The sequence below is a fragment of the Helicoverpa armigera genome, chromosome 1 (assembly GCF_030705265.1).
Source record: "Helicoverpa armigera isolate CAAS_96S chromosome 1, ASM3070526v1, whole genome shotgun sequence".
NCBI classification, from domain to species: Eukaryota; Metazoa; Arthropoda; class Insecta; order Lepidoptera; family Noctuidae; genus Helicoverpa; species Helicoverpa armigera.
This window is the reverse complement of record NC_087120.1, coordinates 13946273-14152143: the sequence shown is the minus strand read 5'-3', so window position 1 is coordinate 14152143 and position 205871 is coordinate 13946273. Positions and strand designations below refer to the sequence as shown.

General features: G+C 37.2%; 10 protein-coding genes across 23 annotated transcripts; 6 read left to right on the top strand and 4 right to left on the bottom strand.

Moving 5' to 3' along the window:
* Positions 1 to 1829: 1829 nt before the first annotated feature.
* LOC110379391 (pyruvate dehydrogenase [acetyl-transferring]-phosphatase 1, mitochondrial) lies at positions 1830 to 8335 on the bottom strand. 2 transcript variants are annotated; one of them, XM_049836361.2, is made up of 5 exons: positions 8105 to 8334; positions 7813 to 7895; positions 7049 to 7187; positions 6296 to 6465; positions 1830 to 5419 (listed from the first exon to the last, which is right to left on the bottom strand). In XM_049836361.2, the coding sequence occupies exons 3-5, from the start codon at positions 7056 to 7058 to the stop codon at positions 4436 to 4438; spliced, it is 1164 nt and encodes a 387-aa protein (XP_049692318.2). In that variant the 5' UTR covers positions 7059 to 7187; positions 7813 to 7895; positions 8105 to 8334; the 3' UTR covers positions 1830 to 4435. The 2 variants fall into 2 exon arrangements, with proteins under 2 accessions (XP_049692318.2, XP_021194731.3); XM_021339056.3 differs by having other exon boundaries at positions 7813 to 8335.
* A 1326-nt stretch (positions 8336 to 9661) lies between these two features.
* Positions 9662 to 22936, top strand: LOC110379393 (vesicle-associated membrane protein-associated protein B). 3 transcript variants are annotated; one of them, XM_021339060.3, is made up of 8 exons: positions 9662 to 9846; positions 13263 to 13415; positions 13560 to 13663; positions 13893 to 13967; positions 14057 to 14137; positions 14471 to 14542; positions 15007 to 15123; positions 17257 to 22936. In XM_021339060.3, the coding sequence occupies exons 1-8, from the start codon at positions 9795 to 9797 to the stop codon at positions 17419 to 17421; spliced, it is 819 nt and encodes a 272-aa protein (XP_021194735.1). In that variant the 5' UTR covers positions 9662 to 9794; the 3' UTR covers positions 17422 to 22936. The 3 variants fall into 3 exon arrangements, with proteins under 3 accessions (XP_021194735.1, XP_021194733.1, XP_021194736.1); XM_021339058.3 differs by having other exon boundaries at positions 13251 to 13415; XM_021339061.3 differs by lacking the exon at positions 14471 to 14542 and having other exon boundaries at positions 13251 to 13415.
* Positions 22937 to 24638: 1702 nt separating this feature from the next.
* LOC110379386 (uncharacterized) lies at positions 24639 to 42598 on the bottom strand. 3 transcript variants are annotated; one of them, XM_064035928.1, is made up of 13 exons: positions 42439 to 42598; positions 39747 to 39878; positions 38457 to 38630; positions 34777 to 37493; positions 34407 to 34569; positions 32918 to 32989; positions 32636 to 32813; positions 32316 to 32553; positions 31126 to 32238; positions 30799 to 31049; positions 30228 to 30698; positions 29974 to 30078; positions 24639 to 29309 (listed from the first exon to the last, which is right to left on the bottom strand). In XM_064035928.1, the coding sequence occupies exons 2-11, from the start codon at positions 39860 to 39862 to the stop codon at positions 30501 to 30503; spliced, it is 5220 nt and encodes a 1739-aa protein (XP_063891998.1). In that variant the 5' UTR covers positions 39863 to 39878; positions 42439 to 42598; the 3' UTR covers positions 24639 to 29309; positions 29974 to 30078; positions 30228 to 30500. The 3 variants fall into 3 exon arrangements, with proteins under 3 accessions (XP_063891998.1, XP_021194723.3, XP_063892003.1); XM_021339048.3 differs by lacking the exon at positions 42439 to 42598 and adding an exon at positions 42160 to 42424; XM_064035933.1 differs by lacking the exon at positions 38457 to 38630.
* A 555-nt stretch (positions 42599 to 43153) lies between these two features.
* On the top strand, positions 43154 to 55640 carry LOC110379397 (MAGUK p55 subfamily member 7). Of its 3 annotated transcripts, none has more exons than XM_021339066.3 (11): positions 43154 to 43694; positions 45962 to 46233; positions 46407 to 46538; positions 46992 to 47021; positions 47900 to 48067; positions 48138 to 48334; positions 48407 to 48522; positions 48882 to 49058; positions 49145 to 49315; positions 49785 to 49957; positions 50129 to 55640. In XM_021339066.3, exons 1-11 carry the CDS (start codon positions 43664 to 43666, stop codon positions 50303 to 50305), a joined length of 1644 nt encoding a protein of 547 aa, XP_021194741.1. In that variant the 5' UTR covers positions 43154 to 43663; the 3' UTR covers positions 50306 to 55640. The 3 variants fall into 3 exon arrangements, with proteins under 3 accessions (XP_021194741.1, XP_021194739.1, XP_021194740.1); XM_021339064.3 differs by having other exon boundaries at positions 48741 to 49058; XM_021339065.3 differs by lacking the exon at positions 46992 to 47021 and having other exon boundaries at positions 48741 to 49058.
* Positions 55641 to 63331: 7691 nt separating this feature from the next.
* Positions 63332 to 65553, top strand: LOC110379396 (zinc metalloproteinase nas-37). The gene is made up of 2 exons (XM_021339063.3): positions 63332 to 63603; positions 65209 to 65553. Exons 1-2 carry the CDS (start codon positions 63372 to 63374, stop codon positions 65436 to 65438), a joined length of 462 nt encoding a protein of 153 aa, XP_021194738.2. The 5' UTR covers positions 63332 to 63371; the 3' UTR covers positions 65439 to 65553.
* Positions 65554 to 65711: 158 nt separating this feature from the next.
* On the top strand, positions 65712 to 69011 carry LOC110379398 (uncharacterized). Its single transcript, XM_021339067.3, has 5 exons — positions 65712 to 65866; positions 67450 to 67589; positions 67699 to 67818; positions 68011 to 68100; positions 68529 to 69011. The coding sequence occupies exons 1-5, from the start codon at positions 65806 to 65808 to the stop codon at positions 68619 to 68621; spliced, it is 504 nt and encodes a 167-aa protein (XP_021194742.3). The 5' UTR covers positions 65712 to 65805; the 3' UTR covers positions 68622 to 69011.
* Positions 69012 to 69895: 884 nt separating this feature from the next.
* Positions 69896 to 72069, top strand: LOC110379395 (uncharacterized). The gene is made up of 7 exons (XM_064036936.1): positions 69896 to 70165; positions 70392 to 70523; positions 70761 to 70943; positions 71058 to 71096; positions 71607 to 71627; positions 71732 to 71788; positions 72062 to 72069. The coding sequence occupies exons 1-7, from the start codon at positions 70024 to 70026 to the stop codon at positions 72067 to 72069; spliced, it is 582 nt and encodes a 193-aa protein (XP_063893006.1). The 5' UTR covers positions 69896 to 70023.
* A 5791-nt stretch (positions 72070 to 77860) lies between these two features.
* On the bottom strand, positions 77861 to 147618 carry Imp (IGF-II mRNA-binding protein). 6 transcript variants are annotated; one of them, XR_002429732.3, is made up of 10 exons: positions 147326 to 147618; positions 146802 to 146859; positions 146323 to 146403; positions 87718 to 88104; positions 87395 to 87638; positions 87015 to 87173; positions 86562 to 86765; positions 86212 to 86475; positions 83629 to 83762; positions 77861 to 83076 (listed from the first exon to the last, which is right to left on the bottom strand). XR_002429732.3 is itself a non-coding variant. In XM_021339039.3 (9 exons), exons 1-9 carry the CDS (start codon positions 147528 to 147530, stop codon positions 82984 to 82986), a joined length of 1695 nt encoding a protein of 564 aa, XP_021194714.1. In that variant the 5' UTR covers positions 147531 to 147616; the 3' UTR covers positions 77861 to 82983. The 6 variants fall into 6 exon arrangements, 5 of the variants coding, with proteins under 5 accessions (XP_021194714.1, XP_021194716.1, XP_021194715.1 ...); XM_021339039.3 differs by lacking the exon at positions 83629 to 83762 and having other exon boundaries at positions 147326 to 147616; XM_021339041.3 differs by lacking the exons at positions 83629 to 83762; positions 146323 to 146403; positions 146802 to 146859; positions 147326 to 147618 and adding exons at positions 89163 to 89333; positions 124603 to 124806.
* Positions 147619 to 150880: 3262 nt separating this feature from the next.
* LOC110379383 (tetratricopeptide repeat protein 39B) lies at positions 150881 to 174169 on the bottom strand. Of its 2 annotated transcripts, XM_021339035.3 has the most exons (14): positions 173952 to 174169; positions 167155 to 167262; positions 166922 to 166959; positions 166461 to 166562; positions 165521 to 165704; positions 164061 to 164218; positions 163530 to 163695; positions 160630 to 160791; positions 160197 to 160360; positions 158061 to 158219; positions 156764 to 156953; positions 156060 to 156220; positions 155163 to 155282; positions 150881 to 154323 (listed from the first exon to the last, which is right to left on the bottom strand). In XM_021339035.3, the coding sequence occupies exons 2-14, from the start codon at positions 167251 to 167253 to the stop codon at positions 154212 to 154214; spliced, it is 1815 nt and encodes a 604-aa protein (XP_021194710.3). In that variant the 5' UTR covers positions 167254 to 167262; positions 173952 to 174169; the 3' UTR covers positions 150881 to 154211. The 2 variants fall into 2 exon arrangements, with proteins under 2 accessions (XP_021194710.3, XP_049692186.2); XM_049836229.2 differs by lacking the exon at positions 158061 to 158219.
* A 3074-nt stretch (positions 174170 to 177243) lies between these two features.
* Positions 177244 to 199824, top strand: LOC110379392 (zinc finger protein 568). The gene is made up of 15 exons (XM_021339057.3): positions 177244 to 177457; positions 179020 to 179178; positions 179825 to 179936; positions 180042 to 180161; positions 180349 to 180497; positions 192736 to 192868; positions 193176 to 193285; positions 193369 to 193461; positions 194187 to 194312; positions 194384 to 194613; positions 195393 to 195494; positions 196054 to 196214; positions 197645 to 197728; positions 197993 to 198171; positions 198774 to 199824. The coding sequence occupies exons 1-15, from the start codon at positions 177311 to 177313 to the stop codon at positions 198891 to 198893; spliced, it is 2025 nt and encodes a 674-aa protein (XP_021194732.3). The 5' UTR covers positions 177244 to 177310; the 3' UTR covers positions 198894 to 199824.
* The last annotated feature ends 6047 nt before the right edge of the window (positions 199825 to 205871 follow it).

Below are 205871 nucleotides of genomic sequence, written 5' to 3'. Positions count from 1 at the left end.
ACGCTTTCACAATGTTAGAGGCTCAGATAGTAGGCTGTTATTACCACTGGCACCGGTGTCTTTGGCGAAAAGCGAAACAAATGGGTAACGACAAATGTAAGGCTGAAAGGCGAATTGTTTCATTGTGTACAGCGTTACCACTCCTGTCAAAAGAATATATTTTAGATGGTTGAACCTTCTGAGCGTTTTTGGCATGCGACATCGCACTAATAATGCATTAGAAGGATATCAGTCAGCGTGGGTCAGCGCTGAAAACCAGCGCTGTTGTCTCGTGCCTGCGTGTGCGAGACACAGCATTTATGTTGAGCGCTGCCCCTTTTCATGCATAAGTGACGCAGCTGCAGCGCTTTTCTTTTTTGTTTTGTCCCTAGATTTATTTGTTTGTATTTGTGTGTGTTTGTTTTCTGCGTCATTTGTGTGTAAAATAAATGGTTTTTCTTTCTTTCTTTCTATCATTCAAAATTAAATAAGTTGGTGAACAAAAATACAATAATAGAAATGAGGTAATACGTCAGAGAACCAAGGTCATCGACATAGCCCACCGAATCAGCAAGCTGAAGTGGCAGTGGGCTCGCCATATTAGCCGAAGAACCGATAACCGTTGGGGTAAACGAGTTCTAGAGTGGAGACCACGCCTCGGCAAACGTAGTGTCCTCAGGCACGGTGGAGTGATGACTTGCGCAAGACGGCTGGCAGGAGCTGGATGCGAGCAGCCGAAAATCGATCTCAGTGGCGTGCACTTGGCGAGGCCTATGTCCAGCAGTGGACTGCGATAGGCTGATGATGATGATGACTACGAAGGACTAAATTTCTTTAAAATGAATACTCTCCATAATCGTCGCAAAATTCATGATTTCTATTTACAGATTGCAACGAATTAGTTAATCACATTAAACCTGCTGTTTCCACCACGATACCGCGATACCCTGTCACCAAACCATTACACATGCCATTTTGCAGAACCAATGTAGGTAAACGCTCACCTGTGGCACGAATTTGCTGTGAATATAACTCTTTGTGCGGGAGCTCGGACAATTTTGTAATTTTTCATGATCCCTATAATAGATATCATTGACATTCCAAAATACGACTACTCATTGTTTATTGTTATTTTGTTTGCCTCTATCGATTCTTTTTTTTTATATTATTTATGTTATGTTGTTTATTCTCTAATGTAATTCAATTCTCTTTTAATGAGATATTCTATAATCAATAATTACAGTAATTGTATAGTTTGGTTTCAGTTATTTTTATTTTATTGACTTCAATAAGTATTTAAGTTTTTTACAGACGACCACGCTATTCTCTGTATATACAGCAATTACTACTAAATCATACAAAATTTTCAAGAATGTAGGTACAGTCAACTTCAGGTCAGTGGTAACAGTTTTATAGGAAAATCGTACTTATTACTATTGAGTTAAGGTGCATGACATTTACCACTGATGTGCGGTCTACCGTACATCGTATACTTTGTGTTCCAACGTGGCTCCTCAGTCCAAATATTTAGATTGAGGAGCTACCTTTTAGGTCATATAACTTTTGAACTATTATACTACAAATTCGGAGATTGATCCTACAATACTTTTTAACTTACTACTAAATAAGTACAAAACATTAAGATACAAAAAGTGGCTCCTCAATCCATACGGACATGAATTTATGGATGCATGTTTCCTTTTTGTTTCACGCAAAAACGGTTGAACCGATTTGGTTGAAATTTGGTATGTAGATAGGTGGAACCCTGGAACACACAGGGTGCTTTTTATCAAAACACCACGCGGGCGAATCCGCGGGCGGAAGCTAGTAGGAAATAAAACTCACAAAAATAAAGTCATTCAATCAAGATATTTTTTTATTTCCAAATGAATCATCATGTCAATAAATATAACAGCCTACACTAATACAATTTTACTTTTTGTTACTTACAACTTACAGGCGCCAACTAGCAGCTACGTGCGAGCTTTGTCTGATTAATATAAAAGGTTTTTTAAATATCCATAACCATGAGCGTACTCAGGGGAGGACAAAGGGCCCCCACCCCTTTTTAGGCATGAGACATCCTAAGATTACCCCTCACTGTCCCATTATTCTCCTTCCCGTTGTGCCTATTGCGAGAGGGACCCGCAGAAACAACGGGAAGGAGAATGTCAGATGTTTGCTGCTAAAACCCACCAGTTCTTTCTGGACCCCTTTGCTTACCAGGACCAAGGTAACAGTTTCGAAAAAGTTTCTTGCAGGCTCCCACACTATATTTATAGCAATTCGCGCTTTTAACAAAACAACAACACTAGCATTAAAACATTATATTAACATAAAAAATATGATTTGCCCCCTCCAAAACCTGGTACGCTCATGCCAATGATTTAAAATAAAGAGTATGCATAATATTAACATAACAGGATACAATTACAAATTAAAATAAATAGCCCATAATAGTTACAATTAATATGTCATTGAAAGTAACATCATTCATATATTTTTTTTAATAATAATCATTTAAAATACAATCATACAATTAAAAATTAGAACACATATTATTAAATTATAAATATCATATTTTATTACATTTTTTAAAACGAGGCCAAGAAAGTATTATGGCACTTGTTTGCAGTCATTGGATATTCGGCTGCATGCCAGTTACAGCTTACAATTGAGCGACAGCATGTGTGAAACAGCTTATTTTTATCTGGCCTTCATTTTTGAGTTTCATCATTCTCGCCATACTTTTTAACCATAAAAGCTTTTTGTTATTATTTTAGGGATAAATCATACAATTTCCATCTACAGCCTTCAATCTTTGATCGCATGGAGGGCCTCGAAGGTAGTTTTATGCAATACCAAATATTTCGTGAACCAACTTTAATATCTACTAAAATATAGCTTACATAGCATTTACAAATGTAGCAATAATAAGGCTCATTAGCTCCAATTTAAATATATCTGGTCTGATGCTAGGTACACTGCTTTGAATATTGGTTTTGCATGTAAATATACTATATAGTAACATCATTTAATTAGAATCTGTTAATTGGTGATCACATTGTGAGTATTACAAATATTGAACATTTTGGGATGTATGAATGTTTTGATATAAATATAAGTGGAATCATATTTAAAATCTACTAATAATTATTTTTGTTTGTTAAATAGATTGCTTTTTATTTTATTGCTTTCTTTATAATAAACAATGCACTTGTGACTGCCTCAAATTCTATAAAAATATAGATTACTATTCTTAATGTCAGATTTTAAAAGGCGCAAAATCCCTAAGATACAATTACTGAATATTTGTGCTAATTCTGTATAAAATTACCATAGTCATAAATAGGTATATACGCAGTACAGGTCTATACTTTACAATTTCGATAACATTGTAATGTATTTTCTAAAAATTTACATATTACACTACGTGACCGATCTGACCAAGGTCATCAATTGCTCAAGACCGAGCAAAGTGAAAAGACGACCAGTGGGCGCGGGTCACATTTTACGTACAGGATGTTCCAATCACTTTTAAATACGTTTCTTGAAAAAAAAACATTGGAGTTAAATCCTAAACGATCGACCACATACGGCTGACTGGCGTCCCTGACTCGTCAATAGTCAACAGTACGGGAAAGTATGGTATTATAGAAATTCTAACTCAATTCTTTAAGAAAATGCTGGTGATAAGCCGAAGAGATAGTGATGGCTTTACGGCCGTTAGGCGGAGCAGTAAAGTGGTACACGACATACAGGCCGTCTCGCCAGTACTCCTGGACCGTACGTATGACTTTTGACGCATCAGCACCGCGAGTCTATGCAGCATACATGGCAACAAATAATTTATCGTTCCAATTTGAAAAAATCTAATTATTCTGCGATCTTACAAATATGAAATCCTAATGAATAAGAGATAATATTTCGTTGTTAAAATGATTAATATATTCACAAATAGTAACCTTAAGAAACCTACAAGTTTCTTAATAGATTCTCATTTTCAAAATCCACTTTTAGAATGATACAATTCTAATTATTAATTGAGGTATAAATGCACCAATAATTTTTCTAATTTCATTACAATAGTCATTATTACTTACAAATTTTATAAATTACCTACTTAAATAATAATGGGCGCCAGCAATAATAAAAACAATAATATTCTTAACACACACAAAAATATGTTTAAACACAAAATTGACGTCAGTTTTAATGTAAATAGGCAAACACATTTGATTACGGTAAACGCGTCACCGAGAGGCCACGATAGCGCGTCACAAAGGCACTCAATGCAATGCTGATATATCACAGGCAATGTTTGATTGCTACCGCCATAGCTCTATATTCTAATGTTACTTAACCTACAGATGTGATTGTCCAGCGGCGCAATCAGGCGCGCTAGTGAGGCTTCTCGATAAAATAACTGAAAGGCACAGGATATCGTTTAAAATGTTTATGAAGGACACTGCCTAAGGTACTCGGGATCGAAGTAGGCGATGGTGACCGTCATGTCGTCCCTGAAGGTGCGGCTCACGTCGGCAGGCAGGCTGAGCAGGTGCGCCAGTCTCGAGTGATCCACGCCGTACTCCGTGCCTCCAATAGCATGCCTGATAAGATGAGTCGCAGCATTCTTATCTTTAGGCTTACTCTTCAAACTTTCTTTCCTATGCGACAAAAGTTCATCAATGGCACCAAGTTGGATATTTTTTTTCGGCAAATTTAGTGGATTAAAAAAAACTTTTCCTTTCATATGCTCACCAACTAATTTGACAGCTTGCAATGGTGACATCATGTCCCAGAGGCCATCTGAAGCGATTATTAGAAACTGGTCTCTTGGTGTAAGACGATGGTAATAGACATCCGGCATCGCTGTCAGATAAGGGGGAGTGAAATAATTTGCAGGTACTGCTTTAGGCCCTATAAATGGTGCGGCTAGTTTATTTAAAAGTTCTGCAGGCCATTTATATCTGTAATCTCCTATGCTGCGTAGTGGTGCCAGCTCGCCCAGAAGCCTGTCTCTTCTTATTACGGTTTTCCTTTCACTATCGGGATGCTCATTCCATATTCTTTTAAGTTCATCGAAGTTTTCGGCGTTGTGCTCTTTGGTAATCTTTTTGGCTATCCATTCGTTTTCGTCTGTCATAGTGCCCAGCACCGCATTACAATCGCCCACGTTAGCAACGTGCAGATTCGGGCCGTCGATGTGCGCGACGCACGCTACCGCCCCTGAGAGGGCCACGTACAGGCTCCTCGGATTGACAACGCCGTTTGCTTCGTAAGAATCAAGAACCTCTTTAGATAAATCACTATCTAATCTCATTATAGCTCTCTGTAACGACGCCTCAACATCTACTTCTCTAGGTACTTTGGTCAGCTCTGCTAAATATTGCTTGAAACTATTACTGTATTTATCTCGTAAATCTTCTTTCATTTCCATCTGAAATCCATATAATTTTTATAATTTATTTACCAAAACATATGACTATTATAAAGAAAAAGTAATGAGCACTACACATAACGAGTCCTGTGGCTTTAATACCTGTTATAATGCCAAAAGATAAGAAAGATCAATAGGAAATCGCTGCCTGGGAAATATCTTATTGAGAAACAATCATAATTCTATTGCTAGTTCAACTGTTTATCACGAAACGCAAACGATTTCACATGGATTAATAATAGGTTAAATAATGAAAAAATGTGTTACTACCTATATTTACCAAAGGAGCTAAGGTTTTGGTGGTTAGAGCACCGAATAACAAATACCTCCTTGCAAAACACAAATACACACTGCATAATGGCTTTCGGCTTCTCAATGTGTCCCTGACCTCACCTCATCATGAAGAGAGCCTCATTACTGTAAGAATTGGCTGGATGCTCTTGGCCACTAGACCATTAGCTGTCCCGACAATCCCCACAAAATCTAAGTGTATAAAATGAACAGTCTACGGGTCGAACTGTTGAACAACTAATTAATAGTAGTACTAGTAATGACACTGCCATAAGTGCAAAAAACTTTCTCTTTAAAAATCGCTGAACTGCATGTGCACTTAACTCACGCTACCTCTATGCATGCATTCAACAATTACACTAAATTATATATATATTTTTTAAACTTTAAGAGCAATATTGTATGAGTCAATGTTTCAATTTTTCAGCTGTCCTCCGTACTTTGTCAGAAAATGAAAGAAAAAATAAAAAGACATGTATGAGCGTGTTATTCTCAATCGCTGTGGCTCAATCGCTTTATGTCAAAACAAAATTGCAAATAATAGGAAATCTGACTAAGGTGTTTGTTAGCATTAGCATATCTTACCTTATCATTAAATGTTGTCACTAATTTATCTACTGGTAAGCCACTTTGTTGAAACGATTTGAGGACATCCGTTGGAAGAAGCGAAGCTGCTATGTAGTTGAACAGTCGCTTCGACACCACCTGGGCGCATTGCGGCCCTCCATGCCCATCAAATACACCCATCAGAATTCCTGAAAATGCAATCATATTATATAAATAACTACATCCTAAAACCATAATTTTAACTAAGAGTTTCAAAACTTTAAGAAATGCATTTTGTAATTTTTAGTTCCGTGATAAGGAGTATAGAATGATTGTGAGAACAATTGCTTCATAAAACAAACTAATTAAGAAGCGAATTTGTGAAAGAAACATCAGATGCCATAAAAAGTTATGTATTTCTTTCTTCAGTTTCATTAAGTTATAACTAGCTTTCGCCCATGGTTTCACCATCTCTCGAGGTACATGGATGAGGGTTATCAATAAAATCAAATTGGATGAGGTATATTCAAGTTTCATGGGTGCAATATATTTCATTTCAGATATGAATCTGAAACTCACAAAATAAATCTCTTTATTTTATGGTAAATCACCGAATGACCCCTCCTGCTGTGGGTGCAGGGTGAGGGAGTGGCAAACTCTTACTGGCTAAAACCCAATGTTCCCATTTATATACTCTGGCATTGGTGACTCTTTAGAACAATCGTGCAGCTCCAAGAAAAATAAGCCCCTGTTGCATAAGTTGTATAAGATAATGCAATAATGTTTTAATACCTGAAGACATAGTGCACGTTGCTTCACATCTTGTATCTTCAATAGGATGATTGGAAGCGAGCTGGTTGGAGTCGTAAGCCTTAACAGACCCTTCAGTGAATTCTTTGTTAAATTCATTTTTCCGCAGTATGACAGTGACCTGGCAAATCAATGAATTGAAAATTTAACATTAAAAAATTGCAGGCTGGGCTACACTACGATGAGTTGATTAAGGCTGACAATGAAGTCTGATCACTGAAGTCTGTAAATCGGGACATAAATAAGACTTCTCTTGAACTTTCACAGATGACGCATAACTAATATTAACACCTACTACTAGTGAAATGGGTATTTAATGGTGCTCCCATATGGTTATTATGAATCTGAAGCATTTTTTTTATTCAATGTATGAAACCCAAGGTCTTTGGCAGTCATTACGGCCAGTCAGGAAATCTGACAAGCAGTCTTATTAAGGGGTATTGGGTTGCCCAAGTAACTGGGTTGAAGAAGTCAGATACGCATTTGCTTCTTGTAAAAACTAACTGGTAACAAACATAGTTGGGAAAAAGGCTAGGCAGATGAAATGAAACTGACCATACAATATGTACCGATCTCAAGATAAATGAACATTTAACTTCCTGGCTTAGCTTAGCTTCTTTTTCAGGCAATCATACTTAGTGAAATTATAATACTAAATTGACACCAGAAGTATTTAGTGATCAGAATCGTAAAGATTCATGATTTCAGGAACATTTAGTAATAAGTACTTTTATGAATCAACTTACTTCTTGTGGAGAAGGGAGAATCGTAAGACCATCCTTGAAAGCTTGAACAACATCTGTTTGGCGTAACGAACTACAGGCACTAGCTTTAAATAAACATTTCTGGTTGACAAAATTGTGATTTTTATGAACGTTATTCAATAATAATTTACGTTTCGCGTTCAGATCTAACTTTAAACACGAATTCACTAAATAATTTATATATAAACTATTCATATTTATGCGAGCGGCTAACTACAATAGCCGGGAGTCAGGGGCATGTTATGCAAGCATTACGAATGTATCAAAATAATACCTAATAATTTCAATAAATTCTAGAATAATTTTAATTCAGATCACTGGCCCATTATATGCATATAATCTTTAGCTTATTGAAGTAAGTTTTTGAAGGTTTCCAATATACATTTTCAATGGAAAGAACTAGGAATGGCAAAAAAATTTAAATAAATAAAACCTATTGACATTTAATTTTCAATCAACCTCAAAAACTGAAAACCAAAGATACTCGCTCATGCTCGCTCACTATGGTAATGACTGTGTGCTCAAAAACCAATATAGAGGTCAGTGTCAAAAACTTACTAAAATTAAATTGTTACGAATGACGAGCGAATGACCTTTACCATGGTCTGTTAAACTAATTGAATTATTAGAAAGTTATTTCGTTTGTTATATCACATCAGTTTATACCTCAATCCAACCATGCCAGAACATTTTATTCCGCGAAGTCTACACGTGATCAAAGGGGCGGACCCACAGTTTTATTTTCATTATTTTACTCTTTGCTTTTTGGCCTTTTGGCCTGACCCATACTTTGGCCAAAGATGAGCAAAAGAATTTGCTTTGCAATGCGTGGCAATGCATATTGTCGTCTAGGGAAAGCCTTATATATTTTTCATAAAAGGAAAAAGGGATGCGTCCCTTAGGCGCTTCCTAGACGATCAATTGAATTGCACAGAACTTAATACAAATCGTGCAAAATGGCCCATGTAGGGTGAATGTTGAAGATAATGCATTAATTAAATAATAAAAAAGAGAAATTCAATTTTGATAGAATTTTTTATTTAATTTATTTATTTTATTTAGTTAGTTAAGTTCATATACACTCAGTCTCTGTATTGGCACAAAATATTTTTTGTGTGGTCTTGGGAATGAAACTAGAGTAATACAGCAGATTTAATTACTAAAATTTTGACTATTTCATAAGTATACAAATTTATTTAAACAATTAAAATGAATCTTGTACATACGATGTAGCAAATAAAATATTTATCTCCTTAAAATATGAGCTGTAATGAAAGTGATAAGAATAGGTTCACCTCAGATGAGAAAATGAACCAAAAACGTTAGCACACAATATAACGCGTAGGTATATATGTAATCTAAAAAGGGAATGTAGCACGTCATATTAAAATGTTATCATTCTTTGGTTCGTTCCTTTCTAATTAATCATAATAGTTCTATGTCCCCTTCTTATACATACTATTCTAAATACTGTACGATTTACGGTACGATTTTTTAAAGACGTTTGCCTTATTTATGTAGAATTTATCAAAAATGAATAGAATAATGCGCGCGCAGCACTAAGTACCAAAATACCAAATACCTAGCCATACAAGTGAGTATGGGGGGTAGGTGCTATCCTATAAATCCATAACGGAGGCTATTCTACAGATCTTCCAGCAAAAAAAAATGTCCTTAAATTAGGTATATGAAAAGTTAGAATAAATTTTATAAATATATTTTTTATTTTATTAAGGTTTCTGAAATCAGTAAATGACAAGAATAATATTTATCAATATTATGCATACTTGAGAGAGGATTTAAGAATAGACGCCATGAAAAAAGAAAGAGAACGCATGCGCAATGCGCATGTCGAATTCGTCATTCATCGTTCGTTCGCTTTGGCCGACATCGCGGAGCCTGCGGTCATTTTTTCGTGATCTGCAATTTTTGCCAACGAGATACTAAGCTTATAATAATACAAAATGCCTAACCAGGTGTTAACTATAGAGCCCCAAAATGAACTTAAATTTAAAGGTGAGTACCCTATCTCTTTATTTCGGTTAAGCTATAAACCGCCGCATTGAAACTTGGTCGCATACATAGGTCGCGAGCTAGCTGCTGACAAATGGAGTTTCTATTTCCAGATATCGGCGTTTTGTCAGGGTGCGGTTTTTTACGTTTTCCTCATAATTTGCTATTAATCGCTTATATTACTATTTGTAAAAGATGCTGAGTTATATTTTACAAGTGTCTATTCTATAAAACCGACATTCACGAAATATTATACATGGATTACTTTGGGTCTCACAAGTATAAGTGTACCTAGCAGCTGTAAGGTTCCGTTCAGTAATGGTTTCAGAATTATATTACCTGGGTGCTTTAGATATATCGCATAGATTGATTAAAAATACATATTCACACTGTTAGCAATGGTGATTAAAAATATCATAATTACATTTTAATTTATATTTTTGTTAGTCTACTTATTTTTCTACAAATACCCTACTTAGATATTTGTATTTTGAAATCAAAAAGGTTTTCCAATAATGAATATGTTCCTGAGAATAACTTTTTTGATAAAACAGTCCAACAATTGTTTGCTTCTAGTAGCAAACATGAATCATTACAATACTAGTTAACCAGTAAAGCAATATGTATAAATTTAGGAAACAAATTAACCTTTTTCTCCTTTTTCATCAAATGAATTAAGCTAGCTTGCTTGTTATGCTTGTTGAAGTTTAATTTTGCTTGTGACATATTATATAGTTGAACTATTGCAACAAGCAATATTATAGATCTAAACATTTGTTAAGACTGTTAGGTTACTCATGAATTTATTAATATTACAGTTAGACATCAATATCAGCATGGTGATTTATGAAATATTAAAACTATTTCTTTCAAATTTGCAACTTTTTCACAATCATTTGATCTAAGTTTATCAGTCCTGCATTTAAATCAACGCTCAAATTTCATGATTTTGTGTTCAGAATTAACAATTTAAATGATAATATACTGTGCAATCAAAGATAATTTGAATATTCTTGTTATTGGATAATATTAAGGTTGGGTTTAAAGAATTTTTATTGTTTCAAAAAAGTAATCTTACAATTTCACTTACATCTGAAATTTTTTGAAGTGTTTAACAATTTTGGGTTTAAAATAATTATGCTTACGCCATGTTGACTATGAAACATATTTATCTTATGTTTATTTATTTATTTAGTACACTATGGAGAACTTACAACTAAACAAAAACAAAATAAAAAAGGAAGTCATAGTCGATACAGAGCCAATTAGAAGTCCTCGCTTATAATAGATGTTGTAGGATTTAAAGCAAAAATAACATTTCAATCTCACATACGTTGACCAAAGTTAGCTGCCATTTTGTTGGTTGTCGACTACATATTAGTACCCACATTGCAGATTATAGAGAAGTAATTTCTTTGGCAGTACCCATTGTTTATGAAAAAAACTCATGTTTTAATGTTATGTTTATAGAAATTCTTAGAAGTTTTTAAAAAATCTGTTTGTATTGTTGATTCTGATCAAGAATCAGTATTGTGTGCAGTAAAGACATGACGTATATGAATCATTCATGTAAACATGGAATATCTGAATAAGTTTTTGGTGCATGTTTTCATAGACATTCAACATTGCCAACTATACAATGCCATTTAAGTACTTTAAATATTGAACAATTGTTGGATGCTGGTGGAATGTTTTTTTTATGTAGATGCAGGAAATACATACAAGTATTCAGATAGTCTAGTATAGAGAATAGTCTTTCTGGAACAAATATTTTACATAATTTCATGCATCATAAAGAGACATCGGCACAAAGGTTAATAATTGAAATGGACTAAGAAGAGTATTTTTTGTCGACAACTACCAGTGACAACATCCTACTTCCAATACTGTTTCTAAATACAAATGTGTGTAATTTTTTATGAACATACCTACTATTTTACACTAATGATAAAAATATGTAATCTGCACCACCTGCACCTTTAAAAAGTTATAAAAGAAGGCTACTGCTACATATATAATCTCAAAAGAAATGAATTACAGTTCAAAATGTATGCACATTTGTAAACAAATTTCATATACCTATTACATTAATGTAATACATGTTTTATTAAATGACCATATTTCTCAATATTGAACATTTGGAAATTAATGTTGTTGGCAATCTGATTGTTACTTAATAATTATGATTTACATTGTGCTAACTGCATAAATTATCATGATAGATTGATTTCACCGGTTTTCAATTCAATTGTAAGTTTTAACACAAGTGGTATAGTCTATATTTATACTACACATATTTAAATAGGTACGTTCTTACGTCACTTATTGTTCTTTTTTCATCAGTGAATCATTAAATTGGAGGATTAACAGAAGGCATGTATTTAAGCGGTCTTTATAGTAAGGGCATAGTCTATGTAATCTTGTTAGCAGCATAAATGATTGCAGTAATTTTTCTTACCACTTTGATTAGCTGGCTTTTGTGCCCACTATTATTTTTAAAATTTTCACTATACACATATTATATTTATACCTTTTGTATTAAAATTAAAGATACATTATGCAAATGGATATACTTAATTTAGTCTTTATTTATCAAAAAGAAAGTAGTAAGATATTTCACTATAGATTTTGATGACCTTCAATTAAAGTTGATTAGTACACAAATTATTAATTGAGAGTATATTATTCAGCTTTTACTGTTCTCAAGTTTTCAGATGTGATAATGAGACAATAGAAAGTATAATAATTATGTTCATTTGTTGATTAAAATGTAAAATAATGAATGCCATGTTCAAATGCTTATCCAAATGTTGTGGGTGCATTCAAACATGACTGAATAAATGCTGAATACAAGCATTAGTTCAGATTTATACCTGACCTTGTTCAAGAGGTACTATCAATGAGATCAGTGATTGTACTTGTAAGGCATCTCAACCAATGATACTACCATACCTCAGTGAATTTGTTAATTGCCTTTGACTATTTCATGGTTTTGAGTATTTGACAGCTGATGTTTTAAAATACACGTCATTTTTAGTTCTGTAATATTGAATTCTTCTATTCTCAGTATCAACCTTACTACTTATGTGTTAAAAACAGTATAATATTAATTCATATCTATCCATACCACCATTACAATTTTGTTAATTTCTGTTTTTAAAAATGTCATGAATAATGACTTGATAATGAAATGAGTTATTTTATTATTGTCGTCTATCAAAATCGACTACAATTTACTATATCTTTTACTGTGAATGACTATGTAATGCTTTATAACTTTCTTAATGTTTTCAGATATTTATGATTTGAGCACAGGGTGTAACATTATGCTGCTGGATACCAGCGGCATAATTGTTGCCATTTGTGCTTGCCCTCAAGGATATAGTCATTATTATTGATTATTTTAGTTGATTATTCAGGACTGTTCGAGCAAGGGTGCACTACTTACATGCGATTGACTAACCCTTCAAATGATACAGTACTATTCAAGATAAAAACTACCGCCCCAAAGAAGTATTGTGTACGCCCTAATTCTGGAGTGCTTGAGCCAAACTCTAAAGTGGAAATAGCTAGTAAGTTCTTTAAATTTACTTTACAAAAACTCTGAATTGCTTGCAAAAAAATATACAAAAAATGCATTCAAGAATTTTTTTAAAGGACAAGAATACATACTCAGGTTTAACAAAGGATTTAAATGTTGCATAAACTATTTTCAGTTACTCCACAGCCTGTGTATGTCGATGCTAATGAGAAACATAAACATAAGTTCATGGTGCAGAGCGTGGTTGCTCCAGAGGGAAAGACCAACATTGATCAAGTGGTATGTTTACTTGTTTCCAACAACTTATTAATTCATCATTTTAGTAATGTAGGAGATTATTTACAGAACTTACATAGCATCTCAGGTATACAGCTTAATCAAAGCATGTGCTACATTTACGAATTTGTACTAAAGCTACCAAGTTATGTAAGGAATACCTGAAGGAAGCATAAATTATAACAAACTTACAATAATTCTGAAATAAATAATTTTGTATTCATTATTTCAGTGGAAGGAGATCAGTCCAGAACAACTTATGGATTACAAGTTGAAGTGCGTGTTTGAATCTCCACGCGGCCTTAATGTAAGTCTGCAAATCGTTTAACGTTTCCATGTCTTCATGGTAAATATGTGTATATTTTCGTTTGAACTAATTTTTGCACTGTTTTGTAGGACGCCGGTGACAACGTCGCCCAAAACGAAGTGACCAAGAAACGCGTCGCAGTTGCTGACGAAGCGAAATCTTCAACAAAGGTAATGATCTAACATGTTCTTAAGACTTTGGGTGTGATGTTCAGTAGAGTTCCCTTTCTACATACATCTGTAGAAAGTGTCCCTACGGACTAGTTGAGTGTATGTTTTCTTTTATGTTTTCGTTGTATTTGTGAGCTTCATCCATTTTTATTTGCCCTTTCGCCAATCAGCCACGTAGATTCGCGACTAACGCTCAGCATAGTTTCCGTATCCATCAGTAGTCATGAGACAGTCACGTCGTTGTACCGTTAGTGATATATGAATATCTATGTATCATATCCATACTGGATAATATTAGTCCGAGCTTGGCATGTTATTTAAATTGTCTTACAGGATGCCGTAGAAGGTCTAATCCAGAACGAAGCAAAGCGGAGGGATGATGATCACACTACAGGCGTGAAAACGGTACCTGATAATTACATTTTTATTCAAAATTATTTCGATCTACAGACACTGTTATTTTTAAACTCTAAAGTCATTTCGTCTTGTGTGCGCTGATGATTTAGTATGCGTCGCATTGATAAAAAAATTGTACAAGGCGAAGTCTAAATTTTCACGTTTTTTTTTTTGTAAAATGACACTAAGTTTGAAGGAAAAGTATAGTAAGCATTTGCACTGCAACCATCTATTGCTAACATAAATATAGATTAGCTGAGTCGTTAGCTTACCGTATTTTGTGTGTACACATACGTCAGACATCCTCGACATCCCATTACCCACAACACACTGTATATTCACTATTATTGCCCTCAACTGCATGTTTATCATTGATTTGCAATAGTTTATTCATTTATTTTATGTTATCATATACGTAAGTTTATCACTTGACTAGCCTTATTTATATATTTTTTTTATTATCGTTATTTCAGACTTTGGCTTTCCCTAAGTCTGAGAATGCGGAAACTGACTTGCAAAAGGCGACTTTAGAAGTTATTGTTTTGAGGGAGGAAGAAAGCAAATTAAGACATGAAAATCTGCAATTAAAAGTGAGTTGTTATTTTATGTTATTTTTTGTTTTATTATGACTTTTCTATCTTATTACTAAGTAAAATATATTCTTTTGTTTATATTAAGTATCTGTTAAGAATGTCCTTATATTTCCTGTAGTTGGTGTATTAAGAGCGTATAGTTTTCCTTTAAATTTGACACAATTGGCAAAAATCGGTATCTACTGAAATGTGCCACATGCACACAAAGCGAATCTGACGAGTTGTACAAGTCCACTGTGCTGAGCGTAATCACAACAGTCCCTCGGACACGGCACACCATTATTTGTTGTTATGTCTTGTTGAATTTTTTGTGAACATGTCTTCATGAGGTCGTCTGCTACAGCCACCTTTTTGAGTGTAGAACATTCAACTTCCCTCTAGTTTGTGATGCTGGAGATGTCGAGAAAATAATGGTTTATGCCTGAGTTTTTATTGTTTTATTTGTTGGAGATATAGGATTTAATGATAACACTGAGAATATTAATAATTTTGGAAATATAATTCTAGCAGAAAATAGTAATGGGACTTTATGAAAGTATAACAGGCTATCTAAGTTAAAGTTTTGCGTCTTGCGATTGGTTCTCTGTGCCTTATGTTCTAAGCGAATTGCAATTCAGCGATGTTTTATTGACTACGTATTGTGATATCTATGTTGATGCAAAAAAGGCGACATTTCTAAGAATCAGCCTCCATTTAGATTAAAAAAAAAAACGGAATAGGGTTAGGTTAGTATTTTGAGCTATGTTTTTGATTACCAAAATAGCTGTTTGCTGTTAAAACACCTGACCATTAAAGGATAAAACGAGCTAATAAGAAAATGAAACGTGCCAAAAGTTAAATATGAAATAGTAGAATCGCTTCACACAGAATCTTACTCTGCATCATAATATTATAAATCGATGAGTACAACTCGGGAAACGGTATCTAGAAAAATTGCATTTTTTTTTCTGGGATGAATTATTGCCTGGGACCGATTGTTGCACTAAGTCATCTCCCGAACCTTTTCCCAACTATGTTTGGGGTCGGCTTCCAGTCTAACCGGATGCAGCTAAGTACCAATGTTTTACAAGGAGTGGCCACCTATCTGACCTCCTCAACCCAGTTACCCGGCCAAACCGAAACCAATACCCCTTGGTAAGACTAGATGTCGGACTACCCTTAAGGACTGCCAAATACGTTCAGTGACAGCCGGGACCAAAACAGTCATTGGTGTCCAAGATATACTTAGATTGTACTTATAAACTTAGAAAAGATGCATTGGGTGCCTGAAGTAGAATCAAACCCACTCATTTAGACTTGAGTGGCTGGTTCTTTACCCACTAGGCCACCATGCCAGATTTTTCAAAATCTGATAGTACTGACCTATATAACTGTTAAGCTTTAGTTCCTTTGCCAAACGCACTGCTGGCTCGGTGGGTCTATAATCATCATCTGATCAGCTCAAGTGTCAGAGTTCTCTCTAATCCGTCCGATGTTTTATTAATAAGTCGGCGATCGGTATTTTTTTTCAATTTCATGTTTCAATGATATTATTTATTTTCAAACAATAAAATGGATTGTTCTGTGAAGTCCATTACAATTCACCTTAGGCCATGCAATGTATTAAATTCAATTTAATTACTAGACGTGTGTTTGTTGAGCCAAAAGGCTAGTTTGTTGTTTGACGGAACGGCTGTTTCAACCACTACTGACTGCGTCATATGAATAGTTGGCATGCATTACCATAATAGGGGAAAAAATATGATGGTTTGATAAAACGACAAAAAATTTGCAAAACTGAAGATTACTGAGATGCATAATAGCTGTGCGATTACGTAAAGTCAGGTGACAATAGCCATCTTTCGTCTTTCGGTTGTTTTGATTGTTTTAATGCGAGAGAAATTTATTTAGAAAGGAGGGTTATTTCTATTTAAATAATTGAATGTGAGACGATCAAAGCAGGCAGATAATAAAAACAAAAATATGACAAATGCAACTGCAATGCGAATGTTGGCTTATGCAAGCCTTAACGCGTTGCAAGCTACGTGTCTGTAATAACGTGGTACACATTCCGTTAGCATAATAAATGTTTCTAACTTTATTTGTGTACAATATAAGTGTAGATGGCATATATGTGATGTGGTATTCCAGGAAGAGCTGATGCGCCTGCGCCAGTCGGCGGGCGGCGAGGGACGCGTGGCGCGCGCGCACTCGTACGGGCCGGAGAAGAGCGCGCAGGTGGCGCTCATGCCCTGGGTGCTGACCGCCGTGGGCATGGCGCTGCTCGGCATCATCATCGGCAAGTTCCTCATGTGAATGGCCAACTAAGCCCCGCGGTCACCTTGACATCGCCTCACAGATACCGCTGTTACACCGCTCCCGATGCATCCCTCTCGCACAAGGCAGCTTACATTTCTTTATAGCGAACCTCCAAAGCTTCCGTCACTTGTGTTCCTTGAAGAATTTAATGTTTAACTTGATCAGTCATCCTCTCATGTTACTAATAATGATTTAACTTAGATTTTTTATAAACAGGAATTTCATTAAAATCCTCTGAATTTAACAAAGGCTATTTGATTATACTTGATATTGATATGACGTTAAAGAAATTCCTATTTCCATTTTAAATAGTTGACATGTTTGTTAAACTGTTATTACTTATTAAATTGCTTTACCTTATTCCAAGGCAACCAATGTTTTCCTGTTAGTTTTTCTATTATTTGATAAATATCCAGTAATTTTAAAGCCAACCCGTTTTTTGACGAAAACAAGAACATCACAACAACTTTGTATATATTCACTGTTAAAATTATATAAGGATTTTCTTAACATTACCTCTTTGAAATACTCTCTAGTATTTATGCCAAGCCATTCTTCCGAAGCTAATCATACCGGCTCTTAAGATTTATTTACATTTATCCAAAGCCAATCATTGCCCTGTCTTTCAATAGTAATTTGAGTGTGAGATAGATGCCTCAGGTGGCTTGTAGAACGACTCACTGAGCGGAGTTGCTCGACACGACATCGTGTCGGCACCCGTCGCTCGTATTTACTTGCAGTTGTACAATCCACCCCTAGAATTGTCCATTGACCAAACGTCTGATTGTTCATTTATGACAAATTCTCTAACCGTTTAACTATTGTCCGCGACAGGTTGACATGGCAAGTTTCTAGTGATGTGCCATCATATATTAAAGCGTATTAATAAACGTTTATTAAAGTCAGCTGTAAAGGCCTCATCCTGCTTATAAAAAACGTGAGGTGTGAAATTTCTCTAAATAGCAAAGAACCTATCACAATCAATATTAAACTAACTCATACTATTGCTTCCACGAGGTCAACGCGAACTCGTCAAGCCCTAAGATTTGGGAGTCGCGCATCTGTCATATACAAGTATGCACATTAACCTGACGCGGACCACACGAAGTTTTCGATTGTTATTAACTCGCATACTAATATTAAAGAAACTTACAATAGAACTTAGCAATTTACATGTTATTTCATTATAAGCAGCACTACTTATATGCGTTTCTGTTTAACTTAACGCTGGGACTGTTTTATCTTGTCTTTGTCGCTTGACTGCAGCATAAGTATACCTGACTTGTATCTGTCCGGATCGACTCGTTCACGCGTCTGTTCGCCCCGATATACAACGTGTTACAAAAATATTAAAAAAAAATATAAATAGTAAATTATCATAGCCAAAAACATCGCACATTTATCTCATTTTTGTAATACATACAATTCTAAACATATTAAACTATTTCTGTAAAGTTGCCTTTTTAACATAAATTTGTTTGATTTGATTCAATGAAAAATTTAATCTTTTTTTATTACGTGGGAAATCAAAATCGATATCACGATTTAAAACTAATGTTAATTGACTCTTTATAAGGGGGGCATTTGACCGCCTTTCGGTTTTACGGGCACTTTTGTAACACCTTGTATATACAGTCAGATATATAAACATATATATAGGCATATCTACCTTGTATTAGATATTGATATTAGATATATGACTATATATAATCGTGAACTACAGCACGGTGCTGTCAGTTTGTACATTATAGTTACGCATTTTTATTAACAGTGGTATGATGTCAGGGCAGTAGATTGGTCAATAGAATTATTATAATATATATATATATTATAGATATTTTATTTTGCGTAGTTTATTTACTTATAATAAAGTTGTAGCTATTTTTCTTGATAAAGCTGGAAAGATCTTATGCATATTAAACGTGATGTAAATGTAGTATAGCATGCGATCTTTTACATTACAATGTCGACATAATTAATTTTTGCCATTAAGAAATGAGAGTAATTACTTTGGCAAGGTACCAATAATTTATCAAGAAAACTGAGTTACTTTATGCGGCTTGCCAAATGTGCTTGTCGGCATTTATACTAAATTGATTATAAAATTAGAGTAATCTTGTACACGTTCTGTGACAAAGCAACAATTTACAGCTTTTGAATAAAATACAAGGTAATGATGGATACAGTTGACGAAGTTGTATTCAATGTCAGGCACCAGTCCCGAAGAAGCAGTGTGCTTTGTGTCATCACTACACTCATAATATTGTGTGATCAGAGAAACTTGATTGGCACTGCTTTGTGAAGCCGTAGAGTGGGCACGTGTGTTATGTGAGGTGCGGGAAGTGCCATCAGTCGTCCCCAGTGGGCCGGTGTCAGCTACACCCTTCATTGCCTTAAGTACATAGATTTATAATGTAGTCAAGGTTTTTACAGTATTCAGAAATGTTTTAAGAGTTTTGGAACTGTAGTTTGGTGCCTCAAAACATGGCGTATTAGACTAAATTGGAGAGATTGTTAAGCCACCATTGTTACACATAATGTATTTGTAAAATTATGTACCATTATAACTTTATTAAAAGACCTTGAGGTACAAACTACATAGATAACGAGTAATTTTGGAAAAGGTTTTAAATATTTCTTTGATTTAGTGAAATACTCATGCATTATTGTCGAAAATTAAATTACTATGAAAATAGTTGAGGTTAGGTATAGCCTCAAAAATAAAAAATGTAACTACGGTATTTTATTTTATAGTCAGCCGTAAATGTGCAGGCAATAACTTAATACAACAAAAAACATTGTTATCAGTTACTACGTTTTAGGATAATCCTTAATTTCTGTTTTTCTATGTATGTTTCATCGTGAATAAATAAATATCATTTAAAACTAAACAGATTTATCGTTAATATAATTATTGGCTTATAGCAAAACAATCTGTGTGTGAATAAACTTACGTCAAATATACATTACGTTGTGCAAAATATAAATGTTAGTACTACGTATTGTTAATATTATTTATAAATAATGAATGTAAGCATATGTGACTATTCGTGAGGACACACTAAACGTTATCTTCTTATTCCGGAGCCCTGAGCTTAAACATACGGCCATTTACTTGAAGTAGCGCAAATTACGGCACTGTACACACTGAAATCACACTGTATAGCGCAGCACGCTCGTCACCTGTAATCTGCGCTGCACGCATTCGACGACTAGTGCATGAGTGCTAGACGCATGCTCGAATTTACAGCTGCAGCGGCAGCTTTCATCACCAAAGCGTAGCGTTATGGTTTCAGTGTGCTATTCGCCTCAAATACATTATAGATACCGTACCTACATCACAATATTAAGTCATTATGTTTGGTACGTAGTTGTTGTCAGACATACAATATCCAGCATTGAATACTTAGGAATTAATGTTATATATGACGTGTTAAGTGGAAAACATAGCGTAATAAATCATACTTAACTTGTATTTTGGTGTAAATGTGGATGAAATTGTCTTGTCATTATTTTCAACTTTCTACTGTGGCTTTTGAAATGATCATATTATGAGCCCGTAGTCTCTATGAATTCATTTGTACAAATTCTTAAAAATAGATATTTATATACTTCCATCATTGAACCTTGGTAAACATGTGAGAAGTAACAGTGTCAAGCATCCCCGCGAAAGTTGCCATTTTGGTTTTATTTGTGACTTACAAGAGCATATTGGCTGGTTCCGATCTGTAAGCAATATTCACATGACGATGTTATTTTATAAATACGTTCTGGTTAAACTTTGACATCAAAAATTTGTTAACAACGAATTTTAAGTTTATTTATTTTAAGTGCACAGCGGGAGTGACAAACAGTGAGGATACTCGCTTTTATCAAACGATTTGTTAAAAATACGGCCTGGTCTGGCCTTAGCTGAGCTTTACACTATTTATCGTAGTTATAATATGCGACAATCTTTTAGAAATGGACTAGGTATGCAACTCCTTTATTTATGACGAATATGAACGGTATTGAAATAACTTGTTTTGTTATATATTGCGATTGATGTAGTATTCATATTAAAGCTCAGCTAGTGTCGAACTGAGATACGAGGTGCGAAGTGAGGATTGTATGAGTGAAAAAATTGGTAGTACAACCGTGGCTCAGTTTGAACCTCACGGCTACTATTCCATAATAAAATAGGCGTCATCATGTCATGTTTCATAGCACATTTAATCGTAGTTTTGTGTCAATATATTTAGAAGAATTTCACTCTTGTTTATGGCATTTTTACTTTTCATTTGTGGTGGTTTTTTTAAATAATTAATGCCTATAAACAGAATGTTCCAGTGTATTTTGTGTATCTCTACATCATCTAGGTAAGATCGGACTTAACATGTACTGTACAGACAAATAAGAACTTGACCATTATTATGTATTGCATGTAATTGCCTAAAACTTTATACTGCATGTGTTACCAAAGACAGCCCTCAGTCAAGGGCTGTCCAAACCACTGGCCTCGGACCGCGTTCGGTCACCTCTGTGCGGTCCGCTGAGTATTTTGAAGTAACGAGCATAAAATTAATGTGCCCAAATCTTTTGGGGCGAATGAATTTAATTCAGAGTCTTAGTTTCCTTAGTTTCTAAGCCAACAGAAGATATATGTAATCTCAACAACATCGTACATATTGAGATAAAATAACTTGTATTTATTTCTTTATAAAGCTGTAAAATATATTAGAAGCAAAATTGCTGACAAAAATAATCGTTTTTTCTGTATTTTGACTGTTTTTTTACGGCGGTAGGCTGTAGTCCTCAAACTAACAAAAAAAATCTCATTGTTTTAAGTAATTAAACCTTATTTTAAACTGGGTATCTTGAATTTTTTAAGGGTTCATCATCTGAGCCGTAGGCATAGAACGTCCAATGCTTATGATAGGCTTCCCTCAGGAATGAAGAAATAAGATTATTTATTTGCGTAAAGGATGAAAGTAAGTTTATAAAGCACAAATAAAACATATTGTAACTAATTTGTGCGGCCCTCTATTTAGCGACTTGTATTTTCCCGCGATCACAGTTGTTTGGACAGCCCTGACTTAACAGACTCGCATTATGTAAATGCTAGACCTACTTATAACAAGAAACACAGTACCTACCTACTTGGGCGCATTTAATTTCGTTAGGCATTTTTTCAACTCAAAATGTGTTATATTTTGTAACATAGAAACATGTTAACATGCATTTTTTGGTATTGACGATAGATAGACTATGCAACATAGCGGTAGTGTGTTCTGTGAAATAGCCTATTGAAATTTTTGCATCCATGTGTCATAAACCTGCAGATCTTCATGTTATTTTTAGGAGATGATGTATTGGTATAAGGACATTTAATTATCAATGCGTAGGGTTATTTTTAAATTAACAATAGAAAACTTTGAATTAATTAAAATTTCCGTATGGTATTGTTGTTATATTGTACTATTATGCTATATTGTATCGTTTTATCTGAAATAAAAGACTTAATTTATGACTACCATGTGTTTTTCTGTCAGTCCAAGTAAGTACAGGCCCCAAATAACGCACAAAATTATAGTAATTTCCTCACGGAGAATATGTTTTAATGTGACCGATTCTGCCAGCAATTTTTTATATTTCAGACCTCGGCACTGAAAAAGTTCCCATTCCCAATACGCTCTAGAAGTCGTGGTCTAGAGATTGCTGTTAACTCCCAGAGCCTAGAGCAGTTTCAATTGATATATCCACAAAAAAATACCTGATTGGCGATATATCATCTGTTCTATATAGAGGTATCTATCTGTCTAACCGGTATTCCCAATACGCTCTAAAAGTCGTGGTCTAGAGATTGCTGTTAACTAACTCCCAGAGCCTAGAGCAGTTTCAATTGATATATCCACAGAAAATACCTGATTGGCGATATATCATCTGTTCTATATAGAGGTATCTATCTGTCTAACCGGTAGCTGCTATCGCTAACAGTTGAGTTCCCTACCCTGCACTTTGCTCCATTGTCGGTTCTGATATGGTAATATAATACATACCTAATTGGTAGTCTTAACGCATTTAGGTGTAAAGATTTCGTCAATACGAGTGAAATAAGAACTAACCAGTGGTGATCGCTATATAATGGGGTTTTTCCTCGGTCATATAGACACCCAACATCATCCTCCGAGCCTTTTCCCAAACTATGTTGGGGTCGGCTTCCAGTCTAACCAGCTGAGTACCAGTGCTTTACAAGAAGCGACTGCCTATCTGACCTCCTCAACCCAGTTACCCGGGCAACCCGATACCCTTTGGTTAGACTGGTGTCAGACTTACTGGCTTCTGACTACCCGTAACGACTGCCAAGGATGTTCAATGACAGCCGGGACCTACAGTTTAACGTGCCATCCGAAACACAGTCATTGGTGTCTAAGATATACTTAGAAAGTACATACAAACTTGGAAAAGTTGCATTGGTACTTGCCTGACCTGGAATCGAACCCGCGCCCTCATACTCGAGAGGTTGGTTCTTTGCCCACTAGGCCACCACGACCCCAATATACGTACGTTATACGAAGTTTTCATCCGATCCATGGTTATAATTTTTAGAATGACCTGCGATTTCTCACGGTTTCCATGATCAGATCGTGAACTAATGACTATGGAGTCAAATTGTAAGCATCGTCATCACCATCTCAGGTATAGGACGTCCACTGCTGAACATAGGCCTCCCCCTTAAATCTCCACAGATACCTGTTGGAGGCGACCTGCATCCAGCGTCTTCCGGTGACCTTTATAAGGTCGTCTGTCCACCTTGTTGGTGGCGTGTAAGCATACTCAACATATAAACACTTTTCCAAATAAGTCGAGGGGCCTTCGTGAAATCGAGTAACAAAGACAAAAAAAACAGCCAAGTGCGAATCAGACTCGCGCACGTAGGGTTCCGTACCATCCAAACTAATATTCTATATATATTTATGGATTTCGAGCAACAGAAATACATCTGTGAAAATTTCGACTCTCTATCACGGTTCATGAGATACAACCTGGTGACAGACGGACGGACAAAGGAGCGAAAACAATAGGGTGCCTTTTTACCCTTTGGGTACGGAACCCTAAAAAGAACGAATAGAGAAACTCCTCCTTTTGAAGAAGTCTGTTGAAAATCGAAACAAAACTCGTCCGATACTCTAATAACGCAGTAATCTGGGATCATCATAAATAAAAGGACAAAATGGCATTTGCGCAAGATGTTTATTAACATAGAATTACCTTTATTTCTCTAAAATGTCCTTTTTGTTAACAAGTATTACATTACAATAATAAATATAATCATGATTACAATCTAGAAGTTTACAGAATTAAAATTTATAAATAAAACGGTGCTCTTTGTTGTAAAACTATAGCTTAATTGAAACAATAAAATTCACAGACATCGGCACAGAATTTGGGGATGTACTCTCGAAAATCAATTTCAGTAGGTGGCCTTTTGATAGCCACCCTTTTTATTAAGTTTGTTGTGTGCGTAGTGCGTGTAGTTTCTATGACCTAATTATCGAAGCCGGGCGTAATTGGGGTAGAAAATAATCCAAGTAACTTCAAAGCTAGAATAAACCTCCTGGCTATCACTAATTATTTTGAAAACAATTTTTAACAAACATTACATAACAATAAAAAATTCGTGCCGCTGTTTCAATTTACAATAAATCATAACATTCACATCTATATAGTAAGTTCAACTCAGTTGTGCGCGCGGCCTTATGTGTGGGTAACCCTTGTACATATACAGTAACTTTGTGTGCGTGACAAGAGGTACAGTCGGGTACAATACAGTTATTTAGGGGTTGTATACGGGGGTTTAAAGAAAAACAGTTATTACGTAATTTAATGTTTATTTATTTATAATGATTATGAATCGCTATTTGAAAAATCAAATGATGAATTTTCGGATTCGCTACTCTCCAAGGAGAATTATAAATTCTGACTCCAATGTCAAAATGTCTATAGTATTCTTCTTTTTTCTTTTCTACATGTCGACAAGTATTACGCCACATCCCTTCATCAATTTGACTTAAAGGTTCATTTATCAGTTTCATTATTTTGTTATTTTGGTCGACATTATGCGAAGCAATATAACTTTTTAAAATTCCCCACACATTTTATTTACATTATTATACTAGATTATACCTCTTTTTACATTCTTAGTCCACACTTTTATTTATTGTCCACGTACCCCGAGCTAGAAAATATGTACTTAAGGAGTATTCAATTCTTAGATACTGTCAATGTCAATTTGAAAAGACGTATGAAAAAATAATGAAAAACTGTATTTAATAATAAAAAGCTTTGAATGTCGTTTTATTTTTTGAAACGCTTTATCTGACTCCTTAATAATTTCTCCGCGAATAACTAGTATTTTCGTAAACGACTGTACCCATAAGAAAAAGTGATAAGAACACGTCATGCTCGGACGACGTCACTGTCACACGAATGAAAGTTGTATATTTACAAGCCGACGCACACATAGGGCCGCGCGCAAATCTGAGTTGAACTATCTATAATAACTTCTCTAAAAGTGAATAAAAATAATATTTTTCTAATTAATATGTTGTAAAATCATTAAATGGAATAATAATATTACTGTAGTATTTTTTTTAAACAAACGAGTCCTGGGTATATTTTTCACACATTTGCGGTACTGACAGAGTGAGAGTCATTGGTAGGGATTGAGCCAACGCCTGGTCTTAATTTGAAATTGACCATTAAATGCGTTACCATGTGACTGCAGCGTTTGTGTGGAACGTACTCGTTTGTTAAAAAAAATGGGGTATAGCTACACCTATTAGCAATACCTATTACTTGGCTGATAGTCAGCCTAATGCTCCTGAAGACCAACAAATTAATGAATACTGTGCATTACTGAGATCATTTTTAAATTAAATCCATATATAACATAATGTATTACAATTAATAAATAACACATTAATTAGCTAGCATAAATTGAAATAATAATTTAATTCATTCCATATAAGAATTGTGCAGTAAACTAATCAGGATTTACTGACAATTGCCTATGAATACCATATCACCTGACTAAAAGCCGTACCTTAATCCGTGGTCCCATCATCTAAAATTCTATATAAATAAAAGTAATGAAAGCATCTTATTCTGTCCTTTGAATGGTTCCTGCTGACGGACGTCAAGTAACTGCGGATTTCAATAATCCATCCGCTGTTTTACGATTGGAGATTAAATTTTAGCTTCATACGAATTATGATGACTAATTTTGAACTGCTCTTTCAAAAAGATTATGTTACAATATTAAAAACTATCTATTAGATACCCTTACTATGTATTACATCTGGCGTTCTTATGTCAAAAGCTTTATTAAAATCGTGATACTCAAACTTATTCAGAGCTAGAAATACATATATTTACTCAACTGACATGGATTTTTTGTGGGACCACCGTGCATACTTTTCATATACCGATTTTGAAAACAACATAACCTACAAATTGAAAATGGTTCTACTCTATGTGTGGAATCAGGTCAAAATAAATTTAAATTAGGGTTGTCTGTGAAAATAGTAGCGCAAGCAACTATCCAATGTATTATTCCTACATCCATTACAATATTAGATAAACTATCCGATAAATCGACACGCACCTGAATCTATAATATAATTTTGTTTAATGTTCTAGTGACGTAAGTATACCCTAGGGTGGTTTGTTTTTAAATTTCTTAAGATGCAAGTGAAACTGAGGAAAATATCTCGTAAAAACTAGTTCATAGAAGGCCTAGCTTTCGAGAATTCATGAAGAAGTGAATTCGTATTCGTATATATTTGAGAACATGAGTGATCCTTCAGTTGTCTTAATCTCTCGTTAAATATCTGTAGAGATTAACACACTAAAGAAAATTTAGGCCGAATTCATGGGTCCAGCCGACAGACTAATAAGTTAAGCGTTGATTTGAATGGGACGTAATATTAGTCATTCTATATCTAAGAATATAAAAATATCCTGAAATGAGACCACAGAAATAGAGCTTTTTAGAAGAACCTCGAAATATGCTTAAATAATACTTATTCACAAGTAAATAGCATTTTTAAAATAATTATTCACAAAATACAACAAACAATTGGATAGTTTCACATATATTAACCTATTTATGAGTAATTTCACTAACACGAGTTAAAAAAATCTAACACCACAGAAAGTACCATAAGTAAGGCGATAAAAGGTTTTACTCTAAGGAGAACTAAAATGTTTTATGAATAGATTTCTTTTAGAAACTATACAGGCACCCACTAAAATTTGTTTTTCATTATGGCACTTGCAGATAGATTTGATCATAAGGATTAAATCTTTCTGTAATTCATTGTACTAAAATAAAAGTTATTAAGATAAACAACAAAACACTTATATTTTCAAGAGAAGTAAAACAAGTAAAAGAAGTAAAAAGTTTATAAGGACATAAAATAATGTTTTTTTTTTATAAAAAGTTAGCAAGCGAAATGAAGTAATTCTCCCTTGAGTAAATTCTTATTTTACTTCGTTTAGTTAACGCCTAGGTAGAATTAATATAATTTTGTTAAATCTTTACAATGAGGAAATTACATAACTTTTTTCACATAAATATTTATAAATTAAAACATTTTACTTATAGTTTTCGGAGGGTATTCTTAATAATATTTATACATAATACTGAGCTGGGACGTGCTACAGAAAATAATTCCATTACGGATACATATCCGTAATATAATAAATGGTAAATGGTCAATGGTATACTCAATATTGAATAAATTACAAATGTTAAGTACACATTTAGAAACGTGACAATAAAATAGTAGACACACTACATTACAGCATTTACAGTCAATAATTAAAAAATATATTTATCTTTCTCTATTCTTCTATAATTCAAGAGAAAATATTACGTTATATTTGTATAAGCATTCCGGCGATTTGCGATTAGAAATCGATAAAGTTTCAATCCCTGATCGCAAAACAACGGATAGGTACATTATAGAAATCGGCCAGTAATTAAATATGACTTCACTAGAGTACGTAGATTTAGTGTATATTATTTTGAATGGCCACGAAAATACGATCTTAATAATCGCTACTGCCTACAAACACCAGCAAAACTTTACATTACAAATATACAGGCGATTATTAAGTACTTTATCTGAATATGATTGTATTTATTACGATTTTCCAAACACATCATTTCATACCAATAAATAAATAGGAAATATTTGTTTGTTTGCATCGAATAGGCTAGTATCATACAAATCTACTTGTTTTTATCTTTAAAGTTTTCATATTTTTTTAAGGTGGTATTAAAAGTATTTTTTGTGCTGCTTTAGCCGAAAATCGATCTCAGTGGCGTGCACTTGGAGAGGCCTATGTCCAGCAGTGGACTGCGATAGGCTGATGATGATTAAAAGTATTCTAATCTTAATTGCCGGTGATATTATTGCACGATTCATATAAGAGAAAAACATTTAGCGTCGTCTAGAAAAATTCAGTTGTAAAGTTGTAGAATTTACTAAATAGGTTCAGGAGTTTCGGAGCATATTCAATGCAAACAGACAAGTCATTCCTGTCTAGTGTTACATATTTATATTATATTTCGCCTCACTATAAATGCCATGCAAAATAAAAAAGTGGTCGATTCGTTTCAAAATATATACATATATGTCAATAACATTCCTTAATAATTAAAATAAATTATGAGAATAAATTAAACTAAATATATTCCTTATTTTCAATAGAAGTATTATTATTGTAGTATGAAGACTAGTTTACTTGTGAAGGGCCGTAGCTTTGATTTACTGACTTCGGGGTGAAGGAGCTGATGATTTGTGCCATAACTCAATACATCGAACACGGATAAGTACCTGAAGAAAAAACAAATATTAATAAAATGGAAGACGCTGGATGCAGGTCGCCTCCAACAGGTATCTGTGGAGGTCTAAGGGGGAGGCCTATGTTCAGCAGTGGGCGTCCTATGGCTGAGATGATGATGATGAATAAAATGGAACCATTAAATAAGCTTACAGATTTACATCTACTTGTAGAACATCTAATATAAAACTATTTACATAATATCAGTTGTGGCACCCGCGTCTGAGAGAATTACTTCACGTGATGATGATGACTACCTGTCTTTGTTCATCAAGGGCACAAGATTTCGTAGCAAGTTCGATGATAAAAATTGTCGTGTATATATGACAAAAAATCCATTACATCGCTTAATCACAGTTATTTTTAAAGATAGATACTCTATCCTTAATAAAACCTGTATAAAAGGTAATTCAATTAACTTATGTAGCCACATTAATCAATCTGCGTGAGATAATAACTAGTTTGTGTATAAAAAACTTTTAATATTAATGACGTGATTTAACATAATAGATAGCAGGTACAATTGTGTGGTTACGTATCAGCTAACAGTCAGCCTTCGAGTTAGTCATTACGTCATCGGAACGGAAATAGCTGCGTCTGCGCTCAATGAAGGACATACTTCTTAGAAATAACGATTATATTTTTATAGCTTATTACCTCTTTTTTATTTTATTAATCTTTCTCCCCAAAAATAATCTCACTTTAAATCAAAATTTTGCGAATCGGTTATTGCAGCATTACTTCTATCCAGTGATAAGTTATCTGAAATATTAGAACAACACATTAGAAATTCGACCTGGTAATAGTTATCATTTATTTAAAATTAGAGATTGTTAGAAGAGAACTCCTTAGAAAGTAAAAAAATAATAGATTACATAACATAATATTAAAACATTATTTAAAATACTTACCGAGTATTAAGAGCTCCCCCGTCACAGTTTCAGCTCAAACTTCAATCGTAAATACTCCCCAGAGTCATATAAATCTATGATAAATAAAACTTCAGTTAGTTGTGACATTGCCATTGCGCATAACTGATCTATCAATAAGCAGGACACAATGTAAAGTTCGGTTATAACCAAGCCAAAATAGTAATATATTATGCATATTGCTTAGATTATAGAGTTCTACTACTCAGTTATATGATAGAATTTGCTAAATTTGTGTAATTTTAGTGAAGGTTTTCATTGTGAGATGTCTAAGTTGGTTATTTTGTCGCCGAAGGTGGGTTCGTCCTTGAGGAACGTTCCAGATCGTTCCATGGCGGGAATGGCGGCGAGCTCCCGAGGCGCCGGGCCTGCCTTCTCCTCGTGCTGCTTGCTCGCCTGCCCACTCCTCGCGCTCTTCGACATGTTACTAGTTTTTACTGCCTCTTTCACTACCTGCCACACACATAAATAATGACAATTTATGATGAATTCGCTATACGCTATATCAGAGATGTTCTGTGTAACAACAAAGACAAATGGGTTCAGTAGGTACCTTGGGAACCATCTTCGCAGAGCTGGACTTGGTAGCGTTCATCAGAGAGCCCGGGACTTTGCGGTCGCTAGATCTGCTGTTCGGCAAGTTATTTGCGGCGCCTGGTACCAGCCTGCCCCGTTTCTGTTGGTCTCTAGAGTTACGATTTTCCATCCCCTTTTTTGGTACTTGGTTTAAATACACCGGTATCTTGGTTTTCATTTTACTAGCTGCAGGGGCCGCACCATTATTTTCATTTTTTTGTTTGATTGCTGTAAGTGAAGGATTAATTGAATAGAAATCGTGGATGGGTTGGCTAAGAAGCATAGTGAGTGAGCTAAGACTTACATTCGGAAGAGCCCTTGCAGTGCCTGGTCTTGGTGTAGGTGGCGTACTTGTTGGAGGCGACGTGCTTGTTGGAGGTGAGCGACTCCGTCAGCGAGTCGGTGGAGGGCTCGGCGGTGCGCGGCCGCGACGCCAGGCTGTCGTGCGACATGGCGGCCAGGCGCCGGGCCTGCACCGGGCTCGAGTTCCGAGACGACTCACTCGACGAATCGATCTTCGGCAAGTGCTTATTAACAACCTTCCTTTCCTTATTTTTAGTCTCTAAATACCGAGCCTTCGTTTTATCAAAGGATGGTGGTCGCACTCCACTCGGCTTAGTATTTAAACGGTCCTGGGAGGTCGTGGAGGAGGTTTTAGTTTTATTAAACTTTGCCCGTTCTTCTTGAGCTTTAGTAGTCCTCACTTTTGGTGGGTGAGTTGGTTTCTTGATATCTCGTAGATCGTTGTTGCTCTTGAGCGTGTCGACGGATCCGCCTGGGATTACCGGTTTGGGTGAGTACGGCACGAACAATGCGCGCACGTGTGCAATGTCGATAATGCGAGCCTTGGGCGTCATAGGTTTTTTTGTTTTGGACGCACTAATTGATTTAATATTTTTCTCCTGGTGGTGAGTAGGAGAAGCTAGAGGCAATGCATGCGCGCCATACTTGATACAACCAAGTTCCCGCAATCTTTTACGTAAATCAGATGGTAAGTTCTTAAAAGCTTGTGTTGTAACGACGCGCGGGGACGCCCTCACCAGCGCACCCTCGCATTGCATACGCCAGCTGCCTGCGTACATGTACAGCGGGTTATTTGCGCCGAAATTTTTACGACTTTCAGTGCCGTTGCTGATTAAATCGGGTTTAGAATAGTGGCTGTTGCGAATTTCCTTCACCACTGTATTGAGAAAACCATATGCTCGACAGAGTTCTTCAGCACCCGCCCACTCTATGGCAGATGCAAGAAAATCTTCTAACGCTTGCTTAGCGGCATGAGGAGATTCAGCAGGCAAGGGCGGGATAGCCTGGAAGACGGCGGTGAGCTTGTTGCTAGCGAAGTGCGCGGCCGAGCTGATGAGCCGGCGACACAGGCGCGCAACACTCTCTGCCCAGCGGCTGTTCTGTAACGAGGCCGCTGAAAACGAACATCATTTACACAAAATAACTCTTGACAAGTTTACACGACTACCAAACATCAAACAAGTAAGTTACCTGTAATACCACACCCGTACACGGTTTCCACAACATTATCTACAGTCAAATTAACCGTGTGATGTTGGAGGCACTTGTCCAGCAGATCCGTGGGTAAGGTCGCGAATGCCTTCGTGGGCCACACTTTAGTGAAGTGCTTCGTGATCCACTTTATGCATTTGTGGTACAAATCGTCCAAGCCATACACGGCACACAAGGGGAAACATTCCAGTACACCCACAATGCAGACAACGCAAGGCTGAAATATACCAACAAAAAAGACAAATATGTACAATTCAACAACTAACAACAAAAGCGTATTACAAAACTGTAAAATATACCTTATGAAAGTGGTGGCAATATTTGGCTTTGAGCGTAAACATGATCGCTTCCTTTAAACCTTCCAAACTTAACATATCGGCGATCGTTGCCAGCTCTAAGATGCTCAAGGAGTCAGGGATTGTGGCAAGACCGGAGTATATGTGACACAGAGCGAAATACACTACGTTGTACGAAAACCTAAAAAAACATTAATACAATTTTATACAAAAAATACTCAAAAAATACTAAAGCTTCTTATTTACATTTAAAGTTCAATTTTGGAAACGGTAACGGAAACTTACGGTGGAAGCACTATGACGTTGCCTAGGCTCTCAACCCACCCACCGCCTAAAATCCCCGCGAAGTACTGACATCTGCAATGAAAGACGCAACTTAGAAAAAATCTACTAAAATCAGTTTTTTCAATTTTCAGGATATACCTGCGTGTTATGGACAATCTTAAATATACTCGTAGTAATAAAATATGGGTGCTAATTAAACAGGCTTCAAAAATGTATGTTGCCTTCTAAATTACTAACAGCCAGTTTCTTCATCAAAAGTAAAAGCCAAAGTAAAAGTCAAAGTAATGGCTTGTGTTTAAACACCACCCAAAAAAGTACCGATTTTGCTACCAAAAAAATTCTATACAGTTACCAAAATGGATAAATGGTCACCAAATAACGTTTCCAAAAATATTATTAAATAAAACCATTTTATCGTATTACTGACTACTAAAAAAATATATGGACGCCTTTAAAATACACTTTAGACCAAATATTATATATTGTCACTACTTAGATGTTACCAATTATGTAATACCATGACTCCTAATTTGGTCATTTTTGTTAGACTAAAAAAGCTAACGATCGCTAGAATATTTCCCACATACCAATTAATATACTGGGGTTCCCAAACGTACGTCGCTTATTTATTGTTATATGAATTTGTGTGTAACTCAGTACGTTTAAAATGTAAGCACGCAACATGCAGCAAGCATAGCTTCTGTCACGGCTCCGGCGCTGCGGGGCTCCGGCGGTCCCATGCGAGCTTATCGTCGCAGATGGTTTTCACGCTCACCACCGCAACTTCGGCTTGCTGGCCGGCGGAGTAGGCCAGCCTCAGCCGCGGCGGCGAGCGCTGAAACTACCTGCGCCTCAGCTCGCAGGCCGCCTCGCCCCTCCGCGCCTACGCGGTTTTGAATTGCACTCTAGGGGTAGGGCAGACAAGAAAGTCGTTCTACGTGAAGTCGGTTTTGCAGCGATTCGTTTTCGTCACTAACTTCAATTTTTAATACAATGTTTTTTAATTGAAGGTTATAAATGGCAATATGCTAAATAAAATGAATCCAAATTAAATTCTACCATCAAGAAAAACGTTGATCTCGTTTTTCTTGGCTCGTTTTTGGAAAAATGAGGCCGAGTTAGTAAATTAGATGACAATGTATGTACAAGTTACAATAATTGATGATCTTTTATTGAAACTTTCTAGTAGTTGGCGTTGTAAAAAAGACGAATTAGTTTATTAGAGGCTATGTCATTTCCCCGTTGCTTAGTTATAAAATTAGAAGTTTAATCATGTGTCCAATAAATAATTTTGTGGCTACACTTATAATTTCCCATAAAATATTTAAGAATAATCATTATCTACAACTGTATGTATATGTGTAAGACATATATAAGTACAGGTAGGTGCAGATAATTTAGATGAAGTCGATCGATATATCCGCATACTCATGGAGGTAAATAAAAATTCACTTTTGTGCTAGAAAAATAATAATACAAAATACGATACCTGGATGACAAAATACACTTGTGTGCTTTAAACCGTTTCCCCGATACTTCAACAATAACATCAGGAGCTATTTCATCCAAAAACATCCTTAGCAAATCTTGGCCGAGCCGTGATGTACAATTTTCAATTAAACTTGATGTTTGACTATCCGTAGTACTGTTCCCTAAAAAGAGGTGTATCCATAAGCCTTTAATTGCCAATTCAACATAAAGAATATTAATTAATTTTTGACTTGACTACTTCTAGATCTGCCCGAAGAGTCGAGCCCAAATAATTATATTATCAGAAATGGATGAGTTGAGTCAATTATTGAGAGTTTCCTCAATCGCACAAGTACATACACTAAAACAAATGTATTTTGTAAACATACCGAATCCGGATCGACAGTTGCTGCTCTGCATACTACTCAATTCCGACATATCCGAGCCTTGCTCGTCGCCATCGCCGAGGGTGCTGGATGTACCCAACCTTAACGGTGATCGAGTTCTGCTAGACAGAGACCCTGGCATGCTTCTACTGAATTCATTTTTTAAATGGGGAAACAACCTGTTCAAGCTTAACGCATTTTCCGAATGAAAGGAAGTTATAACCTCTATTGATCTCGAGTTTGTTAAAAATGCTTGTTCACCCCAATCCGGTATAGATCTTGTCATGCGCACATCTACACTTTTTTTCTCTACTGATAGCAATACATCCGATTTTTGCACTGGCTTATCTAAGTCTGACAGTTTCACAAACAAATCTTTAGACTGAACTTCGGTTGAAGGTTCGGGTAGTTCATTGTTTATAGTCATTTTATCACTTGTTTTATTCAGACGTGATTGGTGGACTTTGGGAGTAACTTCTGCATGACTATCTTCTAAGATCTCTGGAACAGGCTCATTTTTTTCAGGAATGGAAATAATTTCTGAAATACTGATGTTAGGGTCGTTGCATAAAGATTCATATTTCTCAAAAATAGACACACTCGCATCAGCTGCTGCTGCTGCAGTTTTAAAATTCCGAGCAGTTGACTTATTGTCAACCCCGACGGAATTCTTCTTCGTATGCTTTGACGAAGCTAATCGAGTCGGCATATCTTTTAAAGTCGATCTATCACCGAGATCTATATACATAGAAAACATATTCTTCTTTTCGCTTGAATCATCGGACGATTTACAATTTGCATTTGAATGTTGTTGTTTCGAATGGTTGGCGGAATTCTCGTCTGTTTTCGATGAATTTGACATGTCAACAACCCATGCCGACGCTGAACTTGTTCTCGGCTTTGCTTGAACATTTTCCGATAGGGGTAAGCTTGCGCCTACTTGAGGTAAATGATCTTCTACAGACACTCCTCCCGATAGGATGGGTGGCGAATGACTGCCTTTTGTTTGTTTCATTGTAAAGCTGTCGGAATCAACAATAGTAACGGTGCTTTCGCTATCTTCAGACTCGTACTGCTTAAAGATTTGATTTGTGAATGACAACATTGAGTTATTTGGTGTACTGGACATGAAAACAGCGCTAACTTTAAGCGATCTTTCTTTTTCTGATATGAAGCTTGAAGTCTCTTCTGCAGCTTCTGCCGCTGCCACCTGTGCAGCAGATTCAAACTGATTTGTACTCAAAGAATCTTCTGTAATTGGTGTCATTTCAAAAATGGTCGGAGATAAATCTTTTTGTATCGAATCTGGATCTTTTTTTTCCAAGGAATCTTCATTGTCGTTACTTTCTGACCAATCAACTGGACTGATGTCTTGTTTAACTGTGGAGCACGGCACTGGTTGGCTGGGGGTAGGTAAAATATCTAGTTTGACGTTATCCTGTTTAATTAATTCAATCGATTCATCTTCATCAACTAAGCTAGAAGCATCAATAAAACAGGCGGTTGATTTCAAAGGTGATTTGTGGACCATATTAGGGGAATCAAAACATTGCTGGCGCTCATTGTTCAGAAATTTTTCACAGATCTCTTTTTCAACCAATTTTGGAGGATACACAGACTCCCAAGAGCCCGTTTCTGAAGAAAGCGACGACGACTCTAGTATCACAATCTCTTCGTTTTGTCTCTGTTTTTCTTCCTTTATTGATTTACCACACATATCGGTATGGGTACTCTGACCATTACAATCTCTCTCAAAAGATGTGCCACTCTGTTTCGAACGCTGTAAGTTGTTTACCCCGGTTAAAGAACTGGGAATGGATATTGTAGAGATACTTGCATCGTCGGTAATTAAATCTTGAAGAGTATTTTCAGATAAAGATATATTTGTTACAGTAACGTCCTTGTGACTACTTGTGACGCTACCCAACATTGCTGTATCTTCCAAGCCCGAATCGGACAACGTGTAAATATTTTCCATCTTGGATGCGGTACTTTCAACATTTACTTGATGCTGGAAACCAGACGAACTAGCGCCTGGAGAAAATGTGTATGCGGCAGACAAATAATCTGAAGAAGAACTAGGTTCATCCGTTATTAAGCTATCTGGCGAATAAGGAGGATCTACCGGCTTATCTGTGCCCAGATTAGGATTATTTAAATTCTTAGTAGTAACGAGTTCAGTAATATCACTTGACGGTAAGGTCCGATTAGTTTTAAAGTCTTTATCAGCGACTGTGTGCAGATTGTTTTCTTGTTTTGGATCTTTTAAAGAAATATTATTCAAAATATCACAACTACTGGAATGTTTGACTGTTTTGGAAGTATGACTAGAATTAAGGTACAGCGAAGTTGGCTTGTTGAGTAGAAAAATTTTTACTTGACTTGTATCGTCCGATTGACCTTTTTTTATAGATTGAAATGCATTAGAGAGTTCATCCTGTTCGGTAAGTTCCTTTTCAAGTAAATTCCCTTCAATCGGGACTAACGCATAATATTCTTTTGTTAACTCAGTACTTGGACTAGAATGTATTACTTTCTGGACGTCATTATCTACATATGGGGTAATGCACTTTGGCGTGGAGTAAACCTCAGATTCTTCACCTTCCTCCTTGGTCGGGTTAGCCTTATCAGGGACAGGTTCTACGACATTTAAATTGCGTTTCAGGTAAGTAATTATTTCTTTTTCTTCATGTTGAATGTTGCATTCAGTATACACATCACTGCAATAGAACATAGGCATCATGAAGTGAAATTTCATCAACAGTGAGGAAGAAGCTTTTCTAACAATATGAATTAGTATATCTGGTAATAACTGGCTGTCTAGAACATATAAATAAAAAGAAATCTTCTAAATATTTTATATCGAAAGTAATATAATGTACTTGTATCTGGAGTGGGTTCGCGACAATAGTACAATGTGTGAGAATCAATCTCTCGCCCTTAGGCCTCCAACCAGGCCGATGCCAACATCGACCATTAATTTAAGAATTTATGGATAAATATAAAGAGCCCAACCCACTGACATTTTATTCAACCATGGAAGTACACGATCGATTATATTAAAAAGACCTTAAAACATATTTATCTAATACGGTAAATTACGGTAGTAATATTATTATACGGTACGTATTACGGTATTTACGGTAATAATGTAAAGTTATACATATTCATATATTCTAGCCAGCAACAGGAAATGTCACCGCAAGAAGCACCCGTTCACAAGCATAACGTCAGGTTTATTCGTACCTACCCTGGCATATGTTCGAAAGAGAGACACAACCTGACCAATGAGTAATTGAACATGTTTATTGCCTGTTATTACCATGATATTGTATCTAGAAGTGTAAGCATATTAGAGACATACAGTAAGCGCATTGTTGATAAAATATAAGCGGAATAAGTAGCAGAAAAGCACATTGGCACAGCCGGAAACGTAATAACCCTAGGCATCTAAGCTGGAAAGATTTCAGAAAGCACAGTACAGACAATAGACTTGCAGCACGCATATCACTTCGTAGCATAAGATGTCATAATTGCTGATTAGATCAACTTTGGTTTATTGTGATCATTCATCATATAAAAACAGCAATGCTACAAAAATACTTATAGTTTTCGTTCCATTCTACATAAGAGTCAGCTGTCATGTTACAAAAGAAATCTACTAAATATGTAATCTAGCGTACCTTATGAAAGAATATATCTCATCGAACGTATTGCGCTCAATGTTCACATGCAAAATTGTATGTAATTGGTGATAAAACTTATCAGTGCGTGCTTTTAAAATGCAAGAATGAGTTAGTATCTTTAGTTTGCCACACACCACTTCAAGATCAGAGTATATAGATTCGTCAAAAATTCTGTAACAAGTAAATGTAAAGAAACTTGGTTAATATGAAGCCCCGCAAAAAGCACAGCGTAGTCCCATCATACCGTTGTTAAGACATGACACAAAAATGTTTTGTGGTGTTGACTGACATTAACCAACTTACTGCAGCTCGCGACTCGAGACAAGAGCTGCAGGTATTAAACGGACACAAAACGTATAGCAGGTGTTAGTGTGTTACTTATGGATCCTCCCCATTTTTGTTATAGAACGGCTCCTGATTTAGTATACCATCCATAGCATGGCAGTCGATAATGAAATAAATTCAAACAACCGACAGTATCAATTTATAATTAATAAACACAAATTGGTAAACAGTAATTGTTAGAAAAAATCTGCATGGTTTGTGATTCAATTTACTCCATTTTGTAACGTACACAAACGTAAAGTCAACGTATGTTGATTTTATTGTTGTTGACTTTATAAAAAATCGTTAAAAAAACTGGGATTGGTTACTAAGACAGGGGCAATCGTGAGTATCTCCGAGATGTTGCATTCCAGGACCAGGCAGGCGATTATATGCCATGACATAAATTAAAACATACAAAATAAAATAAAGAAAATACCAAGTAAAAGTTCTCTATCGACGTGCCTGGGCAATGGCTACCACCTTATGTTTTTCCGTCTTCGTCCGTATTCTGTGAGATATAAATAATAATAAAATGTTTCTATCTCATCTGGTATGGTACGTGAAGGTCTGCTCTCCACTGAATAAGTCAATGTCCTTTTATTTGTGGTCATAAGCCTACAGAGAACGACTTCTTATGGGGCAATTAATACTTTCCTACTAGCAATCAATTATTAATTATTTAAAAAAAGCTCTAAAAAGATTTCACCTGCACATTTTGCGTACCTAGGTAGGTTAGGAAAATATGTTACTTATTTTTGTTCCCAATATCAGCGGTAAAAAAATCGCCGGAGTCAGCTAGTATCTTTCCTTCCTGCGTGCAGCTTGTCAAATTTATAATTTATAGGTACGTAACACTTCGTCCGCATACAATCAAGCACAACGTCAAAAACGATGTTATCTAGCTCGTCTTGATAGGTATGTGTTATTTTCAATCATTTTGTAAGTTTAAAAAATCCTTACCTCGCGATATCGTCCTCCAATTGCCTTTGGAGGTGTAGCTCTAGTTGAGACTCCTCGTTGCAGGCCGAAAATTGATCTGCCGGCACCGGCCTATTGTTGAGTTCAGTGCCCGGCATCAAGCATCTCTTAGGACTGCAACAAAATGCATTTTATCAATGCAATAACAATAAAAGTTAAGTAAAGATAATATGGCCCACCTAAACCCTTTCTTTGTGTCTCAGCTTATACAGTCACATAATTTAGTAGGTACTAGAGGTTCCTAGCAATTGACCAGTGTCTGAAGCCAACAAGAACTGAACTAAAACAAGAAGATATTTAAATCCGCAACATAATTTTACAAAAGCCATATCTGTTGCAGATAGATCAAGACAGTAGCAACTTAATAAAAACATCACATTCGCAAAGCAAGAAATCGCTTCATAGTCATTTATTTGCACACAGTACTCATATAGCATTCAAATGCTCTTCATGCATACCTACACTGTGTTTAGTATTTACGTATATTTAGCAAAGCATATTCATCAGTGAACAAGTATTTTGCGATGAAGTTGATCTTCCTTGATCTCTAGACAGAACGCGCGTAAGTGTTGATTTTCTTATTATTAAGGTTTAGTATTCAATTCACAGGCGGTACACAAGTCACGTTTTTTAATGAATGCGGCTATCAATAGTTAGTCGCGACCATAGAAGGAACGGTAGGTGAGTAGGTCAAACAACATTTTACATACATACGCAGGACCCAGATTATTTTTCGTGCTCACCTTACAGTGAGTGTTATGAGCTACGTTATCACTGACCTAGGCTACAAATTTTAAAACACACGTGTGCACTTAGAGCTCTAATAGGATAATTGAAAACTAGCCTCCGCCAGCGGTTTCACCCGCTTCCATAGGAAACTACTTCACGCTCCAGGACAAAAGTCCAAGTCGAATCATTTATTTCATTTAGGCCTTTACAAGCACTTAGGTTTGATTCTAGTTGCTCATTCCAAAAGTAGCTTCTTATGGAGAAGAATGGGCAAGCAAATTTCATGGTTACTCTATTTAAAAATAACAGGTACCTATTACAGTTTGTATGTAGGTATTGATACATCTATACTAGTATTATAAAGCTGAAGAGTTTGTTTGTTTGTTTCTTTATTTGTTTGAACGCGCTAATCTCAGGAACTACTGCTCCGATTTGAACAATTGTTTCGGTGTTAGATAGCCCATTTATTGAGGAAGGCTATAGGCTTTTTATCCAGGTTCGTGCAGAGGTTCCCACAGGATGCGGGTGAAACCGCTGGCAGAAGCTAGTACGATAATAACATGCGAAGATCATGTAGAATTACAGACAAATAAATTTGAGAATAAAATGACAAAATTAAATTGCTACATGGTGTTTACATTTACAAATAGGTTTATATTTGGTACAAAGTAACAAACAAACATTTAAAAGAAGAACACAATTTTACAAAGAAGAAAAGGTAGAATTTTTTTATATCGTATGTATACTGCAATTTGTAACTAAACCATTAGATCACCCAAAAGAGTTTATTATCAACAGATTTTAAAAACAATGGTTAAACAATGACTATCTATAACCATAATAATAACTGCCTCGTTGGTCTAGTAGTTGCATAGCGCAACTGCTGGGCACAAAGTTTCGGATTCTTGAGCAGAATCTATGGGTTTTAGAAACTTCCCAAAGCAGCCTGAAAGTTGGCATTGTCATGCCCCTGTGTCTGGGTGGGTATGTAAATTGGGCACTTCTGTAATGCTAAATAGTAATAGTTGTTGTTACAATTTCATCCCCGAAACGGTCAGACGGTAGTATGCAAACTCTGTGCTCAATGCTTATCAGGCGATTAAACTCTCAGGTTACTTGATAGGTAGAAAAAGAAAATAATAAGATAATCCTTAGCTGTTTCGTAGTATAAGATAAAAATAAAAGCACACAATTTTTCATTAAACGTGTATGCCTTTGCTTTGATGAAATAGATACTTACCTTATATGAAATGACCACAAGGCAGTGAAGTAACCAAATGTAAAGAATTTGCCCAGTTATTACAAATTCTAATAAGGAAGCAGAATTGTATTGTAATTTAGTAGCCCAAAATAATTTACTTTTCAAATAGACCATACAATATAAAAAAAATACAATAATATTTTATATTTTAATATTCAGACTTAAAAAATATGTGGCTTGCATGTACAAATTCTCATTTGTATTTCCCACATATGTCCAAAAAAAATCCACTATATAATATCTAACACATCAATGTTCTAGTGTAGAATTACAAATTAATTTTTGTTAAGACTAATTTTAGTGATGACGCTGTTATCGCTTGCAATTTCCAATGTTGTAAACCCGTTCATACAACGTACATTTTCATTATCATAGTAAATGTAGTCAGTAAAATCACATACTCACAATCTTTATTTCTCGAAACACATACTATAAAGACACGTATACAAGTTTTTCTCTAATACCACATAATAACAATAGAAAAACGGTGTTTTAAGTAAACAATCGGCGTTTCACTAAAGGTCAATCGATTTCTTTACATTACACAGTACGGCACAGTCGGCTTGCAAACATATTACATCAATCTGTACATAGATTGAAACTTCATGGAGAAGACCTCACACTAGCGCCATTATCTCCGACGACAAAAATGTACGCAATGAAACAAAGAATTGATAAACCCACCTTTTACTAGTATCCAACTTTACCAATTCTAATTGGAACTTGGCGGATTTGAATTAGATTAGTCCGAATTACAGACTTCTTGACTTACGACAAACACCCAACTGGAATAAAATTGATTGAAAACAATCTATAAACTTTTTTAAGTTGCCATCTTTGAAAAACCGGGGCCAAGATAAGTATTATTCAGCCAACCAAACACAGTAATTCAAGCAATTTTGTATTATTTTATACAGAAATATATCATTTTTTGGGATCTCTCAACGCATGTATGTATAACATTTGACGATCAACCTCAGCGGGGCGGGAAGTCTATAATATTATCATATGGAAACCTCAGCTGTGTAGGTGTCTCGTCGGTATCAATATTGTTAATGGATGACAATTAATTAATTTAGGATAAACACTGATACACTGTAAAAGTTTCAAAAAATATAAAGAAAAAAGAGAATAAAACTTTTTTAGTCATCGACAGCCTGTGATGACGGCCAGCCAGTTTCGGATAGCAGACGGTCTCTGATCGAGAAATAATATTTAAAATCCTCATCTTACACTACTTAATAATTGTATATAAAAGACCTAAATATTATTGAAAATTAAAATATGAAAGTCATTTTTAATAAACAATATTTCAATCATCCGATGCGATTTCATCAAATTATGAACGCATGTTTTGGTTGATGTATTGATTTTCCTTCGTTTGACGTTTCTCATTCGCAGAAAAACTTAGGCGCCAGCCGATGTGTGTAGGCTATGTAGCATAGTTATATCTTTTTGAGTTAAACTGGCCTGCAACTGCTCTATATAATGAATAATTCTTAATTTTTCTGTTATAAGTAATGTTATAATGAGTTTTCAATGTGTTCACTGAATAAAGAAATACTGTGATAAAATAATACAAATAGATACCGTAGTATTCACAGCATCACAAAAAAAAAATACGATTATAAATCCCTTTGATAAACATACCTTTAGCAAAAGTGATTTTATCAGTGTGTAAATTAAAATTGACATGTACCTAGATACACAAGAAACCATTTCCTAGTGTTTAAAAAAGTGAATGCCCATAGAGTTTGAAATCCATAGGGCGCGGTTATGTCCTTATTAGATATAATTTAGCCTGCAGATAGAATAGTTTTATGATATAGAATACCTAGAGTGTAAATCAGTAGTTGAATGTCTGTATTTTCCAAGGTCCACCTTCTTCTAATAGTGGCACTTTGTGATTATGGACTCTTCAGCTGAACATTGGGACCCAGGTAAGTAGCATGCCCTGTTTAAGTTATGAATGACACTGACCGACTTTTTGATGCAATTTCCAATCTCCTGATTTATAAAAAAGGCTAATGTATAAATACTACTTATGATCTATACAGTGTTGCTCTGCTTTATACTGTTGTTTCTTCACACCATCTAGCTGTGGTCAGTCAGGTCTAGAAGATACAAAACACTTTGATCATTCTCTCTTTGTAAAAAATCTTCCCTACAAGTTCCTTGAATTTCCCTTCAAATTGATTATTATGGATTCCTATCTTAGAAATACTACTGAGATCTGGAAGAACTCTTATACAACATGTTATAAAAGCAGAGTGTGGCAAAGGCTGTGCAAAGACAGATTCTCAGTTCAACAGAAATAAGAATTCTTGCAAATGGCCAGTTTTTGAAATGACCAAAAATAAGATTAAAATCATCAGGACATTTTCTGCCCACAATCAATGGTTTATCTAAAAATCAGCATTGAAAGTCAGCCTCCAACATTCCTGGTGACTCCAAAGTAAGTAGACAGAGCCCTGCTCGGGGGTGCTCCTATATCTGGGTGGTTTATTAAGAAAAATGTAATAACCTACCACATTGAAGTCGGGATGCCCTGAAAACTGAACCTTCAATACTCATTTACAGATAAACCGTTGATTCTAGGTAAAAAAAGTCCCCTGAACCTAACCCTTTATGAGAATTTTAATTTTTGGTGAAATTCCTTTGCACACTCTACTTTGCTCTGATCAACAGAGCCAGAATAGAATGATGTTCGAGTTGTTGTTAAAATTGGGTGATTATTATTATTTGTATATCTCAACCACACCATGGGACTATAAAGTTCCAGATTTTTGGGAGGCGAACGTGGGGCCAAAGCCAACATGCTGAAGCCCTTTTGAGACAACTTTAATTCAGTGGTGACACAAAACCAATGATTATCCTTGTTTACACTATGGAAATATACCCAAGGACAATCCCTGGTTCTGTGCTAAACTATTGCCAACTATGGTATAAAATATGAACGGCTGAAAGTTGAGGTTGTCTGCGGACTTTAAACTCAGTTCACGCGCTCTCTGTGGGTCCAGCATCACTGGTCCACTCAACACTTGTCACGAGGCACCCACCGTCCAAGCAGGGCAATAAAGGCTTCAATATTCTGATGCCAGAGACATTTGCCATCGCTTCTACCAATTAATGAAAAACTAGATATTTGTACCACTAATGTAAAGTAATTTCAACTCCTTGAAAGAAGTTCACTTGTTCACTCGTGTTTCACCATGGTTCAGATAGAAAGAAGGTATTTCACAAAATCTAAAAATATAGACCAAAACGGTGCACATTCTATATTCAGTGCATATTTATTCGGTTTAACCTTATCGACTGCCTCTATTTTTAATCAAACTATTCTTACACAGACATGTCTGTATTCTTAGATTTAGGGATTGTTCACACCAAACGTATTGTCCGCCGCTGACTGTGAGTATACTCACAGTCGGCCTCAGTGTGAACGTCGACTCAATCTGCAGTACGCGTACTCACCAAGCCGACAATAGGCTATAGCGTACGATGCGCTACATGTGTGAACAAAAGAATACGCTCGTGTAGGTTCACACTAGATGCGTACGCTGAGCGGCCGACTATTCTACACATAAAAGAGCTCTGGCATCACTGCGCGGCGGTGCGGACGCGGCGGAGCGGCGGTGCGTACGCGACGGAGCGGCGCTATTCGGCAACTGCGTCCGCGTAGCCAATCCGCGTCCGCCGTGCATAGTCGCGTAGTAAAATAATCGGCTACTGAGAGTCAGCTACAACAGACGACGTAACAGCGTATAGTCGGTTCGGTGTGAACGACAATTTCAATATATATGGAAAAGCAATAAACTGCGTAACGCGCGCTCACAGTCAGCGGCGGACAATACGTTTGGTGTGAACGATGCCTTAGGCTATCTCAGAGTAGATTGCGTTCATAAACATGTAACAATTCTTAAAATTATAGCATTCTCTCTAGTTATTCTTCAAAGTTGAGGTATGAAATGGATGATTTACAGTCTATAATAAATATTTTCTACTTTTTGCTAATTGCAGAATAGTATCATAATTATGTTAATATTAATATTTTTTGTCTGCTGAGGAAAGTTCTTCAGCAATGGCTTACTGCTATTTAATCACAGTTCAATGCACCATTTACTACTGATCTTTGCGTTAACTATAGTGAACCCTAAGTGAGACATACACACATTTTAATTCAATTGAGGTTGTATTTGTTTCGTAGCACTCACTCGCCTGCTCGCATCATTGAAAGAAGTACAGTCTGGTGGAGAAGATGTGGCATTTCTCAGTGAACTGCTGCAGTCTAAACAGCTCCATGCTCTAGTCCAAGTACATAACAAAATAGTAGCTAAAGGCAAAGATGATAAATTCTATCCTATTCTCTCCAATGCCATGCAAGTTACTCTAGAAGTTTTTGAGCTACTCCATGAAGTTGTAACAGTGTCAAAAGAATACGGAGAACTTCTTAGCTTATTGCAGAAACCACATTTTCAAGTAAGTAGTGTTTTACTAACTTAAATATTAGCACTCATTGCAGAAGTACAATCTTTTAGATGGAGAATTGAGTGATCAATAATTAATGATCGGTCAGTTACATTAGAAAATGAATGTTCTTTATTTTGTTTTACATTGATTTGTTCAGCTACATAAAATTGTCTGTTCCTCAGGCAATATTGTGCACACATGACGCGGTCGCGCAAAAAGACTATTATCCGCATTTACCAGATATCCCACCTGAACTTGATGATGAAGAGGAAACAGTGAAAATCGTTCAATTAGTTAAAAGTGACGAACCTTTGGTAAGATTCTGCATCGAATATTACATAACTTAAATAAATAAAATAACGCGTAATATGATAACTTCATTTAGAAATAGCAGCTAAATATGATTATGAACATGATATATTTTAAACTAGTTTTTACACAAATCATAGGTGAAAGTGTTTGCTAATTTCATAAGTAGGTAAATGATTTATTTTAACGTGTAGACAGGGTAAGTCAATGCATGTATCATTCCATGCGAAGTAGGTACAATGTGTTATAAATTATTATGTTTATTTCATCTAAATACCACATAATTTAGGTAATGCTCTGAAATCCATTTTTTCTTGACAATTCCCATCTTGGAAATTTTTATGTAAAGACAAAAAATATGAGGCACAGGCAAACAATAAAATAAAAAAAATATAATTTAAGACAGGCTCTTCAATTTTATTTATTCGTATAGATTGAAATTATTTTTCTATTAAAAGGGTGGAGCACAGAGTGCAGAGCCAATAGTGGTAAGTATTGCAATATGTTAAGTACTTATGCTACTCATTTGAATGCTTCCAATATTATTTTGAATCCTTTCCACATAGTGTACGTATACGCGTTCACCTATTTTTTAATTTGTCTTGATGTTCTTCTGTATTGGTTACTTTTCATCGCTACGTCTTCAAGTTCAACAATGATTAGCTGCTATCTCTAGATGCCGATGCAATTTGTATTGTGTTCTCCAGTACCAATCCATTTTCAAATGTTTTGTTTGTTACACTACCCCACACAATACATCTTGCTTATTCTTTTGATTGTCAACCTAACCAATAGCATATACTTATCTAATTGTTTGCATACATAGTGTCTTGTTATTGTTCTTTGTTTCTTTACTAGTTATTACGTTATAATATTCGTTCAATATTAATCAAAGCTATATTTTCGTTAGGGTCTTAAGCGAGAAACTGAACTGCCACAATGTAATTAAGGATATTAACGGTGTTTAATTAATTCTGTCATTTAAGTGAAATAATATAATATGCCACTAAAGTATCTATTAAATACCGAGCTTGCTGTAGCAACTTCAGTGCAAAAAATGTCCTGTTGAAGTATTAATTTCATTTTGTCTCTTATTGACTGGAACTGCGTAAGAATGGCCAGTGTCGTGGTTAAGAGGTTGCCAGTCAGCAAGGCAGTAGCCAATCTCACTCGCAAGGGCGCGATGGACATCGTGAAGGCTATAATTCATAACATATACTCGTATATGCACTTTTATAACCATACATGTACTCTACTGTTCGTGTATAGGAAATCTAAGTCGTAGAAAAACCTACATAAAATACTCTTCAAATAAAGTACCTCAGTACATTGAATCATTCATATTTAGACACATTCTGTACAATAGGGCGCAACGATAAAAACTGATGAAGAGACCGGCAAAATAGTGATAGCTCGTGTAATGCATGGCGGTGCCGCAGACAGATCTGGGTTGATCCACGCCGGCGACGAAGTAATCGAGGTCAACGGTATCAGCGTAGAAAACAAGACGCCTGCCGACGTCTTGTCCATACTGGTATGTTACTTGACAACCGGAGCGATTGACAACCGAAGTGCTTCTAAAATACTTGCTATTTATTTCACAGCAAAGCTCTGAAGGTACTATTACCTTCAAATTAGTGCCCTCTTTCGGTAAAGGAGGTTCGCGAGAGAGTAAAGTGAGAGTACGGGCACTCTTCAATTACAATTCATCAGAAGACCCGTACATACCCTGTAAGGAGGCGGGGCTCGACTTCAAGAAAGGCGACGTTCTGCACATCGTGTCCCAAGATGACGCATACTGGCAAGTACTTATCCTCTGACCATTGACCAGCTTTCGAAAGCTATAGTATTCATGTTTTCTTTGCGTATTTAGGTGGCAAGCGCGAAGAGAAGGCGACAGGGTGATGAGAGCAGGTTTGATACCTTCGAGAGCACTTCAGGAAGGTCGTATCATACACGAAAGGCAAACGGATCCACAAACTTTAGAAGGTGCGTGCTTCAAAATTGAAGAGCTCTACAGTGTTTATGTGTTTTAGCAGTTATGTAGCTAGCCAATGCGAATGGTATACCAATCAAGCGATTCCAAGAATGAATGCGTTAAATTACCGTTACTTCCATATCGTTTCATTATGCATTTGTACATGTTATGTCGCTTCACAGTCACTTCACGATCATTATCATTTACCCATTTTGCATGGTCGGCACAGGCAAGCCGGCTCTTTGCAGCTCCTCCAATTCGAACTCGGACTGTGGTCCGAAGACCCCCTGCTCGCCCACACCGACGGCCACCGCACTCCTACCTTGCAAGTCTACACCTAAAGTGAAAAAGGTTATATATGACATTACAGAGAATGATGATTTTGACCGCGAAATAATTCCCACGTACGAAGAGGTAGCGCGGTTATACCCGCGTCCTGGGATGGTCAGGCCGATTGTGTTGGTAGGGGCACCCGGAGTGGGCAGGAATGAGTTGCGCAGGAGGCTCATAGCCACCGATCCTGAAAAATATGTCACGCCTATACCATGTAAGTTCCAATATATGATAATATTGTACTAAATCATAACCCACGTATCCTTATTTGCGATTCAATGGTACTGTGATTGCTTTCAGTTACGTCTCGACCTCCAAAAGCTAGCGAACAAAACGGCAAAGATTACATGTTTGTTAGTCGTGAAAAAATGGAACAGGATATAGGTTATGGAAAATTTATTGAGCATGGCGAATATAAGGGAAACTTATATGGAACGTCGGAAGAGAGCGTCGAGTCTATCATAAATTCTGGTAAGTGGTTATTGATCGCGAGTTCATGAATGAAATATAACGATTGAATTACGTGCGTACCTGGCACGCAATCTAATGATGGTTTTTCGTTCGAAGCTCTAGAGAGTAGAGGTGCTCTCTCATCGGGAGTATTCGCCTCTAATTGATCGTTATTTATATGAGGGAGGAGAGCTGAGTATTAAATCGATTTTATAAGGCTCATCTTACCCAGCGATATTGAGTACTTAGCACAACGCTTCGTGTGCGGACTCATCTGAGTATGTGTTCTGTTGTCTCCCGCGCTTATCACGAGACGTTTACGATACGATGTCAGTGGGACGTTACGTTATGTTACAGCTCAGGCGATTGTTATTCCCGATGAGTGAGCATGTACTGAAAGGGTTATGCTTTTGAAGGTACTATACGCTGTGTCTAATTTTTAAGGTAGCCTAGTGAAGGGAAATTCAGAGTTATTGTTATGCTTGTAAAGGTCGCGTATGCGTGCTCAGTCCGCACTGGCAGGCGTTGAAGATGCTCCGCACGCCGCGGCTCCGGCCGTACATTGTGTTCATCAGACCGCCCCCGCTCGAGCGCCTCGTCGAAACCAGGACCGCAGCCAACGCACGCTCTTCCTTCGACAAAGAATCTTCCAGGGCTTTTACGGTGAGTATTCTTGACATTTTTGTCCCGGTTCGAATCAATAAACAAAATAAACTATGAATTCTAAAGGTATTGAACGGTATGAATTTAATTTTTCTAGACATTTGGTGCTACATACAATTTTTCACACGCAATTTCTATTTTTTGTGGCATAATTTAAGATGTTGTGTTCAGGAGAACGAGTTCTCGGAGATGGTGCGGTCGTCGAATCGCATCAACTTCTTGTACGGCTACATGTTCGACGACGAGATCGTCAACGAAGACCTGGCGGGGGCTCTGTCGCAGCTGCTCAAGGTCGTGTGGCGAGTACAGTCTGAGCCGCTGTGGGTGCCCGCCTCTTGGGTACAGTAAGCGTCTTCACACCTGTATCTTTCACACGCTCCTTTCATCGATTAATGATCTTTTGTGCGAAAAACTTCACATACATAACCGTTTTCGAGATCTAGTAAAACTACCAACAAAACAACGGTGGAGATATAACATTTTTTTGGTGTAGATTCCTGTAAATAACTGCTTTCTGCGTAAACGCGCCTTATCCTTGTCGTTAAGCCCGTTTGAACTAGTCAGGGATGCCAAACTATACGCATTCCATTTGTGACCCGCGGAAAATTATTCCCATATGCATGTAATTATACTTAATCATTTTAATCAATGTTTTTAGTTCTTATATGTGAGTACGTGCAAATCTGTATCTACCAAAGTCTAGTCAAAGTAGACCTCAAGTGTTTACTATCATTTATTAGAATAACCTTATTGGCAATGTACAAGTGGACAAACTTATGGAGTGTATATACAATAATATGTAGGATAATAGCATAATTTAGCTCATTCGTGTACATGTTGTGTATACCTATTTTGTTGTTGAAAATATGAGTACAATATTTAGTTCAATTTCTTTAGAAGTGGTTCCTTATTAAAGATGAAAAGCCTTAAATATATTTTTGCTTATTAGATTTTTATATATCATATATATATAACGAAGAGGCTTCGCAAAAGAGTTATGGTATTTTATTAACGTGAATTTATTAGATGGAAATGTTAAACGCATATCGTAGGGTTGTTTTGAGCAGCAATAAGTTTTACTCAAGCAACTTTGGTTTTGCAAATAAATGTGTCGCATAAGAAACACTTGTTAACGATTCTAAAGTTTCTTAGTCGAATTAAAGTAATTGTACCTACTACTGCCTAAACGTATTTCAGTTGTTTAGGAATTGCATCTATAGTCATGTAAATACGAATTTAATCTATTCAAATACTACTTTTCCACATAAATAAGAACTTATCTATTGAATTCATAAGAAACAATTCCCAAAAAAATTTAGATAATTGCAACTTTTGAAATTCCCTATCACTAACTAAACTTTTTCATTAATTACAAAATTATTTCAAACCATATAAAGCTACGAAAAAAAAACTATCGTGTAAGTCCAGGAAATACCCGCTCCAGTATACCATAAACGACCATGCTTCCAGTAAAATAGTAGCTTATAAATACATTAACTTAAAAATAATATGACATAATTATATATTTTAAACATTGCAAATTGTATGCCTACTACAGATCCCGTTTTGCAGACAAGTTGGAATTTATGATTTTGAGTCTAGAGATGCGAGATCACATCCATACAGCTTACTTCAGACTATTCGTCAAATTTGATGGCGGTTCGCAATTATTTTCTGAGGGTTTCGTAAAGGAACTTGGTTGAAATTAAAGATGATCTTGCTCGTATGGGTTTATTGATGAGACTGACTTTTTACATTTTTATTTCTTTTCCTAAGTGACAAAATTACATTAAATCTCAATACCTAAAATACAAACTTATTTGATAATTGGATTCTACTACTTCCCTAACACTACAGAAACGAAACCTACTTATAAAACTCTACACACTAATTTAAAATGTATAAATTACATTATTAAAAAAAAACAATAACGAGTTGTTAACTATTCTTTGTAGGTACCTAATTTTAGCTCTTGACAAATTATTTAAGCCCACCAAGCCTAAAGGGCTTAATAAAATTATACATAACACATTAAAATGATAATCTAATCCCTAACATCTAATCCTTATCTATTGGCATTTATTAAAACTACGCTTCGTTTCACACTTGTTACTTCTAGCAACATAAACACGTGTGACCCCATCTTCGCCGGGGTACTTGGCGACAATCCGACCCAAAGCCCATTTTCCTGGAGGTTAGATATAATCCATCCTAGGCTCGTATTTTGTGCACATGGTGTTCCTGGAGGACCTTTGATTACTTCTCCTTTCATTATTTGGGCGCATACGTCAACACCTAGTAACAAATCCACTCGTTCTGATTTATTAAAGCTTGGATCGGCTAAAGCAAGTCCTTGCAGATGCAGCTAGGTACTGGTGGAGATGGTTCGTGACGGTACGTTGGCGGTGAGTCTCGTAGACATGATATATGTTTTGATTTTCAGATTGAAACTAGCGTCGTGTCTTGATAATATTTCGATTTCTGCAGAATGTTTAACGTTCGTTTTGGTTGAGCCAAGTCCAGTGATGGTGCCAATGATAGGCGTTCCCTTTACTCGTAGCATCTGGGCTGCTCTTTCACTCATAAATGTAGCTTGTGAGCCGTGGTCGATCAAAGCACGAAACACTAACACTTGTCCTGTTTCGTTTTTTCTTACTGGCACAAGTGCTGTGGCCAGTAATGCAGTGGACGCGTTGGCAGCGATGTGCGATTAAATGGTAACTCCGGTCTCTGCTGATTCTACAGAATCCTTTGATGTTTCAATCTCCTTATTCATGTCTCTTGTTGTTGTTTGGCTGCTTGTCTGACTTGGTGACTGATGCGTAAGAGTATGATGTCGCTTGTGATATATACGACAGGATATCTTCAGACGACATCTATATGCGGAGTGTCCAGGAGCCAGACAGAAATTCTAAACACTAATTTAAAATGTATAAATTACATTATTAAAAAAAAATCAATAACGAGTTGTTAACTATTCTTTGTAGGTACCTAATTTTAGCTCTTGACAAATTATTTAATCTACTGAGGAGTTCCTACTTTGCCGGAGCCGTGTCCCAAATTGGCTACTAACGCTGATTTTGAAAATAAAAGCGATATACTGATTATCACTACATAGTGTTATGTATTTGCGCGGGAAACGGGGAACAACGCAGTACGTCAATTATATCGCCTGTTGTCGCCTTTCCTTCCCTCTCTGGGTTGTGAGGTAGGCTCGGGGTGGTCGGTAGCAGGCGACATCACATCTGGAATCACGTCGGAGTCCCAGTCTTGGTCTTCACCGGTTGGCTTTGGTACTGATGTAGACAGTCTTTTTCTTATTTGGTCCATATGTCTGGTGACCTCACCGTTCAACTGCGGCACGTACACAGCGTACATAATATTGCCGATTTCTTTCTTAATTATACCCTCGAGCCAACAGACTTTGTTGTTGTTAATATTCTTGGTTATCTAGACAATGTCGTTCTCTATGAAGTCTGGTCTTTGTACACCTCGGTAGTTACAATCAACAAATTTTATTCGTAAAAAGGCGGAAACGCGCGGGACGCAGCCCGCGCACGACGTACCAACGTCACGGCGCGCATTCGGCGCCAGGTTTACCAACCTAACACATAGTAAAAAACAAAGTCGCTAAAAAATCTTCAAAACTACTCAACCGATTTTCAAGCGGTTTTTTAATAGATAGGGTGATCAAAGAAAAAGTTTTATATGTATAATGTTATCCCGTGCGAAACCGGAGCGGGACGCTGGTATCTTATACAGTGCCCTTTAAGCCCTTTGCCTTTTCCTCAAAAGCTTTGCCTCAAAAGCTACATGCTCAGTCACGATAGATAAGGACTACTACAATTGATAAAGATAGCGTGCTGTGGGCGGTGTGGGGGTCTAAACTTGTCCCGATCCCGTTGCTTCTGCCACAAAGTCCTCGCAGAAAGACAGCGTCTCAGGCGTCGGCCTAATTGACAGCGATCGTACGATGACACGATGCGTTCTCGTCGTGCGATGAGTTCAAACGTACAGATTTCATCAGAGTGTCCTATTTGAACCTCGCAAGTAATCGTGCGAGCACACGAAATGCTTAATAACGATCGTACGATACATTTGACCGTGCGACCATAGTCAAATCAAAGTGACAACAGTCATTTTGGGTCCAGCTAACCACTTTAGATGATGGTAGAACTGCGATGGTGTCCTGTCCTTTATCTTTTCATCAAACAATTGCCTTATTCTTTTGTGTTCAGGTACCTCTAAGCGTTTTGTTAATTCTTCCTTTAGCTTAAGATATTTTCCTTCCATAGGTGGGTTACTATAATATCTTTCACCTTCTCAATACTTAGTTTCTTTATCCAGTTGGTTGACAAGATAGCTGTATTTTGTTTGATCGTCTGTGATTCCAGCTGTCTGGAACTGGGTCTCTGCTATGGAGAACCAAATCCTGGTTGTTGAATACAAAAGGGGCGGGGCATAAGATCCTGCCAGTTTTCATTTTCTTCTATTTCTCTCTTGGAGAAAGAAATAGCTATCTCTATAATCCATTCCTCTAGTTCATTTTTTTTTCGGCCAGAACTATTTGTATTTGGATTTCAAGTGACGACATGGTTGGTTAGTATTTTTATAGCGGAGATACTATTAATTCCTATGTTATTATTCCTTTCAGTACAAGTAGATTATTCACTGGCTGCACAACTTATTAGACAGTTAATTGACTAGGATAGGTAATCCGTACTTTTAATCTAAGTAGAAACGGTTAAAATTAAAATGTATGTTTTGAATTGCTGAGAACGCCTCCATCACTATCTTTCCCGTATGCACCTACGTCAATGATGCGAAATGTGTTGTCTGAATCGGAGACCGCTAATTAAACAATTGAGTAATTATTTTTGTAGTTGTATTTGAGTAGTTGCCTTATTCTTTTGTGTTCAGGTTTTACTTTTTACATTTTTATTTCTTTTCCTAAGTGACAAAATGACATTACATCTTGAAGGTTCAATACCAACACAAAATTATTTGATAATTGGATTCTACTACTTCCCTAACACTGAGCAATAAGAAAAAAAAATCGGCAGAAACGACTACTTATATAACTCTAAACACAATTTAAAATGTGTAAATTACATTATAAAAAAAATCAATAACGAGTTGTTAACTATTCTTTGTAGGAACCTAATTTTAGCTCTTGACAAATTATTTAATCTACTAAGGAGTTCCTACTTTGCCGGAGCCGTGTCCCAAATTGGCTACTAACGCTGATTTTGAATATAAAAGCGATATACTGATTATCACTACATAGTGTTATGTATTAGCGCGGGAAACGGGGAACAACGCAGTACGTCAATTATATCGCCTATTGTCGCCTCTCCTACCCTCTGTGGTTGTGAGGTAGGCTCGGGGTGGTCGGTAGCAGGCGACGCCACGTCTGGAATCACGTCGGAGTCCCAGTCTTGGTCTTCACCGGTTGGCTTTGGTACTGATGTAGACAGTCTTTTTCTTATTTGGTCCATATGTCTGGTGACCTCACCATTCAACTGCGGCACGTACACAGCGTACATAATATTGCCGATTTTTTTCTTAATTATACCCTCGAGCCAACAGACTTTGTTGTTGTTAATATTCTTGGTTATCCAGACAATGTCGTTCTCTCTGAAGTCTGGTCTTTGTACACCTCGGTAGTTACAATCAACAAATTTTATTCGTAAAAAGGCGGGACCGCGCACGACGTACCAACATCACGGCAAGCATTCGGCGCCAGGTTTACCAACCTAACACATAGTAGAAAACAAAGTCGCTAAAAAAACTTCAAAACTACTCAACCGATTTTCATGCGGTTTTTGAATAGATAGGGAATTTAAAGAGGAAGGTTTATATGTATAATGTTATCCCGTGCGAAACCGGAGCGAGACGCTGGTATCTTATAAAGTGGCCTTTAAGCCCTTTAGGTGCATATGCCTCAAAAGCTACATGCTCAGTCACGATAGATAAGGACTACTACAATTGATAAAGATAGCGTGCTGTGGGCGGTGTGGGGGTCTAAACTTGTCTCGATCCTGTTGCTTCTGCCACAAAGTCCTCGCAAAAAAACAGCGTCTCAGGCGTCGGCCTAATTGACAGCGATCGTACGATGACACGATGCGTTCTCGTTGTGTGATGAGTTCAAACGTACAGATTTCATAACGATCGTACGATACGTTTGATCGTGCGACCATAGTCAAATCAAAGTGACAACAGTCATGTTGGGTCCAGCTAACCACTTTAGATGATGGTAGAACTGCGATGGTGTCCTATCATTTATCTTTTCACCAAACAGTTGCCTTATTTTTTTTGTGTTCAGGTACCTCTAAGCGTTTTGTTAATTCTTCCTTTAGTTTAAAACATTTTCCTTCGATAGGTGGGTTACTAATAATATCTTTCACCTTCTCAATACTTAGTTTCTTTGTCCAGTTGGCTGACAAGATAGCTGTATTTTGTTTGATCGTCTGTGATTCCAGCTGTCTGGAACTGGGTCTCTGCTATGGAGAACCAAAAGCCTGGTTGTAGAATACAGAAGGAGCGGGGCATAAGATCCTGCCGGTTTTCATTTTCTTCTATTTATTTCTTGGAGAAAGAAATAGACATCTCTATAATCCATTCCTCTAGTTCTTTTTTTTTCGGCCAGAACTATTTGTATTTGGATTTCAAGTGACGACATGGTTGGTTAGTATTTTTATAGCGGAGATAGCATTAATTCCTATGTTATTATTCCTTTCAGTACAAGTAGATTGTTCACTGGCTGCACAACTTATTAGACAGTTAATTGACTAGGATGGGTAATCCGTACTTTTAATCTAAGTAGAAACGGTTAAAATTAAAATGTATGTTTTGAATTGCTGAGAACGCCTCCATCACTATCTTTCCCGTATGCACCTACGTCAATGATGCGATATGTGTTGTCTGAATCGGAGACCGCTAATTAAACAATTGAGTAATTATTTTTGTAGTTGAAATACATGCTTCCAGAGAGTTGTGGCTTCACGACGCTAATGTGTTTTCCGTCCAGATTCTCACAGCAATGTGGAAATTTATTTTTATTTGAAAATGAATTTGCTATTTCCTTAAAATCTTCGATACTTGGAAACTTCATATGTATTTCGTTAAAATTATTCCAAATTGCACTGCAAACCTCCATCACGATACTTGCTATTGGGTTTTTGAAATGCGAAATGGCACTCCTAATTTCCGAAAAGGGGTTCCTGTTGTTCAGCACCTGTAAATAATAACACGTTGAATTCAAATTTATTGTTATTTATTACAGAAAAGGACGTTAAAACTAGGTGGCGACACTTATGGGAAGTATTTTATGTTGTCTACGTTTCCTTTTTTTCAATGTCATTTGCAATTTTTAAAGCAGTATTGCACGACAGCAAAAACTGTGCATCTCTATATAGAGCCATCGTTAAAGTGGCGTAAGCGCGACGCCAGCCATCGAGCGACGGCATCGCACGATAGACACCTGTTAGGTCATCGTACGACCACTTTGATCGTGAGATGAAAAACGCATCGCGCCATCGTACGATCGCTCTCAATTAGGATGACGCCTCACGATCTAGACCAAATTAATAGACCATTATTTGAAGCTAAAAACTTTTTGTACTCCTTATAATATTATTAAGTAATCAACTTTACACCCCTTCGAACATAGAGATAATACTTTTTATTTCTTATGATATATTATAAAAACTTCTATCAATTAAAAAAATGAATGGACAAAATATACTCGGCTCAAAGTGTTTATGTTTTCACTTATTGAACGCACTTTATAATCCAACTTGTCAATTCTTAAAAAAACCTTATAATTTTATAATGAAACTATAAGCTTATTTTGCCTTCCATAATACCTAGCTGTTTGTAATTTACTTACACAAAGCCAATAGTTTATGCTCATGTTTTGGCTTCAAAAACATTTAAGTGTCAATGCAAAATAATGATGTCATAAATCTAAACGATAAAGTTAATACCTTTCAAATTACTGTTGATTTAAATTTAAACAATAATATGGTAAGATACTTCAAGGTCAGTCAGCCATAAACAACCCTAAGCTTCTTACTTTTTTTACCACTTTAGTTGATTTTGGAACTTTAGTTGGTTTGAACTTGGAACTCTTTTCACACAATTAATTAGACGTACATTTTGCCTCGCCATACATGCCATAAAATTCGTGACTGATCTTGAATTTATTATCCATTAGGAGGCCTTAACAAACTACATAATATATTTAAAAAACACTATCTCATTTGTTGTAGCAGTAAGATGCACTTTTTAGGGTTTTCATAAATATTGTAATTACTAAGTATGTTTGCTGTACAAGGCGTTATATCGTTATAAATATCGCTTGAATCGTAAGCGTACTTTGTAATGTCTTAAGTATCTCACATTAAAAAAAAACTATCGTGTATCCTAACCCAATGTTATGAATGCGAAGGTCAGTTTGCTTGTTTGTAACGCTTTCATAGCCTCTAATTGAAATCCTATGGTAGCAATGACGCCTTGGAGACTCCTTTACCGGGTCCAGTTATTTTGTGACGCGTATTAATCCGCGAGAAATAGCTAGTAAGAATATAATTAAGTATACAGTAGTAAGAATAAGAAAATGCATGACATATAAATGTACTGGAGTAAATAAATCAATGCTTGTGACCTTCTTTATATGAAATTAAAAAAGGATGTATTATAGTAAATTTATAAATATATTAAGCCAACTTCTACCTTTTTAGTAACCATTGTGACCTGATAGCATATTTGTTTGTAATTAATTAGTTACTGTAGGCACGATTACCGTAAACTTTCTATTTAAGAATTATTTTAGATGTTCTAGTCAGACCTAGTCTCAATGATCCATATGGTGTATATCTCATTAGTTTTCATAGAATATAGACTGACATAATGTTTGTATAGGTGCATGTGCACACACCAATAGCGGGGCCGCGGGCATTGCGTGATATTAAGGGTTCATCTGTACACGATGCAAGTAGCTTGCGCATGTTGAGGCACATGCGCAGGTTACGTACATTTTAAAAACGTGCGCGTCTAGCGACTCGCGCATGTACCAAAGCAAAATACCCACCCGCGTGCTCTTGTCACTTATCACTTGCTCCAGCCACATGCACCGTGTAGACGCACCTTGAATGTACGGAGGTCAAAAGCTACCGAAATTAGAATTAATTTTCAAAGCATCTCTTTTCAGTAATATGCACCACATTTATCACAATCACTACAATGGAACTAGTCAAATCAATCTTTAGCCACTTTTTTATGGATTTAGATAATATTCATATAAATAAAATTGTTAATTATTGTAAATGTCGTATTTATGCTTACTAACACCTTTCTCGATTTTTAAAGAATATATCAAACCAAATCTGGGATTAGACTATAATTATCCCTAGATGCAAGACGTTACTCAAAAGTCTGAATATACAAAATGGGAACAGGCCCAATGTAAATAATTAAGTATATTACGGTTAAATGGTAGTTCATAATTCAAAATATTATGTATATAAGTACGATGATAGTAAAGTTTATCCTTTGTGCTTTCAAAGCATATAAATAAATGTAATAAAATATAACATTGCCAGTGAAATCGCGCATTTGCTATGAATATTGTATGTTTGGCTCTAGTACCTACTCTTGGCGTTTGATAGCAATTACGCTCATTTTAATTTAACAAAACTAAAATCTGGGCCTAATGCGTATTTAAGTTCAAAACATAAATTATGGGAAATGCAAATAAATAAATTAAAAGATACCTACAATTTTGATTGTTAGTGTTCTGTTCGTTTAAGCCAAACTGTCTGGTATTCAGTGTTGGGCAATTATTTACATATTTTTCGTATCGTCAGCTGTGTGTTAGCACTCACTCAGATCACACGATATTCTTGGAACACGTTACAATTAGTCGTTAAGCAAAATGTTGGTAGAATGGCAATGCTTACTCCGTTGATATGTTGACGCCTAGACAATAATATAACAATATCAAGAGGCCCTGTGCCGCATGGTTTACAAATAAGTGATATTCGTCAGACACATAACCGATTGTGATAAGATTTATGAAGAATATATAACTTTATATTTTAAATTCGTTACGATATGACACCAGCAAATACTTAGGCGAAATAATGCTTAAATACTATGAGATCAATAGTTAGCAATAGTTCTAGACGTTTGTGGCGCGTTCTTTGTGAGTCTTAGAGATTAGTAAGAAATATTGAAATGGAAATTAGTCGCGTGGAGTAACGTTGTGTTGTATTGTCCATGTATAGTTGTAATTATACAATTTATTGCTGATATTAGGTACAGGTAGAAGGCAAGTCTACATATTACGTTTGAGGGTAGAGCACGCCCTTTTATAAATTATGTATCCACGCAACCTGATGGCTAGGTAAGCCGTCTCCTGAATTTGATACGCCTGCTATACCTTGCGTGCAGTTTAGAAGTAAATTATAAATGAATGTGCCCTTTGATTACCAAGAAATGTCTAGTTGTATTGTAACAAACCCTAGTTTTTTACTTTTTGTATTCCTATCTAATGTCACCAATTAGTTTAGAGTAGGTAGTTTACCTACATCTGCTTGAGTTACTTAAAGAGAGGTTTAAGTTCCAAAGTTTGAAATGTTCAATAGTTATTCAGTAAATGTAATTATAAGGTGTAACCAAAGAAATATCTTAAATAAATAATATTAAAAATAAAATAGTTGTTATTATTTATACTAACTTTTCAAGTGATTCAGTTGTCCACTTACATGGAATTTTAGTGTGTCATGAAGATACTAATCAAGGGTGGGTATTAACTCGTTAATCGTTAATTAACGAAATCAAAAAATCGCTTGGTCTACACTCAGGTGGAAGCTAATATGTACAAATTTTCATCCACTTCCTGATAGAACTTCTTCCCGCAGCCGAATAAAAAGCCTAATGTTATTCTGATTATAGGATTTTATGATAATGGCATTCAAGGCCGATTTCGGCCACGGCGACTGTTCTCATTTAAGGAGATCAGCCAGCTGCTCAGGACATTATAGTAGACGAGCATTTGCGCAGATACAGGTGCACTCTCTACCTATTCCGTCACTCTCATAACCCGATGGGACGGCAATCGACGCCCGCGACCGGAAAGAGATCAGGCGCAGGACTGACATTTACGAGCTCTCCAATACACGGGTGAATCAATCACCAACTTCCAGACTACGGGCTGCTTTGTGAAAGTTTAAGAAAACCCACAAAGCGATTTCGGCCACGGCCGAACCCGAAACCTCGAGCACAGCAGCCGCGCATGCGACCACTAGACCAACGAGGCAGATTATAGGATTAATATGTACGTTAATGTCAAGTTTCATCAAAATCTGATCAGCCTACACTTACTCTATCTAGGCACTTGCGCTCGCACTTTACGTAGGTACCTACATACATCGACTACAGAGTGATAAGATACCTACGACAAATTTTGTCGCAGAGGCTAACGGTGCTGTACCTACTGTCACCAACAATGCTGTACATCACCATGATGATGATGATGTTCAGTTATACTTGTCTTTTGAACCAGATGACTATAAAACATCCATAACTGACCTTAATGAAAACCTTCACAGAATAGCCGTCTGGTCAAAAAAAAATTGTTTGGCTCTTAATCCTGCCAAAACAAAATATATGGTGTTTGGCACAAAGCAGCAATTGAAAAGACAGCTATATGCGTATAGCAGCGATACGTCCCTTGTGGGTATGGCCTGCTGGCAATAGGAGCACCCTACGGCGTGTACGTGGTGCGCGGTGATCGTTTTTGTACAGGGAAGTGGACTTTGCACTTGCAAACGTCTTATGTACCTTCGCCTGAATGATATTATTTTTTTTTCTCAAGAACGTAGGGTAGGTACCTAAAATGTAAAATTAATATTAAATAAAACATATTGTATGCATGTATACGAAGGAAAATATAACTGTAAATATACTCACCCAATGTGGACTGCTGGCAACTAACAGCTATGTAAAAATTTTATTTGACGAGTTTGCACAAGTCACAATTTATAATTGCTTATTTGTGTTTCACTAATATATGTCGGCAATGATCGGTGGTACGCTGAGAAACGAAAACAGATGTTGCAACTAGTTACGGGCTCTTTGAATGTGTTTAACACCATAACATTAAAATTTCATCTGTGTGAAAACAGTCGTCGTTGAGCGATGCTTCCTCGGGATTGCGATTAGTCACGGTATAATTTATTTATGTCTACCTCCACTTTTTATTTTTATTTTCTTTTTGTGACTAATCCTTCTGATTATGATTTAGGTTTCTTTTTTTTCTTTTTATTTAGTAGTTTAGTAGTTTTATTATTTATTTTCTCTAGAGCATAAATTATTTCATACCGTTCGACACCCGCAACTCCTCATAGGTCCAGTTGAAAACCAGCGTCAGACACTAGTGGCCTTACTACAAAAACTTTAAACACTGTTTTACACTTGTCTAAAAAAAATGTGGCTCCAAAATGAACCATATGTCAACGTCATAATTTGTCATTTTTTTAGACAAGTCTTAAACTGACGTTAAAAAACTTTTGTGGTAAGACGGTAGCTGTCTGGCATAATGCTGAACTGGATCAACCATATTTGGCGCAACCATTTGTTACTTTTTTGTAAATTTTTATTTTATTTTATTTTTATGTGTTGTATGGTTTGTGTCAATAAATAATTTTTCTTTTTTTTTTTCTTTTCTCTTTTATCACGTTTCGAGCTTTTTCCCAACTATGTTGGGGTCGGCTTCACAGTCTAACCCGATGTAGCTTACAATGTCGATTTTTTTCTAACGCAACTGTTATTGTACTTTGAATTTCCGTAGAGCACAGTTGTTTTAAGATAAACGGACGTTGAAAACGTCGGTGAACTCGACCCTAAATACATAAGTTTAAGAGGAGTAAGGGATACCTTACATAAGTATAATATATTTAAAAATAGAGTCTTACTATAATAGCCAAAGCTAGCGGCCGCAGATGCACCACTGGTTTGTATGTGATATATGTAGCTGCAGCCGACTTCCGCGGCATGTGCGATCGGCAGCTAGCTTTCAAAAAGTACCTTTACGAAGAATGTGCGAGCGATGGTTTGTGGTTCCTATCACGTACCTATAGATATGTCTTCCATCATCACATCATTAGCCTATCGCAGTCCACTGCTGGACATAGGCCTCTCCAAGTGCACGCCACTGAGATCAATTTTCGGCTTCTCGCATCCAGCTCCTGCCAGCCGTCTTGCGCAAGTCATCACTCCACCGTGCCTGAAGACGTCCTACACTACGTATCATATCCTCTTTGTTTACAACTCTAAGATGATTTTCTATAATCTATGGGCTTTCGGCTACGTCGTAGAATAACATTGACATGTTGAAAGGTAAATAAAGATGATTAAAATCGCAGCAATTCTTATTATCCTCGCGTATCTTGCACAAGCTGTTCATAGAAATCGAAAAGAAGACAAACTTCTGTTGAGTCCTATTGAATTGATAGATCTTGTGAGAGAAGAGCAGCTTAAAAGTAAGGGGTCTCATGAAATCAAACAAACTTCAGCGAATATGATACCATCTGTGAAGGATAATAAGCATTTGGATCCAGATGATTCGGAATATGAACCAGGTAATTATGTCTGTTTGTTTGTGCACATATCCCGTAGGTACCTACAATCTACGAAATCAATGGAAACAACGGGTCAGTGTACGCTTTCACGTCTAAACCACAGAACTGATTTTTATAAAATTTGGGGGCGAAGCCGCGGGCGCAATCTAGTAATATTATTAACTAGCTTCCGCACGCTGCCTCGCCCGCGTAGAGTTCGGTTATATCGCGTTTCCAAGAGAATTCTTAAAAGGCCGGGATTGCCCGGGATAAAACTATGCTCTATTCTTTCACAAGGTCAACTCTATCTCTGTTCCATTAAAATCAGTTCAGTGGTTTAGACGTGAAAGCGTAAGACACTTAGATCAGTAGCCGACGAAACACAGACCAGTGGATTTTATGTGACCTAAGCTATCAGACAAAGAATCTGAAACTTAGTCAGAAAGTCCTAGAAGAAATTGGTCCAACTATATGTCCTACTAAAAGCCTGACTGACGTGGACGTTTAACCTTAATATTGATATCTTTGGATTGATTTTAGATTGATTGATGAACTATTATAATCATCGGCAGGGTTTTTGAGCCCTGACTTTCACCTGGGCAGAAGCGATTTATTGGTTTATTGCCTTACGTGTACAGTGCGCAAAGCGATCCCCACTCTTCCGCCGAGAGCTCAATATCCGTGCCGATAACTACCTATACACATACCTACCATAATAGACTGCCAGCACAGATTATACCTCTATAATAGCTGTCAGTGAAAAATATTCTGTGTTGTACTTCGATTGTAATTAAAACTAAATTAAAAATGACACAAAAACCGAAGTTCCTTTGCCCCAACGCGACGAATTTTCTTTTATTACTAACTAGCTTCCGCCCGCGGTTTCACCCGCGTCCGATATGACTGTTTCCCGTAGTCAGAGATGGTGACAAAAACTATCCTATGTCCTTTTCCCGGAACTAAGCTATGTAAAAATTAAAATTTTCAGCTTAAACGGTTCAGCCGTTCTTCAGTTAGGTATAAAATGTGTAATTAACACGACTTTCTTTAATATAGGTATACAAAAAAACACTAAAAAACGACGTTTAATGAAAGATCATTTCATCACGTTACCATAAAAAACTATTTTCTTCCCGTCTTTTTAGTTCATATTAATGCTACAGTGCAGCAGGCTAACTCCCATTTACCTATAGGCAGCACATATTTTGAACCTTGTCAATGTATTAGACAGCTATGAAAGTTCTCATTCAGAAAATAACACAGAAAAATAGAAATTACTTATACCTACCTACTTATTAGATAGAAGCTTTTGGAATATCTGTGAGATAGAAACCCATCGTCATCATTGACTGAGCTGAAACAAGCGCAATGATTCGATGATTCAGGTCAACCAATCACGGACTCTACGTTGCAAATGGAGGATTTGTGTAGGTACTGACAGTTTCGGGACGAGAGGGGAAGGCAGGACTGACCCACCCCCCTACAGAATAGTATCGAAATCGAACCCCAGTGCAGCCCTATTGTTACGCCCATTCATGAATTTACATACGCTGTGTATTCGAACGGCTTTATTCTCCCCTTTGCAATGCTTGACCTATTTATCCAAGTTGAGTGCGTCTTTTTTAGCGTCCTGCGAAGATGATCAATCGTTGAAGAATCGAAAAATCTGGAGTCGCTGGAGTAAGTGGGGTGATTGTTCGGTGACTTGCGGCGGCGGCACGATCACGCGGTATCGAGTCTGTGTTGCGGGCCGCTGCGCTCCGGGCGAGCGCGAGGAGCAGCGGCGTCCTTGCGCGCGCGCACCCTGTCACACCCCCTTCTACAACATGACAGATGACCTGCGGGAAGTCGAATAAGACATTCTACATGAGCTACGCTTGAATAAATAAACACTATATTAAATTGATTGTTTTAGTTTTCCCATTATCAATAATCACTTTATGCATTACGCTATGATTAACCTACTACGTGTATGGTATCAGTTTAGGTTATGATCCAAAGGTTTGTATGTTTCTTTGACACGACCTTCTGTGAAGTTCGCAGAATTTGGTCGATTGGCAGCATTACCGCGTAAGACTAATGTTTACATGAAGATGTAAACACATTTTCACACGGAATTTCAGCCAGTTATGGGAGAACGCTAGTGAAACTGACAGTTCCATCAATAACTCAACGCGGTTTAGACGGTTGTAATTAATTATTTTTTTGTATTTTCATATCAGAATGTATATTTTTATTTCGATGGCTGTTCTTCCTCTAGTTGCTCGGTTTATAACATGTGAATGTAAGTTTTGTTTTTTATTTTTTTTTTATTTTGATGATTATTTAAGTCCTATTTATCAAATTATAAAAACAATCAAGTTTCAGTAGATCATTGTTTTTCTGAATAGTCAGTCATTTATGCCTAAAGCGCCGGCCACACCGCCAGCTAGCGGGCGGGCGGGCTAGGCGGGCGAACATCGTTTCTTCTCTTTACATACTTCGGTTCACACCGCGAGCTATCGACTAACCTAACGAGCTAAGCGAAGCTAATTCCAGCGAAGCTACGCGTTCACCTTGTTGGCGCGCCCGGTTCGTTCGCCCGTCCTCCCCGTTTCGAGTAGACTAGTTGACGCAGCAGTGTAGTGTTCGTCTGTTCGTAGTTTTCGGTGTGAACCCCATAGTTTAGCTCACTAATATTTCGCGTAGTTTCTATAGTTTCCTTTGTTCGCTTCGCCCAGCCCGCCCGCTAGCTGGCTGTGTGGCCTGCGCTTTAGGGTGTGTTCAAATCAAACTGACTATCTGCCGCCGAATGTGAGTGAACTTTACGCAGTACATTGTACCTATTTCCAAACATACCTACTCACTTTTCGTTCGCATTTAACCGACGATACGTTATACCTACGTAATATGCACAGAATGCTGACATTCGGCGGCTGACAGTCATTTTGGTTTCTCAGCCTTATCCCAATTATTTCGCGGGGTTGGCGTGAAAGTTTATTTTTTCTTCCTTAAACTGCTGTGTGATATCACCTCGCTTGTAATATTCTTTATAACTGTAATAGATTTCACACGATCCATCGCATCTTAACCTACAGTTATCCAAATTTTCAAAACAAACATCACCGTAAAACAAATCATCTCTTATAAATACCAAAACAATCACGTTTTATTGAAATACGACCTTTCTCGCAAATAAAATTCGCACGCAAGTATCAGCATCCGGCGAGATTTAGTTTTTCTTTTCATATTAGGTTTGAGATGTAAATATTTTTGAATGGTGGGAATTTCTCTGTGCTTCGGATAATTAGGTTGGGCTTTGACAGGGTTTCTGAAACAAAGTAACAGAAAGCTGGTGCATATTTAAATAACTACCCAGTATTTAAATAATTGCAACTATTGCAATATACACAATAAAAAGATAGAGAGGTTTTATATTGGAAAACCTCTGATAAAGTCTTGGCTTAAGCTTATCAGAAACTTTTCTGACAGAAAAACTAACTTTTGATTTAAATATCTGGAACCTTATATCTGACAATCAGATAACCAAAAGAACCATCAGAATAATCATCAGATAAGTACCTATTGATACTTTATTGTTATCCAGTGAAAGCGGGACATAAAGTTATCGTTGAACACATAGGTAGGCCGTAAGAAAAACCACGGTTGAAGTTGGAAAGAGCATCAATAGGCAAAGCTATAGTTTTTAAACAAATAGTTTTTCTGCAAGTCTCCCTGAGCCTCATAGTAAAACTTTGTAGTATCCAGCCATCTTACGCTCTGAGGGATGCATGCAAGATAGAAAATCGTCAGTTATATATATTATGTATTATAGTCCCGTATGTATGTTATTAATATCGTCTTCCATTGTGGATTTTTTTTCTTTAGCCACGAAAGAACCACTAAACGATGTTCAATCAAAAACCACGTTCAGAATCCCGATAAACGAAGCTTCCACATCCCCAGATCCGTCGAATACATTGAACGAACCATCTCTTTGGGATAATCGGCCAACGCATATCAATAAGGTAAGTTATTTTAATCTAGTTAAAACACACTACACTATAAATAATTTTACACACAAAAGAACTTGTGAAATTGGATCAAATGTATAGTGTATATTATACTTTTTCGCAGCCACCACAAGACTGGGTAGATAATAGTAATACGAGATATAAAATTCTACTAAGAGCTCCGCATTCTTTAACGAAGCTTGCCAAAACGCTGTCATTAGGATTTGATCCTTCGTTTAGTAAGGTAAGTTATTTCAAATAAACTTTGCTCGACCCGCATACTTACCTATACAAATGCATTAGAAGAAAGTGCGTGTACATAACTGTTGGCACTAAACTGATTAGATATTGCACCTATGTACAATTACCTATAAATATCTTTTATATAACAAACGAGTTACTTCAATCTCATGAAAGTTGTATTTTCATTTATCAGGATTACTTTGAGCCCTTCGAAAGACGACCGAGGCCGGTCACTCTAGTATCTTTTCGTAAGAATGGACTCGCATCGCGACATATGATCAAAGTAAGTGTTACTTCTTACGAAGTAGGTAACTATTAAGTTGTCTGTGGTGATACACTTATTCTTAAAAGGAAATGTGGACTTCTTTTTACAAGAAAAGAAGTGGTCAATTTAAAATAGCTTTCCTCGACGGCTGTTACAGAAACCCTTTTAATCTAACAACTGTGTGTTAAAAAAAGATTCAGACTTCCATTCACCTATTAAAACGAGCAATAAACAATAATAACACTGATCCTTCTTGGTCTATTCCTATACCCGCAGAATCTTTAAGGAACTATATCCATATGAAAATACCTGTCGTTAAATTGCCTTCTATTTATTTAGTCATCAATACACATTCACATTTGTGTCTAACATTTGTGTCGGTTTTAAGGCTTTAATATTCAGATGCCTGCCTGTTTGAAATAAGAACTTTTTGTCTTTCTCTACAGTACGCAGACGACGAAAACGCATCAGAGGTAGCAGAGCTTCAGTCACCATTTAACGAAGTCAGTAATTTTTGGCAAAATGAACAATTTTATTAGTAGTAGGTCTATAGGAAGTTGACCCTATGTATAAGCAGTTCATCCATTCAAGATCGCCTTTCAACTTTGCATGCATTTTTGTAATACCCTTGCAGTACAAACTTAATCGTGTATTGTAGTTTCGCCATATCTGTGTGTCCGTCCGTCCGTCCGAGGAAAATCTCGATGACCATTAGCACCAGAGAGCTGTTTGGTAACAATATGTATGTACATACATCAATCAACCCAACAAAGCGGTAAAAAATGTTCTTTTCATTAAAAAGAAAAAAAGATATTCTTCCTCTAGGGCCCGATTCTTCTAAGTTAATAATGTCAAAATTGAATCGCAATAGCAGTCTTTGCCTCATTTTCATTCAGCCCTTATCGCTGCTCCTCGCGCTGCGGGCAATAATTCCCTAAATACCTACTGCTGTGGCAGAATCGAGGGATATGTGTGTTTACATATTGCCCTTCTTCTCACTTCGCTTTTAAGTTCCGGCAATGGCAGACGTTGAAATTTTTCCGCTCTGTGTCTTTTAGCGATACGTAATTATGTGCGTCAGTTAAAAATAAATCAAATGAAAAAAAAGAAAAGACAGAAGATGGTGGATGATATCTATTCATCGTGATTGAACTTTTTAATTAATTGTTTTGTCTTTTTGATTGTGTTTGTCTTTCTTTGCTTAAAATAATATTTTATTGAGCTTGAGCAGAATGTAAACACGCCCTACCGCTCGCGCTGCCGGTCTTTTGAAGTCCGCACTAAAATCCGCTCTTTTGGGAGCGCTGGGCAGCGCGAGTGGCATTAAGCAGTGGCATGAGAAGTATACGTTTACATACTCGTCCTGCCCACTTCCCTGCTCACTACAGCTGAATGTAAATGAGGCATTTTAGACTTAGCGGACATTCTGGGGCCCGATTCAGGCCTGCTTACACGATAACGTACTACTTATTTCATTCAAGTCGGTTAAGCGGTTTTCGCATGAAAGTCTGGCAGACAGGTAGTCAGAATTACTATTATACATTTAGGTCTAATATTAGTTAGGATTAAGTTAAATTTATTTTTTTAAATTCGTTTAAGTGTGTATATATTTTTTTATTTAATTTGATTAATTCTGTATTTTACAAATAAGTCAGCCTCTATTTTTATGTAAATATTAAAAACTGAGTATTAGCAAATAATAAATAAGTATAGGTAAACAACGTTTGCAAAATAAAAAAGAAAATAAAATGTTTTTATGTACTGTGTGATAATTTATTTTTAAACGAATTTTATGTTGGTAAGTACTTACGTTCACTTGTAATATTGAAATGTACTAACTTGGTACATAACGCAATATTTTATTGCATACATTTTGCATATAATGTTGAAATAGATTTACAAGATTTATTTCGAGGCAAGTTAGATATGAACGCATAAGTAATGTTTTTGATTACGAAGCTACTTTTCGTAGCGATTGTAGCGATTGCAAGTTCGAGGTTTGAAGTGGCCGCAGACAATGATGACTTGGAAGATGAAGTTATCCTGAAACAGGCCTTGTTTTTGGTGGAGTTACTTAAGTCAGGTAGCTAATTTACTATCATATCGAGAAGTTGCGCATACCTACGTACCTACGCGGCGACAACCCGGCGTGCTCCAAGACTAAATACCTAAATCTTACAAAAATCTATCCCTAGCCGCGGATTTTTGTGTCATCTCCAAAATATCAGGCTGCGTCTACATACTTAAATGAGCCATTCTTCACCTATTTTTACTTCTTAATTTTCAACTTTAATATTTTTTTGTACAAGACTTCGTACACGTTTTGCGGACAAACTCTATGAACGATCTTCTTAATGGGACTTCCACTGAAGAGGTGAATAGTACTTGTGCCGTGGACGAGACAAATTCAACTGTGCCAACAAATGACACTAACGTTACCGGTAAGTGCCTATCTACTATCATACTCATTTGCGATTTCAGATATCTTCCAGTTTTAGAGATTAGGATTGAATTTGAACCACAATGTAAAACTGAGTTTTCCTAATAGTATTATAACCATTACAACAGACTTTGTCCGACCGTACCACTAAATGCCTGTATCAATTAAGAAAGGTAGCAATAATTAGGCAAGGTAACAAAGGAAAGTAAAGCAGTTTGGGTATATTTTGATCTCACAGAGAGTGTAATTCCACCAACGACGACGGCTGCAAATTCAACGCCCCCCAGCAGCGTGACTCCGCCGGGGGCGCCGATGATGATGTTCTCGAGTTGGCCACCCCTGCAGATGCCTCGCTTCCCTATGGCTCCGGCACTCGCTCGCCAAGGCAATTTTCCCGATGAAAACTATAGATTCCCATACAGTAAGCTTAGTTTGTCTAATTCATATCTATATTAAACAATTTAAATACCCAATATAATGTTTAGATATCTTTGATTAAAATCTATGTATGCTAAGCTATTCAAAAATGTTCTAGAATTCCGTCGACGCATGATGCCGGATTATTATTATTTTGGTAAGTTGGCACACTTTTGTTTCGAACCATGGAAAGGTACCCGGTAGGTATATACTCTGTATACTCATATAGGTATATACTTACCTAATTGGTTAATTGGCCAATGGATAGACGGCTTCGTACACTTTCTAGTAACAAAGTTAATTACCATAATCAAACGATTATGGTATGGAATCTATTTTATCTTTCGCTAACACATATTTTCCCAGTTTATTATAAAAACAAGTCCTAAGTCATGTTAGCGCACTGAACTTTCAGTAGGAACTGCAATCTCTGATTATTTTCTCCTAACTATGTTGGGGTCGGCTTTCAGTCTAATCGGATTCAGCTGAGTATCAGTGCTTTACAAGAAGCGACTGCCCTATCTGACCTCCTCAACCCAGTTACCCGGGCAACCCAATACCCCCTGGTTAGACTGGTATCAGACATACTGGCTTCTGACTACCCGTAACGACTATGTAATAGATACTTACAGATTTCATTAAATTGCTTCTGAACTGCTATTTCCAGATTCTCCTCAACAAAGACCTGGTAAGTCTATCACAATGTTCGGGTTCCCTGACGGGGACCGATGAACTGAGTACCTAAAGTTTTCCAAAATAGTCCCTACGAATTATTGTGATATCTATTTTTAGGAAATTTTCGAAGAGTGGCAAATATTGACTCAACTGGTGATCCTGGCAATGCAACAGGTAAGCAGCGACCGAAGGCAATAATCGATTCCAGATAAATCAATTATACTCTGTTTATTACATCATTACCTCTAGATATAAGAGGCTCGCAGAAGCAGGGGTGCTATTAGTGGAATGCTATTAGTAAATGGAGTCTAAGAACTATGAAAGGTCAAAGCATCCATGACATATTGTCACAACATTTTGATAAATAGTACAAAATTATAATTTGAGATATTATCATGTTCTGGTATTCAATTTTATAATTCCTAAGGCACTATTCCGCCCACACAGGGCTGTAAAACGATTCATATTGCTATGGGCGAAACAAGTGACACAGGTGCAGAATACCTACGCGAAAGTGCCGCATTTTCTTTACCTATACAATTCCACAAAGCCCAACATTAAAACCAAATGATACATACATTCTAGTTACCTGTAGTAGTTAAAAGACCAATGAAAAAAACAAAAGAAAAGCAGTAGTGTTTTATTTAAAAGTGTAGGTAGTCTTTACGTCATTCCAGCAACTAGCAAACCATAAACTAAATAAAAGATTATGATGGGTTGCGACAAAATATGGTTTCGGCTAATTTAGAAGTGGAAACTACTTGCTAGAAGTATGTTCTACCATATCATCAAGACGCTTCCTTTGACAGCAACGGCACCGATCGCTTCCGTCACGGGGCTTCAGGTAAACCTGTCGCACACCGCTCAGGCTAACGCACCGGCTGCCAAAGAATCGCTCCTAAGGACAGATAATAATACTAGCTCATCAATAACAGAGGCTGATAAGTCTGTCCAGAGCACGAGTCCATTGACAGTTTCTACAGGTATTTCATATTTTTTTTATCACCTATAAATGTAATAAATTCGCTTTCCCACTACACTTATACATAGTGTGTCGTATATTTTAATATGTATAATGTCGATTAGCACAAAGAAAAAAATAAAATACGTCAAAATAAATAAATAATATTTTTTCAAACTAAGTAAATAGAAAAACCGGCTAATTGCGAGTCGGGCTCGCGCACGAAGGGTTCCGTACCATTTTATAAAACCGCATCTACCTGTTGCCGTTATCGATATCGAGCCAAAAAAATCGTGTTTTGTTGTATGGGAGCCCCACGAAATATGTATTTTATTGTATTTATTGTTGTAGCGGCAACAGAAATACATCATCTGTGAAAATTTCAACTCTCTAACTACCACGGTTCATAAGATACAGCCTGGTGAAAGACGGACGGACGGACAGACAGATGAGCGAAAACAATAGGGTCCCGTTTTACCCTTTGGGTACGGATCCCTAATAAAAATGAGCTAGAATTAGAATTCACAGTCAGTCATTACAAACAACGGAAATTCTCCCTTGAAAACTGATAGCTGTCAACTGGTCAAAACATTCGATATTTCTAACTTTATCTTTGCATTACACATGATGTTGTTGTAAATTATAAAAACAAAAAATTACTCCTGTGGCTTAACCACTGAATAGATTAGGTTATTTTTTTACAATTAGCTATTGGATATGATTTAATGTGATTAGGTACGACACACCCGATATACTTCTCTCAACCCTGAAATAATTGGATAGGTACAGATACAAAAATCGTGACCAAATTATTGTTGACTTTGTATATTCAGACTACTAATTTTTTTCGCTAGCCAAGACAGTGTCGACTGTCGACACGGAGCCAAACGAAGAAAAAAACGAAATAGAATTGGAAGTGAAGAATACGTCTCAAGTGACTACCGAAAACATAAGGAGATATAATACTACAAAAATACCTAAAAGCGGTACCTTGAAAATATTTTTAGGCAAAAGTTCCAAGCTTCCTGTGCCTCTTCCAGAAAACAACGCATTTTGTTATTTCCATCCAAATAATCCGCTGTGTGGTAACGCATAGCTTGATTGATTTGCATACCTACCTGAGTTGTTTGAAATGGAACGAATTGTGATCATATATTTTTTAAAGTTACCTTATTCGACGGGGTTTTAACGTCAAGAATTAAAGAGGATTTGTATAATGTGTATATTTACTACCTAACGTTTATTAAGAAGTCGAAGTCGTCACTGCAATGAGTTCCCATAGCATACATTTACGACCCTCTCCGAGCTTTGTGCCGGGGGCATTCTGTTACTAATGTCCAGTGACATATCATTGGACCCTGGACAGCCAATGGTCTATCTATTAGACTTGAGCGGTATTCCAGTCTTATTTGACGTTTGTCTATAGGTATTTATATTATTAAGAGGAAAACTTTGTTTGTTTCTTTGTAATGCATTAACTCCAAAACGACTGGACCGATATTCAAAATTCTTTCACCATTAGAAAGCTATTATCTGCGACATACGCTGTAACATACGCTATATTTTTCCCGGTACGAGCAGAATTTCCCACGGGACGCGGTTGCAACCGCGGCTAGAGGCAAATAAAATAATAGTATATTCACTACATTAAAACTCTTGGTAAATTTGATTGGACAAAAACACCTACAAAGATTAAAATGAGAGCCCATTGCAATCACTATTCAACTTAAATATTTGCGGTAGGTATGCCCCATATGAAATATCAGTTGTATTTCAATCATATGTCGCTTAAGTAGGTATAATTTGCAGAATTGAGCCCCGGCTGTTCACAGATTGAGAAACTACTGCAGAAAACTAAGATGCTTCTATTAGTGGTCCACTACTGCTAGTGAAACATTGTGGATTTGATTTAGTTTTGCCTATTTTATTTGATGGAACTTAAACGACTGTATAATTACTTTTATTAAGTAAAAAACAGAAATTGTCCAGCCGCCTGAAATGTTTTTCCTTCAATCCCGGTAGGAACCTCATTCATGGAACGTCCGCGAATGGAGGGTTCCGCGGAACCCTGAGGTATACCCTGAGATATGGGAACCGCTGTGGTGGGTACCACTCGGGAGAGTAAGGACGAGAACTCGACAAGCGGCGGGGGAAGTCCACGGCAGCAGATAATTTCAGTTTTTTATGCAGATGCTAAATTAACTCAATACCTCTACCGCTCTTCGGCAATCGTCAAAACAAGGTAGCAAGTCGACCAAAACCACCGCATTTTTTTTGGGACTTTTTCCTCGCCAGGATCATACTTTTTCATAAATTTGACAGGGCGTGACACTTCACGGCTTACGAGTATGTCCTGTGGCTATTTTACAAGCTAGGTACAAGCTTTTATTTGCAACTTGCAATGTATGTTCGTGTGTTCGGGTTACAACTCATTTTAAGGCACTTGCCCTCAACCGATTGAGCATACATGTTTAGATTCTCCTAATTTTACTTAAGTGACATACGATTGTGTCCGTTACCCTGGCTAGATGTTGTCGACAATGGTCATTTGAATCTTATATAGATAATTAGTTTTGCGGCTTCTGTAATTGTTGCGCACATTTATAAATTTGTTGCGCTTATAGTTTTGTAATTATTTCACAAAAACATTTCCTGCTGGCGTGACGTTACGCCAGCCAGACCTTTTTCTTTCTAATGGGAATATTTATATAAATATTACTACTATAAAATTAGATGTCTAGATAAAGTAAATTTTGTGCCATATTTTTAACCGATTTCCCAAGCAGCAGGTTCTCAATTCGGCCGGTGTTTTTTTTTTTCTATGTGTGTACATCGATTACTCCGAGGTTTATAGACCGATTTACGTGATTGGTTTTGTTCATCGCGGAATAGCTGCCAGTTGGTCCCATAGTCATGAGGTCACGGATCTGACGATGGAAACCCTGAGAAATCGAGGGCAAACTTCGAAAGTTGTATGCATACATAGGGTAAAAACTTGACACTCAGGTGTATGCCTGAAAGCACTATTCAACAGTGAAGGTTTGGAGCTGACCTGATGATGGAGACCAGAGAGGGTCGAGGGAACTCGACAACTGAATATGTAAACTACCTCGTGTTTGGGCTTATATTATTTGTATTGACGAGACCTTTGCAACAGTGAAGGTTTGGAGCTGATGATGGAGTCCAGAGAAGGTCGAGGGAACTTGACAACTGAATATGTAAGCTACCTCGTGTTTAGGCTTATATTATTTGTATTGACGAGACCTTTGCAACAGTGAAGGTTTGGAGCTGATGATGGAGTCCAGAGAAGGTCGAGGGAACTCGACAACTGAATATGTAAAATACCTCGTATTTGGGCTTATATTCTTTGTATTGATGAGAACTTTCGACTTATATGGATAGTGACAACTATTCGTATCAATGAAAAGCTTTAAAAAAAAAACTTCTTTTCAAAAAAATTAAACAGACTTCCAAAAACACTAAAAAGCAAAAAAAAACGAATTTTAGGTTCATTGGCCTAGAAGTCGGTGGCAAAATTAACTTAGTAACATCCATTAGATACAGACTTCTAGGCCGATGCACCTAATTCGCTTTTTTGCTTTTTAGTGTTTTTGGAAGTCGGTTTAATTTTTTTGAAAATAAGTTTTGTAGGTATGTTCTTTCTTCGGTTGCGAAGTTATTCGAGATTTTGCTGGGGTAACGTTTTTGGTTTCTAGATCTTTGAAATGGTTAAGCGGATTCTTATCATATTTTGTACATGACTTCCTAGGACTTAGTTTCAATTTGTTCTGCAATAATAAAACCAAAATAATGCATATCTTAATGGTTATTTCATTAAATGAAAAAACATTTCAATTGGTCCCAGCTCTCTCAATAAGAACTCTAAAGACTTACAGCCTTATTTATAAAATAATAAGTTATACTTAAGAGATGTTTAAGAAAAAATCTTACTTATAAACGTGGCTGAAATAAATCAGTTTCTTAGCAATGTCTTAAATGAGCTGTCAAATTAAGTAGCCTCACACCCTTGTTTAACCCGCTAATTATCAAAATGGCTGGATTCTTACCAGCTGATTTTTCATTTCCGGTTTATTGACAGCTCAACTTTTTAATTTTATATTTTACGGATGCCATTGTTGCCATTACACAACGTTTTGATGACAAATATTTTTTTAAGCTACCAACATTCCGGTAGTGTTGAGAAATTAGTATGTTTTTATGTCATTATCTGTTCATTACTTAAGACATGCTTAAGCAACGTTTATAGGTCAAAATAATTTAATCACTACTTAAGGCTTTAAGTAGTAATTACTTAAAACAATGCTTAGAAGATGATTTGTTGATTTTTATAAGTAAGGCTGTTACTTTACTTGTTATCTTAAATGTATGTGAAGTTTCATTAGTATCCTTTAAGTATTTAACAAGTTATGATGATATTCAGTTCTTCACGAGCACGGTCTTGATGCGCGCGGCCTTGATGTTATTTGGCCACTGGATTGGATATATGAACTGAATGTTATGTCAATATTAGTTTTTTAGATCAGTTGTATATCAGTAAAATTTCAGCTCAGTACATTGGATAATTATTGAGATAATACGATTAAGGCGAGGAATTGGTCAACAATAATTCCATAACCGGCACGCGCATCTAAGGCGCCAAAAGGGGTCGGAGCGTCTGAGCGGGGCGAGGATAACAATACGCGCGCTAGCTTATAACTAAAAGTCGTAAGCGACAAAATGGTTTTGTAATTTTAATATTTAGAAATGATAATTTAATAAAAATTCCTACTACAATTTTAAAGAGTATGTATATACTCAACTACTAAAAAAGTTAAGAGGCTTAAATCGGTCCCGTTTGCCCATAATATGTGAATCTCTTTTTAAAAAGAGGTATGTTTGATATATTTTTCTCTGTTATAAAAGTTACCTAATCATGTTTCTACAACTAACAAAATAAGGCTTATATCATGAACTTTCAGGTAACCAAGTTGTATTTTGATCCGTTTTGTATTTACTGAGAAAAATTGACATCCTTGGCGCCAAAAATTCCAATTCGTCCTCTTAAAGTCATTAGGAAGTGAATGACCGTGGTAACCCGACCAAGTTTAGGTGGTTACGAAAAAGCGAAAACGCAGAACATTGTGGTGTACCTTCTAAAATATGTAGGATAGTGTTACAAATTTTGTACAGACATGTACAAAAGTAAAAAAAACTAGTGGTTAATGTGGAGGTTATATTTTGAAATAGGGGTGGGGTTTAGTTTGCTTTAGAAATAAAAAACTTGCTCAAATTTCACCAGTTTTATTACGTTAAGAAACCTAATTTTGACAACTTTCTGTTACTATGTTTAAAATAGCAATCTTATACTATATTGAATTTTCGTATTCTTTTAAATTCAGTTCCCAAAAAACATGCACAAAGATAATTATCATATTCATTTAGTAATATTGAGGTAGTTATTAGTTTCAGAACTTATACCAATTATAAAATGGTTCTAAAAATAACAGTAAAATTTAAAGAAAATGTGGCGAACTATGTATGTCTATTTGTCCTGCAAGAATAGTGAAAAAAAAACAATATATCAATGAATATTGGACCTTGATACATTCACTTGAGAAGCAACAACAACAGCTCCTCTATATCTAAACAAAAATAACGCATACTGTGGGTCCCGCCTCATGAGATCGCGAATGTACGGCCGTTACTTAATTACAGTAGAATGCCGATTATCCGAATGCCGATTAACCGCATCGCCAAGTATCCGAAAAATAAAAATAATTTCCACATTTTATGGTAGAATTCTGCTTGGTAACCCTTCCGTGCGTTTCTCCGTGGCCATGAGGTATTCGGTGAGGAAGGTCATGTAGTACCTAGGTAGAATTTCTAGGTATGTCTGATTATATCGGAGCTCTGGGGAGCCAATTAATTCGGATATTCGGCGTTCTGCTGTATACTTATCACATGGCGGGCGGGACGAGACGAGACGCGACGACACGCTCGCGTCTGGCCGAGCGGTGCGTCGCGCGTGCGCCCGGCCGCCACGCGACCACGCTACACACTGATATACATGCTCCAGCAAGGTACATAAATACATACGACATACATAAACACTATTACTATAGACTCGGTAAACTTCTTTAGCATACATTGCTTGGGGATGTAACATACGAACAACAGAATCATGAGTGCTCAATTTCCCCCACTAAATAAAATTAACAAGTTATTGAAATAAAATAATAAAATGCGATGTGCGCTCAAGGATTTGATTAAAAATAATAATTATTTGAATCAACCGTAATAATCTGACAATATTCATACATTTCATACATATTAGATAATATCCAAAATTACAATCATGCACATTAAAATGAAATCGATCCTTTCACACGTAAATACACAAAATAGTGGTTACACACACGAGAAAGAATTATAATGTAATGTAAATAACAGTAGAACCATCAAACAAGAATGATAATAGCGACAATGACAATATGTAAGTAATGGGCGCGAGGGCGCGGCGGCAGGGGTGTAGTTCAGTCTCGTGGCCGCGCGCCGCCCGCGCCTTCATCAACTTAAACTACTTCGCAACGATACAATAAGAATCAACTAAAACTATTTCTGCATCCTAACATTGCAAATCATAATGTACCCTCTCTTGCTTACATTTGGAAGGAATAAACAACATGCCTAATATGTACACTCTTCCTGTCGCAGTGAAAGTAACCGTATATTTTATTCCATTCTGATAGCCGATGCAAGCGGAATCTGGCTGGTGTCGAACAATACTCGGTCAAGCAACTTCTGCTGTAGTGGACCGATATTGAACACAAATACAAGCCAATTTCTCTTGTCCAGAAAATATTGTTTATACTACTAACGAGTGGAAATATTACACCAATATGAATTCTAAACATTAATCCAAGACATTCAAATATCGTTAATGCATACAATTTTCTTTTAGCGAAACAATAATTAGCTTGCATACATCTACACATTTATTTTTCACTCGTACCGTATATAAGTAATAACACTGAATGCGCAAAAAATATCATAATTTAGTAAATTTTCTAAAATACTCATTTGCAGATGGTCGGTTTTCAGCAATAGGTGTTATTTTGTGAAGTATGGAATGTAAAGTTTTTGCCGATATAATAGGACTTATACCTCAGTATTCTGTTAATATAATACGCTAATAAGCGCACAAACAATTACACTTCTCCGTGCACTCGTTTTCAGATTAATAAATTCTGAGCCCCTCTTAACTCAATAAGTAAACATAGGTAATAGTTATTGGTACTTAACTACTTTCTGGCATATCAGTTTCAAGTGATACAGCTATTGTGGAGAGTAACAAAGTTAGCGACGATTGCTGTCAATCGCACGATATTTTTATCACTAAACACTCATTTTATAACTTTTAGATTGTGGCCCATATATAAGGTATAGGGTCTGTACAATAGCACGCCAACGTCGTGGCGTGTACTCAGTAAGTGGACTCTCACTGCTCTCTGATCATAGGCAGTTTAAACGTTTATTCTTCCTGATATGTTTGTAAAAATGAAGTCCGTTTTCTAAAATGTCTCAATTTCCTTATCAAAGGTTTAATGTGTGTTCTTTATAGCATAGCACACATTACAGACTATCCGTAGCGTGTAAAGGAACTTACGTACATAAAATCTTGTGAAATCTATTCTCGTACTACATAAATGTACCGTTAATTATAATAGACGGATTTGTCACATTAAAATTAAGCCGTTATAAGTTTACGATTAGTTTATAGTGTAAATATATATAATAATAATAATTATGTATACATGAAATATAACAACGATATCTCTGTTTCAATAATAACAGTAACTTATTTAAGGGGGACTTATTTAATATTATTTAACGTGGCAGTATATATTTTCATAGTATAAACCTGTATACTCATGAGACTATGGGGTCGTAAATTAAAATCATAAAATTATAACGGCGACATAATTGTATTCATTCACGGTTCGTTCTCTAATATTGGTATCTTAGTTTATCGATGAATATAAAGCACCTGCACCTATAGCACGTTTTCTCGACCGACTGTGAGGAGTTATTTGCCATATGTGAGATTATTACCAATAATATGTGGAAGCAATACAAAATTGCGAGAAATATACTATCACTAAAGTATAGTATACTCGTAGAATTTTTCAGATAATTTGATTACATCACAATGATTTATTCACTTCGAAAAGCAATAAACAAAATAAATTACAAATAAATTATTAAAATAAAGCAAGATCGCACCAATTTGCAAAAATGCCCTAGTAAAACTATGTATGACCTATCATCGGCATAATAATATTGGTTTGAAAATATAATGTCTGGGGAGAGTTATCTTCCGATAGTTGATCTAGAACAAGAATCTTACATTCACGAGATTCACTTGATAGTTACCATTGACAAGATAAAATTCTGTAACTATAAATATCACAACCCAATAATGGATTGAATAAAGTGAATCCAAATTAAACGAGATTACCATCTTGAGATGTCAGACTGACGATAGCAATCTATCGGAAGATCCAGTAACTGAGATGTTATTTCTGAATAATTAAATTTATGTAAAACGTTATCAGTTTGTATTACCTAATAACGGTATAACAAAGCAAAGCCTAAGGTGGTAGAATCAACAAAAATAATTCTGCCTGGTCCGTTAGGTAGCTTTGACTTTGTTGTAGAGTTATTAGATAACCTCTCATTTTTATGTAACATTAGTAAGCATGCACGTTGTACCCTTTACATTCAGCACTATAGCACGGTGTGTAACTGACAATATTACGCCATTTGACTGTAATGAATTGAAAATTATTTTGATGCATTTGGGAGACGGAGTAGACGTAACCAGATGTTAAGAGACAAGTGTTGAAGTATCGGGACATCAGCGGGTGAGGAGCGGGCGCAGGCGCGCGACACACGCGACTATCGTGGCCGTCACGCCGACGCCGCCGCCTCACCACTTACAATTCATATTTTTATTTTTAATCTAACCTAAAATGAGAAAATCGGAATAAGAATGTAAAACATTCTTAATAACGTTTTTGCCAAAACTTCCATATATTATCACATTATACATATAAATATCTAAGCTTTTCATTAATTTTGATATTATTCACTTAATCTTAATCTCTCATAGTTTAAATTATCTCACTTGGCACAATGATAACGCAAATCGTACAATTGAATAATAAAACATATCACGATAGAACCGAACAATACAACCGACGCGACATTTACACTCGCACCATTAAACGCTACGGTATCGTTCGACGAAACTTTGAATTACATTTTCAATACAAGAAAACATTATAAAGCTAACAAAGACAAAATTACAAAGAAAACGATCAACAAATGTTACTTACAAATTAAAACTCATAAGTTTACTCCTTACTCTCCAACAATTACTATTATATCAAAAATATTTGTCCATCATAATTAGGTAGATGTTATCGTCTCCATATCGTTGATAGGAGCGCTAGCGGGCACTAGCGCGAGCGCGGGCGGCCGGGGGCCGGCGCTCTGTCAAGTCAAGGCTCGTCACTGTCAGGCCGATTCGACACGATCGGCGTTCACTCTTTGGATTAGTTACTTCACCCAACACACACATCAGTTCAATAGAAACCATTATACGAACATTCTCTGCAGCATGCATGCAGAAACTCCGTATCTTTTAAAGAAATATTCTTACAATATACTTTGCAAAGCCGTTTGTCCAATGAGCCTCCTCGTTAAAGCAACGTCGTAATTTCCGTTCCTAGTTAGTTGTATCCCACACACCCTTCAAATAATTACTTTTAACAGTATTATAGTGCAGTGATTTTAACAGATTAAACTATTACTTTATAACAAAAACATAATTCATAATTTGAACTTCTTGTTGTATATAGAACGGCGTGATACTATAGAAACTGCTATTAACATTTGTAAACAGTGTACAGAACTTAACTATTGCAATCTTATGACAACTCTTTACATTGTAGCAGATACTAACATGGTATGAAAACAATATAACAAACACGTTCATTATTTAAAAAAATAGTGTATATGAATAATATCATATATATATATATATGCATAATATATATTCAAATATTAATCATCAACATACATAACTCCCGGGATAAAATATGGATTTATCAATAGATTTAATTACACTACAATAATAGAATTATGTCAACAACAACATTTGGACACATGATGTCAACTCGACAACCTACCAGCGTTCGGTCGAAGCAAAACGACACGGAATACCTTGAGTGCAGCGTAAGTGTGCGTAAGCTAGTGTGGTGGGAGCCGGTGTGAGCTGACGGTGTTGCGAGGGCTCGAGGGTGGAGGTGGTGGAGGGCGCGGGGCTCGGAGGTGCGGACGCAGCTTACTGCTGCACGGGCGGCGGCGGCTGCGCGGCGCGGCGGCGGCCCGGCGCGCTCGCCTGCGCTACCATTGCACGAATGCGTCGCTGCGCCGACTGATAACATACACAATCAAACGTTAAACGGACAATACTAAGGCCTTCTTTCACATTCGCACTATACAAGTATACACATACAATATAGTATCAAGGAAAATTATACACAACAAGGACATAACGAAATATATCACAATATATTTTGCAATGGCTTAAAATTAATTATTCAACGTCTTCGCTAAGCCTGCCACAAGTGAAGGCAATTAATTTGTAATATAAAGTACCTATGTATTAAGTTACTCTTTAATAACGTATGGCACGCCCATCGGAAACGATAACGGTCAACGAATTGTATGTATAAAAACTGTGTGGTATTTTCGTACCTTTCATAATCATAATAGAAATAGGATATCATCTGGATCGTCACCTTCAGTGATGGCGAATAATTCGAGAAATAACTGCATAAAACACGTACATGTAGTTACATAGTCCAATAACAATTAGGCGTAGCAAGTAAATTAAAGAAGTTTCAGGGTGAATACATTTTATTGTCATTCGTTAAAAATTCGCTGTATAATAAATATTGTTTACGTTAATACTGAATTAACTCACCTATATTTTTGCATCAATTGCAATAAACAACTTGGCATGGCCATGGTGCTGTGCTATTTCATTGGCTCACACTGAGGATTCTATCCTTACACAGGCAGTGTCTCGATTATGTTTCATCCCGCTTCAGGTGATCGCTACAAAACGTAAATATCTTATTATGCCACAGTGAGTCGAGAAATCAAATTAAAATGTATTCGAACTACTTCGCATGGCGCCAGCAATTAGTTAAATTATATACTTATCTTATTCACAATTTTGACCGTAAATCGCGTCACCACCTTCATGTATAAAAATACAGGTACGATTTTAAATAAATTCAATTTGGACTTGTAACTACATGATATCTTACACAGTTTTGGCATCCCGGTAGCATCAAAAACCCTATATTAAAATTTCGCACTGGCAAAAACATATACACGATACACTATGAAATAGGCATAGCAGCTGCAGAGGCAAGCGCAAGTATAAATCGATTAAAATATAAATTCTTATCCTTTCGACGAGACATGTCGTCATTACAAATAACCATACACAGAATTAGATCGTACACAGAAAGTAAGCTGATATTCGGCGCCAATATGTACCTCTACCATGAGTTTGCAAGCAATATTATTTGCCGATACTCCGATACACCAACAACTACATAATTTTTTTTTAATGGCAAATTTTTGTTTCGCAAGTCAAAATTTGCATCGTCGATATCGAGTCGACAAATACTTTTGCCTTTAACTCATGGCAGAGGTGGTACTAGTAACCCGTAGTATCTACCAGCGCTTAGATACCACCTTGCCTCAATCTGCTTGCTTTATATGACTGGTACCAGAAACGACCAAAGCCATTAGGCGCTGGCAGACTGGCGCCTGATGGCTTGCTTTTTGCATACATATGGCTTTACAGTATGGGTACAGTTCTTGGCAAACAAATTTTGCCCTTTTTGGAGACGAAAGTTGGATCTTGTGAAACGCTATAAGTTTATTCCTATAACAGAGAAACCCTACCAACTACGTAAACGTCCCTAGAAAATTTCTAAGTCACTTCCATTCTGTAAAAATCTAAAATGCGCGTCAAATTGGTGTACACGTGAAATAAAACCCATTCGATTAATTCTATCTAATACAATTACAATTCAGTAACTTACCTAAGAAAGGATTGTCAGAAAATAAGTTAAGAACTATATTATACAAGCTAAAATGAATCGATACAACATGAACATTGAAAGCTTTGCATAAAATAAAGATATTTTCTTTTATTTGCCTTTATATCATATACAAGCCCAATGAAATATGCAGGACAGGAATATTGACAACTCGTATCTGTTGTACTTGATGATCGTACATATAAATATATAATTGGAAGCGATATTATCGCTGCAATTACCTATTCATACGCCTTCGCGTTATGACTTCCCTGACAGTTCATAACTGATAGCTAAAATGATGTGCACTAGTTTTAGTTTGTTATTCTGCATGTATTTATAATATTTTTGTAATTATAGTATTACAGCTATTTTGATATGTTTATGTATATCCATTATTTTTTTCATGGAATAAGGGCTGTGTTCAAACCAAACTGACGGTCAGCCGCCGAATTTGAGCACGCTCACCGTGAGCCCCAGTGTAAACGTGAAAATAAACGGTATTTTGTTGTTAAAACGAGCTCACAATACGCCAGTAGTAACAAAACTGTCGGCTGTATTCGTTTAAGCTAGTATGGATAAACGCTGAGAGGTCACCTATTTTTCACATACTGTATAGGGTTCGCTGGCGGAGCTGGAACCAACACGCTGACGTATAGCTTCGTAGCCAATTCGCGTACTGGCCACACTATATTAATCGACCCTATGACAACGTCTACACATAACGTTATAATGTATCGTCGTTTAGATGTGAACGAAAAATTGAATATGGATGGCAGTACAGATGGAATAATTTAAATAAACTTCATAACGTTCGCTTACTTTCGGCGGCTAACAGTCAGTTTGGTTTGAACACAGCCTTAAGTTGTCTGAAATAAAGGAATAATTAAAAGGACCTAACGTAATTTAATTGATTCTTTTATAATAACGACTGGGTTGGCAAAGAAAACAAAATCGGAATTGCCGTTTTAGTAACTTGTTGTCGGAACCCATAACAAGGTCACGGAACTCATAACGCGAAAGCAGTATACCAGCAATACTTGGCAGTAGCCAACGAATACCACAGACGTCAAACGAAGTGGGAATGTGTGCGCAATTTGTGGGTGTATTAGTAAAGCAGACAAAGGTACACCATATATGTACACCTTTTATCTCTTACTTTTGGCAACTACTTTGTTGCTTTAACAAACAAAGTGAGGATATTCCCTACGTTTTATATTATTCATTCTTTTCAATATTCATTATGCTATTCTAATCACAAAACCGGATCAAGGATTTCACTACAAGTTTTTAGACCAGTCCCGATATTTAACACCAAGCAGTAATATCTTTGAGCTACGTTATAGGAATACTCTTATAGGTTCACCAATACAACAACGGACCTATTAAAAATAGCATAAATTCATAATCGACATACGTACAGACGAGAGATTAAAAACATGACATACCTGTACGCTATAGAAGGGGCCGACGATATGCACTGTTGTGTCGTGATCTTGCTGCTGACCGCCGCCTTGCGCCTGCTGCGGTTGTTCAGGAAGCTTAATAAGAGACCCAGTGACGCGCTGCAACTCTCGCACGTTCTGACCGCCCTTGCCGATGATGCGGCCAACTTGGGAAGATGCAACTACTATCTCAACTGTCAGCCGCACGTCATCGGAGCCTGACATAAAGCCTTCTTCTCTCATCTTCTCAAAGATAAGATATTGAGCCTGGAAAGCAATGAAAGGAGCGTTCATAATAATGTCCAAGACTTATGAAACTGTTATGATATTCCGAATATATAATGCATGCACACCTTCCACTGAGCCTCGGGGCTTCCGACTATGGTGACCTTACGCTCCTGCTGAGGATTGCTTTGGTTCTCGCCCTGCTTGTCTTGTTCCAACGGAGCGATCTTCACAGACGCGTTGCTGAATCTTATGATGTTGCGAATGTGTAAGCCCTTGGTGCCAATAATTGCACCCACAGCATTATTTGGGATGTACAAGTACGTAGTTTCCTATTGCAACAAAAGACAGTATTAGTAATTTTTTTTTAGATAAATCTATAGCAGAACGTTCAAATGCAGATGCTGGAACCACCACGCTTTCTGCTTTAGACGATGCTCAAAAAATTTATGAACTTTTTGCTTTGTAGTCGACTTATAATTTCAATACTCGCGAGGCAAATGGTTTTCTCGGGACGATTATGTGACTTCGATAAGGTCAGTCCAATCAGTTCAATAGATACGAGACTGTTTATTTATTACCTGTGAGTCACCGGCTCCTTGCTGCGCGCCTCCCTGGCCCGGCAGGGGAGCGTATATAGGCGGCGGGAATGGTGGAGGGGCGCCGCAGAATCCACGCCCAGTGGACATCATGGCCATCGGATGCAATCCGGGGAACATGATGCTTTGCGGTGCCAGCATCTTAAACATAGACGACGAATATTTTTTAATATAGATAACATAGCCAGACTGATTAGTGACAGTTAGTAGGCATACTGGTTTTGGAAGGGGCAGTCTTGACATACATTTTTACCCAGTTTCGTACCAGTTGTCAAATAATCACAATTGATTTATTTTAAGGGTCTTAAAATATAAAGCATACCTTTAGTTAAATGTCTAATCAAATGGAGTATAATTATTACCTGTAAATCACTTTCATAGCTCTGGCGTAATTTAGCTGAAATTTGTGACTCTGCTTTAGCCATATTCTCAATGGTGCCTTTGACAGTGATGATCCGCTCCAAATTGAAGCTGTTTATATCATTGATAGAGGAAACAGTGATCTTGGTATCGGTTTCTTGCATGATTCTCTTGATGGTGTTACCTCCTTTACCAATTATACGGCCAATTAAATTGTTGTGAGCCAAAATTTTCAGGCAGATCTCACTGAAACAGGAAACAATTGGTTAAATCATTGGTACAAAAATTGTATACAGCACATAATATTAATCACATAAGCGCTTACCCCTTGTTAGTATTGTTGGCCTCCTGTTGCATGACCTCCAATATTCTTTTGCATGCATTTGTACAATTCTCAGGATTGCCATATATGGTAATGGCCTTCTCGAGAGAGCCAACATTGTCCTTGCGGTGGACATCGACGCGAGCTCGACTCTGCTGTGTGATGAGGCGGATGGTGCTGCCCTGACGGCCGATGATGGCGCCGACCATATCGCTCTGCACGAGCAGACGCAGCGGGAAGTCGGTGGGGCGCGAGCCGCCGCCGGTGGCGCCGCCGCCGCCGCGGCCGCCGCCGGGACGTCCGCGCCTGCCGCCACGGGTATTCTGCTCAGCTGCCTCAACCTTCATCCGACTTCCTTCCAGTTCGCACCCGTTTAGCCCATTGATAGCCCTGTAACAAGTCGTATAGCTCATGTAAATACAGTTATTACCAAACCTCAAGCAAAACATTCAACAGAAAACCATGCGTCTTCTAGTCTAAATTTAAGCGTTATAAAAAATGGAAATTCTTTTACTTTTTATTCATTCCATATTAAGTAACTACCTTTCATGTCATTATAAACACTGGTCTGATAAAACTATTTCCATCTTTTGCGGGATAAAAATAAAAAGGCACTTAAGGTGGGTTTCTATAACCCATCTATCTAGAGATTGAAATTCGATATTTTTTATGACAAATTTCAATCACTAATAGAAATGAATTAGAAATCCGCAGTAAATGGACAGACACATTTCGTTCGGATAGCATTATTGCTTCAGTGCTGTCGTAATAAAAACTCGAATCGCACTAGAAACAAGTTATTAGAAGTTTTTAGTTAAATAAGAATTTTTGTTTAATATCGAAAAGTTGCTAACTTTCGAAAGATAATAAAAACCAATGTGATTATTTCATGTAATATAACCCTACATAATGTATCTGTGCAACCTGAAAAAAGCATTCAAGCAAACAGGGGGTGATTCTGCTAATTTTACTTAAGCGACATACGATTCACATCAGACTGAGATCCAATCACGACTCAATTACGATTGAAGCATATGTGGCATCCAGCTATTTTTTTCTTTTAAATAAACGTTTTTATAATTTTCTGTTATTCAATTATTAATCATATTGTCTGCAAATTATTTACGAATGCAATATGATTGTAGAGCAAACTACCGTATAAACTAATCGCAAACCAATCAAATGTCATTGGAATACGATTGGTATTATAGTAGTAGCCAGAATGCCCGCCAAGGTTATTGCTATTGCGATTAAATTTTTATGCGGTTTTGACATTATTAACTTAGCAGAATCGGGCCCCAGTAGTAAAGCCAATAGTTAGATATCAGAAAGTCATCATGCGAATAAAGAACAGAAAAGAGAACGAAGAAGGAAGCTTGAACCGAAGCAGAAAAGGCGAACAACGTAGCAGCACAACCCAGAGACACCGTCAAACAGACAATACTCACTGCTGCGCCTGGTCCGGAGTCTCGAACGTGATGAAAACCGCCTGGGTGTTAGCGTCACGAGAGTTCGCTTTGTCGCAATGTTGTACGTTGCCATACTGTGAGAGCAGGGGCTCGATGTTGTCGAAGCGAACATGCAGAGGTAGCCCACTGATGAGTACTTTTGATGACCGGCTGCGAGAAGCGACATAACCAATTGTATACAACTTATGCTTATGAACTCCTCCGTATTGATTACTTATAATATTAGCTATCTTTATAACAATACCTAACCTTATAACCTACTATGTTGCGTAAGTTCTTATAGACCACGAACAAGATGAAATATAAATTAAGACAACTACTTGCTCGATTGTATCTTTACTGGTTTCCTGACTTTACTTTTATCCAGCTACTGATACTGTATACATATATTATCATTGGCTACAAAATGGCGGAGCTCCGGAGATGACATCATCCGTGCTTCGTCAGTACGCCCGCGTCGTCGCGAGGCGCAGGCGCACCGGCCCAACGGGGCCGACACGATACCGACAAACGCTCCGCGCGACCTCTCCGCCCGCCTCACCCCACTTCCCACCCGCTCGCCATTCACAACTTCGTTCCATTGCACTCGCTCGATGCATGACCCCTCGTAGTGAATGTACCTACCTACCTACCATACTACAACACTGCACATATACCTAGACATACACAAAGCGACCGCAGGATACAACTAACATTCGATTCGTACGTTACATCTTCGTTCAGTGATGTGCAGTTGTGCATATTCACGATATTTTAAGGTGCGCTTTACGTTATGAAATAACGAGGTATTTGATGAATTTATGAGCCATAGGCAAAAACACCTTATGATTAAATTATCTAGTCTGTAAGTTCTTTGATATCAATTTTAAGTATTGGAGGATTAATTTTTTATTTAGCAATATACAATTGACTAACAACCTGGTTTTTCACACTCAAATGAATCTATGCGTAATCATTAGAGCAACAAAACTAAGATACCTAATAACTGAGGATGAATAAATAATTTTGTGGTCTTTCTCACTGGTTCAGTATGTAGGATATTTTAGGTACCATTTAGTGAATATGAAGCTGTTTTTTTTAGATCTTCCCCTTCTGTCTGTTGAAACTTCGGTGAAAATCCAAGGTAGTCCGTAAGGTGACAGAAAAATTACGTAGGAATGCGAATCATCCACACTATTGGGCGATTTACAGTAATATATAACATAGCTTATCAATATATTATCATAACTTGCCTAGCCTTTACGGTAGTGCTACCACGATATATGGGTTAATCGACGCTATAATTTACGCATTTATTACGTTACGATGTTTTAGGACTAAAATATGTAAGTAGTCCATTGGTTTTATATGTTTTATACACTAAGTTATAATTTCCTAGTACTTGTAGAAATGTTACAAACAGATAAATCTATCCCAAACCACGTGACATTTTGCGAAGGCTGGCAATGTTGACGGCTATATTCGTATATTTTATATGTTAATAATAAAAAGTAGCGTTGGCTCAAGATTGGCAGAGAGGTAGCTTAGAATTAAGAGAATCTTCACTATACCCGAGTAACATTGGCTAGGTACCTATATTTTATCGGGGTACAGGCCAGAAGCTAGCCGGGAGGCGGGTGACTACGCGGGAAAACAAATAATATAATGGTTGGTTATCAATATAATGGTGTTCACCACAACTAAAATTATGCCTGATATAATGACATTGGCACCCAGTCCGCGGCCACCAAGACTCCGGCTAGTCTTAAAAAACGCAATCATAACAGGCTCAACAAGAAAAGTATTAAGAATTTCAGAGTAGCAAAACTAGTTTTTAGTTCGCAAGTTGTTCTCCCAAAAAGGCGGCGGCATATTCTGGATGTTCTTTAAACCTGTTTGGAACCACGTACAAACTAAATATATTAAGTTTCAATTAATTTGACAATCGCTCCTATATCAATATCAATATTAATAAATATAATGGTCTACACTACACAAACTGCACCGTTTACTTCTTGAATAAAATAGAAATTACGTTTTGCACCAGTTTATGACATTATGCATTCTATTGTTATGGAATCTGCACTAGGTGTATTGACATCAATAAGTAAATAAATTATTATCATTCGACTCCTTGAACTCTGTTACGTCATGCTGTACGACAATGTTTACAGTTATTTCCAGTGTCTATGTACGTTAATATTGTGCTATTTATGTAGTTTATTTTCTATAACCAGAATTTGGGCCTATAAATCGTGTGTGCAGTTTATCACATGAGTACCTATATCATACGATACCTGATTATGTTGCAACTAGTTGGGTACCTACCTAGTTACTTATAAATAAAAAATTACAAATCTTTTTTAAAATGCTGTTATCAATTGATCGATAGCACAGGAAAGTCTAGCAATAATGCCGGAGCATTCAGTATCAGTGATTCATGAACGCGTCGTCGCGACGAGCCGCAATACCATACCGGCGGCAGCAGCGCGCCGCCATTTTCTTTACGCACCACGTGTTCATGTGCATTGAATTTGTTGAATGCACATGTGTGTATAATTAGAATAATTTAGAAAATTCATGTCATCTGATAGAGGCATTCATACCCTAGCATACTGTTTAATAATAGTCACGTCAACAGCTCAACAAAGCCAAGTTGTAAAGAGTGTATTAAGAATGTGGGCGTGTTCGCGTCAATAGAAAAGCAAACTAACTTGTCATACCTGCGGTATTTCGCCATTCTGTATGCCATAGGCAAGTTAGGAAACTTAACACAGCAAGCACCTGATGTGGAAGCCAACCGACGCTATAAATTTCACAAGTTCAACAGAAATGTCCACCACAACTCTCGATTTTAATTTAAGATACATCAAGCGTATTACGATCTTTACTACATGCAATAGTTTATTAAAATGAATAAAACGACCGGAAAGAGTGATGAACTTAGCCCATTCGTTCCGAGCTGTGGCGCAACTGCGAGTGTTGCCGAGTGACTGAAGAATGAGTGAACCGCCTCGAACCGAGCTGAGTAGCGGCCGTGTAGCGGACGCGACACGGGTTCAGAACGAACTTGCAATGCAAAACGACCGAATGCCGCTTCGCCCTCCACCTACCAACCCGGCGCATACTGATAAAAACAATCTATACCATTCACTAATCCGCCATTATTATACATCTGCTTTAATCGAAAAACAGAGTAATGAATATCTATTGAATAATCAATAAATTTGTTGAGAGCCTAAACTTGTACCTACTTACGTACAACAAATGACCGATTTTAAGGGTACATCCTAATAAATACGAAAAAAGATTTATGTGGAATCCACATTGTGGACAAGTAACCGACTATTCTTTCGAATTTCAATACTCAATATTACGCATTCAATAAAAAAAAATTGAGCATACTGTGAACGAATAACACTAAATTAATAAATTCCTGTTACCAGGTATAGGTACGAGCTTAGGTAAACTAGAAGTATTAAACTCGGTTACCCAAACTTGTGTTTATGTTTTTACCCTTATAATGTAAAGGGTTTGACGCATTTGCGCTTCTCATCTTGTAAACCATGCTGAAATGGTGCACTTCGCAACTGGTACACTTCTCAAATGGCCCACTTCGCAATTGGTGCTTTCTCAAATTGTGCTAAACTTCGCAAAAGGGTTGGTGGTTTGGATTTTTTTTCTAAAATTGATAAACTTTTTGTTTTTGCTTAAGTAATTTTCTTAAAAATACAACCAACATAATAATTTGCGTTAACATTATTTTTAGTTAATATTATACTTTTTTATATTATTTTTGAAAATTGTTTAAGTGTGTACCTACTTGTAAGGTATTTGTTGATTGTCTTCTTCTTCCTCCTGCCCTATTCCCAATTTTATTTGGGGTCGGCGCAATATGACATCCTCTCCCATTTTCCCCTGTCACTCGTCATACTGACACTCACTCCCTTCTCATTCATGTCATCTTTCAGGCAATCCATCCATCTTTTCTTAGGTCTTCCTCTTCATCCATCTACATTCATACTTAGCACAAGACACGCTTGCTTACATGCGTATCATCCCTCCTCATTATTACATGCCCATACCATGACAATCTTGATTGTATTTTTAAGAAAATTACTTACGCACATAAAAATCTCATTTTTAGAAAAAAATCCAAACCTCCACTCAACCTAAAAAGTGCCCCTTTTGCGAAGAACCCCAGTTGCGAAGTGTGCCAATGGAGAAGTGCACCATTTGCGAAGTGCACTATTTGAACATGGTGTACATACAAGTTGAGAAGAGCACCAAATGCGTCAAACCCTATATAAAGTTCGTTGACCTCCATAAATATTTTTGGCAAAGTCATGTGGCAGTTTGATTTTTCGGCTATAACTCTGAATACTAGGTAAGTTACACGCATTTTAGAATTTTACTATGTTATAGTAGCACGTACCTAAACACTTTTTTTCGTTACAAGATTGTCCATTATGCAAGTTGCACTTTAAAAAAGTGCGACCGGTCGGTAATGGGATGTTTATTATTTAAAAAATACAATAATGTTATCCTATCAACCTTCTAAAGTAATATGTACTCAGGCTTTTCTGATGCTCAAGCGACTCGTAGGCAGTAAAAACAGAAATGGAATAACTGTCGTAAATAATCCTCAGTAGGTAACCAGAGCAGGAACACTATGGATGGACTCTCGTATAACTTTAGAACAAATTGTACTCAACATTGCAGCATTCAATACTAGGACAAAACTCCCTAACTCCTATACTTTACCTCCCGCACCCAACAGACAGGACAAACAAATTTAGGAATTTCATACGGATGGGGGGAAGAAACTAATCCAAGCCAAAAAATTATAATTCGTGGTTTGGTTCTCGTGCATTTCACCTTCTCCCTACTTTTAAAATAATAGACCAATTAAAAGATGGTTCGTCGCAATATTATCAGAAATAAATGGAATGTGGATCCTCACTACACCCATAATAAAAATTTTCTATTCATACGCCCAGTAGTCACAGGGGTTATCAAAAAAATATGTAAGAGAATTGGTTGGCTGTGTTGTTCTGAGTTTAGACGCTAACGAGTTTCGTTCTCTCAGTATACGGCTCTGCCCTCCGGTCTAACGCCGACCTGGACGGCCAATCAAACGAGGTTCCTCGCTCTCCATTGATCACAAAGTAAATCGGAGATGAGTAACGGTGGCTCACCCCCGGAGCACTCTGTTACATCAGCAGAACCACGAGGTCGCTACTCTGTCATCCCGCCCTGATGCCTATTTATTATTAGAACGGTCGGTACCCACGGTTTTACGCTTTTCACAATCCAGTGCACCTTAGCGTCCCGAAATAAATTCAGGTCATCACTGGAACTACGTAAGCCGCCAGTAAAAACGCCTTTGTTGCGGTGGAAGCTACCATATGCTCTCTTGGGACTTATGCCAGTGTATTTGAATATAAGAAGTTCCTTCTCGTGCAACTCATTTGGTTTTAGTGGTTAATTTGAATAACAATTTTAAATTGTGCAATAAAAACAACAGTTGCTAAGTAATCTGAACAGCGCAGCAACGGCACGTGCGCTGGAAAGGGCAGAACCACCTGCCGGCAGGTGCAAAGTCCGCCCGTAACAACTGCGCCGTGATGTACATTATATATATGCACCATGCATTATTATTAAGTTTTAGCCAGGAGACTATCATATAAGGCGATCACTAAACTGAGGAACGAAATATACGTATCTTCCTCGTATGTTGTCAAAAATGTTTGCCGCTTTGTTGCAGCTAGCATTTTAGTCTTTTTTTTTTTGCGCATTTGCGTCAAGTACTAATTAAGCATGTAAAATATATGCACAGCCAAAATCGGATCCACTACTACGATTTCTGTTTGCAATACACATTTAATTTTATTCAAATCTAGCGGTCGCCCGAGGCTCCGCCCAAGTGATGTCGGTTACCGCTGTGAAAAGCCTACCCAGGAAAGACACGGTCAGCAAAATGATTCCAGGTCAATTCGCAGACACCGCACTCAACCGCATCAGATCTTTAAATTTTAGAACTCAACTCCCAACCATCATTATCCTTACTCTACTCTTAACACAATTTATCATAATATGACAAATCATTTTCTGCAGCCATGAACATAACATACATACGTAGGTATATCATACATACGTAATCGAAGTCTTTCAAACATGTATTAAACCAGGTCTTTTAATGACTAAATGTAGCCAATATATATTTTTAAGGAAAAATCTGTTAGTTGATTCAGAATATGTGTTCGTGAACGATATCCCACACTGCCTCAGATATTCAAAATGTTTTATGTACGCGGACGATCTTAAATTTTCAAGAGTGATTGAGTCTAGTGACGATACTGAACTTCTTCAGAGCGATGTCAACTCGCTACATCAATGGTGTAATGATAATGAAATGGTTCTAAATATTGACAAATGTTGCCACGTGAAGTACACCCGAAAGAAGAACCTAATAAATAGTGTTTACCGCGTAGGCTATAACGTTATTCAAGAGGTTAATCAAGTAAAGGACTTGGGTGTTATTTTTGATAATGCACTGACATTTGTACCTCATGTAGAGAGTGTCATCAAGAAGTCCTCTAGAATGCTAGGATTCGTTGTTAGGAACGTTGCCGGTTTCAAGCGCAGTTGTACCAAGATTCTGCTGTATAACAGTGTTGTACGAAGTATCTTGGAGTACTGCAGCACCATTTAGAGACCTCATTACGCAACGCACAACCTGAGATTAGAGCGGATACAGAAAAGGTTTTTGTGGCATCTAGCCTATGCTAGCGGCATCGCCAAAATAAAACGCTCGTACGAAGCCAGACTCAGACATTTTAAGATGGTGTCACTGGAGAAGCGCAGGAGTGTTGCGGATTCCATTTTTCTTTATAAAATTCTTCGGAATAAAATTGACTGTCCCCAATTATTAAGTAAGTTCCGATTTCGTGCTCCTGCTAGACTCCCTCGTACTCCCATTACTCCTTTGTACCCTCCTTCGCGTAGAACAGTTCTTGGCACGAGCTCTGTTGTTCCACGACTCTGTAAGCTGCTAAATGGTTACAGCGATCTCATAGATGTGCATTTTGACTCGTTTGGCAAGTTCCGCAGAATAACACTTGATAATGTGTAATTTATTGCTATTTCCTTTGTTTATTGGTTTAATTTTGTTTTTGTGTAAGTTTTCTTGATGTAACTTAATCTCCAATGTTTTGACTTTTATTTATTTTTTTTTTTTTGTTTTGTTTTTATGTATTTACCTAATTTCGGTTGTAATTGTGTTCATTGTTCCTTGGTTTTTAATTATTTTAATCCTGTTTTTTAAATTCAATGTTTATGTAACGCGTATTATTGTCATTGGGGCATGAGGTGCTAACCTATAAGTAATTGTAATACTAACCATAGCTATAAGAATTCTTGTTATGTATAATGTATCAGTATATACAATTGTTGGTTGGCCAGAAATAAATAAATAGAATGTCCCGCCCCTGTATTATCCCAAAAATATAGGAAGTTATCAAAATTCTTTATTTAATTATTTTTTCCAAAAAATATCTCGACGAATCCTTAGTTTCACGTCTTACAAGTCGGCCGACAGGATGGCGTTAGATGTGCGTGTATTGACCTTTTAGCCTTACAATAAACTAGGTAATATAATTCGATACTTGACAACAAACTCTGATTTATACTAGCTAGCCATAATGAATCAATGAAAACCTTTGGACAGACTTCAAAACACAGTTTTAACATTGGATCGTTGACAAATCTTTATAGGCCACAGGGATTTCCTGCATCTGCAAATTGAACAATTTAGTTTCATAAGAACAGCGGCTATAGGTACCTATATGCAAGTTATGCACACTTCACATACCGTAATATCTGTCCTGCTTTCTCAAAAGGCAATAGAGCAAGACAACAATGCGAGCAGGCACAAAGGCCCGCGATTGAGCGCGCGGAACGTGGTGTCCTTACTGGTGAATCTACTCCGTGCCCAGACTTACTTTCTGTAAAATCAATGCCGAAACCTAGACTATTAGGTGACCTTGAAAGCATCTGGTGGCAGTTCTGTTTCCTTTATCAGAATTTGTTTATTATTACATAGTTTACAAGATTGTTTATCTAAATTTAGGCACCCACACTCTATGGAGTATTATAGGTTACGTAATAATAATCTGCCATACCCTAAATACATGAATATTATGTATAAGTAATATGATGAATAAGTTAATACAGTTTTTGTATACTATTAACAAAGCATAGCTGAAAAACCCGTAAGGAGAAAATCCGTATTGTGCATATACCTACCTAGTTGTTAACAACAACTGATGCTAGGTAACAAAATCTTAGGAAAATTTGTTGCTCCTACAGGTGTAGTGTTTATTTATATGCATTGTAAAATCAAATTACTGTAGGTGTGAGGTGCGAGTTAACTGCCAACTTATTAAGAGTGTAGAAATATGGTAGGTACCTACCTCGTATACACAGGTGATACGCATAAAATGATAAAGAAAATTAGTAGCTACAGCCACAAAATACAACAGAAGTCAATCTCATGTATGTACTTCACTTTTCATGCCTAAACTCGGCGGTCGCGCTAGGGTTGTCAACTTTCTTATGCGCATAAAACTAACGTGGTAGTGGTACTCGTATCTAATTATTTGATTTATTGTTGAGAGTAAAACAGGAAAGATGAAATATAAACCAATAATAATAAAATATTTAATGTGGCATACAAGAGGTTAATAAACACTTTCAACGGAAATTCGTTTGAACGAGATACCGAACTTTTTCAGAAACCGCAATTTATAATTTTGTTATTCATACATATATACCATAAAACACAATGAAAAACAAAATACCTCTTTAGTTGCGAAAAAAAAAATTGTATGTAATGGGTTGGTACAGTCCCTGATCTAAGCTTGCTTCTACCTACAGAAACCTTGATGTGCGAGTTTTATTTCGTCTACCTTACAACATACTCTCGCCATGATCACAAAAATTATCAACTCCTACTAGTAATAATCTTTGAGGGTAGGTTGGGAGGTTGGGCCAGAGGCCGCCGGGGCGCTTACCTACCCACCTAACTGTACCTACCTACTGCGTTTATTAAACGAACCATCGAAATATGAGAAAATAAGTAGGTACATACTTGAGGTAATATACGGCAGGCTAAAAAATGTTTATTGTTGTATTAAAACAACCGTCCACTGAACAATTATAATACGACTTTTTTTGTTGCTAAATTATTAGTACTTTTTCTTTTGTTATTAAAATTAAAAATATTACAGTCAAATTACAGTTAGGTAGGTATCATAACGCGTGCACATTTATCTACCTTGTGAGTGACGCGCGTATCTCAAGAAAGCGGCAGCCGCGCTCGCACTGTTTTGAGTTGTTTTGAGACAGGGCGTCTGTGAACACGCACACATAGACACCTATGTCTGCGTGACTCTTACGCGCTTTATATGTAGATTGACTTCTGTTGTATTTTGTGCTACAGCTGACTTTACATTTATGATTAGGTATTTACCAACAATAAAATGAATAGAACTTGTTGTAAAAAAATAATTTTGCTTAAGTGAATGCTTCAAGTGGCAGCGGGAAGTTTTTACATGCTTTTTTTTAACGGTAACTAATATGCCTCAAAATAAGTTTAGATGACTTTGTCAAACACCGCAAGTTCTTTCGCAGATAAACAAAGACATAAAAAACAGCGATCTCTTGAGGTCTATTAATAAAGCGATAAACAACCTGAGGTATAACATTAAAACCTGCTAGGTCTTTTAGATTTAATATCATCATCTCCCGAGCCTGTTCCCAACTATGTTGAATTCTGCTTCCAATCCACAACCGGATGTTGTGGATTGGAAGCTGAGTACAAGTGTTTTAAAAGGGGCGACTGCCTATCTGACCTCCTTTTTTTAACTCCTCCCGCTGTGGGTTAACAGCGGTGAGGGAGTGTCAGACTTTTACGGACTAAAAATCCTGTTGCTGACATCTCTTTGAGGACCCGTGGAACAACGCGCGCCGCCGACACGGGTCTGTTGTCTATGCAGACAGAGGAACGGTGAGCCACCCGAACTCACCACCCACAGACCCACACCTACGGTGGCCAGGAGTCATCTCGCGACACCCGGCGCCCGTGGTGTCTTCCTGGTCCAGTGCAGAGGGATGAGAGGTGCCAACTCTCAGTCGCTCCACTGTCGTTCTCGAGCATGACTGCTTCGAAGGAGGCATCCCATTCCCTCTCGCCCCGGACCATGGCTTGACCTAGGGCCGGGAGCGAGAGGTCACCGCTACCTATTGCCTCGACGAGGACACGGCAGTGCCTTTCCTAGGCAGTGCACACCTGGACTGTGTGCTCACCGTGTCCTCAGGGCTGTCCGCATAATGGTGAAGAGAAAGCCCTTGCTCAGTAAGATCATAAAGAAAAAAAAGCTATGAGGAAAATCAAAATAGCCGAATGAATAAAATTTGCTTACATAATATTATCAATTAAGAAGATTTGTATCTAACCTAGAGATAAATATTTAAGAAGCCACATAAGGTTAAATTCCTTAAACAGCAACTTCACAGAAATGGTCTAAAATGATTGTAAAATTTTGTGAATGGAAGCAAAAATTTTGAATGAACAAAACTAGTACCGTGTTACCCCGCTTTCAACTTAATCAACTTGCATTCTCGATAATATTTTAAACAAATCGTATAAAATCAAAATGAACTTAAAATTCAAAGAACAATTAGAAACTATGTACAATACAATTATGTATAAATTACTGCAATAGGCTACGTAATGAAGTTTTGACGTTAAATAAGCGATATTGCTATATTTTATCAGAAAAACATAAAAACAGATAAACTAACCGGTTATATAAAAATTATTTTTACCGGTAATTTGATAATCCCGAAAATGGGCGGTTTACCGGTCAAAATGAAAAACCGGGAAACTGGTACCTATTCCATGCCCTACCTTTTACGTAGAACAAATAGTAAGATATTTAATGTAACAGATGATAAAATTGGATGGATAGCTGCTCTTTTATGTGACATAATCGTCGTAGTAATAAATAATGTTGATTTGTGCCTAAATATTGTAATTTATTTGATACCTACCTAAATGAATTAACTCATTCATCAGGGTTTAAAGATACAATCGATACAGCGTTGCGCGAGATGGGGAATTATATAAAACAAATGAACATATATAGCGCAACTAATGCGATTACATAGAAGTAAAGCAAGCACTGTAAAGTAGTTGAATTAACACTTTCCAAGGAAATCTAATTTTATCTTATGGCACTTTCATACAACGTTTCTAGATATACTTCTGGATATAAGAAAAAAATAAATCGATAGACACAAGTACACAACTAACCTTTGGTCCTGATGATCTTCTGGCTCATATTGATCATGGTCCTCCTGTGACAAACTAAGCTCGCTAAACTGTTGTTCAACAGAATTAGACATTTCACTTGTTTATGTTTGAACGGCCACTTTAATTAAACTTTTAAGGATTTTTAAATACTGATAATATGATTGGAATGTTTTTTGTTTCGTAGTTTCACCTAACACTATGTAGTTATGTGATGTTGTGGAGCGTGACTTTGATGATCAAAATGATTCGAATTTGTATGTATAAGCCGGCCGGCGCGCACACGTGGTTTGCTTTGAGCTGTTTATTTTTGTATTACATAATATGGTATGATATGATGTAGCAAAGCTCCGTACGGAACGACACCGAGCACAAAGCGGTGTCGGCGGAGTAGCGACGGACGGTGGCGTCACCGAGCGAGCGGCGAAATCGCTCGGGAGTGCGATGCGGAGAAGGGATGGGCGCGAGTGGCACGTGTGCGCCGTGCGTACGGTTCGTCGGCTATCGAGATCACTACTCAACTGAGCTGCCTAACTGATGTGACGTGCGTGACTGAACGAAACGAACGACGCAGACTCTACTCGATTCTTCGCACAATATTTTCTGCGGATTTTGTTTGAGAATGCGCGCGCTGGGCGTGGCTGAGCCGGGGCCCGCGGGGAGAACACGCCACACCTTAGTGAAGCGCAAGTATCGATCTTAAAGTTATATCGAGTGTAGCAACGGTCAGTGTTGCTAAGGATTTTTATTTCACTGTTGCTCTACGAACCATATCTACCCATTATAAATAATAATTTTCATTTGTGTTTAGATATTTAAATATCAATATTGTTATGGAAATATAAATTATATGTATTAGAAGTACACAACTGTCAAAATTCTCGATTTAATTACAGAAAGAAGTAGTTCTTTTGATAAAAAAAGAAATTTAAAGATATATTTTTTACAATTATATAGTACCTATAAAGATTATGAACGAGTGGGAACAAAAGTTATTGTGAAATGGTTGGCAGATCGATATTATATAAAGTGTTTCCAAAGCTGGTGTAATGAACTACGTGTTGCACCAATACCATTTAGGTACCTAGTCTACTTAAAAGGGTAGCAGTATAGTAAGACATAAGCTGCATCCCTGCACCCAGAGCCAATTTCAAGTCAAGTGTCAGCAGAAACCTGTTTTTCTTTGTTTGGTGTCCCTCAAACCATGACGGTGTTTGGCCATCGTTGTTCCAGTGTGAAAATAATATGAAACAGCCCCTTTTCTCATCGGAACTACCTAAAAATTTCTAATATTATTCCTCTTTAAAAGTTATCGAAATCGTAGGTAATATTGTACATGAGAATATGATATAAGTTTATATTTTTTAGTTTCAGATAAAATTTGGTGACTAATCGATGTAAAATGTTTTTTTTTTTATTGTTCGAGTTATTTTCTGTATACGAGTGCCATTGTACAAGACGGCACGAAATTTTAATGTAGCCCCCAAAGTTACAGCGGAATAAGCGAAAGCATTTTCCACTACAAGTTAAGCATAGTATCCAGCTTTGGAATTATTTTAGTGTACAGTGACGGAACTATCTGACTTTATATGAGTGTTCACAGAAGTTTGTAGGTGGGTTAAATTGTTCAGTCATAAAAGACAACGGAAAGAGGATAGTTCACAATTGTTAACATTATTTCTAATTAATTTGATTATAAGTAGTATCGACAAAATGGAACTGATGGTCAATCACTAAGAGCGATAACAGGTTCGTGAAGTATATTTGTTACTGGGTCCGTGTGACGGCGCCCCGCGCCCATGCGTTTTCCACAGCGCTCGGCCGGGGCCCGCGGAGGGCGGTCGCCCGACACCGCCTACTTCGTCTGGTACAGGCGTCGCCCGCCTCGTGTCCCGCTTCACCTTAAAATTACAAGTAGACGAGACGTAGCTCCAAGGAGAAAACGCCCTTCAAATAGCTTATCCTGCCCTTAGAAGAGGGTTAGGCATAAAGTAACATGGCCCGGGCCCCAACTGATAGCTACTGATAATGTTCCACTACGCGATTCAAATCTAACGACCGGATCAAAAACGTTCCATAATATTAATTAGTACGATTCAGTACCAGTAGTCACTAAAGCCGGAAGTTACAACGTGACCAGTGAAAATCAAAATTCTTTAGTAAACTTACAAAAAGTTTGAAATTTAATATTTACAACGTATCGACCGATTTTTTTAGGAGGAACGTCGCATACTCGATGCGTGCGTACGAGCGACGAGAACGAGCCCACTAAACACAACACAACGAGCTCAATCCAGAACGCTTGCACTAAACCGACGCTATACCTACGTATACCTACGTACATACGTCACTGTATGAATCATTATTTTTACTTACACGACGTAGGTATACCTACCTACGTATATGCTGGTACGCACAGCTATATTGTACTAGGTATATAGGTACTTAATAATTACAATATTCAGAGAATTACGAAGAACAGTTCAAATAAGATGGAATGGACCAAGAAATCCTATTTTATTCGATAATATAGGTACCTAGGTAGGTCAATTGATAGGTGATTGTTAGGTACTTATACATTAGTACCTACAAAGGTCAGGCATATTTAAATATTTTTAATACCTACCTAGGCACTTGACCCGAAAAAGCTAGCAGATTTTTTGGAGTACCTACGTAGTTACGTAAACTTAAAACACTACCTAAGGCTTTAAATCCCAACCCCAACAAGAATGTAATGACCCGGCTGGCGAGCACCTAGTAGACACCTACCTAGTACCTACCTTGGGCGTGGGCGTAAGTACCAATTTATCTTATCAAAGAATCATCATCAAAATTATAAAGAAGTAGGAACTCCCTACTACTAGGAGCTTTAGGTAAACAAGGTCTTCAAGTTCCCATAAAACAGAAAGGGGTAGGTAACTCTACAGGTAGGTAACTCTACCAAAATAAAATTTTGCCTAATATGAACAGCCCAAATGAATAGAACTTGCTTATATCACAAATTATTAATTAATATGAGGAAGAATTTGTATCTAATATAAATAAGGAGAAACCAAATAAGGTTCCTTTTAAAAAACTCTTTAAACCTCGTCTTAAAGTGGATTTACAGGAAACGAGCATAGAGCTAGAGCAAGAGCATTATTTCGTAATCTTTTAGTGTAAATGAAAGCTGGACTTATCCATTTACAGCAAACGAGCATAGAGCTAGAGCAAGAGCATTATTTCGTAATCTTTTAGTGTAAATGAAAGCTGGACTTATCCATTTACAGCAAACGAGCATAGAGCTAGAGCAAGAGCATTATTTCGTAATCTTTTAGTGTAAATGAAAGCTGGACTTATCCATTTACAGCAAACGAGCATAGAGCTAGAGCAAGAGCATTCTTTCGTAATCTTTTAGTGTAAACGAAAGCTGGACTTATCCATTTACAGCAAACGAAAATAGAGCTAGAGCAAGAGCATTCTTTCGTAATCAGTGTACGAAAGCCTTTCTAATGTTCTTTGCTCACTTGAGTCAATTCTGTGGTTGGTATTGGTAGTGATTCGATATGTCCGAGTCTGACAGCGATGCATGTCATTATTGCAAGTGCTGCATTTATTATATTTCAGAAAAAACTCTCAATACGTTAATTCTCGCGTTAAACTCTTTCATGTACCGCCACTTGAGTTATCGCCAAAAGGAGATACCGCGCCATTTAAGTATTCCGCCGAATACCGTACGCGTACAAATGACAACATACACAGTGCCAGTTACCAATCTAGCACGATGTGTAACGTTGAATATATTGAGCAGGTCAGAATCAATGCTTTCACATTCACGGAACCGCTAGCACGAGTCAGAATTATCAACAATCTTAAACAAGAGGTTTTGGACCAGATGATAATACCCCAGAAGGGGATAACAGTGGAATATCTGAATAAGCTTTAAACTTATAAATATGGAAGACGAATAAATCACTTATTTTGTTCGAGTGAGTGCGGGCTTTTCAAATGCAGAAAACACTAAGTACGGGGCAGAATGCTATAAATACCGAAAACAGAGCAGATATTTTTTTTTTCATCAATAAATTTAAAAAAACCCTACATACTACCCAAGTAGCAAAATGTAGCCCTGTAATTATCCTAGGAGCACGTATTTTTTAATCCTATAGAAATCCTGTAAACGATAATATAGCCGCATTTGGGCGCAGTTTATTGGACTATTTCGCCCTATAGTCGCTTTGTTATAATCCGGTAAAGTGCTATTTGATTTTATAATTACCTTATCAAGTGCTTTAACAAAACATATTTGACCTATAAAAATCCGGTAAATGCATCCAAAAAGAGCGATTGGTCCTTTTATGATCTGGCGCGTGCCGCTACTAGAGTAATTGGTCCTACAGTGATCAGCGTAATATCATTAGTAGATTCATTCAGTCGATCATTCGTTCTTTTTTCGTTAATTCATTGTACTGTGCTTGTGCATGACATTGAATCCTCTTTTATTTTCAAAATATAAGTAAAGTCACATTTTAATAAGGTTTGTCATTATGTAACATTTGTCGTGTGCCTGTTTCGTAAAGAGTGCCTACACAACTTGCGAAAATAATTTTATTGATTAAATGTTAGACGATAATAAACATATCTTCATACGCCTTCAAAATTTAACATTTTCATTATTTGTTAATTCAGTAATAAATTAATAAATACCTGTCCTACATAGGGCGCCATTACATTGCATTTATCAGAACCTTTATATGACTTTTTAATCTAAGTTAAGACGCTTACATGACATACCTACGCCACCATATTTAAGTTTCAAGGTTCCTTACTTATAAAAATCAGAGGCTATGCTAGCTTGCTGCTAAGAATCCGTCAAGGGTCACGACTAAGATAAAATTGTTCTATAATATCTTTACCTCTAGCAGCTTTATCTGTGGCATTTATAGGAAGTGCATGTCTTATAGAAGAATGAAACAAGGCGTTAACAAGATAAAACAATCTTACTAAATGCGATTATCGGATCAAAAGTCACACTTTGCTAATAACTTTTATAACTTGCATTTATAAGACTGATCCTGACTGACTGCTCTAGTAAGAGTCGTGTAAAATAATCCTATTGACATTTATAAAACTAAACTATACGGTCGAAAGTACTTGTAGTGCAAATCATCTTAAAAGATGCTTTAGCAGGATCAGTGGCCTAAGTTAATGCGTCTACTAGATTTCTATAAGGCGTGTAATCTTATTAGTCAATTGCTATAGGAGAATTTTGCTAGTTGGGTACTGAGTGCGCCCGCCTGCTGGCTGTGAGGGAGTGAGACTCAGGCCTTATTCTTCACGTTACTGCGTTTACCAAGCAGCTTGGTGAAATTCCGGCTCGCTACATAGAATTCCTTCACCTAGATACTCCCATTGAAACTTCGCTTCGCTATTAATGCGGCGAATCTGTGGATTGCCTTGGACACCATGGTCTTTTCTGCCATAACATCACATGTTACATGGCACAGCATGCCAGAACGTTATCAGCCTTGCTCTTTTCGCAGCTCAGCGCCGTGGTGCCCAGCCATTTTAGAACCCAAAGACATGGCAAGTGATGATGGAAGAGATCAGACGGGATATCCATAATATCTTCAGTGCGGGACTCAATATGCGTCGACACACCCTTGCACCTTGGTAGATTCGGTGAGCTGTGTCAATACGCTCCGCGCAAATATGTACCTAACATTGAAGGAGCTACCATTAAATCAGAATAACCTCCTTTATTGGCTTAATTGAACCCTCAGCTTCAGATACCCTTTAGCTTCAAAGCAAACATGTCAGAAAACATGTAGATAAAGTAGAAGAGAAATATGGAAATATGGTCGAATGAAGTTAAAAAGATTGACAGAATTCGGTGACGCGATCATCAATGAGGAAACGAAAAACATAAAAAAAATGCTTTTTATATTGCTTATCTTCTTTATACGGAGCACTCTTAATTTTTTTTATTCGAAATTCTACTATTTCCAAATTCTTAATGACAATGGATAATATAATTGGCAAAAATCAACTTGCAATTTTTAGAATCGACCATACTGCGCCTATCAACATTGGCAGCGATATTTTATTTTTATTTGAACTTCATTCAACGGATTTGGCAATGGGGATCTAACGCTCTTCTAACGTCAACGGCAGCTGTGCACCGGTCGGTCTGGGGAGACAACCCCTCATGTCCAAAATACACATTACAACATACTCTCGGCGGTCCCATTGTGTAGGGCTCGGAACTGCACCAGCTGCTTAGCCCGCAAGCTCTAATTTGACCTCTAACTAACGTTGCCACAAATAATTTAATTTATCATAACAATTAATTTTACTGGTCGATTTCAGCCACGTAGGTACAAAATATAAAAACAACTGTGAAAATAAAATTTAGATAAATAATTACGTAGGTACAGGTTTACGTTGGACTCGATCACTAAATTAGATACCCTTACTTGGATAATTTAACTGATATCCTGACAGGATCACCTACCTATTAGTAAATTAAAGTAAAATTTATTGAAAGCGATCATCACGCCGCCCAATTCCCCCAAAATCTTAAAAAAGGGCCGATTTTCCTTGGTAGTGGGTTTTTTTTAAATGGTATTTCACAGTTCAGCCTAGTAGGCTGTTGACTGCTCAAACGGACAATTCCCTGTAGTAGCCTAGAATTTAAGGCCTCCAGCCAGGGGGCAAAAAGGGAAAAGTAATAATTTTATAGGGAGTGCATGAAATGTTTGATGCAATTTGCTAATTAATATACCTATCGAATGAAGATGATGATGATATGAAATGAAACTATGTTTAGCAAAATCAATACCAATATTTGTGTTGCAATATCAATGGTCGTGCAGAAAATAGCAACATTCTATAAGCTGTTTGCCATCGATCACATTGCATTTGAAGTAATTTCTGGAGGCACCGGCACCGGCGCAGCCCTCAGTAACGTCGTCATCGACAGTTAGGTCGACACATCCCCGCGGACCTTGAAATTCCGACGAATTGAGACTCCGCAAAAAAGGAGTCCTTTGTGGGAATAGGAAATATTTGTTGATTTTTTGTAAGTAAAGGCTCCAAAACTGATCTGCTGGATAAAAAAAAAAACACTTATTCACTCTTAGACATCTCCGAACAACACGGGCTATATTTTATCCAGGTGCAGGAAGTTGTTACAGCGGGACTAAAGAGAAACCGCCAACTGCTAGTAAGTTTAATCATATGCAATTTGAGAGAAATAACAATAATGTTTAACTAAATAATTAAGGGTTCCAATGTTGCCAAATGATCGATTCAGTGGATGGGTATTGTCGAAATTGTTTCTAGAAAACGGTACAAAGGTATCTAATTACATACAACATATAATGAAATATTACTTTTACGGTTGCACAAGGATCCATTAAAATTAAAGGTCCTTTAGATCTATTGCTAACACTTTTTATCTTGTTGACAATGAAAGAGTCAGCAATAGATTTAAAGGAGTTTTACTTGCAAGTGTTAATCCTATAATGATTAAGCAAAAAATTATATGTTTTTATGCAATTAGTAGTTTTTATCAGTGTTCTTTGAGACCAGAAAAGCTAGTGTCAAGAAGAGCTACTGTTTTAATAATAACAGAAACGCGAATATTGGCATCAACGAGCTCAATGATCGCTATGTTATGTTATCTATAGCGGTAACAACCCTTGCAACGTTATGCAAGAATCAGCAGCCCGGACCAATGGCACGCCGGCCACACCCCTCGCCCCTACGATGATATGCACCCACCCCGCCTCTTTGCGCTTTACAACTAAAACGCACTACTATCATTAACAAATCATAGGCATCAATAGTAGAAAAACGATAAATAATTATATAAAAAAAACTTTCAAAATTTTTCGCGGGTTAAATAATTTTTCATCATAATAAAGAAGCTAAGTACTTACCTATTTATGTTATATGGAGCAATAAAAAATCTGCTCTCTTATATTGTTATCATGACACAACGAAACGCAACGAAGAACGCAACGGATTTATGTGCATGATAAAACACTCAGGACAATAAACCATATCTTGTTGACTGCGTAGTGCAGAATAAACAACACGTGTCAAAGAGTCAAAGCGCACAGACTCGGGGGAGAGCACGCCAGCATAGCTCGGCCGACTCAACACATCATTTAAAGATTTTCGCTCTCTGTTATAAAAACTAATGTCACGCGATCTTAGTTTAGGTCCACGTCTTAGATCTTCCCCCGAAAAAAATAGCAATTTTGCTAAACATTCCAAAACAGTTTTTTTTCCAAAACGATAGCTGGGATTGTCTCTTAATGAAATCCAACAAACAATTTAATTTTCGCGAAAATGTAGGTATTCGATAAATGATGTTGCCAATAATAATAATACGCTGCCAGGTTGTCAACGAATAATAATTCCGTTTTTAACGTAATACAAATAATACAATGCACGTGGGCTTTTTTGAGACCAAGACCTCGTAGCTAAGTCAAAGTTGCGCGTATCGATTGATCAGGTTAACTCTTCGATCTGGGGCCAGATTCTGCTAATGTCAAAAATGTCAAAATTTATTAAATTTGAATCGCAATAGCGGACATTCTGCTACTAATATAAGACCAATCGTATTCGATTGATATATGTGATTCATTAATTATTAACTCACAGAAAAGGATAAAAACATACGCTTCAATCGTTATTGAATCGTGATTGGATCTCGGTCGTATGTCGCTTAAGTAAAATTAGCAGAATCGCGCCCCTGCACCGTTATTTGGTGGGTCTGAGATGTCATTTGATTGTCATGTTGTCTAGGCAGATGAAGACATGCACATTGCACGTGGGATTTTTCCTTAGAAGATAATGACCCTTTATTCCATTTATTTATTAGTACGTCATTATGTGGTCATGTTATCGAGAATTGATGGTCATGTTGTGAGGAAGCTGGCTTTTGAGTATGAATGTGATGGCTGGATATGAAGAGGACTACCCAAGAAGATGTCCAGGGTCTATAGAAACTTGCCCATTCTCTTTTGGCTAAGTTAAAGATACTTAGGGAAGGAATAACAATGATGTATCCACAAAATACTAGGTTGTTTGTTTACGTTTTTTACTTGCCTGTATACATAAGAGTCATAATTAATTAAAGACGAGAGTCCATTTTCCTTCCACATAGATTTGGTGCAGGCAGACACGGCTATGTTGAAACGAAATAAAAAAAATAATGTAATGAGAACTTTCACCAGACGTGGACTCTAATCTAAATAGAGGCCCCACTTCTTGCAAAAGTGTGGGATCAGTTACCGCGAGTTCCTTCCTCAACGCGTCTAGTGGTGCTATGGCTGACCGTTAGCGCGAAGGTCAGGGACTTTGTATTGTACTACAAGTGTAATTTGGCATGGGTTATCCGTAGATGTTACCGCATTGTTGATTGTAAGACAAACCGGACAAAATGCGAGTCGGACTGAAACGCAAGATGGTTTTGTACGTAGATTCATTTTAATTAGGTTATCCTGTTATTGAATGGGGAAAAGAAATAATATGTATTTTATTTCTTATTTTGCACTGGCTCGTAAAATATTTCTTAGAAATCTGTAATTTTTATGGCAACCAAGGCTTGTTAAAAGAGTACCATATATAGCACAATAAACCTGCTGCTATTAGAAATCAGAAAATAAAACGTTAATTTTCGAAGCCAGTTTAGAGCTTACAAAACCAAGAACAGCTTCTCGTAATGTAACTATGTAAGTATGAGAAAGAACTCTCACTATGTAAACGACTTTGTTCCTGTGTATTGAACTTTTTGATAGTAAATAAATAACTAATAACTTACAAATCAAAGGCAAACAGATGTATCAAGGCGAAACCTAATTTACAGACAAAAGTAGCTATTTAATGATATGTGTACCAACATACTTCTAGCAAGGAGTCAACGAACGCGAGAAGGAAATGAACGTCTAGACTACGTACTTCAATTAATTTAAAGATCAGTCATATCGTTAGTAACGACGCGCACAACGCTATTTATGCAAGCTCTGTTTTTAGTATTACCTATCTTATTAAAAAGTGAAATAGTAAGTATTTAACAGTTTCAGCCACGGCACGATCAAGACTAGATCTACATAGGTATAAGCACCAATCCCACTAATAAAGGCGAAATTTGTGTCAGTGTGTATCTGTTTGTCTTTGTGTATGTTTGTTGTTTGGTCACGCGCAAACGCCCGAACGGTCGCATCAAAATACAGATACAACAAAATAACATAGATATACGCCGGGGAGCAGAGGGGGAGGGGAGTAGTTCCCTGAGGAAGAAAGATGGTGAAACAACACATACGTAGTAGTATATTGGTACTGGTATGCATCGGCAGAACTCGATACCCCTCAAAAGATAGTCATGTATCCATCACAGAGAGTTGTACAAAAAACGCAACATATTATGTATTTGCTCATGTTAACGTCTATGCACGCAATAAGGTCAAACGCCTTATCAGGCTACCTACCCAAGACTGAAGGTATAGTTATAGCCATTTTCGATTACAATTAATATTGTAGTAATTTTACTGACAGACTGACAGTGTGTTGCTGAAAACCATGTTGTTATTATCATGAATACATTTTCACAATAAACAAGTATGTCTATGTTATGGACCAAGTGATAAATTGGGCAGTATACATAATGCCCGATCATTATGAATAATGCCCAATATGAGAGTGCAATTTGATAATAATTATTCAAATAATCAAATTGACCGGGCACTATACATATTGCCCGTGACCTTTTGGGCAAAGTAATTAATACAAACATATTTAATTTCATTTTTTTTATTGTTATTGACATTTAACTTAAAATAAACTAAATATTAAACCACTTAAATAATCAGCCTTAAAAATCCACTAGTTTTTGCATTTAAAAGTTAAGGAAAGTCATATTAAAAATATAACATAAAATATAATTAAATTTAAAACAAAAAATTTACAACATAATATCTTTGTTTTATACAAATGACTTATTATTATAAAACAAAATAAACTAAAGTTTAAGCGATCGGACCCATTATTTGGCATAATTAACATTTAAAAATTATTTTCTGTCAATATATATTTTCTGTTAATAAATATAATTAAAATAGGGTGCTATTTAAACAGGCTTCTTTTTAATATCATTACTCGCCCCCAAAAATGTATGTTGCCTTCTAAATTACTAAGTCAGCCACAATTAAAGGACAATGCCGGATTTTGTATGGACCCTGTCCCCACCCACCAACAGACTTGAAACTAGTGTCATCGGAAGCGCATCCTTCGATAGATCATGATTATCAAAACGATTTACTCCAAATGTATGGGGTTTTGGAAATACACGACATTTTAATATCCTTAATAATCAATAAACGTCAAGTTTGTTAAACAATTACTCGGAGTTGCGTGGACCGATTTTGATTATTTTCGTTTTAATGCAAAGAAGGTGTCCCAACGTTAGTCCGATATAATTATATCGGACTAACCACCGACACCCAACTAACAAAGAAGGCGCTTCCGATGACACTAGTTTTAAGTCTGTTGGTGGTGGTGGTGTCCTCACGACATCCTACATTGCCTCTTCATACCGATTATTTTAACCGATGATAACTAAAAAACTGCTTAAAAGATCTTGATGAAAATTTCATTAGACTAACTTTGAGATAGATTCTTTGCATTAAAACAAAAATAATCAAAATCGGTCCACCCAACTCTGAGTAATTGGTTAACAAACTTGAAGTTAATTGATTATTAAGGATACTAAATTGTCTTATAGTTCCTAAACCCCATACTTTTGGAATGTGTCACCAGAATAAGAAATGATCTATTAAATGAGGCGCATCCAATGACACTACTTTCAAGTCTGTTGGTGGGTGGGGACGTTTTTAGGCATTGTCCTTTGTAGCATGCTAAACTAAAGTAAACTTCTGAAATACTATTAAATGACATCATAAAATATATTAATTTAGCTTCTAATTTTTTTACTCAGTACGTTTAAAATATAACACATCCCATATCAATTGACAGAGCATGGAAGTAAGCATGCAACATGCAGCAAGCATGGCTTCTGTCACGGCTCCGGCGCTGCGGGGCTCCGGCGGTCCCATGCGAGCTTATCGTCGCTTCGGCTTGCTGGCTGGCTCAGCCGGCCAGCCTCAGCCGCGGCGGCGAGCATTAAAACTACCTGCGCCTCAGCTCGCAGGCCGCCTCGCCCCTCCGCGCCTACGCGGTTTTGAATTGCACTCTAGGGGTAGGGCAGACAAGACTACGTGGAGTCGGTTTTGCAGCGATTCGTTTTCGTCACTAAGTTCAGATTTTAATACAATGTTTTGAATCCAAATTAAATTCTACCATAAAAAAAAACGATCCAAGAAAAATGAGATCAAGAAAAACGAGACCGAGTTAGTAAATTAGATGACAATTGTCCAATTAATAATTTTATGGCTAGACTTATAATTTCCCATTAAAATAGAACATATAATTTAAAACAATAATCATAAAATATGTAGCAAGTTACAGGATTTATTTATTAGAACAACTGCCACCCTCGCACCGCATAAAATATAGCTTTATTATCAAATTGCCCAACTATCATGTAGCAATATAATAATGCCCGTGCAATGTGATAAATAATGAAGTTAAGATAGTTATTTATCACTTGGCCCGATAAAGCTAGACATTATTCATAATGCTCGGGGCATTATAAATAATGCCCGAATTAATCACATGGTCCATAACATAAATATATCTAAATATATAAAACTCAAAGGTGACTGACTGACTGACTGACATAGTGATCTATCAACGCACAGCTGAAACCACTGGACGGATCGGGCTGAAATTTGGCATGCAGGTAGATGTTATGACGTAGGCATCCGCTAAGAAAGGATTTTGATCAATTCTACCCCCAAGGGGATAAAATAGGGGATGAAAGTTTGTATGAAACTTGCCCACGCAGACGAAGTTGCGGGCAACAGCTAGTATATAATAAATGGGGCATTATCAGTCTCCATTCGTCCACTGCGCCGATTTGGCTTTCTTTTGTGGGTGTTGTTTGATGTTCGTAGAGGTCCAAGGAAGGTTTGAAGTTCGGTGGATCAGGCAGTAGCAAGGCAAGTATAAATTATAACCACAGGCCAGAGGGACTGAAGGAAGTATTTTTGAGATAGTGATATCAACGACGAGCCGCCAAAACTAACCAGCTTTTTTCGCTAACCGTACCACTTAAGTTAACCTTCCTCTAAGTGCAGAAGTTTCCTAGCTACAATTTGTACTCCAATAAGTGTTTGTAGACGAACCAAAGATCCTATAAAGAATTTCGTTTGAAGAGCATTCGGTTGAATATTTTGCCGCTAAGTAAAAATATTTCTTTTCAAGAGCATTCAGTTGATGTTTTTGCTACTAAGTAAGAGTGGCAGTCTCTCTCATTGAGGGCTCAATTAGTGAAGAAAGCTACACTGCCGAAGGAAGACGGTGCCACTGAATGCATAGACTGAAAGATCGGATTTATTAGGTAGTGTCGCAAATTCTATCAAGTTACTTATGTTAAAAAAAATCGGAAAACTTGATATGTATAAGCGCACCCATAGATAATTTAACTGGTAACACAAGCACAACAGAGTTGTGCCGCCGAGGCGATGACAACGTATGCGGATACCTGACACGGCGCGCCCGCACACGATCAGACAGAGTTATGACTACAGCGCCTTGCGTCAATTGCCTCATTTTTGAACCATTACAACATGCACTTCATGATCATTAAGTATATTAGATTCTTATGAATTGTGCACAACATATGAATACAGCCAGCGACATTCAGAGATTGCGCAGCGTTAAGTAAAACCCAAAACAAAACTTTTAACCAGGCTTCTAAAAAACTTTGCCACAGTAATTGAGGCACTTGACGCTGTTGATTGTCAGGCGGTCATCACCACAGCCCGATTTTTGTTGGCCAGATTCCTCGGCATCATCATCATCTCAGCCATAGGACGTCCACTGCTGAACATAGGCCTCCCCCTTAGATCTCCACAGATACCTGTTGGAGGCGACCTGCATCCAGCGTCTTCCGGCGACCTTTATAAGGTCGTCTGTCCACCTTGTTGGTGGACGTACTACGCGTCCACGCTGGAGTGCGACCACGGACTAGCAAGCTACGCTGCGCTTGCTAGTCCGTGGTCGCACTCCAGCACTTTTCGGCCCCATCGGCCATATAGAAACCCATGAATAAATGGCATAGGAAAGGAAAGGAAAAAAAAAATATATATATATATATATATATCTCTGTCGCCGGCCAAGACATACCCTGACCCTTTCTGACGACCCCATCACAGTGCTCCAAGAGAGCCGTAGGGAAACAAGCACGATTAGGAAACACATACACAAGCGGAAATATCCGAAACCTCGCCGCCGAGGTACGCGTACGCGTAGAAATTCAAACTCCCCGACCCTTGCTTAGCCAGCCTGCGTAGCTGAGCGTTAAAGTTAAAACGCCCCTTAAATCATGATCCAGTCTGTCCCTTGCTGTAAGTCAGCGACGCCCTAAGCCGAGGCTCGTACCCCACAGGGGGTGCCCTTAGCGCAGTCGCTTAGTTTGTAAGCTTTTTTGCCCCTGGCATCATGATCCAGCCTGTCCCTTGCTGTTAGTCAGCGACGCCCTAAGCCGAGGCTCGTACCCCACAAGGGGTGCCCTTAGCGCAGTCGCTTAGTTTGTAAGCTTTTTTGCTCCTGGCTGGAGGCCTTAAACTCTAGGCATCCATCCACAGGGATTTGACCGGTTAAGTAGTCAACAGCCTCCTAGGCTGAACTGCGAGATGCCATTCAAAAAAAAAAAAAAACCGGGGGGTACCACCACCACCATTCTCCGGGATATGACAATAATTTTGTTCATCATTCAGTTTGGCATCCGTTGCCAGGATATTGTTCTTACATTCAGTTGAATCGGTTTGAACACAATAACAACTCTGGAAAAACACGAGAAACTGCATTATGTTTAAGGCGCCACATAGGCGCGAAATACTGACCGTAATTATCGCAAAGAGTACCTATGCGATATCGTGTTCTTATTGAGCGCTTATTGTTTGAAACCAGTCTGAATTTATTGCACAGCGGCGACAAAAGAACACATTCCGAAACGAAACTGATACGTTATGCACCTGATGAGATGAACGTTTCAAATAGATTAAAGAATGTGCCGATTCATTTCTTGGAACTTCAACTTTAGCCATAAAAGTTCGGATCCGACAGATACAGTACAGAGCAACGAGTACGTTTTGGTGCATAAGTAACATTAAAATGGTACTTATGCACCAAAACGTGGATATAAGGGTTGATTAAATATTGTGCTTAATGCATTAAAATTATGAGTAATAGACGAATTCGTAAGGATGCGTAGCAGGTGCTCTGATTGGATACTTGTGTCAGGCCAGTCCACGCGCCAAACACGTGCCGTTCGCCGCCTCTCGCCCCCTTGCCTTACAACAACAGACTTTCTGAAAGCAAACTCAGACTTTCTCTGCAATGCATTTCGTAAACTCGTTGAACCCTTTATTTGTGAGTGAATTATGAGTACGAAAAAAGTTACTTGCAACGGTTAGTTGTTTAATACACGCGTCATACACGAGCCCCCACTAAATCACACGGATATCGAAAATAGCATGGCAAGTTATAATAACAGTAAAAAGATGGTGCAGATTTTTTTACGGTATATAGGTAAAATTAATTTCTTTAGTATCAGATCGTTATACATCTCATAGAAACAGCACGTATCCATAGCACGCTTTCATAACACATAAATCCTTCCATAATGAAAATATATCTTAGTAGAATCCGTTGTATGTGTTGATATCTAAAGCATCCATACCAACGTAGCACAGTATATGTCTGGTGGTATAGTGCCCTGAAAAGCCTGTGAAAGGGCATAGGGCATTGCATAGTTCCGGCATGAAGTCGCGACATAGAGGTTAATGAGTAAGAATGAATACCACGCCGCAGCCAACCGCAGTTGCTATAGAGGGTCACGATTGAGATTTTTGCATCAACCCTTTTAGCATCGGTATGCTTATATTATTATTATTATAAATAAATGTACTGGTTATAAATGTGTAACGCAAAGCTTTCGCTCAAAACCCGAATAGACAAACAAGATGAAACCGCACCATAGGTTTTGATTCCGTATTTGGGACCCAGAGACAAAGCAACTCGAGGTTTGATTACGACTCAAAAAAAAACGTGATGCCTCATTTCATTTAGTTTTTATCATAAAACATACAAAACTGACCACCGTCCCTACGTACGGTGGATTTGCTTTAGATTTTTACGGCAGAAAAACATCCGTGATCTTTCTGCCCTGCTCCCATATTCTTTGGAGTCGGAACAATATATTATTTGCTTCTATTTTCTTCTGTCATGCCCTCTTTCATATAGTTAATCCATATTTTTCTCAATCTACCTCTGCCTCTCCATACTTTCATATTTTGAGGGGCATGCGTGAGTAACAAGTATTGCTACATAGTTACCTATCGCCACTTCATCCAGCATTGACCCGATGCGTTACGTCCCTATCCTCACCGCCACTTTGACTTAACCAAGGTACAGGAAATCGGAGCAGCCTGGTAGAGGCATGCCGGCTAGTCATTTTTGGTTTTGCTGTTGTTCACCTTTAAGCTTTAAATCTTAGTCGCAATGCCCGCAACTTCACTCTGGAACTTTGGTCTGTGATCATAAGACTTCAAATATTGTATACTCGCTACCATTAATTTAGGGTAGGTCTGGGAGAGTATTTGTGTAGGAGTAGCAGTAATTAGTGGAACTTTAATTTCTAGGGACATTTAAATAAAGAAACATTCAGTATTGCAGGTATATATTGTAATAAAATGTCAAAAAGGAATGATTTGCAAAGGCATGGACTATAGTAATTTGTATTGGAGCTACTTGAATCATCTCATTTCGGATTCACCTTTCATATGTTTATGAATTTCTTACCTATCTAGCTAGCGGTGTATAAATCATCAAATTTAGACCGGGAGCAACAGTTGCCAAACATCAGGGGTGTCACCCCTAACCTAACAAACGTAGCTTTCGCCCCTCTCAATACCCATTAACGTCCAATGAGCATTAAGACATTGCTAAAATTTAATGTTATGCTGCTACCTATTTATTGAGCTTGATTGTATTACCCGTATTGAGCTTAAAAACTCTTATAAATATATTTCGAATAATGACTTTCATAATTATAACTGAATACAAAACTTTTTTAAATAGGTTTTTAAAAGATGGCGAATGGCTTTTAGAGCCCTACAGTAGAATACGTCTTCTACAAATCATATATCTTCGCGCCTAATGTTACATCCCTCCCACGCTGTCAGGATTTTTGTGTCTTTTAGTTTTAGTGAAAATGATCTTGACGAATCCATTTCTACCATATTGGGTCTCGAAACCCTACTAAAACTCCTCTTAGTCTAAATTTATTTGGGATCAGCGTGCAGAATATTATTTCTGTCTATCATTTCTCCATCTATCAGTATCTCACCAGTAAAGTTATATCTAGACCTTTCGCACTATAGATACAGATCCCCATTCCTAAGCATAATATATGCGGGTACATCATGCAGGGTCGCAAACAAAAGTCAGCTTTTTATTATCACGATGTTATGTCGTCTAACACAAACTCATGACAAGTTTGGTTTTATTCTGTACATAAATTGAAATTTAATACTATGAAGGTATGGGAGATGATGACAGAGAAAAGACTGCGAAAAGAGAGTGAATTACCCAAAATCATTTTAGACAGACAGAAGAATATGGAAGGAGAAAATATGCTCCGCTGATCCAAATAAAATTGGGATAAGGAGGAGGAAAATTGTTTTGGAAGATGATGATTGGGAAACGGGATTCAGTTCGCACTTGATCGGTTTTGACTGTCTGAGGAAGCTCAAGCTAATTCGTGGGGCAAGAGAACCGCTTGTGTAACGTGAATTATTGTGAGTCAGTTCATAAAGAGGCGCGGGACGTTGTGCTGCGTTGAAAACAGGGCGCGTCGCCCTAAGATTAAAGAGGGGTTATTTAGTCGTTATGTTAAAATTCCTTTTCCTTCCTATAATTCTTATACTTCTTATAATTTATTTAACAATATCTAACTCGCATCCAGTTCAGCCCTGTGACCTATTCGAGGAGCAATCAAACAATATTTTTGATTCGCCGACCCTACGCAGCTCGTTAACGGAGCCCCTCTCCCCGAGGATATGCATGTGTACAGTCAGTTAGTGTAAGTAATCGAGCAGAGTCCTGTTAGCTCTTGTTATCTCAGATTATGTAGCGTAAAACTAACACTGCAGCGATGGCATAAATATATCTGCATATTTTAGTGCAGGTGTCAAAGGGCCTAAATTTGTACATATGTTATATGAATACTGTAGCTTCTTCCCGCGGTATTACCCCTCCCTGAGGGAACTACTTACTCCGGCCGGTATTATTCTAATAAATAACATGACTACCATATATTACTGTTATTCCAATAACATATTTACTTTAGCTTATTAGAATTTGCTGCCAACATCAAAATCCTTGCTGCCCACAATCTTGTCAAAGGACGTCAAAAAACATTTTACATATTCCAAAATCCTAAAACATTTTTGCATTTAAAAATATTGAAGCTGCTCCTTACATTTTGCATTATTAAGGCGTATGCACTATTAAATCCTTATCACGGTAAACACGGGCTAGAAAATCACAATAAATACCTACAAGTACATAACTTCATTCGAAATGCTGAATTACAAGTGTACCTTCGCGAAGTAGGTCAACAAACAACAGTTTCTGTGCCTGCAAACGATACTGTTCAATTACTATGTACACCCATTTACAATCTTTCGCCGAACCCTGTTTTTGTAGGATTAGCATCAAGTCATGCAAAATGGACAGCTACATGACAAACATGTTTTATTCACAGATGAATCAAAAACTTGTCGAGAGTTCCGTTATTCGTTTGCAATCCTAACTAATATTATAAATGTGAAAGTAACTCTGTCTGTCTGTCTGTCTTTTCTTCACGCCTAAACTACTGAACCGATTTGTGTGAAATTTGGTACAGACATAGTTTGGAACTTGAGAAAGGACATAGGATAGATTTTATTAAAAAAATATATATAAAAATAAAAAATAAAATTTATTCCGGACATATAGCGCCATCTATTGGTCAAACCAAAAATATGCCGGAAGTCACTATTCCATGCGAACGAAGTCGCGGGCAAAAGCTAGTTTTGCTATAATGCTTGCTTTTGCAATGAGTCGTACTGAAAAACTAAACAAGTAAGTTTAAAAAGTCAATGTCACGTGTGTAGTGTTGTGGATATTATCTTTGAGTAAACAATCACTTAGGCTATAGATTAAAGAATGAGATCTTGCCACATAACATCTCCCAAAGTATCTATGCATGTATCAAATACGGCAAAATATCGATTTGTAGCCCCTTTACTAGGTCACCATCGGGTATCATCATCATGAATTATTAAGTACGGTTCGCGACTGCCTACAGAATCGGGCATATTTGTTTGCATAATGACTCCAATAATAAAAACCATTCTTACTTAGCTAGGTACGAGTCCTTACTAAAAAACCGGCCAAGTGCGAGTCGGACTCGCACACCAAGGGATAAAACGTTTCATAATTATAATACACGAGCCGTTTTCCCGCGGTTTCACCCGCGTCCCGTGGGAGCTACTGCCCCCGCACCGGGATAAAATATAGCCTATGTTACTCGCAGATAATATAGCTTTCTAATGGCGAAAGAATATTTAAAATCGGTCCAGAAGTTTTTGATTTTATCCATTACAACCAAACAAACAAAGCTTTCCTCTTTATAATATTAGTATAGATTTATAGTACATTCCATATTCTGTGAATATTTCAAGCATCTACCTGTTGTCGTTATCGATATCGAGCAAAAAATTGCAAAAAAATCACGTTTGTTGTATGGGGGCTAATGGGAGCCCCCAAAATATTTATTTTATTTTAGTTTTCAGTATTTGTTGTTATAGCGGCAACAGAAATACATCATATGTGAAAATTTCAACTCTCTAAAGGTAGAATTCCGAGGATAGCGGCTACGATAGCCGCTATCCTCGGAAGTGACAAACTTAATTCAGGGTTCAATCTATGAGAATCACCGTAACTAATACTACCACGAAAGTGTGCAGTCTTCGAGATAGAAGTAATCAAAGTATATTTGCGTGACCATACATAAAATACAAATATGATTGGTTATCATTGGTTCAATGTAAAATACAAGCAATTGGCGACAGGCAGCGTGCTCATTAGGTACGTAGACCGTGAGCTTTTCTTAAGAGAACGTACGTGCCAGTAATTGTATGTCTTTAGGGTGAAGCGCGTCCGCGCACCCGCTTAAAGGCTTGCCCAATTTGAAAAATAACTTAAGCGGTCTTTTATTAAAAAAAAAATGCTGATCAACGTTATATTTAAAAGTAGCATAGTTCTCCCAAACTTTTTGTCGTCACTGCATGTAACGTTCAGCTACTTCGAATGTAACGTTGTTCAGCTACTGTGAATGTTACGTTGTTCAGCTACTGTGAATGTAACGTTGTTCAGCTACTGTGAATGTAACGTTGTTCAGCTACTTCGAATGTAACGTTGTTCAGCTACTGTGAATGTAACGTTGTTCAGCTACTTCGAATGTAACGTTGTTCAGCTACTTTGAATGTTACGTTGTTCAGATACTGTGAATGTTACGTTGTTCAGCTACTGTGAATGTAACGTTATTCAGCAGCTACTTCGAATGTAACGTTGTTCAGCTACTTTGAATGTAACGTTATTCAGCCACTCCGAATGTAACGTTGTTCAGCTACTTTCGGATTACATGTTAGCTGATAGGATCATTTGGACAAATCAATGGTAGGCAATTTCACGGCGAGTTAAATAATAATGCAACCTACCCTAAGGGTGATTTGCACCATTTAATATAACACTAGATACCTAAACCATAAACAGTCGTGTATAATCATCGGGCAGGGATATTGAGCCCTGACCTTCACCTTCGCAGAAGCGATTTATTGGTTTATTGCCTTATATGTGTACAGTGCGCAAAGCGATCCCCACTCTTTCGCCAAGGGAGAACAATACTATACATACAGCCCATTGGTCAAATCCGCGATTTGATAACTGAAAATGGTTGAATGGTGAAGGTAATATTGATAATACTTTTGCTAGTTGAGTGTTCAGTTTTCGAACAGGCACTGCAGTTTTAAAAAATGCTTCGTTGTTCATAAATATATCGAATCGATACTTTTGTTGGTCAAGAATTGCTAAAGATAAGTACAACACGATTGGACATCAGCAGCACCTATGTAATGCAAGTAAAGAAGTTCCTATTGGAAGAGGTAACACGAAATATGCTACCAAATGGATCCACACAATGTTGCTATTAGAATTTTTTCATTAAATATCCAACAACAAATAAATGAAAAAGATAAGTTATCAATTGGGACGGCTTCTTGTGTACATTTGCCCAAGAAAGCAAGTCCAACATTCGTTGATTGATAGTGAGTCGTAGCTTGAACCTACCGACATAAAATAATTGAGATAATAGTGCAGTCATTGAAGCGAAAAATACGGTCCAACCTCCGAATTTTTTTACTGTGAACCGATTTGCATGAAATTTTGGAATTAGGTTCATCTTACCCTTAACTTCAAAAGTGAATATGATTTGAACTCCGCCACCCCCCCTGGGGGTGGTTGACACCCCTTCTTTGGGGTGAATATTTTTTTTGCAAAATAACCTCGGATATCGATAGAAGACCTAATTTTAAGCAAAAGTTGTCTTTAAAGTTTAAAAAAAAATCCAATACTTTTCAAGTTATTGGCAATTGAAAATTCGCAATTTTTTCACGTTTTTCATCGGTTTTTTGCAAATATCTCCAAAAATATAGATTTTATCGGAAATTTATAAAGAACAAAATTGTAACAGGTAAAACAACGAACAATTTGTTTTTTTTATAAAAGGTCCTAAGTGCAATATTAAGCTAGATATTAAAGATCAAAGCCGTTTTTTATTTTGTCTGAAATTTAATCGACGTAGTTTATGCCATTTATTATGTTAGAAAGTTGATCAATTTACGAGTTTTATTATTTTCCGGTGACATATATACACATTACAATAGTTGTGACTCTTTATTATATTGCCTACTTTCACATTGCTCCAAATATTGACACTCCGAAGTTTTCAGTTACTAAGTAGAAAAAAATATGACAAGTTTTTGGACCGTAACTCCTTGAATTTTCATGCTATCACAATTTATAAAAAAACCACTGTAAAAGTAATTAAGAGAGCTACAACATCCATCACTGCAATATATAGTAAAGAACTTTTTTCTAAAACGGTGAAGGGTTAAAGGGCTTAAGAGAGGCTGTGATTGCGCTGCCAAGCGCTCTTTAAACAATCATATCTCCGTCAATTTTTGTTCGACAGAAAAAACAAATAAACCAAATTGTTTGTCAGAAAAATACCTAATTTTTTTATCAGTACACTTTTATACGTATCTGTCGTAATTTTTGAGATATTATGAAAAACAAGTGGGTTTTTCTTTAATTTGAAATTTTGTTCTTTTCGTTAATCGTGACTTTTTTGAAAAATATCTGTCCTGAAGCAGCCAAACTGATACTATCTATCAAACTCTTCATAATAAAGTTAATCCTAGGCGGAATACGATTAATTTTAATTTTGGTGGAAATGGCACTTATGTAACCCATTGATTTAAAGGAAAAAATATAAGATGCTCCCCTTATTTGCAATACAGGTCACTTATTTTACGTGCAAAAGACTTTTAATAGTGCTCATCTTAAAGCTTATTTCAAGCACTACAAAACCCATTTGTATTAGAATGTATAAAATGCATCTACTTGCCGCTACATGGCATTGACCACAACGATTAAATTTCAGACAAAATAAAAAACGGCTTTGATCTTTAATATCTAGCTTAATATTGCACTTAGGACCTTTTTTAAAAAAACAAATTGTTCGTTGTTTTACCTGCTACAATTTTGTTCTTTATAAATTTTCGATAAAACCTATATTTTTGGAGATATTTGCAAAAAACCGATGAAAAACGTGAAAAAATTGCGAATTTTCAATTGCCAATAACTTGAAAAGTATTGGATTTTTTTTTAAACTTTAAAGACAACTTTTGCTTAAAATTAGGTCTTCTATCGATATCCGAGCTTATTTTGCAAAAAAAATATTCACCCCAAAGAAGGGGTGGCAACCACCCCCAGGGGGGGTGGCGGAGTTCAAATCATATTCACTTTTGAAGTTAAGGGTAAGATGAACCTAATTCCAAAATTTCATGCAAATCGGTTCACAGTAAAAAAAATCGTAACAATAATGCTTCAATGACTGCACTATAAGTTAGAACATTGAAGTCACAGATTCGGTTATAAAATTATATCAACAAGTTTTCCTTGTTTGGACCAGCGTTGGCAGAGTGGAATGACAAGCGGCTTTTACTCACTCATTGGAAATAATAGAACTGGATCTTATCTAAAGGTAAATAGGTGGCCCTTTAGGTAACCCCAGCGTACATACCACCAATAATAGATATCTAGGTGTACCGCAGTTCATTGTGTTGAGTTATTTAAAGAAATTCTTCGAGTAAGTAGGTACTTACCTATCTACCGAATTGAATCGAGCAAGTTAGTGTCATTAACTTCACATGTAATTATTACAACATCTACCTATCAGGTAGAGTAAAAGTAAAACTTACACTACCTTCCTACCTGTTTGATATAAAGAGAGGTAGGCGGCACTTACCTACCAATTTAATTTCCCATGGGATATATAGGTAAGTATATGAATCTTCTTAAGAAAAACCCTAATGTTGTGACAGCAGTACTTACCTGCAGCAGTGATTTCTAATAACGATATTTAGTAACAAAATAATCAAAACTACCTGTTGATTACATAGTTAAAGTTCCTCGTTGTAAAGTTTTAGACCTAAAGCATTCTCCGAGCTACCTACATAATAACTCGCCAATAAGATTCGCATTTTAAAAATAAACTCTTACCTATCTTCGTAAATGGGGGAGACGTCGCCGGAAGCACCCTGGGACATGTCACCGTCCATGTTGAGATGTTAAATAGTTCGGTATCAGCTACGGAAACTCGGTCCTCAACCGGCGTTTATAGTACGATGAAAAATGGGCACACGGAATAAACCGGTGCGCGCGTGTAACGATAGCGAGCGAGAACTGAGCAGAGTTCCGTTCGTTCTTCGGTCGGTCGCCGGTCGGTGGTCGGCGGGCGGTGAGGCGCGGGGACTCTGTGAGCGGGCGGAGCAAGAGGGGCTCCGACGCCCGCGACCCGCCCGCGCGTCTCCACGGCAACGCGGTTGCCGCCAAGGCGCACGTGGTGTACTTAGGGCTGCCATCTCGAATTTCGCCAAACCCGGACAAACATTAAAGAAACCCGGACATTTGGCGTAAATCGCATTTTTTCCCCGAACGAGTACGATTTTTTTTAACAAAATAATACCTAATTTGTAATCCATTTACTATTAACATATACCTACTTAAATTCAATGAGGTGCTTCCTTACATGAAAAGTGTCCGAGTTTTCCCCGGACACTTCTTGAAACCCCGCCCGGACGGCCCCTGGACGGCCTCGAAACCCGGACGGATGGCAGCCCTAGGTGTACTGTTTGGAGTTTAGAGAGACCGCCATCATACCGACTTCTGCTTTATTACTACAATAAGATCTTGTTTTGCCGAACTAGGTACACATACATCCATATCCAAAAAAATCCATCTCCACCCTTTGAAAACCGACGAGGGTGTATGATGGTCATTGCCTTTCTATTTCCTTTCCAGAACGGATGCAGCCGAGCACCAGTGTTTTACATAGACCGACTGCCATCTGACCTCCACAACTCGGTCACCCGGGCAAGCCCCATGGCAAAGCTAGTAGACTTTCTGGCTTCTGATTACCCGTAACGACGACGATGTTCCAATATAGAGCCGCGTCTCTATCGTGCCCTCCGAAACACAAACACGGAGAAACTCGTCATCACAAGATGGCCACCCATCCACTGAGCAACCCAAGCATGTGTGTTTGCCATGATATTATGATCGATCCCCGTGCGGTTGTTAAGTACCTATTTAGCCACGAACAAGCTCCTCATATTAATGTACTATGTACCTTAGTACCTACCTCTATGTGTATATTTTTAATAATAGGTATCGCGTAATTTTATCAAGTTTTTTTTATTGATCTCATTGGTTTGTAACTTTTGTAAGCTTAGGATGCCCACATGAATGAAAACCATTTCAAACCCTGGCCATGTAGGTTATTTAGCCGGTGCACTTGAAAAGTTAAGTTATGAATTTTTACAATTAGGTACTTACATAAAGATGTACGTAGGTTTTTGGTTGCTTAGACAAATTATTACCTATTAGCTCAGATCAAATTAGTTTTAACACTCCACTTCCTGCTATTTACATAAGATGAGCGATTTGGCGCCCTTCAGCGTTCTGCCCCTCAATTTAGAACCGACCTCGAATCTCGAAATTCCAGCACCCTATTCGAGCACCCTCCGTGGTGGTACCTATACCTTCTGGTTGACATTATAGACCTAGAATTTTAATGCAGGTAAAGCTTTCATTAGGTAATTCAAGTAGGTAAGTGAGAAAACGTGGGCGAGTGGCCCAGATAAGCAAGAAGTGTTAGATAAGTTGTCAATTGCTGTTTATTGTGAAACATTTAGAAAAAAATACTTTTTTATATAGGCCGTCCTTTCTTTGTATGCCTCCTTAACTAACTACCTACCTAACCTTCTTTTTAAGTCCTCAAACTAAAAAAGAGTTCACTGCGCGTGCTAAGAAAAAAATAATATAGGTACCTTTTAGAACTTCTGTACCTAGGTACTTACCTATTTTTTTACTATGTCCCATTTGCGAAAAAAATAATCCGATTTCTAATTCAAAGACATTAAAAACACGACCTGGCAGAAAAAAAATTGTCAACACTGGAACACTGAACCTATACTACGGTAGGTACCTCTACCTATACGGTAAACGGTACCTACTTATATTTTGCTGATCATTTAAATAGGTAAGTAGGTAAGTAATCAATCACAAATCAGTGTATTTTCGGTTGTTGCTGAATGAATAGTACCATGCTTGCATGACGTGTATGAGAAATCAATAAGGTATCTTGACTTGGTGGTAGTACTTGCATGAGGTTATCGACACACGGGATTGTAGGACCGTGGCTGACGTAGAGTCGTAAATGTGCCGATACGTAATTGGCCGGTTTCACAGCGAACAACCATCTACATAGATAGGCATACCGTATACCTAACACAATCACCTAATAAGAGACATTCATTTGGCAGCTGAATAGCCGGCGTACAAGAAGTGGTTGTCCTTGACACAGACACATCTCATATTTTAGACTTAGGGTTAATTCACGTGCTCTGCGAGCTGCGGATATCTCTTTTGACGCTAATGTTGCCTGAATTTGAATGACAAGCGGTTTTTTTTTTACTGCAGCGGTTTTTTTATTTATTTTCTCCTTTCAGGTGGGTACAATACACGGTAATTACCTCTATCTACCTAACGTCTGAGACTGCACCTTTTTGTATTTATGATTTTGTAGGTACTGTAGTGTAGTTAGAAACTTTTTCATTTGTAAGGTTTTATTCATTATTTTGATACTGTCCGGACTACTTACTTACATACTTAAAAAAAATTAAATCATGTTTAAAATACTTACAAGTTGCTTTCTGAAGTCGGAAAAATTTAGAGTGAGTTAGATTAGGTCACCCATCCAAGGAACACTACCTATAACACTACCGAACGCTCTCTAACGGCCAGTTTCTTCATCAAAAGTAAGAGTTAAAGTTATAGCTAAAGTAATGTCTAAAGTAAAAGTAACGGTCAAATTCAATTTTTCTATTAGTTTTTCTGTCACTTTAGCCTTGAAAAAACGAATTTGACCGTTACTTTTACTTTAGACATTACTTTAACTTTTGATGAAGAAACTGGCCGTAAATCTTCTTGTTTTGTCGATCGATTTGTGCCGTTGATATTGACACCGCTGCCTGTGCCTGCTGCTGTTTTATTACTACACTATGCCACCACGACTTCTTATATTTTACTCAACATGAAAGAAAAAAAATTAAAGCCTCTTTCGTAGCAGTGAGGGCGCGAGCGTAAATTTTTTTGTAAGTTTGTTGTAAAAATACAACATGAAGGAACTATTAACTAAAATTAATAATTTTCCTCTAATCTACGAATACCTAGTCAAGAATTTGGTAGGTTCATGCTGAGAAGAGGTAGCGAGCGGAGCGACCGCGATTTTTTTTAGTTTGGGATAATGGTTTACTGCTTTTCCACGAGTACCTACCTATACCACACCAACACCTACGCACTTAAGAAAAAACATGTTAAATTTTGACCATTCACCTGAATGTCAAGTTTTTACTTCAGGCAAAAATTTTCGAGACTTGTCCTCAATTTCTCAGGGCTTCTTTTAGGGGTCACAGATTTGATGACAAGCATAGCGCCGTAACTAAAAGTATAGGCTTTCAAACGAGACCATAATAAACATTTAACTGTAAATATTGTATCATTGGCAATCGTTTTATTTGTATAGCGCACGGGGGTGATTCCATTTTTTTGTAGATTTTTGTACGCTTTGTGCCGAGCATCTCGTGCCCTTATTATATGGGATTTATAGTATTTACCGTCCAATTGTAATTATTGACTGGCGCTGATGTAGCAAAGTAATAAAACGATCAAAAAATTAAACAATAGAAGTACGAGCGGCAATTTTTGTAAGTCAAAACATAGAAGGGCAGGGATTGGAGGGTGCAATTTTTAAAAATATGAAGTAGCTACATACATTATGGGAACGGGATCTGATCGAAACCCCGGACTTTTTAGTCTGCTTTTACCCGGACAACAATTCAAACCCGTCCCGGAGCCGGATGCTCCCCAGACGCACCTTGTAAACTAGGACAAATCCGGGGAAACCCGGACGGATAAACTAAAATGATGAACTGAGTGTCGTCGAGCAGCCCGGCCGCGTTGTGTGGCTACGGCGACAACGGCCCCATCTAGCGCCCAACAATGTAACTAGATTTCAATTTCATAGTTATCGAAAGGAAAGAATTAAATGTGTTTTAATGAAATAAAAATCCAATAAAAAAAAACTTTCAGTATTGCAAAAGGAAAATTGGGAAGATCCCAGACACAAGTGATACTTACAACTCAAAAGTCAGCCCGCTTCACTTAGTTAGTGGCAATGGCAAAAAAAATGAGTTAGGTAACCTGTTTTAAAACATCGCAATCTTAATTGTTAAATTTACATTTCGAAAACAAATATGTGTAATTAGGTAGTCAGAACAGCTTTCATGTTCGAAGTAAATAAAAAAAATTGGTACTAGCTGTATCTCTTCCCAAAATAGGTCCTAATATCATTCGTCAAAAAACTTGGAAAAAGATTATCATGATTCAAACTCACCTAACCTACTCAACTCACCGAACTTTCTATTTGGTATGTGGCATGAAAATACGAAATGCGCCTGAAAACTAATTAAGCTACGCGGTCTTTAGAAAAAAAACAAGATTTGCTTTTACTATGTAGTTTTAATTTTCCCATTTCGGAAGCTTCCGTTGAACTTACACTGCATGTATTTTGGCGTTTTGTTTTTGTAATTGGTTTTGAAAGAACGTAGGTATTATTCAAGAGAGGTATTTTAATAGACTGCGTTAGACTTTAGTTGAATTATTGATTAAAAAGATATGTCTGTATGTCAGCGTTCAACTTGTGTGTTTGTTTTTTTTTTATAGAAATCTAGATTGTAAGCCACTCCGCCTTGTTCGTTAGCAAATCTGCTTCGCAGAAAGGTGGATTTACATGAAAAGAACATAGAGCTAGAGCTAGAACAAGAGCATTCTTTCGTGGTCTTTTAGTGTAAACAAAAACTCGTATTCAGCGTTTACATCAAACGAACAAAGAGCTAGAGCTAGAACAAGAGCATTCTTTCGTATTTTGTGTAGGAGCTGGATCATTGAAGAAATCAATTGTTTTCCTCGGTTTATATTTGTCCATCAAAAAGTGCATACTTTTAAATGCAAACCATTTAGAATTATAAGTACAATCGGCACCGCTGCCTGATGGCGTACTCATTGTTTTTTGCCTTTCTCGGCGATAAGATGCAAGAAGCGAGTCCATCTTCTTTTTTACTTCTTCAACATTACATTTCAGTAGTTTTGCAATTTCTTGCCAAGCATCTTGTTTGTAAGTTGTATTTTTATAGTGTTCATACGTCGGATCCCACAGACATCTAAAATTTTGATAGGCTTCTATCATTAGTAAACATTTTTCTTGAGACCAATCCATAATTTAATCGATACAATCGCTAGAACACAAGAACGCTTTGAAAAGACCGCTCAGGGGCGCGAGCACGTTCGAACACGCAAGAACGCTCTAAGTAACTGTTCGCGCGCTCTAGGGGCGTTTACATCAAGCGAGCGAGCATTCTTAGAATATTCCATAGAAACTTTGCGAACGCACTCAGAACAACGAAAGAATGCTCTACGCCTGTTTACACTAAAATAATTTGACATAGTGGGGATAGAATGAGCATTCGCTCGTCTCATGTAAATCCACCTGAAGAAGACGATAGCATCCCATTCCCTCTAGTCCCAGACCGTCTGGTTAACTGGTACGGACATGAGGACACTGTTAAGCTTGGGTTTCCTAGGAAAGCGGTGCCGTCATATAGCGGCCGTAATATTACGGACGCAAATAGACGGTCGTCTTTTCGGTGATCACATGGAAAGTTCCACGGCCGTTTTAACACACCGTCATAAACTTTTTGTTAGTTGTATTATACTTACTAACCTGTTTTATTTAATACTAGCTTCTGCCCGCGACTTCGTACGCGGATCCTGTCACTTATGCCAGCAGCAACTACGGGGTCAGCAAAATCAAAGATCTGAATCGTCTGATATTGAATTTTAAGGGCCCGTTGACTTGAAAACAACGGAATACGCATAACCATTAGAAACCTTCCATATATTTAATTTTTGTACTTTAATGGCAAAAGCACAGCAGACTAAACAAAACGCTGAGAACTGAACCGCAATAGACGTGACCATAGGGATAAAAGTAGTGATTCTAACTAATTAGTCCGCATTTGTGGGTGGCAAAATATTACACGTATTATTACGTAAAAAAACATTAAATAGATGACAAAGTCGTGGTGACTTAGTGGAAGTCGTGGTGGTTTAGTGAGTAGAGAACCAATCTCTCAAGTATGAGCGTGCGTCTTTGATTCCAGGTCTGGCAAGTGCCTGCCAATGCAACTTTTCTAAGTTCGTATGTACTTTCTACGTATATTTTGGATACCAATGACCGTTATTTGGAGGGGATGTTAAACTGTAGGTTCCAGCTGTCATTGAACATTCTTGGCAGTCGTTATGGGTAGTCAGAAGCCAGTAAGTCTTACCAAGGGGTGTTGGGTTGAGCGGGTAACCGGGTTGTGGAGGTCAGATAGGCAGTCGCTCCTTGTAAAACACTGGTACTCAGTTGCATCGTGACTGGAAGTCGACCCTAACATAATTGGGACAAAGGCTCTTGAGATAATAACGACAATAATAATGAGATATAGGCACCGCAGGACATCTGAGGCTGATGACGGGGAGTAGCGACCCCGCGGGGCTATATATACTGAGTTCTCCAGGGAGAGTATAGTGTCCCCCATCTCCGGCCGGTCGGAGTGAACCATGACGGGGGTAGGTCTCACGCCTCTGGCTTGGCTTGGCCGTCCAGAGTGGAGTCGCTAGAGCAGGATTAGTAGCCCTGTTCGGAGGGTAGGTGCCTCATGGCAAGCACAGGGAGAGCGTAATCTGCGTTTAAAGTCCGCCGAGGTATCCTCACCCTTCAGCCGCTCATGTCCCTGTTGCCCTCTTGTTGCTATTCACTTATTCAGTGACTGGTTCCCGGGCTGTGATAGTTAGCAATAGTGTAGCACAGATCTGGGGATTGTCTTTTTTTAACGACGTCCACCGAGGATTGTCCTTGGGTTCATTTCTATAGTGTATAAAGGGATAATGGTCGGTTTTGTGTCACCATTTCATTAAAGTTGTCTCAGCGTGTTGGCTTCGGCCCCACGTTTGCCTCCCAAAAATTCGGAACTCTGTTGTCCCGAGGAAGAGACATACTACAAAATAATAATGAGATATAACGCAACAAAGTCGGAGAGTGGGGGCTCGTGACGCCACGTCTAGGTATGTAAAATTGGCTCTTGGGGTTCCACATAAGGTGTTCCAGATCTTCAAATTTATTATCTCAGCAGAAAATGCTCATCACATGAAACAATTTTTGCTATGGCACCATTTTTGTATCTCTTATAGTTTTGTTGGTCTGTTGGAGTTCTGCATCAGGTCTTCAAGTTTCGAAGATAAATTATAGCCTATATGTTGACCAGGCTTAATACTGATACAACAAAGAAAAAACCATTGAAATCCGTTCAGTAGTTCGGAAGATTAGCGTGTACAAACAAACAGACATACAGACATACAGACAAACAGACAGAATATTTTTTTTGAATTGTGATCCATTACTGTTTCTAAACCCCACCCACCCAATTATTATTTTTTTAATATATTCAATGTACAGACACAGTTTTTTTACAGATTTATTATATGTATAGATTTCTCAAATTTCACGACACCAATTCTGTTTTGGTTGACTTTTTCTATAATCCTTACTTTTTATATTATTTATTGCTTCGTGGTTACGAACGAAATCTATTAAAATTTCGTCGTCCTCGCTGCTCCAAGAGTTGGAACTCATTTTTTACGGTGTTCCGAAAAAAAAAACACAAATACGGATTAAAAAAGTTTCACCGCTTTCAATAAAACGTTCATCAAAATCATCGTCATATAAAAACAATCGTCATGCAAATGCCGGCACCGCTTTTTGAAGTTACGGTGTCAGTTACCGCTCTCTAGGAAACCGCCCCATTTCGTTTACATAGACAACGTTCTAGTGACGTCATTCATCGCTGTATTACGGCCGCTATATGACTGCACTGCTTTCCTAGGAAACCAAAGCTTTTCCCTGGCAGGTCACAACCTCTACACTACAGGGCGCTCCACTGTGTTCTATGGGCTGTCTGAACAGGGTTGGCGGAAGGCATGATTCCACCCGAGAACACGCCTTAAAGAGGCTTACCGCCATTATTGTATGGAATATCCTAAGTAAGGAATGCATAACCTGAATGAATTTTATATATTAATAGCTTCTGCCAGCAGTTTTACCTGCGTCCCGGATGGTGACAAAAACTCCTATGTCCTCCTGGGTCTAAGCTACCTCCCCTCTAATTTTCAGCTTAAACGGTTCAGTCATTCTCGAGTTAACTAACACGACTTTCTTTTATATTTTTTATTTTATATATAGATTTTTTGTACCTGAGCAATTTTTTCCACATCATCAGTCTAGCTTTGTATGTATATCGTAACGACTGCCAAAGATATTCATATGACAGGGGCCTACCAACTTAGTGTTCCAAAATATTAAGAAACTCGTCATAACATGGACGGCCACTTATATGTAAGTAGGTTACCCATAGCGCAGGGCGGCCGGGGGATTCAACAAGTGTGTACCGGGTGAACCTGCAGCATAAAATGGTCACGAAAAAAATAGATTTCTCAACATTGGCAAAGGTGGCAAGATTAGAAATATCATGACTTCACGTTTTGATATAAGCATGTGTGTGCGTGACCAGTAAAGCTAGTGACACTAATTCCCGTAATTAACTCCCGTACTTCTTAAATACCTATACCTATAAATTATTATACAAAGGGATTATGAAATGAGGAAATGGGTGTTATACCTACCTGCATACGCCGTTTTATATCATACACAACATTGAATATAATAAGCTTCTAAATGTATATAGATATACACACCAGAAAATACCTTCATTTAGGGCTCCCCCACACAAAACTGCGGTGCGATTTTGTCCGGCAAACACCGTGCCAAACGGGCTGCCGAACAAAATAATATCGCGCATCGTTTCGCAAGTTTTTTCGATTTTTCATCGCATCGCAGTTTTGTGTGAGCGCCCTTAATTTACTTGCCAAGTATTTCAATTACAGGCCCTTTTGTAGGCATAATAAAATCTTACATTTTCCGTTAAATATCATAATTAAATACAAACTAAACTATCTACTACGTATGTAATTATGAGGTTATTTATGAATTCTCTGTGAAAGGTGGTGGGGTAGGAAGGTGGCGGCAGTGCGGGATGAGTATGGTATGTGGGGGGGGGGAGGGAGGGGGATGGGCGCTAAGTTTTGCGACACACCGGCCTCGATTTGGCGCGGCAATTTATTTAGTAGCCACAGGATTTAAATATGAATAAGCAATAATTAGCAGAGAGAAGTATTTCCGTTAATCGCCCTCTTTGATATATATTTTTTTTATTAGGTAAAAAATGGAGGGCGTACATCTTAAAGTACAATATATGTCAACGAGACGCAAATGGCAAGCTTAACGAGTGTTAGGTCTTGGCCAAGTCACTAGGTTAGTTCGGCATGGTGTGTCGCTCCCATTTTAGGTACTTATCTAGGGCTGCTATCTCGAATTTTGCCAAACCCCAAAATAATACATTATAAAAAATCCGGACATTTGACGTAAATCGCTTTTTTCCCCAGAACGAGTCCGAGAATATTTTTTAAACAAAACAAGTCCTAATTTTTAATCCATTTACTATTACCATATACTTAAATTCAATAAGGTGCTTTCTTACATGTAAAGTGTCCGGGTTTTCCACGGACACTTCTTGAAACCCAGCCCGGACGTCCCCCAAACTAGGACAAATCCGGGAAAATGGCATCCCGGACGTATGGCAGCCCTATACTTATGTAGAGTGCAGTATCAAACAAACTAATGTCGCATCTATTTCGATGCTTCTCAGAAATTTACCATGCACAGTGCATAATGTCCTGAATCTAGGTTACCACCATCTTCTGGGAATAATCCTTTGCTTCCATAATGTATTTACCACGAGCAAACAGAAAATACAACGTTGTCGTTAACGCAAAAAATATTGGATTGACTTTTCTCTAGTCCCTGTTGGTAAAGTACTAATAAGTTACTAATTAGTAGTGCGTGATAATTTTTCCCCACTCAGAAATAAACCACGGTATGTTAGAATTGTAGCCGATATCATCATGCAAATGGAGACTTTTTTTATGGAAACGCTGAATTTTTCAGAGTGAAAAATACCCTGACTTAGCGGGGGACTGTTAAGGTGCATTTTCCGCTAGGGTTTTCTGAACGACAACGCTCTGAATGAACGCTACGGTGTCGCGCGTTCACGAAGGACAGTAAACAATTTAAGGTTTAATGATTTCAACCGCTTCTCGCACTATCCTGGAGTAATAGTGACGAGACGATCCGTAGATACAACCTGCGGTTCGTGTAGCTCGATCCAGTGATTCGGGCCTGACTCCAGCAAGTGTTCTGTGATACGGTTGACGGATGACGGTTTTCTCACAACTGTGATATGTCATCCTTTTGGAGATAGTTCGTTTGGTCAATCCAATGTCGGACATAGCACAGTGATTTTTATGTACTGACGACGAAAGGGTTTAGGTGTGAGTGAGAGCAAATGTTCTTCTTCCTTGGGGTCCTGGTTTTTGGCGGGTATCTTTTATGATATAGAACACGTCATCAACAAAACTTCCAAAACTTGACGTGCAAAGCTAGCAAACAATGTAACTAGCGGTATAGACGATGCCTCCTAGAACCGCGCGACGAGATTTTTTCCGCACGGAATGTGTCGCGCGTATAGACTCGGTTCTGCTACGCACGACAAAGATCTGCTAGTGTGATAGCGCTGACAGTAGTCCACTAAATAATCTGTGGTAAAGTTTTAACTGTCATCATTAAATGTATGAAACGATTAATCAAGTTAATCCTATCGTTTATTTTTTACATTTTCTGCAAACATTCACATTAGGCAGGTAGGTACATACTCTAACGTGGTAGGTGTACTCTTAATAGGTCTTATTTGCGTGAAGTAGGTAGGTACTGCCTGCCATAGTAACTATTAAGTAATCTGTAGTAATAACTAGTAAACGTTAAATACGAAGCTCTCAGGCTTTCGAAGTTTAAACTAATATTTAGGTGCCTAGATTTTACAAGTTTTACCTATAGTTTCGACGTCTTGTGTTTAAGAATTGTTAATTTCAGTAGTGCGTCGTAGCGGAGGCTGATTCAAGTTTCAAGGGAAAGCGGGACCTTTGATAGGTCCTGGCCGGTTGGCAGCTGAATGGCGGGAGAGTCGGCGCGTGCGCGAATGTGTATCGACCGATCCGCTCGTGGCACGTGGGCGCTCCTTGCGAGCGCCGCCGGTCACACCCGGAGAACACGTGCCGTGACGATACGCGCCCGTCTACCTACATCCTCTACACACGACGTCCTACATTTTTCCGAGCTGCGTTCCCCGCCAGCCTGTCACTTTCATTTCCAGTACAACCCTAGGTTACCAGGCATGGCGTAAGTACTTTAGTTTGTATAGGAGAAAACATTGAATGCTAAGAACAAGTAAATGGTAGGTACCTAAGGATACCTAAGAAATAATGAATTCCGGGAAGCGTGGCAAGCAGACCCGAGTCAGCTACTTCTCGAGCTGAGATAGCTACGACAATAAGACGAGAAGCTTATGTTCAACAAGACGCAATTAAGTAGGTATCTCTAGGAAAAAAAGAAAAGATATTACGGGGAATGTGATCACGGTGTCACAGGGTATTTTTCTTTGTATCGTTGGGTATTTTTCATTCTGATCTCAATCACCAACCTACTTCTAGACATGGATAAAAAATACTTCAGATTTCTTCCGTGCTTTGCATTAGGTACTTACACTTAAGTACCTACCTACTTAGTAAAAGATGTGTCGATAAACCGAGTGCGGCTACTTATGTTAAATCAAAACTAGAGCAGAGCCAAACTAAACAAATCCGGGGAATGCTTGGAACTGAACTAATTCGTGAAAACTATCTAGGAACTGCACAAATTTAATTTGTATTTCGCAGGTACATATGTATTAAGAGTGCTTCCTACTTTGTTGTGGTGTATCTTATTAGATACTTATACCAATAGGTACCTACACGTAAGTATGTAACTTGCCTTTCGGTATCGATTTTCGACACAAGAGCAAACACAGATTTCCAAAAACACGGTGCAAAATATTTTTTTCCTTACCTTCAGCGCTATAAAGTCGGTGACAAAGCATTGTAGGATACTGTTCATTTTGCCATCAACGTAAACAGCAATGTAAAAAAATATTATTAGATAAGTACCTACCTAAAGATTGACATTTTAGTTTTGTGCTCTTGGAAGTCGGTTATTTTGTAATAGGTAACTTTTTCATTCCTTACTTATTAGAGTTGTTAGTGCTGTGGGCTGAAATTGGTCGATCGATAATGATGATGATGACAAAATCTAAGTATTTATCTGAAGTTATCTAACAGAATAAACTGTCACTGCCCATTTAAAACCGTTTAATAAAGACTAGGGTAGAAATGCAAATTGTAGCAGGCAGCACTTGTTGCTTTAATGTTCAATGGATGGCATTGTTTGCGAGGTTCCCCTATGCCGCGTAGAGAATAGTACCGACCTAGGTATAGCTTTCAAGTGGATTATTTGAATTACCACGAAAACCCTAAGATCGTCGCCATGAAATGGACTTTTTGCAGAAAAATTACAATAGAAAGCCATAATAGTCATATTCCTGTGAGAATGTATGGATGTATGTTTGTTATTCCTTCACGCAAAAACGGCTGGACCGATTTAGTTGAAATTTGGTATGTAGATAAATGATACCCTGGAATAACACATAGGCTGCTTTTTATTAACACACCACGCGGCCGAAGCCGCGAGCGGAAGCTAGTAAATAATAATTGAGCATAACATACCTAAGGAATACTACGGATGGCTTCGAACCCCTGCTAGCTAATCTTTAAATTCCTACATACCTGTGTGCCGTAGTAAGTATATCGTATGCAATATAAAGGCCCACTTTCAATGAGATCGCAGATCACGTATTTAGATAAAGGCAACAATCAAACTACCCCCTTGAATTCTGCCGACACAAAGCAGACCACTTGTATTTCATTAACGGTACTTATATTGTCAGAGCAATCACTAACGAGTGCAGAGCCGTTGAAAATAATCATGCTGATTATGTAAGAAGAAGTCCTGCTCCTAGAGTACGAGTATATGGGTTCCGATAGGCAAACACAATGTCAAATACTTTAGAACAATATGTATGGAAACATCTCAAACGAAACATCTTGTGCAAGCTTGTGGCTTATTGTTTTAATGCAAGAGCTGTCCTGCGAAGTGTAATAAAAATCTGATTTTTACCTACAGCTTGGAAAATTCGTAACCTTGTGCATTCCTACACTTCACCAAGGTGCGCGGGGAAGTTACTGTCATAGAGTTTCTACTGCTGCTTCTTAAAATTGTTTCCGATGTGATTGATAACAAGGTATTATTATGAGAAAGATGACATGAATAGGAAGGGAGTGAGGGTCAGTATGACGAGTGACAGGGGACAATGGAAGAGGATGACATATTGCGCCGACCCCAAATAAAATTGGGAACAGGGCAGGAGGAAGAAGATATGTAATAGGTACTTATTGTAGTACCAGCAATACATATAAGACAGGACTATTGTGGCCAATAAACCTAATGGTGGTGTATTAGCGATGTAAGGTAAAGATAAATTAGGCGTATGGCAATAACCCAACCACGGAGTCAACTGACATGAATGTCTCATGTCAGATGACTCCCTCGTATGGTACAAACACCCCCGCTACCGACGTCCTCTGTTACCCGCGGGCCATGGGAGTGTCACTAAAGTATAAGCATTGAAACAGCCTATTCAAGGGCTATTTTTTATTTATTGCACTGCTCTCATCATCTTCAGAGACTTTTTCCCAACTATTTTGGGGTCGGCTTCCAGTCTAACCGGATGCAGCTGTGTGTTTTACAAGGAGCGACTGCCTATCTGACCTCCCAGTTACCCAATTTTTGGTTAAACTGGTGTCAGACTTACTGGCTTCTGTCTACCCGTAACGACTGTGACAAGGATGTTCAATGACAGCCGGGACCTACAATTTAAGGTGGCCATCCGAAACACAGTCATTGGTGTCCAAGATATAGGTACTTAGAAAACACATAGGGATACAAATTTAGAAAAGTTGCATTGTAGCAAGTATGCAAATAATATTTGCTGACTGAAAACATTAATGAAAACCAAAACTATAATTTCTCGATAGGCAAAATCTAGGCATGCTAAATTAACAAAAAATGGTATTCGAACACGATTTAATTTTGTTAGACACAAAAGCAGGGTAACATCAACGGTCGTCGCTCATATAAAAGCATTTAAAAGAATGACGGTTTCTGTCCTTCAAGATACAGGAGCTCAGCACAAAAAAAAAACAATTTAAATCCGGCGGGTTTTGACCGGTTCACAGATAAAATACTAAGCTTACTCCAATTGAATTACGATAGGACATTATATAACGCTAACGTTCTTATGAAACTGGTTAAGTTTAACGAATTCTATAGGGGAATTGCTGAGAAGACGCGAAGGGTTCACCCCTTTAATGATTGCTTAGAATTTGATACCTGTGAGCTAACAAATTGAACATAATGTATACGGTATGACAGATATTTGAGATTATGATTCTGTGAGAAAGTTATTATCCCTTCAAAGTATGAAAACACATTTGTAGTCATAGTAATATTGTGCGCAACAAACATATCTGAATTTAAGTTAGATATTGCGTGATGGGAACGCAGTAATAAGAGGAGGTACCTCTACACTCTACCTATACACGGTGTTACAAAGGTATTAAAAAAATACAACAAATTATTGTAGCCAAAAACTTCGCCAAAAACAGCGCACTGTTTTTTATTGAAATAAACCCAAGATAGATTATTTGGAACCAAAGACTATAAAACCACTGGGGCCTTACTACAAAAACTTTAAACCCTGTTTTACACTTGTCTAATAAAATTTTGGCTGCAAAATGAACCATATGTCAACGTCATAATTTGACATTTTTTTAGACAAAGCATAAACTGACGTTTAAAAGTTTTTGTGGTAAGACGGTTAGTGTTTACGACAACAACAAGTGGTTATTTACTTTATGTTTGGAACAGAGGCCTTAGGTACACATATATACCTATATAATATATGTAATATCTAATTGAGTTCTCTAGATTTGGCTCTACTTTGCCGCGGTCAGCACATTTAAGGTGAAAACGTAGCTTTTGCGTCTATGACATAACAGATTGAGGGCTTGCACATTAACGTTTTTTTTTTTGCTAAATATCGGTAATATTAAGAATTTAAATATTTTCATAATTGTTGTACGGGACGTTTAACACTTTTTCGGTTTTACGGATAGCGCTAGGTAGGTACGTGCAATTGAATCAGTCAACCAATCAACATAATGATATAGGTAGGTATGTAACGTCGGCAGGTACATTAAAGAATGGTTGGCCAGTAAAGTATGTGTATGATATTGAAGAACAGAAAGTGGTTTGCTTACCTTTAGTTAACCTTGCGGCGCAGCATACTAGTCTAAACTCGGACTTCGATACTCATACAAACACTTAGTAAGAAAATGACTAGCATGGGATTGTTTGTTTAGTGTAAGTTACTCTTTGCCAGGCGAATGTTGAATGTTCCAAGCGACTCAAATGTTCTATATTAGTAGCACCTACTTAGCAACAAGAACAAACAACTACTTAATATGATCGACTTTGAGACTTATTAGGTAGGTGGTAACGCGGTTCGTGAAATAACAAAAATATTTGAAAAGATTTTTTTTTAACTATCTGCAAAAGAATTCAGCGATCAATCAACCCCCTCTAGACAATAGGATGGAAAATAACTTAGTTCTACAGTTCTACAGATAGTTTGTAATCCCATTCGCTGCTGATGAGTGAGAGGTCTCTCGTGAAATCTTCAGATATTTTACAAAAGTTTGTATACAAGGCTAGATTTTCCAAACAACTGCATATAAATAATGGATGATGCATTTCAGAATCTAGATATCTAGTAGGTATTTAAATTGCATCAATATTTCGAACTGATATTGTTTTAGATGCCACGTTCCACGCGTAAATGGGAACTATAAGGTATCTAGGAAGAGGGACTACCGGACAGTTCTGTGGCAGGCCAGGTAGCGTGACGTGCATAATATGTGCCTTTGTCGGACTTTTTCCCCCAAAAGACTTTAGGCTTTAGGACTTTAGACTTTAGGCTTTAGGCTTTATGATATTCAGGCTATACCAAGTAAAAAAAAAAACCGGCCAAGTGCGAGTCGGACTCGCGCACCGAGGGTTCCGTAGAAATCCTGTATAGATAAAAAGTGAGTCTCGCGCCAACCGTTCAGTTTAGAACAATCATAGTTATGGTAATTTCGTGAGAGTCAAAATAGTTAATATTTTTTATTCTATAATATAACTAAAATAGTAGGCCAGTACCTTGTAAAAGTTATTTATATACAACATTTTATAGTCATCTTTCAGAAATCTGATTGAAAATAACTAATTATGTCTTAAAGGTCATTGGGCATATCTGACCCGCATTGTAAAAAGTGGCGGACATGAATCAAAGTAGTTTTAAATCGTGGAGAATGGTATGACGTTTCTTTGAATATAAATATTTTATTAAAATTCCATGGAGACGAATGTCCACGATCGTTTGAAAGATATAAAAGACAAGCAGTTTCAGAGGATTGTACAGGTTGCAATGCTAGTTTTTATTGTTAAAGACTTTTCATAAAGAAGGAAGATGCCACTTCGGATGACGAGGATCTGATGAGGATCTGGAAACCCTGAGAAATCGAGGGCAACTCTTGAATATTGTAGGCACGCATCGAGTCAAAACCAGACACGTGAGTGTATTTTTGAGGGTGTACTGGTAAACAGTGAAGGTTAGTTAGTAGAGCTTACCCGATGATGAAGACGTGAGAAAGTCGAGAGAAGTCCTCCTGTTTGATAGTATCACCAGACATACATCTGAGAATCAAGTTTTAATCCTATGCATGTCTACAATTTCTGATAGTTGCCCTCGATTTCTCAGGATTTCCATCATCAGATCCTGACCTGATGACAATGGAAATAAACGGCGAGTATACTCTTTCACTACAAAGAAATGATTTCTCAAATCCGTCAAACTTGGTCGTTTATCATTGAAATGAGGAAAATATTTGATGTTTACCTACACCTGATTTTCTCTAGATTCCCATGGTTCACATTGATGCGACTAATGCCATAGTATTTTTTTTTATTATTTATTTATTCAACCTTATCACTAACATTACAGATATAATCCAATGCGATAGTGAGGCACTTTTCTTACAAAATTAAACACATTCAGGTAACAAAAAAGAAAAAAGAAACAAGATACACATTTACACCAAATCAAATTAAAAATTATAACAATAAAATAATGAATTTAAACAATAAAAACAAAAGTACTATAAGACTAATCAAGGTAACATAATATAAATAAAATTATCTTTGCGAGTTCACTGAACTGGCAAGAAAAAATGACAATCAGATCAAATCAGAGCCTTTATCATTATACTGTGCTATATTTCGTTCGTAGGTATCCGCCGTGGGTATGGTTTCCATAGTAAGGTGCCCAATGACCTTTGAATGATTTAAAATTTTTCACAGTTTAGAGGCAATTATATTTAAGAAGTGTTTGATATGAATTTCAACTTTAATATCTCTACGCATTCATGTGAAAAAGGGTAGGTAGTAAGTTTATAATTATAAAAAAAATATTTTATGTCATGTAAGCAAAAATAATATTTTAATATTTTATGTAACTTCAAAGGACAATGCCGGATTTTGTATGGACCCTGTCCCCACCCACCAACAGACTTGAAGCTAGTGTCATCGGAAGCGCATCCTTCGATAGATCATGATTATCAAAACGATTTACTCCAAATGTATGGGGTTTTGAAAATACACGACATTTTAATATCCTTAATCTATACATATAATAAATCTGTAGAAAGTGATTGTTTGTTCGGGATTCACGTAAAATGTACGAATTTAATGCAGACAATGCTTATATACAAAAGTTCTACGTAACTTGGGGTATTACTTAGGCTTTGTTTCATCGAAATCGGTTCACTCTATCAAAAGATATGATTAATAATCAATAAACGTCAAGTTTGTAAACCAATTACTCGGAGTTGCGTAGACCGATTTTGATTATTTTTTTTTAATGCGAAGAAGGTGTCTCAACGTTAGTCCGATATAATTTTCATCGGGATCTTTTTAGCAATTTTTGAGTTATCACCGGTTAGAATGATAATTGGTTTAATGATTTTGTATGGACCTTTACTGACTGACTCCAACAGAGTTGAACCTAGTGTCATCAGAAGCGCCTTATCCGATAGATATTTTTTTACTGTGACGACATACTCTATCCCCCTTACTTATAAAATCTCTAATCACCTTCTAAGCAACATTTTAACTAATCACTACTTAAAGTCTTAAGTAGTGATTAAATGTTAGTTAAGACATGCTTAAGCAACGTTTATAAGTAAGAATTTTCTTAAACAACCCTTAAGTATTACTTATATTTAATTGACGTTTATAAGTAAGGGGGTAAATGTTTGGGGTTTAATGAATTATTTTTTATTTTTAAATTATTCAAATCTCATATTTTTTTTTTTAATATGAACGTTTACCAGTCATTGGATACATGAAGTGGGCTGCCGTTTTGTAAGACGACGAAAAAGTCACGGTGTATACCTACTAACCTAACCTAACGTTACGTTAATTGTGGATACTAAAATGTCGAATATTTCCAAACCCCCATACATTTGGCGTAAATCGTTATGATAGTCATGATCTATCAAAGGAGGCGCTTCCGATGACACTAGTTTCAAGTCTGTTGGTGGTGGTGAAGGTGTCCTCACGACATCCTACATTGCCTCTTCAAACCGATTATTTTAACTGATGATAACTCAAAAACTGCTTAAAAGATCTTGATGAAAATTAAATCGGACTAACTTTGAGATAGATTCTTTAAAATAAAAATAAAAACATCAAAATCGGTCCACCCAACTCTGAGTAATTGGTTAACAAACTTGAAGATAATTGATTATTAAGGATACTAAATTGTCTTATAGTTCCTAAACCCCATACTTTTGGAATGTGTCTCCATAATAAGAAATGATCTATTAAATGAGGCGCATCCAATGACACTACTTTCAAGTCTGTTGGTAGGTGGGGACGTTTTTAGGCATTGTCCTTTATCATTTTCGCAATTTTTCCTTTATCTGTACTATATAACGTTGCTTCTTGCCGATTTTCAAGATTCTGAGTTCACGGGAAGTACCTTGTAGGTTTTGATTCCGTAGCGTGTGACGGAAATTCGTCTAAGGTGTCGGGTATAACTGCTGTATCTTTTGATCGCGTTAACTTAGAAGTTTGATTTTTTCACTGCCTAAAGGGAAAATAGACCTAGGTATTTGGTATAAATTTCAATTTTATACCTTTATTCGTTCGTGAGAAATAAGGTAGTAAGTTTCATTTTATTAAAATATTTTTTTTTTTTATATTATATAACTAAAATAATGAGATTTTCGATTTTTTTCCTATATTTGCATTATATGACAATGCTTCATGCCAAATTTCAAGACTCTGAGTTTACGGGAAGTATCCTGTAGGTTTTGATTCCTTTGCGAGTGTCGAAAAGGACAATGGGCGATTCCGGTCCAAATGTCCACCACGAACGAGACCTATATGGCTAGATAGCCCGTTAAATGTAGAACATTTTTTGTTATGAAAGTAAAAAAAAATATAATGCCAGAAAAAAGTTATAGTAAAATCAAATACAACATTTTACAGATTTTTTCAATTTAATTTTTTCAATTACTTTTCGTGATGTTCGATTTTCGTACTTTCTGTAACTTCTGACAAAATAGAATTGTTCATTATTAGAGAGAAGACACCACCAGTTACCGCTGGAACTAGGAACCGCTGAGTATATTCAAGCAGTTCTGGCGCCTTAATTGGTTAGTGATTCGTACATCCATCGGGCAAAAATATGGGCTGTTTATATGGAAATGTGTCTTACTCATCTTAGTTTTAGATAAAGTGCGGAAATGGAAGTGGAATAAAATAAAAAATTATAATGATAACATACAAAAACTACCGAAAATTAAGAATACATTTTTGGCTATAACTTTTTTTTGGCATTGTTTTTTTTTTACTTTCTTAGTAAAAGTTACTCTAAATTAAGTGTACTATTTAATTATATAGGTCTCGTTCGTGGTGGACATTTGGACCAGACTTCATACATTCTTGCCCAATCTCCTTTGTTGAAAATATCGACATAATCGGCTGTATCTTTTGATTGGCTTGGCTTAGAAGTTTGATATTTTCACAGCTTAAGCTTGGGTTTCCTAGGAAAGCGGTGCCGTCACATAGCGGCCGTAATACAGCGGTGAATGACGCCACTAGAACGTTGTCCATGTAAACGAAATGGGGCGGTTTCCTAGAGAGCGGTAACTGACACCGTAACTTCAAAAAGCGGTGCCGCCATTTGCATGACGGCCGTCTTGACGGTGTCAGATAGTTTGGTGAACGTTTTATTGAAAGCGGTGAGCTTTTTTAATACGTATTTGTGTTTTTTTTTCGGAACAACGTCAAAAATGAGTTCCAACTCTTGGAGCAGCGAAGACGACGAAATTTTTATAGATTTCGTTCGTAACCACGTAATATAAAAGTAAAGATTATAGAAAATGTAATTGACGGTGTGTTAAAACGGCCGTGGAACTTACCCACATGTCATCACCGTAAAGACGACCGTCTATTTGCGTCCGTAATATTACGGCCGCTATATGACGGCACCGCTTTCCTAGGAAACCAAAGCTTTAAAGGGACAATAGACCTGAGTATTTCATGTGAATTTCAGCTTGACACGTCCACGCGTTCTTGAGATAAAGGGTCTTGACAGACAGAGACAGACAGACGGACAACAAAGTGATCCTATAAGGGTTCCGTTTTTTCCTTTTGAGGTACGGAACCCTAAAAATGACAAAAAGGAGGAAAGTGGGCTTTCTTAAGAGCAAAGCGCGAGATCGTACAACACCATAGACGATAGAAATAGAATATAATGGTAGAAAGACGAGACTTCTGAAGTTTTTTCGATCACCAATTAGTTACTTAATAAATAGGTTAAAGAATAACCTTCTAGAACCAAAAGCGATGACAGTGGCAAAAAGATTTAAGAAGTTTAATTCTTTTTTCATCCACGAGTACCAAAGCATACGTCTCTAAGGTAAATTGAATATTATGTGATAATAATCAATCACCAAGAGTACCTCGCAATCACAAATTAAATACAATATCGTGGATGTATAGGTAAGTACCTACCTAATGTAAGGCGCACGGTCGGTCTAATCAGACCAACATTAAGGCATACGATTCTTAGTAGTATTTTAATTCATGAAGAATAATGATTAATGTCATTGTTGGAATTACAGAAAAAATTCCAGTGCGATTCAGTAAGATTGGAAATGAGAAGATGAATTAAGAAGGAAATTTCTTTTTCAGTTAAGGTAAAGCAAATAAGAGCTATCGTAAGGGCGCCCTTCAGCTCCGCCATAAAAATTATCGATAAGTTTGAGGGTACCCAAAATCTCACTTACCTCCAACCTCCAGGGATAGTCTCATTATTGGTGTCCTTCAGTTGGGTGGTGCTCGCGCTTTGCAGATTAGATACGTTCACCCTGAAGACAAAAACCCAAGTTAGTAGTTAAGTGTTTTAGCTGTCCATATGTATTTCTGGTAAGTAGGTACCAAGAAGAAATGTTTATCAGATTTGTAAAACGCATATGAGCTGGTTCGCTTGTCTTTGATCAAGAAAATACCTTGTTTTCTAACGGAAAAATGTTATCCTAGACGAATTAGAAAAAACATGTATAAGTTCTAGTATTTGTCTCGTATTCTTAACCATTGTCTCCGTGTGAACAATGGTTTGAAATCCAATATCACGTAAACAACGTGCGTTGTCCTGTCTTGGAAATTTACAGAGGAAAGAGCGTTCGAGATGTTTCCTTCCAGTTATGTTTATCTATAGAAATGTTCCCCATCTAAGTACCTGTCGGGTATGTCTGAAGTTACTTACATTTTCTTATTAGCAACCGAAGGCTCGACAATCAGAGGCAGTCCACAATATGAGTAACCTAAAACAAAGTTCATCATTTAGTTAAGTATGCGATAAAGGTAAACACGTGATAATTATAATTTAGGGAAGCAATAAAGGTGAATGCATTGACAAATAAATAATACTATTAAAGAACGAGCTTTCGCCTGCGGTTCCACTCCATTCAGAAGGGACTATTCTCATACTTAGTGTTATTCTGTCAAATAAGCCATCCAGTAGTTTTATCGAGAAACAGTAACAAATATATGCATAAATACTTAGAACTTTCTCATTTATTCCGACTATTAGAATTTAAAATGGGATAAACCAACCGAATTTATGAAGGTATACTTAGATATATCGGTAATGTCCTGGTACCTCTCTGAATCGTGCAAAGACGTTATATGTGCTTAAATCATGTTAATAAAATAATCGGCTTACTAAGTATAACGCTAATCTGAAGCGCCTAGATTGTACCAATAAATTTCAAAATGATTGTTACTAACCATGCAGTTTGTCTATGGCCCGATCAGCAGCTGATTGATCAGGAAAGTCGACGAAAGCATAACCACCTCTCTTTACTGAAATCTCAGCAACGGTCAGATTTTGTTCAGCAAATAGCTGTCGCACTGCTGCTTCGTCGGCTTCTATTGGTAAATTGCCTATGTACAATTTGTTCATGGCAGAAACAGACTTCATTGGCTCACTCATTTTGCTTTGTGTACGTATTCCGGGAATTTATTGGGAATATATTTACGAATCCGATAACTATATTGCAACAGTCACGTCGTCAGTCGGTTTTCTTTTGTCTTTATTTGTATTGTATGAATCTGACTGACGTCTATCTAAAATTCGAACAAAATTCATTTACCTTTTTAACGCGACGGCCATGCTTATTCCCTATATAAAAAGGTTTTACTTATCCAGATAGTCCAACAACATCGTAATGGGTCTTGTCTACAATACTAGACTACTACGAAATCAATTTTGATGATGTAACCAGGGGTACATTCTATGACCTCAATCCCCTTATCACGGGTTCCTGATACCTGCCTCCTCTTTTGCAATGTATGTGTATACATACAGGTATATTTTCTCTGAAATAAATGTCAAACTATGGTTTGGTGAGGAAGAAATTCTTGCTCTGTCCCCACGGAACTCGGGTATTAGGTACTTATGTGCTGGCTTTGTTTGCTTGTTCATCAGTTCCATTACCTTTTGAAGAATGGATCGAAGAGAACTGTTGTTCTGAAAATAATGGTAGGTATCTACATACCTACTGAAAGTGTTATTACTTACTAGCTACCTTTTTTCGAATCTATGATTATGAAGAGATGCTCATTCACTCAAATACCTATACCCAAGTACTTACCTACTTGATTAACGGTTTTCCATTGATTGTTTCGTTGGTTCCCAATCTATAACTACTATAGGTATATACAGTTACCGGCACGGATGTCGAGTCCTGACCTTCACCTGCGCGCAAGCGATTTACTGCCTTGTTGCCTTATGCGTACGGGTGCGCAAAGCGATCCCCACTCTTCCGCCGAGAGCCCGACATCCGTGCCGGTAACTGTACAACATGTAACTTAATTAACGCACATCCTGAAATTAGTTTGTTCAGAATCGTTTACTGAATCGATTTATATCATTTTTAATATAGGTAATTTTTTATCCCAAAAATAATTAAAACTACGGAAATTATTGTCATATTAACCCTGTACAGTCAAAACAAATTCAAATAGACCGTAACTCAAAGTAATAAGACTTCGTGTATTGTCGGCTTTTTCCGTAGTTTCGTCATGTTCTGTCGAGGCAAGCGGCGCGCGGCGCGATATTTGCGTGCGTAGTAGTATGACCAAAAAGTTCTCCAAGAATTGGTATAACTAATTTAGTAAATAACAATGCATATACATGTTATATTAAAAATTCAGTGTATGTATTATGATTATAACATAATATTCTAATGAGGGTGTTTGGGGGTGTGCGTTAATTCTCAGGAACTACTGGTCCGATTTGAAAATTTCTTTCAGTGTTAGATAGCCCATTTATCGAGGAAGGCTATAGGCTACTTTTTATCCCGGTACGGGAAGTAGTTCCCACGGGATGCGGGTGAAACCGCTGGCAGAAGCTAGTGTTGTATATAGGTCCCTACCCTAAAAGCTCCGAAACTATCTATACGGATAAAGCCGCGAGAAATCAGCTAGTCTGTAATATAAAAAAACTGGAATTGTAATATAAAGAAATTACTGGATTAATTTAAAAAAAACGGTCAAGAGCCTGTCGGGCCACCGGGGCCACGCTCTTGGCTTGGTTCCGTGGTTTTCCTTATAGCTCATACCTCATTCCTCTATCATCAAATCAGAAAAAAATCTCAGTAGCACGAAGTAGCCCAAAGTTCAGCGACATCTCTCGGGAAATTGGGTTACAATTGGCAAAATACAAGATGGGCTTTGTATGATGGGTTTTCCAGTGGTCGTTTTGGATTGCGTAAAGTGATTTTAAATAATTAGATAAAGCATTCAGGACCAGAATATGTAAATTAAGTTAAAAAAAATGTTTACAAATACGGTTAAATTACAAAGTTAGTTCAGAAATTATTTTGTTCAATTTTTCAAAAAACTGTTCAATGAATCGAGTTCAAAATATTTTTTCTAGAAAGTCTATATAAAGTTTTACATTTCATATTTTATAACTTTATGGTTCAAATGTTAGGTGGGTGGGGGGAGACACTGCTTTCAACTTTCGGAGCCATTGTTTCTGAAAATATGAAGTTATTAAAAAATGATTTTTAGGAAAGAGATTTTTTTTTTAATGGTTAAACGGTGGTAGGTATCACTCTCACAGTTAGGACTGAGTGTCAGTTTAACCTTTAGGCCGGCAATGCACGGACCGCTTAAAGCAGTCAGGGGCGACGGCTTAATAGCTGTGACTGCACAGTGAACTGTAGAGTTCTATGGACGCTCATACCTTCACGATACCTTGAAGCTGTCGCCCCTGTCTGCTCCAAGCGGTCCGTGTATTGCCGGCCTTAAATGGGACAAACTAATATGGCAAGGTGAGAATAAAGCACTACACCGTTAAAATAAAAATCTTTATTATTTCCATTCAATTAAAAAAATATCAACAATTTGTTTGGTTATAATTGGCATACATAGCTTAAATATACATATCATAAATAATGCTACCTGGTTTTAAATATTGAGACTTTCTACAAAAAAAATACGTTATTTACATTCGTCACGTAACTTGCATTCTTATATCAATTGTCATGTCATTAGTTCAAAAAAATGTAGGCTTGCGATGATGAGATACGATAATTGTTTTATACTTAGATATTATTGTATCGTTTCTCTTGTTTTCATAGACAAGTACGTCTATGAACTTCCTTATCTATGCAGATTGTTTACCCCATATTTCTCTTCCCCTGATTCAGAAATTAGTTAAAATCATACTCATAAAATCATTAATAAATTAATTCATATCGTCAATACATGAGCGACACAATGCGGTTAGGACAATTTTACTCTGAACACAAGATTGACGGAAGTTAGGTACGGCAATTTGAATTTGCCAACTCGTTCGATATTATAAAACAATCGATTAAATACATTAGGTTTCATCACTATGACTATCGGTTAAGAACTGCCAAAGGACTCACCATAACGCTAAAGGTCTACAAATTATATGAGACTTGTCCTCTGATTGCTTATCGTCGTTTGGCTACCTAACATTCTGTCAGAGTACACTTTTACGGATAAATATCAAGCATGAGCTTTGAGCTTTTTTTATATTTGTACCCTGCTTTCATATTCGTTCACAGCCCAGTAACAATGCTTCCGTAATGGTCTCTGCACACAGCGGGCGCGGCGCGGCGGGACGGGACGGCGACGTGACATAATGTACTAGATTGTCGCGTCGCGTCGCGTCGAGCGGGACGGCTCTGTGTGGCGGCCTCCGTAATATCTAGTACATTACAACTGCTCAGTGTCGCGTCGCCGTCCCGTCCCGCCGCGCCGCGCCCGCTGTGTGCAGAGACCTTTAATATTTTCGTACATCAAGGTGGATATAGTTATCGGCACGGATATTGAGCCCTGACCTTCACCTGCGCAGAAGCGATTTATTGGTTTATTGCCTTATGTGTACAGTGCGCAAAGCGATCCCCACTCTTCCGCCGAGAGCTCAATATCCGTGCCGGTAACTATAACAATATTCCGCTCTGGCAATAGCTATTGATTGGATATTTATATGATGTAAGTCCTACGAAGACAAGGCAACACAAATATCCGATACAAGACTAGATTTGTATTTATCTAGGCATCTAGCGCAAACAGAATATCGATGGCTTGAGTACGAGAGCATGTGACGTAGGTGCGTTCCAATTTGTATGTTTATGTCGTCTGTACATAAATATCGCTGTGTATCGGAGATTAGTGTTATTTGTGAACGACGAACCTAATAAGAAAGTGCTTTTACCTCATTAGTGTATTTGTACTAATTACGATATAACACATTCATTGGCCATATCTCTGTATCCTCACCATTAAAAAATAACATTAAATAATAGTAACCTTATAAACCCTTAAAAATAAAACAAATCAATATTAAAAATGGAAGAAGTAACAACTGCCCAAAATAACAACCTTTGTACAAAAGACTAATTAATTATAATCATCGGCACGAATCTTGAGCGCTGACCTTCAGCTGCGCAGGAGTAATTTATTGGGTCCCTTTGCAGGGGGCATCGCGTCATAGCCGTCACTCGGGATTGGTTCTTTGCTAATAAATCACTTCTGCGCAGGTGAAGGTCAGCGCTCAAGATTCGCGCCGATAACTATACCTGTGTTAAGATAAATTAATATAACTTACAGAACAAAATAATAAATATCTAGATGAAGGAATTAAGCAGTAACATGTAGGCAAATTACAAAAATATAATTGTGTGTTAGTCGTAACCACATCATTTATCTGCTCACATCATGAAATGATCGTATTCCAGTTCAACCGTCTCCAATACTGTCAATTTAGGATTTTTTAAATTTAGGACATTTCAATAAGCTAGAGAGTATTTCATAAAGTGACCAAATATACGATGTGGCTAAGCAGGTATGTTATCAATTCAAAATAAGCTCTATGGCTGCGTTCAGTCCAAACTGACTGTCATAACGTATCGCCTCGTCGGTTGGATGTGAACGAAAAAGTAAATACCTATGTATGGAAATACAATAAACTGAGTAACGATCACTCCCATTCGGTGGCTGACAGTCAGTTTGGTTTGAACACAGCCTAAAAGAGTTAGGGCGATTTTTGTTAGTCGTATTTTCCACATAATTAGAACGTATTTCGCCCGTAGCAGTGTTTTGTTGTAGGTTGCGTTTCCCGGCAGATGAACTTGTACTCGCTAGTTTAGTAACTTGTCGCATACATCTACATTAATTGTATATGTAGATTCTACATTCTACAGCCTTACTTATAAACGTGAATTAAATAATAAGTAATACTTACGGCCTGTTTAAGAAAATTCTTACTTATAAACGTTGCTTAAGCATGTCTTAACTAACATTTAATCACTACTTAAGACTTTAAGTAATGATTAGTTGAATGTTGCTTAGAAGATGATCAGAGATTTTTATAAGTAAGGCTGCTATATTTCAGGTTCTTGGGAATAAAAACTATGTCAATAAGCCTTGTACAACAGATTACATAGTGGAGGAACTTAATTACGAAACCTTAATACAAAACCGTATTGGGCGACAGAAATAGGTAAGTAAGCAAAATTTCGACCTATTGTATGAACCTTACTCAAGGAAATGTAACATCGGGATCGACCGAAAATTTCAATGATCTTAAATTATTGCAACTGCATTTGGTGATCGAGACCTATTTCGGTATCTACTATTACTACTAAGTAATGTATGTAAACTCTGGCGTCAACAACATGCATTATTCGAAGGGCAAACATTATCGTGACTGCTACAGGTTTCGTGACATACACACATAATGGACGGAAAATTAAATAACGAAACCAGACGGATATATCATCGAGAAACGCAGCCTAAACATTTATAAAAAAATCTGCCGAACATCACTCATAAATAAATATTGTATAAATAAAGAGGAAGATATTTCCTAAACGTTATAATTATTTCATTACCCTGAACCGAAATAAGCATATCTCTACTATAAGAAACGCAATATTCGCGTCATCGCAGATACATATATTGTTATTATTTACGTTTACTACATTACAGTACAGCCAAGAAATTACATTCAGATCCATTATCACAACACTTATTAATTTGTATTATTCAATAATTTTATACTGTTTGAACTTGAATACACGAATTTAACATCTTCACATATATATTGTGGATGATAAATTACTACAGAAATATGTCTACTATTTGTAAATTCACTATAACTGTGAAAGATTATAATATTAATACATAAAATAAGTTATAAGAGAACAGAAAACTCGCGGATATCTGCACTCGCATGCAACGGTTTGCAAGGCCCTAACATAGCTTGGTAAATTCGTTAGATATACGCGAGTGTGCAGGCGTAATTGTCAAAAGTGAAGGCTAAGAGGGTGGTCCCTGTGCCATTAAAAACATTTCTTATGAGAAAAATATTATAATGGTAATAAAAATATTCACATGTGACATGCTGCTCCACGTCCACAAACCTATTCGACTCCGTCCGGTGCTTGCGCTACCCGCGGGTCATGGGCGTGCTACTAACGTATTTACCAAACCATATCAATAAATATTTTGACTTAATTACACTAAAGAAAACAATAATAAATTTGAACTAGGTTCTTTCAACAAGAAATACAAAAAAGCTAGACAGTAATTAAAATATTTAGTAATACTAAACCCAAAAACGATAAGAAGTAGTTGTTGAGTAAACTCAACTAAAGTTAGTGATATGCAGAGAGTGAATTAATAATAATTAATTGCGTTAATGTTGTACTCTCAGACTAGGGCTATGGAAGTTATTATCTACAAAAACATATCTCTTCTAATACATACCGATGTCTTATTAACTTAACCTAATTAAACATCACTGTAAGCTTGAGATCAAAATACGAATTTTTATTTAGGAAACCTAAATAAGCAATGTTCAGTACTAGGTAGGATACGTGCAGCGGCTTATTTTAAGATTCGTATTTTAATCTAAGTCTTTAATCGAATATACTTAACATTTAATTTGTTGCAACAACATTGATTATTATGTTCACACAGATATAATAAGATTAAATATGACATTCTTCAATTGTATTAATTTACTATGGGTACACTGAATATAGTAAGAGGTTCCACGAAATTCTCTATAGCCGAGTTAAATGCGTTTGCGCAATAAATATGAGATTCGGTCGGTATATGTGTGAACTTACGAAGTGGCAGGACTTGCAGTGGTGCTTGTACCATTCTTCACTATTTCCAGCTTTGAGTGCAAGCGGAAATGCAATCGTGACTCCAAGGAATATCCAGAATACTTCTTCCTGTAAAGTAATAAGAATATCGTGTTATACTAGATTTTGACTTGTAGGGTATGACTTAAATAGCTATTCCTTATCTGCCAGCCTTTTTCAAACAATGTGAAACTCAAATAAATGTGATGTAAGGTATGTTAAGGTCGTCGTAATGTCTAACAGGTTGCTACTGAGAACCTGTGTTTTACAAGGAACAACTACCTGTCGGACTTCCACAACTCAGCTACCCGGGCAACACGATACCCCTCTTTGCGTTGTGCTGGACTGCCAAAGAAGTTGAAATGACAGCATGGACCATCATCATGGATTCATCGTGCATTCCGAACCATGGAAGAACTTGTTATGGCAAGATGGTCACCCAAGCACGGGGCCCGATTCTTATAAGTTAATAATGTGACATAATCGTAATATCAGTTTTAACCATATTGGGCATTCCGCTACTGATATAAGACCAATCGTATTCCAATGACATTTCATTGGTTTGCCATTGGTCTATCATTTGGTCTATAGGGTAGTCTGTCTTACAACCACGTTGCAATCGAAAATAATTTGTAGACAATTTGATTCCGTATTGAACCACAAAAAAGAATAAAAACCTTTTTTTCTTTCAATTTTAATCGCTTCAGCTTCAATCATAATTGAGTCGTGATTGAATCTGAGTTGGATAGCAATCGTATGTCGCTTAGGTAAAATTAGCAGAATTGAACCCCGAGCCGTAGGCGCCAAGCGTTGCTTAGCCTTATGATCGACCGCTTTGACGTAGCTACGAGCTCTTCCATGTCACCTAAATAGCCGACAAATATATTTTTTCTAGATTGCTTAATTATTATAGTAAGAAATAAACTAACCTGGCATCCTGCAGCATCTGCAGTGCTCGATCTTTGTCACCGAGCTGATAGTGACACATCGCCATCTCAGAGACGGTGTACGGAAGTAGGAATGTATCTTCCTTAATATGATTCTTGAGTCTGCAAATTTTAAAACAAAAGCATTATTTAAGATTTCTAGTGGTTTTAACGATTTTATGTCGATTCAGCAATTTGTGCCCATCTTTTTTGACGAGTCGCTATCTATTTTTAGCTTTTTAATTATAGTGTTTTAATTTAATACTAATTATATGACTTATATGAAAAAAAATCTGAGTAATTACAGAAGATTATTATAAAATATAATCTTACTATACTATATCGTTTACTTTTTATAGCAGAGAGCGAGGCTTCATAACGTGAAAGTGGTAAATGTCTAACCGTTTTTTGGTGTAAGTAATTGACAGTTGCTGTCAGTCAGTACAAATAAGACCCAAGTCCACAGACAGCATAAACGTCCGTTATTTTTAAAACAACTGTGTTCACGCACACAAGGCGTGATTCATAGCTGGCGCACCAGGGCCCGACAGAGGGCGTCGCGTCACCGAGGCGGGGGGGACGGCTGCCAGCAGCAGCGGCCCGCACCGCACCGCCGCACTCCATCACCGGACACAGCCGACGACGCGCGCGCATACTTGTCGTGGTTTTCCAACATTTTGTACTGTCCAGTGAACCATTATAGCTATTATAAGTATAAAGTGTTACAGTCCACTTTCATTTACTACCTTTAGTTAGGTCCCCTAAAACTGTTTACTTTTAATGTGAAAATTAATAGTCTGATGTTTATATGGTCGGTGAACTTGTGCCTTTGGGAAAACTGACAGCTGTCAAATACACAAAACATTAAATACTCTATAAATAAATGTAGTATATACTGACTGTAGTACTGAGCTGAAGGAGTCAAGGGCCAGTCGCGGCAGGTTCATGGCAGCGAGGCAGCAACCCTGCAGGAACCACAGCAGAGCCCGGTTGTCGATCTCGTAGCCCGCCATCCAGTCGCACGGGTCGCGTTCTATTTGCTGGCTCGTCGCTTCGATCAACTATTCATAGACATCATGTTTTATTAAATTTGGGACAAAAATGTAAAAATAACACAAATAATAATTATGGGTTAGTAGAAAAATTCTGCAACAAACTACATTATACATGGAACAAAATCATGGCATGTCTAGACATGTCACTAGACTTCACTAGAGTAACAAAGGCTGTGAATGAGGAAACTACGAGAACTAAGGCCTGCCTATAACAATATAATAAATACATGAAAAAATGTGGAGATGGAGACACATTATCAGAAGGGATACCTACATGAAAATTATTACTAGCTTTTCGCCACGACTTCGTTCGCGTGGAAAAGTTACTTCCGGCAGATTTTTGGTTTGACTAATAGATAGTTTGAATAATAGATTTGGCGCTATATGTCCGAAATATTTTTTTTTGTAACAAAAGCTATCCTATGTCCTTTCTCAAGTTCCAACCTATTTCTGTACCAAATTTCACACAAATCGGTGCAGTAGTTTAGGTGTGAAGAAAAGACAGACAGACAGAGTTACTTTCACATTTATAATATTAGTTAGGATTACCTTAAGAACGTTCTGCGCGTTCCTCTCGTTCTTGGCGAGGATGGGGAACATGTTCCACAGACACAGCAGTTCGATGGCAGGCAGCAGTAGCCGGCCTCCCTGCGCCTGGTATCGCGCACACCGCTTGATCACGAATTTCTCCATCGGCAACGATTTGCCGGCGATGCGCTGCTTATAGTAAGAAGCGTTCCTACCAAGTGTAAATTATGGCGTTAACAGCCAGTTTCTTCATCGAAAGTAAAAGCCAAAGTAAAAGTAACGGTCAAATTCGTTTTTTCAAGGCTAAAGTAACAGCAAAATTAATAGAAAAATCGTGAAAAAACTAATTTTACCGTTACTTTTACTTTATGACATGACTTTGGCTTTTACTTTTGATAAAGAAACTGGATGTAAATAAGTAAAAGTATAAGTTGTAATTTTTTGCTAATTTTGATAATTAATTCCCCAAGAAAATTTTCTACAATTTTTTTTGCATTATACATTAAAGGGATTAATTGTAATATGTATAATATTACATACTGTAATTGTGACATGAAAAGCACTGAAGGGAAGCTATGTTATTTGATTAAAGTATATGAAGCCAACGCTCTATCCATCACGCTTTGCCAACGTTAAAAGAGCTGTCTCATTTAATCGTTTGAAATGAATCGAACGATACTTAAATTGTACGGTAGACCGCACATCCGTGGTAACTGTCATGCACCTTAACTCAATAGTAATAAGTACGATTGTCCTATAAAACTGTTACCACTGACCTGAAGTTGACTATACTTGAGCACTCTAGCCGTCTTTTTTGGCCCAAGAATTTTATTCCATGGTGTAACTTTAGTCCCTACCAAGTGTAAGTGTACCAAGTGAAGAATCGCGGTGGTCTAGTGGGTAAAGAACCAACCTCCCGAGTATGAGGGCGCGGGTTCGATTCCAGGTCAGGCAAGTACCAATGCAACTTTTCTAAGTTTGTATGTACTTTCTAAGTAGGATATCTTAGACACCAATGACTGTGTTTCGGATGGCACGTTAAACTGTAGGTCCCGGCTGTCATTGAACATCCTTGGCAGTCGTTACGGGTAGTCAGAAGCCAGTAAGTCTGACACCAGTCTAACCAAGAGTTATCGGGTTGCCCGGGTAACTGGGTTGAGGAGGTCAGATAGGCAGTCGCTTCTTGTAAAGCACTGGTACTCAGCTGAATCCGGTAAGACTGGAAGCCGACCCCAACATAGTTTGGGAAAAAGGCTCGGAGGATGGTGTAACTTTAGTCCCTAGTTAATAACGGGTTAATATGTATTGTGTGACTTACCTCATGAGATCATTGCATTGTTGTTTCTCTGCAGACGTGATATCATTCAGTTGTAATAACATAGCCGCTTTAGAGTAAGAGTAAATGGTCCTTGACCACGAACTTTCCTCTATAAGTTTATTTGCGTACAATGCCGCCTCACGCCAGTCCATTTTCAAACTGAAAAGTTTCAAGTGTATGTGTTACAGTCATGGTGATTAAATAGATATTTTACATAATGACTTTTCATTTTATATAATACCCAAATTGACTAGACAATGTGATAAATTAATCACTTTATTCGCATAATATTTGTCAGCCAAAGTAATAAATACGGTATAACCTGAGTAATTCTTCAAAACGGCTCATGTCATCGCCGACTTTTTTATATAACAAATCATCAAATGACCCCTCCTGCTGTGGATTAGCGGTCATTTGATAGAGACACTCCCTGTCAGACTCTTACCGACTCTCTTTGAGGAGCGCGTGTTGTCTCCTAGGGGACGGGAGGACGATGAGCGACCCGAAACTCACGCCTACGATGGCCGGAAGTCGTCCCTTGACACCCGGTACCCGTTGCATCTTCCACGTCTACTGCAGCGGCTACGATGAGAGGTGCGAACTCCCATGCCACCGTGAGCGAACAACAAACACGGCATCCACACTTCGTGCCGGTGTGCCAAGCTTGCCCGTGTGCTTATTCGTGTCCTTTGAAGTGTGTCAAAAACCGACAGGTGGGATAGGCGTATTTGCTATTCGCGTTTATGCGTTATGTGGGCAAATATAGATGAATGAACCCTCCACACTTCGTCGTATGCGGCCGAATAACGCATAGCGGAGTGTGGTTCCGGCATTATGATCGATCGATCCGCGCTGCTTTGACTTAACCACGAGCTCTTAAAAGATACCCTGTCCACTACGGTTATACGCTACTTTCTACCGACTGCAGGAGGTAGCTCTCGAGACACAAGTTCAAGCGCACGATGTGATATCATATTACTTAAAAACCTGCTAACACCAGTTGTCTGTTTGCACAAGGTTAAACACGTATCTTAAAGAAAGAGTATTAGATATCAAACATATTATCTTTTGAATTATATTATCATAGTTATTGCTACAAGCAGTTAATTAATATATGTGAGGAAGTGTTATTTCAAATGTCAGGCAATAGCATTTGCATCTCTCTGACATATCTCCATAAACCTTGAATTGACTTGTCTACTTCTTCTTGCACTTTAAAATAGAGAAATAAAAAGTAGAAACCGCATATTGATAACTAGCCGTTTTCCCGCGGTTTCACCCGCGTCCCGTGGGAGCTACTGCCCGCACCGGGATAAAATATAGCCTATGTTACTCGCAGATAATATAGCTTTCTAATGGTGAAAGAGTATTTAAAATCGGGCCAGTAGTTTTTGTTTTTATCCATTAGGTACAACCAAACAAACACAGTTTTTCTCTTTATAATATTAGTATAGATAAAATAAGACTTATATAAACGATCAAAATATGAGCACAAGAAAATCAGTCATTATTGAAAATATAACCAATTATATTCTGCTTTTATTTATTATTCTTATTTATTTATGCCTCCCGCCGTGCCCGACGTTCGCGATTAATTTAAAAACGACTGCATTGATTTTCACCATTCGATAGCTGGATTTTCAAGAAAGATTTTAATAAATAATTTGGTATTTTTAAAATTATTTCTATATATACATTAACGATATTTGTTGAAGAAGTAGGAAAAAATAAGCCATCTGGGAGCTTACAACGAAAATGCTGCCTAAACCATTTTAGACACAACAAAATAATGTATTATGTGATTGTGTATCTCATAAAGGTGTGCAGAAAATCCTGGGGTAGCGTATATCTCCTAATACCAAGTCAGCAGCATATAAAAGCCAAAGAAACAATGTTGATGATGTAATGAGCCATCTGCGCAGGACATATTATAGTGCACAAGCGTTTGCGCAGACACAAGTGCACGAGCCCTATTCCTTCACTCTCTGCGCCCGATGGGACGGCAATCCGACACGACCGGAGAGAGATCAGGCGCAGGACCAACATTTACGTGCTCTCCGATGCACGGGTGAATCAATTACCAACTTCCAGGCTCCGGGCTGCTTTATGAAAGTTTTGTAAAACAATGTTACTGACCTGTTGACCCACATGATCTCCCAGTAGCAGACGTGATGGAATTGGCACCACTCCTTCTGGCTGTTGATGGACCGGTTGTAGGTCTCAATGGCGGCGTCGAACTGCCCGCGCAGCAGCTCGATGCGACCCTTGAACATCAGGAACCAAACGCTCTGCGGGTACACCTGGAACCATTTCAACGATTGCTTAATTTCTGACTGCCTCCGATGTTGATATTGGCCAAGTTGACAAACTAACATTGAGCGTTTTTAAGGCCATGTCATACATGAACAGCACGGCACGGCACGAGGCAGCTGCTGGGCGGTCCTTGTCGGCTGCGAGCTCGCTGTTGGCTTCGATGAAAAGTTAATGGTTGGGTTGTAGTCGCGCCGTACCGTTCCGTCCATGTATTCGAACCTTTAGACAAGCAAAACGTTGATCAAGTCGCTGTTACCTTGAGCTGTCTGTCCAGTATTCTCTCGCAGACAGGCAGGTCGCCTGGTGCGCCGATGAAATGGCACATGACGAGGTGGTAGCCCAGCAAGGTGAGGTCACAGAGTACCGACCGCATACCTGGCTCGTTCGACCCCGCCTCCAGCTCTGCCAATCCAACGGTCTGGAACATTCCAAAACAGCAAAGATCAAGAATCAGCACTTTATGAAGGTCAAGTTTACAAAAGACAGACCCCAAAAGCCCTCCCTTGAACACTTTCTATGCGTTTTTGCTGAGAAGAAGAAGTGGTGGAACAAATTCCCCAGCACTAAACCATCACCTAGTTACGCAACGATACACCTTTTTTTCAGACAAATAACCCTAGTCAAGATAATTATGTGACTTTATTTTAAATATGTGTTCCTATTGTAAATTATAATTTCGGAGGGCACGATGAACTTGTAGGTAGTCCGACATTTGAACATCCTTGGCAGTCGTTGTCGGAAGGAAACCAGTTTTACCAAGGGGTATTACTGGGTTGCCCGGGCAACTGGGTTGAGTAGGTCAGATAGGCAGTCGCTCCTTATAAAACACTGGTACTCAGCTGCATCCGGTTAGACTGAATATGTAGGTATTACTCCAGAGCTCCTAGGTAAACAGGCTTCAGAGCCGTCAAAACGTAACAAGACAGCGTGAAAATTAAACAATACCATTAGTAATATAGAGAAGATAACGAACCAGATTATACTTTATTTATAGTCCATAAAGTCTTATAGAAATCTGCTCGGCATTTGTCTAGTCTTTTAAATCAGTAATTATGTATGTAAGCTGTAGCTCCATAAACTGCCTTTCAAGGCCGTTACGCAGCGAAAGCAGATTGAAAATTTTAGGATACAAAATCAAATCTAGCTATAACCAGGTGCAGGCTTATCTCAGATGTGTAGTAGGTAATGATCACAGACAATAAGCGGTTTCACCCGCATCCCGTGGGAACCTCTGCACGAACTCTGATAAAGTAGCCTTCGTCGTTGAATGGGTTATCTTTAACTTTTCTAATCGGACCCGTCATTCCTGAGATTATCGCGTTTAGCAAACAAACTCTTTAGCTCTTTGATATTACTATAGATAAGAGGCATAAATAAAATAACGCTTAATATTCAGGTGTTTTTGCTGATCAAATATGTATGAATTTTAAATATCAAGTTCGTTATTTGGCATTAAGATCTCAAGTCACGTGTAGAATATTTTAAATGTGTATTCTAACATTTCTAACCTATATTTGCGTGAAGATTGATTAAGGTAGATTGCATGTTTCCAAGCACCTCATTATTTTTCAATCCGCAGAAACACAGTAGCCTTCATACAACTTTGTAAAACATCTTATAATACTTACCTACTCAATTTTGAACACTAGTTCAATATCAAGCAATTATGGTCATGGCAAATTGTGTACCAACATAATAGCTACAGAAACCATTTAAAGTTGATTTTAGTGTTTTTTTGTTTTATAGCATATCCGTAAATAAAACAAGGCAATGTTTTTAGATTTTACATTTAAGTTCCTTAGTTTCGAGAAAGGGGCATTACCGTTTCTGATTAGTTTTACCAAAAATTAAAATCGCGTGACCTATCTTCGAAATAAAAAATGTGTGCAACATTTTTGTCAAATTCAAAAGATAAATATTCAAATGCTTTTAAATGCCTAAACGCACCAATATTTTTATTATTATAAACGACCTTAGGATAACACGAGGATTTTGTATTTTAAGCCAACAAACGTGTTATAATATATATTAAGCATTATAATTTGAATACAGGTGCAACAAAGCACTAACGCTAGCAACTGGCCTCGCTTCTACGCAAATCACGTGGCCTTGCCGTTCAAAAATTAACAAAAAAATTACCAATACTCGTTAGCATATCACATTTTTTGTGCCAGTTATTGATTCATATTAATCTAGCTCATTTATTTTTAGATTAAACCAAAAGTAAACAGTTATTTCACAACAAAATTTTAGATATTAATAAATACACCTACTAATTAGTATAATATATATTAATAAATATACTATACACACATTATTTTAAATGCTTCTTCAGGTTTCAAATTGGTGAATAAATATGGTGATTTCACATTTACATATTTTCTTTACAGGAAGCTGTGTAAATTTCTTAGATAAGTTACATGACCAGTGAAAATGAGATCTTCGGTAAGTAATTAAAAAAGCAAGAAAGCCCATCTTTAAGAAAATTGAAAGTCAAAAGTTGGAAACTTTAGCTTTTAGTGCCCGTGTGTTCTCATCGTCACACCTATTGGGTCTAGAACTTGTTACAAGTAACTGTACAACCGCATTTTTACACCAGTTGTCTTTTATACCTACATAGATATAAGATTATCACTCATTATAATATCTGTCATAATTTAAAAGTTTCAACTCATAAGCCTAACATGTAAAGAATGACCAGTCATACTTTGTTTTTTTTTTATTTTTTTGTATAGCTTGATATGAAAGTCAGATACTCAGCCGTGGGTGCCGTGCGATGGATCCAGATTTCCCACATCATAAAAAGGTACAAAATTAGGTTAAAGAACATTGAAGAAAATTTTTAAACTATATATTTCTTGTCAACGACGATATGCATCTTAAGAATTGTTGTAGCTTTTTATTAATTATGCACTAGACGTTTTCTCGCGGCTTCACCCGCGTCCCGTGGGAGTTACTGCCCGTACCGGGTAAAATGCCTGTGTTACTAACAAATTATGTAGCTTTCTAGAGGTGTAAGAATTTTAAAAATCAGACCAGTTGTATTTGAGTATATCCATTACAAACAAACAAAGTTTTCCCCTTTATAATATTAGTATAGAAGTACCTATAGAAACGCATATTTGCCTTGTTTAAAAATGATAAGATGTCACTCACCTTGTTCCCCGAGAATCCGACGAATTCTAAGACGCTTATAATCTTAGGCGGTAACATGGATATCATCACGTTGAACGTGGCAATGCCCAGGCGCACGCCACTTCGGAACTGCACTCTCGATAGTTCTGTCTCCCATTCCTTCTTTTCTAATATTTTTGCGCACTCCCTGTTGGTAAAAACATATGTAGTTAATAAGGGATAATGACAAAAGATGATGACAGATACATTACTGCTTACTGGTTGCAGAAATGATACAGTGTGGTGTAGGCAACTATCAACTTATACATAGTTTGCATATATCGGGTGTGTCGTACCTTAAATTAAATACGTTAATATATGTCGATTAGCACAAAGAAAAATAATAAAAAAATGAATTTTGCAAACAAAGTAAATAGAATTCTGCTGAGTACCAGTGTTTTACAAGGAACGACTGCCTATCTGACCTCCTCAACGGTAAGAATGATTTACTTTTTATATAATCTTAAATGAAATTAAGACTTATCTAATAATATTATTAATAAAAAAAATTACTTGTAACTGGTGTAGCAATTTTTGACCTTGATAGTGCCCTTGATGAGCCCTGTGAGGTCTTCTCCGTCCATAATGGTCATTGCTGCTTGAAGTAGCAGGGCTTCTGCATAGCACAGCTCAGCGTGGGCTTCCAAATCTGTGTATGTGGCGTAATTTGGCTGCAAAAACGGATGAACTGGGTACTAGGAACGTTGGACTAAAGTTTTTCACACTACGTCTACGTCTGCTGGAAGAGATTTCGTTAGAAATAAGCAGTACCTTTATATGCTATGTCTACTTCTTTTATATTCTCACTGTGTACATAAATGGTTAAATAAATAAATAAAATGGAGTATCTTGGCTTTCATAATTATGTTATGTCAAGTTAAATAAAACAAAGCTATTCGCAACCCTAAGCGATCTAGTACCTCGTAACCCCACTTCCTCACTTTTTTGAATTTTATAGAAAGAAAATATTTATTAATGAAAAGTTGGGGCTAGAACAAAATCAACTTCTTTCGCATAGAGAATTTAGCTCACAAATTAGTTTAGGTCATCAAAATAATATCAAGTTTAATTTGGGGGGAATATAACAATTAAAATTTTAAGGTCAACGTTTATAAGCAATCAAAAAGCCATTAACTACTCTAAAATATATGATGTTGCAGTAATCAATGATTGGTTAGTCTAGATAACGCTCCATTCTTCACAACAGTCATTTTTGTTCCATTCAACTGTACTGTGAACCAGGCACCTGTTCTAAGTGCGGTTTTGATATTGATTTCGTTGAAACGATTTAATATAATTCAATATTAAAACTTATAATTATTTATTTGTATGACTTGCCATCTTATAATCATAGACTCGGAAGAACATTAGTGCAGATGTTCCCATAATAAAACCGGTACCTACCATATAAAAAAATGATAATAATAATGATACCTTCATTGTTTTTATGTAAAAAGTTGTCAATTTCTGAAATTTAAAATCTGTGTGTTGTCACAACATGGCGTTGTTATGTCCGTAGATAATGTATTGAAACAAATTATTTACATGGACGTTCTTGTCCATCGCTAGAATATATTATATCAATGGCTTGATTTTATCATGGTTTTTAATGGGCCGAGCACTAGGGCACCATGGCATGGTTAAAAATCATGGAGAACATAATGACAAGCGGAGGTGCCATAACGGATAATCTCGTAATAAAGTAGCGCGTCAAAATGCGGGGCCGACAAATATTACTGTCTTCGCCTTTATACGCCATCTTTAGACCCCATCATTTTTTGTAATAACAAAGATCGTTGACAGATGTCTCAAAGAACCCGAAGCCTCGTCAGTTCAATCGTAACTGATCGTTTTGGTCATGACCCTACTTACTTGGCCTAGAAGAAGGCGCCTGACCTACCTACATTATGGCATCTCCGCTCTTGTTTCTTTACTCCGTGGTAAAAATTCTTATAATATAAATAGTTGTCTACCTTTTTAATAATTGTGCCGATGCTCTCTACAAAGGTGTAATTTTTCCTGTGCTGGTTACAAATATTGATGGCTACTTTGAGTGCGGCCAGGGTCCGATTGATTTGTGCGTGGTCGAAGGTCAACATTGCTGGTATAAACTCGAACATGGCAGTGCCAAGGCTGTGGTAAAGCGACGTGCGTTCCCTAGACACAAAACACTATAATTTAGGCAGGTAGGTTAGGCACCCAACATCGGTTGTCTATACAGAGAAAACATGAATAAACGGTTTGGCTATGGTTATTTAGAAAGGGACAATCCACCATAACGGATCAATAAACTATAATAACTACGTTACTATGTTTAATATTGCTTGAAGGCTTTATATCGGGTGTTTCGTACCTAATCACGTTATATGGAACCGACCAGACCCGATATATGGAATAAGCTTCAACAACTTTGTAGTCTGTGGAGTAAAAATTGTGAGCCAATGAGAAATGTGGTAACAGAGCTGACTGCTCAAACATTAAAAAATATGCACAATGAGGTCCATATAAGTTCAGGTCTATAAAACCCGTTTTTTTTGCTTTAACGTTTTTCTAGCTATCGTACTATACTCCCACTTGTTTATTGAACAGACAATTTTATCGAAAAATATTTTTGTTTGTCGGTTTGTACCCTAAAGGCTCTGACACTGCTGAACCCCTTTGAAAAATTCTTGGACTGAAACTGTTGGGAAGCTTTTTCTGTCCCCGCGTGACATGAGCTAGGTTTTATCCGGGTTTGGAAAGTAGTATCAGCGGGACGGGAATTAAAGCAGCTGGTATGTTATATTCACTGTGACAATTATTGTATAGACATTAAAACAATCAATTCAAGCACTGACAAAAGGATTCCGCGCGAAGGATTATAATGAAAACATAGATATACATATAATGAGAGAAAATATTCACATGACTCACCAGGGTTTCATCATGTTCGTCGCACCAATTAAATCATTATTAAAGAATTTTCTAATGGCCACCTCGCAGTCCTCGAAGGAAGTGTGTAAATCAGCAGTTTGCCTATAAGAATACGGGAATAATAAGGTCAATAAGTATTACCTATGAAATGTACACAAAAAGGCAACAAAATGTTGTGTGCATTTTTGATTTTTGTTTAGCGAAAACAGAAAAAAAATAGGTGCGAACATAGTTCAGATTCAGATACCTAGGTATGTATGTAATTGCAAAAAATTCCAGAATTGTTTTTTACATTAATTATGTACGCTTCAGGGGATTATAAAAACATTTGACAAAAAGTTTAACTAACTAAATAAAAATAGTATCGATGGAAGATAAAACCATTAGGCGGGCGACAAGACTTTTTACTCGTAATCTTATTAAAGAGTCAACTAAATCATTATTATCAAACATTATCTTACGCGGGTGGTAGTTCGTCTGTAGCATCTTCAAACTCGTCCTGAAACAAGAATAAAATACTCGTATTATTTCTGAGTATACCATTTAGGGCTTTATTATGTTTGTCATCATTCGTACTACCAGGCAAAGAAGTATCACAAGTAGTGACCTTCAGAAAGTGCTCAGTTTTCAATCTGCTTTGAATAAATGACTTTTTATTCAACCTATTTGCCACAGCTGGGAATAAGGTACAAACCTCAAAATGTTCGTCGGCTAGGGTCGCCGCCGCGACGCCGAAAGGATCATGCAGCAGCGGAGGCGTCAACGCCGGAGCGGTCTCTTGCCTTAGAGCCATCTCCGAATTCTAAACACACCAAATTACAAACATCAATGATGATTTCATGTGACCAATACGAAAAAAAGCGAGATTTTATCTCTAATCTTGGGGCTACATATTACAGGATACAGATTCGATCTCAATACAGTTCCCATAAACGGATCTAACAAAAGTATGTTACGTTCATACGATACCTACTAATACTAAAACCAACAACTTATCATGATTTGTTACTTGGATGGAAACTAGGTACTTATTTGTTTCTAGTAAGTGTTAGCCATGTAACGTATGATGAATTCAGCATTGGTGTAAGAATTCATGCGAATAATTCTGGTGAACTTCGTACACAGTCGACATTATTAATATTTATGTAGGTACCCAGAAATATCCGTACCATTTGGAATCACAGCTTTCTAGCTTTGATATCTATTAGTATTAACTATGTATGAAAATGAATAGATAGGTAGGTATGATATCTAAGCTGTTTGAAAAGTTCACGGCCGCACTACGTTTTTAGAACGTTCCACGTCCACGCTAACAGACTCTAATTTGGGTAAAGTTTACCTACTCATTGATTATAATTTATAAGATAAGAGTTAATGTACATTAATTGGTATCGTCAATAATGACGCTTGACACGTTCTACATTTTGCGAATTTCCGCGATGCGATGCGATTCGTATCGCAAGTACACAAAACTGCGATTCTTCAGACGTGACAAGTAATACCTACAAATCAATGGTTAAATTTTTAGAACCGCAGAATCAACTAAAATAATAGGGCCATAATAGAAACTAAAGGTAGGCAGATATATCTTATTTACTTATATCTGCCTATATATTTTTTATTTACGTACGTTAAAACAAAAATACGAAGAGATATCAAGAGCAGGCTGCTTAAAAAGTCCGGTACAGACTAAGATAAAATGTAAACCGATTTTTCTGCTATTTCCCTTATACGGCCATACATGCTACGGTCTATCGGAGAGTTAATCTGTGCTACCATCATTATGTCTCTAAGCTTCATAACAATTTTTTGCGTTACGGGAGTCGATACAATGCTACCACGGACCTGAAAAGTGTTGCAGGTCCGTGAAGGCTACTAATAAACTTCTAGCACATGTAACTAATGATCACATCCCGGTGATCTTATAGCCTACATAGGATCAACTTTTATATTATACAATAAATATTGTGGTATGGTTTATTTGAAACATTAAATATTAATTCGATAGGCATCCCCCTTGACTTTTACCACGCGCTTTTCTTAGTCAACATCTTAAAATGGCAACATCAGAACAAAGCTAGCAGCTCTGATTTGAACAGATTGCTAGTGGGACTGCATCATGAGGCCGCAAACGTTTCAATAAATTCATACAAATATGATAATGGTTAATGTCAAACAAATTAACCTCTTCTCTCCACCACCACACAGTCAATACAATGATAAATATAAGAACTATAATTGTGGCCAATGCATGGTGCTGGATAAGTGTATTTGCCGTCTCTGAATACATGGAAGTCTGTTGAAATAAAAAATGATAAATGAAATTAAAAAAAAAAGATGTACACTACCTAGTATATATATCTTCGTCGCACCTTACTTATTTTTTTACTACAATATGACATTTACCTGCCTTTAAAGAAAACGCATTTTTTGTCTATTTATTTTTGTGTATTATCTCCTAGTCAACAAGTTAACTTCTGCTCGTAGGTAGCTATTAGATAACATACCATTATGTATCATGACTATGCTAGTCACAACAGTTACCTAGGTTCTATAAACATCATGACAAACTCTTGATGTCTGAACGCAGAGCATGATACATAAACATACAGCCTTGGCCAAAAGTATTGAGCACCCATGACATCTTTCAGTTTTTTGCGGAGTATCAAATAGAAATAAAACAAAACTTTTTTTTTATTTGTAATTTACTATTTATTCATTGAAAATTCATATTTTGTGGGTCCACCCTTTGCCTTAATTACAGCAGAAATTATTTTTGGTAAACAGCTAACAAGATTTTTACAGTCTTCAGCAGTAATCGCGTTCGATTCTAGGCGCAGGTAGCGTTTCAACTCTTCTCTGTTGTTAATTGTGTGGCGCCTAACTCGACGCTTTAAGAAACCCCATAAATGTTCTATGGGGTTCAGATCTGGCGACTGGGCAGGCCAGTCAAGAAGCTCTATGCTATTTTCCCGAAACCAAGTCATAGTGCGGGCAGATTTGTGGCAAGGCGCGTTATCCTGCTGGCATTTATCACTATCCATGTTCGGGTCACCGAAAAGTTTCGTGAATGAAGGCAGCAACGCAGTTTCTAGCACATTTATGTACTTAGAAGAGTCCATGCGGCCCTCACACACGAACAATTCGCCAACTCCAGAATCGGTCATGCAACCCCAGGCCATTATACTGCCGCCGCCGTGTTTTACGGTTAGGACCACACACTCTGGCTTACATTCTTCGTCCACCCGGCGACGCACAAAGGTCACACCAGGTGTACCAAAAATCTGCAATAAAGAGAAAAATATTGAGTTCCGGAAATAAAAAGAACTTCCTCTATGCGTTTAGAATTTAAACCATTTTATATTATTTTGTGAGGGCATTATATTGACTTACTCACCTCAAAGTTTCATTCGTCTGACCACACAACATTTGACCAATCTTCAGCGGTGAAAGTTCGGTGTTGTAAGGCCCATTTGTACCGAGCTTTTTTGTTGCTCTCGGAGAGCCATGGCTTCTTCCTAGCTTTACAGTCTTTCAGACCAGCTTCCAGAAGCCTTCTACGAGTAGTTCGAGCAGAAATTGTTTTCTTCAATTGTTCTGAAAACTCAGCAGCGAGCTCTGAAGATGTTTTTTTCCTATTTCTTAAAGACTCTCTCAGTAACTGACGATCCTGACGGCCTATTGTGATGCGTTTGCGCCCGGTTCTCGGTCTATTTTGATGTGATCCGGTATCAGAGAATCGCTGAATAGCATAATGCACGGATCGGCGCGAACATTTCACAGTTTTGGAAATCTCTACTTGTGAATTCCCTTGCTCGTGCAGAAGCTGTATCTGCACTCGTTATTCTAAAGAGAGTTCGTTTCATTTTGGCATATCGCAACTATAACACTTAAAACTTTGAAATAAAATACCAAAGGCGCACTAGATCACTGGATGTTGTCACAACGAGCGATGGTAGCGAACTAGAAAATAAATTCAAAAATTGTAAAAGACACATTTTTTTGCACCCAGGTGTTTTACTGTCAGCTGCGGCATAAGTCATGGTTTTAAAATCTTTGTAGATAACCGATAAAAGAATACTTCAACGATAGATTCGGGTTTCTCCCATAATTACCGTGATCTAGCGAAATTTGTAAGGTGCTCAATACTTTTGGCCAAGGCTGTAGATAGATATGACATGCAGGGTTTTAGCTACATTCTATTACATAATAGGTAGCTCGTCCTGACGATACAGGGGAGGTACTAAAAAGTTCACAGCGTACACAGAATTCTTAAAAATGCGTCATTGTTGACTTCTAAAACAGTTTTATGCTAGACTTTTTAACTTTCCATGTAAATGTTGTATACAGCATTAAGGTATTTTAGACACAACATTTGTAGTGGTTAATTTAGCTTTTGCTCTTTTTATGTTGCGTGCACATTTATGAAATATGATATGAAATAAAAGAGACTGGGTACCTGCATCTTGCGCGCAAGAATTGAGCATGAATAAAGTAAAATGAATGAAGGTTTGTCGGTTATTATTCTCTATGCAAAATAGCGCAAAGCATTGGCAGATAACTCCTCTGTAGACAGAATAGTATTGAAGCTCCTTTAGTCACGCACATATGACATCCACGCCAACCTAACTTGGAAACATAACTAACTTTATGGCAACCAATCGCCTACAACTGACCTATCGCAAAGAGACGCTCGGATGCACTGCATACGCTCCCAAACAACAAACGGACGTTTTATAGATACAGAACCCTTCATGTGCGAGTCCGACTCGCACTTGGCCGGGTTTTTCATTGTTATGCCCCAGAGGAGGAATTAAAACTGTCAGCTTCGTTCAAAGTTTGCATTTGTATTACAACTCAAAATATCACTAAATAAATATACCCAACCATTTCTACTATTCATTCGCTTCTGCCTTTTTTCTGAATGAAAAATTCGCAATTTTCCAGGTCTTCAAATCTACCTATAATAGTTAATTCGAATATTGTACTAATTCTAAAAAGAAATGATCATTCATACTACGTAAACTGGCATACGAATATGTTTAAATTCATTGGTGCAAACTTTTAGTGAAAGTTGTCAGCAACTGGTGTCTACCACGCTTTCACTTACTATCTCAGTAACTCAGCCAGTTATGTGTATGAAGATGCGATGTTCGTTTTATAATACAAAAACTGAACCGTTGTTAATTAGTTGCATAAAAAGGTATTTTCTAACGTGTTTCACAAAACATGTAGGTATTTATTATAAGGGTATGCGTGTTCTTTTGTGTACGTATCTCTACATCCCTTGGTCACCCCATCACACGTTAACGGCAGGACCGATTAAGCTGAAAATTAGAGAGGAGGTAGCTTAGACCCGGGAGAAGGACATAGAATAGTTTTTGTCACCATCCGGCTACGGGTGCATACGCAAAAATGACAAATAGTCTCACACGCCAGAAAATCTTAGCCAAGCAGCAGTCTATCGATATTATAAACTTATCGAAATGTGTTTGTCAAGAATGTTAATATTCTTAACTAGCTTCTGCCTGCGGTTTCACCAGCAGCCCGTAGGAACTTCTGCACGAACCCGGATAAAAAGTAGCCTATAGCCTTCCTCGATAAATGGGCTACACTCAAATGGAATCAGCGGTTTCTGAGATTAACGCGTTCAAGCAAACGAACAAACAAACTTCAGTTTTATAATATCGTAATAGTAAATAATATAGATATGTTATCAATTGGTTCAAGAGGTATTCTTTTGTGCACGCAACAATGGCATAATTATGCGGTTAGTTTTACGGTCTGTCCTGCTTGAGCGAAGAATAAGACGCGATGCGACACAATCCAACGCGACGCGATAAAATACCGCGCCGTAATATACCGCGCGTTAGTACCGCATGAATTTTTCATTACATACCTACATCCATGTGCAAAGGGAGATGCTGACAAAAATGCAAATACAGCTGTTTGTTCCTATAAGATTTACTAATCGGTACTTCACCGTAAATTACATCTAACAATCTATACGATTATTAAAAAGAAAAAAAAATATCTTTGCTTGTTTGTAATGGATAAACTCAAAAACTAATTGAACAATTTAAAAAAAATCTTTCTCTTTGAAAGCTATAATATATTTTATACTACGGTATGTGCAGTAGTTCCCAAAGGCGTGGATGAAACCGCGGGAAAACTACCAGTAGGTAGGTATATTAATAAGCCCACGTATGATCAAAGACGTAATGGCCCCAATCATATAGGACATGTTCATCAGGCTGCGTCGCGTTTAGTATTTTATTGATAAATTAATTAAATACGAACAGTAAAAAAATAGGAAACTTATCATTGCAAAACGTTCAATGTCAGAATATATTATTGACATACAGCACAGCAATTAGTTTTTGTATTACCTAATGTCATGCAATGTGGTGCAGAGCATGAAAATTTACATGTCTAAGCTCCAGCATGTTTGACGAAATAGACACCTGGATTTAGTTAAGTCTTATAAAAACATTTTTTTTGTCAAGATAAACAGTGATTTTTATAAGCAAACAAATCTTCTGCTAGCGGTTTCCCCTGAATCCTGTGGGAAGTCCAATACGAACCTAGATAAAAAGTAGCATTTAGCCTTGCCCGAAAAATGAGCTATCTAATACTGAATTCATTTTTCAAATTGGACTAGTACTTCCTGAGATTAGCCGAATCAAACAAACAAGCTTCAGCCCTACATTACTATAGATAGTATAGACTTTGCTCTTACTGCAGTTTTACCCAAGCTCCGAGGAAAATCTACTGTCCTGTAAATGGATGGAGATAACTCATAAAAAATCCTACATCCTTCTTCTGGCTAAATTACTTCCCCTAAATTTTCAACAGAATAGGTTCAGGCTTTCTAGCTTATCCAGTGAAACTAACATGCATATCTTTTATATATGCTTATAGATATATCCTAATCCATGTTTCACTCATGGTAAACTGCTAGACCAAATTAAGATTAAGTTTAATATGATAATATTTTCAAACCATCGAGAAATATAATCGGAAAATATATTTTATAATTATAATGAAGACTGAGGGGCCTAGAAGAGTTTTGTAAACCTTTTCCTTATTCAGGTTTACAAAATTTAAATCAGGTCATATAGTAAACAAGATATATAATAAATAACAACATTTATTTGTACAACCCACAGAATGTAAGTTACTTTATCTGCAGTAATTACTGTTAGTCAACTAATCATAGGTCAAAGGGTCCTACCGTCACAATAATCAAAGCAAACCTTTTTACCCGTAAACAATAATTGGGACTCCACTATAATATTTAAAAGTATATGTTAAGTTTTTTTTTTCATCAATAGGCCTTATATGTATAGTTATTTTTAAACACATAATTCATATCGCAACGCATATAGAAAACAAAAGGAAAATACAGTGATGTGAATCAACTCAGCGTAGGTAATAATATAGGCAAATATGATATAATTATTAAATCGCTAGCAAATCAATACTACTTACATGGTCCCAGGTAAATCGATATTAGTTCACAAAGCTTTTAAACACACCTGATCCTTATATTTAAATCAATGAATGATCGTTGCACTATTTCATTAATATTTTCTACAGTGAAGCTTAAATAAAACAGTTTATTTATTTGTATACAAAATATACGTCTTTCTCTAACGTCACCACCTTATTTTGTGAAATGAATGAATGGAGCTGTTTAATCTATGGAATAGACTGTGTTCTTTTTTTTTAGGATCTGTAAGGTGCTTGCTAGACGGTCAATATAATGATATAATGGCGCATTATGACGATCGTTACGTTAACTTCAATATTATAGTAAGTTCAACTCAGTCGTGCGCGCGGCCTTATGTGTGGGTAACCCTTGTACATATTCAGTGACTTTGTGTGCGTGACAAGAGGTACAGTCGGGTACAATACAGTTATTTAGGGGTTATATACGGGTGTTTAAAGAAAAACAGTTATTACGTAATTTTATGTTTATTTATTTATAATGATTATGAATCGCTACTTGAAAAATCAAATGATGAATTTTCGGATTCGCTACTCTCCAAGGTGAAATTATAAATTCTGACTCCATGTCAATTATTCTTCTTTTTTCTTTTGTACATGTCGACAAGTAGGTATTACCCCACATCCCTTCATCAATTTGACTTAAACGTTAATTTATGAGTGTCATTACTTCCGTCTTATTTTGGTCGACATTATGCGAAGCAATAAATTTTTTTAAAATTCCCCACACATTTTGTTTACATTATTATACTAGATTATACCTCTTTTTACATTCTTAGTCCCCACTTTTATTTATTGTCCACGTACCCCGAGCTAGAAAATATGTAAGAAGTATTTAATTCTTAGATACTGTAAATGTCAATTTGAAAAGACGTATGAGAAAATAATGAAAAACTATATTTAATAATAAAAAGCTTTGCTGATGAAGCTACTGAAGATCACTGAAAATTTCAGTAGTTGCATCAGGATGGAGTTCGGTGTGGACAAATGTGCAGTCATGCATGTAAAGCGAGGGGGAATTGTGGAATCTGAGGGAGTACAACTCTCAGATTCCATAAACCTGAGATCACTCTCCGCAAACGATACATATAAATACTTAGGTATGGCGGAGGGGTTAGGCATCAATGTGGCTGTCATGAAACAGTCATTGCGGGAGCGTTTCTTTGGCCGCCTGAATAAGGTCCTAAAAAGTTCCTTATCAGGCGGCAACAAGGTTCGCGCCTATAATGGTTGGGTCATGCCAGTCCTGATGTACTCCTTCGGCATACTCAAATGGACTCAAACTGAATTGGATGCCTTGGATAGGAGAGTCCGCACACTGCTGACCGCAGAACGAATGCATCACCCACGATCGTCGGTGATGAGACTGTACATCCCACGGAAATGTGGAGGCCGAGGCTTTTTAAATGCAAAGACGCTCCACAACCGTGAGGTGTGCAGTCTCAGAGAATATCTTCTCAAAAGCGACGTGGGTATGCATCGTGATATGGTAGCAGTGGACAAAGGACTCACCCCGCTATCGTTGGCAAATGAGAACTGGCGCAGACCTGTGGTACTAACTACCCATGATCGCAAGGAGGTATGGCAGAGCAAACAGCTACACGGACGCTTCTTCGGGGCTCTTCATGGCCCCGATGTAGACTTCAATGCGTCCGTATCTTGGCTACGCTTCGGTGACTTGTTTGGAGAAACCGAAGGGTTTGTATGTGCAATTATGGACGAAGTTATCCTTACGAATAACTACCGGAGATATATCGTGAAAGACGGGACGGTTGACATATGTCGGGCATGTCACCATCCGGGTGAGTCTATCAGACATATTATATCTGGTTGTTCTCGTTTGGCTAATGGTGAATATTTGCACAGACATAACCAAGTGGCCAAGATTATCCACCAGCAGCTTGCTCTGCAATACAACCTTGTAGACCTTGAGGTACCGTACTACAAGTATGCGCCCGACCCAGTTCTCGAAAAGGACCATATCACGTTGTACTGGGATCGATCTATCATCACTGACAGGACTATTGTAGCCAATAAGCCTGATATTGTGGTGATAGATCGATTAGCGCGCCGCGCGATGATAGTCGATGTCGCTGTTCCGCATGACGAGAACCTTGTGAAAGCTGAGAAAGAGAAACAAATAAAGTATCTCGACTTAGCGCACGAGGTTGTCGCCATGTGGAGTGTCGACGCGGCTGTTGTTGTGCCGATTGTCGTTACGGCCAATGGTTTAATAGCCAAGAGCTTCGACGAACACCTCAGGAGGCTCTCGTTGGGCGGCTGGATCAAGGGACTGATTCAGAAGGCAGTACTCCTTGATACGGCACGTATTGTGAGGAGGTTTCTGTCTCTGGGACCCTAACCACCGGTACCTTGGACCCTGTGCCCGATATCGGTGGCAACCTATTTTTTATATTTTTAAATGTTTTTTATTTTTATATTTAATATTTAAAAATGTAAATTATATGTTTAAAAATAAATAAATGAATTGAAAAAGCTTTGAATGTTGTTTCATTTTTTTTTACCTGACTCCTTAATAATTTCTCCGTGAATACCTAACTAGTATTTTCGTAAACGACTGTACCTATAACAAAAAGCGATAAGAACACGTCATGCTCGGACGACGTCACTGTCACACAAATGAAAGTTGTATATTTACAAGCCGACGCACACATAGGGCCGCGCGCAAATCTGAGTTGAACTATCTATAACAAACAACGTCAATAAAGTACAATATCACACACAGCAATACCTTGTAGCAAGATGATGTGCAAAGACTATAGAAGAAAACATGTTGCGCCGACAATAAAAATGACGTGTTTTCTTTTCTAGAAGCTGGATGCGTCAATTCAAAACTATCTATAAAATATTTTTAAATTCTTAGTACTTGCGGAGTTAAATAAAAACCTCTAGCTCTTTGAATGGCATTGAAACGTTTCTAAATACGTTTCAACGTTTATGACATACGTGCCATACCTTAAAGTCTCCGAGTGAATAGTTTTTTTTTCCTATTCTTTGCATTCATATTTTCTAATGAAAGATGACAAATGAAAGGCAAAAAAAATGAACGCCTTACGCTTAATCACTAATCGCTTATGAAATAACCAGAATTTGTTAATCCAATGTACATCCAATGATCAAAATAATGTTCGGCGCAAGCTCGCGACGACGGCGACGCGACGCGGCGACGTGCTGTGTGTATAGTCTGTAGTCTAATTTTATTTGACAACGACATGACAATATTGCTATTATATATACACTGTGACTGGCTTGCTACATATATTTATTTATCTGTGACAGGACAAGACTGAAGAAGCAGACGGACAACGAGAAATAAGAAAATGGCTTCGTTTCAAAGTGAAATAAAAATTGAAGAATTATGTCGAACATGCCTGTCTAAAGATAATGAGTTACACTCAATATTTGATGTTATTGTGGGAACAACAACCCCGTTAGATTACATTATTACTTCAACAACTGGACTTAAGGTATAATTGTTTACGTTTTTTTTACCGAAACTTTTTTTAAACATTGCATAGATTTTCCTGTAGCTAGCTCCGTTTGAAGTTCGCCTAAGCAAAAGTTGTAATACATATGAGCTGAGTAAGCTATGGTAAATAAACAGGACTGTGTAAGAAGGCTGGCTTGATATACATTGCACTGTATCGATTTACTGGAAACTTGAAATGTATTATAAGTTTTGTATGTCTCTGCTAAGCAATAAAAGTCCCAGTCCACTTCCCAGTTTGGGAAGCGCACATTCTCTCAACTCCTATTTACAGAAGCGTTTTGAAACAATGACATTTATGATTATAGTAGGTCTATTACCTATTACAATTATACATGAGGTACTAGCTGTTATTGCGTTTTTTACACGTCGTGGTAGAAATACTTTCCGTACCACAGTGGAATAATATTGTAACTTGTTGTGATAGAAAACCAAAAACTAGCCATTCTCCAGAATTTTTATTTTTGATGAAATGATTTATAAATCCTGTTTCCTATGCTACACGCTTACTAAACTTGGGGTTGGCTTTAGTATCGTTTGGCAGGCGGACGGGGCTAAAAGTGGTTAAATCTGGTAGAGGGTGGGTCTCCGATTATAACGCTACCACTCTTGTTACAAGGTAATGGATATTTTTCGAGAAATTTACAAAAAATGTTTCTAACCTCAAATCAGATAAAACACGTAATGTCAACGTTATTCGGTGAAACGGAACGTTAAAATGGGCGATCGACAACCGAATGTGTTTTAGTATATCGTCTGTGATGTACAAATCCGTGAAAAGGAACGCAAAAAATAAAGAAATGTCTCTGGTTTTTGCGTTAAGTGTCATTTGTGATTAGCTGTCATTCCGTGTCTCTTCGAGTTGCGTCAATGTACTATGATGTTATTTCAAATAACATCTTAATCCTCTTAGTATGCACGAGCGAGCGAAGCGAGCTCGCGACTTAGGGCACCCCCGACTCGGATAGGTTAGGTTCGAAGGGGATGGCGGGGTCTGCAAGACCCCGCCATTCCCTTCGTGGTTATTTTTTTTTAAACCACCCAGAAGTAGGAGCCCCGCGTAGCGGGGCTCCGTCGACTTTGCCCTTGTTCGTATTGATTAGAAGTACTTGCACTTAATTTTCCGACCGTAGTGGGTGATTATAGTGTTTTGAGGTTAGGTTAGAAATATCTATTTTTCTCAAAAATTATGCGTTACCTTGTAACGGGAGTGGTACCAGAGGATAGGGGTGGAGCCCCCCACCACCCTCCCCCCCTTTTCCTCCCCCTCCGCCTGCCAAACGATACTAAATTTTTACCACTTTATTTCTTATATTACTCTCTGTTTGTGCAACATCACTCCAATAACAGTCTTATGACGTTATGAAAATTGTGTCTTAAAATTTCATGTTACCATGGCGATAAGCTGATATAAAACGATGCAGTCTTTTTTGTTAAAAATGACATAGAATTATGTGCTTACTCCATGTTAATTTTTACTTACAAAAAGTGCTGCCCGCTTTGCTGTATAATGTTAAAATTATTCATGTATGTTTTATACAGATCAGCAAAAATGATGGCTTGCCTTCTACAATATGCTGTGAGTGTGAAGAAAAGGCTAAAAAGGCTTATGATTTTAAGAAGAAATCAGAAGAAGCCAACATGTCACTTAGGGGTATTTTAAAGAAAGAATGTTCTTTAATGACAAAAACATTGGGCCAAGTAAGTAAATATAAAAAGACTAGCCAAGTTTAGTCCAACCTGCTCATAAAGGGATCCATAGCATTATTGTTATAAATGATGACTCCTGTCTATCCAAAAATTCGTAAAGGTTAAATGTGTAAAATATAAAATACAAATTCTAACATGAGATTTCTGATTCTTTCATGTAAGAATGAAGGAGGAGCAGCCCAAGCTCCTAATTACTAATATTGTCTTATTACAAGCATGTAAAACTAACGAAAATTGTGATTGTTTCCAATTTTAGGTTTATAAATAAACTAGCCGTTTTCCCAGGGTCTCAATTTCTTCTCTTGGGAACTATTGCCCACACTGGGATAAAATATAGACTATATTACTCTGGAAGTGTATAGCTTTCAAACAGTGAAAGAATTTTTCAAATTGGTTCTGTAGTTTCAGAGCCTTTAGGGTATAACAAACAAACAAAAGTGTTTCCTCTTACATAGTATTTCCATTTAATAGTATGTGTTGAATATAGTGTTGCATACATTGATATTAGCTTTGATGCCTATATTTAATTTGATAAATAAAAGTATAAGGTAGCAAATCTTGGCAGTTAAGTATGTATATACTGTGACTAATGTGAATATGCGATACTTGTTAAATATTGTTGTTATTTTGTTTTCAGAACAATGCATCAAGTGTAAAGACTGAAGATTTGTCATCACATGAAAATGATGACTATGTTGATAGTGATTTTAACATTTCTTTAAATAGTGGCCCAGATTTGCAAGAATTGGGTATGATTCATACTATCATATATTGCTCTTGATGTATACAAACATTAAATACAAATGTTTATGACAATTTTACTAAAAAAATTACATTTTGCTTTTGTTTTCCAGAGGCTGTAAAAACTGAACATGAGATTTTAGAGCGTAAGTCATGTATTGTGTGCAAAAGCTGCCTAGTCGTTTTCGATACACGTGATAAATTACTGGATCACCAGAAAATATGCATAAAAGGTGAATATGATAATAATTACTTAAGATCTGTTGATTGTTAATATAATAAACATAAGTGGTTGTTAAATCCTGTTCCACCATAAGGGGATCAGGCAGGCTAGGGCAAAATCTTATGCTGTAATATTTATTAGCTTGCTTTGTGTGTGCAGAAATCGATTATTTCTATTGTTGTTTTTTTTTTTTTCAGTCGAGTGTGATGAAACAAATCGTACCTTCTGCCCACTTTGTGGTACATGTTACAATGGTGCTGAGAATCTGACGAAACATATGTGGGAATTTCATGCAGATCTAATGGGCCCAAAAAAGAGAGGGAGACCTAAAAAAATGTTAACCAGTGTAAGTGGTATTTTTAGGTTTTTGCATGCAATAAAATAGCTGACCCCAACATAGTTGGGAAAAGGCCCGGAGAATGATGCATGCAATAAAAAGTACTGCTAACAAGTGTTTATTTCACTTTATTATAACACCATATTATGTTTTGGTCATGCCATACGGTTAAAAGGTTTATCAATGTAGGGTAGGACCATAAGAACATAAAAAAAATGATCTATTTAAAGTGTACTTAACACTAGAAAGACCGAAATTTTGAACTACCTACAAAGACCAAGTGGGGTCAAATGACCCATTCATGGGTTGTAATGTTTTATTCATGTATTATGGTTTTAATTTTTATTGATTAACATCTAATAGAAAATAAAAGACCTTAATAGTAATTAAACATCCATTATGTGTTATAAAAATGAAAAAATTTGGCACATTTTTGATGTTTTAGCTCCTTGTTTACATTACAAGAACCACACAAAGGCTTTTTACAACTAATACAAGATTTGTTGTTTTGTCTGCATTTTTGCATGTAACAATGACGTGACACCGTTTTCTCTTTTCGCTACGTTCTTCTTCAGGGTCTGGGGTATGCTATTATCGGGCTGTGAAGTACCTAGATGGCGTCATCAAGGAGTGGGAATCTCGGGCGATAAACTCCCTTGCCAAGTCAAGAATGACTTTTTTTCTCGGATTTTTGTACAAAATCCAAGAATTGATTGGTGCCAAATTCATAATATCATGAAACACTTGTAAGGGCCAACGAGCAGAAGGTGCTTTGACAGCATATTTCTTGATCATTTGATCAATAACATCCAGGTACTCCAAATTTTGTAGCATTGTAAAACTTCACCGTGTTCGGCTTCTTTTTTGCTTCTTCTGGATCAACAAATACATAAGAGTGAAGTGAACTAAGAATCATAACTGATTTTGAAGGTTTTCCTTGATAAACTGTAAGTGCGCAGGTTTCAGAGTTGTGAATATGTGTTTCATATAAACTGAGGGTTGCATTTTTTATAGTAGCTAGAATATCTCTTCGTATTTTGTTTACCGTACCAACTATTGATGTACGTTTTTCAATTAGCTTTCTGATAAACTTACACTCATAAAAAATATATCAGTTGTTATATTTCGACCACTATTCAAGTATGAGTCCATTAGTCGCAATACAACGCACTCGCCCAAACTTTGATTTTGTGGATGGCCTTCATATGGGAAATGGGATGGCCTTCTCTCCCTAAATATAGGAAACCATTACATAAGCACTTTGAATCAACATCAATGCAAATATTTTAACTACCCACAATAAGAGTATATTCAACGAATTTACAAAGCACGCACGTAGTGGTGTCAAATGACCACTGCGGTCTTTCTAGGTAGATGATAATTTTTAATTCGTATTTATCTTGTTTTCGGTATCGACACGTCAGAATAGTGTAAAGAATGACGAAATATTAAAAGTCATAAAACCACAGCGATTTCAATACTTTGGTTTTGAAAATATGATTGATCAAAAACTTCATTGGGGTCATTTGACCACTCTGGTTTTTCTAGTGTTAAAATGTTCATTGATGAAATTTCATAAGAGTCTGCAAAGGCCTATTTGAAATAGCAATTTAGCTGGTAGCTTGCATTTGAGTTACTTCAACACTTGTTTTCACTCCTGCTGTTGCTCGCATCGTTAGTCAGGATTTTGTAAAAAACTAACCCAAAGGGGGTGACAAAGTTTGTATGGGTGATTACATCGTCTGATTGACTTGTTTGGGCCACAATCATACCTTTTCCTTAAAAGCAGTAGAATGTTATTGTTGTTGGATTATTTATTGAAATAGAAACTCCTTAGAGAAATCGATTGATTAAATTTAAAAAAAAAATGTGTAGACAATGGTTTAATATGTCATGTTGACGTATGACAATTTGAAAATTAGGGCGTCTTATAAACTAAATAAATAACAGAAAAAATACCAATAGTAAAAAAAGACAAATAAACTTACCTTTTGTACCGAGGACGGTCCGTTCATAAATATTTCGATCAAGCCCTAATGGGTTTTGATTCTGTTTGAAGATGAAAAAAGTGGTTGTCCGAGGACTGTAGGCTTTTCTTGGCGGCTTGATTTCTTGTCGATTATTTAGTCACGAGCTCTGGCCAAAACTTGGGTTTATATTTCGCATTGAATCGACTACGCAATAGATGTTCTTTTAGAATGTAAAAAATAAAAGTTTGGTCTTCATGTCCAGCTCCAAGTTTTGAATAAGGCTGACTTTTGGCTGTCTTTGCGAAAATACTGGGAATTGTAGTCGAGTTTGGATTGTGTTGGTCTTTGTTGGTTTCCAGAAAATTTTACGTCTTTATAAAAGTTTTGGGATTTGTTTGTTTCTTGTTCTTTAAATTATGAGGTGTCATTTTGTCCTTTTTTTTTGCTCGTAATTTATTTATCTTATATTCCTCAACTATTATCTATATGCATGTCGACTTATTTGTTTCATAGCTATAAAAAAAATTGAAATGTGCTATTTTGATAGCTGATTTGTTTTCCCGAGGCGTCATTAAAAGTGTTATTAATCCAGATGAAATGAAATAAATATTGAGATGAACTGTGTGAATGAAAGAAAGAAAGCGGCTGGCATGAAAGGAACTGACTGTATTGGCTAAAAACTGACTCGCATTATAAATATTTTCGTTGTACTAGTTATAATGCTTAACTATTGCTAGTAATTCGCCCTCGTTCGATCTCGAAAGATGCTAGACGTCTTTCACCAGTTTTGTGACTGATGTCAAACAGATACAAAAATAACGTTTCAGAACGTTGGATGTCATAGTTCAATCGTTTGGTACGTGGAGTATTGTTACACTCTCAACCTATAAAATATATACAGAGTCTCTCAATACAAAGCGATAAACTGTTGAAGGGGTAAAGGTCAATATATACAAGTTCTCGAGAACATGAAAAGAAATGAACGTCACTTACTTAAGCGATGATTTAATTTTTCAAATACAGGCATTTAATGTCCGCCTTCCACTGCGTAAGTGAAATGAGCGAGAAATAGTTGACCGGAACGGAGTTTGAAATGATAAATATTGCCTTCCACTAAGAGTTTTTACAATAATTTATTTTACCCTTCCACTGACAACGAGGTCAACTAGGCCGAGCGGGAAGCCTCCGTTCATTTTCTCCGCCCCTCTCCGCTTTGGTGGAAGCACATATATGAAAATCATCATATTCTCGTATTGTGTTTTGTTTTGTCTATGGTTTGTTTCATATTCATTGTTACTATTAACTTTTTACTACGTTTTTGTTATTTTACTAATTATATATACATATATATATTTAGTTTTATATATATATATATATATATTTATTTACTGGATTCGTGCCGAAACGGCGTCTGGATTGTAGTCCCGAGGCAAGTCATGTGGTGGGTCAGCGCTGAAAACCAGCGCTGTTGTCTCGTGCCTGCGTGTGCGAGACACAGCATTTATGTTGAGCGCTGCCCCTTTTCAAGCATAAGTGACGCAGCTGCAGCGCTTTTCTTTTTTGTTTCACTGTTTGTTTTGTTCCTAGATTTATTTGTTTGTATTTGTGTTTTTTTTCTGCGTCATTTGTGTGTTAAATAAATGTTTTTTTTTCTTTCTTTCTTCTTTCATCGTTACGAGTTTAGCGGAGTCCGTAATGGGTCCGTTCCGCTCGCAGTGGAAGGCGGGCATAAGACTACCTTCTTGTTTTTTATAGTCTGCTCATTCCAAAATCGGTTAAATCTGGTCAGTATTAGTAATTACAACAGAAAAGCGGGAATATCTTTTTTCACATACAGTGCCATCTCTGATACATAGCATGAATTAATGTTGCAAAAAAAACTAAGGAATTACAAGTGCATTGAAGCCAGATAAATGAATAGAGTAGAATAAACGTTTATTGTCTCCAGTATTACATCTAGGTAGCTAATATACACAGAACTATAGTACCGGAAGCAAAGGGTTCAAGCGTCAACTTTATGCTTAGGTCCCCCAAGAGGGATGGCTAAGCGCTTGTTTTCAGCTTGAACCTTTGGCTTCCGTTTAGATTACGAAATAGGACAAAAAAAAAGATATATCGGTGGATGATCATACTTAAAAAAAAAAAAATCAAAATTTAATTATAAGAAATTGAAGAGAAGAATGCATTAGCAACTTAATAATGTTCTACAATGAAATACTGGTATTGAAATCGAATCATTGTTTGTCACGAGTACCAGGGTAACAGAACTTAACAGATAATGTACTTGAGTTAAATGTACGAGATCTTATGTTGTTATTCCACGACTTTTGTAAGAATCTCCAGGTTGTAGTGGTGGAAAGTGTCTCTAGTAGAAGGATTCTCGTTGAAGAAAAACCAGTTTACTATTAAAGTTTATAATTAGCATTTATTTTCTAGTTTCACAAATCCGTATTATCATCAAACTCAAATACAAAATTACCACCATTAATATCGCTAACTAAAAATGCGAACCCCGACCAGCTAAGTCCCGTCTTTTTTTCCCCTTCTTTTGTTTATCCTTTTTTAAAAGAAAGCCGCGTTCCGTCTGACGTCAGTTGTCAGTGGCCAGTTCTCAAAACCTTTTACAATCGAAAGAGTTTTTAAACAAATTGCAAAACCATACACTTTGTTGTTTTCGCTTTTTGTCGTGGTTCACATTTATTCATCACCATCTGCTTAGCCTTTCCCCAACAACCACCCACCCAACCAACATTGTGTACAAAGAGCGACAATTTTTTTTACTGGAAATTTATTTATTTAATAGTTCATGTACACATGAGGAAAACAAACAAGAAGAAAAATAGAACACATAGTACATAGGCACGAGAAATTTCATGAGAAATTTCTTCCAGCAGGCCCGTTATAGGAGAGTTAGAATAAGAAAAGATGCAGATAGAGTGTGTAAAAAGGAAAGAAGCTATAAATTAAAATATAATTACATTATTTAGCATTCCCGGTTGATATAATATGATGATCTATATTTAATATATGTAAAATGTGGGTCGCTTGTTGAGCAAAAACACACTTGTTTAACTATTCTTTATTATAATCTTCGCATTACAATCTTTTAAATATAATAAATTATAAATAATAATAGGAAATGTTGTTAGTGAAGGCTCGTTATGGAGAAGTTGTTGGGAAGTTGGGATTTCCACGTCCAGGATTTTCATGAGGGTCCCATCAACATTTTCGTACATCTCTTCCCTGCATGACTTTAATTTTCAGTGATTAAGGAGTCACTGAATTCGTTTAAAGGTCTCTGCACATAGCGGGCGCGGCGCGGCGGGACGGGACGGCGACGCGACACAATGTACTAGATCGTCGCGTCGCGTCGCGCCGAGCGGGACGGCTCTGTGTGATGTCGTCCGTAATATCTAGTACATTACAACTGCTCCGCGTCACGTCGCCGTCCCGTCCCGCCGCGCCGCGCCCGCTGTGTGCGGAGACCATAAATCCAAGATGTCAGTAAGACCTGTGAAGTTTCCAATGTATGCAGACGTTTCTTGAGCACACAATTTTGTCATAGCTGAAGATTTACTATTTAATCTATCTGAAGGCAAATTATTTTGTGTATGCATTTGCCTCCAGAGATTGAATAATCCTTCCAAGGATTTGTCGCCTTTCCAAATCGCATCACCGTTGGCGTAGAAAGCTTCTAGGTGTTCAGGTCTTATTTGCGATTCTATGAATTTGACATGCTGGCTTATGGTATCTGGTTGTGTTGGATTAGTATTATCAGCTTTGGTTGGTTGACTTGTCACACACTTCGAATAATCAACGCCGTTTGCATCAAAGGGTGACAAGCCGCATTTGCGAAAACCATTTTTGATGGAATTGGGGTCTAATTGAATTAGAAGTTTATGTAGCAGCGGTATCAGATAGGCAGTCGGTTCTTGTAAAGCACCGGTACTCAGCTGAATCCGGTTAGACTGGAAGCCGACCCCAACATGATTGGGAAAAAGGCTCGGAGGATGATGATGATGTAGCATCGGGCAGAAATTCTCTTTGCGGAGCTTAATGAATTGGTTGTCATTTCGCCAGTCATAAACGGATTTCTTCCATATGGACTTCAGAGGACGAAAAACAGCCACATCCATTGGTTGAAGCATATGAGTTGCGTTGGGATATAGTGCAACCAGTTGGATGTTTTTATCCCGACAGAAATTGCTTAGAGACAGCGTAGTGTGTGAGCAATGTCCATCCAAAAAAAACTATTGGAAAATCGATATCAGTTTTTGAAATCCAGGAATAGAAAACATTTGTCATATATTCATAAAACGACTCTCCTGTCATCCCTTTGGCGTACATCCTAATCCAATCCTTCGGTGCAGTTTTTGCAATTTTGTGTGGTATCGTTTTGAGCTTGAACAAGACCATCGGAGGCGCCAATTCACCTGCTGCCTTAGCCGTAACCAAGATGGTCACGCACTCTTTTTCGCCACTGGGAATGATGTTTTTGAAATTAAACAGGACTTGTTCGGTGGACTAACTTGTCTTTTATTTGAAAATATAATTTGTACAACGTGTTGCCTTTTTGAATAGTAAAACGAGAGAGAGCTTATACCAACATTGACATATTAACAACATGTAGCCAACTTAAACATTTAAATAAACATTGCCATATTCATAACACCCCTTCTCAATGTTTATACATTTTAAACAAATAACATTAACATTAAAACAAAACTTAAAACATTACCAAATAAACATCTCTACTTCTTAGCTTACCACTTGACATTGCATTGTGTTAAAAACTTAATTAACAACTCCTTACTTAACGACTTTGTTAGCATGTCTGCCAATTGTTCACAAGTATTAATATACTGAATATCAATTTTATTATTTTTGATCAAATCTTTAACAAAGTGGTATCTAATGTCAACATGTTTAAGACGTTTCAGTGAGTCTGTACTTGCATTCAAAATAGCTCCCTGATTGTCACAATACAACTTAACAGGGCTATCATTCTGAACATCAAAATCATGCAATAAATTAACAAGCCAGCACGCTTCACTTGCTGCCATACTCATAGAAACATATTCGGCTTCAGTTGAAGACAAACTTACAGAAGATTGCTTCTTTGAACACCACATAACCAAACAATTTGCAAAAGTAAACAAATAGCCAGAGGTGGACTTTCTGTCCCTCTGATCACCTCCCCAATCTGCATCACAATAGCCTTGTAATACACTATCATCACACTTATATACTATTTTATAATCTAATGTATGCTTCACATAACGCAATACTCTCTTAAGTGAACTAAGTAATGCACTATTAGCACATTTCTGATATCTACTTAGTAGGGAAACTGCAAAACACAGATCAGGCCTAGTGCCTGAGACAGCATACATAAGACAGCCAATAATTTGCCTACAGACTCTTTCAATGTCTATATCACAATTAGTATTTGAATCAAACATTTTAGTATTCAAATTACTATCCAAGGGTGTCAACATAGGTTTACAATCTTCCATATTAAATCTTTTTAATACATTTTCTAAGTACTTTCTTTGTGACAATGTAGTTATACCCTTTTCTAAGTTTTGGTTTATATGTATTCCTAGAAATTCCGAAACTAGCCCTAAATCTTTCATTTTAAATTCTTTACTTAACATTGTTTTTAGGTTAGTGACATCACTTTCATTACTTCCAAAGATTAACAAATCGTCTACATATATTAACAAAAATATTTTATCTTTACCACTATACTTCTTATATAAACATGGATCACATTTAGACCTTATAAAACCATCTCTAATTAATACAGAATCAACTTTAATATTCCAAGCTTTAGGTGAACTTTTCAACCCGTACAGTGACTTGTTTAACTTTACAATATTATTTTCTCCTGAGTATGCCCCTTCTGGTAACCTTACATATACATTTTCTTTAATATTACCATATAGAAAAGCTCCAGTGACATCCATCTGGTGTATAGGTAAAGTATATTTTGTTGCAATTACTACAAACAATCTAAAAGTTGCTAGCTTAGCAACTGGAGCAAAAATGTCACTTAAATTCATTATATCTTGTTGTTCACACTCACTTTGCTCTAATTTTACGTTATTACACTTGTAGAAGTCAGTTTTTTTACGCTCACGCTTGCTCCTTTCTACAGGTAAAACAATATCTTCCAATAACTGTTCTTCTTCACTGCATGGCAAGTAGTCACTGTCATCTTCAGAGTTGTCTGCTAAGTCACTACTCATGTGGGATGTCTCTACCTCGTTGTGGTTGTGGGTTGTTACCTCATCAATATCGGGACTATTCTCCTGCCCTGTGTCCTCTTCAAGGTCTAAGGACACTACAGTTTGCCCTTCACCTTTCTTCACTAGAGGTTTCTCCTTCTCTTCTTGCTGTAAGAATACAATATCCCTTTTGTTTCTACTACATTCTTTTCAGGATAGTAAATACGGTAACCTTTCACATTCTCCTCATATCCGACCATCAATCCCCTCTCTTCTTTCGGATCCCACTTCAGTCTCTTCTCTTTTGGTATGTGTACATATACTTCTGTACCAAAAGCTCTCAACTCCATGATATTATATGTTTTTCCAGTCCATACCTCATATGGAGATCGCCCATCCTCGTGACTCTTCCCAGTCCTGTTCAACACGAACACTGCAGTATTTATGGCTTCGGCCCATAATTTCTTTGGTAAATTTCTCTCATGTATCATTGTCCTGGCCGCTTCCACCAATGTTCTATTTTCTCTCTCTGCCTTTCCATTTTGCTCTGGGTGTATGGTACTGTAGTTTGGTGTGTTATTCCACGTCTTGTAAACATTTCCTTCACATACCTGTTCACAAACTCCAGGCCGTTATCACTTCTGACTGTCTTCACCTTGTTTCCAGTATTATTCTCGGCTTTATTTATAAAATCCTCAATTATATACTTGATCCTATCTTTTGTCTTCACAAAATACACACTTCTGAAATTCGAATAGTCATCTGTTAGCAAAACAAAGTACCTTGACCCACCAACTGACGGTTCCTCCATGGGACCGCATGTATCAACATGAATTAACTCACATGTCCTGGTACTCTTGAATTCGCTTCTATTGAATGGCAATCTATGAATTTTCCCGACCAAGCAACTCTCACACATCGGGTTGGACGTTTGTTTAACCACAATGTTGTTTTTTCGCAAGATATCTTTGACATAGGTAAAGTTTTGGTGCGCCAATCTTCTGTGCCACTCGTTTAAATCGTTCCACGCTAGTTCTGCAGTACTCGCAGTTTCACCATTACTATTATAGCGTAAATTCAAGTAAAAAGAATTTCCAATTCTTTCCGCAACAGCGCAAATTTTATTTGACTTGTAAAATTTGCATGAACTGTCATCTGTCACTACAACATAACCTTTGTCTGTGGCGCGGTTTACCGAAAACAGGTTCGTTTTTAGTTCAGGAACATACAAGACATTGTCTATGACTGTGTCAATCCATTCATTCCCGTTTGACACTTGAACTGTTATCTGTCCATAACCAATCGCATTTATCACTGCTCCATTACCGATGATAACAGGTTTTGGCGAAGTATTTGACAATGATGTAAACAATGCACGGTCTCTACACATATGTTCAGTGGCACCAGAATCCACCAGCCACTTAGATTTTGCAGTTGATGCGACAGATTAGACACCACGAACGCATTACTATTCGTTTTATTTTCACTTCTTGACATTCTTTGTTTTCGAAAACGACACTGAGCTTTAAAATGTCCGAACTTCCCACAATAAAAACAGTTATTATTATTACTCATGTTCCCTTCACTGTTAGTTTTATTGTTGCTTTTACTTTCGGTATTATACTGTCCGCTTTTACCAAATTTGAAACCTCTTGACGGTCCTGGACCTTTATTCTTCACAAAGAATGCAGACGGTGTTGCTTGCTGTGCTCCTTCGTTCCTTTCCTTTACTCGCTCTTCTTCAATCAGTAGTCTGGCCACTAAATTTTCAAACGTTTGTTTGTCATCCGGCGCCGACTCCCAGGCCGAAATGAAATGTTTATATTCGTCTGGTAACGACATCAACACCTTCGTGATTACAAATTTATCTGAGATTTCTTCACCCATCTGTTTCAATTGGTTTTGTAGTTCTTGTATCTTAGATAAGACATGTCGACTCCTCTTTCAAACTTATATTGAAAAAATCTCTGCTGTATAATGTGCACACTGGTCTCCGTTTTCTGTTCATAAACACTATGAAGTTTTCGCCACATCTCCGCAGAACTCGTACAAGTAATAATATGTAGCATTGCCTCTTCTGACATTCGTGTTACCAGTAACGTTTGAGCTTTGGCATCTTTGGACTCCCATGCCGGTATCTCAGCGGCAACTTCGGGCTTCAATTGCTTTCCCTCCACGATATTTAACCATCCATGGCCCCTCAATTGTACTGTTGTTTGGAATTTCCATAAATTCCAATTTCTGGCTCCTTCTAACTTGATCACATTGACGTTATTGTTATTTCCTTCCGTCATTTTTACCTTGTCCTCTCCCAAATAAGAACAAGTACTCCTTCTCGACGATGTTCCGCTGTTCCGCAATGGCCGAGCCGTCAGCCGATGCCGCAAAAGTGACAACCTCACTTTTTTTCTTCTCGTCGATTTTACTTTTACTGCCACCGCAAGTAATCTACATCAAGCTGTTATGGCCGTGCCTGGGCCCATAACCTGATGTTTTTGAAATTAAACAGGACTTGTTCGGTGGACTAACTTGTCTTTTATTTGAAAATATAATTTGTACAACGTGTTGCCTTTTTGAATAGTAAAACGAGAGAGAGCTTATACCAACATTGACATATTAACAACATGTAGCCAACTTAAACATTTAAATAAACATTGCCATATTCATAACAGGGAATAATGTTGTAGATGTTTTTAACTCCTTTTTTTGCCAAAACTCTGTTGTCAGACGGTGACAAAAAGAAAGCGCTTTCGTCACAATTAAAAATCCGACGCGGATATAGAATTGCTTCTTCGAGATGTGAGTTTTTAAAATATACGCCTACTTCTGCAAACCATCCTCTAATATTCTTCTTCTTCTTTCACTAAAGCGCAGGTCTGCGTCATTTTTTGGGCCACTCGCTGGCCTACTTCCGGATGTCGTTTTAAGAAAGCCTCAAACCAGTGACGACCTGGTCTGCCATTTCGAAATGGATTATCCCGCTTCATCTTTTTCACTAGCAAACTTACGTTATCCAGCAACTGCGCCTTGTTTACAGGAAACCCACTATTGACCATAAAAATAAAAAATACAACTTTCATTCGTGTGACAGTGACAAGACGTGTGCTGATCGCTTTTTCTTATGGGTCTTGTCAAGTTCTATTGCGGAATTCCGCGGACTTCTTTAAGACAACGGTTTACGTTACTGTTGTCGTTGAACTTTTGCCTCAAAATGCCAATATCAAATCGAAGCTAGTTAAGTTGATCTGAACTGATTACTCGGTTGGTCTATTGGCTATGTGCAAAGCGAGTAGAGGCGGACAGATAACGACCGCAGCGCACAACATGGCAGAAATTGGAAACAAATGCGGATGTTTCAAACCCGGTTTTTATTATTATATTCATTTTACAGTAAAACTATTGAATAAATTGCACTTAAATAATGTCAAAAATACAATTTTAATCTTTGGTTTTATTTATATTTGCAAAGAAAATTATAATGTTTACATTGTTATTATTTGACAGCTTCCGTACAAGTTGTAAACGCTAAGCGTTGCCACCGTCGCGCACATAGCCAATATCACGATGGTTCAGTATGTAAACCTATCAGATTTCTTTCCTGGTTCCGTTTTGTCAGTGATTTTATAATTTATCAAATCATCATATTATTATTTCTTAGAATCATAAAGTAAGCTTTTGTCGTTTTCGCATCCCAAATAGTGTCTAACAATTTAATTTAATTTTCGATTGAGACCAAAGCAAAAGTATGATCAGCAAGAGAGGTCATGATGGATTGTGTTACAAAAAGCACCTTACCTACGAGAATATTAGTTTCGAAATAAACGTCAAAATAGACTCGACAAAAAAACAATCCGTTTTAAATACTCTTTTTGATTTTATCATAGCTTTCTGTCTCATTTATTGAAGCAGTTAGGTGTTGATGTTTTTATACTGTTGTAGGGTTTTATGTCGTTTTTTATGGTATTGTGACTCTTCTATCATATTTTAAAAACAACACGCTCTATTGAATGACGACGTCTAACTTATGTTGTCCATTGTATATTTCAGACCATCCTTAACAAATTATCAGAAAATGGATTTTGCATTACGTCAATGCCTGCTAAAAAGATTGAATGTGCATTTTGCAAGCATCATTTTGAAACCAAAGAAGAATTAGGATTACATGCCGTAACTCATAAAGGTTCGTATTAAATAAATTCAATGGAAATTAATGAATTAAGTGTAATAGTTTCATATATCATAAACTGATATCCGTATAATGAGCAAAGCAAATTAGAGATACGGTACGCAACTGCATCCAGTTAAATGGGAAAACGACTTACTACGTTAGTGTCAGTAGATTTATAACTTTTGGTTTTGCATAAAAAAATATCTTTTTTTTTGTATAAAAACAGAGTGTAGTCTTCAAGGGCAGTGACAACGATGTATTTTGTTTTTAATGCTGCGATCAACGTTTTTTTTTTATGTTTTCCTTTTTTATTTTTTAGAGACGAAGGTGCTGCGTTGTCTAGATTGCAAGAAAATATATCTCGACGCGCAAAAGTTTTATCAGCATATTTGTATTGAAGATAAAGCTGGCATAAATAATGTTGAGAATGTATGTAGTGTACTACACTCAGATACTTGAAATTATCTTGGAGTATGGTATGAGCATAATGTAAATATTTATTTGTCTTCCAGGATTCTACGAACACAGATTCTAATAATAAAAAAAAACAACAAATTGCGTCAGAAATTACCCTGCGGGAATTCATAGATCCGAACTCAGATATGGTATGTACATATGGTTAAGGTTCTACATTCATAACTATTGCAAATCACTAGCACTACTGCACTACCAATACATCCATCGCAATGGTAACTTTTTCTGGGTTTAGTAAGGAAAACTTTTATTCTCCTGGTTAGATTAGATTCGTTTTCTCAAATTGATTTATTGTTCGATATTGCTAATCGCTATTTAATGGTGTTTAGCCGATCTTGCTGATCGCAATTTATTGGGACTTGCTGACCCCTGATAAGAGAAACTATTGTACTAATATCCAAGTTTCTGTACCTACATTATTTAAAAATAAACGAAATCTATATTTACATAAAAAGAAACTTAAAGCTAATAAAGGGTGTCGAAAATTTGCTCCTCATCGCTGTCACCCGTCAGTGTACCCAAAAGGCTGGCTGCATTGCCACTTTGAATGACAATTGATTAACAAAATGTTTTTTTGTGTCCTTCTGGCATTACATTTTTATCAAGACAAAAACAGAATTAATGACACTTAAAAAGTAATAAAAACTTAAAAGAAAAAACATCCGTTTTCCTAAGGAGGTGTATAGCAACCGAGGACTCATGAAATTCCTCTGTGGCAGATTCTTCCCACAGCTCGTGGGAGAACTCGTTGTTAATTCCTAAAAAGTACAATTAATGTTACCCACATCCCCCTTTCGTGTGATATTTGTACTAGAATGATGCTCAATAAACTGTCTTAACTCGCGAATGTTTCCAGGAGGCTATCAACTTGCTACAAGTATGCAGTGTGTGTACCTGCATATTGCAATCGGAATCGGATCTTATTAATCATCGCGATGCTGAACATCCTGAACTGTCTCATCGGTGTAACCTTTGTACCAAGGTACGCGTTTATCCGAACTCTTTAAAAAGTATCATTCGTATAATATCCTAATTTTTATTGTTCTCTTTCAGGTGTTTGCTTCTTTGCGCTCAGCAGCGCGCCATAGAAGCATGTGCAAGCAAATCGAAAGAAAATATAAATGTAACACTTGTGGACTAAAATTTGCCTATGAAATATCATTGAATAAGCACATTTTAAGATATCATGAGGGTCAAAGTGTGTCAGTGAAATTTATAGATCCAAAAACCAGACGAGATGAGCGGCAATTCCAGTGTGATACATGCAGTAGAAGTTTCTATAAGTAAGACTTCACTTACTTTCCATGAAGTTTCATTGAGGCGCACACGGGTTGTAAGCGTATTTGGGTGATGAAAAGGAAACGGTCGAATACTGAGTCGCTACTCAAATAAATAACAGCTTTTTAAATGTTTGAACTGCTCTTATCACGAATGTTCGAGCAGTAGATTCCAAGCTCTGAACAGCAAAATCATAGTCACGCTTTGCTCCGCAAATGAGCTAAAGCTGTCTCAGGGTCAAATGAGACTCGTGTGTCCCCGACATACACTCACAGTGTTGTCGTGTTAAAACAGAAACAACACGTTTTTTTTCAAAATCAAGCGACACATGTCTGTTTAAAAAAGTCTTCTGCAAATAAATATAGGTTCCTTCAATAGGACAATTGTTGAAAAAAAAATGGCTTGACGTACATATGTATGTAGAAAGGTTTTTGGCTAATCTTCAGACCCTTAACATCTCCGGTCTGTCACTCCTGCAAGAATCGCAGAAAGCAGTCAAAAAGAATCTGAAACAGTTTATATAAAATTCATTACTTACCATGTGTGTAATAATTTCTTATAGTAATATCTTTCTAAAACTAGCGTTGTCAATGTGTGTTTTCGTCGGAAACACTACTATTTTGTTTTTCCATTTCCAAAACCAATCGATTAATAGATATGGTTACCGTGTGGAGTTAGTTGAAAATATTCATGCTATTCTCGTAACTGCAAATTACGATACGCTTACGCTACGACTCCGTGTGTAATGGACATTTTTAAAATTAAATTAATATATTATTTACAGGCGAGACTTACTTGTGAAGCATACAAAAATACATATGCCAATAGAAAACTTCTATGAATGTGACGTGTGCAAAAAAAAGTTTCACAGAAGTGATAATCTAAGGTGAGTTGCTTTAGTACAGGTTTTTTAAAAAAGTACCCATGAATAGGGAGGAGGTTATAAAGAACTATTTTTACTTACACTTTACAAAATTACCCCCTTTCTTATAAAATCACTAATCACCTTCTAAGCAATGTTTTAACTAATCACTACTTAAAGTCTTAAGCATTGATTAAATGTTTTTTAAGACATGCTTAAGCAACGTTTACAAGTAAGGCTGCTAATTTTTATCGATTTGCACTTATGATATGTTTTTGTTAAAATTAATAAACAGATTAACTGTGCAGAATAGTTTAAAATTTTTACCCAATACCTGCGGATCGACAAAGAGTCGCAAAATATAGTCAATCCCCAAAATTGCACGATCTGAAAAAACATGAATTAACATCGATTAGAAGAATTAAAGTTAATGACATAACGATTTTCTGGGCGTTATTTGACCAGGGGTTTCAGTGATAATTTATAGGTAGATAATATTTTGAAACATCTTGTTTACTTATTAAAAATACAGTTAAATTGAAAAAAAAATAATAATAATAACTTAATTGTCTTCATCTTTCAGATCTCACAAACGAGTGCATGATGTGCACCGCGAAAAACCTTCGTCTAATAATTGCTTGTGTCTTTATTGCGGCCGGAGTTTCTCGAACTCCTCCAATTTGATCGTTCACATGCGGCGCCACACCGGGGAGAAACCCTATAAATGTGATTTTTGTGGTAAAGGTAAGCCCATTTAAAAATTTTTACCTTTTAGGGCAACCACACAAAACTGCGATGTGATTTAATATTTTTTTATCTACATTTTGAAAAATATATCGGGTGTGTCGTTCACAATCACATTAAATCATATCGCATATACTTTATGATATTCTATGGCGAATTGTAAAAAAAATAACCTAATCCATTCAGTGGTTTAACCACAGGAGTCATTTTTCGTTTTTATAATTTACAACATCATGTGTAAAGCAGAGATAAAGTTAGGAGTATCGTATGTTTTGCTCAGTTGACAGCTGTCAGTTTTCAAGGGAGAATTTCAGTTGTTTGTAAGAATTGACTTTTATATGGTGTTCTAATTTTTGCACATTTTTATTCCATTTACTTTGTTTGAAAAAATCATTTTTTTATTTTTATGTATTTTTCTTTTATATTTGTGTTAATCGACATATATTAACCAGTATATTAACGCATTTCATTTAATGTGATTATGAAAGACACACCCGATATAAGACTATGAGGATAAGATAAATTTATTATTGAATTGTTTCTTCTAATCAGGAAGAAACGACATCCAATGTCTATTTTTTACAATTGTTATCACATTTTTTTAAATAAAAATCTCAAGTGAAATCCAATGCCAAATTATGACATTCAAAAATCATTGTGTAAGCACGTCAAATAAAAAGAAAAAAAATGAATTAAATTAAAATATATTTTCTTTACAAATATATATTTTTTATCTACATATTGAAAAATATATGTATCTAAAAATATATCATTGTGTTCAAATGTGGAGTGGAGTTCTTGATCTAAATCTACGTCTTCATCATTTGTTGACTCTGCGTTTAAGCATGACTGGCCACGGTAATGCCCACAAACTTTTGAACATCATTTGAGCATCCACATTGGCCGCCACAACCTTTTGTATAATTACAAAAGATTGTCTTCAGTAGATCATCGGGTGCTGGTGTATATTATTTTTTAACTTCCACCCCACAGTTCTGAATCGATGTACTATCTTCCTAGCCAGGTGTTTGGCCTTTTTATATAAGCATGAATGCTCATTGGTACCGGCCGGCAGGTTTGACAGCTACGTTCTAGAAGGCAAGGCTTGTCAAACCAGGCGGTTTTCGTTCGTAGTGGGAGATAAGAGTATTATTTGTTTGTTTTAGTTAAAGTTTACAGCCAGTTAACATAAACTATGTAAAACAATGCAGGCGGCGCAGGCACCGAGCGTCTTTCGCTAAAGCTGTCTCAGAGCGGACCAAGTCTTTTAAAAGGACTATCCAAGTATCGCGTAATATCGCAGGAATGCGCGATGCAATGAGGTCGGACGTTCTTGTAGAGCATTCGTGCGAGTTCGCAGTTTTGTGTGGGAACCCTTAAAGGCTAACTTATATTGAAACAAGGATTTCTTACCCTTTAATTATTTACAGGTTTTCCAAGGTCTTCAGATTTACAATGCCACAGACGATCTCACACCGGGGAAAAACCATGTATCTGTCGTGTTTGTGGTAAAGGTATGTTTAAAGTTAACAGTCTTTTGTCGAATAGAAGAACTACATATGTATAAATGATACTGTCGAAAAACGTTTTAATTATTTCTATAGATATACGAGGTGTTGCAAAAGTATTCCAAAAAACACATTTTTGTATCTCTTTATAAGGGGCCATTTAACTACCTGTCAGTTTTACGGGTACTTCTGTAACACGTTGTATAAGCACTGCTTGTACTACTTAGTTTATAGATAATGTCGTTGTTAATGAGTGGTTATATTTTAAAGGGTTTTCGCGCAGCAATAAGTTGTCTCGTCACATGCGAGTACATACTGGACAGCGACCTTACAAGTGCACGTATTGCGAGAAGGCGTTCTCACAGAGCAACGATCTCAACCTGCATATTCGTCGACATACGGGCGACCGGCCGTACATCTGTGAAGTGTGCGGCGACAGATTCATACAGGTCGAATATTATTTTCTATCGCTAAACTTACTGTTTACACTGTTTTCGTCCGCCCCCTTATATGCCGTGATACATTGCCCGTTGCCCCTTACATTGTATAGATATGGGACTACGATAATCACTTACACTAAATAAATTAAATTTTTACCTTTAGGGATTTGAGTTTTGGATTCTCTAGATTATATGAATAAGATTAAACGAAACAACTTTGGTTGTGTTTCTGAAAGACAATAAATTTAATTAATATTTTATTAATGATTACAACAAAAATCTTACATTTCACTATGTACAATTTTCCTACCTGGAAAAATCAAAATTCATTTATTCAAAGTAGGCTGAAAATCAGCACTTTTTGAACGTCAAATCTACAAAAGACAGCCCCCAAAACACCCGCCTTTCACCACTTCCTATGTGTTTTTGCTGGGAAGAAGAAGTGGAAGAAACAACATTCAATATTCTGAAAAAAAAATAATAATATAAAATCTAAAGAGCTGATACTCTTTACATATACATACGTATGTATATCTATTCCTCTCGATACACGGCGGTTGAAAGTTTCTCGTTTCTCCTCATGTATTCAACTGATTTCGTTTATTTTCCAGGGCACAGCGTTACAGAACCACAGAAGAGCCCACGGCCACTTTCCCGCTCCTCCAGCAGAAGCGCCTTCTGAGGTGCAAGCGATCACTTATACAGTTCAAAGTATAAATCATAGTAATTAGAACTGATTTGGAGCTGACTCCATGTATTTTGAACTTAAGGTAGCGTTAGTTAAAGTTTAATTTCGCGGCAACCAGGCAATAAAATGTGCAAATGCAACAGCGCATGTCTCGTTCTCTCGTGCATTATGTTTATGGGTGACGTCACAAAGGAGAGGGTATGCGCATTGTTGTGGAGCCCCGGCCCAGAACCCAAAAATGAGAAAACGTGCTTTAAGTTGACTTTGCTAGGTTATAAAATATAAAAATGTACACTTGAAGTTGCAACTCACAACGAAGTCCCCAAAAAGTTATAAAACTTGAGATATATATATTTCACATGGTAAAATCACAAATCCGTTAAATAGGTAAAGGATATACAACGTGGTACAAAAGTATTCAAAAAAGATAGTAAATTATGGAGATGCGCGGTGTTACTATATGACAACTGGGTGACTTCCATATATAATCACGGACATGATAAGAGTGACAAAAGTCACCAGTACGCGCTGGCTATTAGTGTTTCATACCGTTTCTGTACATTGTACTTAAAAAAGCTTAAGTATGGTATTCATATAATCTATGATCTTACAAAGGGCTTACACATCAATAAACAATTTTTGTTTACATATTATTTCGCGGTAATTGAAAAATTGGTAATACGATTTAAAAAATATGGTTCATTGACTCCTTTATAAGTGGGTCTTTAACCCCTCTGCGGTGTTTCGGGTACTTTTGTAACATTCTGTATATTAATTTTAAAAAGTTAAAATAAACTTATATCTACAACTTAGAACTAATACAGTGCATCAAAAAATTGCTCCTCATCGCTGTCACTGGGTAATGTACCCAAAAGATTGGCAGCATTGCCACGTTGGATGGCAATGCTCAAACTCTGTGCGAAATAAATGTAAATATTTTGTTTTAATGAATTCAATAAAATCCTGTATATTTATTCGATAATTTGATTTTCAATGTTTTGTTTTCCAATGGTTTTTAGAAATCTTAATAGGTATTTCATATTCAAATGTAAATGAACTGGTACCGAAATTTCGTCCTTTAACGACGTTGTTGCATGGGAGCATTTGCAATCTGATCCATAGATCCGTCACGTATTGGAATATATTATTAAACAATTTCTGTATTATAAAAGTAGTAATCAATAAATCAGTCACTATGATAAAGTGATTTTTATTTTGTAATACCTTTCCTCGTTAGGAACACTAATAAAACTAGCATGGCAACATTAAAGTAAAATCACAGCTGAGTGGTGGGAAATCAATACTTCTATACTTAGCACTTTCACTGTCCATGCATTACATGTAGTGCACTGATGGGTTAGCTCCGTACCTCCGTGCATTACATACACCATCATAAAGTAAATAACCACTTTTGCGTATTCGCCAATTTCACTAAGAACATGACTCCACTGCGGGCCGGGAGACGCGGTATAATTCGCGGCTACTATTGGTTAGTTCAAGGTCGAGTTGCACGAGTACGACCAGCAAGGGATGGCTCTCATTCAATTAAAAAAATATCGGTAAAATGGATTTCATCGTATTAAAAGTTCTCCCGTGCAGCCAGGCGGACATAACCTGCCAAATGTTCAGCTACTGGAGGACTGGAGCCAGGGGAACCCGCTTCGGTATTGGAATTGTATTTTCGAATTTCAAAAGTCTTTTCCAAAACGGTTCCTAAGTCGTTGTGTCGGTTATTGTATTCGTTTGAGTTGGGGTAAGAGGCACTGCAAATTGGGGTTTGTGTATTTCTCAATGTGCACGTTCAAACCCCGCTTACCTCTAAAAAACCGTGCTTGGGGGCACAGCGGGCACAATGGCTTAGTGTGTCTACCTGCCGCCCGGGGCAGCAGTCGATTTTTCCGCCCCCGAATTTAGATAATATGTATAAGGTTATTATTAGAATCTGGTTTTTGGGTTAACAATTGTCAATATCACTACAACCGATGAACCGAACAAATGTTAGTGTGCTTGGAACTGAACAATTTTTTTTTTAGTTTAAGGGCTGCAAAGTAATTGGAGGTAAGGGAGCGAAGGACGTCTAGCTAATGTCCATAAATGTGCTAATGTAGTGCCCTTGTGCAATGAATACCCAAGTGGCTGCTATGTATTGAGAGATTGTGAGCAGTACCAAAATATATCGAAGTACTTAGCGCAGTTCATGAAAACCATGGGGTAAATGTATGTTTTTTCTGTAAGTTAACGAACTTACAAATCGAGGTATTAGGTTGTATCTGGGCGTATGGAAAGTTTCCTCATTTCGTGGTTCGTTTGGTCGGGGTGTCGGTGTGGACGGTGATTTCGTTCTTACTTCGAATGGATGATCGAATTTTACTTTCGACAAAATCCCGCGCGGGGCTTGGATAGGCAAATTCATAGATGATTTCTGATCTTGACCAAACAATTCCTTCATTTGTATCAACGTCATTCTTAAATCTGCCTTCGAATTGTATACAAGCGTCCCAAGCTTTGCATGTTTTCATTTGTCAGTCCCTTTAGATATGTCTTTATGAAAATAATTTCGTCATTTATATGGGCCTTCATACTCAAATCGTTTAAACGATAGAAAGATATTATAAGATCCTCGTCTTTATTTTGCCGAGAACTATAGAATTTCTCTACATAGTTAGTTATTGATAGTAATCCTTCCTTTATTTTATCGCAAATCGTCTTTTATATTGGTTTTTAAAGAAGGACAATGCAGGCCCTTGCAAATATGCGCCTAGAATGAGCGCGAGATCATTTTCCGCCCATTTATTGTTTGCGGCTATTAATTTAAATTGCACTAAAAATTCATCAAAATTCACGTCATCGACACCCGTAAAAAAAATATTGTTTGCGCCATTGTCATATAGAAATTTATGAGTTGACTTAACTTGTTTCTTGTTCGCTGGTTCCGTCACGTAGAATACGTTACCCTTCTCGACACCTCTGGTTTTTCTTCTACCCAGCGCCTCCCCCACTTGTGGGACCGGGAGCTTCTCGCTTGCTCAAATGAAAAACTTGATTTCGATAATTCGACGTTTATTGTACAAGCTCGTGTACCTAATGAAGTGACAACTTCAACATAAAAAACCTAATCCTATTCTTTTTCACGGAACACATTTAAATAATTGTTCGGCCAGGTATTAAATATTATAAATACAATCTTAAAGTAAAGACTAAAGAGTTTCTAACTGCTCTACAGTACTATATATGCGCCGTTTGAGGTTCTCTGCAGCCGCAGCAGCGGAATCAACACATCGAGCTAGGAAGGTGGGATGGTGCAAGAGTGTCGACACAGGTCGCGTCCCATACTAAAGACCTACTCATCTTCCACGGGAATAAAGACATGCCGTCTGGTCTCTTGCCATCGCCGCGTGCCAGACCACTGGGTTCTAATATGGCTGGAACGCCGACGGTAATAAGAGCGCGGCGGATTATGTCATTGATATTCGCATGTCGTGACGCTACTGAGCAGGGCAGCATCTCTGCAGGGCATCCAGAGATGTTGAAGGTTGACACGCACTTAAATCTTTTCCATCGCCATTACTGTACATCTGGGTGCCTCGCTACTTATTTGAATACACTTTCAGCTATTTATATTTCTCACAAAATAATATTTACAATAATAAAGTAAGCAAATCAAAATTACTCTTAAAAAACATGCAAAATGTCAATTTGACGCAGTCGCGCTGGTCTGGCGGATGCCACATTTTGGTGCAGAACTCACTGGCCAGCTCCGGCCGGCCAGTGCCGCCCCGCGGCTTTTCCGTCGTGTCGGTGGCTCTTTCATCTCTTCCAAAATAGGAACCCAATTAAAATTCCTCTGCTTATTTTAACCAAGCAGAGCCTAATCAGTTGGTTGAAAATGCCTATCACGTCGTTTTATAATGGTTTTTCATTTCGGTCTGTCTTTTCTACGCGGCTCTAGACTTCATTTGATATATTAGGGGTTAAAGTATGAAATTGCCGATTTGTACTGAAAAACGAAATTGTTTATTGTTTATGGTAATGTAACGTTAAAATATGCCGCCAATTCCTGGGTAGTTTAACTAGGATCGGCTTCCACTGTCTCTCTTAATTCCTCGTTATTCACTTGTGTGGGCGGTCTTCCTCGTGATTCGTTCTTCAAATCAAAGTTTCCATCACGAAAGCGTTTAAACCAAAACCGGTGCGTTCATTAGCAGACCTTTCTCCAAATGCAGCATTGATATTGCGGGCTGTTTCTGTTGCGTTACTTCCGCGTCGGAATTCGTATTAAAAAATTACTCGAATTTTTGCAGTATCCATCTTTCTTGTTTAAGTTGAATAACAAAAACAATTGAACATCGATATTCAAATGTTTCATTTTTTAAAAGAAGAACATCACAGGAACCATGTAAACAAAGTTTCATTCGAAAACCTCAAACCATAGAGATTCTATGTCAATTCAAAAAACCTATCAGACAAAAACGGCAATTTTATACTTTAACCCCTATTATTTAGCTATTATTAATATTATAAAGGATCTTCATCTATATTTGCCGTCATCATCCTCCTAGCCTTTTTCCCAACTATGCTGGGGTCGGCTTCCAGTATATCTTCATCTATATTTGCCGTAACTTATAGAATTTCTCAACATAAATTGTTTTTGATGGGAATTCTTTCCGTAATTTGTCGCAAATCCTTACAAAAGAAATACCTTTAGCAATGCCCGTATCCAAGACAGAGCGAACATTGGAGGACTGGGCTCTGGTCTTCGGCCCGTAACCGCTGGAGGTCGATATATACATATCCTCTTTCTGTCACCCGTCTCCTATTCATATTTAAAAAATGATAATGCTGTCCCTGAAGATATGCGCTCAGTACCTAAAAGCGCAAGATCGGAGGAATTGTTGGTTTCCTTGAATGTCAATTTTGCCATGTATTAGAATTATATGCAGTTCTTAATAATTATTGCAGTACTTCGCACTGGCACGGTGGTAGATTTGATGAATCACAACTTATTACTTTCTTCATGAACATTTCTTCAGGACTACTGGTGCTATATGTAGCAAGAAACTTTTTATAATGCGCATTATTTAATCAAGAATATTTCAAATCATATTTTTGTTTTCATAAAATAATTATGACTTATACCACTTTCTGATAGAATGTTGTGCATTCGATACATTCGGATATATGTACAAGATATGGTGCTTTGACAGTCACTGAGTACCGGCTACGACCGACTTGGCTTCTTTGTTGTTTCGCGGAGGAGCTTGTATCACTTGAAATGGGGATCGGGCGCTTACGTATCGGTGAGGTAGGATGATTTTGCCTGTCGGCGACACTACTTAAGAAGTATATCCTGATTGCTTGGTAAATACTTTGCGGGCGGTATATTGAAAGTATTATTAGCCATTTTCCTCCCTATTATTGATTTTCTAAAAATATTGCTGTCGCCTTCTTTGCCATATTATCCAGCGTCAACAGCTACAAATTTATAATTTGCGTCAACCGAACCAAGTAATACGATATAAAAATAATCTTTATAGTTGAAATAAAGAGATCCAGTTTTTTGTGGACACTTGACGCGGACATGCTTCCCATCCAAAATTCTTTTTCGATTGTCTTGAAATCGTTTTCTGTCGAATAGCACGAAACAGTGAAAATCCCTTGGATTTGGAGGATGCGCGATTTCTTTACATGTATAGAATATCAGAGGAAATGTTTTACATAATTATTGTAATATACTTTTTTTTTTATACTATTGTAAATACATGTACTGTGTTTCAAATAAAAAACATGTTATATCATTATTTTTTTTTATTTACATAATTATTTATGGCGTCAGCTAATTTGTTTCCTACTTGAACCAATTGCAGCGTTGCCTCGGCTTGTACCTTGGCTGCCTCAGTCTGCATCTTGGCAGCATCTGCTTGCGCTTGAGCAGCAGTTGCCAGCATCTAAAAAACGTTAGATTTACTGAATGTGTCTTAATGTCTCTAGCATGCTAGTGTGTATAATAATTAAGAGGAAATGTTCACTATAACACACCTCTCATTGTCGCTGTATTTGATTTGATTTTGATTTGAAACAACACAAAGACTTACCGTCATCCTCTGCTCAGGTGTCTTTCTAGATCCGTTGGGGAGATTATTGAGCTCCTCGGCCACCTCCCTCCAGCCCGTTTCGAAATTTTCCCGGCCCTGCAAGCCGGTAAATTTCCGCGTGTGTAAATATGGACTAATATTCGCCTGAAACATTAAAGGGGTGTACTATGCCAAATCGAATGATGAATAATCGAATATCAATTGATCGACCACTATAAATCGAACTTCTAAATACTCGAACATTCAATACATCGCGCAGTCAATACATCAAGTGTTCAAAATATCGAATGTTTGTTTGATCGAACGTTAAATGCATCGCGTATTCATCCTATCGAAACATCAATATTTTTTTATGAATACAAGAAAAACACAAAATTTGCTAATAAGTCACATTTTAATCTATAATTTTCATCTTTAAAGTTACATTTTACAATTTTGCGTGAATTGCAACTTGATTTCGAAATGTGGACCTCATTTCGCTGAATAATTTGACTCGGTCTATCAAGCGAGCCGGTAGCATCAGTTTTTAGGGAATTCCTATAACGTAGTTCATCTACCTTTCCAGGATCTGGTGCGTGATTATGTTTTGATGCATAGCTTTCCAACAAATTATGTTCCTCATGGCCGTGCAATTTTGTTGTTGCAGTGCTATTACAATGGTATTTATATTTGCAGGAACAATGTCAGTAGAACTTGTGTTTAATATTTTTGTTTATTGCCATATAGCCATCCAAAAGTAAGCGCGACTTGTGTTTTTGAGACAATTCAGGGTTATAATGGGACCCTACAGACATTTTTCACAAAATTATCTACAAATGCACTACGTAGTCACAATGCTTTTTGTGAATTTATGAAAATAATATTACCTACAATAAATGACTTTAGCCTGAAATAAATATGACTTACCTAATTGTTGCGCTCAGAAATAG

What these genes read in the sequence shown, in the direction of transcription:
- LOC110379391 (XM_021339056.3), bottom strand. Translation starts at nt 8,025, where the DNA reads ATGAATAGTTTATATATAAATTATTTAGTGAATTCGTGTTTAAAGTTA. An exon ending in TTCTCCCTTCTCCACAAGAA is followed by an intron (nt 7,188 to 7,812) that starts GTAAGTTGATTC and finishes TTGATTTGCCAG; the next exon opens with GTCACTGTCATACTGCGGAA. An exon ending in TGACAACATTTAATGATAAG is followed by an intron (nt 5,420 to 6,295) that starts GTAAGATATGCT and finishes TATGGATTTCAG; the next exon opens with ATGGAAATGAAAGAAGATTT.
- LOC110379393 (XM_021339058.3), top strand. Translation starts at nt 9,795, where the DNA reads ATGCCTAACCAGGTGTTAACTATAGAGCCCCAAAATGAACTTAAATTT. An exon ending in CTCTAAAGTGGAAATAGCTA is followed by an intron (nt 13,416 to 13,559) that starts GTAAGTTCTTTA and finishes AACTATTTTCAG; the next exon opens with TTACTCCACAGCCTGTGTAT. An exon ending in ACACTACAGGCGTGAAAACG is followed by an intron (nt 14,543 to 15,006) that starts GTACCTGATAAT and finishes TCGTTATTTCAG; the next exon opens with ACTTTGGCTTTCCCTAAGTC.
- LOC110379386 (XM_064035928.1), bottom strand. Translation starts at nt 39,862, where the DNA reads ATGCCGGGCACTGAACTCAACAATAGGCCGGTGCCGGCAGATCAATTT. An exon ending in ATTGCCACCACTTTCATAAG is followed by an intron (nt 32,554 to 32,635) that starts GTATATTTTACA and finishes GGTATATTTCAG; the next exon opens with CCTTGCGTTGTCTGCATTGT. An exon ending in GTACGGGTGTGGTATTACAG is followed by an intron (nt 32,239 to 32,315) that starts GTAACTTACTTG and finishes GTTCGTTTTCAG; the next exon opens with CGGCCTCGTTACAGAACAGC.
- LOC110379397 (XM_021339064.3), top strand. Translation starts at nt 43,664, where the DNA reads ATGGACTCTTCAGCTGAACATTGGGACCCAG. An exon ending in TCCCAAGATGACGCATACTG is followed by an intron (nt 48,335 to 48,406) that starts GCAAGTACTTAT and finishes TTGCGTATTTAG; the next exon opens with GTGGCAAGCGCGAAGAGAAG. An exon ending in AATCTTCCAGGGCTTTTACG is followed by an intron (nt 49,958 to 50,128) that starts GTGAGTATTCTT and finishes TGTTGTGTTCAG; the next exon opens with GAGAACGAGTTCTCGGAGAT.
- LOC110379396 (XM_021339063.3), top strand. Translation starts at nt 63,372, where the DNA reads ATGATTAAAATCGCAGCAATTCTTATTATCCTCGCGTATCTTGCACAA. An exon ending in TGATTCGGAATATGAACCAG is followed by an intron (nt 63,604 to 65,208) that starts GTAATTATGTCT and finishes CGTCTTTTTTAG; the next exon opens with CGTCCTGCGAAGATGATCAA.
- LOC110379398 (XM_021339067.3), top strand. Translation starts at nt 65,806, where the DNA reads ATGTATATTTTTATTTCGATGGCTGTTCTTCCTCTAGTTGCTCGGTTT. An exon ending in TCGGTTTATAACATGTGAAT is followed by an intron (nt 65,867 to 67,449) that starts GTAAGTTTTGTT and finishes TTTTTTCTTTAG; the next exon opens with CCACGAAAGAACCACTAAAC. An exon ending in GGCCAACGCATATCAATAAG is followed by an intron (nt 67,590 to 67,698) that starts GTAAGTTATTTT and finishes ACTTTTTCGCAG; the next exon opens with CCACCACAAGACTGGGTAGA.
- LOC110379395 (XM_064036936.1), top strand. Translation starts at nt 70,024, where the DNA reads ATGTTTTTGATTACGAAGCTACTTTTCGTAGCGATTGTAGCGATTGCA. An exon ending in AAATGACACTAACGTTACCG is followed by an intron (nt 70,524 to 70,760) that starts GTAAGTGCCTAT and finishes TTGATCTCACAG; the next exon opens with AGAGTGTAATTCCACCAACG. An exon ending in AAACTATAGATTCCCATACA is followed by an intron (nt 70,944 to 71,057) that starts GTAAGCTTAGTT and finishes AAAATGTTCTAG; the next exon opens with AATTCCGTCGACGCATGATG.
- Imp (XM_021339039.3), bottom strand. Translation starts at nt 147,530, where the DNA reads ATGAGTGAGCCAATGAAGTCTGTTTCTGCCATGAACAAATTGTACATA. An exon ending in TCGGTTGCTAATAAGAAAAT is followed by an intron (nt 146,404 to 146,801) that starts GTAAGTAACTTC and finishes TTTTGTCTTCAG; the next exon opens with GGTGAACGTATCTAATCTGC. An exon ending in GCCAACAATACTAACAAGGG is followed by an intron (nt 87,639 to 87,717) that starts GTAAGCGCTTAT and finishes TTCCTGTTTCAG; the next exon opens with TGAGATCTGCCTGAAAATTT.
- LOC110379383 (XM_021339035.3), bottom strand. Translation starts at nt 167,253, where the DNA reads ATGGCTCTAAGGCAAGAGACCGCTCCGGCGTTGACGCCTCCGCTGCTG. An exon ending in AATTGCTACACCAGTTACAA is followed by an intron (nt 163,696 to 164,060) that starts GTAATTTTTTTT and finishes TTTTACCAACAG; the next exon opens with GGAGTGCGCAAAAATATTAG. An exon ending in GAGATCATGTGGGTCAACAG is followed by an intron (nt 158,220 to 160,196) that starts GTCAGTAACATT and finishes GAAACTTTTCAG; the next exon opens with TTTGAAAATGGACTGGCGTG.
- LOC110379392 (XM_021339057.3), top strand. Translation starts at nt 177,311, where the DNA reads ATGGCTTCGTTTCAAAGTGAAATAAAAATTGAAGAATTATGTCGAACA. An exon ending in GCATAAATAATGTTGAGAAT is followed by an intron (nt 193,286 to 193,368) that starts GTATGTAGTGTA and finishes TTTGTCTTCCAG; the next exon opens with GATTCTACGAACACAGATTC. An exon ending in GGTGTAACCTTTGTACCAAG is followed by an intron (nt 194,313 to 194,383) that starts GTACGCGTTTAT and finishes GTTCTCTTTCAG; the next exon opens with GTGTTTGCTTCTTTGCGCTC.